General features: G+C 43.9%; 17 protein-coding genes and 1 pseudogene across 35 annotated transcripts in view; 11 read left to right on the forward strand and 7 right to left on the reverse strand.

The window, feature by feature from the left end:
- The window catches only part of LOC129864781 (probable polypeptide N-acetylgalactosaminyltransferase 8), a 6,514-nt gene extending 1,901 nt beyond the window's left edge, over positions 1 to 4,613 (forward strand). Inside the window, exons 2-11 of the mRNA XM_055937073.1 lie at positions 1,217 to 1,460; positions 1,924 to 2,090; positions 2,222 to 2,405; positions 2,495 to 2,692; positions 2,897 to 3,011; positions 3,192 to 3,377; positions 3,643 to 3,780; positions 3,942 to 4,037; positions 4,192 to 4,356; positions 4,479 to 4,613. Of these exons, the coding sequence (XP_055793048.1) occupies positions 1,217 to 1,460; positions 1,924 to 2,090; positions 2,222 to 2,405; positions 2,495 to 2,692; positions 2,897 to 3,011; positions 3,192 to 3,377; positions 3,643 to 3,780; positions 3,942 to 4,037; positions 4,192 to 4,356; positions 4,479 to 4,613 (1,628 nt within the window). The remainder of the gene's footprint in view (positions 1 to 1,216; positions 1,461 to 1,923; positions 2,091 to 2,221; positions 2,406 to 2,494; positions 2,693 to 2,896; positions 3,012 to 3,191; positions 3,378 to 3,642; positions 3,781 to 3,941; positions 4,038 to 4,191; positions 4,357 to 4,478) is intronic.
- An 8,414-nt stretch (positions 4,614 to 13,027) lies between these two features.
- Positions 13,028 to 18,959, forward strand: LOC129865003 (probable polypeptide N-acetylgalactosaminyltransferase 8). Its single transcript, XM_055937388.1, has 11 exons — positions 13,028 to 14,530; positions 15,179 to 15,425; positions 15,669 to 15,835; positions 15,967 to 16,150; positions 16,242 to 16,439; positions 16,644 to 16,758; positions 16,939 to 17,124; positions 17,609 to 17,746; positions 17,987 to 18,082; positions 18,235 to 18,399; positions 18,572 to 18,959. The coding sequence occupies exons 1-11, from the start codon at positions 14,335 to 14,337 to the stop codon at positions 18,704 to 18,706; spliced, it is 1,827 nt and encodes a 608-aa protein (XP_055793363.1). The 5' UTR covers positions 13,028 to 14,334; the 3' UTR covers positions 18,707 to 18,959.
- Positions 18,960 to 19,133: 174 nt separating this feature from the next.
- Positions 19,134 to 22,182, reverse strand: ada2b (adenosine deaminase 2b). Its single transcript, XM_055939180.1, has 10 exons — positions 22,138 to 22,182; positions 21,657 to 22,014; positions 21,318 to 21,537; positions 20,979 to 21,189; positions 20,699 to 20,826; positions 20,491 to 20,581; positions 20,222 to 20,330; positions 19,884 to 20,041; positions 19,479 to 19,681; positions 19,134 to 19,233 (listed from the first exon to the last, which is right to left on the reverse strand). The coding sequence occupies exons 1-10, from the start codon at positions 22,180 to 22,182 to the stop codon at positions 19,134 to 19,136; spliced, it is 1,623 nt and encodes a 540-aa protein (XP_055795155.1).
- Positions 22,183 to 23,014: 832 nt separating this feature from the next.
- LOC129865002 (V-type proton ATPase subunit E 1-like) lies at positions 23,015 to 27,303 on the reverse strand. Of its 2 annotated transcripts, none has more exons than XM_055937387.1 (10): positions 27,223 to 27,303; positions 27,035 to 27,094; positions 26,265 to 26,330; positions 25,851 to 25,960; positions 25,507 to 25,573; positions 25,294 to 25,383; positions 24,793 to 24,861; positions 24,598 to 24,692; positions 24,336 to 24,423; positions 23,015 to 24,065 (listed from the first exon to the last, which is right to left on the reverse strand). In XM_055937387.1, the coding sequence occupies exons 2-10, from the start codon at positions 27,065 to 27,067 to the stop codon at positions 24,003 to 24,005; spliced, it is 681 nt and encodes a 226-aa protein (XP_055793362.1). In that variant the 5' UTR covers positions 27,068 to 27,094; positions 27,223 to 27,303; the 3' UTR covers positions 23,015 to 24,002. The 2 variants fall into 2 exon arrangements, with proteins under 2 accessions (XP_055793362.1, XP_055793361.1); XM_055937386.1 differs by having other exon boundaries at positions 27,191 to 27,295.
- Positions 27,304 to 30,172: 2,869 nt separating this feature from the next.
- On the forward strand, positions 30,173 to 36,658 carry LOC129865004 (bcl-2-like protein 13). The gene is made up of 2 exons (XM_055937389.1): positions 30,173 to 30,343; positions 35,438 to 36,658. Exon 2 carries the CDS (start codon positions 35,549 to 35,551, stop codon positions 36,404 to 36,406), a length of 858 nt encoding a protein of 285 aa, XP_055793364.1. The 5' UTR covers positions 30,173 to 30,343; positions 35,438 to 35,548; the 3' UTR covers positions 36,407 to 36,658.
- A 12,313-nt stretch (positions 36,659 to 48,971) lies between these two features.
- On the forward strand, positions 48,972 to 51,459 carry LOC129864782 (transcription factor Spi-C-like). The gene is made up of 5 exons (XM_055937074.1): positions 48,972 to 49,493; positions 49,648 to 49,735; positions 49,942 to 50,045; positions 50,206 to 50,305; positions 50,525 to 51,459. The coding sequence occupies exons 1-5, from the start codon at positions 49,491 to 49,493 to the stop codon at positions 51,022 to 51,024; spliced, it is 795 nt and encodes a 264-aa protein (XP_055793049.1). The 5' UTR covers positions 48,972 to 49,490; the 3' UTR covers positions 51,025 to 51,459.
- Positions 51,460 to 52,192: 733 nt separating this feature from the next.
- On the forward strand, positions 52,193 to 53,621 carry spi2 (Spi-2 proto-oncogene). Its single transcript, XM_055939181.1, has 3 exons — positions 52,193 to 52,198; positions 52,321 to 52,414; positions 53,311 to 53,621. The coding sequence occupies exons 1-3, from the start codon at positions 52,193 to 52,195 to the stop codon at positions 53,619 to 53,621; spliced, it is 411 nt and encodes a 136-aa protein (XP_055795156.1).
- Positions 53,622 to 60,468: 6,847 nt separating this feature from the next.
- LOC129865006 (myosin-binding protein C, slow-type-like) lies at positions 60,469 to 99,407 on the forward strand. 9 transcript variants are annotated; one of them, XM_055937401.1, is made up of 32 exons: positions 63,932 to 64,295; positions 69,102 to 69,125; positions 70,498 to 70,575; positions 71,518 to 71,718; positions 72,453 to 72,815; positions 73,897 to 73,947; positions 75,939 to 75,980; positions 76,608 to 76,649; positions 77,615 to 77,725; positions 78,022 to 78,170; positions 78,278 to 78,395; positions 78,501 to 78,549; positions 79,335 to 79,391; positions 81,536 to 81,699; positions 81,857 to 81,989; positions 86,436 to 86,560; positions 86,725 to 86,830; positions 87,081 to 87,247; positions 87,377 to 87,542; positions 87,810 to 87,916; positions 88,009 to 88,145; positions 89,814 to 90,078; positions 90,323 to 90,511; positions 91,156 to 91,290; positions 91,442 to 91,609; positions 93,290 to 93,378; positions 93,473 to 93,668; positions 93,970 to 94,109; positions 94,269 to 94,428; positions 94,858 to 94,994; positions 96,453 to 96,639; positions 98,524 to 99,407. In XM_055937401.1, the coding sequence occupies exons 1-32, from the start codon at positions 64,274 to 64,276 to the stop codon at positions 98,622 to 98,624; spliced, it is 4,179 nt and encodes a 1,392-aa protein (XP_055793376.1). In that variant the 5' UTR covers positions 63,932 to 64,273; the 3' UTR covers positions 98,625 to 99,407. The 9 variants fall into 9 exon arrangements, with proteins under 9 accessions (XP_055793374.1, XP_055793375.1, XP_055793376.1 ...); XM_055937394.1 differs by lacking the exons at positions 63,932 to 64,295; positions 69,102 to 69,125; positions 70,498 to 70,575; positions 71,518 to 71,718; positions 72,453 to 72,815 and adding an exon at positions 97,393 to 97,431 and having other exon boundaries at positions 73,146 to 73,947; positions 94,783 to 94,994; positions 98,524 to 98,612; XM_055937392.1 differs by lacking the exons at positions 63,932 to 64,295; positions 69,102 to 69,125; positions 70,498 to 70,575; positions 71,518 to 71,718; positions 72,453 to 72,815 and having other exon boundaries at positions 73,145 to 73,947; positions 94,783 to 94,994.
- Positions 99,408 to 99,651: 244 nt separating this feature from the next.
- Positions 99,652 to 123,445, forward strand: LOC129865008 (cholinephosphotransferase 1-like). Its single transcript, XM_055937402.1, has 8 exons — positions 99,652 to 100,119; positions 117,197 to 117,344; positions 117,595 to 117,736; positions 117,880 to 117,964; positions 118,533 to 118,664; positions 121,344 to 121,502; positions 121,801 to 121,926; positions 122,140 to 123,445. Exons 1-8 carry the CDS (start codon positions 99,880 to 99,882, stop codon positions 122,254 to 122,256), a joined length of 1,149 nt encoding a protein of 382 aa, XP_055793377.1. The 5' UTR covers positions 99,652 to 99,879; the 3' UTR covers positions 122,257 to 123,445.
- A 371-nt stretch (positions 123,446 to 123,816) lies between these two features.
- Positions 123,817 to 143,684, reverse strand: LOC129865005 (N-acetylglucosamine-1-phosphotransferase subunits alpha/beta-like). 2 transcript variants are annotated; one of them, XM_055937391.1, is made up of 21 exons: positions 143,384 to 143,684; positions 143,035 to 143,120; positions 142,768 to 142,887; positions 142,339 to 142,389; positions 141,660 to 141,862; positions 141,385 to 141,449; positions 141,041 to 141,175; positions 136,147 to 136,308; positions 135,663 to 135,842; positions 135,363 to 135,533; positions 135,027 to 135,150; positions 134,704 to 134,901; positions 133,014 to 134,179; positions 132,621 to 132,820; positions 132,052 to 132,271; positions 131,737 to 131,850; positions 131,552 to 131,637; positions 131,193 to 131,291; positions 130,646 to 130,813; positions 126,379 to 126,469; positions 123,817 to 125,616 (listed from the first exon to the last, which is right to left on the reverse strand). In XM_055937391.1, the coding sequence occupies exons 1-21, from the start codon at positions 143,513 to 143,515 to the stop codon at positions 125,545 to 125,547; spliced, it is 3,843 nt and encodes a 1,280-aa protein (XP_055793366.1). In that variant the 5' UTR covers positions 143,516 to 143,684; the 3' UTR covers positions 123,817 to 125,544. The 2 variants fall into 2 exon arrangements, with proteins under 2 accessions (XP_055793366.1, XP_055793365.1); XM_055937390.1 differs by having other exon boundaries at positions 141,385 to 141,862.
- Positions 143,685 to 145,809: 2,125 nt separating this feature from the next.
- On the forward strand, positions 145,810 to 149,616 carry dram1 (DNA-damage regulated autophagy modulator 1). The gene is made up of 7 exons (XM_055937075.1): positions 145,810 to 146,278; positions 147,025 to 147,092; positions 147,881 to 148,023; positions 148,430 to 148,607; positions 148,708 to 148,766; positions 148,911 to 149,003; positions 149,100 to 149,616. The coding sequence occupies exons 1-7, from the start codon at positions 146,148 to 146,150 to the stop codon at positions 149,142 to 149,144; spliced, it is 717 nt and encodes a 238-aa protein (XP_055793050.1). The 5' UTR covers positions 145,810 to 146,147; the 3' UTR covers positions 149,145 to 149,616.
- Positions 149,617 to 152,027: 2,411 nt separating this feature from the next.
- On the reverse strand, positions 152,028 to 177,015 carry washc3 (WASH complex subunit 3). 3 transcript variants are annotated; one of them, XM_055937403.1, is made up of 7 exons: positions 176,770 to 177,015; positions 155,961 to 156,083; positions 155,582 to 155,746; positions 155,316 to 155,456; positions 153,849 to 153,956; positions 153,699 to 153,763; positions 152,028 to 153,533 (listed from the first exon to the last, which is right to left on the reverse strand). In XM_055937403.1, exons 2-7 carry the CDS (start codon positions 156,009 to 156,011, stop codon positions 153,437 to 153,439), a joined length of 627 nt encoding a protein of 208 aa, XP_055793378.1. In that variant the 5' UTR covers positions 156,012 to 156,083; positions 176,770 to 177,015; the 3' UTR covers positions 152,028 to 153,436. The 3 variants fall into 3 exon arrangements, with proteins under 3 accessions (XP_055793378.1, XP_055793379.1, XP_055793380.1); XM_055937404.1 differs by lacking the exon at positions 176,770 to 177,015 and adding an exon at positions 176,077 to 176,173; XM_055937405.1 differs by lacking the exon at positions 176,770 to 177,015 and adding an exon at positions 161,381 to 161,399.
- On the forward strand, positions 161,633 to 183,699 carry LOC129865010 (insulin-like growth factor I). Of its 3 annotated transcripts, XM_055937406.1 has the most exons (5): positions 161,633 to 163,901; positions 165,401 to 165,560; positions 176,216 to 176,478; positions 178,178 to 178,213; positions 180,296 to 183,699. In XM_055937406.1, exons 1-5 carry the CDS (start codon positions 163,854 to 163,856, stop codon positions 180,353 to 180,355), a joined length of 567 nt encoding a protein of 188 aa, XP_055793381.1. In that variant the 5' UTR covers positions 161,633 to 163,853; the 3' UTR covers positions 180,356 to 183,699. The 3 variants fall into 3 exon arrangements, with proteins under 3 accessions (XP_055793381.1, XP_055793383.1, XP_055793382.1); XM_055937408.1 differs by lacking the exon at positions 178,178 to 178,213 and having other exon boundaries at positions 161,634 to 163,901; positions 176,216 to 176,397; XM_055937407.1 differs by lacking the exon at positions 178,178 to 178,213 and having other exon boundaries at positions 161,641 to 163,901.
- Positions 183,700 to 195,020: 11,321 nt separating this feature from the next.
- LOC129865013 (pro-MCH 2-like) lies at positions 195,021 to 196,726 on the forward strand. The gene is made up of 3 exons (XM_055937413.1): positions 195,021 to 195,359; positions 196,045 to 196,186; positions 196,530 to 196,726. Exons 1-3 carry the CDS (start codon positions 195,117 to 195,119, stop codon positions 196,577 to 196,579), a joined length of 435 nt encoding a protein of 144 aa, XP_055793388.1. The 5' UTR covers positions 195,021 to 195,116; the 3' UTR covers positions 196,580 to 196,726.
- On the reverse strand, positions 196,367 to 212,671 carry LOC129865014 (PCNA-interacting partner-like; annotated as a pseudogene).
- Positions 212,672 to 212,851: 180 nt separating this feature from the next.
- Positions 212,852 to 223,682, forward strand: nup37 (nucleoporin 37). 3 transcript variants are annotated; one of them, XM_055937409.1, is made up of 10 exons: positions 212,852 to 213,090; positions 215,065 to 215,280; positions 215,493 to 215,617; positions 218,089 to 218,161; positions 218,430 to 218,524; positions 222,366 to 222,456; positions 222,557 to 222,738; positions 222,874 to 222,924; positions 223,205 to 223,298; positions 223,451 to 223,682. In XM_055937409.1, exons 1-10 carry the CDS (start codon positions 213,061 to 213,063, stop codon positions 223,562 to 223,564), a joined length of 1,071 nt encoding a protein of 356 aa, XP_055793384.1. In that variant the 5' UTR covers positions 212,852 to 213,060; the 3' UTR covers positions 223,565 to 223,682. The 3 variants fall into 3 exon arrangements, with proteins under 3 accessions (XP_055793384.1, XP_055793385.1, XP_055793386.1); XM_055937410.1 differs by having other exon boundaries at positions 212,855 to 213,063; XM_055937411.1 differs by having other exon boundaries at positions 213,088 to 213,158.
- A 2,654-nt stretch (positions 223,683 to 226,336) lies between these two features.
- Positions 226,337 to 238,445, reverse strand: th2 (tyrosine hydroxylase 2). 2 transcript variants are annotated; one of them, XM_055937415.1, is made up of 12 exons: positions 238,065 to 238,445; positions 237,746 to 237,923; positions 237,501 to 237,589; positions 237,267 to 237,334; positions 237,061 to 237,111; positions 236,763 to 236,908; positions 236,283 to 236,418; positions 236,023 to 236,092; positions 235,844 to 235,900; positions 235,520 to 235,615; positions 235,228 to 235,361; positions 226,337 to 228,528 (listed from the first exon to the last, which is right to left on the reverse strand). In XM_055937415.1, the coding sequence occupies exons 1-12, from the start codon at positions 238,290 to 238,292 to the stop codon at positions 228,369 to 228,371; spliced, it is 1,413 nt and encodes a 470-aa protein (XP_055793390.1). In that variant the 5' UTR covers positions 238,293 to 238,445; the 3' UTR covers positions 226,337 to 228,368. The 2 variants fall into 2 exon arrangements, with proteins under 2 accessions (XP_055793390.1, XP_055793389.1); XM_055937414.1 differs by having other exon boundaries at positions 237,746 to 238,445.
- A 393-nt stretch (positions 238,446 to 238,838) lies between these two features.
- LOC129865016 (phenylalanine-4-hydroxylase-like) lies at positions 238,839 to 264,163 on the reverse strand. Of its 2 annotated transcripts, XM_055937416.1 has the most exons (13): positions 263,956 to 264,163; positions 262,635 to 262,751; positions 246,827 to 247,010; positions 245,535 to 245,623; positions 244,883 to 244,950; positions 244,208 to 244,404; positions 243,970 to 244,105; positions 243,614 to 243,683; positions 241,627 to 241,683; positions 241,422 to 241,517; positions 240,406 to 240,539; positions 240,146 to 240,261; positions 238,839 to 239,727 (listed from the first exon to the last, which is right to left on the reverse strand). In XM_055937416.1, the coding sequence occupies exons 1-13, from the start codon at positions 264,013 to 264,015 to the stop codon at positions 239,684 to 239,686; spliced, it is 1,368 nt and encodes a 455-aa protein (XP_055793391.1). In that variant the 5' UTR covers positions 264,016 to 264,163; the 3' UTR covers positions 238,839 to 239,683. The 2 variants fall into 2 exon arrangements, with proteins under 2 accessions (XP_055793391.1, XP_055793392.1); XM_055937417.1 differs by lacking the exons at positions 262,635 to 262,751; positions 263,956 to 264,163 and adding an exon at positions 247,730 to 247,753.
- Positions 264,164 to 284,842: the final 20,679 nt, after the last annotated feature.

A 284,842-nucleotide genomic window follows, 5' to 3' on the forward strand; every position in this document is an offset into this window, starting at 1 on the left:
CCCCTCAGGGGTGCGTGCCTAGTCCCCTACTGTACTCCCTGTTCACCCATGACTGCGTGGCCAAACACGACTCCAACATCATCATTAAGTTTGCTTACGATACAACAGTGGTAGGCCTAATTACTGACAATGATGAGACAGCCTATAGGGAGGAGGTCAGAGACCTGGTAGTGTGGTGCCAGTACAACAACCTCTCCCTCAATGTGAGCAAGACAAAAGAGCTGATCGTGGACTACATCAACAGGGCTGAAGTGGAGCGGGTCAAGAGTTTCAAGTTCCTTGGTGTCCACATCACCAACGAACTATCATTGTCCAAACACACCAAGACAGTCGTGAAGAGGGCCTGACACCGTTTCCCCCTCAGGAGACTGAAGAGATTTTCACATTGGCATAGGTCCCCAGATCATCAAAAATGTATACGACTGCACCATCGAGAGCATCCTGACCGGTTGCATCACCACCTGGAATGGCAAATTCTCGGCATCTGATTGTAAGGCGTTAAAGAGGATAGTGAGTATGGTCCAGTACATCACTGGGGCCAAGCTTTCTGCCATCCAGGACCTATATACTAGGTGGTGTCAGAGGAAAGACCACAAAATGTGCAAAGACTCCAGTCACCCAAGTCAAAGACTGTTCTCTCTGCTACCGCACGGCAAGCGGTTCCGGAGAACCAAGTCTAGGACCAAAAGACTCCTTAACAGCTTCTACCCCCAAGCCATAAGACTGCTGAACAATTAATCAAATGGCCACCCGGACTATTTACATTGACCCCCCATTTGTTTTTACACTGCTGCTACTCACTGTTTATTATCTATGCATAGTCACTTTACCCCTACCTACATGTACAAATTACCTCGACTAGCCTGTATCCCCGCACATTCACCCGGTACCAGTATCCCCTGTAAATAGCCTCGTTACTGCTATTTTAGTGTGTTACTTTTTATTATTTTTTACTTTAGTTTATTTGGTAAATATTTTCTTAACTCTTTCTTGAACTGCATTGTTGGTTAAGGGCTTGTAAGTAAGCATTTCATGGTGAGCTTGTACCTGTTGTATTCATACCTGTTGTATTCGGCGCATGTGACAAATAAAGATTTGATTTGATTTGATTTTAAATGAGATCATGCTCTGTATCAAAAGGAGTGACTCTTGTTGATTCTGGCAGCCTTAAAACATTTATTACAATGTGATGAACAGCTGTCATGTGTGTCCACAGTGAAGACAATCAACGACGGGGGCAGTCTGAAAGAGGGGCAGACTGTGAAGGCTCCCGAGGTCAAGGAGAGGAAGGTGGTGAAGAAGGTGTACCCCAACTCAGCTCTGTTTACAAGCTGGGGTGGTGAGCTCTCAGAGGAGGAGCAGAAAGAAGCAGAGGGGCTGTTTCAGATGTATGGATACAATGCCTTCCTGAGTGACAGACTACCCCTGAACAGGGAAATCTCTGATACTCGCGATCCTAAGTAAATCATTTTCCTCATCTCTCCGCCACCTCAACACAGCAAATGATGGATCCTCTGAAAACTTCTGAATTCTAACCACAGTCTGTTGCATTGCGGCCATCCGAGGTCAATTCCATCTTCAGCACTGTGAATTCAATTTGAGAAATTGTGACCTTAGAACTAGAAGGTTCTACCTGTAAAAAGATGATTCTAAGATAACTGGATCCTAAGCAATTTTTATCATGTATTCTTTTAAACTCAACAACATGGATTGGGGGTTTAGAGTACTATATAGGTAGAAAACATTGAACAGAACAAGTCTATGTCAATAAATACATTTTGACAGAAATGCAGATAGAACCTTATAATTCAAAGCTCTCGCAATGACATTGAAGTTGACAATAACTTGAAGAGTGAAACGGCAGCTTTGGTGAACTGAATGAATGATATGAGTTGGACCAAATGTTTTTGTTGTGCCTGTTAGATGTGCTAAGCACCAGTATCCCCATGACCTGCCCACCATCAGCGTGGTGTTGATCTACTTGGACGAGGCCCTGTCAATCATCAAGAGAGCCGTCTGCAGCATCATAGACAAGACCCCCCAACGCCTGCTCAAAGACATCATACTGGTGGATGACCACAGCTCCAATGGTTTGCCTAATTGGTCTCTTCTCACCTCTTAGAAACATTTCAAAGTATATTTGGTAACATTTAGATTGAACGTAGGTGTGGCTTTCAACTTTTGTTGTGTATCACTGATTTGAAATTGTCTGCTTTCACAGAGGATCTAAAGGAGAGGTTAGATGCCTACATCAGCTTCATCCATGAAGAGCGTCCCGGCCTGGTGAAGAGAGTGAGACACTCAGAGCAGCTCGGTCTCACACAGGCCCGCCTCTCAGGGTGGAGGGAAGCTACAGGAGATGTGGTGGCCATCTTGGATGCCCACATAGAGGTCCATGTGGAATGGTAGTCTAAATGAAATATCGCAGTGAGACTTTTTGAACACCCCCCCCCCCCCCCAACATGGTGTTTTGACTCTGTGTTTGTGTGAACAGGGCGGAGCCTCTGTTAGCTCGCATAAAGGAGGACCGCACGTTGGTGTTGACACCGGTGTTTGACAAAGTCCATTTCGATGACTTGACCGTCACACGCTATGGGCCTGCTGCAGATGCCTTTGACTGGGCCCTGTGGTGTATGTATGAGTCCTTCAGACCTGAGTGGTATGCCTTGAAAGACGAGTCACAGCCAGGAAAGTGAGTTGTTCGTGATTTCATCATCGGATGATAGTCCAGTTTCACAAATCTGTTTGAATAGACGATAAGGAAAGCACAGCATTGGGAGGAAAATCTTCCCTAATATTTACAACTGGATTATTATTTTGCGTTATCTATTCATTAAAATGAATGTCACTTCTCCCAATGTGGAATTGACCATGATTTGTCCTGTATGTTTGTCAGGAGCCCCTCCATTATGGGCATACTAGTGGTTGATCGCCTGTTCTTTGGAGAAATTGGTGCTCTGGATGGTGGTATGAAGATCTATGGAGGTGAAAATGTTGAACTGGGCATCCGGGTAAGCCCCTCTGCTACAGTTTCTAAATGAATGTTTGAAATCAAAGCAGACTTGTGTTTTCAGAATTACTTTCTGTTCTTGAGTCATTCAGTCTGAACAAACCAATCTACATCCAACATCCAGACACTTCAGTCCATATCATTAAACTCTTCCTTCTCTCTTGGTGTTTGGTGTATCTAGGTGTGGCTTTGTGGTGGAAGTGTCGAGGTCATACCTTGTTCTAAAATAGCCCACATCGAGAGGGCCCATAAACCCTATCTCCCCGACCTGAGCATTACAATGAAGAGGAATGCTCTGAGAGTGGCTGAGGTCTGGATGGATGACTACAAACATAATGTCAACATTGCCTGGAACATCCCACTGAAGGTACTGTACACAACAAACCAATCAAAAGTAGGTTTTGTTCAGCTGCTCCTATAGAATAGCAATGATTGCTGTTTTGCATGCCTTGTGTTTGAAAATAAGCAGACTACACAGTCAATATTATTTAAAAAATTGTCTATTACTCAATGCCATAATAAAGATCATAGGATCTATGTAAAATGATGGCGGTAAGCAAAAGTGGATAATAGGTGGATTGCTCACATGGCCTGTGTTTCTGATTTAGAAATCTTCCTCTTTCTCACCACAGGATCATGGCATAGACATTGGGGATGTTTCAGAGAGGAAGACGTTGAGAAAGAGGATGAACTGCAAACCCTTCCAGTGGTATCTGGATAACGTGTATCCCATGTTAGACCCCCTGGGTGACTTGCTTGGTTATGGAGCTGTGAGTGATGCTAAAATGTTACAGTTGTTCTGGAACTTTTTCCTCACAAACTGTGTTTAGTGGCATGCAGGGCATCCTTTTGTCAATAGGATGCAGGGTCATAAATCAGAATAGGAATCTGCATTTTTATAACCGTTTATCTCTCTACATAAAATCAACAGCTGGTCAATGACCAGAAGACGGATCTCTGTATAGATCAAGGCCCAGTTCCGGGGAACACACCTATTTTATATGGATGCCATTACTTTCGTCCACAGGTTTGTATAAACATTGCTTTATATCTTAGAATTTAACTAGATGTATAATATGGTCCATCCCATGGCAGACTTGAGATTCAATCCATGCCACAATGGAAAGTACTATCAATACCACAGACTCAGAAAAGCCTAAATATCTATACTCTCTGTCCAGATCTGTTATTATCGAGCCAGTGGGGAGATCTACATTGGAGGCATCATGTCTCACAAGTACAACAGTAATCGCTGTCTGGTGGACACTGGCACTCGAACCCCAGGACTGTATGAGTGCAAGGTGGCCAAGCAGAAGGGATTCCACATGCTCTGGGACTTCCAACAGGTAAGCACTCTAACATGATTAAGGGAAGTTGATGCTTATAAATTGTTGGAAACAACGGAGATGTCTTTGACTTTTTTTTATTATTGTGATGCTGTACAGTAGAATGCTGCTGTGTTTTACAGCGAAAAGCCATCCAGAACAGACAGACAAAGAGATGTCTGGAGATTGCCCCAGGCGAGGACACTTACTACCAGCTCATCATTCAGGAGTGCAGTGGGCAGCACTGGAACATACAGAATCTGATTAAAGACTTCTGATACACTGAGATAGTTAGGCCTACTAGAGACAATACAAGTGGGAAGGTGGTATTTATACATACGACTAGTAAAAGTCCACTTGAACGTCCCTCCAACTGGTAATTACTAGTGGGAAACTTGTCTATCTTCCCTGAGCTCCGACTTCTCCCACATGCTGACCTCTGACGTCACCTACTAAGGAAATTACTTTTTTAACAGCATTTTCAGCAGATCAATGCAACAACAAAACATTCTTTACAAAAATCTATCTAGAAATATGAACATTATAACATTATAATTTAACAAACACGATAGCTGTACTCATAGTTTATGGTTGACGCAACTTGTTGGCCATTAGCCAATCGGCGTTTCTCAATGAGTTCAAAGCACGTGAATGCATCCAACTGGTATTTATGATTTCACAGCAGGTAATTACAACCTTCCCACTTTGTTATGAACACAGCAGTATCATCATGCTTTGAAAATCCTATTGGTCTTCAGCAGTGAGATGACTGTGATCTTAGTGAGCTGTTGGTTGTACATAGCTTCATTCAGGGCAGGTGTTTTGTGACCCCCCCCCCCCCCCCCCTTTTAGCTAAAAAATATAACATATACAGTACCAGTCAAAGGTTTGGACACACCTACTCTTTCAAGGGTTTTTCTTTATTTTTTATATGTTCTACATTGTAGAATAATAGTGAAGACATCAAAACTATGAAATAACACATAGAATCATTTAGTAATGATGACAGCTTTGCACACTCTTGGCATTCTCTAAAACAGCTTCACCTGGAATGATTTTCTAACAGTCTTGAAGGAGTTCCCACATACGCTGAGCACTTGTTGGCTACTTTTCCATCACTCTGCGGTCCAACTCATCCCAAACCATCTCGATTGGGTTGAGATCAGGTCATTGTGAAGGCCAGTCTAATACGGGTCTAATATCCATTACTCATGTTTATTGGTCAAATCAAATCTCTTCTTCTTATTGGTGTCCTTTAATATGGACTTGGTCTTTTACCAAATAGGGCTATCTTCTGTATACCACTCATACCTTATCACAACACAACTGATTGGCTCAAATGCATTAAGAAAGAAATAATTCCACAAATTTACTTTTAACAAGGCACACCTGTTAATTGAAATGCATTCCAGGTGACTACCTCATGAAGCTGGTTGAGAGAATACCAAGAGTGTGCAAAGCTGTCATTAAGGCAAAGGGTGGCTACTTTGAAGAAACTCAAATATAAAATATATTTTGATTTGTTTAACACTTTTTTGGTTACTACATTATTCCTTATGTGTTATTTCATAGTTTTGATGTCTTCACTATATTCTACAATGTAGAAAAAAGTTAAAATAAAGAAAAACTCTTGAATGAGTAGGAATGTCCAAACTTGACTGGTACTGTATATATATATTTTTGTGCCTGTTTTGCATGTTATTTTGGCATCAATACGTGTCACATATCAGTTGGCAAACAATGTAATTTTTTTTATATATTGAGTTAATAAAGCTGCATACAAATATGGTCTCTTTTTTGCTTTCTTGATTAAGGCAGCTCCAAAATGCAGGTGTTTCAGCCTAGATCAGTGCTTTCTGTGGTGGTAGGGCAGCCAGCGGAAATACAGAGCATAGGGATTGGTAATGTTCTCTAGTTGCGCCGTGATTGGCTCAGTGTTCTGTCACTCATTTGGACACTATGTCACCGCAAAATCTATGGGGACAGCTCGAAAATTCAATCCCCTTTGGTGCTGCCATAGAGTTACATTAGAAGCGCCCATCCAAGAAGTCTCACGGTCATTGGCCACAGATAAAATGACGTCAAATCACGTTACATCTAAAGTAGCTTTGATTGGACTGATCATGCTTTACTTTCAAAATTGTTACTTTCAAAAAAAAAAAAAAAAAATACTTTCAAAATCTTAGCTAGCAAGCTAGCAGTCACCACCATGAATCAAGTCTACAATCTACTGGCAAATCCTTTTCAATCCTTGTCATGTGAAGTGAAATTAGAGATAAAACGTCTCTGTGCTCATCATCCATTGGACATAAACATTACACAACAAGTCGCAAATTCAACAATGAGTGGTTTGGAAGGAAGCAGTGCTAGCGTTGCAAAGCAATCACTATTTTGCTTCCCCTGCCTGCTATTCAGTGGAGAGGGTGTGTGGTCCAAGTCTGGGTTTAAGGATTTATAATAAATTAAACGTGGCTCAGCTATACTCCGCAGATAGACGAGCCATCAACCTCCACAACCAACAAACGGAGGAGAATAGGTAGGTGCTTGCCAGAATTATAGCATTCATTAAATTGTGTGGTAATTGTGAGATAGCACTGTGGGGCCATGACGAATTGGCCGACACCTTGAACCCAGGCATTTTCAGGTGTATTTTGAGACCATGCTTGAAGGAGATTACAGGCAACAAAGGCACTATGACGATCAACCAATTTTTAAGGGCACATCAAGCATGATCCAATACTAACTTTTGGATTGTATGTATGACATATACAGAGAAGCTATAGCTAAGGAGGTGTCTGAGACTCCTTTTGCGTCTGTACAAGCAGACGAGACAACTGACGTCTCCTGTAAATCACAGATGGTAATAGTGCTGTGCTATATGTTACCAGACAACAGTATGTGTGAGAGGTTTATGTAGAGGACAAAACTGGTGTTGGCCTCTCCAACACCATCAAACAAGTCCTAGTGCAACTGAATGTCAAGGAGAAGCTGTTTGCACAAACCTACAACAAGGCATCGCTGATGAGTGGTAATGTATGTGGTGTCCAAACGCTACCGAAGGATTTCTTTCCGACCGCAGAACTCCAGTGTGTTACCAAGCTATGACCTGTGGGCAACCAGGAGAAGTTGAAAAGGGAGCTGTTCACTGTCTACTGGGATCCTGAGCTGCACACTGGAAAGACAGCCCTTCTTTATTGAAATCACTCTATGAGAACCACCTGCAGACTCTTCTCAAAATCCTCATCACAAGTCAGGGAGAAACTTTTCCCCACTTAAATGGATAAAAACCTTAATTCGCAACTCCGTAGGCTAGAAAATGTTAAATGCATTGGCCATGCTGTCAATCCAGCATGACTTCATCCAGAGAATGACAGACTTTCAAACCAGAAACCGTGGATTGATGGCAGCATTCGCGTGAAACTGAAAGCTGGAACCACTGCGTTTAACCAGGGCAAGGTGACCGGAAACATGACCGAATACAAACAGTGTAGCTATTCCCTCCGCAATCAAGGCAATCAAACACGCTAAGCGTCAGTATAGAGACAAAGTAGAGTTGCAATTCAACGGCTCAGACCCATAGAGGTATGTGGCAGGGTCTACAGTCAATCACGGATTACAAAAAGAAAACCAGCCCCGTCGCGGACCAGGATGTCTTGCTCCCAGACAGACTAAATAACTTCTTTGCTCGCTTTTCATCCAAACACAGATCATCACGTCTTCAAATGTATCGATTATTAACATTAAAAAATACCTAAAGTTGTGTTACAAAAGTAGTTTGAAATTTTTTGCCAAAGTTTACAGGTAACCTTTGAGATATTTTATCGTCACGTTTGAGCAAGTTGGAACCTGTGTTTTTCTGGATGAAACGCGCCAAATAAATGGACATTTTGAATATATATCGACGGAATTAATCGAACAAAAGGACCATTTGTGATGTTTATGGGACATATTGGAGTTTCAACAACAGCTTCTCGTCAAAGGTAAGGCATGAATTATATTTTTATTTCTGCGTTTTGTGGGTTGAAATATGAGTATCTCTCTTTGTTTACAATGGTGCTATCCTCAGATAATAGCATCGTATGCTCTCGCCGAAAAGCTTATTTTTTATTCTGACATGTTGGCTGGATTCACAACCAGTGTAGCTTTAATTTGGTATCTTTCATGTGTGATTTAATGAAAGTTTGATTTTATAGTAATTAATTTTAATTTGGCGCTCTGCATTTTCTCATGCTTTTTGCCAAGTGAGACAGTAGCGTCCCGTCTAAACTCAGATTTTTGGATATAAATATGAACTTTACAGAACAAAACATACATGTATTGTGTAACATGAAGTCCTATGAGTGTCATCTGATGAAGATCATCAAAGGCTAGTGATTAATTTTATCTCTATTTCTGCTTTTTGTTACTGCTCTCTTTGGCTGGAAAAATGGCTGTCTTTTTCTGTGGCTTGGCTCATACCTAACATAATTGTTTGGTGTGCTTTCGTCGTAAAACTTAAAAATTTAAAACAAGTGTATCTTTAAAATGGTGTAAAATACTTTGAGGAATTTAAATTATGGGATTTCTGTTGTTTTGAATTTGGCGCCCTGCAGTTTCACTGGCTGTTGACGAGGTGGGATGCTACCGTCCCACATACCCTAGAGAAGTTAAGGAAGGCATTGTTGAGATCAATCTTGCTGAATTTATTTCCACCAGCCAACCCAACGCATAGTTCCTGGATAATCAGAAGTAGGTATTGTTTCACCATCAGTACAGAATTAATGGTCACCTTGAAATCTCCACACAGGTGAACAGAGCCATCACGCTTGATCACATGGACTACAGGTGTGGCCCACTCACTGTGTGGGACCTTCCCTAGGATTCCAATATTGACCATCCATTGTATGTCAGAATTCACCTTCGGTTTGACGGCATAATTCTGGAACTTTTCTGACCTTCATGAACTTTGGCTGAGAGACTGGCTTGAGCTATAGTTTCACTGAAATCTTGTTCATACTTCCCAGTTCATACTTCCCAGTTCATCCATAAAAACAGCTTCATGTCGAGTCAGCACAGCTGACAACCCTGTTTCTTCAACTGACACTGCATTCACCTTCGTCCAGACAAATCTTTTCAAACCATGGCTGGCCCATCAGCGCTTTGACCACATAGATGGGGAGTACAGGCTTTTTGTCAGTTTAGTTCCACCAGCACAGGACCTCTGCCTTTTTTATTGGCTGTCCTCCCAATGGTGTTGTGATACCGTTGGCTGTAGAGTCTCCTTTTACTGTCAATACCTTGATTGGTAGCTCCTCTACAGTCTCTGTGTCCCTGTTGCTTGACTGGTCCTGCTTACATGCTGTAAGCATGGTGGTTCTTCTTGGGGTGCAGCTGGCTGTGTTTCCTTTTCCAGATATTTCCTTATAGATGTCCTTCGCTGGTTTCTCTCTATTTCTTTTACAAGCTCGCTCAATGTGTCCTTTCTTTTCACAATGGCGTCATGTCAGCTCCTTTGCCCAGCATTCAGATGGGTGATGACCCTGCTTTCCATGGTGCCCCCTTTTTTCTATCCTGTACTGCTGCTGCACTGTGCACTCTTGATACAGCCCCCAGCTGTTGTGCATATTTTGCAGCTAGCTCCATTGATTCAGTGAGTAGGTACTTCTGTATTGCCTCACGCAATAAGCCACACACAAGCCGATCGAGTGTCATTCAATGTTGCATTAAACTTAGTACTGCAACATATTGGACAATGGATTCACCCTCCTCTTGGTTCCGTTTGTGAAACCTGAATCTCTCTATGATTACAAGTGGGTTGGGACAAAAATGTCCTTCCAAGGTTTTCACAATGTCCATAAATGACTGGTCACCTGGTTTCTCAATCTGGACCAAGCTCCTTAGCGAGCTAAAAGTTTCAGCTCCATCTTTAATGCCATTGACTGTCACAAAAAATCCAAAACATCCCAGGTAAGGACTCTATTGATCCACTGTTTACTCAAACTAACCAAGTGCTCCAGTTAGAGGCATTTTATCACTGTCCTTTTTTTTGTGATCAACATTTTTTTTTCTTCACAATATACAACACACAAGGCCATACTGTCAGGAGTCAATTATTTCAGTGCACAATATGACATTGACAGAAAGGAAGTAGAGTTTACAATAAAACATATTCTACATTATTCTCAGAAAATAAAATGTCGTCCACCCACTCCCCTACCATGTAGGTCCATTGCTTGTTCAAGAGTTGTTGATATCTGATAAGTTTTTGCATAATACATCCAATGCCTCAAATATATTTGCCTGAGCTTTGTTTATCACGGCCACTGATCGCTCTACACAAACAATATCTTGAAAAAATGATAACCATGTTTGAGGCGAGAGGATTGTAGGGGTAATCTAAGCACTAAGGATAACCTTTGCTGCTGTTAACCCCGCATAAATTATTATTTTCTGAACCAGTTGCAATACAAGTGAAGAGTCATGATTCAACAAATATAAAGGTGTAACTTTGTTCACAGGGAAACCCATCATTTTTGTAAGGAAATCTGAAACATGTGACCAGAACTGGGAGACCACAGGACATTCCCGAAACATGTGCATTAGTGTTCCAACAGCATTCATACGGCATCTATCACACATTGGAGTTGGGATCATCTCAATCTTAAAACGTCTAAATGGGGTTGCATAACTTCTATGTATAAACGTATAATGTATAAACTGATGTGCTGGGTTTTTAGAGGTAACAAATACATTTTCCCAAATGGTATCCCAATTCAGGTCGTGCCCCAATCCCTGCATTTCGCGGTTCCATGCTAGAGAGATACCCAATGTAGCGCATTTAACAGTCAGCAGGCAATCATAAGTGGCAGAGACCATTTTAGAAGTTAATGAAGGGTCTATCCATGTAAGCATTAGGTGGGATGTTACCGGCGCATCCCATGGTACACCATACGTTTTTAACGAAGATCATGAAAAACCTGGAAGTTAATATATTTGTTTGAGGTCCTTGAAAGGTATCACCTTTCCTTCTTGTTTTTCACGTTTGATAGTAAATTCCTTTTACTAGTTTACTTTCTCCTCCTGTTTTCACTCTTTATTTACAGTTTTGTCCGTGATGTTCTTCTACTTGACGGAGTTCGATTAAGCTGCCCCAGGTTGAACCAGGCTTTGGTCCGTCACGTGACCGGGTGAAGACAGTGCGGGAGGCGCTCCCTGCTCAAATCGAACGGTAATCTGTGCCGCTAGGTCATAGTGATCAACAATGCAGCATGGTGCATTACTCCACGTGCTTAACCTACGTCACTTTTGTTTGGAGCCCGGGGCATTAATCGAATCCTCTCCTTGTTAGCTAAGTAACTTTTACTTTCTGTCTCTCCGTTTTTATTTTTATTCACTCGTCGTCATGCAGGGAAAAAGGCTGCATTAATCCGTCTAAACCTCGTCGGCAGTTTCTTTGTTGTATCTTGACTCTTCAGATGAACTTTAAACTCACTCAGTAATGTGGACGGAAACGAAGAAATACTCGTAGATGCAATGAGTGCTTTACTGAAAAGTTGTGTTTCTTACATTATTTAAGGAAGTACCTCTAACAACCGACTTTCATAGTGCTTAGAGTTAGAAATATGAATGCAGAAACCCACATAACGTCAAATACTTAGTCCAATTCTTAACAGAGCAAAGCCCAGGTAAAAAGTCAGTGTAGAAAATTCCCCACCCATTTCCTGACTGACATGTCGACCAGTCACCTTCAATTCCTGTTCCTGCAAGAGTGGGACTTCTTCTTCTGTGGTTTTTAAATAGCGGTTGGCAACCAAAAGTTGCATTACTGCCACCAACTGGACAGGGTTGAAAAAAAAAAATCCATAAGTGATGGGGGAAAACTAACTTAATCCACACAACTAAAAATACATAAATAAAAGTCCCACTTCTCCCTTCCTTCAAATCTCCATATATCTTCCTTCTTGTGCTCTGGGGCCTGAGAGGCTGGTACGGCACGTGACAATACTCCATGCAACTCCTCTGCCGAGAAGTCCTTCAGTCCTTTCTGCCGCATACACAATGATGTCTATTTTCCTGGACTTCCTCTTCACTTTGGCAGTACAATTAACCACCATAGCTATAAATGCTACAAAGTCCACTTTCTTGACGTGTAACATTTCTGGATCCTTCTGGTGAGAGGCAACCCCTGCCGCCTGCAGAGAAGCCCTATCCACCACCATGAACTCTTCAGAATCCCTCAACCCTTCTCACTGCTTCTGCATATGAGATGCTCTGACTAGCCCTGACTCTAGCCACCTCTTTCACCTTCACCCTCGTCGGACACTTCAAAGCCGTTCATGGTTCCCACCACAATTTCAACACTCCACATTCTCCATTCTCCACATTCTCCTGTTTGAAGTCGTGATGTAGTGACGTATGACATACGCCTAGCTTCTTGAAACGGGTCACATATACCAGTAGGAGTCACTGTTCAGGCAATAGTTGCAATGTGGCTTCACGTTTATTTTAATATACCTATTTATTTTGGTTGATGGCATGATGTTGAAAGAATGATGCTGCTTCAAACATAGCATTTCACTATCAACATTGAAACAAGGTAAAATAACATGTGTATAATCAAATATAAAATTCAACATAATTTCAACCACCCAATATAACGGAATATGATAAATAACATTTCAAAAAATTCTGCCTGGAATTTTCTACGTAATTTGAACGTATACATAGTTCTGATGATTATGTTGAAATTAGATTGATGTAACAACCTGATAGTCAGGTTAAGTCAATGTATTTAGGTTGAAGTCTCACCCCAATTTCAATGTTTACAACGCTGGTTGAAATTAGATGAAAACAAACGTTGGCAAATTACGATTCAACCAGTGTGTGCAACCAGTGTTAAGAGGAACATTATTGTCCCCAAACTGAAATACCCTACAGTGCTTTTTTTATTGAATCAAATGGGAATTAGTTATATTATTACAGGTGTTGACAGACAACGTGGCATTTACCTAGTTTGAGATGGCGCAAACTTCCAGGCCCCGTTTCCCTTCTCTTTCATCCGCTTCAATGCCCACCTGGTCTGCGCAAGTATGTATGTTTGATGTATCTCCTTATTGCCAGGTTTATCATTGTTGATATATTTTTCAGGACAAAAGGCTATAAAGTTACAAGGAACACATTCATGGGCCTAAGACAAATATAAGTGACTATTTGCTTCAGTGCACTTTTCATCTGAAAAGCCCTGTGTTTTACACATTCACACATCATTTTGCCAATTATCATATTGACCAAAACTCCAGGACCAGGGACAGTGAGTGATTGACAGCAAGGAGAAGTCCACTGGTCTAGGGGAGGAGAGTGACGAGAAACTCACACCCACTGAGTGCCAGCCAGCCAGCAAGGTATTGTGCACCTCACCTGTAATGGGAATATTTAAGATGACAAAAGTTCATATTTAAATTAGAGGGCTCAACAAAAATGTAAGTATATTTGGAGTTTCTGTTATACATGTGATTTCCAGTGTTTTGTTTGTAAGACTTGGGTTGATGGTCACTAGACTAGAGGCTGTATGTTATGGATTAAATTCATAACTGCTGATAAGGTTGACGCCAGACTGGAGGTACAAGGACAGAGGATACACTGATTATTATTATATTGTGTGAAACAATGTGATTCTGTAGCTGCTGACAAAGTCACTGCCTTCTGTTTTGACTTCCTACAAGCCTGTCGGGCTGGTGTTTACAGAACATTTGTACGCTGATTAGGATATAAGGGTGTTCTCAGAGAAGGCCAGTTAGATGTGTTCTCTGCTTCTGGGCTGGAGTTTTCTCCCTGTTGCAACTTGTAATAAACAAAATAGATTATTGATTGACGATCTGCGACTGCTCTTCTCTTTTGTTCACTTGGAAATGTCTTACATCACCCCTCCCTCCTTTCAGGCGAGCCTGGATCTCAGTGAGAGAGTGAGAGAGGAAAGTCATCCTGTCTGTATCCCCAGGCTGAGCGCTTACACTCAGAGGGATGATGAGGCTAGGCTGGGTCCGAGGGCTGGCCCCTTTGCTGGCCATGGCTGCTGGAATACTCTACATCACATCCATTAAGTGGGAGGTTCATTCTCATGGGGAGAGACTGCAGAGGGCCCATCAGAATGACTCGTCCAGGGGCCAGGACATGCTCAAGAGGCTGGAGAAGATGGAGGCTCACATTGAGAAGCTGTGTAAGTCTCAATATCCTTCATTTAACTGTGACTTACCAGGAAGGGAAATGGCAGTAGCTCTGTCCACGTACTGTACCTGGACTGCAGTCTGCCACTGTTCTAGATGGTTGGGCAGATTTAGAGGGGAGGATTTGAGAACCAATTAGAATCTAGCCTAAAGCTACATGTAGAGTTGATCCCAGAAAGGTATTTCACACTTCACAGTGATTATTGTAGAATCGAATCTGTTCTCAATTAAATAAAGAGTTTAAGAAACTGATAAAGGGTTAGATCAAATCAAACAAATATGGCCCATAATAATTTTAGAATGTTCTTTAATCCTGTATACTGTTGATTGTTGCACAAAATTTGTTACATTTTTCTATCAACATCTGTGTGCCAAAGTTGTCCACATTGTTTACTTTACTTTTACAGTTATGTCAAGGTAATCCTCCAAGGCAGATCAAGTCTTATTGATCAACTTTTAAAAAGCTAATGCAAACAGTGCAAATAAGTTCACGCTTTGTTTGTACAGTATCAAAAGGAGTGACTTATGTGGCTCAACTAGCCACCTGTATTTCATTGATTTGGCAGCCTTAAACAATCTGAATTATACAGTAATAACCAATTAGTTATAGTTTGATGAGCAGCTGTCATGTTTGTCCACAGTGAAGTCAATCAACAACGGGATCAGTCTGAAAGAGGGGCAGGCTGTGAAGGCTCCCGAGGTCAAGAAGGAGAGGAAGGTGGTGAAGAAGTTGTACCCAAACTCAGCTCTGTTTACAAGCTGGGGTGTTGAGCTCTCAGAGGAGGAGCAGAAAGAGGCAGAGGGGCTGTTTCAGATGTATGGATACAACGCCTTCCTGAGTGACAGACTACCCCTGAACAGGGAACTCCCTGATACTCGCGATCCTAAGTAAATCATTTTCCTCATCCCTCCGCCACCTCTACACAGCAAATGATGTCTAACTCAAGATTTCTGAATTCTAACCACAGTCTGTTGCATCCGAGGTCATCAGAGGTTAATTCCATCTTCAGCACTTTTAATGCAGTTTGACAAATGACATTGAAATTGACTAACTTTAAGAGTGAAACAGCAGCTTTGGTGAAGCGAATGAATGATATGAGGTGGACCAAATGTGTTTGTTGTGCCTCTTAGATGTGCTAAGCACCAGTATCCCCATGATCTGCCCACCATCAGCGTGGTGTTGATCTACTTGGACGAGGCCCTGTCAATCATCAAGAGAGCCGTCCGCAGCATCATAGACAAGACCCCCCAACGCCTGCTCAAAGACATCATACTGGTGGATGACCACAGCTCCAATGGTTTGCCTAATTTGTCTCTTCTCACCTCTTAGAAACATTTCAAAGTATATTTGGTAACATTTAGATTGAACGTAGGTGTGGCTTTCAACATTTGTTGTGTATCACTGATTTGAAAGTGTCTGCTTTCACAGAGGATCTAAAGGAGAAGTTGGATGCCTACATCAGCTTCATCCATGAAGAGCGTCCCGGCCTGGTGAAGAGAGTGAGACACTCAGAGCAGCTCGGTCTCACACAGGCCCGCCTCTCAGGGTGGAGGGAAGCTACAGGAGATGTGGTGGCCATCTTGGATGCCCACATAGAGGTCCATGTGGAATGGTAGTCTAAATGAAATATTGCAGTGAGACTTTTTGAACCCCCCCCCCCCCCCCCCCAACATGGTGTTTTGACTCTGTGTTTGTGTGAACAGGGCGGAGCCTCTGTTAGCTCGCATAAAGGAGGACCGCACGTTGGTGTTGACACCGGTGTTTGACAAAGTCCATTTCGATGACTTGACCGTCACACGCTATGGGCCTGCTGCAGATGCCTTTGACTGGGCCCTGTGGTGTATGTATGAGTCCTTCAGACCTGAGTGGTATGCCTTGAAAGACGAGTCACAGCCAGGAAAGTGAGTTGTTCGTGATTTCATCATCGGATGATAGTCCAGTTTCACAAGTCTGTTTGAATAGACAATAAGGAAAGCACAGCATTGGGAGGAAAATCTTCCCTAATATTTACAACTGGATTATTATTTTGCGTTATCTATTCATTAAAATGAATGTCACTTCTCCCAATGTGGAATTGACCATGATTTGTCCTGTATGTTTGTCAGGAGCCCCTCCATTATGGGCATACTAGTGGTTGATCGCCTGTTCTTTGGAGAAATTGGTGCTCTGGATGGTGGTATGAAGATCTATGGAGGTGAAAATGTTGAACTGGGCATCCGGGTAAGCCCCTCTGCTACAGTTTCTAAATGAATGTTTGAAATCAAAGCAGACTTGTGTTTTCAGAATTACTTTCTGTTCTTGAGTCATTCAGTCTGAACAAACCAATCTACATCCAACATCCAGACACTTCAGTCCATATCATTAAACTCTTCCTTCTCTCTTGGTGTTTGGTGTATCTAGGTGTGGCTTTGTGGTGGAAGTGTCGAGGTCATACCTTGTTCTAAAATAGCCCACATCGAGAGGGCCCATAAACCCTATCTCCCCGACCTGAGCATTACAATGAAGAGGAATGCTCTGAGAGTGGCTGAGGTCTGGATGGATGACTACAAACATAATGTCAACATTGCCTGGAACATCCCACTGAAGGTACACTCTTAGAAAAAAAGGGTTCCAAAATGGGTCTAGGGCCCTTCTACCTGGACCGAAACCTTTTTGGTTGCAGGTAGAACAATGTTCCATGAAGAACCCTAGGTGAAAAGGGTTATACATGGAACAAAAAAGGGTTCATCAAAGGGTTATCCTATGTAGACAGCCGAAGAACCCTTTTATGTTCCAGAGAGCAGCTTTTATTCTAAGAGTGTACTGTACAGAACAAACAATTCAAAATCAAGCCTTTGTTCAGGTGCTCATACAGAATAACAATCGTCACTGTTATTGCAGCTTGAAAGAAGACTAGACAGTCAGAATTAAGACTTTGTGTGAAACGTTTACATTATTCAATGCCACAATAAGGATATTGAAGTATGATCTATGTAAATATCTGGAGGGTAAAAAAAGTAGGTGGATAATTGATGGATTTCTCACATGGCCTGTGTTTCTGATTTAGAAATCTTCCTCTTTCTCACCACAGGATCATGGCATAGACATTGGGGATGTTTCAGAGAGGAAGAAGTTGAGAAAGAGGCTGAACTGCAAACCCTTCCAGTGGTATCTGGATAACGTGTATCCCATGTTAGACCCCCTGGGTGACTTGCTTGGTTATGGAGTTGTGAGTGATGCTGAAACGTTTATCATTGTTCTGCACACAGACACACACACAGTCCACTCTGCTGTTCTATTATATACTATTGATTCAGCTACGCGACCAAGACACTACCCACTTTTTATTTGTAAATACATTCATACTTGACATAACACACTCATTATCTATACTGTATGTATATACACTGTACCAGGATGATAATCTGCCCTTTTATAACCGTTTAATCTCTGTCTATAAAATCAACAGCTGGTCAATGATCTGAAGATGGACCTCTGTATAGATCAAGGCCCATTTCCAGGGAACACACCTATTTTATTTGGATGCCATTATTATGGTCCTCAGGTTTGTAGAATCATTGCTTAGTATTTTTTTATTTAACTACATGTATAATATGGTCCATCCCATGGCAGACTTGGGATTCAACCCATACCACAATGCAGTACTGTCAATACCACAGACTCAGAAAAGCCTAAATATCTATCCTCTCTGTCCAGAGCTGTTATTATCGAGCCAGTAGGGAGATCTACATTGGAGGCATTAGGTCTCATAAGTACGACAGTAATCGCTGTCTGGTGGATACTGGCACTCAAACCCCAGGACTGTATGAGTGCAAGGTGGCCAAGCAGAAGGGATTCCACATGCTCTGGGACTTCCAACAGGTGAGTATTACAACACTCTGTAAAAAGGAAAATGTATACTAATAAGCATATTGAAACACAGCGAATTTCAAAGGCAACATGCCCAAAACCATGGCTAAAAGAACTGTAATTCACATTTTTGTGGTTTTTATTGTGGGATGCTGTACAGTAGAATGTCTGCTGTGTTTTAAAGGGAAAAGCCATCCAGAACAGACAGACAAAGAGATGTCTGGAGATTGCCCCAGGGGAGGACACTTACTACCAGCTCATCATTCAGGAGTGTAGTGGGCAGCACTGGAACATACAGAATCTGATTAAAGACTTCTGATACACTGAGATAGTTAGGCCTACTGTACCAGAGACAATACAGCAGGACTATAGGAGTTATTATCGACTGGTTATTATCACCCTATCACTTCGTTATGAACACATTATCATCATGCTTTGACAAGCCAGTGGTCAGCAGTGAGATGACTGTGTGATCTTAGTGAGCTGTTGGTTGTACATAGCTTCATGGGGACAGATGTACATTCCTCACAGAATGTGAAATGCTATTGAGCTGTGTTCTCCTTGGTCCTGAATGTAAATGCAAAGAAAGAATAAATATGATTCCTGTATTTCCGCTCATTTGTGGTTTGTTATTGATTCACTGTAAATTTTCACCAAAGAGGGTCATAGAATATGTGTCTGCATTGACATCATATAGAGCTGAGTTGACATCATTGTGGTTTTGAAGATGTCCCGTCCTTGACTGCTCAGGGATTACTGTCTGAGTTCTCAGAGATGAACTTATCCCACATCCTCTGCCACATGGCCAGCCCTCTCTCCTTCAACTGTGATGGCAGTGAGCTATATCTATGGTAGAGTCGTGGTTACTAGGTCATATAACTACAACTTTGTCAAACATACTTTTCACGACTACAAATTAAGCAGTTGTTAATCTCCGAACCCAATCACCCATACGCTAGCTAGCTATGTTAACAGTCATGAGAGATGAAACACTTATTATCCAGAGCAAACAGAGGTAATACCATCAAGATACATGAAAGGTACATGAAATACTATTACATTTAAATTCTCGAAACAACTCTTGACCTCACCTTATGGAGTTGATGGCCAGCTCCTTGAGAGTGCCCAGGTTAGCCCTCAAGCCACCGATGCCCACATACACCTCATAGAAGTCATAGGAAAGCCCAGTGGTCCCAAACAGGGACGGGTCATCAGAGCTGACCACCATGGGGTGGCCCTCAGACATCAGCACAGCTGCAGGGTGGTTCCTTAAGTCGGACACCAGCTTCAGCACCTGGTCATAGACACACAGGGATTCAGGGACGTCAACACTGATTTAACTCAATGGACTAATGACAACTGACACAGAGATATCTAGAGTTACAGTTAAGATTAACATTATTGTCATCCAACTGAAATACCCTACAGTGCTGCTTTTTTATTTAACCAATGGGAATTAGTTGTACTATGATGAGTACTGACAATATGGCATTTACCTGGTTTGAGATGGGGCATACTTCCACGGCCACGTTTCCCTTCCTGGAGAGCTCCTTTGCCAGTGGGTGGTGTGCCAAGGCATACCCATGCCCAATACGTGTGGTGTTGAACAGTAGGGCATCCAGAATGTTTTCATCCACTTCAGTGCCCTTGTGGTCTGCGCAAGTATGAATGCGTGCACACACACACACACACACACACACACACACACACACACACACACACACACACACACACACACACGTTATACTATAAGTGCATCACAATAATGTGTATATACCGTGGATTTGTTTTTGTTAATTACACAATTGTTTTAAATCAATCATCCTATGCTTGCCAGTCTCTCCTGCATGAAAGAAGTATGGCAGCGTGACTCCAAGCTCTGCAGGTAGAGATAAGGCCTCCCTGAAGAACCAGAGAGGTCTTCCCCTATCCTCCCTGCCAACCTAAAACCACAAAAGAACAGTTCATTTTGCAATGTGTGTCAAATAGATGCAATGTAATAAATACTTATGTAAATGTGTTAAATCATGAAATTGTTTGTTTATTTATTTTCAGTAATGAGTGGGCATAATGATTGGTTCTACCCCTGAAGAGAATTCTCACCAGGTCGAATCCTGCAACAAACTCTGGGAAATCCTTCTGCATCTGAATGGCCTCTTTTACAGCTGCTTTAACATCAGACACACTTAAAAGCCTAAGGTGCACACAAGGGCAGTATCAATCATTCTATTGTTTCCATTGCAACAGGCAAGCTCAATCAAGCACAGATAGTGTCCGAAATTATTACAAATAGTATTTGTCTGTACTGTACCTATGGACGGAAATGATGAGTCGAGCTCCTAGAAAGCTAGGGTGTTCAGCCACAAACTGTTGAGTGACTTCCTGATAAGTCCTCAGGGTCCAGTCTTTATCATGGATGCTTCCATCCAGCTCATATGTCTGCAGGATGTGCAGAATAAAAACAGGCAAAATACATCACCAAAAACCATTGGGGGGAAAAAAATCTAGGTATCTAATATAGCCTAGGTAACATGAAATTCCAGCTCACTACATTGCCCAATATACTTTTGATTAAGGCCCACAGTACTAACCCTTGATAGTCCAGTTCTTAGTTCCAGGTACATGATGTTGTCATGAAACAACTGTTCTAAGCCCTTGTAGAGAAAGTCTTTAAACACAGGAGCGTAGGTGACCAGCCCAGCTATGGCCACGAATGCCATCTCAAACCTCTCCCACACTGCATCTTGGCTCGGGTAGGTAGTGTCTGGATCCTCAGTGAACAGTGTGAGGTTCTGCATTAAGCTGGAAAAACATCCAAAAAGACAATAAACTACCCTACCATGAATAAGAAAGTTGTCTTTTTGCTACTACATGTGTTCATTCAATAACACCTATTTGAATTGCTTGGCTCTAATGATATAGTAGGCTACCTGTAGTCAAAGTCTGTAGTATCCGCCATGTTGGCTCTCAAGGTCTTCAACAGTTGCCAGTAGAGGCAGTCCCAGGTAGGGAAGGGCCGGCGACTAGAGAAGACGAACCGTACAGACCTGCCCCATGTGAAGCAGATGTAACAATGGGGCCTGTACGTGATGTTCTTCACCAGCCAATCAACACTCACCAGGGATGAGCTGTGGATGTGGAGAGCTGCCCCTGTGACCCAGTATCGAGAATGTACTAAATGCAGTTCAATTGATGGTAACGTATTTATAAGGTGAGCCGAGGTGCTCCTCAGCTGCACTAGAGCTGTGGGACTGTATTACTTGTCTTACCTTTGGGCATCCTTTGCAGCAGGCTAAAGATGGGACTCTTATGGATGAGGGGCCGTGCCTTGAAGAAGTGAAAGGCAGGAGGGAACTGGGCCGCAGCCATCTCTTGTTCTTTTAGCTTGCGAAGGTGTGCGTCGAGCCGCTGCTCTGCACCTGTCAGCTGCACATGACCTCCTGTCTGCCTGGAGGCCTCCTGGTGCATCATCGTCTCCCTCTGACGGGGGTCAGGGGTCCCGCCACATACCATCACACAGCACATCACAGCTGCCAACTGGAGGGTGATGGTATACCTCCCTCCAGAGGGCAAAACCACCTTGTTCTGCAGTGTCATTGGAGGTTGGAAGAACCAGCTATGGAAATCCTTCGAGGCCACTCATTCAACTGAATACTAGATTTAATTCAACAATGAACAAAGAGTTTTTCAGAGATTGTAATTTAGAACACTTTTTAATTTAGAACACAAGGTACTACTGCAAACCTATACGCTGATGCTACTAGAGAAAATGGTGCTGACGGGTAGGGCTGCCATGCTTCAAGCTCTTAGGAAACTTAGCAGTATTTTGCTTTTTTACATATAATTTCTTACATTATTAGCCCAGGAATTTTTTGTGTTATTACATACAGCCGGGAAGAACTTTTGGATATCAGAGCGGCGGTAACTCACCAGCTTTACAACCAGGAATACGACAGTCACTTTAATAATGTTTACATATTTTGCATTACTCATCTCATATGTATATACTGTATTCTATCCTTTTCTACTGTATCTTAATCTATGCCGCTCCGACATTGCTCGTCCAAATATTTATACATTCCTTAAATTTAGATTGTGTGTATTGTTAAATGTTACTGCACTGTTGGAGCTGGAAACACAAGTATTTCGCTACACCCGCATACAATTTGACTAAGAACAATGAAACACAGCCCTGAACAGGAATGTTGAGATAATCATACAATTTGAATCAAACAATTGAATTCAACCAAAGTTTACATTAATAAAATAAAGCATACTTACAAATGAAAATCAACAGAAGCAAAGTATTCTACCCTTCCCTTATTCACTTTTTCCTTCTCAAGTGTGCAAACCTTTCTCAATAAATTACCCCAGTACTATGCTATTTAGTCTGAGTTGACAGGCTCACAATACCATTGTGTTATACCCACTTACTTAATGGCTGTTGCTAGTCAGCAGAAAGCAGCCCAAAAATGTAACATGTCATCAGATTCTCTGGAGGGGCCATGGATGATTCAATTTAATAAATAACAAGAGACTATAGTCCAACTCCTTTGTCACCAAAAAATGTGTGGTATTACAGCAGGATAGAGAAATCTGTGTAAGTCAAAAAAGAGCCGGCAACTGATACTATCGATTTATACTTTATAACATATTTTCACGACAACCTCTTCAGATGGAAATATTGACCCTTCCTTCTGTTTCATGATACAACAGCAGACATTACATCAATAAATTAATTGGATTCAATAAGGACATAGTTGGTCTTCAATGTTTTTCCGGCATCACTTTTAATTGTGATAGATGGGAACAAATAGCTATGGGTGAGTCAATGCTCCATGCAATTTTTTATTATATTTTTTCATGAGAGGAAGATGTTATTAGACGAAATAAGGAACCGATACAAGATGCATCGGCTACAATAGAGCCCCAGAGTGAAGGTGTCACAATACCCATAAAACCTAGCAGGCAAACAATGAAATGGTTCCGATAATTTTCCCACCATAATTTTTTCCCTTAGGTAAATTTAGAAACACGTACACAGGGCTGTTTTGTGTAGGCTTACCCTGGGGTGACGTTTTGATAACCATGTAAATCTCTAGGACAAGGTGACTTATCAATATATTCTGCTCTATTTACTCTCATATCCGAAAATGCTAGAGATTCTTACCTTTGCCTCGATTCGTCAGTCTCGTCCCGCATTTGTAGTTCTTTATTATAGCCACATTAGCGGTTAATTTTTTTGAGGTTAATACAATGATAAAAGTGACCTTGTCCTAGAGAGATTTATACAGTTATCAAAACGTCACGCCAGGGTAAGCCCACACGGGCTGATGACTCCGGTGTGTAAACGGTGTGTAAACCAAGATCCCCAGGGGGAGCAGCAGATCCATTAACACTGTGCAAAAGTTGCTCCTCCTACTCATATCTGCAATGAAGTTCAACTTTTATACTGTCCCAAGATATACAGAAATACAACAATACATGACAAAACAACAAATGGTGTCTTTTCCATTTCTAACTGCGTTTTTGGAATTCTTCTCACAGACACAGGAATGGTAACTTTCACACAACAAAAATAAATAACTCCTCTTCAAGACGATGGATGGAGACACTCAGTCCAAAAACTTGCGGTTCTGGTTCTGACCAAAGAGAGCCACTCGGATCTCAGGCATCATCTGAGCAGAAAGACAGACACTGGATTAGTGCCAAGCTGAACCTCATGAAAAACCACAGAGTAAGGGGCCAAACTATATCTGAGAATTTGCAGTACAATCATGTGCAAAACTTCACAGTGTATACATCTAAAGAATCATGGTAAGCCGATAGCTTTATGCGAGGATATTCACACTGTTGGTTGTTTATATAGGAAAACTGTCAATGAACTAGATGTGCTAGCTGTTCATAGTGCCATTATAGTTCCTGTGAGACTGTCCCTGTGCCCTTACCTGCTGAGCCATGAGGTCCAGTCTGCTCTCTAGGGTGTTGGACACCTTGATCTTACCATCAGCGTTGTAGATTTCAATACCTCCAGAACTGAAGGAGACATACAAACATCTTTGAATTAACTCATGAACCCTTGACTGACACCTTAGAAAGACCACAGAAGACAATTTTTTGCAATGATGTGTTAATCAATCAATACTAATTCAAAGTAAAACCTATTTGAAATGAATGGGTTCACATTGAGACAAGGGACTGTCTTCTTACATGTCTGGGGACAGGAAGTTGTCCTGGTCGATGCGAACCTCAATATTGTTCTTCACTGCTGCTTTATAGATGGGAATGGTCTTCTGGATAGCCGTCTGAATAGGAATACAACATATGAATCATGCATCAACCCGGTATGCAAGGAAATACACTTGAACAACATTGAACTGTTAGAGTGAAAAGGATCTTTCTGACCTGAAGCACCTGCAGGTCCTGTTTACGACAGCGGATGGTCACTTTGGTCTCAAGAAGCTGATAGAAACCCTAATATTAAACAGCAGAGCAACAAACACATTAAAAACATTTGCTTTAAATAAAATCAAAAACTCACCGCACAACACCTTTGACCTAAATAACATGCAGGCCTATGTACAGCATACTAATATGTATGCAGGACTGTGTAACTGATCAACTATACTGAATGGAACATATGAATGTAGGCCTAAAATAATAGTTATCTCTGTTTCTCTCAGCGTTATCCCAGTACAGGACCTTTTTAAGTTCTGATGGTCTTATTTTCCACGCATGTAGCTCTCCTTGAGCGGTTCTTGTCGATTCATGTTCAGTATTATGTCATGTTTTATGTTCTGTGTGAACGTCAGGAAGAGTAGCTGATGCTTTAGCAATAGCTAATGGGAATCCTAATAAAACACTAAAACTGTGACAAGTATTGCATTATTTCAAAATAGGCCTCACCTGCAGAACCAGCCCGTCCATCAGTGCTGGGTACCTGGCTGGGTCCTTGGCTATGTTGGCCAGCCGTTGACGCGCCTCGCTCAACATTTCCTGAGTACACACATTGAGAGGGTTAGCCTATTATTTACATAGAATGCGGTGCTGTAGCAGAACATCATGCCTCTGGCTGTGTTTGAACAAAATAATATGCCAGCCAAGACAAATTAAACTTACTGAAATCATGTCGTCGCGAGCCTTTAACACCTTCAGACGAGCCTGGTTCATCAGGTTAGACATTTGACTGTAGAGGAAGAGAGGTAAGTAAACAAGAGGCTGTGGCACAGGACCACATCACAAGTACAAGCAGGTTTAAGCCATAGCTACTGTAACATATACTGTGCTTATTACAATGAATGAGCTGTTGGATGTGACTTCAAATTTAGAATATAAAAGACTTAAAGGAAGTTGTGTGTCAGACAAATGCCTCTTTAGAGAAAGAAGAGATTGAGGAAGTCTCTGAGGGAGCTGAGAGACTAGCAGCAACACTGCCTGAGCTGTAAATAAAAAGAGTGACTAACATTTTCTTCTGCTGCTCGATCTGCTTCTCTTTCTTCTCGTAATACTCCATGATCTTTAACCTCTGGGTCTGCACCAGACGGCCCTTCTCGATGTTGAACTCCTCTTCCGCCTGCAGGGGGAGACACTTGTCACTCAGAGCATGCAATGAGGAGGCCCTGTCTTTATGATGGTAGGGTCATTCCTCACTGTTGAGGATACATTTTAAGAAGCATTGAACCAGTAGAACTTTTAAAAAGGTACAACTAAAATTATTGATTTAATTTAGTAAATTCTCATTACGTCTTAGAGGGATCATGCTTTCTTATTTTAGTTGAATGTGCCTATGCAAATCTTTTGAGTTTGTGTTTGCTGAAAACACACAGTGTGTGTGTGTGTGCTGAACTATGCCAGTCACTTGTGAATAAGCACTGTACCTTGGCATCAATTTCCTCTGCCTTCTCATTGGCCTCCTGCTCAATGAAGGCCATCATGTGTTTGATCTATATACAGTGGGAAAAAACAGTGTGAATTAGAGATGAGTTGACAGTAAAAGACTCACCACATTAGGCATGCTTTCCAAGTCATATTTCATACTGAAGAGAGTCAAGAGGCAGACTTAAAAAGCTTCATTACCCTGTACATTAATTAACTTGTATCTTTTGGTTCCACAATGTGGTGTGGAATGTGTCTGCCTGGTGTATAGCTTACGTTTCTGTTCCATAATTTTCCATGTAATGTTCATCTAACAAAACATGTTTCTAAACCATAAACTACAGAGGGAACTGTAATTATGAAGCCTCCTAATCAATTCTACTTTAAATACAGTGCATGATAAGGGTTGGTGAGACCAGACACCCAGACATAGGACTCCTCAGCTGACCATGGGTTTTACCATCATGTGACCATATATTGCATCTCTCCCTCACAAATACAGCACTGAGTAATTGTATTTTGCAATTAGATGTCTAAATTCAATTTACTAACAATTAAAAAGTCCTAATCATACTAGACATTGTGATTGTATTTTAGTAGTAGTATTTCAGATTTTTTTCAATGACAACCATGGCATGATACAATCACAATCCTGCTCCTTACAAATATACAGTTGAAATAATTTATGATAAGAAAGGAAAAAGGCCTAAATAGAGCAGTAGATGGATAGACGGGTGAAGGTTAAAAGGCTGTAATTGCAATGTAACGTTACCTGCTTCTGAACGTCGGCATCGCTGAGCGCCATGGTTGCAGCAGTCTAGGATCTTGTTTCCTTGAAAATATAAACACCGTGATTTCAATACAATAAATGCAACATGCTTTAAAATATTATAAATCCTTTAGTGCGATGTATCAATTAATTAAATACCAGAGAAATACAGCCAGGAATGTATGACTTAACCGTTGTAGTCGTGACTAAAGATGTCTACACTTGATCAGCTGATTTTCAACGTCACATGATGTTTACTTCCGGTCTCACCCACCATTCAAATGTGTGACGACTGGTAGTGTATGCTACGTTCGGTTAGGGGGATATAGTATATATTTACAAAAACAGGTGAGTGCAGTGGATACATTTGTAAAATATATAATAAACAGTGTTGGAAAAAGTACACAATTGTCATACTTGAGTAAAAGTAAAGATACCTTAATTGAAAATTACTCAAGAAAAAGTGAAAGTCACCCAGTAAAATACTACTTGTGTAAAAGTATTTGGTTTTTAAATATAGTTAAGTATCAAAAGTAAATGTAATTGCTAAAATATACTCAAATATAAAAAGTAAAAGTAAAAACTCATTTCAAATTCCTTATATAAAGCAAACCAGACGCCATAATTTTCTTTCACACTCCGACACTCCACCATAATTGACAAATAAAGCATTTGTGTATGTTTAGTGAGTCTGCCAGATCAGAGGCAGTAGGGATGACCAGGGAGACTCTCTTGATAAGTGCCTGAATTTGACACGTTTCCTGTCCTGCTAAGCATTCAAAATGTAATAAGTACTTTTGGGTCTTAGGGAAAATTTATGGAGTAAAAAGTTACATTATTTTCTTCATGAATGTAGTGAAGTAAAAGTAGTCAAAAATATAAATAGTAAAGTACAGATACCCCCAAAAATTACTTAAGTTGTACTTTAAAGTAAGTATTCAACCCCTTTTTTATTGTAAGCCTAAATAAGTTCAGGAGTAAACATTTGCTTAACAAGTTACATAATAAATTGCATGGACTCACTCTGTGTGTGTAACGAATGTGAAATGGCTAGCTAGTTAGCGGGTACGCGCTAATAGCGTTTCAATCAGTTACGTCACTTGCTCTGAAACCTAGAAGTAGTGTTGCCCCTTGCTCTGCAAGGGCCGCGGTTTTTGTGGCGCGATGAGTAACGATGCTTCGTGGGTGACCGTTGTTGATGTGTGCAGAAGGTCCCTGGTTTGCGCTCGTGTCGGGGCGAAGGGACGGTTTACAGTTATACTGTTACTTGTGCAATAATAGTGTTTAACATGATTTTAATAGTGTTTAACATGATTTTTGAATGACAGTTGCTCAGTTGCTCACTCTCAGTTGCGGGAGAGGAAGGAAACTGCTCAGGGATTTCACCACAAGGCCAATGGAGACTGTAAAACTGTTAAGAGTTTAATGGCTGTAATAGGAGAAAACTGTAGATGGATCAACATTGTAGTTACTAACACAGTACTAACCTAAATGACAGAGTGAAAAGAAGGACACATGTACAGAATAAAAATATTCCAAAACATTGCATCCTGTTTGCAATAAAGCACTAAAGTAAAACTGCAAAGAATGTGGCAAAGAAAATAACATTATGTCCTGAACACAAAGTTTTATGTTAGAGGCAAATCCAAAACAACACATCCCTATATACTATTCATATTTTCAAGATTGGTGGTGGCTGCATCATGTTATGGTATGCCTGTCATCAGAAAGGACTCGGGAGCTTTTTAGGATATAAATAAACAAAATAGAGCTAAGCACAGGTTAAAAAAAACACAAGGCCAAATATACACTGGAGTTGCTAGTTTTGACTTAAATCGTCTTGAAAATCTATGGCAAGACCTGAAAATGGCTGTCTAGCAATGATCAACAAACAACTTGACAGAGCTTAAAGAATTTAAAATTAATAATTCTCAAATAGTGTACAATCCAGGTGTGCAAAGCTCTTAGAGACTTACCCAGAAAGACTCACAGCTGTAATCGCTGCCAAACGTGATTGTAACATGTATTGACATAGGGGTTTGAATACTTATGTAAATTAGATATTTCTGTATTTCATCTTCAATACATTTGTAAAAATTTCAAAAAACCTGTTTTCACTTTGTCTTTATGGGATATTGTGTGTAAATGGGTGAGAGAAAAAAATATATTTAATCCATTTTGAATTCAGGTTGTAACAACAAAATGTGGCCAAGGGGTATGAATACTTCTTGAATGCTTGTATTAAATTAATTAAAGCTGTCAAACACGGACTTCTCACTGAATATCTTTCTCAAATGTTAATATTTTAATTAGAAGGAAATCAATTGCGGATAATGTCAACATCAGAGGAGACTGGTGGGAGGAGCTATAGGAGGATGGGCTCATTGTAATGGCTGGAATGGAATAAAAGGAACAATATCAAACACATCAAACATATGGAAACCACATAATTGACTCTGTCCCATTTATTCCATTCCATCCATTACAATGAGCCCATCCTCCTGTAGCTCCTCCCATTATCCTTCTCTGGTCAACATTTATTTAAATTATTTTTGTAATAATCCTCAGGAATAAATTGTCTTTGCAGACTGACTATGTAGTCAATGGTTCAGACCATGGTGCTGCAGACCATGTATGGGCCTTGCCAGTAGATGACGCTAGAGGGTTAGAGGAATTCCATAAGAATAGCACAGAGTTTCTATTCTGGTTCTGACTCAGTCTGCATTCTTTCCTTCTACAGCACAGTGAATGACTGTCTGCCATCTGGAAGTGTGTCCGAAAACTTTGGCCAACTGCCTGTGACAACACTAACCTCTGCCTCATCTGTACTGTTCATTATTATGTTACTCAGAGGTTTTTCACTGACTTACAGCTTGTTATGTCTGCCCAGTGCAAGACAATAGGCATAATAGAAGGCAGAGCTATTTTACCAAGCTGGCACAATTATGAAATATTCAATCACTTTGCATGCTGTAATTCTATAGCAGCCTCTTACAAATGGAATATATTTATTGGCCATCCATAAAACATGCATGGCCACATTGTAGCCAACTGTTACGTCATAGTCTGGGCACTGGACAGGGGATGAAGAAAGAGAGAGAGTGGAAGAGTGAGATAGATGGAGAGAGAGAGGGGGGGGGACTCCTGTGTTCTGTGGAGCAGCTGGTAGTCCATTGCTAACTACAGCGTGTATGTCACCCTCTCTGTCGCTGTGTCCTCAGCCCTGACTTTCTGTCCGAGTGCACGTCTCTTACTTTATTTCAACATCTGTCTCTCGCCTACGACTTCCAACACTTTATAGAGAGGAGCCAGGTAAGAAAGACACTTATTTTATTCTGCTCTTAATTAATGGAATGCAAGGCCGCATCACAGGATATCTTGTTGTTGTTTTAGGGCTGGGCTCTCCAACCCTGTTCTTGGAAAGCTACCATCCTGTAGGTTTTTATTCCAACCCTAATCGAGCGCACCTCACTCTAATAATTCGCTGGTTGATACGATGAATCAAGTTAGTTACAACTTGGGTTGGAGCCTAAAATCTACAGGAGGGTACCTCTCTAGAAACAGGGTTGGAGAGCCCAGTTTTAAGGGAATTGTGGTGTGTGAGTGTATAGTACTGTAGTTGTATTGGTAGTACATAATGGTACACACACGTAGCAGTAATATATGTAGTTGAGGGGAGAGGGCCTTGTAAAAGCTTGCTAACCCTAACCCTAAACCAATATAGAAGGTGTCTATATCAGCCATCATAGAGCTCTTTGATGTTATGAAGGGCACAACTCCAAGAGGGTTTAACCTTGTGTACCACCTGTCAACATAAACAAGTCTGTTTCTCTGGGTGTTGTTTGGTGGTTGTCATTAGTTACTAATTAAATCAACAGGGACAGGATTATGTCCGAAGTCTTGTGTCCAGCTAACTTGTCATTGACATCGGAAAATACTAGCCTTATGTGCGGCCTTTCCTCGAGTGTGTGTGTCTGTGTCCGTACGTCCCTGTGTGTATGTTTGTGTGTGCACATGCGTGTGTGTATCTGTTGTCATGTGTCTGTTTCTAGAAATCCAATCGGATAAGATCATCAGATGGTTCACGAGGGGCTGAGAATGTGTGGTTTCCTCTGTCTGACATTCAGACTGACCTTTTATCTCTGGGGCTCTGATATCATGACCATGAGTCTCTGACATCACTACCATGGGTATCTGATACTATTGGGAAGAGAACAAACCTGGGTTCAAAATCATTTCAAATACTTTATCTGGGTTTGATTGAACTTGCCTGGCACAATGGAACCAATAGAATAGTCGCAAAAGAAGTGCAAACCCCATCTATCTGGCACTCCAGACAGACTAGACCAAACACTAAATGTATCTGAAAGATTTCAAATAGTAATTGAACCCAGGTCTGGAAAGGAGTGGGACTCCACATTATAGGGATTCGTTTTAATTAAACTCTGTGGGGGTTAAAAGCCATTGTCAGGGGGTGGCTCATTGGGAAACCTATAACTAAAAGAGGGTAATAAGTGAATGAGTCTTGTTGGACAGACTAAGCAATTAATATGCTTTAGAACAGGTACTGTACAGTACCATTCCACATAAACAAGTTTGTGGATATCTGCCTTTAGGCCTGCTCTGTGCCTTGCAGGGAGAGCGTGATCACCATGTCACTGCTTCCCCTTGTGCCAAAATGCCTAGTAACATACACCTGGCAGGCCTCGATGTTAGAGAGAGGGCAGCTTTCTGGCATGCTGCACTGGTCACATGACAGCTGGTTAGTCACTGCATTTGTCACATGCTGAAGGTTATGTGACTTCTATTCCATGGCTCACTCTTCCAAGCTAAACAGTGTGGGAATGATGGGAAACAGGGTAGGGTTGTAAGAAATTAGTGGCTACTTAGAAACGTGACTTTGGACTGATGAGAATTTGTTTTGCCTGTAATGACAGTGACATGAGTTCCAGATGTGTGGGGGCTGGTGCCATCAGTGATGATTTGCATAAAATGACTCAACAATTACATAAGTGTGCTTCTTGTTGGGTGCACTGCAAACACTAGGTCCAATGTATAGATATTCTAGGTATTTTAATTGATTCCCCCACCCAAACAGCTTGCACTCAGCTTTAGCCGACAGATATTTAATCCACGGTCTCTGCTGATGTGCCTCTCAGAGACAGTCGATCTCAGGACAAACACACAATGCGTTCTGTAACTGTGCAGAGGAACACAAGTAGTATGGCGCAAGTGCATGAGCTGTTTGATCATTCAATGCTGATCAAATCAGGAAATATTTATCGTTAACATGGATAAAGGTGACCGATATAAATGTCCTCTGTCACTGTGGTTCTATGCTTTTTCATTATGAAATAAACGGCTCTGACTTGATCTCAGTGTTTTGACTCTGTGCCTGGGATGAGATTACATGCATGCAATATGATTAATCAGGGTCACTCAATGATGGACAGATGTATTCCATCTCAATATACAAGGAATGAACAAATACATAGAGTGACATTTGAATAGAAAGGATGGACTGAAATACAAGGGTACAATGAGAGGATGAAAAGTGCTGCCACACAGTACTTTGTAGGGGAAGGGTTGTACAAATGTCCACTCTGAAATGGGGAGGGGGGTGGTTGATAAGTATTTTCTGCATGCTGGCCTGAGACATGGTGCAAGGGGTTAGGGGCTCCACGCCGCAGGAAGCTTTTACTGTGGGATTTCTGGCAGACGTGAGTGTTGGGTGAATACAGTGCCTTCGGAAAATATTCAGATCCCTTGACTTTTTCCACATTTTGTTACATTACAGCCTTATTCTAAAATGTATTTAAAAACATTCTACACACAATACCCCATAATGACAAATACCTTATTTACATAAGTATCCAGACCCTTCGCTACGAGACTTGAATTTTGAGTTCAGGTGCATCCTGTTTCCATTGATCATCCTTGAGATGTTTCTACAACTTGTTTGGAGTCCCCCTGTGGTAAATACAATTGATTGGACATGATTTGGAAATGCATACATCTGTCTATATAATGTCCCACAGTTGACAGTGCATGTCAGAGCAAAAAACAAGCCATGAGGTCGAAGGAATTGTCCGTAGGTCACCAATAACACAGTCGCCTCCATCATTCTTAAATGGAAGAAGTTTGGAATCACCAAGACTCTTCCTAGAGCTGGCTGCCCGGCCAAACTGTGCAATCGGGGGAGAAGGGCCTTGGTCAGGGAGGTGACCCAGAACCCAATGGTCACTCTGACAGAGTTCTAGAGTTCCTCTGTAGAGATGGGAGAACCTTCCAGAAGGATAACCATCTCTGCAGCACTCCACCAATCAGGCCTTTATTGTAGAGTGGCCAGACGGAAGCCACTCCTCAGTAAAAGGCACATGATAGCCTGCTTGGAGTTTGCCAAAAGGCACCTAAAGACTCTCAGACCACAAGATTCTCTGGTCTGATGAAACCAAGATTGAACTCTTTGGCCTGATTGCCAAGAGTCACGTCTGGAGGAAACCTGGCACCGTCCCTACGGTGAAGCATATTGGTGGCAGCATCATGCTGTGAACGGAGCAAAGAAAAAAATAAGAAAATATGTTTGGTGTTTGCCAAAAGCCATGTGGGAGACTCTCCAAACATCTAAAAGAAGAAGGTACTCTGGTCAGATGTTGAGCTTTTTGGTCATCAAGGAAAATGTCTGGCGCAAACCCAACACCTCTCATCACCCCGAGAACACCATCCCCGCAGTGAAGCATAGTGGTGGCAGCATCATGCTGTGGGGATGTTTTTCATCGGCAGGGACTGGGAAACTGGTCAGAATTGAAGGAATGATGGATGGCGCTAAATACAGGGAAATTCTTGAGGGAAACCTGTTTCAGTCTTCCAGAGATTTGAGACTGGGGCGGAGCTTCACCTTCCAGCAAGACAATGACCCTAAGCATACTGCTAAAGCAACACTCAAGTGGTTTAAGGGGAAACATTTAAATGTCTTGGAATGGCCAAGTCAAAGCCCAGTCCTCAATCCAATTGAGAATCTGTGGTATGACTTAAAGATTGCTCTACACCAGCGGAACCCATACAACTTGAAAGAGCTGGAGCAGTTTTGCCTTGAAGAATGGGCAAAAAATCCCAGTGGCTAGATGTGCCAAGCTTATAGAGACATACCCCAAGAGACTTGCAGCTGTAATTGCTGCAAAAGGTGGCTCAACAAAGTATTGACTTTGGGGGGAGTGAATAGTTATGCACGCTCAAGTTTTCAGTTCTTTTGTATTATTTCTTGTTTGTTTCACAATAAAACATATTTTGTATCTTCAAAGTGGTAGGCATGTTGTGTAAATCAAATGATACAAACCCCCAAAATTCCATTTTAATTCCAGTTTGTAAGTTATCAAAATAGGAAAAATGCCAAGGGGGTGAATACTTTTCGCAAGCCACTGTATGGGGCCGAGCTAAAGCACGGACTTAAACCCCATCAAACATCTCTGGAGAGACCTGAAAATAGCTGTCCAGCGACGCTCCCCATCCAACCTGACAGACCTTGAGAGGTTCTGCAAAGAAGAATGGGAGAAACTCCCTAAATACATGTGTGCCAAGCTTGTAGCGTCATACCCAAGAAGACTTGAGGCTGTAATTGCTGCCAAAGGTGTTTCAACAAAGTACTGAGTAAAGGGTCTGAATACTTATGTAAATGTGATATTTCATTTTTTAAATATAAATTAGCAAACATTTCTAAAAAGCTGCTTTTGCTTATTATGGGGTATTGTGTGTAGATTGAGGGGGGGGACAATTTAATACATTTTAGAAATAGATTGTAACATTACAAAATGTTGAAAAAGTCAAGGGGTCTGAATTATTTTTGAATGTACTGTATTTTTCTAATTGTAACGTTTTGCGCAAGTGCAATGCGTTGTGTCCTCTGTTTTACTGTGTGTGTGACGTCTCCTGGCTGAAATGGAAATACATATATAGGGCCTATACATAGTCATGTGAGGGACAGGCTATACATAGAAAAGAATGCTGCAACACGGAACAGAGGGTGCTACTTTTTCCACACAGAACTTGATCAGTCCACGTCACTGAAGGACATCTTCTAATATAATGGTTAACCTTTTCCAGGGACCATAGCTTTGAGATAGCCTAGTCCCAGATCGGTTTGTGCTCTTGCCAACTCTATTGCTGCCATTTTCAATCTAAACAATTCCAAAAGCAGTTGGCAAGAGAGCAGAAACAGACCCTATGAGATTCTGTGTCATAAAAACACACAGTCATTCTAGCAACTATTAAGTAGTTATAAAGGTTTTATATTCAACTCACTATAGTTGATTAATTTATTGTTGATTTTAGGAATTTACTTCTTTTTTTTTACAATATTATCCTATATGTTTTCATGTTAATGGTTGGTTGTCTGTTGTGTCTCTCTAGTGGCCAGGTTTCAGACTGGAGGGCAAGGTCCCAGCAGTGTCCAGAGGGGAGGACAGTGGTGAGGTCAGTTCCCTGTCTGGAGAGCAGAAGCCTGATTGGCTGGGCCCCGCCATGTTACAGCTGAGCCAGGGAGACAGTGGCGGGTCTGCCCCCTGGCAGACAGAGAGCAGCCTGGCTGAGTCCTGGTCCACCGTGGGAGACATGATGGACCCCGAGGACACCAAGAGCCTGGACAGCAGCGACGGAGTGGTCCACCTAGCTGAGGAGCGCAGCGAGAACCACTCCTCCATCTCCGACATGGTCCACCTAGAGAGGGAGGAGGAGATACTTGTGGAGGAGGAGGAGGAGGACGGGAGCCTGGGGGAAGAGGAGGAGCTGCACGCCAGTGTGATGAGTGTGCTTGGGGGAGGAGGAGACATGTCTGAGTTCAGGGAAGAGGAGCTGGATACCCAGGAATTATTACCTTCATCTGAAGTATCAGCTGACCACCAAGAGACTATGGATTTAATGATGTCTGTGGCTGAGGAGCTATTTGTCCAGGAGGAGCCTGTTGAAGTATCCTACGCCACCACTGCCTCTATGCCCATGCCTGTTTGGAAGCTAGAGCCCCCCTCTGCCTCCTCTACTCCTGTACCCTCAATACCTACGTTAGCTGAGTTACATTCAGAGCTCCAATACTCTATGCAGGAGCAGCTCCACCCTCCCCCGGTCCTAGGACCAGGAGCACCACAGCCACCAGACCAGAGCCAAACTAACAGCCAACCAGAGTCCTCGGTCTCGCTCCACACTGCCCAGGAGACACAGGAAATCCCACCAGTGACACAGGAGGTTCCGCCAGAAAAGACAGAGGCTGAGCTTGCTACATCGCTCCATGCCACTGAGCTACCTGTGCTGCTGTGTGGGGGCGCTGCAATGGTGGCTATTGTGGGAGTATTAGCTTATGGGGCTGTGGCTTACTGCAGAAAGTAGCAAACCCCTATCATGTGAGCCCCAGCAGCCATATAACCCAGGTCTTTTCAAATCTACTCTAAACTATTCCACCAAGTACATACTGGATTTTACACAATGCGTTTCTTTGCATCTAAGTAGTATTATGAAGGTTGGTTACATTTTGTATCTATTTCCTGTGCTACCTCAGTTCACGGAAGAGCTCAGGAGATTTGGAAGAGCAAGAATATTTGTTTCTCTGTAAATTCACAGGAAATTACACTTTTAAAATCAGATCTTTGTTTGTTGTTTATTTTTTGTCCCTGTTAATGCACTATAAAATAGCACGCACGCACACACACACGCCCACGCACACGCACACACACACACACTAATTATGAATATAGTTGAGCCACTTCAAAGGGTCTTGTATAATGGCTTGTTCTGTGTCACTGTGGGTAAACTCAGTGACTATGTAGTTTTTGATCAAATGTATTAGTGGATATTAATCTGTATAGTGACTCGGCTGCAAATCAGCAAAGGGCCAAAGCTTATGTAGCAGGTGTGGATATCTGGGCTTACAGTAACGACTCTGCACTGCCCCCTGTTGCTCAGTTTTCTGTAATACAGAACAACAGCTACTATTTGTCTACAAACCCTAGAGATGGATTTCCTGTTCAACATGGCAAATAAATAGAGGTCTTCTGCAAGCCCTAAAGAATTGAATGCACTCAGATTGTGCTTTGTGCTCCAATATTTTCCTACATTGGCCGGTGTGGGGGAATTAGATTTGATAAGCAAATGTCCCTTTGCCATTTTTATTCCTTGTGAAACACACATTGGTTACTCAGCAAACATTCCCAACCTTAATTCTTGCTCTGTTATAAAAAATTATAAACGTTAATGTTACTTTCTATGAAGTACATACATATACCGTTTTTTTCTTTGAACTGAAGGATTGACTAAATTAGATGTATTATTATAATTTTCTGACATGGTGTGATGTCAGTCTTTACTACTTCCTAGTGGCCATGTGTGGAACAGTTTTTTCCTGTTGTGGATATTTTATTTTTTATTTCACCTTTATTTAACTAGGCAGGATAAGTCAGGATATAATTATAAGTGACTCATATTCACAAGTCCATGCCCATGAATTCACTGGCTAAAACTTCCAATGGTAAAAGTATAAATTAAGTTATAATTTCAAGTTAAATAATACAGAATTAATATCAAAAACAATCTCAGAGATATACATCATATTTGTTTGTAAATAGTACTTGTGCTTAAATTTTCTCTTTGCGTATTGAACCACAAGCCAAAGGCTATCTAAACTGTTAACATTAACATGTATTCATATTCCGTTAATAGGAACCAGTGGCATCTACAGTTACTTTGATATAGTGAGAAAAATATACATTCTTGCAGAACAAAAATTAAACAAAATAACAAAAACAAAAGAAACTCAACATCCAACATCCATAACTCTGACCATAACATGATCTCACTGATATAGTTTTACAATGCTGTGGCCTCAAACTTTATTCCACTGATCTAATCTGTGTCAGTGCCTTTGGTACTTCTTGATTTTCATTGAGTGGCAGTAAATAAAGAAGTTGAATAGGCGTCGACCGTGTTGCGGTTACACTGCCCTTCCCTCATTGGTGTTGATATAAACAGACTTTTTCAATAGAGCCTGCAGAGAAGGGGAAGAAAAGTGCTTCTTTGTTTGAAGAGATAAAGCAGCCCGCACGGCTGCTTTATGGTTAAATGTGAACACCTTGGCACAGACACGCACTCATACACACCCACGCACGCACAGACCACTCTCAGGTAATTATTTCAACCTCAATCTTCCTGCTATGGGTTAATTGTTATAACTATAGCTGTGATGTTGTAATCAAAACATGTACATGATCACAATCTATACAAATACATTTAGTAAATAGAGGGAGTCAAGAGAGCCTGTATTGGGTTGGCGCCCCCCCCCCCCCCCCCCCTTGGGTTGTGCTGTGGCGGAGATCTTTGTGGGCTATACTCGTCCTTGTCTCAGAATGGTAAGTTGGTGGTTGAAGTTATCCCTCTAGTGGTGTGGGGGCTGTGCTTTGGCAAAGTGGGTGGGGTTATATCCTGCCTGTTTGGCCCTGTCCGGGGGTATCATCGGATGGGGCCACAGTGTCTCCTGACCCCTCCTGTCTCAGCCTCCAGTATTTATGCTGCAGTAGTTTATGTGTCGGGGGGCTAGGGTCAGTCTGTTATATCTGGAGTATTTCTCTTGTCTTATCCGGTGTCCTGTGTGAATTTAAGTATGCTCTCTCTAATTCTCTACCTAATTCTCTACCTAGCATGATGACTCCTTGCTGTCCCCAGTCCACCTGGCCGTGCTGCTCCTCCAGTTTCAACTGTTCTGCATGCGGCTATGGAACCCTGACCTGTTCACCGGACGTGCTACCTGTCCCAGACCTGCTGTTTTCAACTCTCTAGAGACAGCAGGAGCAGTAGAGATACTCTCAATGATTGGCTATGAAAAGCCAACAGACATTTACTCCTGAGGTGCTGACTTGTTGCACCCTCGACAACTACTGTGATTATTATTATTTGACCATGCTGGTCATTTATGAACATTTGAACATCTTGGTCATGTTCTGTTATAATCTCCACCCGGCACAGCCAGAAGAGGACTGGCCACCCCTCATAGCCTGGTTCCTCTCTAGGTTTCTTCCTAGGTTTTGGCCTTTCTAGGGAGTTTTTCCTAGCCACCGTGCTTCTACACCTGCATTGCTTGCTGTTTGGGGTTTTAGGCTGGCTTTCTGTACAGCAATTTGATATATCAGCTGATGTAAGAAGGGCTATATACAGTGGGGCAAAAAAGTATTTAGTCAGCCACCAATTGTGCAAGTTCTTCCACTTAAAAAGATGAGAGAGGCCTGTAATTTTCATCATAGATACACTTCAACTATGACAGACAAAATGAGGGGAAAAAAATCCAGAAAATCACATTGTAGGATTTTTAATGATTTTATTTGCAAATTATGGTGGAAAATAAGTATTTGGTCACCTACAAACAAGCAAGATTTCTGCCTCTCACCGACCTGTAACTTCTTCTTTAAGAGGCTCCTCTGTCCTCCACTCGTTACCTGTATTAATGGCACCTGTTTGAACTTGTTATCAGTATAAAAGACACCTGTCCACAACCTCAAACAGTCACACTCCAAACTCCACTATGGCCAAGACCAAAGAGCTGTCAAAGGACACCAGAAACAAAATTGTAGACCTGCACCAGGCTGGGAAGACTGAATCTGCAATAGGTAAGCAGCTTGGTTTGAAGAAATCAACTGTGGGAGCAATTATTAGGAAATGGAAGACATACAAGACCACTGATAATCTCCCTCGATCTGGGGCTCCACGCTAGATCTCACCCCGTGGGGTCAAAATGATCACAAGAACGGTGAGCAAAAATCCCAGAACCACACGGGGGGACCTAGCGAATGACCTGCAGGAAGCCTACCATCAGTAACACACTACGCCGCCAGGGACTCAAATCCTGCAGTGCCAGACGTGTCCCCCTGCTTAAGCCAGTACATGTCCAGGCCCGTCTGAAGTTTGCTAGAGAGCATTTGGATGATCCAGAAGAAGATTGGGAGAATGTCATATGGTCAGATGAAACCAAAATAGAACTTTTTGGTAAAAACTCAACTCGTCGTGTTTGGAGGACAAAGAATGCTGAGTTGCATCCAAAGAACACCGTACCTACTGTGAAGCATGGGGGTGGAAACATCATGCTTTGGGGCTGTTTTTCTGCAAAGGGACCAGGACGACTGATCCGTGTAAAGGAAAGAATGAATGGGGCCATGTATCGTGAGATTTTGAGTGAAAACCTCCTTCCATCAGCAAGGGCATTGAAGATGAAACGTGGCTGGGTCTTTCAGCATGACAATGATCCCAAACACACCGCCCGGGCAACGAAGGAGTGGCTTCGTAAGAAGCATTTCAAGGTCCTGGAGTGGCCTAGCCAGTCTCCAGATCTCAACCCCATAGAAAATCTTTGGAGGGAGTTGAAAGTCCGTGTTGCCCAGCAACAGCCCCAAAACGAGGAGATCTGCATGGAGGAATGGGCCAAAATACCAGCAACAGTGTGTGAAAACCTTGTGAAGACTTACAGAAAACGTTTGACCTCTGCCATTGCCAACAAAGGGTATATAACAAAGTATTGAGATAAACTTTTGTTATTGACCAAATACTTATTTTCCACCATAATTTGCAAATCAATTCATTAAAAATCCTACAATGTGATTTTCTGGATTTTTTTTCCTCATTTTGTCTGTCATAGTTGAAGTGTACCTATGATGAAAATTACAGGCCTCTCTCATCTTTTTAAGTGGGAGAACTGGCACAATTGGTGGCTGACTAAATACTTTTTTGCCCCACTGTAAATACATTTGATTTGATTATTGGTTGCATGGTTGTTGTTTTTGATGTATAGTTTACTTTTGACAGAAGTTTGACCATGTTAATGTGTACAATGGAAAGAAAGCTGGAGGGGGAGAACGTTTAGGTACTGTGGTTTCTAGCGTTCGAGCAATACGAGTCACCTAGAGGAAACCCCACACAAGCACACGCACACCTATACACACGCACACACATGCACCCATCACACACACGGTATGCAGTAAGTTAAAATGTATTTTCAATTCCAAAACTGTCTAGTTATATAAATGTATGGTCTAGTTCAGTGAGTGTAGACAGCGGTTTTACAGTACATGCCATTGGGTAGGCTAGGGATATGGATAGATATAATCTGTGCATCTTTATTGCACTGTGTCCATAATCTTTTAATCTACCCATCCAGGCAAGATATCCGCTGTATTCACACTCAGCGAAGCTGAAAGGGGAACTTCAGGAGTCAGTCCGTTGATATTTAAAACGTATGTCGGCAGCATCTAATAAATTAACTTCTCAAAAATCCCTTGTTTATTTGGAGAGGGAGGAGTTGGGATTTGCGGACAAGACAAATACTTACACTTGAACTATTAATCATTAACGATAGCTTTTATGACTCAGGTCAGAAGTCTGACCCATAATGCATAAATCAATGCAGTTCCACAGTTCCAGTCAAGCAACACATATCTATTTATTAAAATGTGTGATATCTGTACAACATATGGTTGCAACAGTGACTAGACGGTGTGGCCCGCATTGATTTACTGAAATATCTAATAATTACGTTAATCATCTCAAAAAGGTTCAATTTATTTAATCGACTCACAGCAAGTTATAGTTACGGTACTTATGTATTTAATTTTTTAAATCATCACCTAGTTTGTTTAATGCTTTGAAGTATCGAGTATGAAAATGAAATCAACAAATGCTGTTAAAAATATAGAAACTGTGATATGTACATTAGCAATCCCTAGTGGTTCAGAGGGTGCAATCACGTTACACAAGGTTTTAACAGGTGCAGATGATTCCATCATTAGAATTAGGGAAGTATGGTTTTTAATCATATACTTTTCAGTCTCCTGCTGAAATCAACACTCATCATGCACACCTTATTGTGTTTGTTTTAGGCATACAGTAATATCCATTACAAGTCAGGATAAATCAGCAACATTGTATCAATTCTAAGACCAACAGATTGCTAATCTACTGAAATACAGATCAACTATTTACCAGACATGATGCAACACTTTTCACTACTTTTGATAGATCAGGAGCCATCTCCAGTGTGTCCATAATAACTTACTATGTAAAAACGCTAAATGGGCTAAAGCCTACATGGAGCTTATACTCAGGCTTTAGAATGGAAAACGAATAGTGTTTTTATCACTTGATGTCAACGACTGCAGTGTGGTTACAGATACAGTGCCTATAGAAAATCTTCACCTCCCTTGGATTTTCTTCACATTTTAATATATTACAAAGTGGGACAAAAATTAATTTAATTGTACTTTTTTTGTCAACGATCTACACAACACGAAAAAATGTAAAAGACGAATGAAAAATAAAAACACTAATATACCTTGATTAGATAAGTATTCACCCCCCTGAGTCAATACATGAAACACCTCTGGCAGCGATTAAAGCTGTGACTCTTTCTGGGTAAGTCCCATAAGAGCTTTGCACATCTGGATTGTGCAATATTCACCTATTATTCTTTTCAAAATTCTTCAAGCTCTGTCAAGGTATTGGGGATCATGGCTAGACAACCATTTTAAAGTCTTGCCATATGTTTTCAAGCAGATTTAAGTCAAAACATTCACTGTCTTCTTGGTAAGCAACTCCAATGTAGATTTGACTTTGTTTTGTAGGTTATTGTCCAGCTGAAAGGTGAATTCCTCTCCCAGTGTCTGGTGGAAAGCAAATGAAGCAGGTTTTCCTCTGGGATTTTGCCTGTGCTTTGCTCCATCCTGTTTATTTTCATCCTGAAAAACATCCCAGTCTTTGCCGATGTCAAGCATACCCATACCATGATGCAGCCACCACCATGCTTGAAAATTAGGAGGCAGTTACTCAGTGATGTGTTGTGTTGGATTTCCACCAAACATAAGGCTTTGCATTTATGCCAAAAGTGTATTCCTTTGCTGTTTTTTTGCAGTATTACTTTAGTGCCTTGTTGAATACAGGATGCATATTCTGTATATTTTTATTCTTCTTTTAACTCTGTTGTTTAGGTAATTATTGTGGAGTCACTACAATGTTTGTAAGGGTTGCGGAACTGGTGGCAGTGAAGTCAGACGCAGGAGAGCAGAAATAGGTAATAGCCGGAGCAGTTTAATTTCAAAACCAACGGCAATAAAAAAAGAACCTACATGGGTACAAAACCCGATGCGCACCAGTACAAGCAATAACAAACAAGCACTTACAAACAAACAATTACACACAAGGACATGGGGGGGAACAGAGGGTTAAATACACAACACTTAATGAGGGAAATGGAAACCAGGTGTGTAGGAAAACAAGACAAAACAAATGGAAAATGAAAAGTGGATCGACGATGGCTAGAAGACCGGTGACGCCGACCACCGAACACCGCCCGAAAAAGGAGAGGAAACGACTTCGGTGGAAGTCGTGACAGTACCCCCACTTGACGCGCGGCTCCAGCAGCACGCCGACACCGGCCTCGGGGACGACCCGGAGGGCGAGGTGCAGGGCCATCCGGACGGAGACGGTGGAACTCACGCAGCATTGAAGGGTCCAACACGTCCGCCACCGGAACCCAGCATCTCTCCTCCGGACCCTACCCCTCCCAGGCCACGAGGTACTGAAGGCCCCTCGCCCGATGTCTCGAATCCAGTATGGATCGAACGGAGTACGCCGGGGCCCCCTAAATGTCCAGAGCGGGCGGAGGAACCTCCCGCACTTCAGACTCCTGGAGCGGGCCAACCACCACCGGCCTGAGGAGAGACACATGGAACGAGGGGTAATCGGGGTAATCACAGGGAAGTTGTAACCTGTAACTCACCTCGTTCAGTCTCCTCAGGACTTTAAATGGCCCCACAAACCGCAGACCCAGCTTCCGGCAGGGCAGGCGGAGGGGCAGGTTTCGGGTCGAGAGCCAGACCCGGTCCTCCGGTGCGAACACCGGGGCCTCACTGCGGTGATGGTCTGCGCCGGCTTTCTGGCTCAGCACGGCGCACTGAAGGTGAACATAGGCGGCGTCCCATGTTTCCTCCGCGCGCCGGAACCGGTCATCCACCGCAGGAGCCTCGATCTGACTCTGATGCCAAGGAGCCAGAACCGGCTGATACCCCAGTACGCACTCGAAGGGGGAGAGGTTAGTGGAGGAGTGGCGGAGCGAGTTCTGGGCCATCTCTGCCCAGGGCACGAATGCTGCCCACTTCCCCGGCCGGTCCTGGCAATAAGACCTCAGAAACCTACCCACATCCTGGTTTACTCTCTCCACCTGCCCGTTACTCTCGGGGTGAAAACCCGAGGTAAGGCTGATCGAGACCTCCAGACGTTCCATGACCCTCCAGACCCTCAAAGTGAACTGGGGACCACGATCAGACACTATGTCCTCAGGCACACCATACCACTCTGCATACCACTGCTGGCTTGCTTCTGAAGCTAAGCAGGGTTGGTCCTGGTCAGTCCCTGGATGGGAGACCAGAGGCTGCTGGAAGTGGTGTTGGAGGGCCAGTAGGAGGCACTCTTTCCTCTGGTCTAAAAAATATCCCACTGCCCTGTGTAGGGTGCTGTCTTTCGGATGGGACGTTAAATGGGTGTCCTGACTCTCTGAGGTCATAAAAGATCCCATGGCACTTATCGTAAGAGTAGGGGTGTTAACCCCGGTGTCCTGGTTAAAATTCCCAATCTGGCCCTCAAATCATCACGGTTACCTAATAATCCCCAGTTTACGATTGGCTCATTCATCCCCTCCTCTCCCCTGTAACTATTCCCCAGGTCGTTGCTGTAAATGAGAACGTGTTCTAAGTCAACTTACCTGGTAAAATAACGGATAAATAAAATAAAAAATAAAGTAGTGCCGGAAGACGTGTGTAAACAAGGCCTCCGCAGTCTGTAGGGCCGTAGGGAGACCGGGCAGCGGGAGGAGACGGCAGGACTTAGAGAAACGATCCACAACAACCAGGCTCATGGTGTTTCCCTGTGATGGGGGGAGATAGGTCAGGAAATCGATCGACAGGTGTGACCATGGCCACTGTGGAACGGGTAAGGGGTGTAGCTTACCTCTGGGCAGGTGCCTAGGAGCCTTACACTGGGCGCACACAAAGCAGGAGGAAACATAAACCCTCACGTCCTTAGCCAAAGTGGGACACCAGTGCTTCCCACTCAGACAGCGCACCGTCCTAGAGCGATGCCTGGATAACCAAAGGAGGGTAACGTGTGGGCCCAATAGATCAGCCGGTCACGGACAGCAGACGGAGCGTACAGACGCCCAGCGGGACACTGGAGGGGAGCGGGCTCTGCACGCAACGCCTGCTCAATGTCCGCGTCCAGCTCCCACACTACCGGCGTCACCAGGCAGGAGGCCGGGAGTATGGGGGTGGGATCCATGGGCCGCTCCTCTGTGTCATACAGCCGGGACAGTGCGTCTGCCTTCGCGTTCTGGGAACCTGGTCTGTAAGAAAGGGTGAAAACAAAACGGGTGAAAAACATGGTCCACCTTGCCTGGTGAGGGTTCAGTCTCCTCGCCGCCCGGATTTACTCCAGATTGTGGTGGTCAGTCCAGATGAGAAAAGGGTGTTTAGCCCCCTCAAGCCAATGTCTCCACGCCTTCAAAGCCTTGACAACAGCTAACAGCTCCCGGTTCCCCACGTCATAGTTTCGCTCCGCCAGACTGAGCTTCCTCGAGAAGAAGGCACAGGGGCGGAGCTTCGGTGGCGTACCTGAGCGCTGAGAGAGCACGGCTCCTATCCCAGCCTCGGACACGTCCACCTCCAATATGAATGCCAAAGGGGGATCCGGATGGGCTAGCACGGGAGCCGAGGTAAACAGAGCCCACAGGTGACTAAAGGCCCTTTTCGCCTCAGCCGACCACTGAAAACATACCGGTCCCCCTTTCAGCAGTGAGGTAATGGGAGCCGCTACCTGACCAAAACTCTGGATAAACCTCCGGTAGTAATTGGCAAACCCTAGAAACTGCTGCACCTCCTTTACCGTGGTGGGAGTCGGCCAATTACGCACGGCCGAGATGCGGTCACTCTCCATCTCCACCCCTGAGGTGGAAATGCGGTACCCTAGGAAGGAGACGGACTGTTGGAAGAACAGACATTTCTCAGCCTTGGCGTAGAGGTCATGCTCCAACAGTCGACCAAGCACCTTGCGCACCAGGGACACATGCTCGGCGCATGTAGCGGAGTATATCCGAATGTCATCAATATACACCACTACACCGTGCCCTTGCAGGTACCTGAAAATCTCATCTACAAAGGCTTGGAAGACTGATGGAGCATTCATCAACCCGTACGGCATGACGAGGTACTCATAATCCCCTGAGGTCGTACTGAACGCCGTCTTCCACTCGTCTCCCTCCCGGATACGCACCAGGTTGTAAGCACTCCTGAGATCAAGTTTGGTGAAGAAGCGCGCCCCGTGCATTGACTCAATCGCTGTGGCGATAAGAGGTAGTGGGTAACTGTACCTCACAATTATCTGATTAAGGCCTCAATAGTCAATACACGGGCGCAGACCTCCCTCCTTCTTCTTCACAAAAAAATTAACTCGAGGAGGCGGGGGAAGTGGAGGACCGAATGTAACCCTGATGCAGGGATTCAGAGACATATGTTTCCATAGCCACCGTCTCCGCCTGTGACAGAGGATACACGTGACTCCTGGGAAATGCAGTGTCTACCAGGAGATTTATCGCACAATCCCCCCGTTGATGGGGTGGTAATTGAGTCGTCTTCTTTTTGGAGAAGGCGAGAGCCAAATCGGCATATTCGGGGGGAATGCGCACGGTGAAGACCTGGTCTGGACTTTCCACTGTAGTAGCACCTATGGAAACCCCTAAACACCTTCCCGAGCACTCTCGCGAGCACCCCGTGAGAGCCCTCCATTGCCATGAAACAGTGGGGTCATGACAAGCTAACCAGGGTAGGCCTAGCACCACGGGAATCGCAGGAGAGTCAATGAGAAAGAGACTGATTCTCTCCGTGTGACCCCCCTGCGTCACCATGCCCAGAGGAGCGGTGGCCTCCCTAATCAACCCTGACCCTAATTGTCGACTATCTAAGGCGTGAACTGGGAAGGGCATAGCCACAGGAACGATAGGGATCCCTAAACTATGGGCAAATGATCTGTCAATAAAATTCCGAGCCGCGCCTGAATCGATGAGCGCCTTATGCTGGGAATGCGGGGAAAACTCAGGAAAAGTAACAAACAAAAACATGTCTGCAACAGAGGGCTCTGGGTGAGAATGGTGCCTTCTCACCTGGGGTGATACCAGAGTGCCCTGCCTGCTGCCTCGACCCCCAGAGGAACCAACCCGGCACTGACCGGCAGTGTGACCTCTGCGGCCACAGATGGTGCACCCTGAGCGCAGCACCGCTCAACTCCATGGGCATCGGAGCGGTGGTGCTGGGGGATGGAACCAATAGACTCCGATCTGGACGTCCGCGGGTGGCCAGCAGGTTATCCAGCCGAATGTCGTTCCATCCCGCACCGGAGGCCAGGGTCCGAAAGTCCAAAGCGAACTCCTGTGCGCTCCTCGTCCCCTGCCGTAGGCGGAAAAGACGTTCACCCGCCGCTCTGTCCTCGGGCGGGTGGTCGAAGACTGCCCGGAAACGACGGGTGAACTCCTCAAAGTGGTCCAGCACCGCATCTCCTTCCACCCAAACGGCATTGGCCCACTCCAGGGCTTTACCCGAGAGACAGGAGACGAGGGCGGACACCCTCTCACGTCCCGAAGGAGCCGGGTGGACGGTTTCCAGGTATAACTCCAACTGCAGCAGGAAACCCTGGCAGCGGGCAGCCGTCCCATCGTACTCCCGGGGAGGGTGAGGCGAATCCCACTGGAACCGGGTGCAGGGGGAGTGAGTAGTGGAGGTCCCTGTTTTGCTGGGGGAGGCGCTGGAGGAACTCCCTGTCTCTCCCAGAAGTCCATGGTTGGACAACGCGGTACATGGCGGCGCCGAGATGGTGGATCATCGCCTCTTGCTCCAGAACGCGCTCCTCGACCCCTATACCAGGGGCACCTGCTCCTGCTGACTCCATATGGGTGGTGTGGAATTCTGTAAGGGTTGCGGAACTGGTGGCAGTGAAGTCAGACGCAGGAGAGCAGAAATAGGTAATAGCCGGAGCAGTTTAATTTAAAAAAACAACGTCAATAAAAAAATAACCTACATGGGTACAAAACCCGACACGCACCAGTAACTTAGTACACAAGCACTTACAAACAAACAATTCCACACAAGGACATGGGGGGAACAGAGTGTTAAATACACAACACTTAATGAGGCAAATGGAAACCAGGTGTGTAGGAAAACAAGACAAAACAAATGGAAAATGAAAAGTGGATCAACGATGGCAAGAAGACCGGTGACGCCGACCGCCGAACACCGCCCGAACAAGGAGAAGAAACGATTTCGGTGGAAGTCGTGACAATGTTGTTCATCCTGTTTTCTCCCATCACAGCCATTGAAATCTGTAGCTGTTTTAAAAATCATCAATGGCCTCATGGTGACATCCCTAAGCAGTTTCCTTCCTGTCCTGCAGCTCATTTCAGAAGGAAGACTCCATATTTGATGTGCCTGTGTGATTTAATACATCATCCACAACATAATTATTAACTTGACCATGCTTAAAGATAAATTCAATGTTTGATTTGTTATTGTTACCCAAAAATCAACCACTATTATTTCCCATAGAGTGAGCCCATGTAACTTATTATGTGATTTGTTAAGCCAAATTTGACATCTGAATTAATTTAGGCTTGCCTAAACAAAGGAAGTGAAAACTTAAGTAATGACTATATTTTAGTTATTACATTTTATTAATTTGTAAAAATGTGTAGAATTTTCTTTTCACTTTGACATTGTGGAGTATTTTGCCTAGATCAATGTCAAAAAAGTACAATTAAATCTATTTCAACCCCACTTTGTAACGCATCAAAATGTGAAAAAAAAGCTTAAAGGGGTATAGACATTCTATAGGCTCTGTAAGTGTTAGCCATGTCAGACAATACACTTAAAACACTGAAGATATAATGGAAATTATATAGACATTTCCCTCAGCAGTTCAAGGGTCTCAGATTTCAATTTACAGTAAAGTCTATATTTACTGAAGAGCATTTATGGTAAGATAATATGCATGTTTATAAATATCTACCCAGAAATGCTAATTAGAATGCTATTGAAGGATATTCCTGGATAAATGAAGTCATAAGAGAGGTTATTGTTATTCATGTGATCTGATCTAGTAACAGTGTGAAAGAGTGATTGTGGGAGGTGTATCTGATCTGCTCTTCCAAAAAGAGAAGTATTGCCAACCACGAATTGACGTTGACACATTTAAATCGACCAATCTCTTTATCTAACACTTCGTTTTAGCCGAAAGGTGAATATTGGGGGCTTACACCACTATATATACACCTGCACAAGTACATCCATCTCACACAGACAGTGGTCAGACACTGCTTGCCTTGTCTGAAGTTCACATTCAAACATACAAAATGGTGAGTCATGACAGATTGAAGATCAACTTAGTTTTATTTTAAATACATTTCATGTTGTTTTAGAATAAGGCATGTATTCCTATTCATTCTGTAGCTTAACTTTTCTCCTAATTACGACATTGTAGTTGATTGCACGGAATTGATGTTTTCCTAGATCTCCCTGGATAATGACATCAACCAGCACTTCCAGGATGCAATTGATGTGATTCAACGGCACTCTGACGATCCGTATTGTGATACAGGTAAACTTACACTTCAACACTCATGCCAGAAAACCATATTTAAATCTGAACGCTAACAATCACCATCATTATATTACGCACAGACATTATTGTTTATACTTTCTTTGTATTGAGCATGCCTGAAAAATTATTCAATACATTTTAGTCTCATTGGTTCTGGTAGTGAAGACTGTATTGAATGACTATATTTTTCTCCCTCTACTTAGAATATAAGTACTTTGAGCCTCCAACGCGATCGAGCATAATGTGCTGCTACCCCATCACCCCCCCTTCTGATGTGCCAGGCCCATATGACTGGAATGAGCAGACGGTGAGCGTATAGAACAAGTGGTTGTATTTTACCAGTATAGTACTATTGACTGACTTCTCCAAGTTTGCACAACTGTGATGTATGGTTACAGTACATGTATGTGTCATGTCTCATGTGGATGTGACTGACCTGACCAGTTTTTCTCTCCTCGTCCTGCCAGTCATGGCCTCATGTTGTTCCTTACGACTCACTGGGTCCATCTTTAACTGTGGAGTACCCTCAGTTCTACTCCATCGCACCGCCACCGAGGAACGGCAAAGGTGAGCAGTGTTTGGCCACCAGTGATGAGTGATGACAATGTCTGTAAGAGATGTGAGAGAGTATCACTACACACGCTAGAATTGAACATGTTTCTAATACTTTAGTATTCTATTGCTTCAGACTTTTGATTGCCAAGTATCAAATTGACATCATTACAACTGAATCTCTGCCTGTTTATGATTTTATTATAACAAAAGTCAACCTTTTAATCTCATCAGGTCGCAAGAAGCTGCGTCTTTATGAGTACCTGCATGAGGCTCTGGGCGATCCCAACATGGCTGATTCCATCCAGTGGACGGACCGTGGCAGCAGCACCTTCCACTTCATCTCCAAGAACAAAGAGAAGTTGGCCGAGTGCTGGGGCAAGCGCAAGGGCAACCGCAAGACCATGACCTATCAGAAGATGGCACGGGCGCTGCGCAACTACAGCCGAACGGGCGAGATCGTAAAGGTGCGCCGCAAACTCACCTACCAGTTCAACCCGTCGATCATCCAGAGGCTTGGGGGCATCAGTCACGTCATTCCCCCCGCCGGGCACCCCGAGGCTGGCCACCCTGGGCGGGAGGTGCTCCTCCACCAGCAGCATGCCCCAGTAGAACAGGCTTACTATGGCTCTGCCACTGCACCTGACTGGCACAGCTGGTATGGACATTACTCCCTCCAGGGAGACTGTGATCTTGCCACAAGCTTCACTTCATCCACAGTCACCAAGGTATGAACTCAGGTAATGTCACTGTGGAAAATAACAGAGGTTAAAAGCTGCTTTAGCTAGCTGTCAATTCATACTGCTACTCCTGCATACTTTTGCGGGGGCCTACAACTGGGGCTTGTTATACAGCCATTGTGTTATGGGTGTCAGGAAACGTAACAGTCATGGTAAAGAAAATGTAAAAATGTTTACTCTCCGTTAGTCAGCACCTTATGCCGTTTAAAAATAAATGTAATGACCATTGATCAGGTATTGTGGATCATTGAATATGTAAATAATGAAAATATATTCACTTTTTTACCTATGAGAACTGTGAACCAGTTATAAGTATTCGGTGTGGGTACTGTACATGTAAAGGGAAAGAATTACAATGTTGGTTTCAAATACGAACATGTATTACTAAATATCATTTTGTAAATAATGAATTGAAATCCTTTGTATCTCACACACATTGATGTATTTTAATAAATCACTTTTGTATAATTTGTATTTGTACTGTGTATACGGTTTTATTTTAGGCAATGAATTATTCAACACTGCGTCAACACTAACTTCAACACTGACTTCATAACTGACTTCATAACCGTGCCATTCTTGCTTACCTAACAATGGTGAATATGTCACAAGTTCCAACAAGTGTCCCATCCTTGTTGTGTCCTAGGAAAAAAAGAGGCAAAAAAAAAGAGAAAACCATGAACTTTGTTGAATGAGCCAAATATGTCTGCTTGTGCAACGGCAATAACAACACTGTCTACCCCTCACTCACAATTCCCCATCAATCCACACTCTGTAAGACATGAACACAAGGTGTATCGCTATCCCAAAAGGCAAACCATTGTGATAAGTGCTGTTTTCCTGTCAAGAGAGCCCAAGGCTGCTCTTATCTTGCCCAGCGGTGAGGATGTGGTCTGTCCTGGGAGACAGTGCTTCTCTGGTGGTGGGCTTTGTGGGGTGGTGGTCATTGTTCCTGTGGTGAAAGTTTATTATGGTAGCCTAGTTGTGGTGAGTAGTGCAGGCCAGGCGATAAGCAAGGCAGCCCCAACTGGCTGTCATGTTGCAGAGGCATAATAAAAGCCTGGGTGTCACACAGTTCCTTCATGCATTTCACCTAACACACAACTCTGTGAAAAACCTGAGATCAGGACCTGTGACTGCAGAAATCTACGTGCATCTGACAATGATGGTAAATATGAGACCATTATAAGCTTAAGGATAACTGCACAGTGATGTATATTGACATCACACTTTCAAACTGAACTGTATGTGTGAGTCTGCTGTACACTTTGAATCGGTTATCTTTGTCAGAATTCTTCCGAAGATAACCAGACAGATCTGGAGGTGATTTTGGACTTTCTGGAGGAACACTACAGACAGGGCACTGGAGATGGCGGAGAAAAAGGTTATTCTCTATTAGCGTTATGAATCACACAAATAAATGGATTATTGTATATTTTTAATGCCACCTCTTTTTCTACACTATTGCAGTGGGAGGTGTCTGTGCTTTACCTACACCAGTGACAATGGAAGGAAACTTTGGTGAAACTTGTTGTGATCACTGGTGCCATGAGGAAAAGGTGCTCATTCAATGATATTTATTTATTTTAAATATGTTTTTTACCTTTATTTAACTAGGCAAGTCAGTTAAGGACAAATTATTGTTTTCAATGACGGCCTAGGTACAGTGGGTTAACTGCCTTGTTCAGGGGCAGAACGACAGATATAAGCCTCCCCATGATCCTTAGGTCAGCCTGTCATAGACAGCACTTTGATCTGTGAAAGATACACAGTATAGGGCTATAGTTTATTTGGTGATGTTCTGCTTGTCTCAGTCATACAACTCAGTTGGTTAAAAAAAAACGTGTTTTTCAGGCTATGCAATCACACGGTGGCTACACAACAACACTACTGGACCAAAACACCACTACATCGTCTGAGAAAGGGACAGACCACACATTGCCACATACTATGCCAGCAAGACCAGCACCCACACACCACACTGGACCTGGTGAAAGAGGCAAGTTCCCTTTTTGTGGTTAGTAGATACTGCCACTGGAACTCATGCTGCCCTGACGGACCAATGCCCAAAGAGACCTGCCTTTAACTGTAAAGGACAATGGTCCCATACACCGCTTATCTCTGTATGTTTTACATACATATCAAATGCTAAATGTTTACAACTTTTTACCACTGAACACCATCACAGCTGGTCATCTCACAAAGGGATTTTTATTATCAAATATGATGGGATATTGTTAACCGCTCAACTCTATCTTATCATTGTTACTGTGGTTACAGGTAGAAAGGTGCGTCTGTTTCACTTCTTGTTTGAGATGCTGGAGAACCTTGGCATGGTCCACTGCGTTTCCTGGGTGCCAGCGGCAGCAGACGGAGTGTTCCGCTTCTCTTCCCGGAACAAGGAACAGGTAGCAGCACTCTGGGGGCAGAGGAAAGGCAACAGGAGGCCCATGACCTACCAGAAGATGTCCAGGGCGCTGAGGAACTACGCCCGGTCTGGAGAGATCTTCAAGGTGAAGAAGAAACTGACCTATCAGTTCAGCAGAGCGACCTTGAGTGCCTTGAGGAAGTGCCATCAGGGAAAACTGTAAAGGACACATTTTCACATGAAAAACTGTAATCTATTGTAAATATCAATCATCAATTCGATCATCATCAATTCAATCATCAATCATTTGAAGACTGACTTGATTTAGTCTGTAGATTTTTATCAGTAGCTAGGCCTGCTGTGTGAGATTTTACACAGACAGAGGTATATGACTGACATGTAGTGTAGGCTTTTGCTATAGGATACTAAACTGACTGTACAAAGCATTAAGGACACCTGCTCTATCCATGACAGACTGACCAGTTGAATCCAGGTGAAAGCTATGATCCCTTATTGGTGTCACTTGTTAAATCCACTTCAACCAGTGTAGATGAAGGGGAGGAGACAGGTTAAAGAATATTTTAAGCCTTGTGACAATTGAGACATGGATTGTGTGTGTGTGCCATTCAGATGGTGAATGGGTAAGACAAAAGATTTAAGTGCCTTTGAACAGGGTATGGTAGTAGGTGCCAGGCGCACTGGTTTGTGTTAAGAACTGCAACTCTGCTGGGTTTTTCACGCTCAACAGTTTCCTGTGTGTATCAAGAATGGTCCACCCCCCAAAGGACATCCAGCCAACTTGACACAACCGTGGGAAGCATTGGAGTCAACATGGCCAGCACCCCTGTAAAACGCCTTTGACACCTTGAAGGGTGCAACTCAATATTAGGAAGGTGTTCCTAATGTTTGGTATAGTCAGTGTATATGTGCATAATATATGTATAAGTATGTATAATGGCACACATACACAATCCTTGTCTCAATTGTCTCAAGGCTGAAAAGTATTATTTAACCTGTCTCCTCCTCTTCATCTACACTGATTGAAGCTGATTTAACAAGTGACACCAATAAGGGATCATAGCTTTCACCTGGATTCAACTGGTCAGTCTGTCATGGATAGAGCAGGTGTCCTTCATGTTTTGTAAATTCAGTGTAGTATCCTATAGCAAAAGCCTACACTACATGCCAGTCATATACAGTTGAAGTCGGAAGTTTACATACACCTTAGCCAAATAGATTTAAACTTGGTTTTTCACAATTCCCGACATTCAATCCTAGTAAAAGTTCCCTGTCTTAGGTCAGATAGGATCACCACTTTATTTTAAAAATGTGAAATGTCAGAATAATAGTAGAGAGAATGATTTATTTCAGCTTTTATTTCTTTCATCACATTCCCAGTGGGTCAGAAGTTTACATACACTCAATTAGTATTTGGTAGCATTGCCTTTAAATTGTTTAACTTGGGTCAAATGTTTCGGGTAGCCTTCCACAAGCTTCCCACAATAAGTGGGTGAATTTTTGCCCAGTCCTCCTGACAGAGCTGGTGTAACTGATTCAGGTTTGTAGGTCTCCTTGCTCGCACACGCTTTTTCAGTTCTGCCCACAAATGTTCTATAGGATTTAAGTCAGGGCTTTGTGATGGCCACTCCAATACCTTGACTTTGTTGTCCTTGAGCCATTTTGCCACAACTTTGGAAGTATGCTTGTGGTCATTGTCCATTTGGAAGACCCATTTGCAACCAAGCTTTAACCTACTGACTGATGTCTTGAGATGTTGCTTCAATATATCCACATAATTTTCCTCCCTCATGATGCCATCTATTTTCTGCAGTGCACCAGTCTCTCCTGCAGCAAAGCACCCCCACAACATGATGCTGCCACCCCCGTGCTTCACGGTTGGGATGGTGTTCTTCGGCTTGCAAGCTTCCCCTTTTTTCCTCCAAACATAACGATGGTCATTATGGCCAAAAAGTTAGATTTTTGTTTCATCAGACCTGAGGACATTTCTCCAAAAAGTACGTTGTTTGTCCCCATGTGCAGTTGCAAACCGTAGTCTGGCTTTTTTATGGCGGTTTTGGAGCAGTGGCTTCTTCCTTGCTGAGCGGCCTACAGATTATGTCGATATAGGACTCGTTTTACTGTGGATACACATACTTTGGTTCCTGTTTCCTCCAGCATCTTCACAGGGTCCTTTGCTGTTGTTTTGGGATTGATTTGCACTTCTCGCACCAAAGTACGTTCATCTCTAGGAGACAGAACGCATCTCATTCCTGAGCAGTATGACTGCTGCGTGGTCCCATGGTGTTTATACTTGCGTACTATTGTTTGTACAGATGAACGTGGTACCTTCAGGCGTTTGGAAATTGCTCCCAAGGATGAACAAGTCTTGTGGAGGTCTACAATATTTTTTTTGAGGTCTTGGCTGATTTCTTTAGATTTTTCCATGATGTCAAGCAAAGAGGCACTGAGATTAAAGGTAGGCCTTGAAATGCATCCACAGGTACACCTCCAATTGACTGAAAAACTGTCCAATAGTCTATCAGAAGTGTATAAAGCCATGACATCATTTTCTGGAATTTTCCAAGCTGTTTAAAGGCACAGTGAACTTAGTTTACGTAAACTTCTGACCCACTGAAATTGTGATACAGTGAATTATAAGTGAAATAATCTGTCTGTAAACAATTGTTGGAAAAATGACTTGTGTCATGCACAATGTAGTGTCCTAACCGACTTGCCAAAACTATAGTTTGTTAACAAGACATTTGTGGAGAGGTTGAAAAACGAGTTTTACTGACTCCAACCTAAGTGTATGTTAACTTCCGACTGTACCTGTAAAATCTCTAACAGCAGGCCTAGCTACTGTTAAAAATCTATAGCCTAAATCAATTAGTGTTTTATATACTCAGTGTACATTTAGGCAATAATGCCCGGGGGGGTGTAGTATATGGCTAATACATAGGCGGAAATCCCAGGGGGGACGGGGGGGACACGACCCCCCCATCTTGGGAAAAATATGATTTGTCCCCCCCAATATATCACTGTAAACATAACTATGTAATTTCAATAATATTAATAATACGCAATGAAAGCACTTGTGCTGACTATAGACACTTAATAGCGTATTTAAATTTCAAAAGATTGCGACCCCCCCCGCCCTTTGCCTCACAATGGTTTGATCCACTGCCAGTTCTTTAGCTGGCAAGGTAATAAAGGGTTCGTATCTACTGTCCGAAAGGGACATGAACGTAACTGACGTGAGGTTAATCCAGTCAATCCATAGCAGGTCCATAGCAATGTTATTTATTTATTTTTATGTTGGCAGGGTTCACACACTAGCTGAATTTGCAGAGCTAGCGCGCAAACTAAAGCAAACATTAACTATCAAGCTAGCTAGTACCTATTCCATTTATGTGGCGTCGTCAAAGATGGAATCTTTGCTATCGTCAGTTTATTCCAAGATCAGCATGCAGCTGTAGTGCTTCGACGTCCCTGTGATAAGGTTAGCAATAAACTGAAGTCCAAACTGAACAGAACAGAACTACACTCTCTTCTACCATTGTCTTAAATATATATAATGGTCTCGTTGCAAAAGATAAATTGTCGCTAGTGAACTTTTTTTATTTTATTTTATTTCACCTTTATTTAACCAGGTAGCAAAGATTATAGCAAACACACAGAAACGGAATTGGTGCTCGCTAGCTTTACAAATTCAGCTATTGTTGGAAGCCAGCCAATATGAAACAAACTATTTAAATTACAAAAGGTTGCAGCATGTGTTGTGTAAATGTGTGTGTGTGCAGCTAGGCCAGCCAGCCAGCCAGGTAGAAAAATGGCAGAAAAAAGTAAGAAGACGGACATCAGAGTATTTGTCAGTACACCAAAACGCATAGTAAGAACTCTAGTATCCTAATATCTCAAAGACTAGTTGATAAAATGTTCATAAGAAAGAAGTAAAATGCTAATGGAAATGTTTCACAATGATGTCATTAGGCAGAGCAGGCAACAGATGGCACACAGACAGCAGAGCTGGGGATAGATATGCAGGGACAGATTGGCAGACAGGGAGTCTCAGGTAAGTTTGTTGAGTCTTTGTTTGGCAACATTATGAAAGGTTCTCAATTTTTTTGACTTGTAAAATAGGGACATAATTGGAAAATGCCATGGATACCCCCACTCTCAACTTAAACTGGTGACTAAACTAAGATTTGTTTACGGCAATGGTATTGCTGTTGTGATTAATTGTGTAGTTTTGGGTACCGGTAGTTAGGAGTACGGCAAACACCTTATTTATTTTCTAGGAGACAGACTGAGTCAGTTAGGGTGGTGAAAGGGAAAGAGCCAGGGAGAGAGACTTCAGAGGACAGTGTCACAGCCACGGCAGGACCAAGTGTCACCCTTGTTGCCAGCAGCACCAGTATAGGGGACAGTGGCACAGCATTGTCCAGTTACCACAGTGATGGCACAAAACCATATCAGCCACACCCACAATTTATAGAACCGCAAACTCTTGCCAACAGAGTGTTGACGTTTCAAGAGAGATGGTTTTGCGATTTCCCCTGGCTACATTATAATCCATCAATAAAAGGAGTGTTGTGTTTTCACTGTAGCCAAGGGTTTTCAAGCCAGCCATCTTTTGGCCAAAGAGCTGATGCTGCCTTCGTTAGTGCAGGATTTAGGAACTGGAGAAAAGGCATTGAAAAATTCACAGCACATCAAAATTGCCAAACCCACTGCCACTTTGTAATTGTAACAGCACACCAGCTAAATCCAATCAGTGTCCAGTTATGTCCAGCGCGTGGGGTAAACAGCAGGATGACGCAAGGCATTGCTTGATGAAAATTGTTAGTTCGGTGCGGCATGTAGTAAGACAGGGACAAGCCTTTAGAGGCCACACGGATGACAGTGGGAATTTATACCAGATTTTGAAACTTAGGGCAGAAGAGGATGATCCCATTTTACTGAAGTGGTTAACAGAGCGTACCACAATGTACACAGGCCCCAAAGCACAGAATGAAATTCTGAACATCATGGCCAATAGTCATTCGAGGCATTGCAGCTGAGATTAGGTCTCTTCCGATTGTACAATTTTCATTAATTGTTGATGGTACTCAAGATGTCTCTGGTGCTGAACAGGAGAATGTCTGTCTGCGTTATGTTGACCATGACCTTGTCCCTCACGAGGAGTTTATTGGGCTATACAGGGTGTCGGAGACAACAGGCGAGGGCATTGCGAAAGTGCCAACTGATGTGTTGTTGAGGAAACCCGCAAACATATGCTCGGTTCTTTTGTTCAGTAGTGTGTATAGCAGTGGTTCTCAACCTTTTTGGGGTACTGGAACCCCTGCATATTTTGAGGCAAGGCAGGCAAGGTTTTGAGCGGTCCTCAGGGACCTCCACCCCCTTTATATTATATGTAAACTTACTGGAAACCTTGTGGTACTGACTACATTCATTACACTTTTTTATTTCACGGACCCCTTGCAATTAGTCCATGGACCCCTGTTTGAGAACCCATGGTGTAATTGATAGTTGTTCTTTTGTTTAGTAGTTTTTAGTACACTTACAAATGATTTATTTCATGTTATTTTATTTAAAATTGCATACTTTGTGCGACATACTTGTCCATAGCTGCTGTTTGAAGAGTTGAGACACTGACTGAAGGATATTTTGGTTGATTTATTTGGGTTTTTCATTGAAGTAGTTATTTTGCTTTTAGAACTGTACTTATTTTAAGCTTTTTGTTCTTGTAAAGATATTGTAGTAGACTCAGGCCAGGTGGACATATTTAATGACTATATAAATGTATCAGAAAAAGTCAAATTAAAAGGTCAATTCAATACGGAGACCAACTTTGTGATGGTTCTCAATGGAGATTATTTTAGATGTGATCACACCATGTTCATTGTATTTATGAAAACTACACCCATACAGTGTACAGTACCATTGTCACCTACTGACCTTTCTTGATATTGCTGGTTGTAAGTACGAATACCTGCATACATACTGGACTGGTAAGGAGCACTGCTATAACTATTATTAGTAGTAGAATTATAATGATTTAAACATTTGAACAAGTTGGGAAAACCCTTCAGTTAACTACTGTACCTATCAATTATCCAGTTGTAGGAATTATGGTTCCTCAATATACATTTAACAACGTATGCTATGTGTTACAGCACTACTTTTGGTGTCCCCCTCAGGAATTGCTCTTGAGAAAATTTAATGTAATTGTCCCCTCCAAGGTTGATCTCAGATTTTCGCTCCTGGGCTAATATACCACGGCTAAGGACTGTTCTTAGGCAAGACGCAACCCTGGATACAGCCCTTAGCCGTGGTATATTGGCCATATACCACAAATCCCCCGAGATGCCTTATTGCTATTATAAACTGGTTACCAATGTAATTAGAAGAGTACAAATAAATATTTTGTCATACCCTTGGTTTAAGGTTTGTTATAAACTGGGTGGTTCGAGTCCTGAATGCTGACTGGCTGAAAGGCTTGTTATTTCAGACCGTATACCACGGGTATGACAAAACATTTATTTTTACTGCTCCAATTACGTTAGTAGCGTTTATAATAGCAATAAGGCACCTCGGGGGTTTGTGATATATGGCCAATATACCACGGCTAAGAGCAGTGTCCTAGCACTCCACGTTGCGTCGCCTAAGAACAGCCCTTAGCCTGGTTTATTGGCCATATACAGTACCACACCCACTAGGCATTATTGCATAAAAATATACCAGGGCTTTGAGCCAATCAGCATTAAGTGGCTCGAACCACCCCAGTTTATAATATATATTTTATCATATTTATGTTTCATAATGTTTACTTATGTTTCTTTCTTGTTAAATGTTAATAAAGTCTAATAAAAATAATGAAAAATAATGTAATTGAAACAAATACCCAGACCACGTGACTAGTCTGGTATTGATGCATTTTCAATTAATGTAATTACATAATCCATTCAGTTTTTCAACTAAATGTAATTATGTCTCGACATTTGCATGATGGGAACTAAATACACCGCAGGAAAAATCTGAGGCCGCTGTGGAGCGCGTGCATAATTATTAATCTCACCTGCCCAGCTGTTGACACCACTGAGGTGTAATAAGAACGGTTGACACGATCGAGAGATGCCATGTTTCCACCTTATAAACACCATGTAAACGTTTCTTTGAAAAAGTATGTAGGCCTATTTCTTATACATAAAAACCAGTTGCGACAACGCTGCAGAGTGCCGAGGTGAGTTCGGGCTACTGCATTTTCTTTCACAGACCTATATTTTGTTCAGGGGAATTCTCCGTTTTAGTTGATCGTGAAGAGTAGGCAAGGGTCGGTGTATTCATTCCGCCAGTTGCAAAACGAAACGAGTTTCTATTGGACAAATTCAGGTATGTCCCTCCCGGTTTCGTTCCGTTTGCTTCCTTTTAAGAAACGTTTTGAAAGAGAATCTACGGAATTAATGTGCCCCTACAGGAAGCGTATAAAGTTATAGAGCCAACTGACTGTTAGTCTTATTGCTACATATGTGTTCGATTAGGCCTACAATGGTTGGCTGTTCCTAGGTGTCATTTTACTATACTACCTATACAATAGCCCTAAACAGTGCCAAATACTTTTGGTTAGAGGGGCCCATATCGCAGGAAAATATTTCAAGGCTATACATAAATATTAGGATATAATTTAGGCAATAGACCTATTATGTTACTACAGTAGGCCTAGTAAAGCATTTTTTTGTCATTCAAGTTCCATATTTTTTGGCACATGGACTGGAGAGCTGGAGGGTTCTGGAAATTTTCGTCAACTAGTCCAGAGAGGTTCATATGCCTCTGCTCCCAGGAATGTCTCTTCAGCCCAGTTTTTCCAAAGTTATCCATCTGTATTTCGCCTGTCGGATAGGATTAAATGCATAAAAATAGAATGGATGAATCATTGACTTGAATGGGGACCCCTGTTCTATTCATTCAATTTCTTTGCATTTAATCCTTTCCGATAGCCAAAATCCAGAGAGATAACCTTTAAAAAACTGGACCCTGAAGTCAGAGAGACATTTGATCAGAGCATGGGGAGTTCAATCACCATAAGGAGGTAGGAGTTAGTCTATTTACAGTCTACTTTCCATGCTACCCTCAACGTTTAAAATGGGCCATTCTCCTCTGGGAACAGAATTATGCAGTAATGAGCATCACTATAATAGCAGTCTCTTGGCTGAGTGTGATACTTTGCCTGGTCTGTGGGATCTCTCCTTTTGTGTGAGGTTAACAATTTCATGTAATCATTGACTAGAGTATGTCTACATACTGCATGTGTACATGCCAGGAAGCATGTCACGTGTATGTGTTGGTGTTAGTTTCATCATGTGTTTAATGGGTAGAAAGGTAAGAGCTGTTATGTCCTTGTGTGACCAGCAGGGGTCAGTGTAGCTCCTCTGAGGGGCGCTGTTTACCCCTGGTTGTCCCTATCAGCTCTCAAGGGTGACCTCATGGCTAAATCTCCCCTGGGATGCCAACTCCTGCCCAGACCAGGCAATTCCAAATGGTTTTGTGTGCTCTTTGTAGCAGACCCACATGATACTGCCCTAAGCCTTCCATTTACAACTGGAGCCCACTCTGAGTTATAAATGGGGTACAGAGCCTGTGTGTGTCTGTTACCAAGAAAGGCCACATACTTCAAAACTATCTGTGAAGGCAGTCACCTAACACTAGGCCTAAGTAAGGACATGTTTTTTCTTCATGAAATCTGTCTGGTGTGAATCATTAAAGTCTTCCACGTCATTAGGAGACAATGTGCATAGTAGGTGTGCAGTGTCATATGTAGAGATTCAACAAATTAGTTGCAGGGTTTCTTTATGAAGGGCTTTACTGTCCCATTTCAATAGGATAGCCTGAAAGGCTGCAGGCAGAGATGTTGTTTCAGATACAGTAAACAGTCTTCAGTATTCTTTTGTGTTCAATGGACAGGGGCAGCACTGCGCTGATATTGGCCACATCTTGGTATGTTGTTGATACAGTGAATGATAGCACAAGATGCAGTGGAACAGTTTTCAGGAACAACTGAAGTGTTGGGGAAATGGGATCCTGGTGTTGAGTGGTTATGTTAAGTCTCAACAGGAGCATGGGACTGCTCACAATAAGAAGCCCTAATTGTGTGTTTTATAAAAGCACAAAGATGACCTCTCCTTTTAAGCCCCTACAGCTTTAAGCCTTGTTGACCGAATCGTCACAGCCTCACTAGAGACCACTGCCTGATTTATCACTCACCCGACGTGCTAAAAGGTTAATTAGCCTCCTAGCAACCGCACCAATCTGAAAATTCTCTATCAAACCCCTTTTCCATGTCGGATATGTCAAATGTCAAGGTTCATGACAGCTTTCTAAGTATAGGCCATATAACCACCGCCCAGGCAGCTCTCCAGTATTTATTGGCCCCGCAGGCAGGCCTACTTACTTGGACAGCATCCCTCGAGGATTACACAGATCTCTGACACTTGGCATAAAGTCTATATAAGCTAGTCTTCTCAATCTTTTTATGTGCAGCGAACCCACAAAGTCACTCAAATAGCTCTTGGTATAGGCCTAACGAATGTGACTGAATCATCAGGAACTATCAGATTAATCTCACGCCCGAAATGTCTCATTGGCTTTTATGCCCTATTTACCACTCTTTATAACTGACCAGTCTCCTCCCTCATTGCCTTATTTTGGGTTGCAAAATTCCTGGAACGTTCAATAAATTCCCAGTTTTTCCAGAAATCCTGGTTGGAGGGTTCCAGATGTCCTGCTTATTACCGCCTGACTATGGGAATCCTCCAACCCCGGGATTCCGGGAAAACCAGGGAATTTATAGAAATTTCCAGGAATTTTGCAACCCTACGATGTTTTTCACCCACCCAATGTCCATCTCATTCAGGGTTGAGGTAGCCTCTGCAATGGTGGCATCCAGTTCACGGAACACTAAATAAATCCACAAAGTGTTGTACTCCCAAAGTGCTGTTTATTTTGATACTGTATAGGCAACGGATGGTCCAAGACCCTCTGTCTGCCTTTTATATATTACAATAATTAATTAAGCCACAGTTGAAATGTTCTGTCCCAATTCTGTTTTTTGAATGTGCATACATGTATTACTCCTAAAAGTGCATCTATTTCAAAAACAGTGTGTTATCTGTACTGGTTTTGATATGGTATTTTAGAGTTCCAGTATAGTAGTGTATGTACCCCTATCAGATTACATCACACCTGTACAGCAAGACATTTGATGCCACACAGACCTGAGGGGTCAGTGTGAAATTCAAAGTATACTGGCGGCTGGCCAGTTATGTACGTCATAGTGCTAACCTCAGCATCCTTTCATCTGACAACCTTCAGGAAGTCATCAGAACCAATCATTTGGATCCACCACTGTTTGGACGAGGAATCAGAACCTTTAGAATAAGAACCACACCTCTGCCAGAGTCTCCCCACCCAGCATCACACCGAATCCCTGGGAGACCAGCCTATAGAGCTGGCATAGAGGCCAGTGAGGACAGTGATGCTGGGGGCAGGATGGAGCTGTACTGTCAGCTAGAGAGAGGAGGGGCCTGCTGCCCTGCTATATAAAGACAGGAAGCCCGTCTCCTAGATGTGTCACAGTGCCGCTTCTCCCCCATTGAGATTCCCATACTGTCCCACACTGTGCCCTCCTCATCTCTTCCCATCACTCTGGTCTGTGGTTCCCAGAGAATTTCCCTGGTGGTCACCCATCTTTATCTCTCTCCCTCTGGACTGAGGGCTCCCACGCCCCACTTGGCCTCCCATACAATCACGCTGATCTGAAGGCACCTACCGACCTGCAGCTTTTCATTCGTTGACGCTTTTCTTGGGACCCGGCTCAAGATGCCAGAGCCCACAAAAAAAGGTAGGAGCGCCCCTGTTCTCCTCACTGAGTGTACAGAAAGGGTTTCAGCAAACTGTACTGTACAACCTGTCCTGAAGCAACGCTTTGTTAGAATTTCAGACTGCATCTAGGATCCTGCTTGTTTAATGAATTAACAATAGCTGATAATTGTAATGCATATGTTCTTTTACTTTCATGTTGTAATTATTAGTTGATTTTCTCTACTGACATATAATATGAGGAAAAGTTCAATTAACCCTTAATTCCGTTGTCTTGTTGTGTAAATATTAGGCTAACAGCCTAATATTGTTTGTTGTGTTTGTTTTGTTCGTTTGTTGGAATTATTGAGTAGTCATTTAGCATTAGACAAAATAAGTTCTCTAAACTATACTTTGAGAGTTCCCAGGAATTGCTCACGCTAATTGAGAAAGTGACTTTGGCGACAACAGTATTGTATTTCTGCTTGGATGTTTCTACCTCATCTGTGGAGATGGAGATTCAGGAGGTTTATAAAAAAAACTGTTGTTGTTGCTGCTGTTGGCATAATGGACAGTGGTCTCATGGTGATTAGGAGCCCACTGGAGGGAGATGTGATGAGCCCTGGTGGAGGAATGTTAATGATCCCTGGTGCTTTGCGCTGAGCTGGACACCAGCGAAGAAGACCCCTGAAGGGTGATGCAATCTGGATGGACTCTTGGGATCGTGTTGGAATGAAGATGCCTTCCGGATGATGGATACATTCTGTCCTCGGTCTTGCTGATGACTGATGAATCATGGCAGGGTGGATGACATGTTATTGTGCAGCAGAAGCCCAACAAGATTCCTCAAACCCATCCCCCATATTCAACTCCATATTCATCTCCCATCTCCCAGAGCCCTCAATAGCATATCGCTGCTAGTCTGCATAGACTTAATCACTCTGTGTCCGTCTTGTTTGTAATTCCACTATTCTAGTACTTCCTCCCTCTCCATTAGTTCAGGTTTTTGGGGACTCTGCTCAGTAGTAAGACATTCCCATGTACAGGAACAAGGAACAGAACAGTATATTCATCACTTGGACACCACCACAACGGAGTGAATAACAAGTTTTCTTCTAAACCGTTTATCTTCTGGTGGACCATAGCTTTATCTGCAGCAGTACTCGCACATCAGGAATGGCACAAACTCTCTTCTCTCCACACATACATCCAGGCCACTCTGCCGGTGTATTCTCTCCCCTGCATGACCATGGGGCTTATATGCTAGAGTGGGAGGGCTTTGCAAGATTGCTTTCATGGGAATGATTCAATAAATATGGTGGCAATACATTTTGGGACTAGACCAGGTATGCAGCAACCGGTCCAATCCACCTTTTGGCATCTTTAAAAAGTCAGCTGTGAGCACAAAAACATACCATTCACTTTACTGGCCTTATTCGGGTTTCAGTACCAGTTTATTGTTTGCCCGTGTTGCTTTGATAGGGCTCTCAATAAATGTCAGCATCTCAATGTAGTGTAGCAGAGGCTGGGTGAGCTAGAAGTTTAATATCTACAACGTCGCTTTGGGGTGAGGCACCATTTCACTGTTGGACAGCTTAGCTTCCTCTTGTACACATATAACACACAGTACTACTATAAGTGGGTTTTATTAGTACAGGAGAGATGCCTCCAGAAAGTTCATCCAGCATAATAAACAATCATCATCCTGTTGGAGATAAACACACAGGGGAAGGGGAGGCAGTTGCATGCCAGTCCACACACAACCGCCTTCCATAAATAGCTGCTCTGTTGCAGAAGACTAGATAAATGACTGTGAAAAAAGTATTGTTATAAATGATTGAACAGCTGAAGAGGAGGAGGCTGCTGGATATGGTGTTGGTTTAGACTGCAGACCCAAGTCTTTAAAAAGCAGGATGAGAGATGACAGACTGACTGGCTGGCTGGCTGAGTGGCCCTTGGAGCTCTTGGGACCTGGATTCCTTAGTCCCTGAAATAGTTCATAATGAGCAGACTTTTAATCCTCTCTCGGTCACTGTCTCTCGCTCTCTCACTTTCTCCCTCACCACCCGCCATTGTCACACCATCATTTTAGATGATGATTCACTCAGGGCACTAAGGGGTCAGACGTACGGTCATTAAAACTCCCACCCAGAGTCAAAAGTCCAGCATCATCCACTACACCCACTGTGCCTGCTCTCAGCAAAAGTATTGGGTTTCAATGGGAAGAAAGCCCACATCCTCACCTCGGTATATTTACAACCGCTCAGCCCCCATCACTCTCCCTGCTCCGTTACCTCAGACAGCATGGTCGTCGCTTTCCGAATTCCACATAAATCAAGCCCTTAGGTAAACAACACAGGAAGACCCTGTTGGCTGCTAATCACCAAACCACAGCCCCACATCCACACTGAGGTCGTCAGCAGTTCCTTTCTGTGGCCTTTTCACTTCTAGCAGCACTCATTCTCAGCGCTTCTAGGAATCAAGAGTTTGTCATTCTGCAACGAATGGACACTATCCCTTATGTGGACCGCCGGTCCGACTGACACACAATAGTCACAAAGAAGGGGTGTTGATAAAAGGTGTGCATTCAAAAGTTCTGGGGTCTATATTAAGAAGAGACGGCAGCTTGGCTCTCGTTGGGATCAACATGAGCCCATCTGTCTGCACAGCAGCAGGGGCGACAGCTGAACATACCTGCAGCGTGGTCAGCTGCACTGGGGAGTTCACTGAGGTGAAACAAAACCTTTCTCTGAGCTCATGATCTCCACAAGAAGACAAAGAATGCCTCCCTGTAGTACACATTGATGTGTGTGTTTGTGAGACCCTATAGGATTCTGATGTGATGAGCCAACATCAAGTTTTTGGTGAGGTGTGGCAATGTCTAAATCTGAACGGGAGTGTCCGGTGGGAATCACAAAGGAGTAGCTGGACAACAGGGTTTTGGCTGTGTTGCAGACTGAAGTCATTATGGATCTAATAGTGTATGGACTTTGGATTACAGTATGTACAGTATTACTGTAATTAGGCACACAGGGATTTAGGAATGAGAGATGGATGGGAGTTACTGTATATTAAAAAGACAGAGGAAATTGGCAAAGGCAATAGATGTGAAGAAAGAGGGGAGATGACAGAGAAGTCACAATGGGGCATAGCAGACTGTCTTACAGAGAGAGAGAGAGGAATGGCACACTATTTCTCCAGATCATTAACAAAGGACCCGTCGTGCCTGGCACAGTGCAGCGTGGCAATGCTGCAGAATTCACAGGCTGTTGTGCCAGGCCTAGTGCTCATCGCTGAGTGCCACTCTCTGTGGAAATGGACAGGCTAGCAACAGAGCTGTGGGAGTACACTGTCATCACCTTCCAAAAATTCCCCCTACACCCCCTCTCTTTTTCCTCTCCTTCCCTTACTCAGTCAGTCTGTGTCCGTGTCCGAAATCTGGCTTGCCTACTACTTACTTAAACTGCATACTGTGTACTAATCGTACTACATACTATTTAGCACGCACTGTTTAGTAAAAAGTATGCAGTATGCAACGGCCGAAATGTACTACTTTTGGTCCGTTCAAGACAATTGGGAATACGGAAACAAAACAAGCTCGGACTGGGAAAAATCAGAACGTCGGTGATCTTCAGATCAGAGAAGTCAAAAACTCTGGCATCAACTTTGAGCTTCATTGTTTTTTACTTTTGATGCACTTTGAGATTATGAACGCGCTATTGAAATGTAAACAATTATTATACAGAAGATGGTTTATTTAGTTTAGTAGAGCAAAAAGCTCTGACGAAGGCCGAGAGGCCGACACGTAAGCTTCAATAAAAAGTGCTACTAGCGAGAGCAGTGTGCAGGTTTCTTTTTTCATCATAAACAACAGTGATACTAGCGAGAGCAGTGTGCGGGTTTCCCTTTTCTTTCAATTTATCAAATTGTTACCGTGCACCTGGATCTTTTAACTCCTGAAAAAGGTTATCAGGCTCAACATATACATCTGTTATTATTGATGCCAAAGTCCCTGTGGGTTGATATCAGTCTTGGTGTAAGTGCTCTTCTTGTAGCCTCTATCTGTCACTGTCTGCTGGGGTCTCCATGTCTGTGTTTGCCTGTTACTGTGTAATCCATCCTCAGTCTACAAGGCTAATGTGACGATTGGGTGGAATCCCCTTTCCTCCAGTCTGCATATTGACACATGACATCAGAATGGAACTTTGTGAAACTTGTATTGACTTTCAATGGGAAGAGGAAAGAGGAAGATCCACTGTGTTGCGCAAAAGTGGAGATTTTCAATCTAACCTTCTGGTAAGGACCAGGCGAGAACACACGTGACTCTGTTTCACTAGCCCATTAATAACACACACGGTAAACGTTCAAACCCGATAGGCTAGGGCGTACCAAGGGATGTATAGAGACATTGATCCACTGAGGCCTAGCTTTAGGTGCCTTTAATAGGTTTAGATTGTAGTGTCCAAATAGGTGCCATGACCCGCTCTGTGGGTTTGATCAGTCCAGACAGTGCAGAGTTCAAACAACATGTGTCAATTGGTACCTTTATAATCAGTTTCTACTATATAGTGTCCAGACACAAGGTGCTGTGCACCACAGGGATGATGTGGCTCACTGGGTACAATAGACATAGGCTTATAGCAGTAGCATCCTAGTCATGATACTATACATTAAACTGTGTAACATGTATACATTTGACCTTCTCAATACTTTTAGAAAAACGGTCACATGCTGCTTTGATGTGTCCACTTACAGTATCAATATTTTGATAGTTGCTGTGGCGCACAACAAATTGACTAGATCAAAAATGCCCCCTTTTGAATTGTTCTGTTTTGTCTCTGTTTTGCAGATGAGATGCCCAATGGTGAAAAAGGTCAGTAAAGGGTGATGCCGAACAATGTTCTTTCACCTCACACAGCACTGGCTTTGAGCAGAGAAGTTGGTATGAGAGAATTATGGGAAACATTGGTTATGTCAAGCGGGAGAGAATGTATCCCATATTAGGTTGGCAGTTTTGGTCTATTGGATGGTGGGAACCATGTTTGTGCAAATGTGAAATCACATTAAGGTACTACTGAGGCTGTATGTGATGTGACTACTCCACTTCCGACTTCAGTGTGAATGTGGAAACACGGTCGCTGGTTTAAACACTGTAATAGCGTAAATGTGGAGGGTCTACATGTCCTTGGCAATATAACTGTTGTACTACTGTGGCTCAGTGGTCAGTGGTGACGACCGAGTGGTCAGAATCTACACATTCCCCCGGCGGACCAGCTGATCCAGGCCTGTTGATTCAGCTGATGCTCCTGCCCCCCCATGTGACCAGGGAGCTGGCATATTATTGGCCGCCTGCCGACACCAGGCTTTGACCTTGGGAGTAGCGACAGCGTCTTGGGCCTGTGGCTTCGTACAGTGGGGGGAATAGCTCGGCTCACAGACAGGTTTAGGCTAAATGTATCCCTGGCCGGGCACTGATTTGATTTTACGTACTTCTCTGAAAGTATTAAATTGTAATTGTGCCATAAATATCGCAACTGTGCTTCAGAATGAGAATTGTCTCAGATTTGATAGTGTAGTTTAAAGTCAAAAGTAAGAATACTCCAGAAAAATTTGGACAAAATGAATTCTGAATAAACCTGTCATACAGTAAGTGAAGGACACATTTGAACCCTGTGATGTATTTCATCCATCAACTTTGGGGCGGCAGGTAGCCTAGAGCGTTGGGCCAGTAACCGAAAGGTTTCTGAATCGAATCCCAGAGCTGACAAGGTAAAAATCGGTCGTTCTGCCCCTGAACAAGGCAGTTAATCCACTGTTCCTAGGCTGTCATTGTAAATAAGAATTTGTTCTTAACTGACTTGCCTAGTTAAATAAAGGTTACATTTAAAATTAAATTAAAATACATTCCCTCAAGCACCAAAACAATGAATCTGGTTCAGCCAAATGTCTGTAAAAAATTTAAAAAATAAAAAAAATCTTGAAGGGAAAATGTGTTAATCTACACTCTTTGTCCACAATCTACACCCACTTGATTTTGTGCATGCATATGTACGAACGAATACAGTGGATTTACTGTATGTGTCCCAATCTGTGTGTGACTGAGTGGAAAATGGCGAGTGAGGTCGGGCATATAGTGAGTTAGTATGCTCATTGGTGTGAGAGTGAGTATGATAAAGGCTAGATGTGCAGGTTTTGCGCTATTAAATGCAGCTCTTCCATCCCTGCTATATTTGTCACATACTCAGAGAGTGTTGCCACAGACAGTAGTGAGGCGCCAATGCCCACACCTGAAATATCCCTCGAGGTCTCACCTCCACCCGCAGGTGGGTAACCATGCACTGGTGTCATGCCCCTCTTTTCTCCCCTTCCCCACTATTCCCAGGTGATTAATTTGCACACCACACTGACAACACGCGTGTTTGTTGTTGTGTGTCCACCGTTCTTGTTTTTCTTGTTTTGTAATGGGATTTCTCAACTGTTCCTCGACGACACACACGTTCACATGCAAACATAACGCATATGTCAAAATAGTCTACGTGCGATCCGAATAAATCAACTTCCTGATAAACAGCACATATGATGCACATAATTCCATAGTTGCACTGCTGCTACTGTAACACACTCCCGTGCTCGCGTTGCTGTGATGCTTTGTCCCCAATACTGACTTGTGCTTGTTCTACCAAGTATGTCAACGTTGTGTGTGTGTCTGTATGAGGTACTGAAGTATTGTATTGGAATATGAAATCATCCACAGGAAGTACATTCAGTATGAATGAGGAAGTATAGGTTTAATTGTTACATTCAGCAGGTAGTCGTCATTAGACTTATAATAGATTCTGTTGACAATGTCACTTTCAAATTTCTGGGAACTGTTATGATTTGCCATGTGAAATAATGAAAATCGTTTTTTTAGAGCTTGTGGTACATTGCAATTAAGTCTTGTACAAGCTTGCTGAATAAGTAAAACTATACTTCCTTGAAGCCTCCAGGACTAGCTATAGATGTGCAATGACCAGATTGGTAACATCCGTTAATTTTTACTTGGTAGTTGGCAAAGATAACTTTTTATGATTTGTATAAATTTTGATTGCCTGTCATGCATTCAGACATGACTGTCAATGGAAAGACCCATTCTGCTTGCTGGCTATCTATGCTTATTCATGCCCAGCCAGCACCTCATATATATACTGCAGTGTTTTGAGAGGCTACCAGTGCTTTTGCTCAAGGCATGTTGCTCCAGCCTGGCACTGTTATCTGCTGTACAGAACAACCGGTAGAGACTGAGGGGAAGGATCCACAGCCCATAGAGTTGGTTAAGCCTGTACAGCCAGAACCAGTAGAGAATGGGTCTAAAGAACCAGAACCAGAGACGGTTGCGGTCGGGGCTAAAGAGCAAGTCGAGTCTGTGAACTCTGAAGTAAAGGAGGAGGCCCCGGCCCCGTCCCTTTGCTCACCCCCACCGCCTGGTAAGTCAAATTCACTCAGTCTCAAGCCATTCACCGTAAAAGCGCATGCTGTTTACTATAACTGAAGGCCCAGAGTTTTTCCTTATCAGATCATGTGGTTAGGAAAAACTCCAGGCCCTACTCGTAAATAGTAACAAGCGTGTCCGTTCAATTGTCCCACTCTCAAACCATTGATTGAAGCAGTTTGACTCTAGTCTGTAATAGAGTCAGATCCATAGTGCTGGTCTTTGCTAAGGCCCTTTATCTTCTCCCAATATATCATATGGGCCAAAGTTCCATTCAAATCAGGCAATGGACTGATAGAATCTGTATGAATCAGGGTTTTATTTGGATTGAAGCGCTGTTTGTAATGACAGACAGAGACACCTTTTGCCTCAATGTGATGAACTTCATTGGCATTTACACTACAACAGCCATAAATTGGTTCATGCTTTGCGTTCTGCAGATTGTCGACTAGTGCATTTTTATATACAGTAAGTTCTAATTCTTCTGAGGCGAAAGTTCCCCCAAAGTCGTGTCTGATAGCTTTGTCATGGTCAAACAGCACATATAGGCCACGTGTAAATGCAGCGTGTCTGCTGTGTGCATAGTTCAGTATGACAACTTTACGGCACATACAGTTGGAGTTAGCAGTTTGTTTGTATTAGAAATTGATGACTGAAAGAAACTTAGTGCTGTGTGAGTGGAGGAGATGGACGGTAACTTTAATCTGTGAGAGCCTTGTCCCAATTCAGCAACCGTGAAGGAGGAAGCAGAGCCAGTTGTTACGGAGGTTAACCAACCGCCAGAGCCTGTTGTTACAGTGGTTACCCCACCACCACCCCCACCTCCAGAACCAGTTGTTACGGAGGTTACCCAACGTCCAGAGCCAGAGCCTGTTGTTACAGTGGTTACCCCACCACCACCCCCACCTCCAGAACCAGTTGTTACGGAGGTTACCCAACGTCCAGAGCCAGAGCCTGTTGTTACAGTGGTTACCCCACCACCACCACCCCCACCTCCAGAGCCTGTTGTTACAGTGGTTACCCCACCACCACCACCCCCACCTCCAGAACCAGTTGTTACGGTGCAGGTTACCCCACCCCCACCTCCAGCAGGTCTGGAAGAGTGTGTGTGTCTGTGCAAATGCACGAACATGTGTATGTGCATATGCAAGAACGTGTGTGTGTATATAGGTAGGCTACGTTTATGTGCGTATGCACAAACATGTGTTGATGTGTGTATGTTTGTGTGTATTATTGTGTGCGTGGCGTGTGTGTTTTCTCTGTCTATTCCTCTCAGTACAGTTTACAGACTGTTTATAGCTCAGGGTCTAGGTTTCATAGTGAGGCTATACTGTAGCAACAAGCACAGTGCTGTTGACAGCCGCAGCAGTAGCAGCTGATCTAGATGTATGGAAGGTTATATGTCTCCGCAGTTGTCACTCATCACTCAGCATTGCTCCAGTGCCTTTTTACCACAACAAAGGTCAGTTTCATATGTGGCTTCTGTTTTACTCAATCCTCACCCCCCCTTGAACGCTCTCTCTATAACACCCTTATTTTTAAGAAATAGCACCCCTTGTGTGGACTTCCGGTAATACCGTATACACCGGTGTGATACAGAAACGGGATGAATATCTGGATACCGCCCATCACTACTCTCTATAACGTCTCTGGAGGTGGAGCTGAGCTCAGTTACTCTTTTGATCGACGACAAGTTTCTCAAGTAACAGGGCTTATCTTGTATAGTTAGGTCTTTAATCTTTCATTTCTCTTGTGGACATTCGTGTGTTCTTCTGGCCACTGCTTGTCATCTTCAATCTCTCTCTTCCTCTCACAGTGCTTCTCACTTGTGCTTCCAGCTTTCCGAAACCAAGCTTGTGGTGTTACGCATAATTCCTTTATCTTATGTACACGTGTGATTTCTCACATCACCGTCCACTCCCATCTCATAGACACTGGTGTGATCTCTCACAGGACACGCTTCGATCTCACGATCAACATGTTTGTGGTCTCGTACACTTCATCTATCCATTTCAAAGACATGCATATGTGGTGGTGTTGTGTCGTGTCGGTCCCATGTTCTGTCTTGTCTTGCATGCTTTGTCTTGTGGCTTGTCTTGTTGGCCTGCATTGCCGGTGATGGACTTGGAGCTTTTTGATAGGTGGGTCTGTGTCAATCACACCTTTATTGCAGATAAAGATGATGACGCTACAACCAGCACCCCATCACCACCGCCCCCACCAGGTTGGTAACCATGACAAACCATCCTCATTTCCCCCCCTTTCCCATCTTGTCAAGTCGGTTACCATGGAGACTCCACTATAGGACAGGGCTCCCATCAACACCCCAAAAGTACATTTTGCAGGAGACAGTTACTGTGGGGAAGAATTTAACTATAGAGAACACTATGTATAGATGGTGAATGGGTATTTTACCTGTCTTTTAGACACCAGGTTTTTCTCAGACCTGATATATTTATATTCCTGATATACATTTAATACTGGCACATGGCATTTTGCTGGTTAGAATATTCAGGATCAGCTCCTGAACTATTGCAATATATGTTTGTGCATATCACATATATATGTTGTTTACATGCATGCTAATTCAAAAATGCCAAAGCATAATTCCTACAAGCACACAAACCTTTATTTATTATAATTCTCAAATAAAGGTATGGATGTGAAGATCACATCTGACATGTATACTGTATATATACACACACAATGCCTTCAGAAAGTATTCACACACCTTGACTTTTTCTACATTTTGTTGTCTTACCGCCTGAATTTAAAATGGATTAATTTGAGATTTTGTGTCAATGATGTCAAAGTTGAATTATGTTTTTTGAAATGTTTACAAATTACTTAAAAATGAAAAGCTGAAATATCTTGAGTCAATAAGTATTCAACCTCTTTGTTATGGCAAGCCCAAATAAGTTCAGGAGTAAAAATGTGCCTAACAAGTCACATAAGAAGTTGTAGGGAGTCACTCTGTGTGTAATGATAGTGTTTAACATGATTTTTGAATGACTACCTCATCTCTGTACCCCACGCATACAATTATCTTTAAGGTCCCTCAGTCAAGCAGTGAATTTCAAACACAGATTCAACTACAAAGACCAGAAGGGCACCTATATTTAGATGGGTAAAAAAAAGACATTGAATATACTTTTGAGCATGGAGCATTGAGCATACGAATTACACTTTGGATGGTGTATCAATAGTGCACTGTCGCTACAAAGATACAGGCGTCCTTCCTAACTCAGTTGCCCGGTGAGGAAGGAAACCACTCAGGGATTTCACCATGAGGCCAATGGTAACTTTAAAACAGTTACAGAGTTGAATGGCTGTGATAGGAAAAAACGGAGGATGATCAACAACATTGTAGTTACTCCACAATGCTAACATAAATGACAGAATGAAAAGAAGGTAGCCTGTACATAATAAAAAATATTCCAAAACATGCATCCTGTTTGCAATAAGGGAATAAGTAAAACTGCTAAAAATGTGGCAAAGACTAGGGAGTTTTTTTTAGGATAAAAAGAAACAGAATAGAGCTAAACACCGGCAAAATCCTAGAGGAAATCCTGGTTCAGTCTGCTTTCCGACAGATACTGGGAGACAAATGCACCTTTCAGCAGGACAATAACGTAAAACACAAGGACAAACATACACTGGAGTTGCTTACCAAGATGACATTAAATGTTTTCACTTTGTCATTATGAGGTATTGTGTTAAGATGGGTGAGAGGGGAAAAAAACGATTTAATCCATTTTGAATTCAGGCTGTAACACAACAACATGTGGAATAAGTCAAGGGGTGTGAATACTTTCTGAAGGCTTGGAATATACACACATAAGTACCATTCATGCCACGTATGCTCATCATGTATACTGTATGTATATTATATGTTATGTGTATATATATATATATATGATGATATTATACATGTTTTGGTTTGTCGTAGACATCAATTATGTTGATACCATACCGGTTCTCTTGTTTTGAATTGTGTTATATGTATTCATATTTAATTCATTGAAAATTGTTGGTAAAAGTAATTGGAGGTTTCATATCATATTTTGTCTGATTACAAGGCCATAAGGACAATTTGTCATACTTTTTTTGTCAATCATCACAAAGGGTCAATCGAAATATTCCTCACCAGAGTCAAATCAATTGACTAGTTAAAAACACAAATTAATACCAGTAATACTGTGCTTTCTTTCACAGAGGATGCCAATACAGCCAAGAAACTGTCTATTGAGCTGCCTAGTAAGATCTTTCTGTTAATCCTACAACTATAGCTCTGACCAAACTGGTCGTTTTGATCAGAATGTTACAACTGCCTGGATGTAGGAAACATGTTCGGAGACATGTTTATTTCTAGAAGGTGTTTTGTGTGATTTTTGAAGTTAGTTCTTTTTCCAACCTTAAGAGATAAGATTGTCAACAGTGAAACATATTGCAAAAACACCATAATAGATTTTTATGAAAAAGAAATGATAAGAATTTAAGGATTTTAAGGGTCTCCTTTTCTGCAATTTTCTGTCTGGCACATGAATGTTAAACATATTTATGTCAACACATTTGGAATTCTGATCGTAATGCAACGATACAGTTTGTATAAAACTTTATTTTAAGAAATACAAAGGCATGAAAGAAGATTCAAAACTGATTCTCCTCACTGGTGAAACCTAACAATATACAACAATGTACATAGTTACAGCTTTTGATTGGCAGCTTGCATCATTATGTCAGAATTCATCAGGGCTCAGCTTGCTTACTGTTAGATGTCTTGTATTGCTTGCTGGTCCTGAATGTTTGTGTGTGCTTGCTTCTGTGGACTTTACAGTACTATTTCTTATAATATGCTGTAAATTTCTCTCTGTCTTTGTTCAGATGATAGCGTCCATGTGTCAGCCATGGGGAGAAAAGACTCAGGTAATACTATGTAACAAAAGCCGTAATAACCATCCTATTAGAAGGGACGTTTTCTATAGCAGAGCAGCAGAATAGCAGTATCCTCTCTGGAGCAAGCCCACTCACAAACAGTGTTAGTCTCTTAGCTCTTTTTTTTCTCTGGCTCTTTTCATTTTGCCTGCTTAGCTGGTCCAATGGGACCTGGCTTGGCATTCTTTAAAAGCTCATGTTCATTTGGACTATGTTCTGCTCCATGAAAAATACTGGTTTCCTAAAATGTCATAGTTCAACTCCCACGTTCCTCTCCAATGCTTGTAGGAAGCTATGGGGCTTTTCGACATCTTTATCTTTTTCAAACATCATGGTATAATGAATGACATTTCACATAAGTAAGAAGTAAATTAAATGATTAAGTGACCTAGTTGAATGTTAGTCTTTAAATCAGAGATTAAGTAAACTGGGTGAGGGTAGCTGGGTCTTTGCAGTAGGTAGCGAGGGGTGGGGCTGAAGGGACTCTCTGTGTAGTTCTGTCTATAGCAGTTTCATCACGTTGGGCATGGCGACTGCTGACATCAGTCCTAGTCCACTGAGATCTCAAAGAAGACCGGAGCATCTAAAAACGGAGGAATGTATCAATCGATACACTTTTGCACACAGCAAAGGTGTCCCCTCCAATATGGTATTCATTCAAAACCCGTAACGCTTTTCCCAGTACAGGTATTTGTTCTCTGTTCCATGTTCTTATGCTTTCCATGTTGCAAAATGTTTTGCTTTCCATGTTGCAGCTGCCATGAACAGCTGAGGAACCGTGTGAATGTATTTCTGTCTGTCTATCTACCTTGGGAAGTATATCACTTCCAGATGAATACAGAGAAGTGTGCTGACGGATTGTTGAATCCCTTTAGTACAGTATACGAGGAGTGTGTTGGTCTGTTGGTGTTGAGCCTTTGTGTGATGGTGTGTGTCCGTCTCTCCTGATTGACCAGTGTGGTCTCTGGGAGAGGGACAGGCTCCAGAGGACCTTGACAAGCCCGTAGACACCCCACCGCTGTCCAGCCTGCTCATAGAAAGACCACAGGGCGGATCCATCACTGTGGGTGAGTGCCTGCTGAGTGAGCTCTCCTCTCACAGCTGCTGTAGACCAGAGATGATATACTCGTAGAGACATTTTAAAACCCTTACATGTATTATATTTGTACTGGTCAAAGTCTTTTAGATTTGACTCTCTCCCTTGTTATGATGAAAGATAGCCTCTCTCTCTCTTTCTCTGCCTCTCTCTCACTATTGTATTTATTCTCCAAGAGAAGGGACCTCTGGCAACCATGTGTAGGACATCTATCCACCTCAAAGGCTATTCCCACCATGAATATGCTGTGTTTTACATGTTCAAAAGGTGGAGACATCTCCTTTGTTGCCAAGGTGGAGGCCCAAGACCTGCTACGTAAACCCACCATCAAGTGGTTCAAAGGGAAATGGATGGACCTGGCCAGCAAGACTGGAAAGCACTTACAACTGAAAGAAACCTTTGACCGACGCACCAAGGTAGACACCCTCCCATGTGTAGCTCTATGTACTGTATGTTAACACACACACACGCACACACATTGGTCCCCTAGCTGTCCTTCCAATACCTATGTATCGTCCTGCAGATTCACACATTTGAGATGCATATCATCAAGGCCAAAGACAACTATGCTGGAAACTACAGGTGTGAGGTCACCTACAAGGACAAATTTGACAGCTGTTCCTTTGACCTGGAAGTGAAAGGTTTGTTGCGCTGTTCGAGTCTCAGTCATACAGCAAAGATCACACACTGAAACACGAGCAATAATACAATATACTGTGTTATTGTTTTGCATTATTGTCTTTCAGAACTGGAACAGTCACAGAGTGTTGATATTCGATCAGCTTTCAAAAGAAGGTAATGAGAGCAACACAATCTGACCACGTTATTTAGATATTTTTTAAACAGACAGTTAGTAGACTAGTTTTCAGAGTCTACAACAGAGTGATATTTTACAGTTAGTGGTTAGATTGAGCATTTGACTAATGAGTATCCTTTTTTCTCATAATGAAAAATATGACAATAGTAACATTAAACACAAACTTCACTGGTTTCGAGCAAGACTCAATACACATGGCAAATAAACCTGAAAATGCACATTTGAACATCAGATACGTGGGACATTGGGCTCAGTAGGAAAACCATGGCTCTTATCTCAAACCAACATGAGAACATAGTGTCTGAAACATAATGACCATGAAATCGTTGTGATTAACCTTTATTAAGGTAATTACCAATCAACGTGTTGAACAGCACAAAGGCCAATGCTTGCATTTGAACTCCCTCCCAACAATGTGTCAGAAAGCAACGCAAAACATCCCAGCCCCATAGCATTATCCCAACGTAGCTGCTCAGTGATGCTCCTGCAACACAGCAGAAACATTGTGGAAATGTTGTTAAATGCTGGCTGGGATCGCTCTCGATAGTCCTTACACAAACCAGTTCGTTAGAAGCATTTAATTGGAAATGAACCGAAAGGGTTTTTGTGTAAGCCACCAATCATGTGTTAGTCTGGACCTAATGCATTTGATTGAAGTCAGTAGCCGCTGCTTTGCGTTGTTCTTTTAGCATTGTTTATCTAGTTGCCTGTCACTGTTTCTACTCTGATTAAATCTCCATTAATCTCTTCTTGTTAACAACAGCAGTGAAGGACACGAGGATGCAGGGGATCTTGACTTTAGTGGTCTTCTTAAACATAGGTGAGAGTCACTGTCCGTCCTCAAGGGGACAGTCTTATTTTTTTTATTTTTTTTACTATGCCCTTGTTTTGGGTGTTTACCTCTTTTCTCTTTATTTTTTCTTTTCTTTTGCCCCAGCGACCATCATTGAATCTTTTACTCTCTTTTTACTCTTATTTTATCACATGGTATATATGTGCATTACAATAGAGTATAATATATTAAAGAGTGCAGTATATTATTTAGAACATAGGTGAAGTACCATGTACTGTAAGAGTACATAATTTCATTAATATCAGGAGTTACAGTGAATCACATAAAGTTACTATCTAGTACACTATCTACTCTCACATTGATAACTGTATTTTTGAGTTTCTTTTTTCATTTGTAAATACAATCTACATTTTTTTCTTGGTTCAGACAACAGCATGTTTTTTCAATGTACTGCCAGTACAATAGACCTAGACAGACCGTGACACTTCACTGAGGTAAAATTACACATTTATTTGGGCTTGTCTCTTCTTCTTCCCTACACATTCAGAAACCAAAGGTTAGTAGAGAGAATAACCTAGGTAATTAAACGATTAGACCTTACTGCGGGGTAAGTACTATAATCCTGTAGCGTCCCCAGCATGGAATGTAGCTCTAGGATCTGGAACAAGCAAGAGTGTTGGCCTACTGTAGTACGGTAACACTTCATTTACAGCCGACATTCTCAAATGCTCCATTAACAATCAGTAAGGATGGAAATTGACTTTGCATCATAAAGTCTCTCTACTGTTGGGGATGACCACTTTTTTGATCAACAGTAGAGTTCAGTAATACTGTGTTTATGAGGCCAAAGGACACCCATTTCGGATTATTAGTGATCTGCTAGTGGATAATTTATGAATGATGCTGTGAAATAGTGTTATCGCTACAATGTCATTTTATTTCAACTTAGAAATACAAGGCACATATCACAATGTTTATTTCAGTATACACAGTAATTGCCTGAAAATAAACAAGAAGAGAGATGCATAAGAATGAAATAATAATTTCATGCTTTTTTACCTCCAATGCTTTCCGACATTTGGGAAAATGTCCATGAAAGAACGGACTGATTGAATGATCTTTATTTAGCTGCCTAATGGATCTACTCATGCCCAGGGCAACATGCTTATTAACCTGGATCTCACAGATCTAACATCCCCTATGGACGCCTAGCCTTCCATCTCTAACACGGTCAGAGCGTCTCTGAAGTGGTGATGAGTGAACATACTGAGACACAAGGCAAAGGGATGGGCAATGTGAATAGAAAGAGAAGGAATGTAGACTTTATCAGCAGTACATCTTGGAGTAAGATCTCCCTATATTCCTGCATGCAGCACCTAGATCAGTAGTTTTTTCCCAAATTGTTTCATTCTGTTGAGGTGTCATGTTTACCCCCCCCCCCCCCTCCCCCAAGGAACAAAAGTAGCCTAATAGCATTTATCAGTTTATGACCTTTTTTTGTTATTCATTAATACAGCACTGGTTAAAATGTAGTTTATCTTGCAAAATCTCACCCTAAAGGCAAGTAACAATGTCCAAACTAAAAGAACTCGACCCTGATGAAAACCCCTACCTGAAACATATTCAACTCCCGGGTAATAATCTGATCTCTCTACTTGCCTCAGCAGTAAAGCCCTTCCTATAGGATATAATACATATAATAGACTAGCCACCCCCTCTCCTCCTGTAACGCCGCATCCTCTCCCCCTGTAACGCCTCATCCAGAGATGATGTCAGAGGACAGGTACAGGGCTTCAGACCACGCCCATCCCTTTGTGTGACATGTCCTGAGGAACTCTGTAGGGAGAGGGAGAGAACGTGTGCCTGATATAAGGAGAGAGAGAGGGAGAGAGAAGAAGAGAAATTACTATAGAAACACAGCAGATCAGTAGAACACCGGAGGGAAAACACTCTTGAAAACACATTTAGTAGGTAGTCCCTATCTACAGTAGATACAACAGAGAGTAGTCTTCCTTCAGCGCAGTCACTGCCCCTTTTCTAGTACCCTCTCCCCTTTCCAGAACCTCCTTCACCACCCAATACCCCCCATAGGGATCAGTTCCTCAGGACACGTCGCGATAGCCCAGAGCGTGGCCCCATCCCTCACACCCTCCCCTCGTGTCCTGCCCCAGGGAGCCCAAGCAGGATGAGACCCCCGAAGTGGACGTGTGGGAGATCCTGAAGTCGGCCAGGCCAGACCAGTATGAGAAGATTGCCTTTGAGTACGGCATAACAGACCTGCGGGGTCTGCTCAAGAGGCTGAAGAAGACCAAGAAAGAGGAGAAGAAGAGTGAAGGTGCTGAATTACTGTTGGGATTATGATGCACTATGGATTTAGATTGTTTAGCTCATAATCAGCTAATCTGTGATTATTCAGGAGAAAGGCACACATTTCACTGGTTTTCTATAGGATGCATAACCATTGTCATGGGATATTGTCTTTTTTGACAAAGCTTTTGCCAAGAAGTTGGATCCAGCATACCAGGTGGACAAAGGAGGGAAGATCCGCTTAGTGGTGGATCTTGCAGACCCCACAGTAGAGCTGAAATGGTACAAGAACGGCCAGGAGATCCGTCCAACTCCAAAGTAGGTCAAGCTTTTTCTTCTTTCTCCATGTGTTAGTCTTCTATATGTTTTTCTCTATTTCGTCTTCTCACAAATGAAAGGCATTTTTGGGAGTTCCTCATAAAATGTGTTTCATTCGTGGTTTGGTCCTCATTGCCAGTCCCCTGGCTTTTGTAGTTTTTATCTGTTCCTTGTCACGTCTCTCAGCATTGAAAAGCAATGGTTCACATGCTAGTGTTTCTGATGGTCTCACGGTGTACACAAGCAAGCAAGGACGCATACACCCACACGTGCGCATCAAAACACACATTGTTTTACACCAATAATTGCTTTCACATAATGACACACACACATACAGCCCTGTGTGACCCTGTTATGAACAGGGGTTTTCCTCTACTGTCTCAGCCCTTGTAAACCAGGAACAAGTCTGACCCTACATGCCCTTCACACCCATACAGAGCTCCCATTGTGCCCAGACACACACAGCAACATGACCAGCCCAGATCTCTGCACTGTAAACCATTGTCAGCTGATGCCCAGTGAACAAATAACGTTCTCTCAACACTAATGTGGTGTTGATAAGATGCCACATGCATCTCACCAAAGCATCAAGAACATTATTTGTTTGCTGGGCAGTGTGTGGCGCTGAGCTACATTTGAGTGGAAATGCACTGTTTGATGTTTTGAATAATGGTCCTTTGCTATTAACTACAGGTTCTTCTCTGTACAGGGAAATGGCGATACCTTTTCCACAGGTCTTTAACTGACTCTGGCTTTGTAACAATCAATGGATGATCTATTATTTTGATAGATGTGTACCCCACCAATGTTAGTGTACCATAAATATAATATGGCGTAGTTTAAGTGTACTGATCTTACCACATCGTTTTATCAACCTGTCAATAATGGGAATGTATAACGAAAAGTGACTATTTTCTTAGCTCTCTCTGGAAATCATTTGTATAATTAGGTGATAATGCCCAAGAAGCCAGTGTATCGAGGATATATTAGCACGGGTGTTGTGCAAACCATGCCAATATATCCTCCAAACACCGGCTTCGAGCGCATTTTCACTTTTATACAATGGATTACCAACCTATTCAAATAATGATTTACATAATTTCATTTTCAACGTTATTTTGATGAATTTATTTATACTATTTCATCCTTCCACAATATATAATCCCAACACAAATCTAGGGTTGCTACCCAAGCCGGCTGGTCGTTCGCGTGACCCAGTCGTTCAGTCTTTTTGTTCTGTTTCTATGGACGTGACCCAGTTGTTCGTTCTAAATGTTCCATTGCCATACTGGCTGGCAACGTTCTTATCCTTTGCTTGCTAGCTAGCCAACTACGGCTAATTTACAGTCACGTCAAACAGTGCTGCCAGAATAACAACAAAGTAGCTGCATTTGCAATTGTTTAAGTTGTTTTCTAGTGACATTTATTTGGATACATCCATAACACTAAGCTAATGAGGCGCGATTTTGCCTGGTATTGAAAATGTGCTCTCTCATCAGGACACTTGTTCAGAGGAGCTAGCCAACAACAGACTGCAAACTAGCTGCACTTCGTTGACATTTTTTTGTATATATCCATAAAAATTATGCCAGCTATTCATGATTTCGACTGGCTAAGAAACACTGCCTGCCTGTCTGACTCGTCCCGACTTGTTCATTACTATGCGACAGCTGGAGATTGTTTCAATATTCAAATTCAATGTTGCAAATGTCGGAGAGACAGACAGGTTTATACAAATCTCTGCTGTTAAAAACTAAATGTTAGTCTAAAAGAAATGTGAGATAATGTCTAGATGTGTTTTATAGTGGAGATCAAGTTTATAAAGTGCCTGGCTGGGCTGATGAGACAGTGGATTGCCGCAGTCAGATGTAACAGAGTAAAAAGGCATTTTAACATCATAGATATAGCCGTTGGTAATTTGTGGAATAGACACCGGCTGGAATTAGACCCACCCTTGTGTATTAACAGTAGTTATACAATACTTTTGAAAGTTAATCTCATCACTCAATCTAACATCTGTATTACTCGATGTTACAAGACCTCTATGTACCCTCAAAAAGTGTGTACTTAGATTCTAAAAAGTGAAGGGTCAATCTCAGGCTACTTTCAGTAGAGGTTGTTCAAAGCCAAGCCGAGTTAAAGCCATCTGGGAGGTTATTGCAGTTTTCTGTTCCCTGGTCTCCGGTGGTATATTTCCCAGGATTCCCTGTTATGAAGATCTCTCTCTCCCTCTCATTTTGGTGTAACACTATTGGCTGTTACAGCCCCCTCCTCTATCCTTCTGTCCTATCGGTCCTATCTATCTGTCTGTCTGTCTGTCTGTCATGCCATGTTATGGTGCTCATCCCTTTTTCTCTGCTATAACCACTTCCTCCTCTGGCTCCATTCCGGCTCCACTGCTGACCTTAAGTCAAAGGAAGTAAGTCCACCCGTCCTACATCCCTGACCTCTGGTGTGACCCCAACCCTCTGTCTACTCTATTCCTCTGGGTGTGCACTGACAACCCACGCTGATGCATGTTGGGAAGTGTTTGTTTGTGAATGGGGGTGGGTCTCTGTATATGAATTTGGCTGCATATCTTCACATTACTATGACTTCAATGACAAAGGTTTTTGATTAATAAACTAGCACAACTTTTTATTCTTAAAAAAATAATACATCTATTTCTGCTTTTGGAAGCTACAAGTAAGCAAAGGCAACTGTCTGTAGCTCAGTCTTGAAGTCTTGAAATACTTGCCATTCACAAGCATATATGGTATACTATAACTTTCTCTCCAAGCGCATATACAGTGGGGAGAGTATTTGATACACTGCCGATTTTGCAGGTTTTCCTACTTACAAAGCATGTACAGGTCTGTAATTTTTTATCATAGGTACACTCCAACTGTGAGAGAAGGAATCTAAAACAAAAATCCAGAAAATCACATTGTATGATTTTTAAGTAATTAATTTGCATTTTATTGCGTGACATAAGTATTTGATACATCAGAAAAGCAGAACTTAATATTTGGTACAGAAACCTTTGTTTGCAATTACAGAGATCATACGTTTCCTGTAGTTCTTGACCAGGTTTGCACACACTGCAGCAGGGATTTTGGCCCACTCCTCCATACAGATCTTCTCCAGATCCTTCAGGTTTCGGGGCTGTCGCTGGGCAATACGGACTTTCAGCTCCCTCCAAAGATTTTCTATTGGGTTCAGGTCTGGAGACTGGCTAGGCCACTCCAGGACCTTGAGATGTTTCTTACGGAGCCACTCCTTAGTTGCCCTGGCTGTGTGTTACGGGTCGTTGTCATGCTGGAAGACCCAGCCACGACCCATCTTCAATGCTCTTACTGAGGGAAGGAGGTTGTTGGCCAAAATCTTGCGATACATGGCCCCATTCATCCTCCCCTCAATGCGGTGCAGTCGTCCTGTCCCCTTTGCAGAAAAGCATCCCCAAAGAATTATGTTTCCACCTCCATGCTTCACGGTTGGGATGGTGTTCTTGGGGTTGTACTCATCCTTCTTCTTCCTCCAAACACGGCGAGTGGAGTTTAGACCAAAAAGCTCTATTTTTGTCTCATCAGACCACATGACCTTCTCCCATTCCTCCTCTGGATCATCCAGATGGTCATTGGCAAACTTCAGACGGACCTGGACATGCGCTGGCTTGAGCAGGGGGACCTTGCGTGCGCTGCAGGATTTTAATCCATGACGGCGTAGTGTGTTACTAATGGTTTTCTTTGAGACTGTGGTCCCAGCTCTCTTCAGGTCATTGACCAGGTCCTGCAGTGTAGTTCTGGGCTAATCCCTCACCTTCCTCATGATCATTGATGCCCCACGAGGTGAGATCTTGCATGGAGCCCCAGACCGAGGGTGACTGACCGTCATCTTGAACTTCTTCCATTTTCTAATAATTGCGCCAACAGTTGTTGCCTTCTCACCAAGCTGCGTGCCTATTGTCCTGTAGCCCATCCCAGCCTTGTGCAGGTCTACAATTCTATCCCTGATGTCCTTACACAGCTCTCTGGTCTTGGTCATTGTGGAGCGGTTGGAGTCTGTTTGATTGAGTGTGTGGACAGGTGTCTTTTATACAGATAACGAGTTCAAACAGGTGCAGTTAATACAGGTAATGAGTGGAGAACAGGAGGGCTTCTTAAATAAAACTAACAAGTCTGTGAGAACCGGAATTCTTACTGGTTGGTAGGTGATCAAATACTTATGTCATGCAATAAAATGCAAATTAATTACTTAAAAATCATACAATGTGATTTTCTGAATTTTTGTTTTAGATTCCGTCTCTCACAGTTGAAGTGTACCTATGATAAAATTTACAGACCTCTACATGCTTTGTAAGTAGGAAAACCTGCAAAATCGTCAGTTTATCAAATACTTGTTCTCCCCACTGTAGTCACAGTATGTGGATATCCAGTGATTTGATTGATTGATGCACTTGCTGCATAGGTTTATCTTTGAGCAAAAGGGCACGCAGCGGATCCTGGTCATTAACAACTGCGGCCTAAATGATGATGCTGCTTATTCCGTAGCCGCGGGAGAAGAGAAGTGTACCACCGAGCTGTTTGTCAAAGGTACCCCTCTCCATTCCATCATCCTTCTCTCTTCATTTTAATGTCTCTTTGGGGAATTAGTGGGACCAGAATGTAGTCTCTCCACAATTTCACACTCCACTGTTTCTAATTATTTTGATGCCAGCCCCTCTATGATTTTATGATTTGCATCTTAATTTCCGCAGAGTTACCAGTGAAGATTACTAAAGAGATTGAGGCGGTGAAAACAACAGTGAACGAGAGGATTGAGTTGGAGTGTGAAGTGTCTGAAGAAGGAGCTCAAGTAAAATGGTAGGGCCATGTCCACTGTGTGTGTGTGTGTGTGTGTGTGTGTGTGTGTGTGTGTGTGTGTGTGTGTGTGTGTGTGTGTGTGTGTGTGTGTGTGTGTGTTCCCCCCCCCCCCCTTGTGACACTGTGTGTGTGTTTTTTTCCCTTTGTGTGTGTGCGTGTGTATTTTTCCCGTGTGTGTGTGTGTTTTCCCTTGTGTCCTAGTGTGTGTGTGAGTGCCTCTGTGCCTCTAACCTTTTGTCTTTCCCCTCAGGTGTAAGAATGGCGTGGAGGTACCGACCGGGCCCCGGTCACGCTACCGTGTCAAGTCTGAGGGGCTGAAACACTGGCTAATCATTGACGATGCCTCAAAGGAGGACACTGGAACCTTCTCCCTTATGGCCTCTGGGGGCACCTCTGAAGCCAAAGTCCAGGTTGAATGTGTGTATTTCACTTCCCTCTCTTTTCCTCACACTTTCTCTCTTACTGAGAAACTGTAGATCAACTATATTGATGACTATTTTTACTTTTTTCTATCCTCTTATTTCTTTCCGTTCTTCCCTTCATCAGTGAAGCCACTGAAGATTATTCAGGATTTGCAGGACATGACAGTGCTTTTGGGCCAGCCACTGAAGATGCACTGTGAGATCTTCCCTGGGAATGTTCCAGGTCGCTGGTACAGGAACGGACAGTTGATCCAGTCCAATGACCGCATCAACATCCTGCAAAGAGCCAAGTACGTCACCTCCCTCCCACTCGCCCATCTCATCAGCCCCATAATCTGTGTTCATGGGGGTTTCATACCTGGTGAAGTCGCAGAGGCAAAAATTCTGGGCCCAAATCATGATTCATCACTAGGCCCATGTAACCTGAGCAAGAAAAACTCAGGGTCTTAGCCCTTCCCTCTGTCCTCCTGCTTGTCTCTAGTGTCTTTTTTTATATTGGTTAAGCTATCTTCTCAGGAGCAAGCCTACAGTATTCACTTGTTTTCTTGTTTTGACAGGAACCACCGATTAGAAATTGTGAACAGCACCATTCACGATGCCGGGGATTATACCTTTGTGCCAGAGGGATACTCTCAGAGCCTCTGTGCCAAAGTTCATATCGTTGGTACAGTCATTTTAATGATACAAAACCATCCGTGGGTAGATAACGAATATTATAGAGCACTTACTTGTTTTCTTCCTTGTCCCTTTCCTCAGATCCTCCCAGGGTGCACCTGGAGAGCTTGAACTTCCCTGACAACACAGTGACCATTGTGGCAGGAAATAAACTCCGTGTGGAGATCCCCATCAGTGGAGAACCAGCACCCAGAGTGGTGTGGATGAAGGGAGAGAGGGTGAGTGACCTGGGTCAAAATAGGCTTCATTGTGCTTAATTGTTGTCGGAAGTATAGTATACAGTCGTGGCCAAAGGTTTTGAGAATGACACAAATATTCATTTTCACAAAGTCTGCTGCCTCAGTGTCTTTAGATCTTTTTGTCAGGTGTTACTATGGAATACTGAAGTATAATTACAAGCATTTCATACGTGTCAAAGGCTTTTATTGACAATTACATGAAGTTGATGCAGTCCATATTTGCAGTGTTGACCCCTCTTTTTCAAGACCTCTGCAATCCGCCCTGGCATGCTGTCAATTAACTTCTGGGCCACATCCCGACTGATGGCTGCCCATTCTTGCATAATCAATGCTTGGATTTTGTTAGCATTTGTGGGGTTTTGTTTGTCCACCCGCCTCTTGAGGATTGACCACAAGTTCTCAATGGGATTAAGGTCTGGGGAGTTTCCTGGCCATGGACCCAAAATATCGATGTTTTGTTCACCGAGCCACTTAGTTATCACTTTTGCCTTATGGCAAGGTGCTCCATCATGCTGGAAAAGGCATTGTTCGTCACCAAACTGTTCCTGGATGGTTGGGAGAAGTTGCTCTCGGAGGATGTGTTGGTACCATTCTTTATTCATGGCTGTGTTCTTAGGCAAAATTGTGAGGGAGCCCACTCCCTTGGCTGAGAAGCAACCCCACACATGAATGGTCTCAGGATGCTTTACTGTTGGCATGACACAGGACTGATGGTAGCGCTCACCTTGTATTCTCTGGACAAGCTTTTTTCCGGATGCCCCAAACAATCAGAAAGGGGATTGATTCATCAGAGAAAATGACTTTACCCCAGTCCTCAGCAGTCCAATACCTGTACCTTTTGCAGAATATCAGTCTGTCCCTAATGTTTTTCCTGGAGAGAAGTGGCTTCTTTGCTGCCCTTCTTGACACCAGGCCATCCTCCAAAAGTCTTCGCCTCACTGTGCGTGCAGATGCACTCACACCTGCCTGCTGCCATTCCTGAGCAAGCTCTGTACTGGTGGTGCCCCGATCCCGCAGCTGAATCAACTTTAGGAGACGGTCCTGGACTTTCTTGGGCGCCCTGAAGCCACCTTCACAACAATTGAACCGCTCTCCTTGAAGTTCTTGATGATCCGATAAATGGTTGATTTAGGTGCAATCTTACCGGCAGCAATACCCTTGCCTGTGAAGCCCTTTTTGAGCAAAGCAATGATGATGGCACGTGTTTCCTTGCAGGTAACCATGGTTGACAGAGGAAGAACAATGATTCCAAGCACCACCCTCCTTTTGAAGCTTCCAGTCTGTTATTCAAACTCAATCAGCATGACAGAGTGATCTCCAGCCTTGTCCTCGTCAACACTCACACCTGTATTAACGAGAGAATCACTGACATGATGTCGGCTGGTCCTTTTGTGGCAGGGCTGAAATGCACTGGAAATGTTTTTGGGGGGATTCAGTTCATTTGCATGGCAAAGAGGGACTTTGCAATTAATTGCAATTCATCTGATTACTCTTCATAACATTTTGGAGTATATGCAAATTGCCATCATACAAACTGAGGCAGCAGACTTTGTGAAAATTAATATTTGTGTCATTCTCAAAACTTTTGGCCACGACTGTACATACTGAATGTATGGGTACAGTACAATCTACTATTTGCCATCGTAGGTAATCCTTGACTCGGGCCACCGTGTGCGAGCTGAAACCTTTCCGGACCACACCAGCCTCACCATCGACATCGCAGAGAAGGAAGACACAGGAAACTACAAGATAGTCCTGCAGAACGAGGCTGGTGAAGCAGGGGCTAGCGTCAAAGTCAAGGTGGTGGATATCCCAGACCCTCCTGAAGTTCCCCTAGTCACGGAGGTGGGAGGAGACTGGTGCTCTATGACATGGGAACCCCCGATCTATGACGGAGGCTCACCCATCTTAGGTAGGTGTGTGTGGGTGGTTTTATGCTAACAAGTTGGATATTCTGTTGTGTGTATGTGATATAGAACTATGCTTTTCCCCAAAGGCTACTTCATTGTGGTGTGTGTATGTGATATAGAACTATGCTTTTCCCCAAAGGCTACTTCATCGTGGTGTGTGTATGTGATATAGAACTATGCTTTTCCCCAAAGGCTACTTTCTTCGTGGTGTGTGTATGTGATATAGAACTATGCTTATCCCCAAAGGCTACTTCATCGAAAGGAAGAAGAAGCAGAGTTCCAGATGGATGAGGCTGAACTTTGACCTGAACAAAGAGACCACATTTGAGCCAAAAAAGATGATTGAGGGTGTCCCGTACGAGGTGCGCGTCTTTGCTGTGAATGCCATCGGCGTGTCCAAACCCAGCGAGCCATCCAAAGCCTTTGTACCCCTGGGTGAGTTCTGAGTACGCGATGTTTGCTTGGCAATGTAAATCTTTGTGACAAAGCCAGTGAGGTGACACTTACAGTACAAAGGCGTTATCCTCTTATGTAAGCCAATACAGTTTATCCTGTGGTTATATCATATCACGATAGTGGGAGAAAAATTAAAGAGCCAGTGCTGTGATACTGTGTGATAGTGCAGGCCATTGCGTGGGCTGCCCTTCCCCTTTGCAGCTGTTCCTCTGATACCTCACCATTCCAAGCATTCCGCATTCTGACTGTGACCTCCACTGGACGTGGCCGGGGCTTTAGAAGATATTAAATATGTCTTTATAATGGCTGCCAAATCATCTAGGGCTTATAGGTTTAGGAGATCAGCCTCCCACAGGGTTCAATGGGAGTTAAACTTGATGCAGAATGTAAGAATAGACGTTAAGAGCCGCCCCTAATGAGATCTGATGAACAGATTGATGGCATACCAGCGCCAGCTACATGGGCATGGAGGTGTTTCTTAGGTATACTACATTGTATGCGTCATACTGTTCTTATGGCAATTGGAGATCCACTTTTGACAAGGCATGAAACATACTATACATGCAAGGAAATGTTTGTGTGAAGTTCAACCTTTGTAACACTCTCACACTGATTGCTCTCAGCGGTGACCAGCGAGCCCACCATGCTGGTGGTGGATGATGTCACAGACACCACGGTGACCATGAAGTGGCGTCCCCCAGACACCATCGGAGCTGCAGGCTTAGATGGCTACCTGGTGGAGTATTGCATCGAAGGAAGTAAGAAGCATTCGATTGACATGCCTCCGTCAACGAATAGACTTTGTCTTTTATAACTAGAACCCACTTGACTTTTCATGATCAGGAGAAACTCCTGGCCTGTTAATAAGTATTACCTGCTGTGTTAAGTCTATGGACATGTTCTCCCCAGCTGATGACTGGAGAGTAACCAATAAGGAGCTGACAGAGAAGACTAAGTACACCATCACTGGCCTCCCTCCAGAGGCTAAGATCCTGGTAAGGGTAAGGGCCATCAATGCTGCCGGCGCCAGCACTCCCAGAACACTTCAGCACTCTATCCTGGTCAAAGAGGTCATCGGTGAGTCCTAGCCACTCTCCACTTCTCTTTTTGATGTCTGTATTTATTATTTATTAGCAAGGCTTAAGCAACAGGGCTAGGAACATGACATTTGAAACACAAGTCCAAAGGGCAAGTGTTCATGAAAGATTTACAGTGCCTTCGGAAAGTATTCAGACCCCTTGACGTTTTCCACATTTTGTTACGTTACAGCCTTATTCTAAAATGGATAAAAAATATGAAAAATCAGCAATGTATACAGAATACCCCATAATGACAAAGCGAAAACAGGTTTTTCGAAAAATGTGCGAATGTATTAATATAAAAAATAGAAATACCTTATTTGCATAAGTATTCAGACACTGAATTGAGCTCAGGTGCATCCTGTTTCCATTGATCATCCTTGAGATGTTTCTACAACTAGATTGGAGTCCACCTGTGGTAAGTTCAATTGATTGGACATGATTTGGAAAGGCACACACCTGTCTATATAAGGTCCCACAGTTGACAGTGCATGTCAGAGCAAAAACCAAGCCATGAGGTCGAGGAATTGTCAGTAGAGCTCCGAGACAGGATTGTGTCGAGGCACAGATCTGGGAAGGGTACCAAAAAATGTCTGCAGCATTGAAGGTCCCCAAGAACACAGTAGCCTCCATCATTCTTAAATGGAAGAAGTTTGGAACCACCAAGAATTTTCCTAGAGCTGGCTGCCCGGCCAAACTGAGCAATTGGGGGAGAAGGGCCTTGGTCAGGGAGGTTACCTTGAACCCGATGGTCAGTCTGACAGAGCTTTAGAGTTCCTCTGTGGAGATGGGAGAACATTCCAGAAGGACAACCATCTCTGCAGCACTCCACAAATCAGGCCTTTATGGTAAAGTGGCCAGACAGAAGCCACTACTCAGTAGAAGGCACATAACAGCCTGTTCGGAGTTTGCCAAAAGGCACCTAAAGACTCTCAGACCACGAGAAACAAGATTCTCTGGTCTGATGAAACCAAGATGGAACTCTTTTGCCTGAATGCCAAGTGTCACGTCTGGAGGTAACCTGGCACCATCCCTACGGTGAAGCATGGTTGTGGCAGCATCATTCTGTGGCGATGTTTTTCAGCAGCAGGGACTGGGAGACTAGTCAGGATCGAGGGTAAGATGAACGGAGCAAAGTACAGAGAGATCCTTGATGAAAACCTGCTCCAGAGCGCAGAGGACCTCAGACTGTGGCGAAATTTCACCTTCCAACAGGACAACGACCTGAAAATAGCTGTACAGCAACGTTTCCCATCCAACCTGACAGAGCTTGAGAGGATTTGCAGAGAAGAATGGGCGAAACTCCCCAACTACAAATGTTCCAAGCTTGTAGTTTCATACCCAAAAGGACTCAATGCTGTAATCGCTGCAAACAAAGTACAGAGTAAAGGGTCTGAATACTTATGTAAATGTAATATTTCAGTTATTTATTTTTATAAATTAGCAACAAATTCTAAAAAACAGTTTTTGCTTTGTCATTATGGGGTATTGTGTGTACTGTAGATTGAGGATGATTTTAAAAAAATAAAAAAAATAAAAAATAGTTTGTTTTAGAATAAGGCTGTATCGTAACAAAATGTGGAAAGTCAATGGGTCTGGATAATTTCCAAAGGCACTGTAGATAAAAATAAAACGGAAATCATGTTCCATCCACTTATCTGAGCTGTCTTCTTCCCAGAACCACCTAAGATCCGCATCCCCCGTCACTTGAAGCAGACGTACACTCGTAAAGTCGGAGAAGCCGTCAATCTCGTTATTCCATTCATGGTAAGGCAATAACAGAAAATGGCTCAACTACCTTCTGTGAAAGCCCTTTACTAAATCATATTTAGTTAGATTCATGCTCCTATGTGACATGTAGGGCAAGCCCAGGCCAAAGGTGAGCTGGCTGAAGGAGGGTCAGGCGGTGGACCCCACGCAGGTCACTATCCGCAACACAGACTGTGACAGCATCATCTTCATCCGCAAAGCAGAGAGGAAGCACTCTGGGAAGTACGATATGAAGGTGGAGGTGGAGAACCACGTGGACACGGCCATCGTAGACATCCAGATAGTAGGTGGGTCAAAGGACACTGACAGGAAGGATATCCTGATCTCACTTACAGTTAAAGTTGTGTAGGCATAGATCAATTAAGCACTTGTATCGGTCATTTTTACAGATTTAATCGAACAGTAAGTAGAAAAGAAATACTATAAGAAGGAAAGATCTCATAGTAAAGAGTTGATCAAGTTGAATGTTTTTAGTGTTGTTCTGCCCTTTATTCCCTACCAGATTTTTCACAGCAGCTAATGTCTAGAACATTCCAATAAGACCCATACTGATGTTAATGATGTTAACGGATTCATCTCTCCACTCAGACCTCCCAGGGCCTCCACAGTGTGTGAAGATAGATGAGGTCTGGGGGGGAAACGTGGCTCTGGACTGGACCCCTCCAAAGGACAATGGCAATGCCGCCATTACAGGCTACACCATCCAGAAAGCAGACAAGAAGACCATGGTATGAGTCTGCTGAATGCATCACTTAGTACTGTACTGTATGGAATCAGTATGAGGGAGAGATTTACGTCTGTATGTACTATGCATATGGAATCCAGGTGTTTGTGCTAATCAATGTGATCCCCTGCATGTTTAAACTAATCTGATTTCTGTGTGACAGGAGTGGTACACGTGTATTGAGCACTACCACCGCACCTGCATCACCATCACCGAGCTGGTGGTGGGGAACGAGTACTACTTCAGAATCTACTCTGAGAACATGGTGGGTCTGAGCGAGGGTGCCACCCAGACCAAGGACAGCGCCCTAATCGTTAAAGAAGGTATGTGTGAGCTCCTCTGTGGGGGGGAATACCGTATGGAGAGCAATGAAAAATATGACCAGTATGTCATCCCCCTCTACTTTCTAATATTATGGACCAACTCGTTCGAAAAGCAGATGGACATGAACCTCAGTCACTTCTTTTTTCATTTTCTTTGTCTTTTGTCACAAAAGGTAACGATACATAGTGATAAAATATACATTTTTACAGAATTGGACCAGTTGCTTTCATTCAGAGATGGCATATACACTACATATCATGTTTCATTGTACTGTACTGTTAATGTGGATGTTGCTGTTTATGACCACAGATGATGAATTAAAATACTGTCTCTCCTTCAATCATGATCACAAGGGAAATTCCCCCATGATACAGCTCAGCGCCTGTATCATGTACAACCCCATTCTTCCTCCCTTCCTCCCTCTGCAGGCATGCAACTGAAGAACCCAGAGTACATCGACCACGACTTCAAAGAGCCTCCCAAGTTCACCCAGCCCCTCATCAACACCTTCGCTATCGCTGGCTACAATGCCACCCTCAACTGCAGCGTCCGCGCCAACCCACGGGTAGGTGTAGCCCGGGTCCCAGATCTGTTTGTGCTGTCTTGCCAACTACATTTCAGCAATTGGAGTTGGCAAGACAGCACAAACAGATCTGGGACTCAGGCTAGGGTAGGTGTGTAGGACTGTACTTAGACAGTGCCTACACCAACCCTCTGGGAATGTTCTGTCCAACTAAACTCCTAGACGTGGTTGTGGTATCATTGCTGCTGACGTTCGGTCCTGCCTATTAATTAGTGATTGATTTAGACATGGGAAACCAAGTATGTCTTCTCTATTGACTCTGGCCAATCAATGACATGAATTGATGAATTAGGAGCCAAACCCAAAGACTGTGCAGCCTTGAAGCCCTGAGGCTGGGACTTCCAATGCCCTGGCCTAGTGGGTCATCTTAGGCCTTTAGTCAGCCTGTTCCCCATACCCCTCTGGCCTGTTCCCCATACCCCTCTGGCCTGTTCCCCATACCCCTCCGGCCTGTTCCCCATACCCCTCCGGCCTGTTCCCCATACCCCTCCGGCCTGTTCCCCATACCCCTCCGGCCTGTTCCCCATACCCTTCCGGCCTGTTCCCCATACCCCTCCGGCCTGTTCCCCATACCCCTCCGGCCTGTTCCCCATACCCCTCCGGCCTGTTCCCCATACCCCTCCGGCCTGTTCCCCATACCCCTCCGGCCTGTTCCCCATACCCCTCCGGCCTGTTCCCCATACCCCTCCGGCCGGTTCCCCATACCCCTCCGGCCGGTTCCCCATACCCCTCCGGCCTGTTCCCCATACCCCTCCGGCCTGTTCCCCATACCCCTCCGGCCTGTTCCCCATACCCCTCCGGCCTGTTCCCCATACCCCTCCGGCCTGTTCCCCATACCCCTCCAGGATGGACCAGGTCCAAATGGTCCAGCCCTCCAGCTGTATGCTGAAAGCTTAACACCTGCAGCCTGCTCTTTCTGACCGCCTCTCAATCACGGCAGCCTTTACACCTGACAGCTATCCTCTCTCTAACAACACATCTCTAGTCAGCTGCCGGAAGTTTTTTGTTCAGAGGTTAAAAAACATATTAAATAAACAGACAGAGGACAACATTTGTTTAACACGTGTGCCTTAGTGCCCATGGTAATATGTAAATATAAGGGTTTATCTGATTAATGCACTCTTGGTTACACGATATGACTGTTCATACACTGTTTTGATTAGGTTATCTCTAACTTGAACAGTGTATTGGCCCTCTCACTAAGAAAATAGTACAAATCCACAGACCAGTAAAACATTGCAATGTATTGAATGCTTTTGAAATAATGTACTACAACATATTGAGTTGACAAATGTTTTAATGATACAGTAGCGATGCCTTTTATACTACTTGATAAAAATTATGGGTAGTAACTTGCGAAACATCCCTGACTTAATTGAGTATTGATATTTTAGAGGCTTCTCTAGGAAACGGGCTAACCTTCTCTGTTTTTGACTTCAGCCCAAAGTGATTTGGATGAAGAATAAGATAGCCATCATTGACGATCCGCGCTACCGCATGTTTAGCAACCAGGGGGTCTGCACCCTGGAGATCCGGAAACCCAGCCCCTACGACGGGGGCATGTACTCCTGCAAGGCCATTAATGACCTGGGTGATGCACTAGTGGAGTGTAAGCTGGAGGTTAAAGGTCAGTTTTGGCTGTAGGGGTACCTGGTAACCTGCGGTGTATGTTAACCACCTGTGTACAGTATTAGGTGTTGAGACTCTATGGTGACGTAGATCAGTACATAGTTTGTTTCAGTGACTACACCACCAAGGTCCCGTTCATATCAGCTGTGGCCCTGTAAGTATCCGTCGTACATATATCGTAGATGATATATGCTTATATTGTCATATACAATATCCAGGGGGTTGTCATTACATCAGCCCTGCTACTCTAATGAGGAACAACGTATTACATCATGTGGCTGAATTCAATCTATGCATTTCCTTCTCATTTTAGACAATTTTGAACATGTTCATCCAGTCACAGGTGTTCATACAAGACTTCAGTAATGTCACTTGTGTTCAGCCGAATCCTGTACATCCCACTACCATTGTTGAATTTCCTACCACAACTTCAAAGTCACAATGTCAAATGTAGCATGCTTCACCAATACAGCATGGTCCAGTTCTTCCTAAGGCGTCATCACACATCAACACCTCATAACTCAAACACACGCCAATACGTATTGTTCTAGATGTAGTTCCCTTGTTAGATGAATACTATCTTGTGGCTCCATGTTTTAATGTTTCCCCTCAACAGATGGTGATGTTCCTTCAATTATGTGTTTAACTCCTCATATAAAATGAGTTCAATAACTGACCAGTATTCCCTGGAGAACACATAACTCCCCCATGTAAACATTTGGATAACCCCTCTTCTCTTCTCTCCCCCCAGTCCCCACTCAGGAATAGTGAATGTATGTTCTCACCCAAGGTAAGCTTTCATATGGTTTTGGCATATGAAGCTTATGTCATTCATTCTGCATCTGTCAAATGCCAATAATACAGCTTTTCTCAGCAGTACTAGGTAGTCTATTTAAGTTCACACCCACCCGCCTGAAAGAGTACCACGGGAAGGAATGCAAGAGTTCAGGGCTTGCCTGCTTTAGTCAAAATGGATGTGTGATATGTACAGTAACATAATAGATTATTGTGTATTTGGCTCTAGACATTTTTTGGGCAGTGTTCATTGGAGCCAGTTACTTTCCAGTAACACTCTAGGGTTGCTGTCTAGGGTGGCTGTCTAAAGTCAAGCGTACCCCTAACATTTCAGAAGTAAATTTTAACGGTTGGTGTGACTTGACTGCTTGTATGACCTGTGTTTCCCTGGTAACTGTGTCTGTTCCTCATCTAACATATGCCACACACAAAAGGTGAGTATCCTTCAAAGTAGTGCATTATTTTCCAGAAGTCGTTACTCCAGGGTGGTGTCCTGTACATACGTGTTATGATATTTATGGGGTGATAAGATACAATTCATACATAGATCACTTTCTGCTGATTAAAACATAGATTATATATCTATAGTAGGCCTATATTTGACACGTTAGGGTTATTATCGTTTGTGTCAATGCACCATCTATTATGTACTAGAGAAGGCAAAATCCAATAAATGTTCCTGAGCTTCTTGGGCGCATTTTTGGCCTACTTAGTGAATGGCCATGTCATGGCTCCTATAGCTCTACCTCTGTAAGCCTAGGCAGATATAGATTTACTTACAGACGCAAAAGTGACGTCTTGCACCTTCCCTTTACTGACACTCTATTTTCTCTCCTCTCACTGCTATCCACTTTGGTATCTCTTCTTTTTTGTACTGTATGGTGTCTCTCTTCTGTTTCTTTGTTGCAGACTCACCCTCTTTTCGCTGTTTCAGTGTCTGTTTCGATGTTGCACACTGACCCTACGCTATTGCCGTTGGACTCTTATGATCTTCTCTCTGTTAAAGATTCATAGTCTTCTCTCTCTCTTTCACTTTCTCTCTATAGCTCCTAACAACAAACTGAGTGTCTCTCCCTTTCTCCCCTAGGGGGCTTTACCTTCTCTGAGCTCATGCAGCGTGGAGTGCCTTTACACCTGATCGATAAGTACATGAGCGAGACCAAGGCCGTGGAGCAGCCAGAGAAGTAGTCGGACTGAGCAACCGCTAATACACCTAGGATGCCCGGAAACCTGACGTCACACCACTAGTGATCTGCCTCTAACCAGCAGTCGAGGGAGGAGCTGGAGGGGGAGGGAGGGATGTACTGGACTTTGGCATGGCATGCTGTGTATGGAGCTAGTTACCATAGAAGAAGCCAATTCATCACCAGCTTTGTGTCATCTCCTAGTATTCAAAAGGCTCTGTTTAAGCTCAGTTGCATGTTGGCAGTGTTTTGGCTGTAGCTTTTTATTTTAGATGAGTAGTGCGGGAAATGTATAGTAGGACGAACTGTAATTTCCACCTATGTGGACATGTTTTGTCTCTGTTGGGATTGGGAACTGTGTTTAGGGGAGGGGGCGAATGTTGAAATGTATAAACAATATGGCTTGGTGTCTGTAATGCAATGTCTTGTGATTAAAGATTTAACTTCAGAAGATACAAATATTAAAACATTTCTGATCAGGTGATTTGCAATGAGAATTTACAGTATTTCATCAGTCCCTTTAAAATGCTTCACATTAGGATTTTCTGATTTCATTTTCTGGTCTTGGAGTATGAAAAGTATAGTTGTCTGACTAATGTTGAGATTTGGGCTTTCAAACAGACAGTTATCCATCTTTTTGTTTAAGCCTTACACTGCATGACACATTGTGCTCATACTGTACTTCAGGCTTGATTATATTCTTAGCCGTCAGGCCATCTGCGCATGTTTTAATCTTCAATTTGTAATGTATGACTCCTGGAATAAAATAAAAACATGTAACATATCATCCTTTTATTTATGTGTGAATACTTTCAAAAAAGGTTAATACAGTACATAATAGGAAAAAAGACTGTATTAAGATGCTTAAAGAACACGCTATATTCACTTCAGAGCGCACTCAGAAATGTTGCAACTACAGAATAAAATGTCACAATGTTACGTTCAATGAAGCTGTAGTAACCTACTGCAGTTGTAGTTCACTGCTCCTAGCAGCCAATGGACTACATTTAATTTGAAAATCCCGGCCTCAATTCCCTTCCGGAGACTTGCTTCCTGCTGAAACGCAATTGTCAATCGCAAACGGAAAAAATATCGACATTCATGGTTCGCTCTAGAAAAATGACTGTTCACACGTAACTGCCAAATGAGCAAGTATTTTCTGGTTGGTCGCGTGAAGATATCAGTGCCTGAAACCCACAAGAACGTCAAGAGTATAGCTGGGTGATAGGCTACTTTTCGTAGCGCCGAAGCTGAAAACAATGCCACATTTCTTGTGGCCGGAGCCGCTGTCAGCCGCACAACTCAAGCGGCTAGAGGAGCACAAATATAGCGCTTCGGGTCGATCCCTTTTCGAACCTCCTTGTCAGATATATTGGAATTGGCTGGTCCAACAAATTCCAACTTGGGTAGCGCCTAATACTCTGACTATAATTGGACTGGTAATAAATATAGTCACAACTGTAGTGTTGGTGTTTTATTGTCCAACGGCAACAGAGGAGGTAGGTGCTTTGCGACCTTGGGGTGGGGGGGAGAAACTTTCGAGTAGCCATGTAACAACATCCCATGACAGCATTGTAACTCTCTGAGATCATGTGTAACTTTGTTGCAACTCGAATACATGTACAGCGCTATTGTTACTTTACAACCGACAACTTGTTCTCAACTGGCCTACCTGGTTAAATAATCATTAAAACTGCTCAAAGCATCAGCATATTGGGTGGAAAATGTGCACAGTCCACTAATGTTTGTCTAATAGTTTGTCTAATAGTCTATTGTTGTTGACTTAATGCATTTGCTTGATTAAAATGGCAAATAAGAGTTCGTGTCAAATTTTGCCACCATGTTTGCTCAGCCACTCGTAAATTAAGCGAATAGTAATTTGAGGTAACTGGGAGTAAGTGTGGCTGAATGTTTATTCAAGAATGTTAAAGTTAATATTACTTAATCGCAAGTTTGATTGGATCATGTAAATTAAGCAAATACAGTTGAAGTCGGAAGTTTACATACACTTAGGTTGGAGTCATTAAAACTCGTTTTTCAACCACTCCACACATTTCTTGTTAACCAGCTATAGTTTTGGCAAGTCGGTTAGGACATCTACTTTCATTTTTCCAACAATTGTTTACAGACAGATTATTTCACTTATAATTAACTGTATCACAATTGCAGTGGGTCAGAAGTTTACATACACTAAGTTGACTGTGGCTTGGAAAATGAAGTCATGGCTTCTGATAGGCTAATTGACATAATTTGAGTTAATTGGAGGTGTACCTGTGGATGTATTTCAAGGCCTACAGTCAAACTCATTTCCTCTTTGCTTGACATCATGGGAAAATCAAAAGAAATCAGCCAAGACCTCAGGAAAAAAAAGGTAGACCTCCACAGGTCTGGTTCATCCTTGGGAGCAATTTTCAAACACCTGAAGGTACCACATTCATCTGTACAAATAATAGTATGCAAGTATAAACACCATGGAACCAATCAGCCGTCATACTGCTCAGGAAGGAGACGTGTTCTGTCTCCTAGAGATGAACGTACTTTGGTGCGAGAAGTGCACATCTATCCCAGAACAACAGCAAAGGACCTGGACCTTGTGAAGATGCTGGAGGAAACAGGTACAAAAGTATCTATATCCACAGTAAAACGAGTCCTATATCGACATAACCTGAAAGGCCGCTCGGCAAGGAAGAAGCCACTGCTCCAAAACTGCCATTAAAAAAAAAGCCAGACTACGGTTTACAACTGCACATGGGGACAAAGATTGTACTTATTAGAGAAATTTCATCTGGTCTGATGAAACAAAAATATAACTGTTTGGCCATAATGACCATTGTTATGTTTGGAGGAAAAAGGGGGAGGCTTGCAAGCCTAAGAACACCATCCCAACCGTGAAGCACGGGTGTGGCAGCATCATGTTGTGGGGGTGCTTTGCTGCAGGAGGGACTGGTGCACTTCACAAAATAGGTGGCATCATGAGGAAGAAAAATGATGTGGATATATTGAAGCAACATCTCAAGACATCAGTCAGGAAGCTAAAGCTTGGTCGCAAATGGGTCTTCCAAATGGACAATGACCCCAAGCATACTTCCAAAGTTGTGGCAAAATGGCTTAAGGACAACAAAGTCAAGGTATTGGAGTGGCCATCACAAAGCCCTGACCTCAATCCCATAGACAATTTGTGGGCAGAACTGAAAAAGTGTGAGCGAGCAAGGAGGACTACAAACCTGAGTCAGTTACACCAGCTCTGTCAGGAGGAATGGGCCAAAATTCACCCAACTTATTGTGGGAAGCTTGTGAAAGGCTACCTGAAACATTTGACCCAAATTAAACCATTTAAAGGCAATGCTACCAAAAACTAATTGAGTGTATGTAAACTTCTGACCCACTGGCAATGTGATGAAATAAATAAAAGCTGAAATAGATAACTCTCTCTACTATTATTCTGACATTTCACATTCTTAAAATAAAGTGGTGATCCTAACTGACCTAGGACAGGGCATTTTTACTAGGATTAAATTTAGAAAAACGGAGTTTAAATGTATTTGGCCAAGGTGTATGTAAACTTCCGACTTCAACTGTAGATAATAGGCTTACAACTTCAACCATAGTCAGCAAATCATTAACAGGTAGAATACCTAGGTTTTAACCATGCCACGTGTTCATACTATGACATGTCATCTGCTTAGGTTGATTCTCTGAAGAGGGTGTGTGTGAACCTACCCCTTTGGCTGTTTGGCTTCTTTTCCTTCCTTTGTATAGTTTGCGTTCAGGCGCGTGCCTGTCGGGTATTCAGAGATGTTACAGTATGTTTATTAGTTCTACACCTTTGTCCACCCATCCCACAGTACAGATTGGAATCTCACCACTGACACAAAGTCCAGATTCCATCAAGCTCCAGGCAGGTTTGTGCAGCAGACAATTCAACAAGGGCATTTTATATGCAGCACAAGCTGTTGTCAATGCAGCCATGGACTCACATGTAACCCGTCTCTATCTGCAATCTGTATATATAGCACAGCTTTGAATAACTAGATAAAAGGGCTACCTGGCCTTGACATAAGCTGCAGCATACACTACTGTCACTGACCAACTGAAAATATGTCAAGGGTGACCCTGTATGCCTATACTCAATACAGAACTTGCCTGAGAGCCATGTAACTAAGATGACTACCTGTATACAGAAAGGGCTTTTTTTAGGGCAGGGGTTACTGAAGAGCAATTTGTTGTTGGTAGAGGAAGGGACTGGAAAACAGCAGGATATCTAGAAAGAGAAAAAAAACTACTGTCAAAATAGTTGTGGTGGACAAACCAAATGGACAAACACACAGTTAGGCCAATACAGTAGTGTTGTGTTGAGAGAACACAGTTGGGCAAGTACAGTGCAGAGAGAACACAGTTGTGCAGAGAGAAGTTAGTATAGTACATTGCAACCGGTGGGCCCGGACCCACCTACTGGAAAGCCAGGCCCATCGAATCAGATTGGGGAACAACATTTTTTAATAATTATGCTCTCTACATGTCAGTGTTCCAAACGGGACATTATTTGTCTTTTTACCTAAACATGCAAACACCATCAGATAGAATTCATAGCAAGCAGTGCACTGGAATGGCATTTAGATTAAGTGGAATGACCTTCTCTCATGGGATGGGTGGTCAAAAATCACTAACTGAAAGCCACACCCCCAATAAGCCATGAATATGACTGCATTGAGGCCTATGTCACTGTGCTTATATGGCTATACAGTGCATTCGTAAAGTATTCAGACCCCTTGACTTTCCACATTTTCTAAAATGTATTAAATACATTTTTCCTCATCAATCTACACACAATAACCCATAATGGCCAAGCAAAAACAGGTTTTTAGAAATGCTTGCACATTTCAAAAAAAATAAAATAAAAACAGATTGTCTTATTTACATAAGTATTCAGACCCTTTGTGTGTCGATTGAGCTCCGGTGCGTCCTGTTTCCATTGATCATCCTTGAGATATTTCTTCAACTTGTTGGACTTGATTCTTCAACTTGATTGGAGTCCACCTGTGGTAAATTCAATTGATTGGACATGATTTGGAAAGGCACACACCTGTCTATGTAAGTGCATGTCAGAGCAAAAACCAAGCCATGAGGTCGAATGAATTGTCCGTAGAGCTCCGCGACAGGTTTGTGTCTAGGCACAGATCTGGGGAAGAGTACCAAAACATTTCTGCAGCATTGAATGTCCCCTAGAACACAGTGGCCTCCATCATTCTTAAATGGAACAAGTTTGGAACCACCAAGACTCTTCCTAGAGCTCCAGAGTTCCTCTGTGGAGATGGGAGAACCTTCCAGAAGGACAACCATCTCTGCAGCACTCCACCAATCAGGCCTTTATGGTAGAGTGGCCAGACGGAAGCCACTTCCTCAGTAAAAGGCACATGACAGCACGCTTGGAGTTTGTCAAAAGGCACCAATAGGACACTCAGTCCATGAGAAACAAGATTCTCTGGTCTGATGAAACCAAGATTGAACTCTGGCCTGAATGCCAAGCGTCACGTCTGGAGGAAACCCTGGCACCATCCCTACAGTGAAGCATGGCGGTGGCAGCATCATGCTGTCGGGATGTTTTTTATTGGCAGGGACTAGGAGACTAGTCGGGATCGAGGCAAAGATGAGCGGAGCAAAGTACAGATAAATCCTTGATGAAAACCTGCTCCAGAGTGCTCCGGACCGCAGACTGGGGCGAAGGTTCACCTTCCAACAGGACAACGACCCTAAGCACACAGTTAAGACGACACAGGAGTGGCTTCCGGACAAGTCTCAATGTCCTTGAGTGGCCCAGCCAGAGCCCGAACTTTACCCGATCTAACATCTCTGGAGAGACCTGAAAATAGCTGTGCAGCAACGCTCCCCATCCAACCTGAGAGGATCTTCAGAGAAGAATGGGAGAAACTCCCCAAATACACCATGCCACTGCCGCCTTTATTTGTTTCTCTTAACCGACCCGTGCTTCTACACCTGCATTGCTTGGTGTTTGGGGTTTTAGGCTGGGTTTCTGTACAGCACTTTGATATATCAGCTGATGTAAGAAGGGCTATATAAATACATTTGATTTTGATTTAGCAAACAAGACAGCTCACAGTCCAGTGCCTTTTATTACAGTCAACACACCTATATTTTGGCTTTAATTAACTTAACAAATACTAAATTCTCTGAGCCTCGTGGCAAAATGTGTAGAATAACATGGAGCTTCAAAACAGCACATTTTCCTCTGCCCCATGGAAAAATGTGTAGAATTGCAGGAAATGTGCTTTGAAACAGCAGTTTTCTCTTTGCCCCATGGTAACATTTTGTAGAATTTCAGAAAGTTAACTTTATTTTTGATTTATTTAGGAAAACAGCTGTCTTTATTTAAAGAAAAACAATTGTCCCACCCAAATTTCTTGAGGCCCACTCACAAACAAATGTCTGGCTCCACTACTCGTACATTGTTGTATAGAGAGATAATTAACACTGATTGTTGGCTCACCCTTAATGTCCAGATGGCTGGGAATACTTCAAGTCCCAGTGGTAGAAACTCACCCAGTCAGGTCATCTACTTTCCTTTACCATACTTTCACTTTTTTTTTCTTACACTCACACCTGTGTGTGTGGTGGGGGTTGGGAGGGTCATTCAAATGAATGTCATTGAAATATTTCTTTATTGCGGTATCAGTGAAAGCTGTGTGCAAAGAGAGCATCGCTGTCTTGAAAGACTACAACCAGTCCTGATACTTCCCTGACGAAGCATGCAGAGAAATATAGGAATGTGTTCTGAGCAGAGGGCAAGTGCATTGAAACAGTTGCTTTCTCAGTTGCAAAAGCAGCAAGGACTTTTCACAAAGCTGTATTCAGCAAATGACGAAATTACGAGAGCTAGCTATGTACTGTCCCACAAAATTGCTAAACATAGCAAGCCATTCGATGAGGGCAAATTTATTAAAGAATGTTAATTGACTCTGCAGCAATACCTATCCCCGACAAGAAAGAGCTGTTTTGAAAATGTTTCCCTGTCAAGACGAACAGTGACACGGCTAGGGTTGCACATTTTGGGGAATATTCAGAGGTGGAAACTTTCCGTGGGAATATATGGGAAATAATATTAATACCATTTTAAATATAGCTGTTTTTTGCATTGGATATATTTACCATGTCGCATGGAGACAGAAACATACACATTGTACCTTATCATAAGTAGACATAATTGCAAATGATTAAATCCTTCCCAGAAAAAAAATCTATTTGGTTACGAATTTAAATTTAATTAAATGAGTTGACTCTTCACATGGGATGATTTCATTGAACAACAAAAGAAAGGGATATTGAATGATCCATCGCATCTCCCAAAAACATTTTCAACGTCTGTAAAATGATAGTTTAGACACTAAAGCTTTGGTTGTCTTCCTCTCAGGCTTCCGTGTCTTCTCCCTGGACCTCCTCAATGTCCACCTCTTGAACATCAGACTCTGAGGCCTCATCTTCACTGTCACTTTCCAACCTTCTTGAGGATGGCTCATTGTCAGGCTCAAAAAGCCTCAAATTTGCCCGGAAGGCCACCAATCTTTCAACCCTTGTATTGGTCAGCTTGTTGCGTGCTTTAGTGTGTGTGTTCCCAAACAAGGACCAGTTGCGCTCTGAGGCGACTGATGTTGGTGGGATTTGGAGGATGATGGAGGCAACAGGGGAAAGGGCCTCAGATCCACAAAGTCCCTTCCACCAGGTGGCTGATGAGATATGTTGTCACGACTGCCATATTGCATCTCCATCCCAAAGCCCTTGCTTGGAAGTGTACTTCGCCAGACTGCCAAGAACTTTGTCCTCATCCAGGCCAAGGTGGCAAGACATGGTAGTGATGACACTGTAGGCCTTGTTGATCTCTGCACCAGACAGGATACTCTTGCCAGCATACTTGGGGTCCAACATGTATGCTGCGGCTTGTATGGGCTTCAGGCAGAAGTCTTCAAGCTTTTCGATGTATTTCAGAACTACAGTTTCCTCGGCTTGGAGCAACAGTGAAGTGGGCAGGGCAGTACGGATTTAATCTCTTACATCTGCAAGCAGAGTCTGAACATCAGACAGGATGGCATTGTCTCCCTCAATCTGTGCAATGGCTACTGCTATAGGTTTCAGGCTCCTTACCACTCTCTCCCAAAATACATCCTTCAGGAGGATCCTCTTGATGGGGCTGGCCATATCTGCAGACTGTGATATGGCCATTTCTTGGAGAGACTCCTTCCCCTCCAGGAGACTGTCAAACATGATGACAACACCACCCCCAACGGGTGCTGCTGGGCAGCTCTTGTTCTTCTCACTTTGCTTGGTGAAGTAGATTGCTGCTATAACATGACCTTTCACATACCTAACCATTTCCTCGGCTCTCTTGTAGAGTGTATCCATTGTTCTCAGTGCCATGATGTCCTTGAGGATTCAATGCATGAGCAGCACAGCCAATGGGTGTGATGTGAGGGTAGGACTCCTCCACTTTAGACCAAGTAGCCTTCATGTTCGCAGCATTGTCTGTCACCAGTGCAAATACCTTCTGTGGTCCAAGGTCATTGATGACTGTCTACAGCTCATCTGCAAGGTGGAGATCGGTGTGTCTGTCCCTTGTGTCTGTGCACTTGTAGAATACTGGTTGAGGGGTGGAGATTATGCAGTTAATTATTCCTTGTCCATGAACATTCAACCACTGATTGCAATAGTCTGCTTTCTCTGATTTGCTTGACCTTCACTTGAACTCTGTTGAACTCTGCATCCAGCAAATGAACAGATAAAGCATGTCTGGTTGGAGAAATCTCTTTCGATACACATTGCCTGTGAGCATCAGAGGTGAACCAGTTGCACACACAGCTCGAGCAAGACATTCATCAGCATTTCTCTGACTACGTTCCTCCATTGAGTCACAAATACTTCAAGCTGTTGCTATCGATAAGGTTTCTGATTAATCATTTTCACCTCGAAAAGAAGTAAAGGGACTTTTGTCAGAGGTTGTGAGCACTGAGGGAACTTTATGCACTTATTCACCAGATGATTCTGCATCTTTGTTGCATTCTTCACATATGATTTGGCACAGTATTTGCAAATGTACACAGCTTTTCCTTCTACATTAGCTGCAGTGAAATGTCTCCACACATCAGATAGTGCCTGTGGCATTTTCCTGTAAAAATGAGGGGGGAAACACATACCATACACATACCAATTCCATGTACAGATAATTAGTTAAGCTGTTAGATTAAACATCTCCTTTTGTAAGATAAATGTTTTAAAATGAAACATGTATGGAAACAGGTGAATTAACACTCCTCAGTTAGCAGGCTCAAGCAAGCTAAAACCCACATGGTAGCAAAAACTAACTATCAGAAATTGTTAACCAGTTAGAAATTATTTAAACACACTTTGCTGTAGGTTACTATTTAATAGTTAACAAAATATCATGTATGTCATATAAAATATATTCACCCCACCCAGTATTGTAATCAAAACTTACCAGAAAGCATGTAGTCCTTGGCTCAGACAGTGTAGTAGTGTGGGCTCAATAGCATCTCATTAGTGTGCAAGATCTTGAGAATCAGCTGTACATGTGATGGAAGAATGCACTGTGCATGTGGAGATTTGCAATTCCATTGAATTGAGGATAGTTTAACCAAAATATGCCACAATACCTAGAATTGCCTTGTGTATCTCTCAAAAAAGGTTCACTGTTTTAAGCTAACTTTTTTTTATTAATTTAAGCAAAATTCCCCAAATTCCAGGGCTTAACTTCCATGGAAATTCCGGAAATTTACCAGAAAGTTCCCGACCCTTTGCAACCCTAGACACAGCGTGTTGAAGACATTGCAGAGAATATGGAACAGCAGTTGAAAAACAAGGTAAAGGATTTCACCTATTTCTCCTTGGACCTGGATCAGAGCAGTAATGCACGTGACACGGCGCAGTTGTTGATATTGTGATGAGGCATAACTCCAGACTTTGAAATTACAGTCAATGAAGGGCAAAACCACAGGGAAATATTTATTGGAGGTTAATAAATGTGTGGCAAAGCTGGGACTGAGTTTTGAAAAGTTATCCAGTGTGACAACTGATGGGTGCCCAAACTTGACAGGAAAACACATTGGCCTTTTGAAAAGGATACAAGATCAAGTAGCTGAGCTGAACTAATTTTCCTGCATTGCATTATTCATCAGGAGGTGCTCTGTAAATGTGTTCAGAAAATGAGCCATGTTGTGGATACAGTCACTAAAGTGGTAAACTTCATAAGCACAAAATCTTTCAACCACAGGCAGTTTGTCGGGTCATGCAGATCACCCTACCACGCAAATGTAAGATGGCTGAGTTTGGGGAAGGTGCTTAAAAGGGTGTGGGGACCTGAAGTCGGTGATTGCTGCGTTTTTGCAAATGAAAGGAAAATATGTGGATTTCCCTCAACTGCAAGATAAAGAATGGTTGGCTGATTTTGCCTTCACCGTGGACATCATGGCTGTCATGAATTAACTGAATTCCAAACTACAAGGGAAGGGCCTTTTTGCACATCAGATGTACAGCCTTGTCAAAGCCTTCAAGTGAAAATTACTCCTCCTGGCCCTCCAAGTAGAAGCCAACAATCTCACCCACCTTCTGACCCAAGTATACGTCGCTGCTGTGTGCTTTGAACGGTGAGTTTTCTCGTCGTTTTGAGGATTTCAAAGTGTTGGAAAATGACATGCTGTTGGTTTCCTCTCCTTTCACCTTCAATGTGGATAACGCTCCTACTGACCTGCAACTTGAGCTGATCGATCTTCAGTCTGAGGCAGTGATTGGAGAACTATTCAAAACAATGTCACTGACGAGGTTCTATGCATCTTTCGATGAACAACACTTTCCAAACATTAGGAGTCATGCTCAGAAGATGTTTGTACTTTTAGGTTGACCCAATGTATGTCAACAGACATTTTCAGTGATGAAAATATAACAAGTCAAGGCACAGATCATCTATGACTGACTCTTAGCAATCCTGCGCATAGCGACGTCAATCTATACCTGACTTCACTACTCTAGTCAATGCCCATCAGAGACTTCACTCCTCACACTGAGTATTTTAAATGTAATTTTGAGCTCTCTGGTGTTTTTTGTGCATACCCGCTAACAAGAGTTCTGTCCGTGGTGCTGAATGCACAGTACTTTTCCCTCCGTGTAATTCATAAATCCAAGATGGCGTAGCAGTGTAGACGTCTTTGTCCTGTCGTGTCCCGTGTCCCTTGTATATATCTTTTTACATCTTTTTCTTCGCATATCTTTTAAAAATATTTTCTTAAACCTCAACTTCTAAATACTCTCCTGCAACCCGCCTCACCCAATGTGGCGTGGATCTGCTTTTTATCTAAAGTATTTCTATTTACTTCTGATCTGGAATCCATCTACTGAAGATAGCCAGCTAACTGCCTACCAGCTATCAGTTAGCAAACCATTGCTAGCGGTCATCAGCTAACCTTTAGCTCGGAAAGCTCTCGCTAGTTCGAACAACGTGACTAAAACCAGAGCATAACGGACCTATTTCTCTCCATATCCCCGGATATCCCCGGATTCCTACCGCAAACTCTGAACATTTTCATCTGGATCTTCGCAACTAGCTAACCACAATCCCGGGTGACCACTCCTGGCTAGCGTTTCCATCCCGGCGCAAGCACCAATTAGCCTGAAGCTAGCCCGGCTAGGGCTCCTGTGCTACCACTGAAGCCCACTCCTGGGCTACAATATCCGGACCCCTTTACTGCCGGTACGGAGCACGGAACCCCGCCGATCCTCTACGACTGGAATACCGACATAATCTGCCCGAGGACTCCAACAGGCCCCTCAGGCGTGATGCCCGCTGAAGGCCCATTCAGCTAGCGCAGCCAGGAAGCTAGCACCAGTTAGCAAACACAATTCTACAATTCACAACCTCTCTTTCGCCATCGCCATCCGGCTTGGATTCTCTGTCGACACGACCACGTCTGGTCTGCAGACGTGCCCTCAACCGGTGCCCTCAACCGGCCTCCGTCTGAGCAAACCCCCTCCGTCTGAGCAGACCACCCCCCGGGCTACTAACTTTAAACGCGTGCTAGCTTAGTGGAGGCCTCACTGCTCCATCTACGGCTGCCCCCTGGACACTATGATCACTTGGCTACATAGCTGATGCCTGCTTGACTGTCCATTAATTCACGGTACTCCATTCTGTTTATTTGTGTTTTATCTGTCGGCTCTGTGCTTTAACTCAGGATCTGTGTGTAGTTAATCCGACCCTCTCTGCCTAGTCGTCGCCATTTTTACCTTCTGTTGCTGTGTTAGCTGACTAGCTGCTGTTATCTCACCTGTTGTTTTAGCTAGCTCTCCCAATCATGACCTGCAATCACTTTATGCCTTATTGTATGTCTCTCTCAAATATCAATATGCCTTGCATACTGTTGTTCAGGCTAGTTATCATTGTTTTGGTTTGCAATGGACCCCGTAGTTCCACTCTCCGTACCTCTGATACCTCCTTTGTCCCACCCCCCACACATGCGGTGACCTCACCCATTGAGACCAGCATGTCCAGAGATACAACCTCTCTTATCATCACCCAGTGCCTGGGCTTGCCTCCGCTGTACCCGTGCCCCACCATACCCTGGTCTGCACATTATGTCCAGAATCTATTCTACCACGCCCATAAATCTGCTCCTTTTATTCCTTGTCCCCAACGCTCTAGGCGACCAGTTTTGATAGCCTTTAGCCGCACCCTCATCCTACTACTCCTCTGTTCCTCGGGTGATGTGGAGGTAAACCCAGGCCCTGCATGTCCCCAGTCACCCTCATTTGTTGACTTCTGTGATCGAAAAAGCCTTGGCCTCATGCATGTCAACATCAGAAGCCTCCTCCCTAAGTTTGCCTTACTCACCGCTTTAGCACACTCTACCAACCCTGATGTCCTTGCCGTGTCCGAATCCTGGCTTAGGAAGGCCACCAAAAACTCTGAGATTTCCATACCCAACTATAACACTTTCCGTCAAGATAGAACTGCCAAAGGGGGAGGAGTTGCAATCTACTGCAGAGATAGCCTGCAAAGTTCTGTCATACTTTCCAGGTCTATGCCCAAACAGTTCGAACTTCTAATTTTAAAAATTAATCTCTCCAGAAATAAGTCTCTCACTGTTGCCGCCTGCTACCGACCCCCCTCAGCTCCCAGCTGTGCCATGGACACCATCTGTGAATTGATCGCTCCCCATCTAGCTTCAGAGTTTGTTCTGTTAGGTGACCTAAACTGGGATATGCTTAACACCCCGGCAGTCCTACAATCTAAGCTTGATGCCCTCAATCTCACACAAATCATCAAGGAACCCACCAGGTACAACCCTAAATCCGTAAACATGGGCACCCTAATAGACATTATCCTGACCAACTTGCCCTCCAAATACACCTCTGCTGTCTTCAATCAAGATCTCAGCGATCACTGCCTCATTGCCTGTATCCGCCACGGGTCCACGGTCAAACGACCACCCCTCATCACTGTCAAACGCTCCCTAAAACACTTCTGCGAGCAGGCCTTTCTAATCGACATGGCCCGGGTACCCTGGAAGGATATTGACCTCATCCCGTCAGTTGAGGATGCCTGGTCATTCTTTAAAAGTTACTTCCTCACCATATTAGACAAGCATGCTCCGTTCAAAAAATGCAGAACCAAGAACAGATATAGCCCTTGGTTCACTCCAGACCTGACTGCCCTCGACCAGCACAAAAACATCCTGTGGCGAACTGCAATAGCATCGAAGAGCCCCCGCGATATGCAACTGTTCAGGGAAGTCAGGAACCAATACACGCAGTCAGTCAGGAAAGCAAAGGCCAGCTTTTTCAAGCAGAAATTTGCATCCTGTAGCTCTAACTCCAAAAAGTTCTAGGATACTGTAAAGTCCATGGAAAACAAGAGCACCTCCTCCCAGCTGCCCACTGCACTGAGGCTAGATAACACGGTCACCACTGATAAGTCCGTGATAATCGAAAACTTCAACAAACATTTCTCAATGGCTGGCCATGCCTTCCTCCTGGCGACTCCAACCTTGGCCAACAGCCCTGCCCCCCCCGTTGCTACTCGCCCAAGCCTCCCCAGCTTCTCCTTTACCCATATCCAGATAGCAGATGTTCTGAAAGAGCTGGAAAACCTGGACCCATACAAATCAGCTGGGCTTGACAATCTGGACCCCCTATTTCTGAAACTGTCCGCCGCCATTGTCGCACCCCCTATTACCAGCCTGTTCAACCTCTCCTTCGTATCATCTGAGATCCCCAAGGATTGGAAAGCTGCCACTGTCATCCCCCTCTTCAAAGGGGGAGACACCCTGGACCCAAACTGTTACAGACCTATATCCATCCTGCCCTGCCTAGCTAAGGTCTTCAAAAGCCAAGTCGACAAACAGATCACTGACCATCTCGAATCCCACCGTACCTTCTCCGCTGTGCAATCCGGTTTCCGAGCCGGTCACGGGTGCACCTCAGCCACGCTCAAGGTACTAAACCAGGGGTGTCAAACTCATTTCGCATCGTGGGCCACATACGGCCTAGGGAGATGTCAAGTGGGCCGGACCATTAAAATTATACCATACTCTGCTATAAATAACCAAAATATCATGTCTTTCCTTTGTTTTGGTGTAAAGAAGCACAAGAACATTAGGAAAATATTGAAATTTAATGAACTATCCTTTTACAAAACATTTCATGAAACACCTCAAATTTCCTTAGACAAATGTGCAATTTACTTTTATCATTCACAAATATGCATTGCAACTGATCCCACTGATTGTACAAAGGCACAAAACTTTAATTGGTACTGAAAAATATAGTAATGCACTTTAAGATTAAATGAGACTTTTAAAGAAAGGAATTTTTAAACCACTTACACATACGCATATAAAATCTAAATGTAATCCCTGCGGACACCTTACAAACTAAGGAGAGTGATTTTAAATGTGTAATGAAGAAAGTGTTCGCCTGTCCTGTAAATCTGTAAACTTCATACATGAAACATACATACACATACAATACATACTGAAAATTTATGGAGTTGTATGAACAGTAGAATTCCATCACACAACTTTTGTTTTGAAGCTGCTGACTAACATTAAAGTGCACATTTTTTAAATCACCACAGTAAGGATTCATCTTCACTGTATTCTTTCAATGCAAACAGTATCTAAGGCAGCATTTTAAAGGTGTTAGTCTAGTCTGGACTTGTATTTGTTCCTGAAACTTGGCATCTTTTGGCCTGTACAAGTGCATCAACACCAGGTGTCATGTCCTGACTAGCTGTCACTTTCAGAATGTCATTTAAGTGCTTGTTTGTGAGCCTTGAACGCATTTTTGTTTTATTGATATTCATCACTGAGAAAATTTGTTCACAAAGGTAGGTTGTCCCAAACATGCACAAAATTTTAGCAGCCAGGGCTGTTAATTTGGGGTACCCTGGTAGTAGATGCTGATAAAATCTGTCCAGACCTACAGAGGCAAATTTGCCCTTCAAATCTGCATCACACTGCAAATCAATTATCTCTAGCTGAATTTCGACCGGCAGATCAGAAGCTTTAACTGTGAAAGGTGAGCGAAAAAACTGAAAATTCTGTCTCAAGTTCACCAAATACCTGAAAACGTTTCTCAAACTCCCGCAGTAGTCCTGCAATTTTGTCTTTGTACCGTTTCATGTCCGCATCAGGTCTGGTCACACACACATCTCTCAGACAGGGGAAATGAGCAGGGTTGCCATTTGCCAGTTGCATCTCCCACAAAGTCAGCTTCAACTTAAATGCATGTATGTTGTCAGAAAACTGTGTGGCATATTTTTCGCTGTGATGAGTCTCGTAGTGGCGTCGAATATTATATTCCTTCAATACCAAAACTTGTTGCAAACACACCAAGCACGAAGGTTTTCCGTGCATCTCTGTAAATAAATAGGACGTGGTCCATTTTTCTTTGAAAATTCTACACTCCTTATCTACTTTTCTCCGTTTGGATAACGACATTTTGGCTAATGAGGGTGTAGCGGAGAGGTAGAGACCAAGGTATTAACAACGTCGTAACAAGCAGCAGATGGCGCATTGATACCGTCTGCTGTTTTCAGTCTGTCTCAGTGATGCGGCTTGTCTTCTACTCTGATGGAAAGAGTGCGCCCCTTAGCGGATAATCCATGAATTGCAGCGAATTAAAAATATTAATTCCATGTCTTTTATGCATTTTTTCCACTTTCAAATTATCCTGCGGGCCTGATCGAACCTCCTTGGGGGCCGGTTCCGGCCCGCGGGCCGTATGTTTGACACCCCTGTACTAAACGATATCATAACCGCCATTGATAAAAGACATTACTGTGCAGCCGTCTTCATCGACCTGGCCAAGGCTTTCGACTCTGTCAATCACCATATTCTTATCGGCAGACTCAATAGCCTCGGTTTTTCAAATGACTGCCTTGCCTGGTTCACCAACTACTTTGCAGACAGAGTTCGGTGTGTCAAATCGGAGGGCATGTTGTCCGGTCCTCTGGCAGTCTCTATGGGGGTACCACAGGGTTCAATTCTCGGGCCGACTCTTTTCTCTGTATACATCAATGATGTTGCTCTTGCTGCGGGCGATTCCCTGATCCACCTCTACGCAGACGACACCATTCTGTATACTTCCGGCCCTTCCCTGGACACTGTGCTATCTAACCTCCAAACGAGCTTCAATGCCATACAACACTCCTTCCGTGGCTTCCAACTGCTCTTAAACGCTAGTAAAACCAAATGCATGCTTTTCAACCGTTCGCTGCCTGCACCCGCACGCCCGACTAGCATCACCACCCTGGACGGTTCCGACCTAGAATATGTGGACATCTATAAGTACCTAGGTGTCTGGCTAGACTGCAAACTCTCCTTCCAGACTCATATCAAACATCTCCAATCCAAAATCAAATCTAATCTTGAGTCGGCTTTCTATTCCGCAACAAAGCCTCCTTCACTCACGCCGCCAAACTTACCCTAGTAAAACTGACTATCCTACCGATCCTCGACTTCGGCGATGTCATCTACAAAATAGCTTCCAATACTCTACTCAGCAAACTGGATGCAGTTTATCACAGTGCCATCCGTTTTGTTACTAAAGCACCTTATACGACCCACCACTGCGACCTGTATGCCCTAGTCGGCTGGCCCTCGCTACATGTTCGTCGTCAGACCCACTGGCTCCAGGTCATCTACAAGGCTATGCTAGGTAAAGTGCCGCCTTATCTCAGTTCACTGGTCACGATGGCTACACCCACCCGTAGCACGCGCTCCAGCAGGTGTATCTCACTGATCATCCCTAAAGCCAAAACCTCATTTGGACGCCTTTCCTTCCAGTTCTCTGCTGCCTGCGACTGGAACGAATTGCAAAAATCTCTGAAGTTGGAGACTTATCTCCTTCAACAACTTTAAAAATCTGCTATCCGAGCAGCTAACCGATCGCTGCAGCTGTACATAGTCCATCTGTAAACTACCCACCCAATTTACCTACCTCACCCCCATACTGCTTTTATTTATTAACTTTTTTGTTCTTTTGCACACCAGTATCTCTTCTTGCACATGATCATCTGATGATTTATCACTCCAGTTAGTTAATCTGCTAAATTGTAATTATTCGATTTATTGCCTACCTCATGCCTTTTGCACACATTGTATATAGATTCTCTTTTTTCTACCATGTTATTGACTTGTGTATTGTTTACTCCATGTGTAACTCTGTGTTGTTGTCTGTTCACACTGCTATGCTTTATCTTGGCCAGGTCGCAGTTGCAAATGAGAACTTGTTCTCAACTAGCCTACCTGGTTAAATAAAGGTGAAATAAAAATAAATAAAATAAATTGCAATTTTAATAATGAAAATACCTACCAAAAGGAGAACATGGATGTGGTTTATTTCTGTGCATGTTAAAAAAGTAAAGTAAGTAGCATATCTGGACGTGATTTACAGTAGATACATCTAGTGTCAACATAGTCATTCCCATGATGTACAATCCTGTAATATGCTTTTGGCCGGCGATGGCAAAAATATATTCTAATGTGGCCCTCCGTGGCAAAAATATATTTTAATGTGGCCCTCCGTGGAAAATAATTGCCCAGGCCTGCATTACACTGTTTTGCCTTTCAAATATTTTTTTACAAAACAGCTGTAGTAAGCATACATTTTAGGAAATGTTAGACAATGTATTATAAGATGTCTGTTAGAGAGAACAAACCCATGTTGAGGTAAATAGTCAAACATCTCAACTTGTCAAACACAAGCAACTCTCTGTTTTGCAAGAAGTGACTCAAAATAAGATAAACAACTTTCCCCAATGTGTGTCATGGCTTTCTTCAATCTTCACTGATTTGGTAATACACCCTGCATCTCATGTAAACAAGTCTGTTTACGCAGAAGACAAAGACCGAGACCTTTCCCTTCAAGGGGGAGGGTGGAGGAAAAGTTTGTCCTAGTTGAAATAGAAACCAGGTCATTCCATCCCCTTGTTTAATCAAATTTCTCTCCCTCCCTTTCTCGCTCTCCCTCCTTTCTCCTCCCCTCCCTTCCTCTTTCCAGGCTCCAGCATGGGCCTTCATCCTGAGTGCGTTGGGCCTGTTCATCTATCAGTCGCTGGATGCCATTGATGGGAAGCAGGCACGAAGGACAAACAGCAGCTCGGCGCTGGGGGAGCTCTTTGACCACGGCTGTGATGCTGTCTCCACAGGTGCGGGCCCCAAGAATGTTTTTTGCCTGTTAATTTGTGGTGCTTTGCAGTACCTGACCAAGTGTGTATTTCAAGCAGTGAGGCTTCCCTGTACTTTTGTCTGGACTAGACTGCATTTAGTGTTTAGAGTCATAGCAACCAGTGTGTCATATTGACTGACAACATACATTGTTCTATGCCTCAGAGGTATAACACATTGTTACTCATTAGTTCTCATCTCGTCTCTCTCTGTTTGTCTCTCTGTCTGCAGTGTTTGTTTCTGTGGGAACATGTATATCCTGTGGGGTAGGAAGCTACCCTGATTGGATGTTCTTCTGTGGCTTTGTGGGGATGTTCATGTTCTTCTGTGCACACTGGCAAACCTATGTTTCCGGAACGCTACGCTTTGGCCTGTAAGTAGGAATGATGCCCAATTATATTATTTGTTTACCTGTTGCTGGGCAGATAACGACTGTTTGTTTTTGACGTAGTACTTAAGTCTAGTCCATCATGTTTCATAAAATATACAGTCTGGTTCTGATCTCTCTCCACCCAGGGTTGATGTGACAGAGGTCCAGATTGCCATCGTTGTCATGTATGTGATGTCAGCTTTTGGTGGAGTGGCCCTTTGGGACTACAGGGTATGGCTTCAATACATTTATCCATCCATGCACACAAACCTAACACACACTCCCATACCCACTCATACACTCTCTCTCTTTTTCCTTTTCTGTCAACTAAGCTGTAGGATTTGGAAACTTGGGACATTTTACACCAACATTTGTCACTATGACAACACAAATTTTACACCAACATTTGGCACCATAAGACATCACAACCAATCCTTAACATGTACTGTATAACCAACCAATCAACCAACCCCACAACAACAATCTACTAGTTATTAAATAGTCATTTTGTTTCACTTTCACTCTGTGCAGCCTGTGGAGGCTTAACGACTAAACGCCACAATCAGAAGTGAGAAGGTAATTATGGGTAGCTAATCCACCGTGGCGTAAGCATGATCACATGATCTGGCTAGAGAAAAGCTGATATCTCCACGCAATATTATTGGCTTCTCCTCCCATCATGGCCTCAGCAGCATGCCCCGCCCACCCACAGCTTATTGGTGTAAACAACGCTAGCTGTTGCGACAGAAGTTGATTAGTTCTGTTAACTGAAACTCTTGGTTGTTTTACCCTCTTGTAGTTGCCCGTCCTTGGGGTGAAGCTGTATGCCTTCCCCATCTTGGGCATCATTGGGGGAGCCGTGTTCTCCTGTTATAACTACTTCCACGTCATCCTCAACGGGGGCGTCGGCAAGAACGGCTCCACTGTGGCTGTAAGTATTATGTAATTACGTGTTTAGTTTTTGGGTTGATTAGTGTTTTTGATTACACTTAAGCCTAAACAGCTGATGTGGTAGTAAGATGTTGCATATATAGTGTCTTCAGAAAGTATTCATACCCCTTGACTTATTTCACATTTTGTGGTACAATGAATTTTAAAAAACATGTTTTCACATTTTTGCTAATGTATTGAAAATGAATTGCAGAAATATTTAATTTACATAAGTATTCACGCCCCTGAGTCATTACTTTGTAGAAGCACCTTTGGCAGCGATTACAACAAGTCTCTTAAGAGCTTTCCACACCTGGATTGGCAACATCTGCCCATTTTTTATTTTATTTTTTTATTCTTCAAGCTCTACCAAATTGGTTGTTGATCATTGCTAGACAACCATTTTCAGGTCTTGCTATAGATTTTCATGTAGATATAAGTCAAAACTGTAACTCAGCCACTCAGGAACATTCACAATCTTCTCAGTAAGCACCTCCAGTGTAGAGGTCGACCGATTATGATTTTTCAACGGCGATACCGAATATTGGAGAACCAAAAAAAGCCAATACCAATTAATCTGCCAATTTTTTTATTATTATAATTTTATTTATTTGTAATAATGAGAATTACAACAATACTGAATGAACACTTTTTTTTTTAATTTTTACTTAATATAATACAGAAATAAAATCTAAGTAGTGTCAAATAAATAATGAAATGTGCTCAATTTGGTTTAAATAATGCAAAAACACAGTGTTGGAGAAGAAAGTAAAATTGCAATATGTGCCATGTAAAAAAGCTAACGTTTAAGTTCCTTGCTCAGAACATATGAAAGCTGGTGGTTCAATATTCCCAGTTAAGAAGTTTTAGGTTGTAGTTATTATAGGAATTATGACGCGTAGAATATTTCTCTCTATACCATTTGTATTTCATATAACTTTGACTATTGGATGTCTTATAGGCACTTTAGTATTGCCAGCCTAATCTCAGGAGTTGATAGGCTTGAAGTCATAAACAGTGCTGTGATTCAAGCATTGCTAAGAGCTGCCGGCCAACGCAGTAAAGCTTGAATGAATGCTTACGAGCCTGCTGCTGTCTACCACCGCTCAGTCAGACTGCTCTATCAAATCATAGACTTAATTATAATATAATAAACACAGAAATGCAAGCCTTTGGTCATTAATATGGTCAAATCCGGAAACTATCATTTCAAAAACAAAACGTTTATTCTTTCAGTGAAATAAGGAACCGTTCCGTATTTTATCAAACGGGTGGCAACCCTAAGTCTAAATATTGCTGTTACGTTGCACAACCTTCAATGTTATGTCATAATTATGGAAAATGATGGAAAATTTGTTCTCAACGAGCCAGGTGGCCCAAACTGTTGCATATACCCTAACTCTGCGTGCAATGAACGCAAGAGAAGTGACACAATTTCCCTAGTTAATATTGCCTGCTAACATGAATTTCTTTTAACTAAATATGCAGGTTTTAAAAAATATTTACTTCTGTGTATTGATTTTAAGAAAGGCATTGATGTTTATGGTTAGGTACATTCGTGCAACGATTGTGCTTTTGTTAAATCATCACCTGTTTGGCGACGTAGGCTGTGATTCAATGATAAAACTAACAGGCACCGCATTGATTATATGCAACGCATGACAAGCTATTTAACCTAGTAATATCATCAACCATGTGTAGTTAACTAGTGATTATGTGAAGATTGATTGTTTTTTATAAGATAAGTTTAATGCTAGCTTGCAACTTACCTTGGCTCCTTGCTGCACTCGCGTAACAGGCGGTCAGCCTGCAACACAGTTTCCTCTTGGAATGCAATGTAATCGGCGTCCAAAAATTACCGATTTGTTATGAACTTGAAATCTGCCCTAATTAATCGTCCGACCTCTACTCCAGTTTATTATGTTATTCTGAAATGGACTCCATTTTCTTCATATCATGTTTCTTTAGACCTGTCTAAAATAAATAATGGATTTATTGTGAAGGTGTAGGCTATACTACATGGATTTAGACTATTTAAAATGTAGATGTTCCAAAGGTCTGTATCAGTGGCTTGTGTGGAAGCCAGGAGATACTAAATGTGTTTGTTAATTAGCAGTCAATTACCGTGAAACCTGCAGTTATTTGCTTGACAATCACCGGCTGATGAAATTTCGTAGTTAATAAATGTGGAAAAACTCAATGGGTGTCAATGTTTTCTGAGTGCTTTCAAGTTATGTACCCAGTAGGTCCCTCAGGTCCTCTGGCACTGGCCTTATAACTATCCTAAAGCCTAGGACCAAGAGGCATGGAGAGGCAGCCTTTAGTTATATGCCCCCAGCCTCTGGAATAGCCTGTCTGAGGGGGGCTGAAACAGTGGACATATTTAAGAGGTCTGAAAACACATCTTTTTAGCTTTGCTTTTTCTTATGGTGCTTTTTAGTTGTTCAGTTTGTTTGTTGTGTAGTAAATATTTCAGCTTTTATTTTCATTGTCTTCTTATTCTTTTTTTTTTTTACTGTAATTTACATTGCGTTGCATTCGATGTCTGAAATGTGCTGTATAAATAAAGTTTGATTTCATTTGAAGGCACTGTACATTTTAGGACAATCAACAGTTTTTGGGGCTTCTATTCTAGGTTAACAATTCAAAGTTATTTATTATTTTGCTGTGTGTTCCTTAGGACACCAGTGTGCTGGCACCAGGTATGCACATCGGCCTCATCTTCACACTGGCCTTCATCATCTTTAAGAAGTCATCCAACAAGCTTTTTGAACTGCACCCCTGTCTCTACATCCTAACTTTCGGCATGGTCGTCGCCAAGATCGCCAACAAGCTAGTTGTGAGCGCTCCATTTAATATAATAGTCTTCACTTTCTTACTTTGCTGTCATCTCTCAATCTATTAATATCTCTAGTCTACTGACTCTACTGCCTGAAGGGAAATTCATTAAAAAATATATATTTGTCTGTCTGGAGTGTATTATCAAGCAAGCAATGAATACTTTTCCTCTCATAAATGAGAACTCCATATGTAACAGTGAAAGCCATACCAGTATTTACCTTAGCTCATTCATTAGCCCTGCTCCTCCTCCTCCAATATCTGTATGTTCCTTTTGTGTTCCTCTGTCCTTGTGTCAGGTGGCCCACATGACCAAGAGTGAGCTTTATCTCCCAGACACGGCGTTCATCGGGCCTGGCCTCCTCTTCCTCAACCAGTACTTCAACAGCTTCATCGACGAGCACATAGTCCTCTATATCGCAATGGTGAGTTCTCACCCCAGATTTGTCTTTACGATTCTCTAGTTCTGTCATCAAAACAATGTTTTAGTACAGGTCTGGTGTCATTTTCAACCCACTAACCCATTTCAGTTGTCTCCCATATAGGACCAGGAGTAACCACAAACTGACCGGGAACAACTCTAGGCCCTATGTGCATCAAGTACATTTCTCATGCCGGTCCTTCTGTTTCCTCCCCAGGTCCTGTCGTTGATTGACTTGACGCGCTACTGCACAGGCGTGTGCATCCAGATTGCCTCTCACCTGCGCATTCACGTGTTCAGCATCACGGCACAAGCTGCCCCCAAACACGACTGACGTTTTGCCCGGAGGAAGGAGGCGGGGGATGCCGCCCCGCTCTTGAAAGCAGATGATGATGAAGAGGTCCCCTCCACCCCAAACCTCAGCAGCCTTGACACTGTGACCACCTCTGACTAAAGGTTGTCTGTAATAATGCTAGAGTAATGACAACCACCCGATTTTCCAACCAACCACCCGATTTTCCACTTATTTTCCAACCAACTGGAAATAAGTTGGTTGGTTTTTCTTTGTCTCCATATAGGAAGTAATCACTACCTGAGGTAATCTGAGACTCAGATTTGATAAGTCATCAGACAGGTTTTAACATCCAAAGCGCACCATTTGCCATTTTTTCCAGCTCATTCAAATCATACACTATGGGTAAACTACAATACATTTTTTGGCAAAGATCAAATAATGTTGCTTTGTATTTTTCCTTGAATTTGGTTTCTCAATTGTTTTGACTGACAATTATACATATTCCTAACTAATTGACCTATATTCAATGCTGTAAAGTTAGAGGCTACAGAACTAGACTCATGTCTTCACAGCCTCTTGTTAAAAACAATGTGATAACTCAACCCAATGAACATGTTTGATCATTGCCCAAATTGATATTGTTGCTCTTAATCATTCATTAGTCATGTTTATTTAATGAATGAGACCCAATCTGACATGAAATTAACTCAATCAGGGCTAGGAAATACAAAATAAATCAACCTTTCAACCTCATAACTTGTGAAATGAAGTTTGTAAAGTAGAATGAGATATGGTAAGCTAATTGTCAAGGACTGCAGGGTAAGGGTCTGGGTTAATGCTGAAAAGTGACATTTCTTCTACAAGGGCTTCTGACTGAATCCCCCACCCTCTGTAACCTCAACTCTACTCCAGTTGAAGTCCTTGTAGTCATGTTGGTGATGCGTTAACACCAGAGTCCTGTCTGCTTTCAACGTTCTGCTCCCTAAAGGGCTAATTCTTTGAATCCTTTTGTTTAATTAAAAAGTCTGAATATTTTAAGTACTAAAATGTTTCTTTTCTGCATCATTATGAAACCAGTATTTATGGTTGAAGTATCAGACATGTAACAGAATTTTTTACAGAAATTTATTTTACTATAATTCTGTACTGGAAGCCATCTTTTTTATCACATTTAGAATATGTATAGGTGAATGAATGCATTTGGTACATTAAACTCAATGATTTGTGATTGGTATGATTCTGAAATGTTTTGGGGCATAGCTGAATGGTCATTGCTCAACAACTTTAGGATAGACAAAGGGATGCAACTATTAGAACAAAGATAAGAAAATCAAGAACCCCTACTCTAGGAATATGACCACCATAAAGAAAATGGCCCTAAAAAGGACATTTTGACTTATTGGTGGGTAGAATTCCAATGAGAGCCTTCAGATTGTGACATTTCAATGACTGTCTGGAAATGTTAGCCACCTGTTTTTGTTCAATCAGGGTAAACTATGCATTGAAAAGGCCACATGCTCAATTTTAACATGGTATTGTACTGTTCAATACAAGTAAAACATCTTTATACTAACAAAGAAATATTTTCCATTCAAGAAATTCAGTTGCATGACTAAGCGAGTCAGGTTTATTTTTAAATTTGGGATGAGCCAAAGTGATGACTAAACTAAGAATGTGAACTTGACACTTCAAATATGCATACCACCCATTGTAGTAATTCAACCTGGTCTCAGAGCATGTTGTATTCTGTACATAAATCCGTGGCACTCCATTTAGTATGGTATGTATTCATTTGTAGCTAACACTAGCTGGGGTTAGCAAATGAGTTAAAATGCTGAAGTTGTCGATGAGATCCAAACACGCAACCTTTGGGTTGCTAGATGTTCGCATTATACACTCACCTTCCTAATATTTACCTTAAGTAATCTTGCTACGGTTGGTTACATATACTAATGAGTGTCCCCGATTTTCATTTATGTTACATCGAGTCTGAGACCAGGCTGTGTAATTTGGCACACTGCGTACCACAGTACACCAACACTACAAATATTCGGCAATAGTAAGGCAGCAAAATATCATGGTTCTACTGCTGCTGGCAATCATTCACGTTATCATAATTAAGATCACAATGCACCGCTTGTAAACGGAGAGGAGAGCTACCAAATTCAGGCATGGCTCAACAGAGAGACCATAGAATCAGAAAAGAATTGAGGGTCAGTAGTAGAACACTTGTGGAGCTAAATTAACAGTCCGTGGCATTCATAAGGAACGCATTCACTGAACAATACAATCAGATGTTACAGAGCATGCTGAAGAGATCTGAATTTCAGACACTAGCAGAGCTATACGTACAGTTTCCCACAGGGACACATTTTGTGCGGATGGCTGATCGCTGTGTGGTCTACTGTGTGAAACATTCATGATTAAAAAAAAAAAAAGTGTGGCATTTCACCCAGAACCCCATGCCCTTGAAAGAAATCACTTATGACATGTAAATACCAAATCCAACCAAGACATTTAAAAAAGGCAAGCAAGGACAATGGGTAAACAAGGTCATACAGTCTAACTGAAATACTTCAGGCAGCACTCTTTTTAAAATAAGGCACTTGTGTTGAATGTAGACATTGATCAGGAGTGACATGGTGAAACAGGTCAAATGGCATAATTCCTATTATTCTGATTAACCCCTTCCCTCCCCAATCCCTTTTTCCTTCTGTGGAATAAAGGTTAAATTAAAAATAAATTAAAATAGTGTCCAACCTAACCTCTGGAATGCGTCGCAAGGTTACAGCTCTCATGGTTAAGGTGCTGTAAACCCACACCACAGATGGTGTCTCCCGTCAATCGCTTCCAGATCATGGTTTTAACAGTACATCAATCACACTGCCCACACTGACTGGACTGGAGCAGTTTAGCACATAGTTGGCTCAGTCAGTGTCCTTCTCCACAGCCTGGTGTGTTGGTGGCGTGTGGGCGATAAATCCCTCTGGCGTCCCTGGTGGAGGAGAAGAGAAGTGTCTGGCTTCACAGGCTTCTTCCACTGGCACCGCATCACATGACATCACTCCAGCATCTCCCAGCCAGGTGATGCCTGTCAATCATCTTACCCACCACACATGATTGACGTTGTTTACAAGAGTCCCTCTCTCCTTGAGCCATGCTGATGCAATCCCAGATGAGGACGTTCTGAGATATAGGGATAGCCCTCCTCGCTCACCACCTACCCCTGCATGGCCCTCAATTTGAACTCAAGGAGAGAGGTTGAGGGAGGGGATAGGTAGGAGGGTGAATGCAAAGAGGAGGATTAGGACGTTTTTCCCTCGTTCTTCAAACTCGCTCTGGGTTGACATCGTTGCTGACCCTGCGTCTGGGAAACAACTTGCGCTTCAGTAGAATCAGCTGAGGGAAGAAGAAAATACCACAAAGGACTGCGTCACAAAACACGCAAATATTGAAAGACGAGTGAAAAAGAGGGAATTCGACATTACTCTGTCAGCATGTGGCTAGCTCTGAGCGGGAGCTTTTTGCTGTATTTTTCTTGACTTTGAACAGATCAGGGCAACAGCATTTCGGGAGAGTCAACTTAAGTCCTGTAAAGTCACCAAAAGGTGGTTTATTGGTCCAAGCCTGAGCCAATAAACCACAGAGATGTAAACAGCTCTCCAACTTCAAGAGGCAATTTATAAACAAAGCAACTTGATGCCTATGAAAAGGAAGGAGGAGTGGAGTCTTAGGCCTGAGGAGAGGGATGATTCTTAGGACAAAAACAAGACGGCTCCCTCAGATTCCTCCATGTCCCAATGGCCCAGTGCACAGTGTGGATTGCCCATTCCTCCACGGTCGCTCTGGCGATTAACCTTTATTAGGAGAAACATTACCCCGACCCCCTCAGATCTGACAGGTGCCATGATCAACAAAAAAAAACATTCAGCCACCCTCCACTGCTCACGGTCCAACATGGACAGGTTTCAGTCTCATTTCAGTGACGCCATTTCAGTCATTCCAAAGCTCAACCGATAGTGAGGGATACGTGCCCCTGTAGAGCTCCCTTTATGGAGCCCTGGGGCTAACTAAGTGCTAAATCGCAGATCATCAAGCTACAAGTGTGCTGTTTATATTAGCGAGGCGGAAATATACATGACAGTGTAAAGTCCTACTGACCTGCTCTGCAAAGAAGGAGACGACAGTAAAGATCACCAGAGTCACCAATACACAGTGGGTCCAGAACTTCAGCTTGTCCCGATATACTCGCCTGTAAGAGACACAGTAAGACAGCAAAAATAAACAAACAATTTTTGGGCCATCAATGAACGCATGACAAAGCAGATAACTCTCTGAAAGTCATCACTCTCATATTCTGATCCCAGTCTCCAACATGACATTTGATTGGGTGATTGACAGGGTGAAATGTTTTTGGGGAGTATCAATGAATACAAAACAGAAACTCGACGAAGGTCACGACTACCATATTCAGAGTCCAGTCTCAATTATGAAATATTTTAGGCTTGGGTGACAGGGTTAAAGGTCCTGATGAAATGCCTGTGGTTCCAGGGGAGAGGACGAGAGGGCGACAGGGTGACAATGTGACATCGACAGGCATCAGGGGACCTCTGCTACCACCCGCCTGTCACTTCACTAACACCCTTGTGACTCTTGGAGTGGCATGTGTGTGGCTCATACGGGTCTAATTTTAAAGTCTCGGTATCTGGATAGATTCCTCCAGCTCAGACCTGGCGCTATAAGAGCAGGATCCCACTATAACCCCCTTGGATTCCCAGCGATCATTTATGGCAATGCTGAGCACTCGGAGGGGCTGACAGCTAGGATCCTTCATTCTTCTCTTGGAGAATTGGGGAGAGACCTCTGTCTCACATGGCCCTGATACAGTAAGATAACGTATCTGTCCATCGATCATTTAGGACAGATATTACGATTGACAAAGTATCTGTACAGGCATCTTGTATTGTGTGCACATTGTGCTTCTGCACTCCTACCAATTAATGGTATAATGAAAAAAGAATGTAACTAAATGCAGATCACATATTCAACTGATACACTCGAATATATCCTTTCAACTCTAGTATAAACCACCCCAGTCCTACCATTCCCCTCTCTCTCTAGTATAAACCACCCCAGTCCTACCATTCCCCTCTCTCTCTAGTATAAACCACCCCAGTCCTACCATTCCCCTCTCTCTCTAGTATAAACCACCCCAGTCCTACCATTCCCCTCTCTCTCTAGTATAAACCACCCCAGTCCTACCATTCCCCTCTCTCTCTAGTATAAACCACCCCAGTCCTACCATTCCCCTCTCTCTCTAGTATAAACCACCCCAGTCCTACCATTCCCCTCTCTCTCTAGTATAAACCACCCCAGTCCTACCATTCCCCTCTCTCTCTAGTATAAACCCCCCCCAGTCCTACCATTCCCCTCTCTCTCTAGTATAACCCCCCCCCAGTCCTACCATTCCCCTCTCTCTCTAGTATAAACACCCCCAGTCCTACCATTCCCCTCTCTCTCTAGTATAAACCCCCCCCAGTCCTACCATTCTACCTCTCTCTCTAGTATAAACCCCCCCAGTCCTACCATTCCCCTCTCTCTCTAGTATAACCCCCCCCAGTCCTACCATTCCCCTCTCTCTCTAGTATAAACCCCCCCAGTCCTACCATTCCCCTCTCTCTCTAGTATAAACCACCCCAGTCCTACCATTCCCCTCTCTCTCTAGTATAAACCACCCCAGTCCTACCATTCCCCTCTCTCTCTAGTATAAACCACCCCAGTCCTACCATTCCCCTCTCTCTCTAGTATAAACCACCCCAGTCCTACCATTCCCCTCTCTCTCTAGTATAAACCACCCCAGTCCTACCATTCCCCTCTCTCTCTAGTATAAACCACCCCAGTCCTACCATTCCCCTCTCTCTCTAGTATAAACCACCCCAGTCCTACCATTCCCCTCTCTCTCTAGTATAAACCACCCCAGTCCTACCATTCCCCTCTCTCTCTAGTATAAACCACCCCAGTCCTACCATTCCCCTCTCTCTCTAGTATAAACCACCCCAGTCCTACCATTCCCCTCTCTCTCTAGTATAAACCACCCCAGTCCTACCATTCCCCTCTCTCTCTAGTATAAACCCCCCCCAGTCCTACCATTCCCCTCTCTCTCTAGTATAACCCCCCCCCAGTCCTACCATTCCCCTCTCTCTCTAGTATAAACACCCCCAGTCCTACCATTCCCCTCTCTCTCTAGTATAAACCCCCCCCAGTCCTACCATTCTACCTCTCTCTCTAGTATAAACCCCCCCAGTCCTACCATTCCCCTCTCTCTCTAGTATAACCCCCCCCAGTCCTACCATTCCCCTCTCTCTCTAGTATAAACCCCCCCAGTCCTACCATTCCCCTCTCTCTCTAGTATAAACCACCCCAGTCCTACCATTCCCCTCTCTCTCTAGTATAAACCACCCCAGTCCTACCATTCCCCTCTCTCTCTAGTATAAACCACCCCAGTCCTACCATTCCCCTCTCTCTCTAGTATAAACCACCCCAGTCCTACCATTCCCCTCTCTCTCTAGTATAAACCACCCCAGTCCTACCATTCCCCTCTCTCTCTAGTATAAACCACCCCAGTCCTACCATTCCCCTCTCTCTCTAGTATAAACCACCCCAGTCCTACCATTCCCCTCTCTCTCTAGTATAAACCCCCCCCAGTCCTACCATTCCCCTCTCTCTCTAGTATAACCCCCCCCAGTCCTACCATTCCCCTCTCTCTCTAGTATAAACACCCCCAGTCCTACCATTCCCCTCTCTCTCTAGTATAAACCCCCCCCAGTCCTACCATTCTACCTCTCTCTCTAGTATAAACCCCCCCAGTCCTACCATTCCCCTCTCTCTCTAGTATAACCCCCCCCAGTCCTACCATTCCCCTCTCTCTCTAGTATAAACCCCCCCAGTCCTACCATTCCCCTCTCTCTCTAGTATAAACCACCCCAGTCCTACCATTCCCCTCTCTCTCTAGTATAAACCACCCCAGTCCTACCATTCCCCTCTCTCTCTAGTATAAACCACCCCAGTCCTACCATTCCCCTCTCTCTCTAGTATAAACCCCCCCCAGTCCTACCATTCCCCTCTCTCTCTAGTATAAACCCCCCCAGTCCTACCATTCCCCTCTCTCTCTAGTATAAACCCCCCCAGTCCTACCATTCCCCTCTCTCTCTAGTATAAACCTCCCCAGTCCTACCATTCCCCTCTCTCTCTAGTATAAACCACCCCAGTCCTACCATTCCCCTCTCTCTCTAGTATAAACCACCCCAGTCCTACCATTCCCCTCTCTCTCTAGTATAAACCACCCCAGTCCTACCATTCCCCTCTCTCTCTAGTATAACCCCCCCCCCAGTCCTACCATTCCCCTCTCTCTCTAGTATAAACCACCCCAGTCCTACCATTCCCCTCTCTCTCTAGTATAAACCACCCCAGTCCTACCATTCCCCTCTCTCTCTCTCTCTCTGTAGTATAAACCACCCCAGTCCTACCATTCCTCTCTCTCTCTCTAGTATAAACCACCCCAGTCCTACCATTCCTCTCTCTCTCTCTAGTATAAACCACCCCAGTCCTACCATTCCCCTCTAGTATAAACCACCCCGGTCCTACCATTCCCCTCTCTAGAATAAACCACCCCAGTCCTACCATTCCCCTCTAGTATAAACCACCCCGGTACTACCATTCCCCTCTCTCTAGAATAAACCACCCCAGTCCTACCATTCCCCTCTAGTATAAACCACCCCAGTCCTACCATTCCCCTCTCTCTAGTATAAACCACCCCAGTCCTACCATTCCCCTCTCTCTCTAGTATAAACCACCCCAGTCCTACCATTCCCCTCTCTCTAGTATAAACCACCCCAGTCCTACCATTCCCCTCTCTCTCTAGTATAAACCACCCCAGTCCTACCATTCCCCTCTCTCTCTAGTATAACCCCCCCCCCAGTCCTACCATTCCCCTCTAGTATAAACCACCCCGGTCCTACCATTCCCCTCTCTCTAGTATAAACCACCCCGGTACTACCATTCCCCTCTCTCTAGTATAAACCACCCCAGTCCTACCATTCCCCTCTCTCTAGTATAAACCACCCCGGTACTACAATTCCCCTCTCTCTAGTATAAACCACCCCGGTACTACCATTCCCCTCTCTCTAGTATAAACCACCCCGGTACTACCATTCCCCTCTCTCTAGTATAAACCACCCCGGTACTACCATTCCCCTCTAGTATAAACCACCCCAGTCCTACCATTCCCCTCTCTCTAGTATAAACCACCCCAGTCCTACCATTCCCCTCTCTAGTATAAACCACTCCAGTCCTACCATTCCCCTCTCTCTAGTATAAACCACCCCAGTCCTACCATTCCCCTCTCTAGTATAAACCACCCCAGTCCTACCATTCCTGGAGCTCTCCCATGTGGAGGAAGCGGTTGCGGTATTCTCTGGGCAACTCGAACTGGGAGGTCAGGGGGAACATGGACTCATAGAAGTCCCTCAGTACCGCCTTAACAGTCCCTGCGTCTTTATGGCTGTGGTCAATGTTGTCGTTTAGACATATGAACTTCCTGTGAGGAAACACAGTGATGTGGTCAAATCATAATCAACAACATCATGGTCAAATGGTCATATGAAAAGGTAGTATAACAATAAAACAGGAAGAAGTAGTACATATTAATTATGCAGGCACTAGGCTGGACACCTACAGAAAGTACAGAGATAATGATAATGTAAAAAAATTGGGGGGGGTGCTCATCTTTGTTCTGTTACACACAAGTGTGTAATGGAAATGTGTCTTTATATCCCAACTCCCCGAGACACCGGTAGGGAGTGGTGTCAAGGCCAGGGTCACGATTGTACAGCGCCCCTGGACAGATCTTTCACCTCAGCCGCTCCGGTATTCGAACCAGTGATCTTTCAGTTACTGGCCCAACGCTCGAACCTCACCTGGGGTTCTTCCTGATGTCATCCAGCTGGCCCACCACATGGGACACGTTGGTCCGCACCATCTTAAAGGCTATCTCCTCCTCGCCCATTATCTCAAACCTGTCAAAGGAGAGGTTTCCATGTTTACTGTGATCTTAAATAGGATCAGGATATCCGGAGAAAATGTAGGATGGGTGATATATATAGATTAAGTACAGTGGATGATGGTAGAGAACAGGACTTGATTATATCTTTATAGACCCAACCACCCCCTCTTCATAGGACAAAAATAAATGTTTTTACAGCATTTTCATTTGCTGTTACACAGATTTGACATACATAGATTTAAAAAATAATAATAATTTTAGAACAGGACTTACTTGTACTTGTTCTGGTCTTTGAAGGCCTTGTGGATGCGCTCTGTGACGGCGTTACAGTGGACCACCAGACCTTTAGTGACGGGAGGCTGTGGAGTCAAACACATGAATCAGTCTCTGCACCTCAAGTCTACTACAGCTTATAAATGTTGTTTGGCCACAGCACAGAGGCCGTGTAGAGTAGTCACCATGCTGGCTTCGTAGTATGCCTCCTGTGTAGGGCTAACGATATGTAGCTGGGTCAGGTTGGTTGGCAGCGTCTTAGAACAGTTGATCAGCAGCTGCTCCAGACCTGTCAGATCCTGCAACACGCCACACACTAACACATTAACCTCACGGTACCACTGGTTTGAGATCAGCGTTTAAAAACAGGAGTAACCAGGGTCGGTATTCATAAAGTGTCTCAGAGTAGACGTGCCAATCTATGATCCCTTTGGCCTTAGATGATAGACAACATGGACACACGGGGACCTGATCTTCTACACCCAGACTTCTCTACTGACCTGTAGGTTGAGGGGGAGCTCATGGATGCGAGTGGCCAGCGTTCGGATCTCGCGGTCAGAGAGAACGCCGGAGTGGTCCGTGTCGATCTCGTCGAACACCTGCGAGACGTTGAGCGGCTGCAGGGCCGACATCAGGAAGTAGAAGTAGGAGAATGAAAACTGCATGTCCTCTGGGTGACGCACGCGGTGGGACGACGTCAGGTCAAACGCCTGTGGGAATCTGAAAGATGGAGACATTCACATATCAGTTTGTTCAGCAACGCCAGGTAGCCTAGTGGTTAGAGCGTTGGACTAGTAACCAAAAGGTTGCAAGATCGAATCTCCGAGCTCACAAGGTAAAAATCTGTCGTTCTGCCCCTGAACAAGGCAGTTAACCCACTGCTCCTAGACCGTCATTGAAAATAAGAATTTGTTCTTAACTGACTTGCCTAGTAAAATAAAAAAACAAATTCACTTTAACGAGGTAAATAAATGAGTGCTCCTGTTAGACAAGCACTCACAACAGATACTTCGGTCTTCTATATTACTAACCCAGTATTTCCCATATGACATAATTTCCTGCTACTCACATGTCCTGGAGCTCCTGCATGATGAGCCTGTCGATCATGTGGGGCATGTGGGCAGGGACCTTGCGGGAGGTGAAGCCAAACTGGCCGTTGAGTAGCTTGTTGACGTAGCGGAGGGAGTCGGCGAAGGTGTCCTGCAGCTTCCGGCCAGCGGCGGCGCTGTCTGCCTGGTACGCCAGCTCTCCCTCCAGACGCTCCTCCTCCTATAGGAGCCATAGAAAGAGCCAGAAAGCAATAAGCGAATACACAATTAACATTCTGATCAAATTCAGATAACATTCAGATTCCCATTTGGAATATTAAAAGTTTAACCGTTTCTGAGTAAAGTGTTTGCGATTCAATCCAATGCACGGTTGTTCTCGATTCTGACATTATTACAACCCAAGCCCAGCTCACCTCCAGTAGGTCCTGGAAGTAATTCCGTCTCTCCCAGGGCAGGAAGCCTCTGTCTGAGGAGGTGTAGTGCTGCAGCTTCCTGCCCACAGGAACCCCCCGGGAGCCCTCTGCTCCTTCCTTCGGCCCCTTCTCGGCCCCTGCCTGCTGCGATTGACCCTCTGAGCCCTTGGCTTTGGACATGCTGCCCACCAGGGTGCTCAGCAGCTTGGAGGACGGTGGAGGTTTCTCTGTGTGGGTGGTGTCCTGGGCTTTAGCGGCTTTCGGAAACTCACCATCCACTAGAACTGGGATGGGGGTTGATGGAGTCTTTTGTGCTTTCTGTTTCTCACCAACGATGCTCGACTTGGGCACCTCTGGTGCCTCGGTTCCCTCTGGCTCTTTGGTCTTCTCTGCGCCGTTTCTTTCTGGACTGTGTTGTGCTACTGAGTTAGCCTTCACTAGCTGTGGTGCGTCTGCCTCTCTCCTCACCACATGTCCTACTAGGTTTTTAAAAGGGTTGTCCTGGGGTTTGATCTGGTCAGCTGGTGTTAACCTGGGGCCCCGATTGGCCAGAGCCTTGTACGGCCCCAGCAGTATAGCCTTGGTGAGGTTATAACCTTTCATAGTGATGTCACCCACCAGGAGCTTTCCTTGCAGCCTCTGAAGCTCACTCTGCAAGGCCGCCGGTAGCAGGGACACGTTCAGCGCAGGCACCTCCACGATCACCTCATTTTCCCCAGGTGGCATCTTCAGGACTCGGGGACCTTGTTTCTCCAGAGGGACATCATCGAAAGGGACCTCAGGCTCTGCGGTGGCGGTGGTGGGCTTGGCCTCTTTGGATCCATCTTTGTGGAGTGGGTCGGACACGGACACATTGGGCTGGGGGAGCTGGCGGGTGTCCACAGCCACGCTGAAGGTCAGGAAGAACTCCTTGTCGTCATCCCCTCGGACAGTGAGGTTGTAGTGGATCAGTGAGGCATTGTGGCCCGAGTGGAGGAGCAGGTGGACCGTCTTCCATTTATTGGCCACCGAGGTATGGCGCACGGCCGGATTGTCGCTGACCTGGGCCTCGGTCACCCGGCGAGCCACGCCTGCAAAGCTGATGTATGGCCTGGTCACACCCACCGGCAGGGTGTACAAGGTCCTGTTCTTCAGCAGGGTGACGCTGTAGAGCTGGTTAAAGTGATCTACAACACACACACGATGCAGGATTATCACTGCTCTTCCACCTCACTGGATGAGCTAACGTGACCAGTCCAGGAAAAACACTTGGCCGACATTCTGCACATTTTCTCATCAATGAAACATTAGATCTTAGAGTCTTCTCTTCACAAAAGTAGAATCTGTTACGAACAAATTGCAATAAGTTTTGTAGACTTGACACTGTGCCAAAGTTTTTTTATTTATTACGTTGTTTAAAAGGAGTGCAAGGGCGAATTGAGTTATTGTACATGCACACTTCACAGAGTAGGCGTTCCATCATGGAAAATATGTAAATACATGTTAAAACACGCAAATAGGATCTGGCTAGCTCGTGCTTGGCACTGCCCATCTCTTTGCTTGTTCTGCCCACTGTGCTCATTTTCTCCCATTGTAAACGGCACATAACGTATCTTGGGTTAGTTATCAATATCTTTGCTATAAATAAAGCACAGAGTTTGAGGTCAGGTGATAAAGAAAAACTCCTGGCCCTACTTCAGATCACACTCACCTTGTCCACAGTCGCCCACGTCGAAGCCACAGGAGAGCACGTTGCAGGCCTGGTCGCAGAACTTGTCTGCCAGCCAGGAGTTGGCACAGCCTTGGTTACAGCTGGACACGCCCCCGATGCCACCTAGACCTCCTGCAAACTGCCAGGGCTGATTGCCCACTCCACCCACACCGGTCCCAAACCGGCTGCCCCCAGCTCCTGTGTGGTGGGATGGAGAAGAGGAAGAATATCAAGCTCAGTGAACGACGAGTTGTCACGGAGGAGAGAAGGGGAGAAGGAGAAGAGGCAGACTGGTACAGGGAGAGATAAGGAGTGATTGTCACCCAGGCAGTCGCCACCATCCCAGTCACAGGCGGAGTTGTTGCAGGCCTTGTCACAGTAGCCATCTTTGATCCAGGAGCCTGGACAACCTTCAGCACAGTTAGGGACCGGCCAGGTGAGGTACACCTGTAGGGAGAGAGGACAGGTGAGCTACAGTAGGGATGTTAAGACAATATTACAATACACAAAATAGCAGAACTATTCACCAAAACATAACTCAATCTCATGCTAGCGAGATATTTATATGAAATGATTAAGAGTCTACATTAGCACAAACTTGAGCTAGTGAGCTAAATTCAAGACCGTGCATCTAGTAACACTTGAAGTTAGACCCGGACCTTCTGTCCATTGGAGTGACTGAAGAAGTCGTCAGGCCACACGTCCTTCCCGAACATGACATCGTCATTGAGGTAGATGAACTTCTGAGACAGGCCTGGGATTCGGTGGATGTGGGTCTCAATGGCAGGGGAACTGAAGGTGGGCAGGTGGGTGTGGTTCTGGAAGACATCCTACACAGGAGAGACCATCATATTTCCTAACTAAAGGCCCAGAATTATTTCTGTTCCGGTCACAACATCCCTTATTTTCTGTTATTGTCAACAATCATGTGAGAGTAGTACTGTAGGTCTCAGGTGTACCTGGTGTGTTACCACAGTGATGCGGGGGTTGTCCAGGTTCAGCCAGGAGGGGATCTGCCCATTGGTCACGATGAAGATGTGCCGCACCCAGGGGGCGTGTCTCTCCACCGAGCGCAACGAATAGCGCAGCTCCTCGTTGTCCTCGAAGCGACTGGCCGAGACATCCTCGTCCTGTTTGGACTAGGGGGGGCAGAGAGCAGAGCAGAGTGGTCTGAGACATGCTTTTACTATGCTCTGAAAAGAGACCAATCCAAAATGTTAGCACTACAAAGTCATTGTATTTTATCCTCACGGTCGAATAGGTAGAAAACAATGGAAGTTCTCCGTCCAGCAGTTTAGTTTCACTCAGTGATACCTACTACACCATGAATGGACAGTGGAACTGCATTAAACAAGAGTTAGAGCTCCTCTTTACCTTGACATACACTGTTGATCTTCCCTGATAGATAGTGAGTGACGGGACAGAGGCAGAGTGAGGTTTTACCTGTGTGATGGCAGTCAGGTCCCAGAAAAGATAAGCAGCGCTGATGGTCAGCTCTTTCCCATCCAGGGTCAGGTTCTTTTTGGCCTGCTGGGTCAGGTCAGTAAAGTCCTGAGGGCTGTTCAGATGGAGCAGGGCGATACTGGCCTCCGTATACAGCTGGAACTATGGGAGAGAGAGAGAGAGAGACAGAAACACAAACATGGCAGTGTGGCACCAGAGACAGCAGATGCTACTCAGCATAGCAGCGCCATGAGAAAACAATTCAAATATCACAGCCTTTATCTGGAGCCAAGGACACAACCTCCACAACAAGACAAACAGACATCAAGCCAGATATATTTTTATGAACCACTTTGGACATAGTGGCCATGTCAAAGGTTATATGACGCGGGGCCTAAAATCTATTATTGTGACTTCGGTCACCGCTCCTGTCCCTGGGAAGAATTCCGTGTGACAGGTATGACAAAGCCACCACACGACAGGTGCATACACAGACTACTAGGCTGAACGTGAGCTGGGTTCAAAGCAATTTGATTTTGATGTTGACCTATAACCTCTGACCCGTGGCCAGTTAAAAGGATGGACCACATCAAAGCAGAGGACTCGTCACCACCAACCACTGTACCCTTCAAGAGAGAATACCCCACTGTCATGCCTGTGTGGATAATATCCCACAGCCATAACTGTGTGGATATGGGAACGAGAGTGAGTGTGAGCGAGTGTGCGTGTGTGGCAGGGAGGGAGGGAGGGTTCGAAGGAAGGAAAGAGTGTGGGGGGGGGGGGTCTTGGAAAGTTCTGTGGTGTCATTTCTGTGTGGGGGAGCTGGTATTGATCTCAGGGTTGGAATGGAAGGCATGGCTCGGTATCCTTGCATGTGCATGTGTCATCTCAGTCGTTGTGTACGTGTCATCTCAGTCGTTGTGTACGTGTCATCTCAGTCGTTGTGTACGTGTCATCTCAGTCGTTGTGTACGTGTCATCTCAGTCGTTGCCTCATGACCATCGATCCCGACTCCCTCATCTCCTTAGTCCCTAGCCTTCCAGACAACCCACAAACCACTGAGCCAGAACCCAAACACCTTACTACTGCAAGTCTCCCTCTCAGCCATTGACATGCTTTTTCTCTGCTCCTGTTGTTATATAAATCCCTAAGATGAGGCAGGGACAGCCAACTGGAGATCACATTTCCATTTTTATTAGCCCCTTTTATAGGAGCTGTTAACACACAGCGCCATGTGTTTGTACAAGTGCACGCACACACCTCCATGTCACGGTAACACAAAAACAATAGTAAACATGGCTTTATATAGCTTTACTAGGAAAGGCATTGGCTATTGGCGGTAACATCAACATTCTCGTCCACATCTGCCTGTCAGCAGCCCATCAAAAGACGCAGGCGTTTAGTTGAAGTATTTAAGGTCACGTCATACCCGTTATCATGAGCCAATGTCAATAGTGACCAGAGGATCCAAACATCAGCTGTTCTTCCTACTCCTGACATTTTAAACTATTTTATTACCGTTTAAAAACGTCATTAGTCAGTTGAGACAAAGGTGTATACGTACAAACCACAAATACACTAAAACCTTGAACCACATGCTCTGGAAGCAAAAAGCTGAAGCCTAAATATAGCTAATCTGGGTAGCCCAAACCAAATATTGTGTGTATCACAAGAGTCTAACACACACCAGAGCCTAGTAAATATTTTACCATGTGCGTGAACACATGGTAAAATATTTCCACACAACTAAAAAGAGTCCGAGCAAGACGTCACAGTAGTGTTGAGTGAGGGGGGAGGCTTCATAATGTCATAGGATCATCGATCCATCACCCCCCAGGTCTCAGACTCTACAGCAGGGATCATCAACTAGATTCAGCTGATTTTGTTCTTGGGAGGATGGCTGGCGGGCCAAAACATAATTACAAATTATTTGTAGACTGCAAATTGAAGAAGCCCAAACAGATGTAATATTTGACTAAAACATCATTATAAACCTTGCTTGCGTTTGTATACGATCACGTGTCTCTATTAAGCATGGGAATACTTGGGAACAAGTTTTCCCAAATTAAAAACACTTGGAGTTCATTTCCTGGTGTTTTAACAGTATTTTCTGTCCAAAAAATTCTTTAAAAATATATAATATTTTGGAGGCCGTCAGTTGGGAAACACTGGTCTACAATATAACCAGGGGTCATTCCAGTCATATGATGGAGGCCAGTGAGGTGAACAGGGAAATGATGCGTCTATGGATTCCTCGTGGCCTGGCTCGTCTAGCGATAATGCCGCTAGCTCCTGACACACGTCTTCAATATCAGCATGGGTTTGAATCCAGTCTACTGCCCTTTGATACAATCCCTCTCCATCTTTCCCCACGGTCATTATCTTGCACTATCTGTTCAATACAAATCTGAAATACCTAAAAAGGATATACATAAACAAAAAATGTAAGGATTTCCCACCAAAATAGTACTACTGTGTGACTATCATGGCTTTGAATGTAGCTATACTTTACTGCTTCTATTTATTTACTATTTTAGTCTATTCCCTACAGACACACTAGCTGCGCATTCTAACCTCGAGGACATAAACAATAGGCTATCCTATACAAGTTAGCTTTAAATTAATAACACACAACACGTGTGAATGACAACATGCCAGTTAGAGGAACACACAAACGGAGGGCAGTATTTTCTAGGTGACAGTGTGAGCAGATGGGGGTCGTGGGGCAGCTTTCATCACCATTGCACTCAGTTTAACACCGTCTATAAATACTGTCTGTCTCTCAGCACCACCACCCTGCCCATCCCTCTCTCCCCCTCAGTCTCTCTGCATTCTGCCCATCCCTCTCCCTCCATCTCTGCATTCTACCCATCCCCCTCTCTCGCTCTCTCTCTCTGCATTCTGCCCATCCCTCTCCCTCCATCTCTGCATTCTACCCATCCCCCTCTCCCTCTCTCTCTCTGCATTCTGCTCATCCCTCTTCACAGAATCGGCCCGACAGCACCAGCAAGACCTCTGAAACTGGATCCCTGCATTGTGCTACTGACAGACGGATGGACCCCATCCCCACCACCCACCCAGCCTTCCGGAACCTCCTGTCCCCATACACTCTGCTTATAAAGGCTACCTCACCTGTGAGGGCTGTAGAAAGGTCTATGTGAGACAGAGGGAGTGAGTGGGTGGAATATAAAGAGAAAACAGAGGGGGATAGAGAAGGGAAGGTCAGTAAAATCCTGGTGACCTTTCAGTATGCTGCCTGCCACCACGCCACCCAAAACAGTTGTTCTAATGTTAACCCCCTTGGCTGCTCCCCAAGATAAGGTTTCACCCTAATACCCTTCTGTTGTCACATGACCCCCGACGAGACAGAGAGAGAGAGAAACAGAAAAGAGAAGGAGAGAGGCAGTAGGAGGTGGATAAGGAGAGCTCACTGTAGTCATGAGGAGTCTGCAGATCACAGACACTTTCTGTTGTAGTGTAGGTTGACCAAGACCTTTTGTATTCATACTGTTTATTATTGTCCCAGCAGCACCAGAGTGACCATTTCGGATGTGCATTAGGCTGTTCAATTCCATACAGACAAAAGTACTTTTATGGATAGAATGTGACATGTGGGCCCAGTGTTATTAGAAAAGGCTAATATACACTGAGGGTACAAAAACATTAGGAACATCTGCTCTTTCCATGAGAGACTGACCAGGTGAATCCAGGTGAAAGCTATGATCCCTTATTGATGTCACTTCTTAAATCCACTTCAATCAGTGTAGATGAAGGGGAGAAGACAGGTTAAAGGATTTTTAAGCCTCGAGACAATTGAGACATTGAATTGTCTCAACAAAAGATTTAAGTGCCTTTGAACAGGGTATGGTAGTAGGTGCCATGCGCACCAGTTTGAGAGTGTCAAGAACTGCAATGCTGCTGGGTGTTTCACGCTCAACAGTTTCCCATGTGTATCAACAATAGTTCACCACCCAAAGAACATCCAGCCAACTTGACAACTGTGGGAAGCACTGTTGAGTCCATGTCGAGTCCATGCCCCAACTGATAGGCTGTTCTGAGTGCAAAGGGAAGTGCAACTCAACATTTGGAAGGTGTTCCTAATGTTTTGTACACTCAGTGTAGCTTTGTATGGATATAGTCTAACAATGCCTGCAGTGAGACAGAACTACAGTACAGTCTTTTTTTAAAGTACAGTTAACCATCACTGCATTGTTTTATTTTATTATCTCAGAGTAATCTGGCTTGTTACTGGCATTCCTCTTCCCGAAATATCTCAGAGTTCTGATTAGAGAAAATGATTAGATAGACAATCCGTGGCCAAACTGAACCAGGGCTCTTTACTACCATAATATCTGTTTAAAATAGATGGAGACCTCTTCTGCTTAAGTGTTATTACTTATTTAATTCGGTATAATTATATTGTTTAAGGTCTGTGGTTATGGCAGACAGACAGTGTCTATGTTCAGTTTGAACACAATAGATTCTGTCTGGATCCTGTCTGATATACAAACGGTTGGAGCACGGCAATGACTAGCCTAACTTTCAAGTCCTGATTCTGAGGTACAGCAAGGGTGACATCTTGTGGCTATATGAATATAGTTACATATTGTATCTTATATTAATATATCCTGGAATTGTATACTCTTTTTTACTAAAATCTGCATTTCTCTTTAAATGTAAATAAAATATGTTGTGGCATATCTGTGCCTGGTTAAGAAAACAACAAATGTGTTCATATGATAAAATGCCATACAGTATTTTGTGAAACACTGCCCTCTAGTGAAATAACAGATACAGCTCCCTGTCTAAAATAAATACAGAATTTGACTTAGCACTGTGTTTTCTTGATAGATTATGCCATTTGTTTTCCTTTTTCCATCCAGGTTAGTCTTACCTGTTTGATCTTGCCAGTGACAACAGATGGCAGTTTGACTCTGAGCTGCTCTGTCTCCTTGAAGGATGCTGGGAAGCCACTGAGGTAGGCCAGGCTCTGCATGCGGACCAGACCTGGTGCTTCCTTATCTGTGGTCTACAGGAGGAACAACAGCACAGTAGCTAATCGTTACCATATGACTGTGTGTCCATTTGCTTATTCATCCTTAAGTAAGGACCAGTGCATCCAAGTGGGGTAAATGCTCAATCATATAACTGTGCTGGAAACAGAAAGGTCTTAGAAGTGTTAATTGCGTCTGGTGCAATAGAACTTCTAATAGCAGACTACAGAGTCAGGTAACTCACCAGGTAACATCTAGAGACAGAGCGCTTCAGAGCCTCACGGGGTGCGTCTGTGTAGGCCTTGTCCGCTATGGGAGGGAGGGAGGGGGAGAACAGAGAGCCATACAGAGAGACCCATACAGAGAGAGCCATACAGAGAGAGCCATACAGAGAGAGCGAGAGATTTTGCTGTGATGACATGATTGGTGTTCTCGTACTGAGTGGGAAGCAGAATTGTGAAGTGAAATAGCATGTGTGTAGAGTGCCAGTTGGGAGTGTTTCTTTCAATGACTCTTTACCATCAGCCTGAGAGTGAAAGATGACCACAGACACTGTGGTGGAGGGGTGGAGGGGCTTGGCCACTTGCAGCAGCAGCTTGGCGGCGGAAAAGGAGGGCGAGAGCGATGGCAGCTCCTTCAGAGTGACGTTGGCTGGCAGAGCCGGGTCCAGGGCTAGCATGGGCGCTATGATACAATGGGACAGCAGACATTCTGGCTTCACACTGCAAACAGAAACACAGACATAGAAAGAGAAAGACAAAAGGTCACAAAACATCAAGATGGTGTCCACAACTCCAATCCAACATCACTACTTCTATCAAACCACTATGGCTCGTGCAAAACCCTCCTCTGTCTTGCTGCAGTTTGTACCACTTGCACAAGGCTTCCTTTGTGCTGTGGTTGCATCTCACGCCTTAATGTCTGTGGTCATAAGCCACCTGTTGTTGCAGATTGGTCGACAACACTGAGACCCATTCTCACAAACACTCAGTTGAGAGACAAACAGGAAATACCAGCAATGATGTCAAAACCCTTGATCTAAGACAACCGTAGTTTGTGTCTCAATAAGATGGTTCATCATCAACTCCCTGCCCTTAGAGTTTGGAAGCATCCATATTGAGCTAGATATGTAAAGAACCTGTGTGAAAACCACAGTAAATCTACAGTAATGTACAGGTGTTTCTATCTTATCACTCACCGGTCCTTCGGCAATTCAGTCGGATCACTTGCATTCTTCCCCAGCCGTTCCCTATGGTGATAAACAGTCCAGAAAGTCACTGATCCATTAACCATCCATTAACGCATGGAATGTTTTGTTGGGGAATGTTCTAGTACTGTGATTGGAAATCGACCTTTGAGCTAACAGAATCTCCCTCTGGCAATATTAGTAAACTACATATTTGGTCCCCTAATCTACACAACAGGGCGAATGGGAACGATTAAATCATCTAATGTGAATAAGTACCCGCTTTCTTTACGTGCTAAAGACATTCAGCGGACCACAGTAACCCTCTCTCCGTCATCCATTTACCAAAACAAATATGTTCAGCTTGCATTCACGCAATACTATTTCTGTAGCCGAACGTGTGTGACGTGTAACTGAAGTCCCGGTGACCATGTGCAGTACCTCAGTGTTCTCTGCTCTTCCTTCAGCTGCTCTCTCACACCACGTAGCTGCTTCATCAGGTCGGTGTCCGTGCCATTCACCCAGGTGTACACCACATCTATGGGCATGGGCTGGCACAGCCTACAGCGGCACAACACCATAGAGAAGGTACACATCCATTTCAAATCAGTAAACAGACAAAAGGAAGGATATGGAGTAGTGAATTGAGACAGTGAAACACTGGTTATCCCTGTAGTGGATAGAACATGGGCAGGGAGGGTTACTCACCGAGTCTGGAATGATTTCCCAGCTACATTGTCTCTATACGAGTCAAACAGTACATGGTACTGATCCCTACTCCACTCTACCACCACCTACACACAGGGAGGGGGATGATATTATTAACCACTGAATGTATTGTATACTTCAACATAACCAGCCAGAACAGGCCGTGCCTTACTTAACTTAGTGTAACGTCTCACACACCACACACCACACACCACACACCACACACCACACACACACACACACACACACACACACACACACACACACACACACACACACACCACACACGTTAACTGCTGCATCATTGCGTTTGACAAGGGTTAGCTTGTTAGCTAGCTAAGCTACTTACTTCTCCAAACTGGAAGGCAGAGACCATCATGAGGACTATCCCTCCAAAGCAGAGGTACAGTCCATAGCGATGGGACAGACAGGTGTAGGTCTGTCTCTGCAAGAGTTTCAGTACTGAATTGATTATCACCATGGTTCTCCTTTGCAATCCATATCTCTTCAGTCATTCACCGAAGACGCAGGAGCATATCGGAGTTAATATAAAATAAACAATACAAAACGAAAGATGTCTTCTTTGTCACATGACACCTAGCAAAATTGTCAAAGCACATAACCAAACATTGCACTTCCTTTATGGTGATGATGCGCCTTGACTCAAATGTTCCGGGTGCTGCTTTAAAAAAAACTCTAAAGCGCCCTCTATCGACTAGGAGGAGTTGTGCTATACATTGTCCTATGCATAGAAATACACTGAATATACCAAACATTAGGAACACCTTCCTAATATTGAGTTTCTTTCCCCATTTGCCCTCAGAACAACCTCAATTAATCAGGGCATGGACTATTTTATTTATTGTTATTTATTTTATCAGTTTAAGTTGACTGAGAACACATTCTCATTCACAGCAACAACCTGGGGTATGTAACAGGGGAGAGGAGTGGGGATGAATGAGCCAATTGAAAGCTGCGATGATTAGGTGGCCATGATGGTACGAGGGCTAGAGAGGGGAATTTAGCAGCCACAGAGAGTCAGGACACCCGTTTAATGTCCCAACCCGAAAGACGGCACCCTACACAGGGCAATGTCCCCAATCACTGCCATGGGGCATTGGGATATTATCTTAGACAAAGGAAAGAGTGTATCCTACTGGTTCTCCAACACCACTTCAAGCAGCATCTGGTCTCCCATCCAGGACCAACCCTGCTTAGCTTCTACAACATCAACAACACAAAGGAGCTGATCATGGACTTCAGCAGACAGCAGAAGGAGCACGCCCCCATCCACATCAATGGGACCGCATTGGAGAAGGTGAAAAGCTTCAAGTTCCTCGGCGTACACGTCACTGACAATCTGCACCGCCCGCAACCGCAGGGCTCTCCAGAGGGTGGTGCTGTCAGCCCAACGCATCACCGGGAGTACACTGCCTGACTATCAGGACATCTATAGCACCCGGTGTAACAGGAAGGCCAAGAAGATCATCAAGGACCTCAGCCACCCGAGCCACGGCCTGTTCACCCCGCTAGCATCCAGCGAATTCAGTAGTGGTGCATCAAAGCTGGGACCGAGAGAATGAAAAACAGCTTCTATCTCAAGGCCATCAGACTGTTAAATAGCCATCACAAGCCGGCCTCCACCCAGTACCCTGACCTGAACTTAGTCACTGTCACTAGTATGCTACCACCCAGTTACTCAACCCTACACCTTAGAGGTTGCTGCCCTATGTACATAGACATGGAATACCGCTCCCTTTAATAATGTTTACATACTGTTTTACACATTTCATATGTACTGTATATACTGTGTTCTAGTCAAGGCCATCCTATTCAACTAGTGTTGTACATATACTATTCTATCCACATATTCTTCAGATATACTACATATTCTCTTCACATACTGTCCATAATGTCTATACTCCGGACTCCGACATTGCTCATCCTAATATTTCTATATTTCTTCATTCCAATCTTTTACTTGTAGATGTGTGTGTATTGTTGTGTATAGTTAGATATTACTGCACTGTTGGAGCAAGGAACACAAGCATTTTGCTACACCCATAATAACATCTGCTAAATATGTGTATGCAACCAATACGATTTGATTTGATTTTACAAGGAGATGAAAGCATTCTGAAGGAATGTTGGCCCATTTTGACTCGATTGCCTCCCACAGTTGTGTCAAGTTGGCTGGATGTCCTTTGGGTGGTGGACCATTCTTGATACACACAGAACACTGTTGAGCGTGAAACACCCAGCAGCGTTGCAGGTCTTGACTCAAACCGGTGTGCCTGGCACCTACTACCATATCCCGTTCAAAGGCACAATCTTTTGTCTTGCCCATTCACCCTCTGAATGGCACCCAAACACAATTGATGCCTCAATTGTCTGAATGCTAAAACATCCTTCTTTAACCTGTCTCCTCCCCTTCATCTACACTGATTGGAGAGGATTTAACAAGTGACATCAGTAAGGGATCATAGCTTTCACCTGGATTCACCTGGTCAGTCTATGTCATGGAAAGAGCAGGTGTCCTTAATGTTTGTATACTCAGTGTAGAACGTATGCATCCCTCTGCAGGCCTACCCACTCAGATTAGAATGAATAATGAAGAAAGAAAGAAAGAAAGAAAGAAAGAAAGAAAGAAAGAAAGAAAGAAAGAAAGAAAGAAAGAAAGAAAGAAAGAAAGAAAGAAAGAAAGAAAGAAAGAAAGAAAGAAAGAAATCCATTTTGGTTCAGAAGAGGATGACAAAAAAAATGGTGTTCGTGTGTGTAGCCATTTTATGTAAAGCTGTGCGTCTTATTTTCTGTTACATGCGGAAATGATCTGAAGAGGTACCGAAGTCAGCCCACACTCAACATGACTGAAGTTCAATACTGTCTAGACCACGTGATTGCAAAATAACAGTTTACAGTATAGTTTACAGTAAGAGATGTCACTTTTTAGGTGGCCGATTAGACAAATTCTAATATTACTTAAAATCTAAACTCTGAGAAATATTGACAGAGGGATTTTACCTGTCAGTATTCTGCATCGTATTTAGTCTCTATAACATACTTCCACCAAGGTCGGTCTGTCTGCATGGTAACTTTTCCTTATTGCTGACAAAATGTTTTGGTTCATGGAGGGAATATGCTTTTTACCAACTTTTTTGGTAATCTGGTCATCTAGCACGTTTATTGTTTCCTACCTAATTGCATTGTTCGAGCATGATGTGGATGTTATCTTCCCGTATATAAGGTAAGATTATGAATATTTATCAGCAGCCTGAGCATTATTATTTCCCACGAATTTGCCGTTCTTCATTAAACCGTAATAATAGCGTTTACTTATTATTATTTAAATCAGTGGGGGTATTGGAAATAATGTTTCTTTATTTCCACTCATAGAAACCGGCGATATTAACGGAAATCATATCGCATTTTATTTTGCAACAAAAATAAATCAGTTTCGTTTTCCCCACCACAATTGAACGCTGTACTTGGCTGGTTCCCAGTGCACAGCTGTGTAGTCTACAGCGTAGAGGCCTGTAATGTCTGGTGTGTGTCCTCACTTGACATTTAAACAGCTTTGGTTATTGAGCAGATAGACATTTAATACATATGCAAACTAAACATTACTAGGCATAGATAAAGAATAATGGTTTTACTAATTAGCGCTCTATTCAAACGATTAAAGCCCTCTATTCAGTAATATTCTCTGTAGATATACCTGAATTATTTGTTTGTCATCAAATGGTATGGTTTCACAATTGAAATGCAATTTTCTGTTTGGTTAATAGATTATGCCAATGGTATGATTTTGCTTTGATTACATTTTTTTGATTTAATTTAATAACAAATTATATCACTTTCTGTTCAGTTATAATTTTATGTGTATAATGATTTTTTATATAATGTATTGTTTAAATTAAATCCAGATTATTTAAAAGGACTTCCAGACATGGCATTAATACACACATTAACCCTGAACTATTCTTTCTTTAGTGACACTGGGGCTGAACCCCCAGAGAGCTGTGTCTTTGGCTTGATGACGGTCATCACTGCATTTACAAGTGAGCACAGAAAGACACTAAAACCATGAAAGGGCTTTTTGTCTTAGTGTAACGGGATAGTTCAGCCAAATTACATATTTGGTTTCCTTACCCTGTAAGCAGTCTATGAACCATATATGACAGCAATCCATGCTTTAGTTTAGTTTCCTTGGTACTGTTTCCACATGCTAATGTCATGGGACAATATTAGCATTTTTTCATGTATCATGTTCAAATCATCTATAAGTGAATTTGTTGAGCTTCACACTTAACTTTAGATACTTCTGGATGATTTGGACATGACACCTGAAAAATACTAATATTGGTCCCATGATTTAAATGGGATTTGTGCCACAAATGCTAAAACATTAGCATGTGGAAACGGTGCTAGAGAAACTAAACCAAAGCATGATTTGCTGTCACACCTTGTCCATAGACTGCTTACAGGGTACGGAAACCAATGTGTTATTTTGTCATTTGGGTGAACAATCCCTGTGAGAAACTCCATGGGTTTTTCCAGGTCAGACACAGTGCCAAGAGCTTTATTCACACTTCCCATTTTTTGAAAATGAAAGCAGAAATTCATGGTTAAACGGGGCTGGGATAAATGGTATGATATTGTATTATTACGTTTCACTTCAATATGTTTGTTTTTCTTTGTTACCTCTTTTTTAAGTTGCAAATAAATAAATAAATATTACAGCAGGTTTCACATATGCTACAATAGTCTACTGTGAGCGTATACTGTCTAAATGTGAAAAGTGCTAATAAAAACGTTCACTCCATGTTCCATGACAATTCCTCTACAGGTACGGCCACCATGTATGCCAGATACAAGTTTGTGGAGAAGCTCAATAAGACAGCAGGTGGTGTGCCCCCAGTGCTGAACCAGGCTGCTTTATGGATTGGAATGCTCTCTTGTTTGGGGATGTGTTTTGTCGCTACTTTCCAGGTAGGTTGCCACGAAGCACAAACATCAGTTCAACAACTAGTTTTGATTCACATTTGGCTGAGTTGTAAACTAACTTGAATTCAACAAAACAAATTCACCATTCCATTGGGCACAGAAGTCAATTCAATGTGCCTATTCAACTTTGATTCAACCAGTGTGTGCCCAGTAGGATGTAATTGGATTTAAGATAAAAGTTGGGTGAAATCCAATCAGTTTTCCATGTTTATTCAATATCATCACATTGAATTTCTTTCTTTGAAATGATATGGAAACAACATTGATTAAACCAGTTTTTGCCCAGTGGGTTGTCACCCCTTTAGTTTGAAGATGGAGGGGTTTTGTACCATTACCAAGTGACAGTGTGATATTCCATACATGATCTCTCTGGCGTGTTCTTTTTCCCCAGGAGACAACGATTACGGCAGTTCATGATGCAGGTGCATTACTCTTCTTCGTTTCTGGTGTGTTGTACACCGTCCTCCAGTCCATCATATCCTATAAGGCCTTCCCCTATGGGTGTTCCTTGGCCTTGTGTCGTATGCGCACAGGAATTGCAACCATTGCCTTCCTGGCAGTTTTCCCCAGTATCCTTGAAAACAATAGTAACCCCTGGTGTCTAAATGATTTTAATCATGAATGATCATTGTTTTATCAAAGAAAATATCTCCTTCATTTTCCATCCAGCTGTTGTCTGTGCTGTCTTTGTGACACAAACCACAATGCATAGAGAAACAAAAGACGAGGTACAGTATGAGCACATCCTTACCAAGAACACCACTCACGTAACAACAAAGATGGACGGTGTTCTGGATCCATATAGGCTTTATAGGCCAGAGAAGCTATACGTGCCAATATCAGTCTCTATCCGACTCTTCCTGTCATTGCAGGACTATGTGTTCCATCTGGTGAGTGCTGTGAGTGAGTGGATCGTGGCCTTCAGCTTCATCTTCTTCTTCTTCACCTACATCCACGACTTTAAAGTGAGTTTTCAGTCACCGCTCTGTCATTGTGGTGGGAATGATTTTTCTTTTCCTTTATTTGAGTGTTTTTATTTCTCTTTGTCCTGTTTCTTACAGAAGTTCACTCTGAAGCTGAGAACAGAGTTTGTGGACTATTCCTGATGAAGCATTGATTTGAACCTTTTAATCTGAATATTTACTAAATCAAATGTATTTTTTCTACTTTTATAAAGCAAATGTATATGAGATTATCTGAATGGTATGATTTATTTCTTTATACTGTATCCATTGCAACATAACCTCAGTCTTAACGGTTAACCACAAAACAAACACATCCTGTGACATCCTGTGACATCCTGTGACATCCTAGATTATTGAAAGCGTTAACCCATTGTTCATCATCTGGTGGTACAAAGGTCAGTATTATGCAAGAAAATCACAAGATCAAGTTAATATAGAAACTTAATTTAACCCATCACCAGTTTATGGATAGAGGCTGTATGTACTCTTACCTACTCCAAGGTTAATCGTTTGATACTACTATGTAAATATTTTTCTAGTTAGGTATTTTGCTCAAGGGTATTGAGGAGGCATATCTATGGTATACCTTTGTAATAAAGTAACTCAAAATACATACAGGGCTATGTGTGACGTATTTCTACGTATTTCTATGTTTCTATGTATGTTTGAATGATAAGGCGGCCACATATCTTTAGCCAAAATGTTTTATTTATTTTTCAGGCTAAACTGCATAAACACTACAGGCCATACTTGTGAACATTAGAACAAGTTTAAGTTCAAGGTTAAGTTTAAGCATCAGCCAATTAAAATCGTTGACATAGTGGCAAGTGATCAAAGTCTACATATTAGCTGTTCCCATTACATACAGTTTGTTTGCACATTTTGCACTATGCTAACCTCACCAGGTGGCTGTGATAATTTCCTGTAGGAAATTCCCTATCAGCCAATTCAAATCGTTGATGTAGTTGGACGTGTTCCAACACTTGTTCATGGAAGCGTACTTAACTGTAGTACAACAGCGCTTACTGATAATCAAAGAACCTACATCACAAGTGTTTGACTGACTGGTCAAATTGCTCTCTTTGTAGATTTGTGGCAAGGGTTCAAATCTCACTCAAGTTTTTGTCCGCCTTTGAAATGTAGCATTACATTTACTGTGTTAGTGTGTTGAGAATGGACATAGCCTACAGCCAACAGCTTGAAAAGGAAGATTAATAACAATAATTAATAATTCATGATTGTAGTTTGCAGTCTCGTTATCATCCTACAGGTGGCTGTATTGCAGTTACTTTAAAGAAGTTTGTCATGAGTCCGGACTCGAGCCCACGCTTAGTCTTTAATTAATGGAGGAAGACACTTGACTGTATCAGTATCAGATTGTGAATTATTTATATTTGAAAAGGTCATCTAACTCTCTGGTTAGCATTTTATGTACTATAGGAACTCAATAATATAGCTATAGCCTACATTCATTCACATCAGGTAGTGTCCGCCTTTTGCTATATAAACTATTAATGCACATGTAACTTTGTATGGTATACTTCAATTCGACAATGTTTGCGATAGGCTATTTGTGAAATCAATGAATTCAATGTAAAAATGCAGACAGGCACATAGGCTACTGGCACTGCTACATACATAATCATCACTACTATAGTATAGGCTAGTGGCGCAACCTTCACTGGCGACGGGGGGATGGACATGTATCCCCCACATTCGGAAATTTCATTTTTGTCCCCCTCATTTTTATAGTTGGAATGTGATACAAAACAATGCAACGGTGTGCTTTAGGACCATGCGGACGCCGCAGAGCGGTCGGCTAAGCTGTTTGGAGTCTTTATGGATAATAAAATATATATTGTGGCAGACCAGGGGGTTTGGTCAAGACGTTTACACAGATCAGACACGGACAGAGTAGGATTAGCTCGGTTTCAAGGGTGTTTATTAAATAATAATTCAAAAAGAAAAGGTCTCCCCCAAGAGACCCTCTCCGGGATACCGTCTTCTGGGCTCCGGGTCTTGGTGTATCCTGTCGGGATCAAAACTGTACTCACTCCTGTTACCTCTGTAACCATCCCCAACTATACGGGAGTCCTTTCTTCCACCCACTCTCTCCCTGTGTGCTGCCCTTCTGGCAGCTTTATGGGCCTTGCACAGCTGGTGCGCAATCAGCCCTTGATTACTCACCAACTCCCAATCAGCCCCAATTAGTCTTGGCCGGAAAACCCATCGAGACCTGGCATGTCCAGCAGATGGAGCCATCGCCTCGTGAAGTATACACCGTCTGTCACCAGGCCTCGACGAGTCTCCCCCTGGTGGCTGACCTGCTGTACACCACAATATATATTATGTCCCCCTCCACTTCTAAAACCAATGTTGCGCCCCTGGTATAGGCTATATTACATACATGTGTAGCAGTGGAGGCTCCTCAGAGGAGGAAGAGAGGGGTCCATTTAAAAAGTTATAATTTTTAGATAAAACTACTAAATATAATCACATCACCAAATAATTGATTGAAACACACTATTTTGCAAAGGTCTACAGTAGCCTCAACAGCACTCTGTAGGTTGGCATCATGGTGTAGCCAGAGGACAGCTAGCTTCCGTTCTCCTCTGGGTACATTGACTTCAATACAAAACCTAAGAGGTTCATGGTTCTCACCCCCTTCCATAGACTTACACAGTAATTATGACAACTAATTTGACAACAAATTATGACAAAGGTAAGCATTGCGCAAAAAAATCACAAGATCAAGTTCATCTAGAAACTTAATTTCACACATGACCAGTTTATGGATAGAGGCTGTATATACACTTACCTACTCCAATGTTAATTGTTTTATATTAGAATGTAAATATTTTTCTAGTTAGGTATTTTGCTCAAGAAAAACTCTTGTTTCTCATGGTATTGAGGAGGCGTATCTATGGTATACCTTTGTAATAAAGTAACTCAAAATGCATACAGGGCTACTTTATGTGTGAAATATTTCTATGTCCCAAACACAAAACCCAAATAATGTTTGAATAAAATGATGTCCACATTTTTAGGCAAAATGTGTTCTTTATTTTTCAGGCTAAACTGCATAAACACACAGATCTTAATGCTGCTTGCCTTGCGCTTGTGAACAAAGTGCTTTCCAGTCTAACACCTCTCAATCTACCCTCTTTCATAATCAATTGAAAAACTCCCATCACTGCAGTGTTCTGTCCAGAGACGACTACAAACAATGTGAAGATGATTTGGATCTCTGAGCATTTGTTTGGATAAAAGGGATTTTGTATAAAACTCTCTTGACTTAAAGGCCAAGGCATAATGCCTTCACAACAGTGGGATCCAAGGGCCATGGTTAGATCTGGGATTAAGTTGCATCATTTTAGAAGATTGAGGTGAATTCACATTAGGTACTACTGTTAATTTAGTCTACACAGTACCATTGCAATTGACACATTGCTCACAACTAGTGGTGTTTTTTCCCATGATAGATTTACCCAAAAGTGCAATTTCCTTAATTTGTTCTTCACATTGTTCACTCCAGGAACAGTTACATTTCGCAGCTTAATGTCTAAATTAAAAATGACGAATCGGCCAGAGAACAGTCAACATTTCTGCATGACATTCTTCATACAGCAGTTGGAGTGTAAAGCAGTACCCATCAAATGTTGTCACAAACATTATTATGGAAATGATACAACATATCCCCCTCTCACAAGTGTAACATGCAGACATCACTGTCAAAATAAAACAAAGCACAATTACATTTTTGTCTTTTAGCAGACACTCTTATCCAGAGCGACTTACAGTAGCAATAAGTGCCTTGCTCAAGGGCAGACAGATTGTTGACTCGGGGATTCCAACCAGCAACATTCCGGTTACTGGCTCAACTCTCTCAACCGCTAGGCTACCTGCTGCCACACAATCTCTTTCAAAGGCATTACACTGTTCACATGATATTGACAAAAGGGGCAGAGGCATGTTTGCCCAGGTGCAGTCTAAAGGAAAGAATGATCAATTACTAATCGATTATCTGGTAGATACTTTCCATGGTTGTCATTCCATCTGTTTTACTGCTAAACTACATAGACACACCATGTCCAATCAAATGTTTCAGGAGAAGAAATGGAAACAAAAATATAACATCCACAAGATCAGTGGCTGACCTGGAGACAAACATGATCAACTCTTTCTCGTTTACATTCACTCAATCTACAATGCATTTCAGATACTTAATCTGCCTGCTTTTGTAAGTCTCATGCCTCCCTGGAGATCATCCGCAGAAGTGGGACTTTGTCTGGTAGCACTGCAGTTCTGCCTGTCAAGCACACACTGGCATCTAGTCCTTCTGTGCCCCTGCAGCAGCACAGTGGAAAAGGCCTGGAGCACAGATGACAGGGAAGGAAGTTCCCTATTGGCAGCTTCATGGCTAAAACAGCAGATCAATCGCTGAAAGATGAGTCACTGCCATCGTTGCTGTCATCATCTTGATCTAGTGTGTTCTTTTTGACGGCATCAGGCACAGGTGCATCTGGTGTGCTGCAAACAGAAACATGGAGGAATCACCATTGTTACTTCGAATACATGTAGGACCACCATTTTATGTCATCAGAAAGATTCAGATGTGGGGTATAAAACAAAACGTATTGGATTACGAGGTATGAGAATACAGATATTTCAAAGACGTAATGTAAGCACACTCACTCAAGCAGGTTTGGATCCAAACCTTCCTGGACCATTTTATTCTTTATCGCCATAACTGGAACACCCTGTTTTTGGATAGTTTTCTACATCACTGATTTAATTGAACAGATGTCATATTCTGTAGAAATGTGAAAATGTATAGAGACCCACCACTTGCACCATCTTGAGATATCTGGCATAGCGTGGGTCCTTGGCCACAGTCATCCTATTGTCTCCTGCTGCATCTGCTGCTCTTGGGTCTGGTATGTTTGGAGAGGCCTACAAGAGAGTCAATACCGCAATTCAGTATTTCCATCATGCACAAATATACCAAGTCTTTAAGTTAATGTTCCATCAAAATGGATATGTTGAAATCCCAGGAGGTTGGTGGCACCTTAACTGGGGAGGACAGGCTTGTGGTAACGGCTGGAGCGAAATCAGTGGAATGGTATGAAATACATCAAACATGATTTCCAGGTGTTTGATGCCGTTCCATTTTCTCCCAGTCTCCCTTGCAGATTTTCTCAAGCTCAAGTTTGATGGGGACGGCGGTGAACAGCAATCTTCACGTCTTTCCACAGATGTAATGGTATTCAAGTCTCGTCTTTGGCTGGGCCACTCAAGTACTTTGACTGTATGCTTAGGGTCATTGACCTGTTGGAACGTAAATCATTGCCCCAGTCTAAGGCCTTTTGTAGGTCATCCACCATGCTTCACAGTAGGGATGGTGTTAGACGGGTGATGAGCTGTGCCTGGTTCTCTCCAGATATAGCGCTTTGCATTTAGGCCAAAGTGTTACATTTTTGTCTCAGATCACAATCTTTTATCTTATGATCGCAGTCTTTCAGGTGCCTTTTTGCAAACTCAAGGTGTGCTGTCATGTGCCTTTTTCTCAGGAGTGGCTTCCGTCTGGCCAGATTGGTGAAGTGCCGTAGAGACTGTTGTCCTTCTGACAAGTTCTCCCATCTCAACCAAGGAACTATGCAGTTCTATCAGAGTGGTCATTTGGTTCCTGTGACCTCCCTGGCCAAGGTCCTTCTTGCCCGTTAGGTAGGACGACCAGCTCTAGGCAGAGTCTTGGTAGTTCCATATTTTTTCAATTTCCCAGTTATGGAAACCACTGTACTGTTGAAAACTTTTGACACTCTAGAAATAGTTTCAAACCCTTCCCCAGATATATGCCTCATCACAATTATATCTTGGAGCTCTATGGACTTCATGGTACAGTTCCTGCTCTGACATGCACTGTCAAATGTTGGACCTTACATAGACAGGTGTGTTTCTTTCTAAATCATGTCCAAACAATTCAATTGGCCACAGGTGGACTCCAATCAAGTTACTGACATCTCAAGGATTGGCTGCACCTGAGCTCAATTTGAAGTGTCATAGCAAAAGGGTGAGAATACTTACGTAAATTAGATATTTCTGTATTAAATTAGCAAACATTTCTAAAAACATGTTTTCACTTTGTCATTATGGAGTAGTGTGTAGGTGCATGAGAATTTTTTTTATTTAATCCATTTGGAATTCAAGCTGTAACACAAAATGTGGAATAAGTCAAGATGTAGGAATACTTTAAGGCAATGTATGTGTGTGAGTGTGGTGTGGGGTGGGGTGGGGTGGGGTGGGGTGGGGTACCTCAGGAGGTGGCAATGGCACAGGCAAAGCTATAGGGGTCTCTGGTTGACTTGGGACCACGGCTGGACAGTTGACCTCCGTAGCTGGCCGCTGACCAACACCCGCCACCCTGACATCCTCCAAACCAGGAATAGAGGATAGCTACATAGAACAAAATCACCAGTACTGACATTATCATATTGGTATGCCCAGAGCAGCAAAGCACATAACAGTATAACAACATCAAAGAGAGTGAAGTCCTATCGTACTGTATACAAAACACATACCTTTGCTTCCAAAATGCTGAGGGTAGTTTCAATCTGCTGTATCCGAAGAGATATGCATGCAAGTTTCTCTTCGCAAACTGTCGAAAAACGATTGAGGAACCGAACAGTGTGCACAATGAACTGGTTGAGATAGGCAACGACTCTCCTCTGTTGTATGGCTGGGACCTGTGACCATATCATTCAGTATCATGGAAAAACTGCAATGTTTATTTACTTACAGAGATGGGGAGTTCAAAAACATTTACTACACATACTCATTAGATACATTTACTTGATTACATTATTTGGCTAAGAGTCATTCAGCTTGTTTACAAAACAAGCTAAAGCTAATTTAGCTACAGTAGCCACCAAGATATCTTCGGCTACGGAAAACACTCACCTTGGTCAGATCTATTCCCGATCCCACAATCGGTAAACCGTCCTCGTCCATGATTTTATGGTTTTGGCAAACTATCGGTCAACTCGCTATTACTTTGTTTAATAGTAATATTTTACTGACAATCTGCAAAAGAGAGATGGGAATTGTAATACGCTTCATGTGACTTCACTGTGATCCAAAACGGACGTCATTATTATTCTGCTCTTCCGGGTATATCAGCCAATGAGGTGCTTAGTTTTTCTTCTTCTTTATTGGAAATCAAAATTAACCCAAGGCTGAAGGTGCATACCTCCATCACCTGAACTGGAGGGTTAACAGTTCATTGCCACAAATGCAGTGTGTTCAATACACCACAAGGAGGGAGTACAGTATAATGGTTAATAAATGTGCAGCGTCTCAAAACAAGCCCCAATTATGTTGATCCAGGCAAGGAGGACTTAGTTACTGTAATATGGTTTGCAGAGATGATGAGTTAATGGATAAAGCCATCAACACAAATTATTTGATAACTTAATTTTGATGATGCCTCAGATGCTATAGTATTTTGGAGACAACCCACAATGTGAGTGTACATGTGTTGCATTGGATCATGCCTGATTAGTTGTGAACTATTACTACATAGGAAAGCAGCAGAACCAATGAAAAACAAAACAAAGGAAACCGAAATGCTGTCCAACGACCTCAATCTGAACTCTAAAACGATTCCAACCATTTGATTTGAATGGACTTGTCTGAAATAAGAGCCCCTTAAACCTGATGTCAGCCAGAAATGAAACCCTCTAACCTGACCTAAGAGCAAACTGAAGCCATAGTCCATGCCTAGTACTTCCCATCTGATCGTAAACAAGTCTGAAAGCCCAGTCCATGCCAATTCAACCTAGTTCAACAGACAGGAAGAGTCTCTGCCCAGTTTCAAACAAAATTGTTATGATGCTTCTACACCTGCATTGCTTGCTGTTTGTGGTTTTAGGCTGAGTTTCTGTACAGCACTTTGAGATATCAGCTGATGTAAGAAGGGCTTTATAAATACATTTGATTTGATTTGATTTATGAACAACTCAACAAAAAAATCTAAGCTGACCTCCTGAGTCAGACCCTATCCAGAGAGTGTTGGGAGCAGATCACTTTTTAAACCAGCAGCATATTGATTTATATGGGACTGTAATTGCTTCAGTGTGTCCTGGATGACTCCCCCATAATTGAGGCCTGGCAGAGCCTCTTCCCTGGACATACTCTGAGCCAGGCAGCTGGCAGAGGAGTACCGCACCCACTCCCCTCCCCTCCCCTACCCTAACCTCCGCCAGGGAGTGAGCAGTGGATGGTTACCCCCTTACCCCCAAGCCACTCTATCATATCGTGAGGAGTGAACTGCTCTGTCAGAGCTTCCTGTGCTTGGCCCTCCTATGTTGAACATAATAAACGGCTTCCTATCCACCGGATGTGTACCAAACTTACGAAAAGTGGCAGTAATAAAGCCTCTCTTGAAAAAGCCAAACCTTGACCCAGAAAATATAAAAACTATCTGCCTATATTGAATCTCCCATTCCTCTCAAAAATTTTAGAAAAAGCTGTTGCACAGCAACTCACTGCCTTCCTGAAGACAAACAATGTGTACAAAACGCTTCAGTCTGGTTTTAGACCCAATCATAGCCCTGAGACTGCACTCGTGAAGTGGGTAAATTACCTTTTAATGGCGTCAGACCAAGGCTCTGCATCTGTCCTCGTGCTCCTAGACCTTAGTGCTGTTTTTGACACCATCGATCATTACATTCTTTTGGTGAGATTGGAAACCCAAATTGGCCTACACGGACAAGTTCTGGCCTGGTTTAGATCTTATCCGTTGGAAAGATATCAGTTTGTTTCTGTGGATGGTTTGTCCTCTGACAAATCAACTGTATGTTTTGGTGTTCCTCAAGGTTCCGTTTTAGGACTACTATAGTTCACTATATATTTTACCTCTTGGTGATGTAATTCAGAAACATAATGTTAACCTTCACTGCTATGTGGACCACACACAGCTGTACAATTCGATGAAACATGTTGAAGCCCCAAAATTGCCCTCCCTGGAAGCCTGTGTTTCAGACATAAGGAAGTGGATGGCGGCAAATGTTTTACTTTTAAACTCGGACAAAACAGAGATGCTAGTTCTAGGTCCCAAGAAACAAAGAGATATTCTGTTGGATCTGACAATTAATCTTGATGGTTGTACAGTCGTCTCAAATAAAACTGTGAAGGACCTTGGCGTTACTCTGGACCCTGATCTTTCTTTTGATGAACATATCAAGACTTTTTCAAGGACAGCTTTATTCCATCTTCGTAACATTGCAAAAATCAGAAATGTTCTGTCCAAAAATGATGCAGAAAAGTTAATCCATGCTTTTGTCACTTCTAGATTAGACTTCTGCAATGCTCTACTTTCCGGCTACCCGGATAAAGCACTAAATAAACTTCAGTTAGTGCTAAACATGGCTGCTAGAATCTTGACTAGAACCAAAAAATTTGATATTACTCCAATGCTAGTGTCTTTACACTGACTTCCTGTATAGGCTAGGGCTGATTTCAAGGTTTTACTGCTAATCTACAAAGCATTACATGGGCTTGCTCCTACCTATCTCTCAGATTTGGCCCTGCCGTACATACCTACACGTACACTATGGTCACAAGACGCAGGCCTCCTTATTGTCCCTAGAATTTCTAAGCAAACAGCTGGAGGCTGGGCTTTCTCCTATAGAGCTCAATTTTTATGGAATGGTCTGCCTATCCATGTGAGAGACGCAGACTCGGTCTCAACCTTTAAGTCTTTATTGAAGACTCATCTCTTCAGTAGGTCCTATGACTGAGTGTAGTCTGGCCCAGGGGTGTAAAGGTGAACGGAAAGACATTGGAGCAACGAACCGCTCTTGCTGTCTCTGCCTGGCAGGTTCCCCTCTCTCCACCAGGATTCTCTGCCTCTAACCCTATTATGGGGACTGAGTCACTGGCTTACTGGTGCTGTTCCATCTCTTCCCTAGGAAGGGTGCGTCACTTGAGTGGGTTGAGTCACTGAAGTGATCTTCCTGTACGGGTTTGGCGCCCCCCTCGGGTTCGTGCCGTGGGGGAGATCTTCGTGGGCTATACTCAGCCTTGTCTCAGGGTAGTAAGTTGGTGGTTTGAAGATATCCCTCTTGTGGTGTGGGGGCTGTACTTTGGCAAAGTGGGTGGGGTTATATCCTGCCTGGTTGGCCCTGTCCGGGGGTATTGTCGGGCGGGGCGGGGCCACAGTGTCTCCCGACCCCTCTTGTCTCAGCCTCCAGTATTTATAGTTTATGTCTTGGGGGGCTAGGGTCAGTCTGTTATGTCTGGAGTATTTCTCCTGTCTTATCCGGTGTCCTGTGTGAATTTAAGTATGCTAATTCTCTCTCACTCCCTCTTCCCCCTCCCAGAGGACCTGAGCCCTGGGACCATGCCTCAGGACTACCTGGCCTGATGACTCCTTGCTGTCCCCAGTCCACCTGGTCGTGCTGCTGCTCCAGTTTCAACTGTTCTGCCTGCGGCTACAGAACCCTGACCTGTTCACCGGACGTGCTACCTTGTCCCGGAACTGCTGTTTTCGACTCTCTCTCTCTACCGCACCTGCTGTCTCTAACTCTGAATGCTCGGCTATGAAAAGCCAACTGGCATTTACTCCTGAGGTACTGACCTGTTGCATCCTCTACAACCACTGTGATTATTATTATTATTTGACCCTGCTGGTCATCTATGAACGTTTGAACGTCTTGGCCATGTACTTTTATTTTCTCAACCCGGCACAGCAAGAAGAGGACTGGCCACCCCTCAGAGCCTGGTTCCTCTCTAGGTTTCTTCCTAGGTTCCTGCCTTTCTAGGGAGTTTTTCCTAGCTACTGTGCTTCTACATCTGCATTGCTTGCTGTTTGGGGTTTTAGGCTGGTTTTCTGTATAGCACTTTGTGACATCGGTTGATGTTAAAAGGGCTTTATAAATACATTTGATTGAGAGCTTCCCATACATGTTTAACAAACACACATTCACTCTGCTGACAGGGCTTTCTGCAGGAGGGAGTACTTCTCTATAGGGATACTTACAGAATTAACAGGTTTCTTACTTAGAGGGGGTCCTCTGAGAGTGTAGTGTGGTGGGGCATAGACAGCATACGGTAATTAAAAAGTTATGTTTCTCAGGGTTTTTCCTACATCAAGAGCACTCGTTGAACTACTGGCAACTTGTGCATACTTGAATTGTATTGGTATGATTGCATCACCCATGATTTGCATAGTGTTCACTGTTTTGACAGAATCCTGTGTCTGTAAGCAAGTTGACATGGATAGGATGAATAGTCTCAGAGGAACTTTCCTATGTGCCGTAAAAGAGAGAGTTTGGGAATTTTGACAATGATTAAATAATGACAGCATTATTAACCATTGATAATAAATACATGGCTCTTAATAATAGAACTGCAATCCTGCAAGTTGAGGAATAGCTTTCTCCTGTATCACAATTTCCATAGATATTGACCTGATACCCTGGTAGCTGGGTAATATTTGCTTTGTTAACAACATTTCTGAATGTCTTCTGAGTAGGGTTTTATAATTCCAGGAACTTTCAATAAATTCCTTGGTTTTTCAGAAATCCTGGTTCGAGGATTACGGACTTCCTGCTTATTCCCTCCTGACTCCAGGAATCCTCCGACCAGAATTTTCAGAAAACCAGGGAATTTATTGAAAGTTCGTGGAATTTGGCAACCCTACTTCTGAGCACACTAGGCTATTTCTGCAAACGTTCTCTTACTGGAATCCAGCATGTTCATCAATCTGACACAGATAGTTAAACTATCATAGAACAGTATTTAAATTGGGATTTGATCATCAACAGGCGCCATGGAATTTCCTGCCCACTTCACCGAAACATTTGTGACCCCTACATGTTGCTGCGGCAACGGCAAGTATCAAAACAAGCACCCCTCTCGCTCTGCTGCTCCATGACGCACCTTTATTTCTTCCATATGAACAGACATGGTATGGCACCGAAATATCATTTTGATATCCCATGCACACACATCAGCACCACACCCCTCTTTTTCAATGAAACCCACTCCACATCACTGAGTAGATTAAATACTGGGGGGAAAAACGAACTTACCCCCTCTCTCACACAATGAATAGCTTAGTTTGCTTAGTTCATATGAAGATTTTTGGGTTGAAATCACTGATCAGAAAAGAACAGCCTAACTCACAAGAGCCATCTCAAACTAATCAAGAGGGAATAGTTCACCCCAATTAAGATCAATGCTATGAAGGAAAAGATTGAAACAGGGTTGAGAGCACAGAGTCTAACTGCTCCCTCAGCCCCCTGTGTGTCCTCATGTGAACTTAAAATGCTTATCTTTCTCATATACTCATCTGTATGCTAGACCATTGTCTTTACCTCTGGCCTGGCTGTTTGGCAGGTCAGTCCAGACAGAGGACGCTGTCAGCACGTCTTCCCTGTCCAGAATCCCTGTGAGTGAAAACAAGCCTTTTCCTGGTCAATGAGTTCAAGGGGGCGGAAGAGACAGAGAGAGAGAGACAGAGAAAGTTAGAGAGAGAGAGCGAGAGAGAGAGAGAGAGAGAGAGAGAGAGAGAGAGGAGAGCGAGGGAGAGAGAGAGAGACAGGGCAAGAGAGGGAGAGAGAGAGAGAGAGGAGAGAGAGGGAGAGAGAGAGAGAGAGAGCGAGAGAGAGAGAGAGCTGGCAGAGGTACAACCCTGAATGCTGCATATTGGAGTGGGCAGGAGAAGGAAAGAAAGGTCAGTCTACTACTGCATTGGGGGATAATCAGACAAGAACAGGCCATCATTATAGCCATACCCCAGTAGTAATGATAACAGTCATATTTGTCATAATTCATGGTAGTGGGACTTATAATCACCTGAGAAGATGGTTGCCAAATTAGATGAGCTTTTCATCAGAAAACACGGATTGATAGCAAGGTTTCTGTAAGTTTCTTGGAACCAGAGGAATTTTATTTTGATTTCCCTGATTTGACAAAGTCAGCTCAAGCAGCTTTGTCTTTAATCAGGGGTGCATCATTGTTTACTATTATATGGTTACTCGTTACCATGACACAAGACACAGCAGGGAGTGAAAATGTGTATGGTGCATTGTGCTCCTGTTTTGTGCCATTCAGCATTTTGGATGATAATGCCCCAATGTTCTGAACTGAAGAGAGAGACAATGACTTAATGGTTATGACAATACACCCAATCTGCTGGAGCTGTGGCTAAGCCAGGGGCAGGGAGGACCTTTGGAGGCAGTAGGCTTTGGGGTGGATAGGATGTTGGGCTTGATCATAGTTATCAAGGCATCTTGAAACCTTTTATATTCCCTGCTGTGCTCATCCACTTAACACTGGTAATAGTGTTATGCATAACATATTGCAATGAGTGAAAACGGTATATGAATGCAGGCACTATCTGCCCATATTAGGTTTAAATAGGTGAATTGAATGTCCTCATACACCCTGTGACGTCTTTGAATATGCTTGCATGTTGTGACCCACTTTGGTGGCATTATAAGGTGTCATGTTTTCCTGTTTGTGTCTACGCACTGCCCTCTCTAGATACGTCCTTGTTTATGTGATGCGCTGACACTGTCTGAGCTAACTGGAGCTGTGCTGCTGATGTACTGCTTTATGATTGGGTCAGCACTGATCTCCTGTTTAGTGATTGGATCAGTGCTGGCGAAATCAACCCTCTTTAAGCCCTGGGACAATTAGGTAGTGGTCTTTCAAAACACTGTCCTTTATTGGGAAAAAGAGGATTGTCCTATTCAAGGGCATACATATTTTCCATGGAAAGAGTGTTGTCAACAGATACTGGGACACATGTCAATTCAAAGGGACATCAAGGTGCAGATTCACAGATTGGGAAAAAGCCCACATTTGGGCTGTCAAGTGGCAATACATTGTTCAGTGACAAACACTGAGGTGGTCATAATATTTGCATTGTAAAATATGATTTATTGCCATGGTGTGCACAGATAGACCTGACAAGAGGACATTTAAAACTACATGTATAAAACTACATGAATAATCATGTGGTTAGATGAAGGATTTTAATTCTGATGACCTGAGGACAGGGATGATATTCACATATATGAATATAAACGTATATGATTGTATGAAAAAAGAGATCAATGTGCAGGCTATCCATTAAAACTGTTGACTGTGTGTGCACTGTACATAAGCACTCAAATATTGTAGTTTATGAAAATATTTAAATCATGATGATGAACCAGCCCACTAAATCAAAAGTTGGAGATAGATATGTATGTAATAGATGATGAATAAGCCCACTAAATCAAAAGTTGGAGATAGATATGTATGTAATAGATGATGAATATGAAGACACATAGCCTACATGTGCCACATAAATTACGCACGAGCGCTTCATGGACAATAATTATATTTTCCAACGCCTGTAACAACTCATCCATGAGATTTCTACACATAACACGCTTTGAGAAGAGCGGTTGGTATGGGTCTTGTTCTATCTTGAACTATTAACCAAGCCTTAAAGAGATCAAAATTCAATCCCATTCTAAGAAAAGTATCAATGATGACGTTATTTGAATATGTGCCCAAAATCCTTAATGAATAACTTAGGATGAGGAGAAGGCAAATGCTGCCCCAGCTGTTTCCTGTTGAAAATGTCTGTGTAATGTAGATACATGTGAGGGATTTTCTCTCTAAATCCGTCTCCTGTTCGCTAAATCTCACTTCTCCAAAACGATCCTGCGCAATGGAACAAAGTCGGAATATTGAGATGTGACATTGCCTGCATCTTATCTTCTTTCTCACTGTTTTTAATGACTTCAAACAAGTTCATTTTTGCTGGGCTTTGTCGTGCGGAGACCCGTGGGGATGTCTAGCGGTCATTTCTTTCAGTGGCATTTATGTGATGTCTTCAAGGTAACTTTAAATCATTTCCTTTGACATCAGATTGTCACCTTACTTACTCTTTTTTTTGTTTTTTTTGTTGCAAGAACCAAACTGATTTATTTGCAGTATCAAAACACAAATTAATAAAGACCCATGTTTGATTATAGCAGGTGATTTTAGTTCAGGGATTTAAGGTACAAATCGGTTTTATTATAGACTATTTCAAAATGTCTATCAGAACATGTCAGCAGGTAGATGTGCATGCATTTTCTGTGAGTGCACGTTTGACTGTTTTCACATAGACATTCTTTGTAGCCTAGCTATAACATTTACTTTAATTGACTTTACGAAAATAAGGTTATGTTGGCATGTCTGCGTGCATGAGTTAACACACTCGTGTGGATGTTTCAATGCGTTTCCAACATGAGTTTCGACACGTTTGCGCAGTGCGCGCTGACCGGTGCCGTTTCCATGAATATAAACCACTAATGTTGCTGCATACGTTACTGAACTTTCAAAGTAATTTCTGCTGACTCCGCATTTGGATACCACATTGGATTGTATGAAAACAAACAATAAGGAAGGGCTTAAGGCGTTTAAGAAGGCGCCCTTTGGGCAGGATAACTATGTGGTAGCGGTTGTGATGTATACGAATCCTGTGTATATTCTCTTTATTATGTAAATTTGTCCCGTTATGCTTCATCTGCTGGGTTTGGCGCGTGAACCGTTTTCCATCTCATGTTTGGATAGGCAAGATCCTTGGCTCTGTGGCTCCTGTCCTGAGCGATCGTTTTTGGAGCTGAGAATGAGAGAAACCAAGGGCATCATTGCATTATCTTAAAACTAAGCCTACTTAAAGAAGATAAACCACTGTTTGGGAACAATCGATTTTAAAGATATCTTATCGCATTGATTGATTTCTGCATTCGTTTTATGCATACCTTTCACTCTCTGTGACTAATTCCTATGCAACTGTTCTTTATTAGGACACCCCAAAAGTTTAATTATCGGGTTGTGAAACATCACTGTCTGATGGCTGCAGGAATATTATCAGTGAAATAGCCTACCGACAAGATAATGATGTGTATGATCTTCGAACCGGGAAAGCACTCTCTCCTCAGGAAGCGGCTCGTGCAGTCACCGCTCCATACATCCTAATATGCCTGTAAGGGTTAATACACTTCAAGGGCCATACGTACGTAAGTCGTGCGTAAATCCTGACCAAAACTCATAGACTGGTATTATTGTAGGCTCTTTGTATTATGATTGTGCGATTGTTTTGGACGTCACGGTTCCATGGACACCTGTTCCTTCACTTATTGTGAACCTATTAGAAAACCTAGCTATATATTTCGCAAATGTATAGTAATCAAAATGACGATGGTGTTGAAATAGGCTGGTGAAGGCATATGAAATCACTGCCATCAAGTTAAACTGACACTGGTGAAATAGGATATGGAAGGTGAGACTGACGACATTCTCTGCCTGCCATGCCCTACTAACTGTGCCCTTCTCCCCATTGAACGCAGAGTGCGATGTGCTGTGTCTCCTGTACCCACACCCTCTCACTGCTGCTGTGCATCCTAACCCTGACTTCGGCGGCAACAGGGGCGGGGCCCGAGACCCTGTGTGGGGCGGAGCTGGTGGACACGCTGCAGTTTGTGTGTGGAGAGAGAGGCTTTTATTTCAGTAAGTGCACCTTTTATTTATTCATAAAGGAGTGCTGCTGCTCCATTCTCCCAAAGCGCTAATGCGCAACCTCATAAATTAAACAGTATAAGATCTCTCTCATCTGGCCTTTACTTTCTAATAATCATTCCCTCTGTCTTTTTCCTCGCTCCTATTAAACATTTCAGCTGTAGACTTATCAGATTTGAAAGAGTTGATGAGTATAGATGCCTATGTATATTTAGTCTCTATCCCTGATTGTGATGGACTACTGACTTAGACTAATGGAATATATAGAATCTTGAAGCAGGAATGGGGTTCTGGGGGTTGCTGAGAGGTAAATGAAGTGTAGAATGATGTTAAACAGCTATATGTATATTATTCTCATTGAAACAGCTGCCGGGTCTATGGAGATGGGGTTTTAAGTGGAATTGAGGCCGACTATCTGTTAGAAGGAGAAGGGAAAGACATAAATGTTGCTGTGAACTTTTTTTCCACCAGAAATGGGGAAAGCTACCCAAAGAAAACCATCCGCTAAGAATCCAGGACTTAAATCTCCTATTTTCCATTGGAGGCACAAAGGCCAGAACAACATGCAATTATATGGCAGTGCTGAGCTGTGTCAAGGTGTTGCGTTCTCCCACTCATCAGTAGCCAGTGTTCCTATGATATGGACCCTGATCCTTCCCTCAGGGGACTACTTCTTCCCATTAGAACCATGGACTCAGAAAGGTTGTGGTTTGGCTCATTAGTGCCATATACTGAATGTGGTGCCTTGAGGGTCCCTAGCTGGTGTTGAATGAAATCACTGCACATACAAGTGTCAAGTCTCTCTTTACCACCTCTCCAAGGCTAAACAATTATTGTGCACCATCTTTTTGTATCGCTGACATTGACATATCAATACAGCTCAGAGATGTCAATCATCTTGAAAGAGGCTCTATGCTCCAACTTAATCAGACTTAATTGACATTTCTCTTGAGGGGGTGGGGGGTTTTGACTAGTTGTGACAGAGTTGAGAATATTTGCGTGATAACAATTATTCTGGGAACTTGATGAAATATTTAATGTGTAAAGACTTTTGATGAGGTGGGAGACGATCTGGGAGATGTGATGATGTGAGACTGTGAAAGGGGTTTATGTGTTCTCTGAGTGTTTAAGGGATTTCTGCACCTTTTTTATCAATCAGGCTACTTCACATGGCCTATGTAATATAATCTTGAGTTGCCAGAACTTGCTGCATTGCCTTGTATTTGGAATAGAACTGTATCTTCAACAAGATTATTCTATGATGAATAATTGATGAACCGAACAATGGACAGAAATAGCAAATCATTCCTATCATGAACTCACAGACCTCAGATAGACCTTATTTGGCTCTAGGAATTCAATCTGTCAAGGTTCGGAACTAGACAGCATACCTCCATGTGACTATATACTGTACTGTGCGATCATTGAGCTGCAAAGTGCCCATCCATCAATGCCTTGTTCTCGTGTTAAAAAAGGTACATTGAGTCGAGGACATTTCAGGCACACTCCATTCTTTCTGGAAATGAACATTGAGGTATGTACAGCAGGTGGCTCGCTGTGTGGACAGTATGTCTCTCTCTCCTGCTGTCAGATGGAACCACATGTATAACAATGAGTCTTTAAGTGAGATATCTGGGTTATCCATTTTCGTCTCTGTCGTCTCTTGCACTGGGAAGTGTGACAGCTCCGTGCGGTCGTCAGGTCTGGTCTGCTCCCGACCTGAACTCTTCTCCTCCAGTCTGTTGCACCATGTTGAACTTGGTAGCCACCATAGGGATGATGTGTCCCCAGAGTGTTGCAGCGACACTGGGCTTTCTGCGGGCTGAGATGCAGGGCCAATCCACCTTACCCACCATGTCACTGCTAAAGTAGCCTCACTTGCATTTCAAGACTTCAGATTTCATTACCTTGACAGAAATGTGAAATACTACTCGGTGGAAAAATATTTTATTGAAACAAAATGTGGTCTGAAGAAGAAAAACTAAATCCACAACCGTAGTCAGTTTTTCCAATTATTAGCCTGACCTAGAAATCCTCAGTTGTCTTAGTAATGCTTTAGCAGGCAAACCCCTCCCGGGTTGAGTGGAGTAGAGTGGATATACAGACATACCATGAATCTGGTCTTCGTGGGGGTCTTTTGAACAGAATCTGGGTAACCCCAGTTTGCAAACAGGAACACTGGACGACAGGAAAATTGTGAGGAAAATCGGTAGGAACATTCTCTGATCAGTGGGGTACTGTAGATTCTCTGGAAGACATGAAACAACTCTTCCTGAGCTTTTATGCTATATCACACCCACTTCCTGTAATCTACTCTGGATGAAGCTGGTTATTCTATTATGAAGAATTTCCTCTCACAGTCTAATAGTGAACCCCTATGATGCACCTACACTCCAGAGGACTAGGATGTGGAAAATTACAACTGACTTGTCACGATCGTGTGGAGGATTGACGGACCAAAACGCAGCATTTGGAAAATAAGCCATCTTCTTTTATTTGAAAGACGACGAAGAATACACACGAAACACTTAATACAAACTAACAAAACAACAACCGATCGTGAAGCTAATAAACGTCGTGCACATACACAGGCTACAAACGTTCTGACATAGACAACTACTCACAACAAATGAAAGCCCATGGCTACCCTAAATAAGGCTCCCAATCAGAGACAACCGAAATCAGCTGTCTCTAATTGGGAACTCATTCAGGTAACCATAGACTCTCCTAGACAACTAAACATACATAGACAACGCTAGACACATGTACTCAACACAAACCCATATACTACACCAACAACCCCTTTACCATAGAAACACCCAAAACCAACAAAACACAAACATTCCCCATGTCACACCCTGACCTAACTAAAATAATAAAGAAAACAAAGAATACTAAGGCCAGGGCGTGACATGACTAAAATGAAAAAGGACTTCTATGGCACACCACCTTTCTCTTAGTAACTCCATAAATACAATGTCATGGCATATACCAAATCTCTAATGTGGATGATGCTGCGAGTATTCGTAAATGTATTAGTCATATACATTTTAGTCAGAAGGAACCATGTCAGGGTCAGAGATAAACCTATTCAGCAAACGGCACAGAGATTCAGCCACACAGGGCAATAGACAAACCAGTCTTGTCCTTTTTGTCTCATAATGCCATGTCATAAGCCACTAGCTCAGAGAGAGTTGTACATGAGATACATTTACAGTCGAGATGAAAACGAATTCAGATTGGCACTGTGCCATCGCCCTCCCAACAGCATGTAGTTTAAACAGAACGAGGAACAGAGGAGGGGAGTAAATTGCTTTTAAGCAGCCATTGATGAGCCATCCTATCCTTTCTCAGCCTTGTTTGTCTCTCTGTGTCTATTCTATTTGAAGCAGCTGGAGTAGGAGAGTGGAGAACGTGTAAACAGCACATCAGCCTCACTACACACACAGCTAGGCCTTGTCCCGGAGCAGCAGGGGATTATGGGGGATTACAGGATGATCAGGATGCCCCCCTCCCCGCCACCTCCCCACCTCTCTAGTTTTACACACTGGACCTGAACACACACACTCAGCAGAAGGCACTCAGCACTAAAGAAAGAAAGGCCTCCTGCTTGCACTTTGTGTGCACTTTGTCAATGTGAAAAGGTGTTGTTTTTTCCATGGAGTGCTGAAATGAGAACGTTGACCATCCTCACTAAAGAACTACTCTGCAGAACAAAGAGACATCTCAGGAAAAGGACAGGATGGGGATGTTAGATTTGAGTTCTGTCAGTTTGGAGTCAAGACACAAAGGTTTGAGATGAAATAAACCTGTTCTATTGGAGATGTTGGCCAGGCTCGACCATAAAGAACTCGTACAGATATTGTCCACATTGTGCCCACATTATTATAGCCTACAGTTTCATCTGAGGCCTCTACTTAGGTCTAAAACTGAAACTTAAACCTTGGTAAATGGTTCCTAGACTGTAACTAGCCAGAGCTAGCCAAGCTTGCTATGTCACATCATTTTGAACTGCCTGCCCCATCCAGTCTATCCCATACCACGAGACCCTAACTCACTGAGTTAGGATCCTAAATGCCCTTACATACTGGCATTTAATTACCTAACAAAAGCAGACAAAACCACAGTTGAAAATGTGAGGGAAATTTAGCTAGGCTATAAACTCTTTGTGGTACCAGTGATAAAGAGGTAGTTTCCAGGTGTATAGCAGCTTTCGTAGACCCCGACAATCCATAAACTCCCTGACACTCCACAAGCAGTGCGCTGCACCGGTTCCAAGAATTCACTGTTTTTTACTATCCACAGCGAGGCTGTAAAACTTAGATCCTTTCTGTGCCCACTCTGGAGGAGAGCCTTGTCTTTCCAGCCTTACTCGTTTGAGGAATGTGAGCTATGTGCTGCAGTGTCTCCAGCATAGCTTTATCCAAGTAGCAGGATGGAGCAGTGAGTGGCCTGCCTCTTTGACTTTTGTCTCAGAAGTCGTTCAAATATACTGAACAAAAATATAAACGCAACATGTAAAGTTTTGGTCCCATGTTTCATGAACTGTAATAAAAGATCACAGACATTTTCCATAAGCACAAAAAGCTTATTTCTCCAATTTTGTGCACAAATTCGTTTACATCCCTGTTAGAGAGCATCACTCCTTGCCAAGATAATCCATCCACCTGACAGGTGTGGCATATCAAGAAGCTGATTAAACAGCATGTTCATTACAAAGGTGCACCTTGTGCTGGGGACAATAAAAGGCCACTCTGAAATGTGCAGTTTTGTCACACAAGACAATGCCAGAGATGTCTCAAGTTTTGAGGGAGCGTGCAATTGGCATGCTGACTGTAGGAATGTCCATCAGAGCTGTTGCCAGATAATTTAATGGTAATTTCTCTACCATAAGCCGCCTAACCACGCCAGCCTAGGGCCTTCTTCACCTGCGGGATCGACTGACACCAGCCACCCAGACAGCTGATGAAATCGAGGAGTATTTCTGTCTGTAATATAGCCCTTTTTTGGGGAAAAACTCATTCTTATTGGCCGGCTTATCCGCTCCCAGGCCCACCCATGACTGCGCCACCTGCCCAGTCATAAAATCCATAGATTAGATCCTAATGAATTTACTTCAATTGACTGATTTCCTTATATGAACTGTAATTCAGTAAAATCATTGAAATTGTTGCATGTTGCGTTTATATTCTTTACTTCGGAAAGTATTCAGACCCCTTGACTTTTTCTACATTTTGTTACATTACAGCCTTATTATAAAATTGATTAAATTGGTTTTTTTCCTAATCAATCTACACACAATACCCCATTATGACAAAGCAAAAACTGTTTTTTTAGAAATGTTTGCAAATTTATTATAAATTAAAAACTGAAATATCCCATTTACATAAGTATTCAGACCCTTTACTCAGTGCTTTGGTGAAACACCTTTGGCAGCGATTACAGCCTTGAGTCTTGGGTATGGCGCTACAAGCTTGGCACACCTGTATTTGGGGAGTTTCTCCCATTCTTCTCCGGAGATCCTCTCAACCTCTGTCAGTTTAGATGGGGAGCGTTGCTGCACAGCTATTTTCAGGTCTCCAGAAATGTCAGATTGGGTTCAATCCGGGCTCTGGCTCAAGGACATTCAGAGACTTGTTCAGAAGCCATTCCTACGTTGTCTTGGCTTTGTGTTTAGGGTCGTTGTCCTGTTGGAAGGTGAACCTTCGCCCTAGTCTGAGGTCCTGAGCGCTCTGGAGCAGGTTTTCATCAAGGATCTCTCTGTACTTTGCACTGTTTATCTTTGCCTCGATCCTGACTAGTCTCCCAGTCCCTGCTGCTGAAAACATCCCCACATCATGATGCTGCCACCACCATGCTTCACAGTAGGCATGGTGCCAGGTTTCTTCCAGATGTGACGCTTGGTATTCAGGACAAAGAGTTCAATATTGGTTTCATCAGACCAGAGAATCTTATTTCTTATTGTCTGAGAGTCCTTTAGGTGCCTTTTGGCAAACTCCAAGCGAGCTGTTATGTGCCTTTTACTGAGGAGTGGCTTGCGTCTGGCCACTTTACCATGAAGGCATGATTGGTGGAGTGCTGCAGAGATGGTTGTCCTTCTGGAAGGTTCTCCCATCTCCACAGCGGAACTCTTGAGGTGGTTACAAACTTCTTCCATTTAAGAATGATGGTGGCCACTGTGTTCTTGGGGACCTTCAATGCTGCAGAAATGTTTTGGGACCCTTCCCCAGATCTGTGCCTCGACACAATCCTGTCTCAGTACTCTACGAACAATACCTTCGACCTCATGGCTTGGTTTTTGCTCTGACATGCACTGTCAACTGTGAGACCTTATATAGACAGGTGTGTGCCTTTCCAAATCATGTCCAATCAATTTAAATTTACCACAGGTGGACTCCAATCAAGTTGTAGAAACATCTCAAGGATAATCAATGGAAACAGGATGTACCTGAGCTCAATTTTGAGTCTCATAGCAAAGGGTCTGAATACTTATGTTAATAAGCTATTTATGTTTTAAATTCTTTGTACATTTGCAAAATTTTCTAAAACACTATTTTCGCTTTGTCTTTATGGGGTATTGTGTGTAAATTGATGAGGATTTGTATTAATTTAATCCATTTTAGAATAAGGCTGCAACGTAACAAAATGTGGAAAAAGGGAAGGGGTCTGAATACTTCACGAATGCACTGAACATAACAAATAAAATCTCATAGCAACTTCAGCATGATCATGAGCCCAATAATGGTAGTTAAAGGTACGGTTTATATTTCAACCCATGCCTCTCTGCTGTTGTGGCACTACCATCATGCTGTGGGCGGCAGGTAGCCTAGTGGTTAGGGTGTTGGGCCAGTAACCGAAAGGTTGCTAGATCGAATCCCCGAGCTGACAAGAATCTGTCGTTCTGCCCCTGAACAAGGCAGTTAACCCACTGTTCCTAGGCCGTCATTGTAAATAAAAATGTGTTCTTAACTGACTTGCCTAGTTAAATAAAGGTTATAAAAAAAAATTGACTGCCAAAAGGTCAATGCTGCTTGATGAAAAGATCCCTCTAGCTTGTGTGCATCTCAGACAGGTTGATCTTAACAGGCTGCCTTGCTCTTCAGCTAAGACATTGTCGACTGACCTGACAAGGATCCAAGTGGGATCAAAACCTTGTCTTGTGTGCATCTTAATAAACCACTGGGGAGCATTACAGAGTTGTAGACATTCCTTCTTTCAAGTCATGATGGAGCCTCTCTCTACGCAGCCAAACAATTGTTATGCAGTGCTTAGATCTAAATCTAATCTATTCAAACTCATTCACCCTACAAAAAGGGCACATGGGCCCCCTTCCATCCAATAGATTCATGCAACAACACACAACACAAAAACAAAACTGCACCCTAATCTGTAGTAGTGGGTGTCTGTCTATGACACCGGGACACAAACAAAAGACGTGTAGCCTACCACTAATCTGCCGTGCCCTGAATGGCTGCGACCAAACTCCAAAACAATAGCCTTTACCAATCACCACGGATCCCCCTTCTCAAACAGCCTCTGTTTCTCACACTGTCCACCGGGCTGGATGGCCACACCACACGGCAGGCAGGAGAAGGTGGTTTATCTGAGTTTGTTGACGACAACAGCACACAGGACGCCAACTCTTTGTTCATGGGGGATTACAGTCAGTTATCCCTTGAAACGTGGCACTTAAAACCTTCCAAAACCTATTCTACCTGATTACTGATGCTTTCTGCTTTTTACAACCAGCTACAGCTGATTCTTTTACATGTTCAAATCTGCATCCAGCTGATTTTTCTCTCCTCTCCAGCTGTTTGTTTAGAAGGTTACAGGTTATTTTGAGAATAATAGCGGATGTTCATTTGGAGGGCTTTATTGGGAGGGATTGGAAAACAGGGACAGCACAGTCGACTCCTGGCTCACAATACAACCTGTCTGATTGAATAATCACAAGCTTGGCCTCGCAAGAAGGCTTCCCTCGTCATGAAAATTCCTTGTTATACGTCAGCAACAATGGTTAAGGGACAAATTTATCATGGTTTATTCTGTCTTAATTACAAGATGCCATTCAGTAAGCGGGGGTTAAAGATGCACTCCGGGATCTTAAGCACAAAAAATTGCATGAATTGGATTTGTAACATATCAAACAAAATGGATGACATAGTACATTTAAAAAAAAATGTATTGTCACATACACTGGATAAGTTCAGTGAAATTTGTTGTTTTAGAGGGTCAGTCAAATTTGGGTTAAGTGCCCTGCTCAAGGGCACATCGACAGATTTTTTACATTGTCGGCTTAGGTATTCAAAACAGCGACCTTTCGGTTACTGATAAAAATACTCTAACCGCTAGGCTACCTGCCGCCCTACACAATGGAGTGACGTAGTACACAAAAAGCAGGGACCCGTTTTGGCTCGTGAGCGCCACTATCAAAACTACTTGCTGAAATTATACAAAAGTTAGAGAGTGCATCTTTAACTGGGCCCAGCTGAGGACACAAAGAGTCCTAAAATAGTCTTCAAACAATGAGACCTGCTACCTTTCATTCTCAAGGTGAAAACTGGTGTATTCCACATGCAGTTCTCATTGTAAAGAGGCTATAACATGGCCTGATTACTTATAGCTTCATTGTGGTGGTCAAATCCTCAAAACAATGATTGACCTTGTTGACCTGGACATAGTTGAAGCTCATCATACAGGGGATGTCTGGGGTCTATAACTATAGACCTTGGGTGAGAACTAGCTCTTTGTACTCTTAGACTTAGAGCACCTTGCCTGCTGAATCAACTATTCTTGCTGTCCAGTGTAGCAACTTCAACCTTTTAGCCAGTATAGAACCCTCTCTCTCACCTTCAACATTTTAACTAGTATAGAACCCTCTTACTTTAATCCTTTTAGCCAGTATAGAACCCTCTCACCTTCAACTATCCATGAACACACACTATATCTCATCATCTGACTTGAGATCAGTGTTTTCTCTCACACAGTACAACTCCCTCCATAATCTTTCTTCACATTGTACCCAGGGTCCTGACTGAGAACTGTGAAGAGATGCATCTGTTTCTGAATTGGAGCTCCTCTCTGTCCAAAACAACATTGTCAAGATAAGGAAGGCATAGAGCAGAAGTTAATGCACTTTGTCAGCACTGGCAGGCTCCCGGGCCAAGAGCTATTAACTCTGAAAGGGAAAGGCATTTCCTCCTTGTAAATGCCATATTACATTATTATTATTTCATTTGGTAACAGGGAAAAGCCTATCAAGGCTATATTGCCCGAGGTGAGCGGGGAATTGTAAATGGAGAGTGGGATATTTTTTTAAAGGCCACTGAAAGAAAGTGGGTTTGGAGAGAGGGAGTCGAAAGCTGTTGGCATTCAGGTGTCAAAGCAACTCCTAACTTCCTCCTCCCTACCACTCACATCACTGTAGAAGGTGACTTGGGTTCTCAGAAAAGTGCTCAGATTCCGATTCATACTGAAGAGCACCAGACCTCCAAGTGAGCCTCTCTGGCTTTTCACCACTGGAGGCTGGTGAGGGTAGGACGACTCATAATAATGGCTAGAATGGAGTGAATGAACTGATTTCGAACACATGGTTTCCATGTGTGGAATGCGTTTGATAACCATTTCATTTATTCTCTTCCTGCCATTAGTATGACCCCCCCCCCACACACACACACACAATTTAGGTGCCAACAACTGCCTGTTTTTTGCACGTATGGGAACTATGGGTCTAGTCATGGTTCAGGAAAGCCATATAGTTGTTAGTAAACAACAGCATGGCTGCATTGTAACAGCATCCACAGTATCCAGAGTTCAACTGGCTCTGAGATTGTCAGCAATAAAGGGCTGCTGGGTTGCCATGTGAAAATGTGAATGAAACGACCAGCCCGTCTGCCAGAGAGTGTGACTTAGGCCTGGGCCTACTTTCTCTGCAGGCTGATTGGGCCCCGAGGGGTTGAGGTTTGGCCTAATGGGTATAAAATGTCCGAACGTGATATTCTCAATGTTACGGTGACCGTGACCTTTTTTACTGCCTCACGGCTGCCAAAAAGGGTTCGCACAGTACAATGCGATACCCTGTAAATTTTGCAGTGAAGAAATCAATGTCATTAACACTGTCCATATATCAGAATAATCAAGTCCACAACCATACCGTTAGCACTCAGCTATTACAGGGCCCAGGGTCTGGCGCACAGCCACAAATGATTACAGCTTTTTGGATTAATTCGGCTCAAAGATATAAAACCTTCCAGGACATCTGCACTAAAGAAGTTGGTCCATATCCAAGACTGTAATGGGTTATGTTGTATATGATTCCATTGGCTCTTTTAAAGCACCTGTGGGTGACTTAACACACCCGTGACACAACACTTAACATGCCTATGACCTCTACTTTAACGTCAACGTTTAACTTCGACCTATAACACGAAGACAAACATACACGGAGGTCCAAAAATTATAATCCTAAGCAACAAGCTGTCTTCAGTTAACTTTTTTATTTACTTACAGAACAAACTGGAACGACAGCTATCCTTGCTCTTTACATGCTCTCTGCATGCTCTTTACATGCTCTCTGCATGCTCTCTACATGCTATTTACGTCTTCACATGTAGTAACACAAATTCTTCTTCCTTTCTGTCCCTCAGGTAAACCAACGGGCTATGGACCCAGTTCACGGCGGTCACATAACCGTGGTATTGTGGACGAGTGCTGCTTCCAGAGTTGCGAGCTGCGGCGGCTCGAAATGTACTGTGCCCCTGTCAAGTCTGGCAAGGCAGCTCGCTCTGTGCGCGCACAGCGCCACACAGACATGCCAAGGACACCTAAGGTTAGTACTGCAGTGCAAAACGTGGACAGAGGCACAGAGCGTAGGACAGCACAGCACCCAGACAAGACAAAAACCAAGAAGGTGAGCACAGCACCAAACAGATATACATTATAAGAGGATGCACAGTTGACATCAGCGAAACAGAATGGACATAGATATAGAACATTGTAGTGGGTCTTTCAGTATATTTGATTTTTAGATCATACAGTGCATTCAGAAAGTATTCAGACCACTTGACTTTTTCTACATTTTGTTACGTTACAGACACATTATAAAATTAATAAAATTGTTTTCTCTCATTAATGTACACACAATACCTCATAATGAAATATGGGTATGACGATTGGGTATGACGCTACAAGCTTGGCACACCTGTATTTGGAGAGATTCTCCCATTCCTCTCAGCACGTCCTCTCAAGCTCTGTCAGGTTGGATGGGGAGCATTGCTGCACAGTTATTTTCAGGTCTCTTCAGAGATGTTTGATCGGGTTGAAGTCTGGGCTCTGGCTATGCCACTCAATGACATTTAGAGACTTGTCTCAAAGCCACTCCTGCTTTGTATTGGCTGTGTGCTTAGGGTCGTTGTCCTGTTGGAAGATGAACCTTCGCCCCAGTCTGAGGTCCTGAGCGCTCTGATGCAGGTTTTCATCAGGGATCTTTCTGTACTTTGTTCCATTCATCTTTGCCTCGATCCTGACTAGTCTCCCAGTCCATGTCGCTGAAAAACATCTCCACAGCATGATGCTGCCACCATCATACTTCACCGTATGAAGTATGATACTTCACCGTATGGCCCTTCTCCCCTATTACTCAGTTTGGCCGGGCGACCAGCTCTAATAAGAGTCTTGCTGGTTCCAAACTTCTTCCATTTAAGAAGGATGGAGGCCAATGTGTTATTTTACAATTATTTAATTTTATCTTTGTTTAACTAGGCAAGTCAGTTAAGAACAAATAGTTATTTTACAATGACGGCCTACCCTGGCCAAACCCTCCCCTAACCCGGACGACGCTGGGCCAATTGTGCGCCGCCCTATGGGACTCTCGATCACGGTTGGTTGTGATACAGCACACTTTGGAGTTTTGAAGGTTCTTGGGGACCTTCAATGCTACAGACATTTTTTGGTACCCTTCCCCAGATCTGTGCCTCAAAGCAACCCTGTCTCAGAGCTCTACGGACAATTCCTTCGACCTCATGGCTTGGTTTTTGTTCTGACATGTACTGTCAACTGTGGGACCTTATATAGACAGGTGTGTGCTTTTCCAAATCATGTCCAATCAAATGAATTTACCACAGGTGGACTCCAATCAAGTTGTAGAAACATCTCAAGGATAATCAATGGAAACAGGATGCACCTGAGCACAATTTCGAGTCTCATAGCAAAGGGTATGAATACTTACAAGGTATTTCTGTTTTTAATTTTGGATACATTTGCAAACATTTCTGAAAGCCTGTTTTTGCTTTGGCATTATGGGGTATTGTGTATAGATTGTGGAGATTTTTGTTTATTTAATCCATTTTAGAATAAGATTGTAATGTAACAAAATGTGGAAAAAGTCAAGGTGTCTGAATACTTTCCGAAGACACTGTGTGTCAGGCTTTTTCCAGAGCATGCACTCCAAGTTAAGATGTTAAGGCTAAGGCTGCTGATGAGGACAGAAAACACCAATAACTGACTTTTACCCCTTAGAGAGTGGCTAACTATTCCATTGTGGACAATAAACTACCACAGTGGAAAGCAAATGTGTCATATCTGAACGGTTTTATTATTTTTCCTGACAGAAACCTTTATCTGGGCATAGTCACACATCTTGCAAGGTAGGCTGTTTGTCCTTCACTACTGCAGTGGTACTTTCCTACTATAACTACACAGAACAAAAATATAAATGCAACATGCAACAATTTCTAAGACTTAACTCAAGAGTTACAATTCATATAAGGAAATAGGTCAATTGAAATAAATAAATTAGGCCCTAGTCTATGGATATCATATGACTGGGAATACAGATATCCTAAAGAAAAGGTAGGGGTGTGGATCAGAAAACCAGTCAGTATCTGGTGTGACCACTATTTGCCTCATGCAGCGCGACACATCTCCTTCGCATAGAGTTGTTCATGCTTGTGATTGTGGCCTGTGGAATGTTGTCCCACTCCTCTTCAATGGCTGTGCGAAGTTGCTGGATATTGGCGTGAACTGGAACATGCTGTGGTACACGTCAATCCAGAGCATCCCAAACATGCTCAATGGGTGACATGTCTTGTGAGTATGCAGGCCATGGAAAAACTGGGACATTTTCAGCTTCCAGGAATTGTGTACAGATCCTTGTGTCATGGGGCTCACCCACACTTCTTCCCAGTACAGTTGAAACCGGGATTCATCCGTGAAGAGCACACTTTTCCAGCCAATGACCATCATAGGTGACAATTTGACCACTGAGGTCGGTTACGATGCCAAACTGCAGTCAGGTCAAGACCCTGGTGAGGACGAAGAGCACGCAGATGAGCTTCCCTGAAACGGTTTCTGACAGTTGTGCAGAAATTCTTTGGTTGTGCAAACCCACAGTTTCATCAGCTGTCCGGGTGGCCACAGGTGAAGAAGCCAGATATGGATGTCCTGGGCTGGCGTGGTTACACGTGGTCTGCGGTTGTGAGGTCGGTTGGACACACTGCCAAATTCTCTAAAGAGGAATAATTTGAGAAATTAACATTCAGCTCTCTGGCAACAGCTCTGGTGAACATTCCTGCAGTCAGCATGCCAATTGCATGCTCCTTCAAAACTTCCGACATCTGTAGAATTGTGTTGTGTGACAAAACTGCACATTTTAGAGTTGCCTTTTATTGTCCCCAGCACAAGGTGTACCTGTGTAATGATCATGCTGTTTAATCATCTTATTGATATGCCACACCTGTCAGGTGGATGGATTATCTTGGCAAAGGAGAAATGATCACTGACAGGGGTGTAAACAAATTTGTGGACCAAATTTGAGAGAAATAAGCTTTTTGTGCATATGGAAAATGTCTGGGATCTATACTTTCAGCTCCTGACCAACACTTACATGTTGTGTTTATATTTTTGTTCAGTGTAGAATATAGCATGCTATGATTGGTACCATGACTACCATCATATGTGATACATACTTGTCTTTGTTATAAGTAGCTGTTTATACCTTCGTTTTGTAGATACAAAGTCAATGACTCCTTGGCCAGGTTACAACAGAATACAGTCAGCATATATTGACGTCTTTGTGAGAGGGAAGGAAATACAGGCACAGAATTTAATTAGTAATAAATCCCAGTCCAAACGAAGGAGTCAACCCAACCAGAAGAAACGTTTCTTTCCTCTCCCTTAGTTTCCCAATTCCACCTGTGTGTCCATGTCGTCCTTTTAAGCTTGGACTTGGTGCATTTTACAACTCTCCTCAAAAAAAGAAAGCCATTAGCAAAGAGGTGGAGGACTAAGTGGTTTTTGTGGTAGACCCATGGGCACTCTCTCTCCCAGACAGATTATACTTTCATACTGTACATTTTGTGCTGAAACCCTGGTCCTCAGATTGCAACAGATTTGTGGCATGCTAGTTACAGAGGGTAACGGCATGCATATAATCACATTGATTTATTCATGTGCAGAGGGACAGTGTGTTGAATGTCAGTGCCGCTCTGGTGGCTTGTGGTTTAAATATGACCTATCAGCTCTGGTAGGGAGGATACTCGATACTGTACTGTTTGTGGATCTTTCAATATAGCAAAAGGTTATGAAATCATCACCCATTAATTGTACAGCTGTGTTGTTCTAGGCACAGGTACTGGGTTTGGACCCAAAGCTGTTTTTTTCCCACTCTCCTAATCCACTTATCTAATGTTTCTCCTCCTAAAAATCTGTTCCCCCTCCACCCTTTTCAGGAGGTACATCAGAAGAACTCAAGTCGAGGAAACACAGGGGGAAGGAACTACCGAATGTAGAAGAAGACAGAAGCTAACGGACAGACGGACAAGGATGAGAGAAGGGTGTGCCCATACCTGGTGCCCCTGTGGAATGGTTCACTGTAAAACAACAAAAGGTGGATAATGGTACAATGCTAATGGTAATAAGCTTTGTGTGTAATGTCTCTAGCTGAGAGTTAAAGTGCTGGGGTTATATGAGAGGTATTTTGATTATTTTATACACTGCACCATTTCATATTGGAAGGAATTATATTCCATGTCAAACCAATGTAACAGACTAGTTTAGCTGCTTACACATCAAAGAGCTTCTTCTTCTTATACCTCCATGTGTGAGCTGAGCTATAGTGTCCCTGGTGGCCTCTGATAGGCTCTGTGCTACATACAGCCAATAGGAGGGCAGCCAGCAGTTTTACCTGTCTGTCTATGGGAGCCAATGGTCCATCCTCTTTACCTGAACTCTGAAAGAGTTCAAGCTTTACACTGAGAGGTTGGGCCATGCAAAGTAGTCGGGCTATTGGATAAGTAATCCCCCCATTCTCATCTAACAACCACTGCTTTGATAATATATTAGAACCTCAATAAGAATGTTATTTCAGCTTCAGTCAGTTCTGGCCAAAAGATGATTTCACAGTTGTCACGTGTTTCATTAAGGCTATTTATTTACTATTGTCTGCTTCAACAGACAATAAGCGTATTACATGCAACCATACCATAAGAACCTGGCTTTGAGGCAACAACATGACCAGAGACCTATTCTGATGATACAATCTTCTTGTACTGCTAAGCCATTCTAGTGAAACTGACAGTAATATTATATTCTGTACTGTAAACATTAAGTTTTGAGGAGATTCAATTTATATTTAATTTGTAAAGACTCACCGTAGATTCTCTGGGTCTAATATGTGGTCTGATTAAAAATGGATTCTAATGCAGAGGACAGGACAGAGGGGCGCTAAAAATAGCCAGCTACAGGAAGACGATTAATGATTGATTTCACTTGGCCTGCATTATTTTATTTTGTTAGCTTAGGGAGGGAACTTTGCTTCTTCTGTATGAACATGGACTGCATGGATTTTTCATAAAAAAGCGATAAAATGAACAGCAACACATATAGTTCACTCAAGTGAATGATATGCAACTCAAATACTGTTAGAAACACAGAAACACACCTACAAATAAACAGGACTGCAGTTGAAAAATGCTGTTTCACACACACAAACACAGTCCGTTTTGTGGCTAAGCCACTCAGAGCTCTGCTACTGTGAGCAAGGTTCACACACTGGTTCCATCAGACCATGTTCTGAGAATTCCTGTGTTTGTGTCAGGATTACAGAGAGTAATGGCTGTTTGCACAATCTGGATGCCTGACAGTCTTACTGTACCATTTCAGCAACCTGACAACCCATCACATCTCTTCCTCCTCTGTCAGTGTATAATCAACCAATACTCCCATTTATGTTATCCTATGCATTCTTCTACTATTATTGTACATGATGGTATCATATAGCAAAACCGTATTAAGAAAATCCTATCCACTGTATAATGGTGCTATTTTGTAGTTTGTTACTTGCAACGGTGGGCTAAAACAGGAAGAGAAAGAGAGATGGCAAAGCTTATCGTTGGAGGTCGTCCCTTTTGCACAGCCTTGTGGCCACCATTTTATTAATAGTGTTTTTATTTGTAAGCGATTTCAATAAGGTAGTAGTATAAGCGAGCAAATGTCTTTGTGTGAAATCTGTGAATGCATGAAAACAAAGTATCATGTTGTGGTCCCAAGAAGGCAAAACGCTATTTTTTCTACTGTTTTTAAATTATTGTTACTCAATATAGATCCCTATGCCAAATAACTTGACAAAAAGCACTGTGAACTGTGATCCTTCAATAATATTAAGGTGTTAAAAGTCATAGTGTACTTTTGTTTGTCCTGAACGAAATGTATGTAAACGCACCACATTGATGATCAGAAAGCCAAGGCATTAACGCTTACGAATATGTATGATTAAGGTTGAATGATTTGTTTTGTAAAACCATGCCCATGTGTTAAAGAGCTTAAGTGACACAGTGAATCAGATCTGGTTCTCAGCTCCCCACAAAGACATGTTATATTTATTACAACCTTTTACAATTTTGGGCTGTTGATGCATTTGGACATCAATAAAATGGGATAGAAATTATCAAAAAAGTATTCAAATGACAGTCTGACTTAAAGTATTAATGTGGTACTTATATCCTTACATCTATCAGCAACCCACAGCTATAATCATCACAACATACAATACAATGTAGTTGTTGTGTAGTGGTTAAGATTAGTACTCCATCTTGTCCATTCACATATAGCTACGGACGATATTGCCAGGTGAATTGAAAGCCAGGATGACCTCTATGGCCGCATCCCATTTGACCCTCCGTGAGATGCATGTATGTGGTTTTAAAACCTATTATCAGCACGATTGTCCTTCAGTACCATATCACCAGACTGATACCAAAGATCTCAGCTAAATTAAGACACAATCTAATTCAACTTGCATTGTCAGCTTTGTATTTAATGAAAGACAGTTTAGGTAAACTGCTATCACATTTGATCGATGTCTCCATCCATCTGATCAGCTGTTCAGCTATGCTAATGCTGCTTGAGTAATACAAGTGTAGGTTTCATTCATCCTCTGAAGCATACGCTGGTCAGACTGACCCCAGTTCAGTTCTACACTCTTAGGCTTCGGCTGTCCCCATAGGAGAACCCTTTTTGGTTCCAGGTAGAACCCTCTGTGAAAAGGGTTTTTCGTGGAAACAAAAGGGTTCTACCTGGAAACAAAAAGGGTTCTTCATTGGGTTAACCTATGGAGACAGCTGGAGAACTCTTTTAGGTTCTAGATAGCACCTTTTTTTCTAAGAGTGTAGTTCTCCCTGAAACAAAGCTGAAGATGGAAGTTTATCATGTGGGACTTTGTGGGACTGTCAATGTGCAGGCATAAAGGATAATAATGGTGGCCTCTTGAGAGGCAGCGACAGAGGAAAGCTATGAGCATGATAGAATCTAGATTTTTAATCCAGTTATCTGACTCCCAAAACACTATTTTGACTGATTCTTTGTCACCATTTATCTCACAATTAGCAGATACAATGTCACAAACAGGAATGAAAACTGTATTTTGAATTACATATAGGAACTTGACTCTATCAAGCGCTCTAGAATAGGAAAACATTTGAATTGATTGCCATGGGATTCCAAAGCTCACCATCATCTAAGAAACTGTTTAATTACAGCACTGTTATTTCTGGTGCTCGATTGCCTTCTGTAGAAAATGTTTAAATACCGACAGATTGTTCACCATTCCTGCTGAATAAACCACTTATCAACATTATGACAACGTCTGGGCACTTATTTCATATCATTTGTCATGCTCATGTCAGAAGGTTCTGCAGGCACGTTTGAGAAACATTTGAATATCCTCCATTAATAAAAGAACATGAAGATATTTTTACCACTGTTACTTGGCAACCAAACATAAGAAGAAAAACATAAACAGCCAGGTGAACGGTTTTCTTTCTTGTATCAGTATTTGGAGTATAATTGATCACCATGTCCCTCTCGCTTGATGCAAGGGAAAACCAACCAATGAACGTCAAGTATGAATATCCAACGGATGTAATGAAACTGAGAGGTCCAGGAGACTTTCTACAGCAATGCTTCTTATTAACACACAATTCTCCCTATTATGTAATTATAGCACAGTAAGCTATCCACAGCAAGGTCAGACCTGCAAAATAAACCTTGGTGTCACTGACATAGACATTAGTGTTGCATTCTAACAAAGCTCACTTCTGTCTGTCTGAGCATGTGCAAAAACTATAAAAAATCAATTATGTCCGTCGGCTGTATGTCAACACACGATTCAGATTGGAGATCATTTCACCATCAGTCTGAAACTGAATACACACTGGGTGACAAAGTGATACTTCCTAAAAGATGGCATGTACCGCCAAGGCAAACAGAGTCGGTGTGGGTTCACTGAGGGGAGAGCTGCGCCTGCGTGTTCAGCTTTTTACAGGACGGACGGCTCTGCAGTGACAGGACAAAGCTTTCATTCGCTGTCAGCACTTTTTTATGAATATATAACCAAACATTTAAGTCATTTTCACAGATAAATTGGCCTTCTGGCTTCCATTCAGCAGACATAACAGTTTCAAGTGTGGAGCAGGGAGTTGGCAAGTGTCTGGCCCGGCGATCCTGGATGGTATTTCATCCAAGCCTCTCAATGACTAATACAAGATCAATTATTAGGCCCGAATAGACAAATTGCAGTTTGCAAGCTTGCAGGATTTAGAGTTTAAATAAATCTCCAAGAAACCTCTGCTGGATACAAGAGGCTGGGTATTGGGGTAACTGCATGGAGTGGTTTGGACCACAATGACCACACCATAACAAATCAGTTTATCATCATAATTAACTTTTATACTTCATAGTAAACTACTGATTCCTTACTAAATGAAATTTTCCTCAATGCTGTATTATGTAAAAAAAATAAAAATAATTGAATCTATTTAACATCTGCGGTCTAATTCCTGATTTGTAATTCTGTAATATCATAACTAATCATGAATTTCTCCATTGCACCTCTGCTACACCAGCAGAAAGATTCTGGAAGGAGCAGTCTCATGTATCTATTTCCCAAATTTATCAGATGGACTCTATGTGCTCTGGGCTGAGTGCACCTAAGGACACCAATTTTGGACCAGCCCTGAAGTGGAAGCTCCAAAACCCTACTACAACTACATACGCTATTGTCTTTTAAATGACCTTGTGGTTTATTTTAATACACTCCAATTTCACTATTTTTCCTCTTGGTTGTTTTAGGGGGAGGGATGATTTGTGTTAGTCTGGCAAAATTCTACGTAGATTTCTTTTAATAATAAATACTGGGTATCAATTACTTTTACAGTAGTACGAAGGACTGGCAATTGCATTTATTGTTCTCACTGTATATTAGTCCTTCAACTCAGCATCTTTCCCCATCACTACTGTTTCCTGGCTTTCTTCTCTCATTAGGACACCAGCCAATTTGACAGTAACTTTGTATATCATTGGATTATGCATTTCCATTTCAAACTGAAACTCTCAATTTGAACTTCTAGCCATACCTGGGTGTAGAAGGGGAAGGGACCCATGCCCATAGGGGCTTCTCTGTCTTATTTTTCCTCCATTTCCCTCAGCAGTGGAAATTCACTGAGTACTGATTATGGCAGGAGAGTGTTGGCTCAGCTGTGTGCTTTAAGAACCCATGATGTCAGACCCATATTTTCCTTGGAGAGCCTCTCATCAGCTGCATTGTTCCAGGAAACCATGGTCTGTTCTCTGGGCAACAAAGAGGCCTGCCCAATCGTAGCCCCTTACACCCACAACTCTGTCTGCTGCAAGACAGTCCTAAAGGCCCCCACCTCCAAGCATCCACCCTCACACCAGACAGACTTACATTTACATCATTTACATTTTAGTCATTTAGCAGACGCTCTTATCCAGAGCGACTTACAGTAGAGTGCATACATTTTATTACATTTTTTTTTACATACTGAGACAAGGATATCCCTACCGGCCAAACCCTCCCTAACCCGGACGACGCTATGCCAATTGTGCGTCGCCCCACGGACCTCCCGGTTGCGGCCGGCTGCGACAGAGCCTGGGCGCGAACCCAGAGACTCTGGTGGCGCAGCTAGCACTGCGATGCAGTGCCCTAGACCACTGCGCCACCCGGGAGGCCTAGGCCCCCACCTTTATCTTCACAACAACAACAGAAATCTGTACATAGTGAGCATCCTGGAGCTCCCAGCATTACGTACACCTCTCCCAGCTCTGTACTGTTTTTACTATAGGAGTTGAGGGTTGGCGATGAAAAGCAGCATGTTGAAAAGCAGCGTGTTAAAACAGGACAAGGAAATAATATGTTGCTCCACAGAGAACCATAACATGATGCTGCTGCTGATGTCATCTGGCGAGGTCTTCAGAGGGTTTCGGTTCTGACTGAAAGATGTATTTGACCGAATTACAACACCGCCTCCTGACAGGTGACGCAAGCAGCAGGGAGAGATGATGGGAAAACTGTCCCACAGCCAGCCATCTCTCCAAGTTTTGAAGGGCAATTAAGCTGTCAAAACCAGAGGGAAACTTTGAACCAAGACAGCAAACATTAAGGCAGTAGCGGCATACTGTGACAAGTCAATCAAAGTTTCATATATCTGATATATTTTGGCATACATGTCATTATTAGAAGTCATTATTCCCGAAAATAAAGATATCACCAGTGTCCTGTTTTTGTTCCGCATAACATACACACTTATTTACCTCTCCTGATCCCTATGTTTGAGTTGTTTACTACCCAATTGAAATGTTTCATGATGTATTGGTTGAGCCAATAAAAATCAGCAGAACATGGTGCACAGATTCTCTGATCCAACAACTGAAGATTGGAAACGCTCATGTTCAACTCTCCTTCAAAGGAGATCAAACAAATATGACCTGAGAACACAATGGACATCTTGCTCCTTTAAGATTATTTAGCTATTCCCTTTTATGTTCATGTACTTTAGTTGTAGAATTATGGTGACGTTTTCCTAGAAATGTAACTCAGGGGAAAACAGCAAAACCCCCAGATAAAGAGCCTGAGCCTCACCATCTCAAAGGTCATTGAAGAAAGGAGGTTCATCCACATATGCTTTAACTACAGGGTCTTCCAAGATGAACAAGCAAGGCTGATGTAAGACAAATTGACATCAATTGTGTTTTTGCGTGCTAAAATACAAAAAATACCACAGGACTGAGCTGTTCACATTTTGAGAGACACAGAGAGAGAGAGCGAGAGACAGAGCAGATGAGCTCCTGCATTTTTCAGCAAGCTTTTACAAAAATATGGATTTAGAGTTAAATACATTCGGTAACATCTTTAAACAGGTCAACATTCACAAGGCCGCAGGGCCAGACGGATTACCATTACGTGTAGTCTGAGCATGCTGGCAAATGTCTTCACTGACATCCTCGACCTGTCCCTGACCGAGTCTGTAATACCAACATGTTTCAATCAGACCACCATAGTCCCTGTGCCCAAGAACACCAAGGTAACCTGCCTAAATGGCTACCAACCCGTAGCACTCACGTCGATAGCCACAAAGTTCTTTGAAAGGCTGGTCATGGCTCACATCAACAACATTATCCCAGAAACCTTAGACCCACTCCAAAAGGACAAAAGGAACACCTATATGAGAATGCTATTCATTGATTACAGCTCAACGTTCAACACCATCGTGCTCTCAAAGCTCATCAATAAGCTAAGGACCCTGGGACTAAACACCCCCCTCTGCATCTGGATCCTGGACTTCCTGACGGGCCTCCCCCAGGTGGTAAGGGTAGGTAACAACACATCTGCCACGATGATTATCAACACAGAGACCCCTCAGGGGTGCGTGCTCAGTCCCCTCCTTCACCCATGACTGCATGGCCAACACCATCATTAAGTTTGGCGATAGCACAGCAGTGGTAGAACTGATCACCAACAACGATGAGACAGCTTATAGCGTGGAGGTCAGAGACCTGGCAGTGTGGTGCCAGGATAACAACCTATCCCTCAACGTGATCAAGACAAAGGAGATGATTGTCGGCAACAGGAAAAGGAGGACCGAGCACGCACCCCATTCTCATCGACAGGGCTGTAGTGGAGCAGATTGAGAACTTCAAGTTCCTTGGTGTCCACATCACCAACCAACTATCATGGTCCAAACACACCAAGACAGTCGTGAAGAGGACACGACAACGCCTATTCCTCCTCAGGAGACTGAAAAGATTTGGCATGGGTCCTACACTCCAAAACATAACCTTCACTCCAAATCAAAACTCCAAACCTACAACCTGATTTTGGAAAAAGATTACCTGGAAGGATTCCTACTACCAAAGATTCTTATTTCCAAGCTATACAGCAAATGCTCTGACAAACAAACAGAAACCTGAAACACCATCCAACCTGGAACAGAGTTATTAATGTTTAGTCTGAAGCTACTTTTAAAGTCAAGAAGAAAAACACATTACAATGATATACACTGCTCAAAAAAATAAAGGGAACACTTAAACAACACAATGTAACTCCAAGTCAATCACACTTCTGTGAAATCAAACTGTCCACTTAGGAAGCAACACTGATTGACAATACATTTCACATGCTGTTGTGCAAATGGAATAGACAAAAGATGGAAATTATAGGCAATTAGCAAGACACCCCCAAAAAAGGAGTGATTCTGCAGGTGGTGACCACAGACCACTTCTCAGTTCCTATGCTTCCTGGCTGATGTTTTGGTCACTTTTGAATGCTGGCGGTGCTCTCACTCTAGTGGTAGCATGAGACGGAGTCTACAACCCACACAAGTGGCTCAGGTAGTGCAGTTCATCCAGGATGGCACATCAATGCGAGCTGTGGCAAAAAGGTTTGCTGTGTCTGTCAGCGTAGTGCCCAGAGCATGGAGGCGCTACCAGGAGACAGGCCAGTACATCAGGAGACGTGGAGGAGGCCGTAGGAGGGCAACAACCCAGTAGCAGGACCGCTACCTCCGCCTTTGTGCAAGGAGGTGCACTGCCAGAGCCCTGCAAAATGACCTCCAGCAGGCCACAAATGTGCATGTGTCAGCATATGGTCTCACAAGGGGCCTGAGGATCTCATCTCGGTACCTAATGGCAGTCAGGCTACCTCTGGCGAGCACATGGAGGGCTGTGCGGCCCCATAAAGAAATGCCACCCCACACCATGACTGACCCATCGCCAAACGGGTCATGCTGGAGGATGTTGCAGGCAGCAGAACGTTCTCCACGGCGTCTCCAGACTCTGTCACGTCTGTCACATGTGCTCATGTGCTCAGTGTGAACCTGCTTTCATCTGTGAAGAGCACAGGGCGCCAGTGGCAAATTTGCCAATCTTGGTGTTCTCTGGCAAATGCCAAACGTCCTGCACGGTGTTGGGCTGTAAGCACAACCCCCACCTGTGGACGTCGGGCCCTCATACCACCCTCATGGAGTCTGTTTCTGACCGTTTGAGCAGACACATGCACATTTGTGGCCTGCTGGAGGTCATTTTGCAGGGCGCTGGCAGTGCACCTGCTTGCACAAAGGCGGAGGTAGCGGTCCTGCTGCTGGGTTGTTGCCCTCCTACGGCCTCCTCCACGTCTCCTGATGTACTGGCCTGTCTCCTGGTAGCGCCTCCATGCTCTGGACACTACGCTGACAGACACATTAAACCTTTTTGCCACAGCTCGCATTGATGTGCCATCCTGGATGAATTGCACTACCTGAGCCACTTGTGCGGGTTGTAGACTCCGTCTCATGCTACCACTAGAGTGAGAGCACCGCCAGCATTCAAAAGTGACCAAAACATCAGCCAGTAAGCATAGGAACTGAGAAGTGGTCTGTGGTCACCATCTGCAGAATCACTCCTTTTTTGGGGGTGTCTTGCTAATTGCCTATAATTTCCACCTTTTGTCTATTCCATTTGCACAACAGCATGTGAAATGTATTGTCAATCAGTGTTGCTTCCTAAGTGGACAGTTTGATTTCACAGAAGTGTGATTGACTTGGAGTTACATTGTGTTGTTTAAGTGTTCCCTTTATTTTTTTGAGCAGTGTATTTTACTTTATTTGGACTGATTGCTAAGGCTACCAAGCTTGCTAGGACAGAACATATCAGACTTCAACTTCAATTAGCACTGAGGTGTGAAGTGAGAGTCTCAAACTGGAAATATATACAAGAAAATAAACTTTTTCCCGAACACACAATGTCTAAACTCTGGTGTCCAAACACCCAGCCACATAACAATACGCACGGGCACAAATGACCTGAGCATAGCAGGAAAGGGTAGCCACAGCACTCAAGATACTGATTGAAAAAGATTCTTCTACTTTTCCCAACGCACAAGTGGTTATCTCCACCCTGCTTTCACAAAAATACTTCTACCTTGCTACCATACAGCGGGTTAACACAAGTATTTCCCGTGATTCTGCCTCAAAACCAAATGTTTACCTGGCCCACTACTCCACCCTGGACTTGAACAGCCTTTACGACCAGGTCCACCTATTAAAGGCAGCAGTGCCCCCTTTTGCCCGGACCCTAAAGGACATTGCCCTCAAACGCAGCCCCAATCCGGAGCAAACACCTCAAAAAATAGCAACTGATCAATAGACACGATCTGTCACACGCTGAGTATGTACATAGTCAATGTAGGCTTCGAGGGGACTCCTATAGTAGGTACACCTACAGCTCATCTCTTGACAGTATTGCTGTAGAATACTTTAACATTGACCTCAACCCAGAGTCTCTCAGAGCGTTCACAGTCAGCCCACTGACACCCGTATCAGATCACAGCAAAATCAGTCTTCTTGAACAGAGCAATACTCAATAATGAGGCATCAAAGCCAAAGGAACTGAATAAAATTAAGAAATGCTATAGATGGAAGGAAAGTGCTGTGGAAACCTACTAAACAGTATATTTGACCTACAAGCTTCCCTATCAAATCAAAAAATGTCAAACAGTAAACCGAAGAACAATAACAACTGTCACGATCGTCTTGCTGTGAGAGATTGGACCAAGGCGCAGCGTGTGCAAAATACATCTTCTTTTATTAAAGAAGAGAGAAAAAACAAGAAATGAACAACTATACACAAACTAACAACCGTGAAGCTATAAAGACAGATCGTGCTGACACAAACACTACACATAGACAATTACCCACAAACAGCTAAAGCCTATGGCTGCCTTAAATATGGCTCCCAATCAGAGACAACAATAACCAGCTGTCTCTGATTGAGAACCAATTCAGGCAACCATAGACTTTCCTAGACACCTATACTAAACACTAACCCATCTACTCTACTTAACCCCCTAAACCATACAACACCCTAGACAATACAAAAACACACAAAGACAACCCACCCCAACTCACGCCCTGACCAACTAAATAAATAAAAGAAAAAGGAACAATAGGTCAGGAACGTGACAACAACAATGAAAAAAGGTTTGATGAAGAATGCAAAATCCTAAGAAAGAAATTGAGAAACCTATCCAACCAAAAACATAGAAACCCAGAAAACCTGAGCCTACGCCTTCACTATGATGAATCACTAAAACAATATAGAAATACACTGCGGAAAAAGAAGGAACAGCACGTCAGAAATCAGCTCAATGTAATTGAAGAATCCATAGACTCTAACCACTTCTGGGAAATTTGGAAAACAAACAACAACATGAAGAGCTATCTATCCAAAATGGAGATGTTTGTGTAAACCACTTCTCCAATCTTTTTGGCCCTAGAACAAAGAACAAACAGCAAAAACTAATACATGATCAAATACAAATCTTAGAATGAATGATTAAAGACTACCAGAACCCACTGGATTCTCCAATTACATTGAATGAACTACAGGACAAATTACAAACCCTCCAACGCAAAAGGGCCTGTGGTGTTGATGGTACCCTCAATGAAATGATCAAATATACAGACCCCAAATTCCAATTGGCTACACTTAAACTCTTTAACATCATCCTTAGCTCTGGCATCTTCCCCAATATTTGGTAACAAGGACTGATCACCCCAATCCACAAAAGTGGAGACAAATTTGACCCCAATAACTACCGTGGGATATGCGTCAAGTGCAACCTTGGGAAAATCCTCTGCATTATCATACATTTCCTCAGTGAAAACAATGTACTGAGCAAATGTCAAATTGGCTTTTTTACCAAATTACAGTGCGACAGACCACAAGTTCACCCTGCACACCATAATTAACAAACAAACAAACCCAAACAAAGGGAAAGTCTTCTCATGCTTTGTTGATTTCAAAAAAGCTTTTGACTCAATTTGGCATGAGGGTCTGCTATACACATTGATGGAAAGTGGTGTTGGGGGGAAAAACATACAACAAATATAAAATCCATGCACACAAACAACAAGTGTATGGTTTAAATTGGCAAAAAACACACACATTTCTTTCCACATGGCCGTGGAGTGAGAAAGGGATGCAGCTTAAGCCCTCTTCAACATATATATCAACGAATTGGTGAGGATACTAGAACAGTCTGCAGCACACGGCCTCACCCGACTAGAATCTGAAGTCAAATGTCTACTTTTTGCTGACGATCTGGTGCTTCTGTCACCAACCAAGGAGGTCCTACAGCAGCACCTAGATCTTCTACACAGATTCTGTCAGACCTGGGCCCTGACAGTAAATCTCAGTAAGACCAAAATAATGGTGTTCCAAAAAAGATCCAGTTTCCAGGACCATAAATACAAATTCCATCTAGACACTGTTGCCCTAGAGCACAAACAAAACTATACATACCTCGGCCTAAACATCAGTGCCACAGGTAACTTCCACAAAGATGTGAACAATCTGAGAGACAAGGCAAGAAGGACCTTCTATGCCATTAAAAGGAACATAAAATTTAACATACCAATTAGGATTTGGCTAAAAATACTTGAATCAGTTATAGATCCCATTGCCCTTTATGGTTGTGAGGTCTGGGGTCCGCTCACCAACCAAGAATCCACAAAATGGGACAAAAACCAAATTGAGACAATGCATGCAGAATTCAGCCAAAAATATCCTCTGTGTACAATGTAAAACACCAAATAATGCATGCAGAGCAGAATTAGGCCGATACCCTCTAATTATCAAAATCCAGAAAAGAGCCGTTAAGTTCTACAACCACCTAAAAAGAAAATATTCCCAAACCTTCCATAACAAAGCCATCACCTATAGAGAAATTAACCTGGCAACAAAATTAGGCGGAAACTGAGCTGCACTTCCTAACCTCCTACCAAATGTATGACTATATTAGAGACACATATTTCCCTTAGATTACACAGACCCACAAAGAATTAAAAATAAAATAAAATTTTGGTAAACTTCCATATCTATTGGGTGAAATACCACAGTGAGCAATCGCAGCAGCAAGGTTTGTGACCTGTTGCCACAAGAAAGGGCAACCAGTGAAGAACAAACACCATTGTAAATACAACCTATATTTATTTTTGGACTTTGTACTTTCACTATTTGCACATTATTACAACACTGTAAATCGACATAATATGACATCTGAAATGTCTTTATTATTTTGTATCTTTTGTGAGTGTAATGTTTACTGTTAATTTTGTATTGTTTATTTCACTTTGGTTTATTATCGATTTCACTTTATATGGCAATGTAAACATGTGTTTCCCATGCCAATAAAACCCCTTCGATTGGAAATTGAATTGAGAGGGGGAGATAGAGGGAGATAGCGAGTGAGGGAGTGAGCGAGATAGATTGAGAGCGAGAGTGAAAGGGGGAGAAAGGGGAGAGAGATAGAGAGATAGATAGAGCGAGGTTAAAACAACAGATCTTGAAGCTCCCAGGGTGAGTTGTGCTCCTCCTGGAACAGTCGGGCCCCTGTGGACCAGTTCAGTCCTTCACTAGAGCCCCTCAGCCTCCAACAAAAATACTCACAAAATAAAGGTTGTGAACTCCAAGAACAATCACTTCAGCTGAGTTCAATACCTATTATTCATGTCCCATTTCTCCATCCCTCTGCTGTAGCTACTGTGATGTTAATAAGGTAAGCCCTTGTCTGTTTTCCTAACTGAACTGAAGAGGAGCTTGGGAGAGCTATGTCAACAAGGCCTTTAGTATTGGTTTGTAAAACTCTTCCATGCTCATTTCCCTAAACTCACAGCCATTACCCTTGTGAACATGAGGTGATCAGCCATGTAAGCCACAGATGGCAGTCAGTGGGCTTCTCATTGTGGGCAGGGCCTAGTCCTGGGGCAATGAAGCTATCACTCAAGGTTCTAATGACTAGAACCCAGAGTTTTCCCTAACCTGTGACCATGGGATCAGAACAGAATAAACTATTGTTACATAGCCTATAACTAGCGCCTGGAGTATCCTTTAGGTTATGTTGTCAGAAAAGTCAGGGACTTCCTCCCACCTAATACCCAACCGGTAAGGGTGTATACTCAATCACCAATAGGCCAGTTCGGTTGATGCTACCTGGGTCTCTGTTTTCATTCTCTTTTCATTCTCTTGTTGAAGTCTGATGACATGACCTTAGTGACCCAGCCTCTATTCATACCAGGACTGTTCACCCTGGATGATATTCTCCCCACAGAGCATTGATGCCTGTAGCCATTGACGTAGTTCGGGGATGATAACTCACTGTAGGCAATCTGTTGGTTTCTTTCAGATTGCACAGTAGGCATATGTTCCACCATTTACTTTCCACCTTTGAAAGTGGACAGCATTGAGAAGTGAGACCTTTGTGAGACCAATTTGAGACCTATGATCTTTGAGGGGCCCGAGGAGACCCCTCTACAGGAGGGAAGATGACTGTGCAAAAGATGTTGCCCCCCTCTTTCAAATCCAGCATGTCCTTACACCTGACAGTAATCCAGCTATCATTCACCTACCCTCCCTTCTGATTAGACTACATAAAGGGGCATTCAAAGCTGCTTTACAAATTGGCTATGACCTTTGACCTGTGCCATGTCACCCTTTTCAAAGATGACATGGGCAAGCTCAGCAGGAGACTTCAAATCTCCTCTACGCACATATTTGACGGCTTTGTTATGATGGTAAAAAAAAATCCACTGTTTTGGCTTTCCGTGATATAAAAAGACCTGATGAGCCGCTGATCAACAGTCATCACAGGTGAGCGCAACTGAAGTCCACTCTCAATTACCCTCGCAAGGCCGTTAGGACCAAGATAATATAGTAGGAATCATGATCTCCCTATACTCTGTTATATTCACACTGGTGCTGTTCTCTGAGTTTAACACCCGCTCGGTTGTCTTAGCTGTACCGACAGGCAAGCTGGACGAGGGTAGGACAGAGCAGGAGAGCCTGCGATCGATACTAGGCGAAGACATGATGAGCGACGACGCTCTGGCTGCCCCGAGGTTCAGACAGGACCACATCCTGGACAACGGACAGGACGACGGCAACACAAAGATCATCATCCTTTCAGTAAGTATCTTCCTTCATCCATGTCCATCATCACACTAACCTTCCTCATTTTACATTTGCTCAAACTTGAGCCATCATCAAACAAAGATGAAAAGGATAGGTGTTTATCTTGATTAGATTCCCACAGTGGGAAAATCTATGATACTGTCTCCGCTCCATCAAAGGTTTGGCAGGCATGTGGAGTGATTCAGTTTGTCTGGCATCTGTATGTCATGCAAGTCATGGACATGGTTATCTCTGCTGTAATGGCACAGAAGGAGAGAGCGATGAGGAGAGGTTATAAAGCCACTTTGGCAGATTAGATGTCTGGATAACTGGGGCCCCTCTGATACAGGTTTCATATGGCCTGGCTCAGGACCAGCCTCCAGAGGCCGAGGTTTGGGACCCAGAAGATCTGTGCCGCTTCTTAAATGTCCATCTGGCAAATGGCACGCATCAATCCCAAATGAATGGAAAAGAAAAACACCATCCCAAAGTCCAATTAATTTTGACATTGGATTCTATAGCCCTTTCATGTGTATTGTTATATTTTTGTTGTATCATGCAAGCTAGATAACCTTCGGCTTTGGTTCACCAAATCTGATTGTGCAATAGAATCATCAGTGGACAGAGAATACTAATGTAGAGGCTGGCTGATCCACTAATGGAAGCCTGCCAGACATTGACCTAGCCTTCTGTCCCACAGGACATTGGACTGAAAGGGCACACCAGACGTGGCATGAACACAGCTTTCTCCCGAGCCCTTCCTGTCCTCCCCGACCGAGGCACAGATCACTCTCCTGCTGAATATAGCCTGAAAGTAGAGCGCAGGGAGGCCGACCTTGAGAGTAAGTATCGACCAGCGACTAACCTTTTGTTATTTTTCCTTCTATGGTTCCTGTATCCGTTCAATCGTGCGCATTAGAAAGATCCAGGTCACCGTCATTCAGCATGTCAAATGGGTGACTTGATTACACGATACTGGCATTAAAACCATCAATGAGGGTGTTGACACTTTCACCATGATATCCCATTCATTACTTGGAACAAGAGTTTTATCAGCTAGACGTGTTACATTTCAGACGCATAAAAGCAACAAACTGAAGACTGTTGAAGGTTATGACATCACTATTAACAGTTAATGCTAAAAAAAAAAAATCACTACAATTCTTCCAATTTTATTCCCTCCAGTGCTGCGATGCATGATAGGACGAGTGTACCGACCCTGTTCGCAAGCATAAGAGTGTGGTGGATCCTACACTGCCGTCTGTCAATCTCCTGCAAAACACGATACGCTTTCTTGATTTGTTCCTTACATCTGTGGCATTGTTTTAAAACACAAAACATGTATAAAACTATTAAAAATGTTTTGAAAAACCTGAAAACAATTGTACGTGTCAATTCTGGGTCACATAATATAGCTACATTTGGAAAGTCACCATTGTACAGGTGAAGAAAATAAGACATTCTATACTGTTTCTGATAGTAGTAGTGAAGATGCATGTGAGAGAGGAGAAGTGTCTGGCGGTGGGCCTTTTGTCTTAGAGGGAGATAAACTGCAGGCCAAGCCTCCGCAGATCGGCCATCAAACAGATCTGCTTGGGTTTCAACCACTCTCAGACTTCCCACATTGCCTCAACAGCTCTTCTACATCATTGCATTACACTCTCCCACAGACACACTACAGCTGGTGATCTTTCTTTCAAAATGATGATGTCTGTCAATTGTTGGAAAGCACAACAGAGGCAAAAAATAAATAAAAAGTACAATAAAGCCTCTGAAATCAGGCCAAACTCCACTGGGGGAAAAACAAGTGCAATTGATTACGGGAACATTCAGCTTCAAAGAAGACAGACCGTTGATTAAATAAAGCAACATTAGTAGTACTGCATTCTACTTCAACACGATAATGAATAGTTTACAATCTGAAGAAGCTGGTGAGCTTGCCCTGTCCGGCAATCAGTTTCTTCTTACTTGGGGCTTTAGCCCCTCCATTCTTCCCTGACAATTTGGTTGATGTTACAGTGGTGGGGGGTTTCTTCAGAGGGAGCTGGTTCTCTAACCCACAATGTTCGCTACAATCCACCAGCTTCCGTTTACAGGCCTTGCTGCTTCCTTCTGTCTGGATGTTGATCTTCAGACCGCCCCCGCCTGCTCTGCTGCTCGGGGCATCATTTCCACTCCTGGGCCCCAGCGCTGTGGCACCCCCCCGGGTCGTGCCTCCTCGCTGGGCCTCTTTCCTCCCAGCCTCTGGGTAAACCTCCACTGGAGAGAGGAAACAGAAATAGAGCTTAACAATTGGGGGCGAAAAAAATTGACATAAGAGAGGAAGGAAAAAGTGGGGGGGAAAAACAAAAAGAACCTGATAAAATTGCTGACGTTAGCCTGCAGTTTAACAGCCAGAGTGTTTATTCTAGCGAGCTGAAAGTGAACATTTGTCATGTAACCCGATGGCGCAGAGCCTGGATTCCCACAGAAAGAAGGGGGGAGGGGGGGGATGTTGGGTTTTTACTACAGATGTGGGGGCGGCCAGGTTTTATAAAATGGGGAATCATTTAAAGGTTGATCGTAAGTACCAGTCCCAGGGCTGGGACTGGGCAGGGTTCGAGGCCAGGGCTGGGAAGGTGGGTCTGGGCATCGATCCGAATCTGTGGCGTCAGAGGGAATAGACGCCAATCCCTGAAGGGGGGGGGGGGGGGTTGTGTGTATGTAGCTGCGCTGCACTATATGTGAGGAAATCTGGAGCAGTTCACCAGCATGCATGCAGATTAGTACATGCAGTTACAGGTCTCTGCTGAAAAAGGGAGAATGATGTCACAACTAGACATTTTTTACCTCTGCTGTCGAGGAGCTGGGCAGAGGTGGATTCCACAGTAGTGAGGGTCCGCTTGGGAGCCTGTTGCACACAGGTGGGGCCCTGGACGATGCTGGGGAAGTCCAGGACTCGGTTGAGGGGCAGCTCCAAGTCGTCCTGGTACGTGCAGGCAAACTGAGATCGGATGGTTCGCTCTCTGGACTAAAAAAAAATAAAGAGAAACTGTCACGGCTCTCCAACCCTGTTCCTGGAGAGGTACCCTCCTGTAGGTTTTCGATCCAACCCCAGTTTTAACCAACCGGATTCAGCTTATAAAACAGCTAATTATTAGGGTCAGGTGCGCTAGATTAGGGTTGGAGTGAACATACAAGATGGTAGCTCTCCAGGAACAGGCTTGTTAATCTAAACAATTTTGTTGCATGTTCTGGAGGAAAAACTTCATTACGTCACAATTTATCAGCCAAGCCGCCATTAGACAATGAACATAGAAGCCCATTAAAATACAAAAAAAGATTTTTAAAAAGTAGTGAGTCTGATCTCCAGGGCCCACGATCGCAGCAGCCCCAGGAGTATACTATGATTGAAGCTAGAGCTACTCAGGTTTTTCTAAATCTAGCCAGCTTCAGTTAACTTCACATTCTCAGGTTTCCTCCATACTACAACAGTGTATATTGCTTGTCCGCCGTAACTGCACATGCATGTCGCACATGGCTAGTCAAACGCCAAACTCTTCATCGAGACAATGCCGAAACCTTAATCCATGGGCGAGTCAGTGCCACACTTTAATTTCTGCTGAAATCAAAATGAATGAAAAGTCATTGCAAATTCCACAGGCGATGGTGTGAAATAGGCTTGAAGTGCAGTGTTTTTGAAATATAGTTTTACTGTGCTTATCAATGCACAAGCACCCCCCCACACACTCCTATTGATAAAATAGCATTACATCATATACAAGTTTTACTCTGCGTGAAGTTTCAAATGCATTGTAATTACTAATGTGAAATTTAACATTTGTCATTTAGCAGACGCTCTTATCCAGACCCAATTAGGGTGCCTTGCTCAAAGGCGCGACAGCTTTTTCACCAAGTTGGCTCGGGGAGTCAAACTAGCGACCTTTCGGTTATTGGCCCAACGCTCTTAACCACTAGGATACCTGTAATTTGAGGCATTCTTTTAACAAACATTTGATCAATCAAATATTTTTAAATCAGTAGACTTCCTCAAATTAAGGGGATGACCCAATATTTGAGAGAGGGAGGGAATCTGATTTAATTGGTCCTCAACTGTGGCTTCATTCAGGATAAATGGAGTTTGCCTGCCTGGGATCAGGTTAGTTCTGAAGTATTCGTTGCTGTAGAAATGTAGCTGGCTTAAAGGTGAGCGAGCACTTTTGTGAAACTGGCCAGTGGCGACCTGTCATTCAGGGCAGGTGGGGCAGAGCTGCACCTGGTTAGCTAAAATACAATATTTTGTTTTTTTGCATGTTATTTTGGCAATAAGTGTCACAACAGTTCACAAACAATGTAAAAACATATATATTTAAAAAAAATGTATCGTGGAGTTAAAGCCGCATACAAACGAAGTCTCTTTTTTGCTTTCTTGATTAAGGCAGCTCCAAAATGCAGGCGTTTCAGCCTAGTGCTTTCTGTGGTGCTGGGCCAGTGGAAAATACAGAGCGTAGGTGTTGGTAATTTTCTCTGGTTGTGCCGTGATAGGCTCAGTGTTGTCACTCATGGAGACACTATGCCACATCAAAGCCACATCAAAGTCTACCGGGAGAGCTCGAAAATTCAAGCACCTTGGGTGCTGCCATAGATTTGCATTAGAAGTGCCCATCCAAGAAGGCTGAAGTTCATTGGCCACAGATAAAATGACATAACTACCGTAGCTTTGATTGGACTGATCATGTCAAAATCATACTTTCAAAATCTTAGCTAGGAAGCAGTAATCGTGAATCAAGTCGACAATCTACTGGCAAATCCTTGTCATACGAAGATAAAACGTATCGGTACTCATCAACCATACAGTGCATTCGGAAAGTATTATGACCTCTCGACTTTTTCCACATTTTGTTACAGCCTTATTCTAAGAGTTAATAAAAAAAAAAGTTTTAACCAATCTACACACAATACCCCATAATGACAAAGCGAAAAAACAGGTTTAGAAATGTTTGCAAATTTATAAAAAATAAAACAAATACCATGTTTACATAAGTATTCAGACCCTTTGCTATGAGACTCAACATTGAGCTCAGGTGCACCCTGTTTCCATTGATCATCACCTGTGGTAAATTCAATTGATTGTGGACATGATTTGGAAAGACACACACACACGTCAGAGCTAAAACCAAGCCCTGAGGTTGAAGGAATTGTCCATAGAGCTCAGAGACAAGATTGCGTCAAGGCACAGATGTGGGGAAGGGTATCAAAACATTTCTGAAGCATTGAAGGTCCCCAAGAACACAGTGGCCTCCATCATTTTTAAATGGAAGAAGTTTGGAACCACCAAACTGAGCAATCAGGGGAGAAAGACCTTGGTCTGGGAGGTGACCAAGAACCTGATGGTCACTCTGACAGAGTTCCAGCGTTCCTCTGTGCAGATGGGAGAAGTTGTTCAGAAGTACAACCATCTCTGCAGCACTCCACCAATCAGGCCTTTATGGTGAGGGGCCAGGTGGAAGCCACTCCTCAGGAGAAGCCACAGGACAGCCCACTTTGAGTTTGCCAAAAGGCACCTAAAGACTCTCAGACCACAAAAAAACAAGATTCTCTGGTCTGATGAAACCAAAATTAAACTCTTTGGCCTGAATGCCAAGCGTCATGTCTGGAGGAAACCTGGCACAATCCGTACGGTGAAGCATGGTGGTGGCAGCATCATGCCGTGGGGATGTTTTTCAGCAGCAGGGACTGGTAGACTAGTCAGGATTGAGGGAAAGATGAACGGAGCAAAGCACAGAAGTGGCTTCATGACAAGTCTCTAAATGTCCTCGAGTGGCTCAGCCAGAGCCCGGACTTGAACCTGATCGAACATCTCTGGAGAGACCTGAAACTAGCTGTGCAGAGACACTCACCATCCAACCTGACAGAGCTTGAGAGAAGAATGGGAGAAATTCAGACAAACTCTGACTTGGAAAATATATTTGGAAAGGTCATGGTGTACAGTGTGAATAGTGTAAGAATTTCCCATGTTCTGAATTGTGTCGCTGTACTTTTCAAAAGTGCTGAAATAGACTACAGTCTTAACTCGCTCATTAAATGTCTTACTCAAAATTACGGATTGCCTCATCCGCTCATCATTCCCTTATGCCATAGTTTGAACATCTCAATTGTCAGTAGAAACCACATTTGTTTAAGCAAGTCAGCCATATCAGCTATGTTTTTTTAAAGGCAGTAAATGAGGCTGAATGAACTGTTTCGCAGCCAGACAAGGCTCCACTGATATCCAGGTGTAGTGGTGGTAAAGATTAACTCCATGGTGCTGAAAAGAAAGCTCTGCTGTTGGGAAAGCTTTATGTGGGCCCTAACAGTTTGTGGGCACCGTTTGTCACAGTGCAATTCATGTATTGTTTAGTGTTGTGAGGTGGCTTTGCTGGCATGCATTAAAAAAACGATTGGGGTAGTTAGCCCCACCAATACTTACATGCTAAAATTGGCAATGGAACTGGCTCTCTCGAGTTGAACAAAGTTACCCCGTTAACGTCTCAAACCACGTACGTAGTATAGGGCTCATGGACCGGTTTCTCAAAAGCATCTTAAGGCTACATTCATCGTTAGAACCTTCGTAGGAGTAGCGTTAATACCTGCTTCTATAAACCAATGAGGAGATGGGAGAGGCAGGATTTGCAGCGCGATCTGCGTCAGAAATAGGAACGACATCTATTTTAGCCATTGGTGTTGCAGCCGCTCCTTGGGCACGCAAGCAGTGTGGGTGCAATAATTGAATAACATGGGTTTCTAAATTTATTTTGCGACGCTCGCGGACGCTACGTGTGCGGTCTGGTCTGCATGTAACGCATGGCTCACACTCGTAGAAAAGCTGAGTGCGTCAGATGCTTTTTTGCCCTCCCGCATCACTTTATATACAGATCCCCGCAAAACAAAGAATCCCATGGTTTATCCGTCTGACCACGGATAACAGAAATACCAAGTTGTCTTTGCAATTGACAAACAAGCGATGTATAAAAATATGCTACAAATGAAAATCGAGACAACATTGAAATATACATGTTTCTACTTGTAGGCTACTCTGTATAATTGCAATACATTGCATGGTGTGTAGCCTACTGTATCATGTGCACAATGTGCCAAATCTGCGATTTAAATGAATTTTTATTGGGTAGGCATTACAATAAGCCGCGTCAAATTATGCAGCAGTGGGTGGTAATATCTCTCAGAGCTGATCTGTTGTCAGTATTGTGAAATAACTTTTTATAATAAAGGAAATATTTGAAAGTGGATCCGAGAGCAGCGCTCCCATTAGTCTCGACACATGCTCCAAGATGCACTTCACGACCCTTCTCTCTGCGTTGTGTTTTGGGAGACGCATGTTACATATTTAGCCGTTGTAGGCAAGATGCATCGTTAAAAACACCCGTAAGCCTAAATTCCATCGCTATCGGGAAACCGGGCCCTGGCTGATCCACTCCTTTATCCCCTGTTTGATCTAGGCCTGCTGGGGATTATCACGACTCAAGGATTTCTCCCTCCAGGCCAGCAGCAGAACCGCAGTAGGGAAGGAGGAATCCAGTGGAGAAAAAAGAACGGTGTGCAAAACTGGGTGGGACTGTAAAGCAAAGGGGGGAAATTAAAGCCCCGAGAGAAGGCTATTCAAAGAACTCAAAATCACTTCTCAAAAGAGCACCTAAAACAACATTTAACCCTTGGATCACCAGGCATGAAATGTACACGTACCGTCGTTACATGCTAATAAAAACACCACGCTAAAGCCAGAAATAATGACAGACAGGGGAGAACATAACGCAGGCAAAGAGGTAAAAGACTGACATGACGTCCTCCTGACATGCAGCTCACACGTAATCCAATTATAGCAGGTGGAAAGAGCAGCATCTAGTTCTATTACAGGGAGAGGATGACATAAGGGGGGGGGGGGGGCACCGCTTCTGAGGCTGTCCTAAAACAACCTCTATAGACTGGTTGGCCTGGCCAGGCTAAGGTAAGCCCATCCTGATGAGACCTCAAGGAACAGCAGGTGCAAGCTATTGCTCTGTTCTCGGGTCTGGTGTTTGTTTTTGAATGCACGCACACAAGCCCAATAGCCCACCTGCAAGATCAGGATATTAGGTGAGAAGTTGGCAGACACATTGTGTTCTTATGGCAGCTCCTCTTATGATGAGCCAGCTTTGATTTCATGGGGAAGAGGAATAAGTCAAAGCATTGAAAGGCATCTTGTTACAGAGATCAAATTATCACATAGACGTCAATCAATAATGTATCATACTATTCATCCAAATGATGCAATTCAATACATCATTAAGCGCACTTAACTTGCTGTGTTTAATCTGTCTGAAACAGACACAAAAGCATGGAAAAAAGAACCACAATGCAAAAACTAAAATGTGACTATCTGCACGTGTGCCAGGTGACTGCCGTCAGCGTATGATGAAACTATTGGACAGGGGCCCGGGTTGATAAAGACATTCAGCAGACAACAACCATTCAAGTTTCCCTTACTAGTCGAGTTAAGTGACTGATATGGCATCTTTAAAGTGAAGTGGATGCAGAAAGCTTCCGCCCGCCGAGTTCAGGAAGCGGTGAGCAGCCCAGGGACCATTACAGCGCACTCACAGGAAGACGGCCAGAATGTGGGGAGCTAAAGTGACATCTGCTAGCGCAATCAAATAAAGGAGCCCATTTCCACAAAATGTGTTTAGCACACATGTTTGAAAGGGGTTCAAGCAGTCTTTCATGTAGAGACAGAACAACCCAGCCCCTTTAAATCTCAAACTGTCATTGTTTTAGAGGAGTAAGCAGTTTCTACATCCAGGTTGTATTTGCGGAATGGTATACTTGTTATTTACATTTACATTTTAGTCATTTAGCAGACGCTCTTATCCAGAGCGACTTACAGTAGAGTGCATACATTTTACATACTGAGACAAGGATATCCCTACCGGCCAAACCCTCCCTAACCCGGACGATGCTATGCCAATTGTGCGTCGCCCCACGGACCTCCCGGTTGCGGCTGGCTGCGACAGAGCCTGGGCGCGAACCCAGAGACTCTGGTGGCGCAGCTAGCACTGCGATGCAGTGCCCTAGACCACTACGCCACCCGGGAGGTATTGACGAGCACAGCATGTTTGCACCAGGTCTCAATTCTACACGCGCATAGTCAAAACAGCAAACATGTACACTGAGGCAAGTCGATAAGCCCACACTATGAACTGAGAATCTATCCACATCCGCTGGTTATATCAATCCGTTTACATCCCGATAATTTGGGCCGATACCAGTATCACGATACTCGTTAGTATCGTGGCAAGGAAAAAAACAAACATGAAGCGGATTTCACTTCAGGAAAAGAGCCCCAATGTTGGAAACAAACATGTTGTCATCCAGAGTCACATTTATTTTTTTCTCTAAGCTACAGCAGACAACCTGTATCCTTTAAAAAACTGTATTTTTAAAGGACCAAAAAGTTCTGTTTTGTGTTTTCATTGTTTTACTTTGTTCAGTTGGTCAGGACGTGAGCTGGGTGGGTAGTCTATGTTATGTGTTTCTGTGTTGGGTTAAATGTGTTGCCTGATATGGTTCTCAATTAGAGGCAGGTCTTTGACGTTTCCTCTGATTGAGAACCATATTAAGGTAGGCTGTTCTCACTATTTGTTGGTGGGTGATTGTTCCTGTGTCTGTTGCACCACACGGGACTGTTTCGTTTGTTCGTTCGTTTGGCTAGTCTTACCTGTTCGTGCGTTCTTCGTGTTTATGTAAGTTCTCAAGTTCAGGTCTGTCTACGTCGTTTTGTTGTTTTGTAATTTTCCAAGTGTTTTTCGTGTTCGTCTTGTCTTCAATAAATATCAATTATGTCTGCATACAACGCTGCGTTTTAGTCCAACCCTTACTCCTCCTCCTCATCTGAGGAGGAGGCATTAGACAGCCGTTACAGAATCACCCACCAACAAAGGACCAAGCGGCGTGGGAGAAAGCAACAGCGATCGCAGGATTCATGGACATGGGAGGAAATATTGGACGGAAAAGATCCATGGGCACAGCCAGGAGAATATCGCCGTCCTCGTGAAGAGCCGGAGGCAGCTAAAGCCGAGAGGCGGTGGTATGAGGAGGCAGCACGGAAGCGAGGCTGGAAACCTGTGAGTCAAGCCCAAAAATTTATTGGGGGGAGGCTACAAGGGAGTGTGGCGAAGACAGGTAGGAGACCTGCGCCAACTCCCCGAGCTTACCAGGGAGAGCGAGAGTACGGGCAGACACCGTGTTATGCGGTAGAGCGCACGGTGTCTCCTGTACGTGTGCATAGCCCGGTGCGGGTTATTCCACCTCCCCGCACAGGCAGGGCTAGATTGAGTATTGAGCCGGATGTCATGAAGCCGGCCCAACGCATCTGGCCACCAGTGCGTCTCCTCGGGCCGGCATACATGGCACCAGCCTTACGCATGGTTTCCCCGGTTCGCATACACAGCCCAGTGCGGGTTATTCCACCTCCCCGCATTGGGCGGGCTACGGGGAGCATACAACCAGGTAAGGTTGGGCAGGCTCAGTGCTCAAGGTAGCCAGTACGCCTGCATGGTCCGGTATATCCGGCGCCACGTCCCCGCCCCAGCCCAGTACCACCAGTTCCGGCACCACACACCAAGCCTCCTGTACGTCTCCAGAGCCCTGTTCCTCCTCCACGCACTAGCCCTGTGGTGCGTGTCTCCAGCCCAGTACCACCAGTGCCTACACCACGCACTAAGCCTCCAGAGTCCTGTGCGTCCTGTTGCTGCTCCTCGCACTAGCCTGAAGGTGCGTGTCCTTAGCCCGGTACCTCCAGTTCCGGCACCACGCACCAGGCCTACAGTGCGCCTCAGCCGGCCAGAGTCTGCCCAACGGCGCCTGAACTGCGCGCCTGCCCAACGGCGCCTGAACTGCCCAACGGCGCCTGAACTGCCCGTCTGCTCAACGCCGTCTGAGCTGTCCGTCTGCCAAGCGCCGCATGAACTGCCCGTCTGTACTGAGCTTTCAAAGCCGCCCGTCTGTCATGAGCCTTCAGAGCCTTCCGCCAGACAGGAGCAGCCAGAGCCTTCCGCCAGACAGGAGCAGCCAGAGCCGCCAGCCAGCCATGAGCAGCCAGAGCCGCCAGCCATGAGCAGCCAGAGCTGCCAGCCAGCCATGAGCAGCCAGAGCCAGCCAGGATCTTCCAGAGCCAGCCAGGATCCGCTAGAGCCAGCCAGCTAGGATCCGCCAGAGCCAGCCAGCCAGCCAGGATCCGCCAGAGCCCTCCAGTCATGAGTTTCCCCTCAGCCCGGAGCTGCCCCTCAGCCCGGAGCTGCCAGTAGTCCAGAGTTGCCCCTCTGTCCTGAGCTACCTCTCTGTCCTGAGCTACCTCTCTGTCCTGAGCTATTTAGGGGGAACCTGTGTTAAGGTTCCTAGACCAGGGTCGGGGGCGAGGATCGCCACTCAAAGGATGCTAAGGAGGGGGACAAAGACAATGGTGGAGTGGTATCCTCGGCCTGCGCCACCGTGGACAGATGCCCACCCAGACCCTCCCCTTGAGGTTCAGTTTTGCGGCCGGAGTCCGCATCTTGGGGGGGGGGGGGGGGTACTGTCACGTTCCTGACCTTATTTGCCTTTGTTTTACTTTGTTTAGTTGGTCAGGACGTGAGCTGGGTGGGTAGTCTATGTTATGTGTTTCTATGTTGGGTTAAATGTGTTGCCTGATATGGTTCTCAATTAGAGGCAGGTGTTTGACGTTTCCTCTGATTGAGAACCATATTAAGGTAGGCTGTTCTCAATGTTTGTTGGTGGGTGATTCTTCCTGTGTCTGTGTCTGTTGCACCACACGGGACTGTTTTGTTTGTTCGTTCGGCTAGTCTTACCTGTTCGTGCGTTCTTCGTGTTTATGTAAGTTCTCAAGTTCAGGTCTGTCTACGTCGTTTTGTTGTTTTGTAATTTTCCAAGTGTTTTTCGTGTTCGTCTTGTCTTCAATAAATATAAATTATGTCTGCATATAACGCTGCGTTTTGGTCCAACCCTTACTCCTCCTCCTCATTCGAGGAGGAGGCATTAGACAGCCGTTACAGGGATGCTATACAATGACCACAGTAAACAGGCAAACCCTCAGAGGGATTGACAAAAACAGAAGAGTAGAGCATCTTCTGACCAGCTACTTATCAAACCAAGAGGGTGGAGCCCTGTTGATAAGCATAACAAAATGTGTCACTGGAAGGTTGCCGGGTTGAATCCCTGATTGTAGAGGAGTAGTTTTATACCCCAGACTCAACTCAGAGCAACACACTGGATTAACGCTGGGAGCAAAAACACAGCTGTACAAATGTGAATGTGTAGAAGCCAGTTATAAGATGAGGGGCGTCAACTGAGCAAATAAATAATACAATACCGGGGAGAAAGTACAGAACGTAAAGACATTATTTTTCAATGTTCGGACATCTGATTCGATGTTTCGTATTTGGGTCTCCTGGTCCTACTTGGAGGGTGGGCGGGCTGTGTGTACCTTGGGTTTGAGTTGATCTTGTCGCTCCTGGACGCGGGACTGCAGGGGTTTTGGAGAAGAGCCAGTGGGAACCTCAGGAGATCTGAGGACACAGAAGCAATCAGACTGAAAGCAGCTGTTTATGAGTTAGGGGTTAGAGAGGCTGTGAAAACCTATGAATTATTAGCATATTAAGCTTTGATTAGTGTGTGTGCGCACGAGATGAGACTTACCGGAACAGTGTGAGTATGCAGGTCCCCTCCTCCCCACTGAGGACAGCCTGATCCGCAGAGTAAGACAGCCTTGTTCCTGCAGGGCGGTGACAAAGCATCTTCATCCAGCAATGCTATCAGGACCTTCAGTCTCCCGACCTCCATAAGCAGTGGTGTGGTTAATAGCATGGTATCTAGGCTGAAGAGGATATACACAAAACCATATAGTGTTAAGATGATGGCGTTAATGTGGATCAAACAAAAAGGGCCTTGACATACACATGTAGGCTGAGAGAGGTTGGATCCGTTGGCCCAGAAAGGTGTCATACCCTGGCTGGGCTGATCCCTGTCCCACTAGCCGACTGCAGTCTGTGGGACAGGTGGATCTGAGCGGTCTCGTCAGCTGCAGCATACACAACGTCTCCACTGGCCCGCCCCTTCAACAGAGCTGCCCTGATACTGGTCACCAGACGAATGCCAGCAATACTGAGAAAAACAGGTGTACATAAAATATAATAAAACACATGTAATTATCAAATCTATTAAGAAGACAAGTCAAGCAGCCTTCTACTTATAGGCCTCGAGTAGAAAGATGATAAAGACGCTCCCTTTTTCTAAGGGTTCACTCATCACTTTTTTATTTCACCTTTACTTATTCATTCACCACTGACCATGAAGTGACTGCAACATTATTGGGGTGTGTGAAAAGAGCAGCAAGTGTCAACACTGTAGCAAGGTGGGGTGGAGAAGGAGCAGGCTAGATTCCCTGACCCAGCTATTATGAGGGGAGTGAGTCTCTGGAAGAGAATCATCTGGGATACCAGATGTTAGCTGAACAAGAGGCCCCGAACCCTTCAGAGAAGGTGTTTGTGTGTGGAAATACAGTACTCCACTGAGGGTGTGAAGGGGGAGGTAGGGGTGCAGGCTGTTGAAAGAGCCATTCTGGCATCAGATCAGTCCAGTGTCCCATCAGAGAGGCACCACAGCAGAGCAGGGAGAAAATCCTCAGTCATAAACACCCAGAAGGCCCCTGCTATGAGGGAACTGGGACAATACATCCAATATCATGGACTCTACAGCTATATATCTGAGTGCCAAGGTGTCAATCATCTAGCGCTGTAGTTGCTACTGGAATTCAGGGGAAATGAGGCCTTGTTGTGACACAGCATGGCTTCTCCCATTGCTTTAGATCAAAGTGCAGTCCACACGTTTTCATCAAATGACCAAACAATCTCTTAACCACATTTGTGGCACTGCCAAACGCTTGATGGAGAAAACCTGAATCAATCTGCAATTATACACAGGCCATGAAAGTGATCAAGGAAATCTTAAAGTTTGATGATAATTTAACTAAGTAATCAAACAAAGGAAGGAACATATTATCTTTTTACTTTTAGTCAATTTTCCTTTGATGTAGCCGAGATAAACATGTTTTAGTAATTCACATGTTATCATGAGAACCTGGAGCAGAAGTCATTAGGGGAAAATCAGATCTGTACACAGCAATAGGCAGGTGGGATTTGATGACAAGGGTAAGCAGAGACGGAGTCTGCCAGGCCAGGGTGGTATTCATTAGGCACCAAGCAGAAGAAAACAGACAAACCAGGAGGGACTACAGTACATAAACATATCCATTAATAAAGGTTGGTTTTTACCTTCCATTCCAAAACATTTTGCTACAATGTGCACTAATGAATACAACCCAGCTGGTTGAGTACCTTGGGTTAGGGTTGTCTCCCAATATCTCCTCCAGATTGTCTGTGAAATGGACAAAGTCTGACAGGCCTTTAACATGTTTCCTCAGGTCAGACTCAGTGGGGGCATAGCCCTTTCCTCCCAGCTGGACCGCTCTCACAAATGATGTCACAGACTGCAATATATAGATGATTAACATTACGAGACCATATGATTGTCATGTCGTTAACATTCATTGGCTAAACCCATATGTCAGTGTAATGATAGGAAACAGACATGGAAAGAGTAGAGGCCAATTTGTCATTCTTACCAAGAAGAGTGACATGTTCTTGCTCCGTGCTTCACGCGTCAGGTCAGTAAAGGCTATGCGTCCGAGCGATCTGCTACAGGTGTCAATGGTGTGCACTAGGGCCATGTCATTCTTGGAGTTGACCAGCTGATCCAGATAGGAGCAGAAGACCCTCCTCACCACTTTTCCTACCTATTGGAGATTTACCAGCCTTTAAAAACAACAGCCGATGCCACAAACTACACACACACGGCCCAATTTACAGTCAGAACACCATCTTCAACCCAAACCAACATTTCAAAAACCTTGTCATCCCCAGGCAGTATTACAGTAGCAACCCGTATTCTACCCACTCATAAATCAGACAGTTGACAGGGCAGCAGCCTGGAGAGAGCAGCGCATGTCCTAGCCCACAATGTCTGTTGCGTTTTAAAACATCTGCCCGGTAATTTAATTCACATTTCGCTCTTAAATCTGAGTGATATGATTTAAAGTTCCTGTTAATAAGAGCGAGACAGATTCCAGTGCCTGAGAAAGAATGGAAAAGCTAAGAGAGAATGAAAGGCTTGCCAGGCTGACTGGGAAAATGAGAGGGAACAGGGAAAGAAAGTACCTTGGTTGCACAACGATATGAGCCAATGTAACATTTAATATTCTGGCCAAACCACCTCCTCTTATGTGAGGAGAGAATGGGAGTCAGTTTGCTTACACTATGCTGACATGTTCATACATGCTTATGACATATCCGTTTACCTGTGTGCTGCATGACTTTGACTTGCTTGATGGAGTCGAGGGGACCTGGGACAGGGAATCCCTCACCTCATAGGTCTCCATGTTACTGGACAGAAACTGGAACAGCTGGACCTTGTCAACAACGTGAACACAGATTTGGCAGTTAGCGTAACTGGACTTTGAGACTATATCAAACAGTTGACTAAAACTTCCAATCATGGTCCATCATCCTAGTTTCAAGCAGGCCTAATACTTACTGAGCTCAGAGGCTCCTCAGGGTCCAGATCAACCCTCAGCTGTTTGTACATAGAGTGGATATCAATCAGGTCCATAGTGTTGGTGCGCTTCAGAAAGGCGTTGTATTCTTTCCTGATGATGTCATAGTTCTCTGGTCAGGAAGAGTCATTGTCAAGGGGCAGTTGAAGTTTGTCTAATAGTAAGTGTTTCCAGGCCATCAGGACGTCGCTCAGGGCAACACTGAACTCTCCACTCTACTGTCAGAAGAGAGCAAAAGCAGATGGCTTAAAGCCATGACTGCTGTCTGTGAAGGGAATCAGAATGCATAGTTAATGGTGAATTATCCTCCCATACAGTCTGGTGGGACAAATGATGTTATTATTATAGGGTCAGGAGTCTTTCCTGACCATGTGATCAGGGGAAACCAGGCCCAAATGGCTATAATAGGGGTGCAGATAAACTCATTGCCTTAATGGCGTAACTCCAAAATGTGTTGTCACTAAATGTTATGGCTTTGATCCCAGTGTCTGTTAGGACCACAGTCACTTGCGTACCACAGCAGGCTTGGGGGGCCTACGGGTATGCAAGAATGGTACACCAGAATGGACATGAAGCTTCTTCTGATGGGATAAAGACCAGCCATTTAGGTCAGGGAGTTGGTCAACCATGGTTTACCAGTGCTGTGATAAGATGGTGTAAAATAATGAATGAGAAAAATGTATGCACTGTATGTTGTTTGTTAGCTAGCCAGATTTAGATGAATGATTCCGTAAAATAAATATTTAAAAAATGAACTGCCACTATTACAGTCAAACAATGCAGTCAATCCACAGCTATAAACTAGTTGAAATCAGTAGATGCTAGGACTTAGACAAGTTGTAAATGCAACAAGTACTGATATTGTAGCATATACATGGTCCCCAATAGAATATTAACACGTTATAAGCCATATCAAATATGCTAAGAATAACAGGAAATTAGCTGTAAAACTGCAACAACAAAAAATCTCAGCCTCATGACAAAATGTGTAGAATAGCAGGAAATCAGCTTTAAAAATGACAAATTCTCAGCCTCATTGCAGAATGGCATGAGTAGCTATAAAAACCACCCTTTTCCTTTGCCCCATGGCATAAAGTGTAGAATTCTAGTAAGTTAACAGACCCCCCCCCCCCCCACACATTTCTTTTTAAAAACTATTTTGGAGAGGTTGGGGGCTTCTCAGTCTTGCAGGGGCCCTGTGAAACTGCTGTAGGCCACTTGCCACAGTGAGGGATTCATAGCTTATAAAATGTTACCAGTTGTACCTGTTTATTGACCTCTGCAATAGCCAGCTGTAGAACCATCAACATTCCATCTGCCCTGTGGATGGTAGTCCTCTGACTCAAGAACCCGGTGGGATTCTCGCCTGGGAGAGGTTGGGGGCTTTCTCACGCCTGAAGGTTCTCAATATTGTCTTCAGACTGTCCTCTAAAGTCGCCATTGTCTCTGTGAAGATGATAAACAAGACTGTTTAGTTATATGTACTGAAACCCTCAAAACGGCAATGTAACTAATACAAACAAAGTACTGTATGACGGCTTATAACAATGTATTAGTTAAAATGTTTAACGTTAATTAAAGTGGATATAAAACCTACAACAATACAGATGTAGGTTGCTGGTAGCTAGTGAAAAAATAAAACACCATTAAACACATACTTACCTAAACAAACGTTATATCCTCAAACAGGGATAAGGATGTAGTGCGCGTATCGCCAAAATACATTATTCACCCACGTAGCCAATGCACCAGCAGCTGATGCGTTGACATTTTTTAAATTCTGCTAAATAACTACTCTGACCAATCAGAATCTGTGTCATCATTTAACCACGCCTATGTTGTTACAACCGCTATCTGTGGTTCTTTATCACAGAACCCAATATTGTTTTTAGCATATCTGACTATGTTTCGTGTGAGAACGTTTATTAATTATTATTTTATAACGTGTTTTTAATATAGCAATAGTGTGTAGCGTGTCAAAGCGCTGCACCATTGCGTTTTTAATCTCAGCGTGGTCCCCCTAGAATTGAATAATAAAATGGCATGGTACGTTCCAACAAGGACATCAACTGGGTAACAAATGCATTTTTTTTTTTTTTTTTGGCAGAAGTTGTAGCTAACATGCTGAAAGGCGCGCGTAGGTATGGTTATGAATTAGCTATCTATGCTAGCTAAAATGCCGCGTTATTTGTTGAAATATTATGTATTACATTGCCAAAGGCAGTCATCACTTTTAATCTGTAGTGTGTTGTAGGCTGCTAGCGTTTGAGTAGTTTCGCTGGCTGACATTAGCTGTCTGTTACTATCAGCTAACTAGCGTCGTGTTTAGACGTGAATAGCTAGTTAGCAAGCGCTGCTATATTGCAAGCTAGCTTTTACAACAGTGGGGAGACTGCTAGTTACATAGCATTTCACAATGTTACATTGTCAGAGCATGTCCTGAAGCCAAGGCTACCACCTTTCTGGTGGTTACAAGGAAGATAGTATACCTAGCTACCGGCCGCAAACTAAGTATTCTAGCTAGCTACAGTACTGACCGTTTGTGCACTGTTGAGCTAGCAATAGCCAGGACATGCCTCATTGACCCTAACCTACTAACTATATGCCTGTCTTCTTATGAGTAACATATACACTTGGATTGTTCATGCCTATCCAGACCTATTTTAACTCATGAGACACGGGTTTATCTGAAACATTTTAGAGCGAACTAAGTCGCCAGTACGTTACCTTGAGTAATTCGCTTGCCTACTTAAAAGGGCAATCTGAAGTTACAACAATCATTTTTAGACCTTTAAAAAAAAAAATTGCATACCCATTTATTATTGAATAATATAACTCGTAGATGCCTCGTGAGCTTAGTTCAACTGTCATACCCCCATCAGAACTTAGGTCAGTTAAATCAAAAACATGAAGTGTCTGTGACATTCTAGGACCAAGGTTGCCTACCCCTGTCATAGATGGTCAGTACTTCCATCCATAGCTCTGTCCATGAATTTGAGTGGTAACATTTCTCAAGCCCCATCCCGCAGCTGTTTACCAAATCAGTGACGGTGTGGTCCGCACTGTAATTGTTCGAACTGCACATTGCCCCTTTAAGACTGCAATCAATGACACTTGAGAATGAATGATCCAGTGTAGTGAAATGGTGTTCTGTTGCCTTCACTTGGTGGATCCCCCTTGCTGTTAACCTTTGGAGTCCAATAGCCCAGTGGTTCTCAAACTGGGGGGTAGTGCATTGTCAGTTTTCCTCTTGTCATGTCAATCATTGCATATTTATAACTTATCAGACATGTCCAGATCAACTAGCCTATGTCAGCTAGTGTTGTCATGTTTGAGTCACTCAATTCACATGAATGCACATTAGTGCTTTAAAACAGCAACATTTTCTCTGCCAACAAGACGGGTGTGAACAATTTGTGTCATGAACAGTGCTTATGCCCATAGAAATAGACGTGGCGGCCCCAGGGGGGACGTGGGATGTTCCCCAATGCTGAAAGCGGGGTCTGAGGTTTGGGAATGTACAGTTTGGGAGCCTATAGCCTACATGATGTCAGTTAAACAGAAAGAATGATGTCCCATTATGTGATCACTGACAGCTGTCACCTATGGCCTTTCACACATTTAAAAAGCTTCCATCTAAACAACCCACCTGACCCACATGGGCCGGAAGAAGGGTGTTTCACCGCACCCTTCCTAGAAAAGCTGGGCAAGTCTGTGTTTCTGGTATATCTCTCTCCTAGTCAATTTGTAGCAAGGGATCTATATGACTGGTTTTGCATTTAGGGAAGTTCTGATCTCATAGTTATCTTTTTGTCACTCCCTACAGTAATTTCCTCAGTGACTACCACAGATATTATACAGGCACATTAATTAATGTTCAGGCTTTAGGCTATATGAATCCCCCTCAACGAGTTAGCCCAATACTGGAGTATGTAAGCTTTGGCTCGCTTGAGTATGCATACGGAGGTATTATTTTTGGCTTTCAATACAGATGTGCTGTTTCTGTATAAGGAAGTTAATATTAACCCCTCTTCAATCCTGATGCAGGTGGTAAAGTCAAACCAAAGAGTAAATACACTGGACATAAACATCACCAAAAATACATTTAGCATGGAGGACTCAGGTCGAGGAGCCAGCTACACAGTGCCCTGTGACGACTACGTTCATGTGGTGGAGTTCAGCCCCTTTGACAGTGGCTCAGCTGCGTCCCTCCTGGCCTATGGAGGAAACCAGTATGTGGTGGTTGGCACCTGCCGCTTCCAGGTGAGTGGTAGCCTGCCACATTCCTCTTCCTCATGTCCTCTCTTCTAGCCTCTCTTCTCAAAATGCATCTGAAGAGAAGATCCTCCCAAGGTTCCTCTCCTCTGAGGAGGCATGGATAGGGGATACAAGGAAATGAGAAACGGTCTGTGTTTTGGTGCCATGTGTGATGTAAACCACTGCTGTATATGTGACGTGAACCACTGTTTGTGCAGGAGGAGGACATGGAGGTAGAGGGGGTTGAATTCACCACACTGCGTGTTTTCCATCATGCGTTACGTGTGGATTGCCTCGCATGGAGCCCTGAGTCTCGGCTGGACAAGCTGCCCCAACTCATCAGGTAGCCTACCTTAAACCTTTTAGTTCTTACAGCTGTCTTCTGTCTTTACATCAGGGTGTCTGGTCCTGGAGAGATGCTAGTTGTTTCAGGCTTTCTTTCCAGCCCTGCAGTAAGTAACAGCTGATTCAGCTCATCGTGGTGCAGACTGAAGACGTGGTTATTTGGACCAGCCACTGCTGTGGGTTGAAGCTGCACTACTGTTCTTTTTTTTCTTCATCTTTCCTACGTAAAATGTATTTATAAAGCCCTTTTTATATCCGCAGTTGTCACATAGTTCTTATACAGAAACCCAGCCTAAAACCCCAAAGAGCGAGCAAGCAGGAGAGTGCGAGAGGGATACTTAAGATCACACAGGACTCCAGTAAGACAGAAAAACGTCAGATAGGACAGACCCACCCTTGCCCCCCGGTAGATGGACTATTGCAGCATATATATTAGGGACGGAGGGGTCGGGGGACACTGTGACTGTCCCACGATAACCCTGGACAGGGCCACACACTTTGCAAAAGCACAGCCTCCACACCACCAGAGGGATATCAACAGACCACCAACTTACTACCCTGAGACAAGGCGGAGTATAGCCCGCAGAGATCTCCCCCATCACATGAGCCCGAGGGGGCGCAAGACCAGACAGGAAGATAACATCAGTGACTCAACCCACTCAAGTTGAGTATAGCGAAAAGAGCCTGGCAAGACGTGATGCACCCCTCCTACTGACGGCATCAGAGAGCACTAGCAAGCCACTTACTCAGCCCCCGTAATAGGGTCAGTGGAGAGAGGGGAGCCGGCTAGGCAGAGACAGCAAGGGTGGTTCATCACTCCAATGCGTTGCTATTCACCTTCGCACCCCTGGTTCCAGACTACACTCAATCATAGGACCTACTGAAGAGATGAGAATTCAGGAAAGACTTAAGGGTTGAGACCGTTTCTGCATCTCTCATATGGATCGGCAGACCATTACATAAAAATGGAGCTCCATGGTAGAAAGCCCTGCTTCCAGCTGTTTGCTTAGAAATTCTAGGAACAATGAGGCCTGCCTCTTGTGAAGGTTGGGTACGTGTAGGTATGTTCGGCTTGACCACCTGCTTATCCCAGAGCCATATATTTATCTAACTATGTCTCTGGGTCATCCATCTACACCACATCTGTGTCAGTCAGTGGTATGAAACCCTCAGTAGTCTTGGCCCAGCTGTATTCCTCATTCACCTACCATATGAAGCTCAGTCATCATTCTAGTCTGTGGCCCACTGTAGCAGTGTAATACCAACCCAGTTATTTCAGGTGTGGTTTGATTAAAAAAGGGAAGTTGAACGTTATTACTTAGAAAGCAAGGTTTTTCTCTTAATTGGAATGGTGGATGGGAATGCTGTAATCCCGCGGGAGATGTTTCCAAGTTGCTTTAATTGAAAGGGAAAGACAACGATACTTCCTGGCCTTCTGTGGTTAAGTCTGCAGGGCCTTGGGGCCGGCGTGTGACGTGCGCACGTGTTATTGCACTGATGGCTCCCCCGCTCAAGTTCCGTCCCTCCCCTAGTTTTACACGTAGTTATGCCTTCCAGGAAAAGCACAGTGTTCTCACGGGCGTGCCTGAGGCAGGGGCCGGCAAGGGTGCTAGGAGGAGGGGGTAGGGGGCTTACGCTCTGAGGATCCCAGATTCTACTAGGCCAGCCATGTGAGGTCCAGTCAGCAACCTCCTGGTAGATTCTGGGGAACTGTCAGGAACACTTCCCCAGCATTAGCTCAGGGCCAAAACAGACCCAGTCATTAGTCAACCCTGTGACATTGACAAATCTTTGAAGATTGTCTCATGAAGAAATGTTCTCCCACTTGGAACTTGTTCTTTCATTGACAATATTCGTGCAGCATGGGCTAAATCTCAATAGCCTAGTTCGTATTGCAAGACTGAAGTATGTATTGAATTATAGGTTTGATGAGTGAAAGAAGGGTGGAATGCCCTCCACAATTCGCTGACTACTAGGCTATGTATCAGTTGTTGGTATACTCACCTGTACCAGTTGCTCGGGGGAATATTCTGCCTGTGTATCGTGACATCATGCCAAATCCGTCTGTTCCTGTGACTGCAAATGTGTGTGATGTTTGTTTTTCTTGTAAGTGAGTTAGTGTAATTGTGTAAGTAATTGCAGGCGCTGGTATATACTACAACTGATTAGAGGCAAAGTCGTCTCCCAGGCGTTAGCAATGCTCAAATGGCATGAGGAATCTTTGTTTTTCTCCATGTTTATCTTCGCACTTAGAATCTCCCTGGCAGTGTTTCCATTGATCCATGTCCAAGTAGTTTACCACACACACACATCCAAAGGTGTTAGCCCACGCTGCAGTGCAGTCAGACACACACATAGACATGGACATGTGCCCGGGTGCGTGTACGTACGCGTGTCTTATAGTAGGATGGGCTCTGTTTTGATGTTCTCTTTCTGTGTTTGTTTTTCTCTCTTCGTCTTTCCCTCCAGATTTTGCACTGCTGCAGCAGACAGAAAAGTGAGGCTGTTGACTTCTGATCTTCAGAATCAACATGAAGTCAAGGTAGAGTACTGGAGCCCCTGCTCTCACGACTAGATCCCACTGGAACTACTGCACCTGTCAGTTCAGTTGGCATCTGGTTTCTTTAAATCAAGCCGTTTGTATATAGCACACTGACAGTAGGCACTTAGTGAATGGCTTTTTATATTAGCCTAATCAAGAACCCAGCACATAAGGAGCCAGGGAACTGTCTTACAGGCTCGCACCAAATTCAGTGTTTTGTTAATTGTATCTTCTGTGTTTCTGTGGTGATGTCTGTGTGGTTGTCTAGGTGATGGAGGGTCACACCAGCTACATCAACCACTTAGTGTTCGAACCCACGGAGGGGAAACAAATGGCTTCGGTCAGCGATGACCATACATGCAGGTCAGTCCGAACCTCCTCCCGGTCTCATTCAGCAAGAATAATATGAGTGTGTCTTCCCCCAGCTCTTGGATATGCGTTCTGTTCTCTGTTAATGGTGCAGAAAGTCCTGACTGTTTCCAAAATGAAACCCAATGCTTATCACAACACACCCCGGTGTTGCCGTGCGGAATCACACCGCTGCTTCTCCAGCTTTTCAAAGTAATTGGTTAAATATGGAAATCCAATTAGCTGCAGTACTGGTGGAGGTTGTTCCCCTCCTTAGGGTTGACTCTTAACAAGGTCCCCCAATGTGGCCTATCAATCAGTAGCTAGGTAGTAGAGCAAGGAAGGAAAGAGTGTGTCGTTAGCCAAATGTGTAACCATGGGGTAACCTGGCACGGGAGGTTGGTGGTACCTTAATTGGGGAGAACGAGCTTGTGGTAATGACTGGAGCGGAATCGGTGGAATGGTATCAAGTACATAGTTACCCGGTGTTTACTATTCCATTAGCTCCGTTCCAGCCATTATTATGAGCCGTTCTCCCCTCAGCAGCCTCCACTGAACATGAGGGACCTCCTGTTACCTTAGTAACTAGGGTTGTAGCTAGGGTCCAGACAGGGCGAAAGCCTGGCCCAAATCCTACTTCCTCTTTGCCCCTTCCCACACAATGTGAGCTCTTATTGTTTGACCTGTGATTGATGGGGGAGAACGTTTAATCAAGTTAGCAGCTTAGAAATTAATGACTGGCCCCTACTTTTCTCTCCGCTAGAGCCTGAAAGAGCACGTCTCTCATATCCATCTTTAAACCCAAAGCTCCCTGGATGAGAAACACACCTGAAACATCTGCTTTCTATTCATAAACTCATCATATCAGGAGCCTGGAACTCGCGGTTACACTTCCAGTCATCAAATACAGGCCATGGTTGAATTATCTCCTCAATCTCCTTCCGCCCTGCTTAAATGCTCTAAAGTGTTGGTTAGGATGAGGGCTGTGGGGAGAGAGCCCTCAGCTAGGGCTGGTGATGAAGCTCTGCTACTGCGAGAAACATCAGCGCGCAGTTCTCCCTCAGCCTCCCTCTATAATGGTCTGGCCAGAGAAAACGGGTACGCTTGCTCGGCTCCATCTGCAGAAAGATTTAAATTCTGTCAGGTTGAAAAAATATAGGACGCAGGAGGAAGAGTGAGGTGGAACTAGGGAAAGATCAAGTTAACAGGAAAGGGGCCTTCTAGGCAGCCCACATGAACCGAGACCCCTGATAGGGTGAGAGAAAAGAACAGTGGACCGTCTTCTCTACTTGTGCGTGTTCGTAAACTTGGCAGGTTGCCCTACCATAACTCTGCTGTGCTCTTTGTCAGCACTGTCCTTTCCTGCGTGGGAACTCTACTCCAGCCGGAGTAGCCACCTGTAGCAGCTAGAAGGTCGCAGCCTCCCACGGAGGTCAGAGTGTCTGCCAGAGGTCCTAACCTCTTTGGGCTTGGCTCCCATTGTCTGTTAGCTTCCAGTTGGATTTGTTTCTGTTGAGTGAGATGGATTCCTCAGTTCAGCCAGCTCTGGTGTCATGTTGACATGGATCAGCAGAATACAGCTTACTCAAGGGGCTTGAACAGAGACACCTGCTGCAACTATTTGTGCGGGATCTCAACTATTTGTTTTGTGTATGATCTACTGTGTCATCCTTTTAGGAAGTATTTCTGAGGCGTTATCACAATAGTTTGAGACTTTCTCCCCCCTCTAGCCCGTCAGTCAAGCTATCTGTCAGTTAGTATGTCCATGTCCACTCTACAACATCCCAGTCTTTCATCTCCTCTTTTCTCCTTTTCTTCTCATGTTCTCACGCTTTCTTCTTGCTCCGTTCTAGTGGATCCCATCATCAACTCTAGCGAGAGGAGCAAACCGATCCAATAAAAATGACTAATGACCGAGATAATTATTTCAACAGTCCAAATGTCTGTTGAAGAACGTGTTATTGTTCAAGACACTTGAGTAGGTCCGATCAAGATGGATGTTGGTGTGGTTTCGGGGAGGACGGCGTGCTGTGCACCTCTGCCTGGACTCCCCTGTGAGGCTCTGAGGCGGGATTACTGTTTGTCTTTCTCAACCCTCGTTCCCGCCGAGTGTCGCCAAGGTTATTTACCCTGCACTCTCTCATAATTTAGTTCACACGGTGCACTCTACGTTTCCCATTTCCTCCGCTCATTTGGAAAACTTTGACCGAAATGAAAAGGTGCGGCTGCTGTTTTCTCACTCACATCTACACAGACTTCAAATGCAGTCTCGCCTTTCAACGTTATTGTACATGAAGCCCAGTGTTTTTGCTTGATGTCACATCAGTTGTAGTGTTATGCAATTACACATCTCTTTGTCAGTGGCGGTTTCAGTCTTGTTTCTTGCTCCCTTTCACCTTGTTCAGCAAGGATTACATTTAAAAAAAATAAATCATAATCTTTCCCCATTTGAAGGGCAAAGTGGTGGACCACAACTTGGCTGGATGCGGCGTAGCGTGCGATTGAACTCTGCTTGGCGAGTGGTCTGAGAAGAGAGGGTTTATGCTTGTTTGTCTGCGGTGGTCTGAGGTTTCCAACCTCGCTCATGCTCTATGGAGGAGGGTCTGCACCTCACTCTACACAGGGCCATTCTGACTTCCTTGTCAAGTCAAGAAAAAAAAGCTCATGGAGAAATGTGAGGGTGTTTTATCCCCTGCAGGGAAGACAAAGGAAAAGTTGAGTGGTTACGGAGGTTATCATCTGGGATGGGGCATAATCATATCCTTTCCTCCGCGCCACTGCAGACATCTCTCCAACATGTTTGACGTTTAAATGGGCTTTGGGCCTTTATTAGATGTCTTCTGCATGATCTCATCAGTCAGCGCATTCACATCGCTCCCAACCATACAGTCCTTTAAAAAAATGTTTTGGTTTAAACCGCTTGCATGTTTATTCCTCCCTGGTTCAGGGGGATGTTTTGTTAGATACGAGGCCTTGTGTTCGCTGAGGAGGGCTTTCCGATGTGGTTGAAGAGTAGATCCTGGTCTTGGGAGCAGCCTGTCCTCTCCAAGTGATTTATTACATCCGTGCGCACGTTTACCTTGTGTCCTCGGCCTTCTCGCTCGTCAACGCAGGGCCCCGGCCGCCTGTCTTCACAGCTCAAGGGGGAGATTACGACCAAGATCCCTTTTTCCCTGAAAGAAGGGCGGTACTAGTGAGGCTCTGTGTCCGCATCTCTTGGACAACTGACAGAAGCTAGATAAATTACACGCAGGCATTAAGTGCTTTCAGAAAAACACTGGCATCACTACAGGCCTGGTGTGTGCTGTTCACTCATTAGAGTACATTCCGAAGAGCGTCTCACAGACGCCTGGGAAAAGGTGGGTTTGGATGGAGGCTTGTAACTTCGCTTTTTTGACATGGATCCTGTGAGACAAAAACAGCCAGCCAGCCATGATGTCTTTGTTATTTTTGATATTTTTAGCTGCCATTAGCAAGTGTAATCCTTTGTTTTGTGTGCTGTCAGCACCAAGGCATCTGCGCGTCATCTCCTCTCCCCTCCCCACGCGGGGTGGCTGGACTCCGGGAGCTAGTTTTAGCACTGCCGCGAGTCCAACTCCAGTACAGCTAATTGAGTGCTTATTAATCTTGTTTTTTGGATTTGATAATTTGTCATTTTTGACAGGACCTCTTTTCGGACCCGGTTGTTTGTTTTTGAATCGCAGACTTCCTGTCTCAGGTTGTTTTCTAAACGGGTAGTTGAGGACAGGAGAATAATTTTCTTAGTCCTTAAACGGTTCATTTCCCCTGACCATCCTGTAGTGTCCAGCTAGTGCCCTTTCCCTTTCATGCTAGATAGCCTCTCTTGTCCCCACAGGGTGTGGGACCTGGAGGGGAATGAAACCACTACATTTAGACTACGCTCCCCTGGCGTCAGTGTGTGCTGGCATCCTGAAGATGCCTTCAAGGTGCGTACAGTAACAGTGCTCTCCAGTTTTATAATGAGAGTTTAAATACTTAGTGCGAGTGAAAAGAGCTTTTGATACTAAACCTTTGTCCTCTGTACAGCTGATGGTGGCCGAGAAGAAAGGGACGATACGCTTCTATGACCTGGTTACCCAGCAGGCCATTCTTTCTCTGGATTGCGGCCAGTCGCCGCTCATGTCGGCTGACTGGTGCCTCACCAATACCATCAAGGTGGGCGCGGTGACGGGCAGCGATTGGGTCATCTGGGATATTACCCGCTCCAGGTGAGTGGCAGGACAGATACTTGTGACCAACTGGGTTTGAACCCAGACAAGGTTACCCATCACCTCCGTTACATGCTGTGTAACACTACTGTATGAAGGCATGGGATTTGTTAATGGTTATTTGTCTGTTCATAGTTACCCACAAGAGAAGAGGCCTGCCCATGTAGAACGAGCAGGAAACTTCAGGTAACTGCTTTGTCCATGCTTCCAAAGTCCTTGCTATCTGGTATCCTTGGTATGTCCCTCCCCCATTGAAATTGATATGTTAAATGGTTATGTTAAGGGTTTTGCTTAGGGTAGGGATGTCCCAAGGATCCTGGATGTTTCCAATTCCTCTGACCTTCAGAGTATTGTGATGCATGTTGTGGTAGTCCGGCTGATACCGCTGCTGCTGACGTCGTCCATGATAAAGGCTGTGGTGATGGTGATGGCAATTACTGTAACCACGGGTGTCATGGTCTTCCAGGTGGTCTCGGGTCAATGAGAATCTCTTCTCCACAACAGGATGTCCAGGCAAGATCAGCAGTCAGTTACTAGTCCATCACCTGGGTCACCCACAGGTCAGTGAGCTGTGTGTTTGGCTGTTTGCATTGATAGTGTGTCAGTTTCTGAGTAATAAAAGTGTGGGAATAATGTTCAGAGTGTTGGAAATGAGGATAACGTAACATGCTTCCTGGACCTGGTTTCTTACGTTTATATGGTGGTGTTGCAGCCCGTGATGATTGGATCAGCCACGGTGGGGGCAGGTCTAAGCTGGCACAGGTCCCTCCCACTCTGTGTCATTGGCGGTGACCGAAAGCTCTCTTTTTGGATGACAGAAATGTAATGCAGTCACTCCCTATGGACATATGGGAGGCAATGCAAATTTACATTGAAACTGTTTGACATGAGGTGTGGTTGGATATTTCTATTTTCATAATTTTTCAATAAAGTATTTCATTTTCCATGTTTTTGTTTGCTTTGACTTCTGAACTTAGTTTAGACACATCCTGGACTTTTGATGTTTATTTTAGAGTCCGACAACTGACCGCCCAGACAAACTGTCATACCCAGACAAACAGAATGGTGGAACTTGGCTTCTGTGAAAAGCGAGGCTGGTTCTGTCTTTCTCAGAAGTTTTGTATCAGTACTAGTTTGTTATGATGTTCTGCCAAGCGCCTCAGGGTGAGCTGCAGGTCACAGGAATGTGTGCGCTCAATGCTGCCAGCACTCTACTCTACCGGTCAACATCACAATCCCTCTACAGGTGCTCACTCTCTCTCTGTAAAACAGACATACACACTCACCCATACACAATCTGTCTCACACACACACACACACAGCTGTCCCCACCCCGGTAGGTCCTATAACACCTGCAGAGGGAGGCCTGGGAAGGCGAAGGACTAATGCATGCAGCCTGCTCCTGCTATTGGGTTATCCCTGAGATTATGACAAGGGCAGGAAACTAAAGAAAGAGAAAAATAAGGTTTTGGAAGAGAAGCGCAGAGAACTGGGAGTTGAGGTCTTTTCAGGTCAGATACTACTGGCTGGCAGAGGGGATGAGTGATTTGTCTCTCCAGAGAAGAGGGAGATGAAGAGAAAACACAAGAGCCACACATCTCATCGTTCTAGTGGGTGGGGATGATCAGTGATGCTGAGATGGAGCATGGGAGACATTGGACCATAAGCCAACAGACGCAGAGTACTCCATTAGAAACAAGGGCTCATTGTATCCTATTGGATGGCCCATGTGCGAGAATAGCACTTACTAACTGCATTAGAACTGCATTAAATTTGATCATGAATCATTTTTAGTGACAGCTAATCACTTGTTTCTTTTAGTCCGAGGGCGCAGCCCTTTGGATGGAGTTGTGTGTATACAAGGAGTAACACAGAACAGTTTATTTTACTCCATTAATGTATGTGTAAGGGGTGAAACAGTAGGTTTTATTGTGCACCGGTGTTGCTGCACGACAGAGTAAGGCAGGTATAGGGGAGGTGAGACCTCCACTCTTTCAATCCCGCTAGACAGGCCTGTATGTTTCTTGGAGCGTACGCACTAACCACCATCCACAATCATAACATGCTACTGCTCTCCTGGTCGACTCTTTGTTTGAACAAGTCCAATGTGGTCGGTGCCGTACGTTTGCAGTATTGGACACAAGTGGTGCTGGAATGGTTACGTGAAACAGAGAAATCAATGTCGGAGCTCAGGACGCCGCAACCTCTCTTTGCACACACTGCTGAACATTTTCCAAAGGCTATAATATCCTCTTAGGGTGAATTAGAATTACAAAGTGCAAGATTTTTGTGAGAAATGTGAGTCATGAGTCTCTCAATCAATTGTGTCTCCCAGAATCAAAGTGACCCAAGACCACCACCTGGTGGTCTCCCACCTCTGTTTCTAGTCTCTAGATCAGGGATGGGCAAGTCCAGTCCTCTGGTGCCGGAGAGGTGTCACACTTTTCCCCCATCCCTAGAAAACACAGGTGATTAAACTAATTGTGTTATAAACTAAAAATCACAGTTGATTATTGGAGTCAGGTGTGCTAGCTAGGGCTGGGGCAAAAGTGACACCAATCAGGTCCCCGATGACTGGTTACCCATCCCTGTTCTGGACAGATGGCTTGCCTCCCGCAATGTACCAATGATCCATCTTAACATGTCAGGAAAGTGAAAGGGGGATACCTAGTCAGTTGTACAACTGAATGCATTCAACTGAAATGTGTCTTCCACATTTAACCCAACCCCTCTGATTCAGAGAGGTACGGTATGTATACAACGTCAGTTTGGCATAGAGGAAAGGGCGGTGTTGGTACATCCAGCTTTTTTAAGTCACTGCCTTATACACTTCTTGCCCTATCGTAAACATCCCCTGGACACATAGTAGCTGGTAAAATGGAGATCACAGGGGTTATTTTTAATGAGGGCATTTTTGCTAGTGGCTAGTTTGCATCAACTACCTTCACTAAAACTACAGCAAAGGTTTTGCCTGCAAACGTTAGTTTCGATGTGTCTGCCTCGTGATTTTTTTGGGAGAGTTGTCTGTTTGAAGAGGACCCTCCCGGAACAACCAAGAGAATCTGTCATTAATCCCAGACCTAGTACTGTTGCTGCCCTAGGTCTTGAATTTCGGAGACTGCTTTGTTACCTTCTTTGACATACCATGTAATTTTTCGCAAGTTAAATCAAGTGTAAACTGAGCTTGAAGCTTGCAGTATTAAAGTATCCATATTAGGTCATTCTCATGACCCTTTACCTCTTATTTTTTTGTTTGAACAAGGAGATCTTTGGTTTGAAGTTGAACAGTAGGATAACCATGATAGAGCTATTTCTCATAGGCCAGGAAGGCTTTCCTGGTTAGTAGGCCGACTTGGCTTCCAGCTTAATCTCCAGTTGTAATGTAATAACGAACGCAGAGAGGAATCAAAGAGAGATCAGACAGGTGTGAACTCTCCACCTCTCTCTCTGTAATCCCCTCCACCACTTCAGACAAGATGAGGCCTTCAGCTAATTCTTCCCCAACCCACACATGCGAAGCCAGGGGCTCAAGAAAAAGAGAACAAATGCTAATAATGAGCCGTATTAGACGAGAGAAAACAAAGGAAGAGATTAGAGGTTTTCTTTGAGGTAAAAAAAATACTTTCCTTTAATCTCTTGGGGATTTTCTTAGGCCTACATGATGTAAAACCAGCCTGAAGTGGAAATGTGTTGATCTGGATGAGGGCAGTTGAGAGAAAAGGCTGCAAAGCATTACAATACAGACTAAATGTGACTATGATAAATCATTAGAGCACTCGGTACAGTGGGTTACACAAAATGTAAATTGGATAATTTTGGTCATCATTTAATTTCAAGTGTCTCTGTGCAGTAATCATTGGGTTTAGCAGCATTTTTTTGTTTATGAATGCGGCAAAAAACAGTCCATGATCTGTGCTTCATCTATGTCTTCAGGGAGGACTCTGTGAACCCAATGACCCATCCTTTTGAGTCTGGGGAGGCTAGCGTGCCAAGGTAATGATGGTCCATGACATTAGGAAACACTTAAGTTCTGAAGGCAGGATGATACTGTACATCATTGGGGGATTTGTGGTTAGTATGTGAGGCACAATAATTTTGCTTGGAACCAGTAGTGGTTATCGTATCGTCATGGCAACCCCTTTTTGTGTTTAGGGGCCTCAGCAGATTTGGATCCCAGTGGTCTGGGATTTTCTGGTGGGGGATTTTTGGATCCGAGCTGTGCTGGATGTAAGCTGAGATACGCAAAATTATTAAGTGTTCGAATTTGGGTTAAGCAAGTGGATGTGTGCACTGCTGCACTCAAGTCGAGCGGTATAGTAGATCAATCTTCGGCTCTGTGCACCATTTTCTCCACTGGAGAGGTTGTGTTTCTCTGTGAGTAAAGTGAACCATGTTTGATTTACACTGGAATAATTGAACAGGAAGGCCTCCCACTCAAGGTGGTCGGAGGCTTTCACGTCCACTGTACACCATGATGTTTTACAGTCGGTGTAGATCTATGAACCGATTTGCGTTCTGGCTTTAAAAATGAATACGGGTGAACTCTGGTACAGACACATTGTCACTGATACAGAAACATGGCATATATTACCCCTTGAACCCACAGGTAGAGAGAGGAAGAGAGAGGAGATGGAGAGAGTTTATCATGCCAGTTGTGAAACCCTACTGACCGTGTAGTGTTATACTGTGTGACCAGGTCCAGCTTTAGATCCACTGGGCCTCAGTACTGGCTCTGACAGTAGCCAGCTGAGGAAACATGATATTTAAATCATTCATAATTAGCTCCTTCCCTTTACTTAATAACACGTGAAGACAAATGGGTTCCAAGAATTTTCTAAATGGAAACAGTTGGTTTGGAATGGGAGGCAGTGGCACATGGGCTTATATTGTAGTACTCCCCACCCTCTGACGTTCATGTTCCCTCTCGCTCTCTCTCTGTCGCTTGCTCTCTCAAACGCAAATGCACAGACTTTGTATACTTTTTTATCTCTTTCCTTGATCTCCCTCCATATTGGGGTTTTTCCACGCTCTCTTTCTGATCACTATTTTACACATGCATTCTAAAGATTTTCTCTGTAATCTCTCTACGAAGATAAACATTCTCGGACATATTCACCCTGTACATTTCCTACCCCCATGTGTGTCTCTCTCTCTTTCATGCCCTTTGTGATTGGACTGAAAAAAAAAAAAAAAAATGTATTACTTTGTACATTCTCCTCACAATACATGTATAACGTCACCGTACATATCAATACATATCATATCAATACATGCACCCAACAAGGAAATATTGATGAATCTTGCACATAAATATAAATTGTGTATACACAGCATTTCACATCCATCCATTTTTATATGCTAAATCTAGTTTAGTCTCTAAAAAATACAATAATAATAATGCAAGTATTAGCCCAGTAGGATTGAAGAGGTGGATATTCAACTGATTGTCTTAAATGGAACTACTGTATTTTGTGCAATTTGAGCATTGATTGTTTGTGCATTTGGCCCCATGGCCACACAGAGAAATTACAGATTGCACCTTTAAAGACCCAAAATGGCTTCCCCTTCCCACCCCTCCAGAGGTATGTATCAGTTTCACTCCCTGAGTCTCTGGCTCAGTGTTGAGGCCCTCAGCCCAGTTTCTCCAGGGCACTGTGGAGTATCTTCAGGTCGTCTCTCATCTGGCCTAGGGCATGCTGGATCTTACTGGGTTGGTCCAGAACCTCCAGGCTGGAAGTGAATGGGTCGTACCGGACAGAGAAGGGCCGTTGGATGGACGACGAGTACCGCCTGCAGGTAGAACAATAGGGTTTTAAAACATTGGGTCCATATTTGCGAATAAGCAAACATTTCATTTTAAACAGTTCTCTGACACCAAATGCATATCAGCCAATTCAAATCTGTGATTTACTTGCATGTGACAGAAAGCTAAATTCAAAATCAAATGTTATTTGTCACATGCGCCGAATACAACAGGTATTCTTACATTGAAATGCTTACTTACAAGCCCTTAACCAACAATGCAGTTTTAAGAAAATAACCCAGAAAAAGTAAGAGATAAGAATAACAAATAATTAAAGAGCAGCAGTAAGTAACAATAGCGGGGTTATATACAGAGGGTACCGGTACAGACACAATGTGCAGGGGCACCGGTTAGTCGAGGTAATTGAGGTAATATGTACATGTAGGTAGAGTTATTAAAGTGACTATGCATAGATAATAACGGAGTAGCAGCAGTGTAGAAGGGGGGGCGGGGGGGGCATTGCAAATAGGCTGGGTAGCATTTCATTACATGTTTAGGAGTCTTATGGCTTGGGGGGGTGGAAGCTGTTTACAAGCCTCTTGGACCTAGACTTGGCGCGCTGGTACCGCTTGCCGTGCGGTAGCAGAGAAAACAGTCTATGACTAGGGTGGCTGCAGTCTTTGACAATTTGTAGGGCCTTCCTCTGACACCGCCTGGTATAGAGGTCCTGAATGGCAGGAAGCTTGGCCCCGGTGATGTACTGGGCCGTACGCACTACCCTCTATAGTGCCTTGCGGTCGGAGGCCGAGCAGTTGCCATACCAGGCAGTAATGCAACCAGTCAGGATGCTCTCGATGGTGCAGCTGCAGAACCTTTTGAGGATCTGAGGACCCATGCCAAATCTTTTCAGTCTCCTGAGGGGGAATAGGTTTTGTCATGCCCTCTTCACGACTGTCTTGGTGTGCTTGGACCATGTTAGTTTGTTGGTGATGTGGACGCCAAGGAACTTGAAGCTCTCAACCTGCTCCACTACAGCCCTGTTGATGAGAATGGGGGCATGCTCGGTCCTCCTTTTCCTGTAGTCCACAATCATCTCCTTTGTCTTGATCACATTGAGGGAGAGGTTGTTGTCCTGGCACCACACGTCCGGTCTCTGACCTCCTCCCTATAGGCCGTCTCATCGTTGTCGGTAATCAGGCTTACCACTGTTGTGTCATCGGCAAACTTAATGATGGTGTTGGGAGTCGTGCCTGGCCGTGCAGCCATGAGTGAACAGGGAGTACAGGAGGGGACTGAGCACGCACCCCTGAGGGGCCCCCGTGTTGAGGATCAGCGTGGCGGATGTGGTGTTACCTACCCTTACGACCTGGGGGCGGCCCGTCAGGAAGTCCAGGATCCAGTTGCAGAGGGAGGTGTTTAGTCCCAGGATCCTTAGCTTAGTGATGAACTTTGAGGGCACTATGGTGTTGAACACTGAGCTGTAGTCAATGAATAGCATTCTCACATAGGTGTTCCTTTTGTCCAGGTGTGAAAGGGCAGTGTGGAGTGCAATAGAGATTGCATCATCTGTGGATCTGTTGGGACGGTATGAAAATTGAAGTGGGTCTAAGGTTTCTGGGATAATGTTGTTGATGTGAGCCATGACTAGCCTTTCAAAGCATTTCATGGCTACAGACGTGAGTGCTACGGGTCGGTAGTCATTTAGGCAGCTTACCTTAGTGTTCTTGGGCACAGGGACTATGGTGGTCTGCTTGAATATGTTGGTATTACAGACTCAGACAGGGGGAGGTTGAAAATGTCAGTGAAGACACTTGCCAGTTGGTCAGCGCATGCTCGGAGTACACATCCTGGAAATCCGTCTGGCCCTGCGGCCTTGTGAATGTTGACCTGTTTAAAGGTTTTACTCACATCGGCTGCGGGGAGCGTGATCACACAGTCGCCCGGAACAGCTGATGCTCTCATGCATGTTTCAGTGTTTCTTGCTTCAAAGCGAGCATAGAAGTTATTTAGCCCGTCTGGTAGTCTCATGTCACTGGGCAGCTCTCGGCTGTGCTTCTCTTTGTAGTCTGTAATAGTTTGTAAGCCCTACCACATCCGACGAGCGTCGGAGCCGGTGTAGTACAATTTCGATCTTAGTCCTGTATTGATGCTTTACCTGTTTGATGGCTCGTCGGCGGGCATAGTGGGATTTCTTATAAGCTTCCGGGTTAGAGTCCCGCTCCTTGAAAGTGGCAGTTCTATCCTTTAGCTCAGTGCGAATGTTGCCTGTAAACCGTGGCTTCTGGTTGGGGTATGTACGTACAGTCACTGTGGGGATGACGTTATCGATACACTTATTGATGAAGCCAGTGACTGATGTAGTGTACTCCGGAACATATTCCAGTCCGTGCTAGCAAAACAGTCCTGTAGTTTAGCATCTGCTTCATCTGACCACTTTTTTATAGACCGAGTCACTGATGCTTCCTGCTTAAATTTTTGCTTGTGAGCAGGAATCAGGTGGATAGAATTATGGTCAGATTTGCCAAATGGAGGGTGAGGGAGAGCTTTGTACGTATCTCTGAATGTGGAGTAAAGGTGGTCTAGAGTTTTTTTTCCCCCCTCTGGTTGCACATTGAACATGCTGATAGACATGAGGTAAAACTCATTGAGTGCGGTTTTAGTGCCAGCATCGGTCTGCGGTGATATGTAGACGGCTACAAAAAATACAGATGAAAACTCTCTAGGTAGATAGTTTGGTCTACAGCTTATCATGAGATACTCTACCTCAGGCGAGCAAAACCTTGAGACTTCCTTAGATACCGTGCACTAGCTGTTGTTTACAAATATGCATAGGCCCCCTCCCCGTGTCTTACCAGAAGCTGCTGTTCTATCTTGCCGATAGAGTGTATAGCCCGCCAGCTGTATGTTATTAATGTTGTTGTTCAGCCACAACTCGGTGAAACATAAGATATTGCAGTTTTTAATGTCCCATTGGTAGGATAAATGTGCTTTCAGTTCGTCACATTTATTTTCCAGCTATTGAATGTTAGCTAACAGTACTGATGGCAAAGGCAGATTAGCCACTCCGCCTGATCCTCACAAGGCACCCCGATCTCTTTACGTGAAATCTCAGTTTCTTTCTCCAGCGAATGATGGGAAAACTGGGCCTGTTCGGGTGTTTGGAGTATATCCTTCCTGTCCGACTCATTAAAGACAGTAATCGCTGTTCTGATGTCCAGAAGCTATTTTCGGTCATAAGAGACGGTAGTAGCAACATTATGTACAAAATATGTTAGAAACAATGCGAAAAAAATTAACAAAATAGCACAGTTGGTTCAGAGCCAATAAAACAGCAGCCATCCCCTCCGGCGCCGTCACAAATGTAGCTGGTCCCATCAGATAACATGGAACACGTTAGCCCTATGCTAACCTCAACAGGTGGCACTTATTCTTCATCAGTCTATCAAAGATCTTAGACTTTTATATCCACCAACCAATGGCATTTCTTAAAATAGGTCAACCCTGGCCACTAGAGGGATATTTTAAACCTACAGGAAGAGAGTCCCAACTCCGGGGAAAATCTCCTTCCAGCAGGTGACGTTTTTTTTCACTCACCCAGGCAAGGAGTTTTTGTATGGAAGTCAATGAGCATCGAATTTGGTGAACAAAAAAAATGAATAGCTTATTTGCTACATGAGCTTTATTTGATCGAATAGAAGATCCGTAATGCTTAAGTTGTTATGAGTGTACTGATATAAGTAGGACACGTGACATCCCGGTAACTTTGAGGAAAAAACACTTTATATTGGAGTAGTCTCGAGATAGCTATACATATTCATGGCATGAAACTAGTAGCATAGCATCTGTCTCCATTGAATACAGGCGGTTGACGTCAACAACTCTCATCGAATATTCAAATAAGATTACAATAATGAGATGTATCCACAAAAAGGATATGAGGGAGCTTGACAGCCTGCCGTGCCGTTTTCTAGACAACTACCACCATTGTTAGGGCAGAGGGCCATGTATCTTGTCAGTATATCCACAATCTTTGCTGTTTTGTTGGTCTGTAATGTTGTGAGCCAATATTGCATTGACGCATCCTCGACTACACTACTAGCTAGTACTAACAAGACATTTTCATGGTTTTGCATTCATGACAAAATCCCACGTTTCTGTTTCACACACATCCATGTGCTTTTATGGGGAAATTATGAGGTCCTTACAACATGTACGTTTATCGTACATCGTAAAAAAAAATAAAAAAAACGGAGAGCCTTATGGATTTGTCAAATAGCATGTAGACTATCACTATCATCATTATTGCCTCATTATTGCCTCTGCTAAAACGTCAGCTTGAAATCAATAGCTCACCGTGGGTTTGAGTCAACCTCCTGGCAAGCTTTTTTGTTGAGGACAAAACTGTTCACTGCCGGTCCTTGATGCTCAATTCAAAACGCATTTGACCAAGTGGATGATTATAATAATGCATAGCCTACAAAACGTTGTAGGCCTGGATGTAAGTGTAGCCTACCTACATAAGAATATACTCATCATGACAGCCAAGTGTGATAAACTTATTTTAAAATAACTGCAATACTGCCATCTGTAGGATGATAATGATACTAACTACAATCCTACTGTACACTTTGTAATGTTCATCCTCCTCGAGTGACAAAGTAGATGATTATAAATATGCATATAACCCACTGTAGGCCTATATTTGTGTTCATGTCCATGTAATATAGTCTATGTATTATAGCCTATGCAATATAATTATTAGGCCATAGCAGTGCGTTTGTCTGCAAGGCTGAAGAAAGAGTTATCTCCTTATTCAATTATTGAATAATTTCCCTTTCAAGCTGTTGGCGTCCATTTCCAGCACACTAATACAGTACATGTACAGTATATATTTCAAAGGGGAGGAAACTCGTGAAATTCGAACCCTTGCCGCAATCTGCGACAATTACGTGGACTTGGCACTTAACACAGAGAGCAATTTGACCAGTCAGTCAAATACATGTGACGGTTGTTTGATGATCGGAGCATCCTGTTGGACTGAGGTGTGTTAAGGATGCTTCCATGAACAAGAGTTGGAACACGTCCAACCACGTTGACAATTGTAATTGGCTGATGCATAATTTGTGCCAGGAAATAATCAGTGCCACCTGGTGAGGTTAGCATAGGGCTAACGTGTGCCATGTTATCGGATGGGACCAGCTACGGTTTAGTGTTCTGTCACGTGTAAGTAATCGACAAGTCTAATTGGCTGATATGGATTTTGTGCCAGAGAACCTGTTTAAAACCCCCTAAGATCGATGTCCGTGCTCCCGTGGAAATCTAATTATCATAATAAAAAAATCTAGGTTTTATGTTACACTGTAAACTCTCCTTCCAGACTCACTATAAGCATCTCCAATCCAAAATTAAATCTAGAATCGGCTTCCTATTTTGCAACAAATCATCCTTCACTCATGCTGCCAAACATACCCTAGTAAAACTGACTAGCCTACCGATCCTTAACTTCGGCGATGTCATTTACAAAATTTCCTCCAACACTCTACTCAGCAAATTGGATGCAGTCCATCACAGTGCCATCTGTTTTGTCACCAAAACCCCATATACTACCCACCACTGCGACCTGTATGCTCTCTCGTTGGCTGGCCCTCGCTTCATATCTGTCGCCAAACCCACTGGCTCCAGGTCATCTATAAGTCGTTTCTAGGTAAAGCCTTGCCTTATCTCAGCTCACTGGTCACCATAGCAGCACCCACCCGCAGCACAGGTATATTTCACTGGTCACCCCCAAAGCCAATTCCTCCTTCAGCCGCCTTTCCTTCCAGTTCTCTACTGCCAATGACTGGAACGAACTGCAAAAATCACTGAAGCTGGAGACTCATATCTCCCTCACTAGCTTTAAGCACCAGCTGTCAGAGCAGCGCACAGATCACTGCACCTGTACATAGCCCATCTGTAAATAGCCCATCCAACTACCTGATCACCATATTGTTATTTATTTTGCTCCTTTTCACCCCAGTACCGCTACTTGCACACTCATCTTCTGCATATCTATCACCCCAGTGTTTAATTTGCCATACTGTAATAATTTTGCCACTATGGCCTATTTATTGCCTCACCCCCCTTATCCTACCTCATTTGCACACACTGTATATAGACTTTCTCTATTGTATTATTGACTGTATGTTTGTTTATTCCATGTGTAACTCTGTGTTGTTGTTTGTGTCGCACTGCTTTGCTTTATCTTGGTCAGGTCGCAGTTGTAAATGAGAACTTGTTCTCAACTAGACTACCTGGTTAAATAAAGGTACAATAAATAAATGTGTTAGCTAACACACCTGACTCCAATAATCAACTAACCATGATCTTCAGTTTAGAATGGAATTAGTTAACTCAGCTGTTTGTGCTAGGGATGGGGTAAAAGTGTGACACCACTCTGGCCCCCAAGGACTGGAGTTGCCCATGTCCATCGGTACTCTGCTCATTCAGATTACATTAATATATTACAAAACGTAATATGCTAATTACGAGTAACTCCTAAACAGCTGCCTTCAGTCTGATTTGCTTTTGTGTCCTCACTCAGATCCCCTGAGCTTCCCACTGGCTCCTCTCCAAAACCCCTGCAGCACTGCGGTCCAAGAGCGACAAGATCAACTCAAATCCAAGGTATACGCCACATGTTACACATTTCCTGTGGTGTACTGAAGTGCTCACATATAGACATTCACCACTTGTATGCATTGATGTACCTCATCTTAATCTTGGCATCCTCAAAGCTTTCTGAGACAAAATAGACAGGTTGGAAAGTCTGGTCCTGGTAAGGCTGGATTGCTGTCTCCTCTGGGTTGAATGGCTTGTACTCAGGTTCGTTAGAGAGAGCATACTGAAAGATGGAAGTAAGAGATAAGTGATTAGTTATCGTTTTATAATCCTTCAGAAATGATTAGCGGCATGTTATATAAAAACAAGAGATAATAAATTAGGAATTAGTCCCTTCTATCAGTACAATTCTACAGAGTACCAATGTAAAATCCTACTCACAATGAGTTCTCCATATGAGGACAGGAGGCCGGCACCGTATGCCTTCACAGTTCCATTCTGCTTACACAGTCCAAACTCCACGGTGAACCAGTACAACTGTCGGAGGAATGGCAACAAGTGATGAGGAAATGATAAGGCTCCGTTTTACGCCTGACAACACATTAATCAAATGGTCAGATTGGTCTGTATTTTATATTTTCCACTAGATGGCAGCAAAGGTCTGTAATTTGCAGTCCAACACCCAACCTCAGTGCAGTATATAATGTTTTACATCTGATTGGTAACTGCTTATTTTGAAATGAAAGCTCAAAGGTCAGCTCTTACAGTTGAGAGTCTCTCAATATCCTCGTCTGATGCTCCCAGTGAGGCTAGGCCAATTTCCTGCAAATGACATACAATTGTGAGTGTTGCGCACTGATAAGACAATTTATGTATTATTATAATGGATGTATTATTACACCCAAGCATCATATGAACCGTATTATAAGTCTAAATGTTTTTACCTGGGAAAACTGGGCAAATTCTTTGTCTGCAAGCATAGGAATATGGCCGAGTAACTCGTGACAGCAATCTCTGAGAGAAGGAAGCGCAAAAGCTGTGACTACATGACGCACATGAATATGTCCATTGATTAGACTGATTATCATGATACCCATGAATCATACATATGTTATTATTTAGGATCAGTTAGTAAACTGAATATTATGACACACACTGTTTATTTCGAGTGATTCTACTATGCCAATAACACCAATTGACGTACGGCTCCGGGGAGTGCATGGGTGCGGAGGCGTGGCGGATGTACTGGGTACACTGGAACACTCTGAAGGCCAGGCTAGCTAGGAAGTCTCTGGCGGAGAGTAGCCCTGCCACCGGACGCAGCTGGAAGCCTGTCTTCTCTGGACAAACAAGAACACATAGCAAGGTACCACTGTCAGACACATATTCACCAGTGGCATGGATGCTGATGTTCATACATGGTGAACCGTGACTGCCTATAGTGTTTCTGCAGTACGAGAACAATCCCTAATGTTGTTATTACTGTTGTAAGCAATCTACATTAAAATAATGAGGCATAATCAATCTATAAGGTGTGCACAGTCATCGACCAGAATTAGTCATTCAATGGAAAGTCATGGGCATGCTGGATTTGCCTCGGTCCATGTTTATTCTATTCCTTGAAGCTGGGCATAGTGCTGCTATTGCTCTGTCCCTCAGGCAGAGATAGACTGCTGGGCCTCACCTTTGAGGAAGGCAGAGACCTCCCGGAGCTGGGGGATACTGTCCTCTCCGTAGCCACACTCCCTCTCCAGCTGCTGCAGCCCACCCAGGAACTGTCTGCACGCCAGGTCAGGGTAGATGGTCCTCAGGGTCCGGTACACCTCTCTCCTGTTAAATGACAGCAGCAGCAGAGTCATTAGAACACTGTCATTCGAACTCCACAGGTATATTGACTGTAGACTATTATCATTATGAAAGAAGTCTATTAGGATTGTATGATGTCCATCTCCAGTATACTATACATCAGCTGTTATTCTCACCATGTGGCCACCTCCTCTGGTGTGTACTCCACTCTGGGTAATGGTTCGCCCCTGTGGAACAGAGATGGATGCATCAATCATTCCTTTACGAATGCATTTCTACAACGGCATGCCTTTGGTCCAATGATGCAGTACTGGCACCGAAGAGCGACTGACTACATGGGGAAAAACATTTTTGAAAGGTGAAAATGATGAGATCAATTTACTGTCTGTAATTCGCTGCAAGTTCAGCGATGAAGCACCTTCTTTTTCTGTATTCTGGATCACTGAATCCCTGTAAAAGGAATCATAACAATTAGTTAGCCATGACATTTTTAGTTTGTTGTCCTTTTTGATAGTTGAGTATTATTTCTAACAATCCAATGAATTATACAAGTATTGTATCAATGCCATATAAATGGTAGCCTAGCAATATTGCTAAGGTAAACATAAACACTAACTGGATGATCCTGGTCCATATCTGGGTCATATTTCGTTATCAACAGGTTGCATTTATCCAGATCTCTAATCTTTCTGGGGAACCAGGGAACTAAAACAAGGAAACAGGAAAATATGGCAGAGCGTAATTATTTCACACAATGTAAATGAATAGGTGTTATTGTATTCTAAACGAGAATAAAAACAAGAAAAACGTTACTATTATTAGGAACGTGTGATTATTATTTCATTCAAATTGTATTATAACCTTTTTCCTCTGGGATGGTGCGTACGTCGTCGGCGACTCTCTTGAGTGAGTTGATGAAGGTGTCTGTGTCAGAGATGTGCACTTCACACCTCATAAAGAACTCCAGATCACCACAGCCACTGTTCTTAGACTTCCTCCCTGGTCGGCTCTCAATATGCAGAAGCTTAGCTTCAAACGTCTGAATGCATGGTAAAGACATACATATCATATTTAAGCAAACACATGTATATTTTATCCCATTGATTCGATGCCGTAGACCTGATTTAATTGAAACTCTCCATCTGCAACTCATATCTAATGATGAACTTGCTTCCCTTACCTCAAAGACTTTGCCAGTTTTAAAGAACCCTGCATTCTTCTCGTGGCTGAGTGCGAAAACAATGTTCAGTGTCACGGTTCCTTCCTTTTCCTCAAACACAAAGCTTTCACCACCCCGCGATGGGCCAGGGGAAGAGGACCCGCTGGCGCGCTCTTTCCGGGCATCTTCGATCAGACTTCGCTTTCTGCCGACGAACGGAATGTTTTGCGCCACACTCTCCGTCTTCATTGAACCTATGTCAATTTGTCGTAGACTGTCTTAAAAATAATATTGCAGAGTTGCTATGATTTGTTTGATCGAATAGTCTATATGGGCCTACTACCGGATACTGAGACTCTCCGAGGCACAGCTGTGTCTGAAGCTGTGCTGTTAGCAGGGAGACAGGTTTATATCCCAGTGCCACACAATTCTTTATGGAAATGAGTTACGCAAATGCACACGTATGATTTTTAGGTGTTATGCGTCATAACAGCCAATCAATCACCTTTTAATGGAATAAAACATAGTTTAGGAAAGCACGTATATGCCTAATATATTGCGAAATAAAACGTTTTGCAGCCTACAAAATAAGATTATGAATATTGAGTTTTACTTACATTTATTCTAGGCTATATATTTTTCTTTCCATTGATTTGTAACAGGTGCAACGGGTCAACAGGGTATTTATTTTCCCCTGAAACGCACTTTGACAGACTCTAATACAAAATATGTTCTCACAACCAATTATAGCCTAATAATAAACATACAATCATTTTGAGATAATTGATCTTAAAGAACCTTTTTAGCATACATTTATTTGGCAAGTTAATAACACATTTTCATGCATATTATACAAACAAATGTGATAGTAAAGAATGGAAAAACAGTCGATCATTTGGATTCATCAGAATTCAGGATATAATCAAACCCATTCTCTAACATGCTGGACATACACATTGCATTTCGTTATTGTGTTATATAGGCCTAGCTATTTATAGCATAATGCAAGGATTTATTTTTGTTATTTGCGATTTAACCAATATAGATAGAATACTCAAGTGCGAATTAGATCGTCGTCAAAGCCTGAGCTAATAGTTCTGGAACAGCACTATTCCAATGTAATCCCTCTCAGCTGGTTACAGAAAATGACATCGGTTAACCTATCAATACAGTAACGGCGGTGTTGGATTTCTAGAACATACTGAAAAAGGTATGATAAAATAATACTTCTCCTTGTTAGTGTTAACAAAAATCGAACGAAAAACTCACTCACTTATCGAATAATTAATTTAAAGTTAATACTTGTTTTATGTAACTTCATATTTACAACGAGGGACTCATTTTCGATGTGCATTTTCATTGGCTAGTAGTATGTCTGTGTGAGTCATTGAGAGAGTGCTACTCTAATATTGACTACTAAAATTAAAATGTTCTACTTAAAATGACTAGTGTCTGGGTTGCAGTAGGTATTTATGAATAATTTATATAAAGATGAAGCAGAATGCAGTATATGTTATCATGGACAAGCACACAGATTATAAACACAAAGAGTATAATGGAAATCTACAAGATTGGTGAAATGCACTGAGATTCTATCATTGCGCACATCGGTATTGAAGGAGGTCTCCAAAGTGGTCTCCTTACTCCATCTTCCGCAGGGCATTGCACAAGATCCCAATTTCCCCTAAAATAAAAGCAACATGATAACATTAGGTAGTTCATCTGTAGAATATTAAGAAACATTAAATTCCAGTCGGAGTTGGGCATTCATACAGATATTGTATTTAATTAAACTATGTTTTCAATTTGTAAAAGGCAAGACAAAAATAAATCCTAGTGTGATCTTCTATAGCTCAGTTGGTAGAGCATGGTGCTTGCAATGCCAGAGTACTGGGTTTGATTAAATGTAAATGTAAAATGTATGCCTGCATGACTGTAAGCCGCTTTGGATAAAAGTGTATGCTAAATAGCATTTATTACATACAGTGTATATAAATTACAATTGGTAGAAAATCTCATTTGAATCCATTTCTAATAGTACTTGATGTTGGTATTTGCATGAGAAGTTAGTTTTATGAGGACTCTATAGAAATGGCACACACCACTGATGTTGTCAGCCAGGTTTCTCAGCTGCTGGGTGTTATCCAAGACTTCAATGCTTTGGGTGTACGCATTGTAGCGCACTGAGAAAGGCCTGGGGATGGTGTCGGCAAACTTCCTGTATAAAGAGTCATAACATAGGACTTTCAATTGAAAATGTGAACGTATATATTACGATATAAAGATCCAGAGTCCCAAAGCAAATGCTGTGAATGAATGTGACATAATAAACGTTTAATATTGTGCAGATGTTAAATATTACCTGACTCTCTCTTTGGCGTCATCAAAGCTCTCTGCAACGAAGTAAATGGGTTGGAACTCAGTGATTGGGTACTTCTGGAGGCTGGTCTTTGCAGGGTCAAATGGTTGAATCTTGGGCTTGTCTGTCAAACAGTACTGTAAAACAATTCAAAACAGTCAAATGTTATTCCAGAGTTTGACTCCAACTCTAATCCCAATTTATGGGAGATGCACCACTGTCATGAATCAATCTACAATGAGCAGAATCCAGGTTACAAGTCCTCATTTGGTGTTTTGAGGTCACGGACCACTAGCAGTGTGCAATTCCTCAATGACATTCTGTGCACCTCGGTAGAAATAAACAGGAAGTGCAGTGTGAATGGTGTCCTGCTGTGATATGACTCAGCTAACTGCTCATCCTCTGATGACAATGTCTGATGTAACTGGTGACTTAAGATATTAATTCGGTTTCTGCCCCATACTTCTCCAGTGAACCACTAACCCACTCCTCACCAGTTTCCCCCAGTGACACATTTAGCCTGAGCCCTGGGTGGACCACTAACAAACTGATTGACAGCTGTATCGCATTAGTGGAAACCAAGATTGGTATCAGGGCAGGTCTGACGGTTTTGATTAGTAGAAGTTACTTTTCGTAGCAGGTTAGAAGAACTTACCTGGCAGGTTTGGAGAATTAGGTTTAGATTAGGGTTAGCTAAAACTGTCCCCGACATGACTCGAACATATCTAGCTACAACCAAGTCTGCCCTGAGAACAGTCTTTGTTTCCACTAATGCGATGCTGCTGACTGACAGCCCACTGGGCTACCTCATAGGGATTTGTCTATATTAGAACTGCAGGAAGGAGGCCTGTGCACGTGGGCATAAAAACAGGTAATGAAAGACACCCTTACAAAAATAGCCACATGGCTAAATGAATTGTTCTGTTGTGAAGATGCCCAACATGTGACCACTGTGGCTGCTTCTAGCATCTATTTCTCATTGTAAGTCGCTCTGGAAGGTGTAAATGCAATGTAAATACCTGCAGCTCTCCAAATGATGAGAGAAGGCCAGCTCCATAGGCCTTGATCTCAGAGCCCTGCTTGCAGAGGCCAAACTCCACTGTGAACCAATAGACCTGTGGACAGACAGACACAAGGGCTCGTCACATATTCAATATTGTTTTGCCTTCCTCTGGTATCAGGAGTCGGCTGTAGTTGATGTTGTGAGACGTCTGAGGTACTTACAGTAGCAAGCCTCTCAATGTACTCGTCGGGGGCACCCAGGGAGGCCAAACCGATTTCCTGTTCAGAATAGCGTCAAATAAATCATGTTATTGTCCATACAGTTGAAGTCGGAAGTTTACATACACCTTAGCCAAATACATTTTAAACTCAGTTTTTCACAATTCCTGACATTTAATCCAAGTAAAAATTCTCTGTCTTAGGTCAGTTAGGATCACCACTTTATTTTAAGAATGTGAAATGTCAGAATAATAGTAGAGAGAGTTATCTATTTCAGCTTTTATCTATTTCATCACATTCCCAGTGGGTCAGAAGTTTACATACACTCAATTAGTATTTGGTAGCATTGCCTTTAAATTGTTTAACTTGGGTCAAATGCTTCTGGTAGCCTTCCACAAGCTTCCCACAATAAGTTGGTGGAATTTTGGCCCATTTCTACTGACAGAGCTGGTGTATCTGAGTCAGGTTTGTAGGGCTCCTTGCTCGCACACGCTTTTTCAGTTTTGCCCATAAATTCTCTATAGGATTTAGGTCAGGGCTTTGTGATGGCCACTCCAATACCTTGACCTTGTTGTCCTTAAGCCATTTTGCCACAACTTTGTAAGTATGCTTGGGGTCATTGTCCATTTGGAAGACCCATTTGCGACCAAGCTTTAACTTCCTGACTGATGTCTTGAGATGTTGCTTCAATATATCCACATAATTTTCCTGCCTCATGATGCCATCTATTTTGTGAAGTGCACCAGTCCCTCCTGCAGCAAAGCACCCCCACAACATGAAGCTGCCACCCCACGTGCTTCACGGTTGGGATGGTGTTCTTCAGGCTTGCAAGCCTCCCCCTTTTTCCTCCAAACATAACGATGGTTATTATGGCCAAACAGTTCTATTTTTGTTTCATCAGACCAGAAGACATTTCTCCAAAAAGTATGATCTTTGTCCCCATGTGCAGTTGCAAACCGTAGTCTGGCTTTTTTATGGCGGTTTTGGAGCAGTGGCTTCTTCCTTGCTGAGCAGCCTTTCAGGTTATGTCGATATAGGACTCGTTTTACTGTGGATATAGATGCTTTTGTACCTGTTTCCTCCTGCATCTTCACAAGGTCCTTTGCTGTTGTTCTGGGATTGATTCGCACTTTTCGCACTAAAGTACGTTCATCTCTAGGAGACAGAACGTGTCTCCTTCCTGAGCGGTATGACGGCTGCGTGGTCCTATGGTGTTTATACTTGCGTACTATTGTTTGTACAGATGAACGTGGTACCTTCAGGCGTTTGGAAATTGCTCTTAATGATGAACCAGACTTGTGGAAGTCTACAATTTTTTTCTGGGGTCTTGGGGCGGTATCTTTTGATGTTCCCATGATGTCAAGCAAAGAGGCACTGCGTTTGAAGGTAGGCCTTGAAATACATCCACAGGTACACCTCCAATTGACTCAAATGATGTCAATTAGCCTACCAGAAGCTTCTAAAGCCATGACATAATTTTCTGGAATTTTCCAAGCTGTTTAAAGCCACAGTCACTTTAGTGTATGTAAACTTCTAACCCCCTGGAATTGTGATCCAGTGAAATATTCTATCTGTAAACAACTGTTGTATAAATTACTTGTGTCATGCACAAAGTAGATGTCCTCACCGACTTGCCAAAACTATAGTTTGTTTACAAGAAATTTGTGGAGTGGTTGAAGAACGAGTTTTAATGACTCCAACCTAAGTGTATGTAAACTTCCGACTTCAACTGTATCTGCTTCAGGATATTGTGCTGTAATACAGATGAAAGCGTTCTACAGGAGCAAAACCAATATTAGAGAAAAACTGACACATGCAGTACAGTTGCATGGCATTCTCCTTAATCCTCCTCAACATTATGACTAGCATGACTGTGTTTGAAGCTGATCTTTAAAGTGGTACCCATTTTCACGCCAACAATGGATAGTTCTCTGAAGTTATGATACCAGCCAGGGGTTAAAGAAAGTTAATGTCCTCTTGTGTTCTTTACCTGTGAGAATTGGGCAAAGGTGGGGTCAGCAAACAGAGGAACATGGCCCAGGAGTTCATGGCAGATATCCCTGTGGAGAGATGTAAATCAATGACTGTAGAACATATTCAACTACGTACAACTGGTCCCAAGGTAGGATGTGACACCTATATAAAGGTACGGACACAACAGTGGCGTTTGCCGGCCGAAAGTACTTAACAGGGTGCCGACTGTAATTTGCAAACCGAGTACCAACCGATTCTATATGTGTGGAAATGGGCGAAAATGACGGAAATCAGACGGTCCCTAAAACATACCATGGCAATGTTATGTTTTTGATGTTTTTTTCTCCTTAAAATTATGAGGGTGACACTCACGGCTCAGGTGTGTACATGGGCTTGGATTGGTGACGGATGTACTGTGTAGAGTGGAAGACTCGGAAGGCCAGACCAGCCAGGAAATCCCGAGAGGAGAGCAGGCCAGCCACTGGGCGCAGCCGAAAACCTGTGCATGCTAAAACAGAGAGGAGAGGAGGGGAGGGTATCATGTCAGTGTATGTGGGACGCTGATAGAAGCATAGGAAGTGGGGCACTTAGCCACGATCTGTTGTCTTACACTGCAGGTAGCGTGAGATGTCCTCCAGCTGGGGGATGTTGTCCTGCCTGTAGCCGCAGTACTGCTCCAGCAGGGGGAACACACGGTTGTGCTCGCGGCAGGCGTGCGTGGGGTACAGAGTCTTCAGCTCATTGAACACTGTGCTCCATGTGGCCTTCTCCTCCGCTGTGTACTCCACCTTGGGAATGACCTGGCCACTGAAACAGAGAGACACACTGTTGTTAACACACACTTGTGTATAATATGTTCTTCTGTACACAGACACACAGTCCCTATTTGGTGAGGGAGGATGGGTGGGTGGGTGGGGGGGGGGGGGGGGGGATCAGTGAGTGGATTCACTTCATTATTCTACCAAGGTCCCACTGCTATGTAAATGTAAGCTTCCTGTGAGGGCGTTTTCATTGGGGCTGGCGCTCTTTGTAGTTCCTGGGAATAATGAAGTCTCAATTATGCGAACAAAGCTAGAGGCTTCAAATCCACCACTGCCTCCTCTGTAATTTGTCCCCTTTTGTTTGTGGTCATTTTCAATAAAAGGCAAAGCGGAGACTGAAATGAGGCTGGAGGAGAGGGACATAGATCACTTCTAGTAGGTTCTAGAAGCTCTCTTCACCTCTGCTGTTGTGTAAAAGAGAGGGGCCCAAGAGAAAAAGTATTCTAGTCTGGATGGATAGTTACTGTCTGTAGTTGTAGGCAATGTCGGCAAACTCCTTCCTCCTGGTTCTGTACACTGGGTCTGTGAAGCCCTGGAGTGAAAGAAGTAATCAATGTCAGATCTTATTTATGATCACTGCCTGGCCCTGTATATAGTGTGTAAATCCTCAGCTAGGACTACTTGGACTCTTTGACAGCATCATACTCTCCCACTCTGCTGAGAGCCCTGGCTGGAAACACATATTCAAATGAGGCCTTTGTAGAATGTATGCTGCTCATGAGGAATACATTTCACTTTAAAGGCGGTGGCAAAAGGGAGCAATTATCTATAATTATAGGGGCTCAATTAAAGCAATGACATCAATTTGGGGCCCTAGAGAGTTTCCATTAGAATAGATAGCAGAGTGGGGACTGTCATCACGACTTGAGTCTTTCATAAAACACACGTGTGGGTGCACATGCATACACACATGTACATACGTATGTACACACACTCGCATAAATCAAATTCAATTGTAGTTGTCACATGCTTCGTATAACAACAGGTGTGGACTAACAGTGAAATGTTAACTTACGGGCCCTTCCCAACATTGCAGACACACATACAATACAAAGCAGACAGCCAGTACACAGTGTGTAGGATGTAAACAGACAGTAATGAATGGTGGATCCTTACAGGGTGATCAGAATCCAGCTCAGATCCGTAGCTCAGAATCTGGTTGGCAAAGCGATCCAAGTCCTGGATGTCATTGGGGAACCATGGAACTGTAGGACGGGGGAAGCTCCTCATTACCCAGTTCAGGTGAATGTGACAAATAGCTATATACACATGGCCAAAACAGACCAGAGTAAAACCAGTCGAAACAGTGGTGCATAACTTCTTGAGATGTAGAAAACTACAATTTAGTCATATTTACAATTGTCTGTAGTATATCTGCCTTGTGTTCAATGTCCAATTCCAAAATGTAAATTGATTAAAACAAGTGAAGCCCAAATTAATATTGATGTGGATGGCTTTGTGGGGGTTTTGCCTGCAGGGTGCGTTTGTATTGGGATAGAACACTACCCAGTAACCATGTTGACAGTGAACAGAGCACCAGAGGAGGTCACCCATTGGCTCATTTATGACAGTTAGAAGTACTGGACGTCGACCATTAATCTAAATCGAGGCCGTGTGGTCCAGCCTGAGGCTAGGGGAACAATGGGACCCCACCAGACTCCTCTCAAAACAGCCTGTCTCCATCTCAGACCATAAATATCTCTAATATCCTCCAATGACACATTAACCTGTCGCCCTGTCCAGTAGATCATAGGGCTAGGCAGAGGGGGCTTGGTGGTGGCCCTGTCTGTCTGTCCGGGATGAGCGATGACCCTGTTTGGGATTCCCTCCTCTGGGTCTGTGATAGAGGCAGTCTGTTCTGTGACAGTCGGTGACACTGGGCTCCTCTGTTTGCAGCCAGGCCAGTTGGTGCCCAGTAACTAAACTAATGTCATTGTGGAAACAACTAATAAAGGAGGCTGGATGTGAGGGACAGGCCATCCGTCTCCGCGGCGACGCTCATCACATCATTAGACAGTCTGGCTGGTGGCCTGCTAAAGCGCCACCCAGAGTTCAGATCATGTGACACACACACAGGCTTTGTCTACTTCCCCCTTCTCCCTCCTAGACACAAATATATCATCATATAATTATTGTTAAGTACACTTAAAATAATGATTTAATAGCCATGATTTTAATCAGTCATGGTTTTTAAAACTTTCAGTCATGGTTTGTAATATGTTATATGCATATCTAGATTGATTATTCATTGATAATATATGTCTATATACACACACACACCAGGATTAGGGTGAATTCCATTTCAACTCTAGTCAATTCAAAAAGTAATTCTGTATTCCAATTCCAATTTTTCCTACTTAAAAAGCGTTGCCGAGAATTGGAATTAACCCCAACCCTGATATACACACCTGTGTCCTTCTGTTTGTTGCGTGAGAGCTCGTGCACGTGGCCACTGATCTCGGTGCGCAGGCCGTCGATGACCTCGTCCAGGGATTTGGAGTAGCTGGTGTCCACGCTGATGAAGAACTCAAACTCCTGGTTGTTCAGTCGCGACGGGCGAGACTCGATGTGCATCAGGTTGATGCCCTTCTCCTGTTGAGTCAGAGACAGAGGAGAAGCCATGTAGCTTTGTAGATCCTGTGTGACAGCTGGATGGTTCAATCCTGCTATTGGATCTTGTACTTTATTTCTTTAGTTATTTTGTTTTTGTGTGTTTTTGTATATTTACTTTAAAAGCATTCTTGTATTATTGACAATAAAAGTTAGGTTACATTTTTGAAAAACTACTTTAAAATCCTGTGGTTCAACTCATGACGATCCAGCACTGGAAATACTGTATGTGGACTTAGCATTCCGCTAGAGGGCGCCAAGTGCACATCCAAACAGTGGTCATTTGACAGGCTTTGTGGAGTCGACCATGCCCTCAGGACAGAACAGTACACCACTAAACAATCACCCAGATAGTTAACTGTGGGCTGGGTGTTATAGAACCGACTAGAGCCAGGATGTGAGCTGTGGTAGCATTGAAAGGGCTTGCACAACAACATGCAGCATTTTTATCAATGCCATCACATCTTTGAAATCATTCTGTCAACTTTTTGCATTTTCTAAAATAGCCACTTAACACCAGAGAATAATTTCCAGATTTAGTTCATTTTAGATGAGATTCGATGTGTGCATATACATATCTATGCATTTCAATATCAATTGTACTTTTTGGGACATCCTGGGAAACATGCAAATCTATATTGGTTAATTATTTAAAACGTTTGGTTTTATAGCTGTGGAGAGGGAGTAGAACAATCTCTTACTGCCATAGGCCCGGTAGAGAGGCGGGGCCAGGCGGCACACAGTCCCATTCCCCCTCACTCTTCTCTCTCTTCCTCTCTCGTCCCCCCTCTCTCTCTCCTTCTCCATCTGGATCCCATTCTCCAGACTGGGGCTCTTTGGAGACCATATGGATCTGCTGTTGTTTCAACATCCAACAGCTTTTAGTTACAAAACAACGCTCCACACCCCTCCCCCCATGGCTGGCCAAGCATTTCTCTACATACTTTACATCTGATGTGCCGTTATTGACTCCTTGTGGTGTCACTGAGTTTGTTTGCCCTGTTTGTTAGGTCTCTGTCTTTGTATTAGTTTAGGCAGATAGTTTAGTGTTTCCTTTGTTGTTGACAGGAGATCAGTACTGCAGTGTTATTCTAATATTCATCTTACAGGGAGCCTGACCAGGCTTATCTGGGGCAAAATATGCCCCCCGTCCAGTTAATGTGGACCCAGGGCCTGTATGGGTCGTTTGGGTAGATTTGTGTACTTCCTAGGGATGTCGCTATGCTCCTGGTGACTTTTGAAGTGGAATGAATGTCTACCACAAGGCCTCGTGTGAGTGGCATTAACCTTTCCTGTGCCCTGGCTGGGCTAAGGCCTTGGTCCGGTCATGACAAGCTTACTGATGCTAGGAATTGACTCCTCACATGACATCCAACCCACATCACACGGGCCGGAGTTTCAGAGGGATAAACAGGGAGTTAGTGAGATGTAGCTGGGGACTGGAGCTGCATAGGAGGACTTCTTGACTCCAAACGAATACTGTAAATGTACATGGGTATGAATCATGTTGATTATGCAGCTGGTGATATGGATATATGGAGCCAATGTAAAAGTTTCCTTTGTATTCGGTCCTTCCTACTTGAGCTGTCATTTTCAGTTTCTCTCATTCAAATTATGATGGTTCCTACTTGGATGCCTTTCGATGTTTCACTCCACATACATGTTATTGAGTACAGTGGAGTCTGGTCAGTCCTGGGGAGAGGGAGGGCTGTGTTGATGGTTTTAAGGGTAACGTGGCCTGTTTTTATAGAAAAGGAGGGTATGGATGCTGGAAAGTGATTGGACTAAAACTGGGTCTGATGGTGGGGAGGTTTGGGGTTTTACAGGGAGATGGGGGTGGAGATGGGGAAAGAGAGCTCATAGGTCCAGAGGAGCTGCTGATGTTTACATTTGGAGCACAGCACGTGGAAGATACTTATTGATCTCCACAAACACGCATTGAGATTTTTAGTTTTACTCCATTTTTAATCTGTAGGGGAGAGTGGGGTAAATTGAGCTGTTATTTACAATCAGCATCACGACATCAAGGGAATATAGTATTCTTTCTAACAAAGATGTCTACATATATTTCAGGATGGTGTGTATCCCTGGAAATAATCAGAATTCATAACGGTTTTGAAAACATAGCTTGCCCCCCCCCCCCCCCCCCAAAAGTGGTCTCTTGGCACAACTTACCCTGGGTAAATTGAGTATAGGGACAGGGTAGGTTTAAAATAGGGACAGGGTGAGTTGAGAATAGGGATAGGGTAGGTTGGGAATAGGGACAGAGTGAGTTGAGAATAGGGACAGGGTGAGTTGAGAATAGGGACAGGGTAGGTTGAAAATAGGGACAGGGTGAGTTGAGAATACGGACAGGGTAGGTTGAGAATAGATAGGGACAGGGTGAGTTGAGAATAGGGACAGGGTGAGTTGAGAATAGGGACAGGGTGAGTTGAGAATAGGGATAGGGTGAGTTGAGAATAGGGACAAGGTGAGTTGAGAATAGGGACAGGGTAGGTTGAGAATAGGGACAGTGTAGGTTGAGAATAGGGACAGAGTGAGTTGAGAATAGGGACAGGGTGAGTTGAGAATAGGGACAGGGTAGGTTGAAAATAGGGACAGGGTGATTTGAGAATAGGGACAGGGTGAGTTGAAAATAGGGACAGGGTGAGTTGAAAATAGGGACAGGGTGAGTTGAAAATAGGGACAGGGTAATTTGAGAATAGGGACCAGTGTAGGTTGAGAATAGGGACAGAGTGAGTTGAGAGTAGGGACAGGGTGAGTTGAGAATAGGGACAGGGTAGGTTGAGAATACGGACAGGGTAATTTGAGAATAGGGACAGGGTAGGTTGGGAATAGGGACAGGGTAATTTGAGCATAGGGACAGTGTAGGTTGAGAATAGGGACAGGGTGAGTTGAGAATAGGGACAGGGTGAGTTGAGAATAGGGACAGGGTAGGTTGAGAATAGGGACAGAGTGAGTAGAGAATAGGGACAGGGTGAGTTGAGAATAGGGACAGGGTAGGTTGAAAATAGGGACAGGGTGATTTGAGAATAGGGACAGGGTGAGTTGAAAATAGGGACAGGGTGAGTTGAGAATAGGGACAGGGTAATTTGAGAATAGGGACAGTGTAGGTTGAGAATAGGGACAGAGTGAGTTGAGAATAGGGACAGGGTGAGTTGAGAATAGGGACAGGGTAGGTTGAGAATACGGACAGGGTAATTTGAGAATAGGGACAGGGTAGGTTGGGAATAGGGACAGGGTAATTTGAGCATAGGGACAGTGTAGGTTGAGAATAGGGACAGGGTGAGTTGAGAATAGGGACAGGGTGAGTTGAGAATAGGGACAGGGTAGGTTGAAAATAGGGACAGGGTGAGTTGAGAATAGGGACAGGGTGAGTTGAGAATAGGGACAGGGTCGGTTGAAAATAGGGACAGGGTGAGTTGAGAATAGGGACAGGGTAGGTTGAGAATACGGACAGGGTGAGATGAGAATAGGGACAGGGTAGGTTGGGAATAGGGACAGGGTAATTTGAGAATAGGGACAGGGTAATTTGAGAATAGGGACAGGGTAATTTGAGAATAGGGACAGGGTAGGTTGAGAATACGGACAGGGTATTTGAGAATAGGGACAGGGTAGGTTGGGAATAGGGACAGGGTAATTTGAGCATAGGGACAGTGTAGGTTGAGAATAGGGACAGGGTGAGTTGAGAATAGGGACAGGGTGAGTTGAGAATAGGGACAGGGTAGGTTGAAAATAGGGACAGGGTGAGTTGAGAATAGGGACAGGGTGAGTTGAGAATAGGGACAGGGTGAGTTGAGAATAGGGACAGGGTGAGTTGAGAATAGGGACAGGGTAGGTTGAGAATAGGGACAGGGTGATTTGAGAATAGGGACAGGGTAGGTTGAAAATAGGGACAGGGTGAGTTGAGAATAGGGACAGGGTAAATAGAGAATAGGGACAGGGTAGCTTGAGAATAGGGACAGGGTGAGTTGAGAATAGGGACAGGGTAATTTGAGAATAGGGACAGGGTGAGTTGAGAATAGGGACAGGGTGAGTTGAGAATAGGGACAGGGTGAGTTGAGAATAGGGACAGCGTAGGCTGAAAATAGGGACAGGGTGAGTTGAGAATAGGGACAGGGTAGGTTGAGAATACGGACAGGGTGAGTTGAGAATAGGGACAGGGTAAATAGAGAATAAAGACAGGGTATCTTGAGAATAGGGACAGAGTGAGTTGAGAATAGGGACAGGGTGAGTTGAGAATAGGTACAGCGTAGGTTGAAAATAGGGACAGGGTGAGTTGAGAATAGGGACAGGGTAGGTTGGGAATAGGGACAGGGTAGGTTGAGAATACGGACAGGGTATTTTGAGAATAGGGACAGGGTGAGTTGAGAATAGGGACAGTGTAGGTTGAGAATAGGGACAGGGTGAGTTGAGAATAGGGACAGGGTGAGTTGAGAATAGGGACAGGGTGAGTTGAGAATAGGGACAGGGTGAGTTGAGAATAGGGACAGGGTAGGTTGAAAATAGGGACAGGGTGAGTTGAGAATAGGGACAGGGTAGGTTGAGAATAGGGACAGGGTAATTTGAGAATAGGGACAGGGTAGCTTGAGAATAGGGACAGGGTGAATTGAGAATAGGAACAGGGTGAGTTGAGAATAGGGACAGGGTAGGTTGAAAATAGGGACAGGGTGAGTTGAGAATAGGGACAGGGTAGGTTGAGAATACGGACAGGGTGAGTTGAGAATAGGAACAGGGTCATTTGAGAATAGGGACAGTGTAGGTTAGGAATAGGGACAGGGTAATTTGAGAATAGGGACAGGGTAATTTGAGAATAGGGACAGTGTAGGTTGAGAATAGGGACAGGGTGAGTTGAGGATACGGACAAGGCGAGTTGAGAATTGGGACAGGGTTTGTTGAAAATAGGAACAGGGTGAGTTGAGAATAGGGACAGGGTAGGTTGACAATAGGGACAGGGTGAGTTGAGAATAGGGACAGGGTAGGTTGAGAATAGGGACAGAGTAAATAGAGAATAAAGACAGGGTAGCTTGAGAATAGGGAAAGGGTGGGTTGAGAATAGGTACAGGGTGAGTTGAGAATAGGGACAGGGTAGGTTGAAAATAGGGACAGGGTGAGTTGAGAATAGGGACAGGGTGAGTTGAGAAAAGGGACAGGGTAGGTTGAAAATAGGGACAGGGTGAGTTGAGAATAGGGACAGGGTAAGTTGAAAATAGGGACAGGGTGAGTTGAGAATAGGGACAGGGTAGTTTGAAAATACGGACAGGGTGAGTTGAGAATAGGGACAGGGTGAGTTGAGAATAGGGACAGGGTAGGTTGAAAATACGGACAGGGTAATTTGAGAATAGGGACAGGGTAATTTGAGAATAGTGTAGGTTGAGAATAGGGACAGGGTGAGTTGAGAATAAGGACAGGGTGAGTTGAGAATAGGGACAGGGTGAGTTGAGAATAGGGACAGGGTGAGTTGAGAATAGGGACAGGGTAGGTTGAAAATAGGGACAGGGTGAGTTGAGAATAGGGACAGGGTGAGTTGAGAATAGGGACAGGGTCGGTTGAAAATAGGGACAGGGTGAGTTGAGAATAGGGACAGGGTAGGATGAGAATACGGACAGGGTGAGATGAGAATAGGGACAGGGTAGGTTGGGAATAGGGACAGGGTAATTTGAGAATAGGGACAGGGTAATTTGAGAATAGGGACAGGGTAATTTGAGAATAGGGACAGGGTAGGTTGAGAATACGGACAGGGTATTTGAGAATAGGGACAGGGTAATTTGAGCATAGGGACAGTGTAGGTTGAGAATAGGGACAGGGTGAGTTGAGAATAGGGACAGGGTGAGTTGAGAATAGGGACAGGGTAGGTTGAAAATAGGGACAGGGTGAGTTGAGAATAGGGACAGGGTGAGTTGAGAATAGGGACAGGGTGAGTTGAGAATAGGGACAGGGTGAGTTGAGAATAGGGACAGGGTAGGTTGAAAATAGGGACAGGGTTGGTTGAGAATAGGGACAGGGTAGGTTGAAAATAGGGACAGGGTGAGTTGAGAATAGGGACAGGGTAGGTTGAGAATAGGGACAGGGTAATTTGAGAATAGGGACAGGGTAGCTTGAGAATAGGGACAGGGTGAGTTGAGAATAGGGACAGGGTGAGTTGAGAATAGGGACAGGGTAGGTTGAAAATAGGGACAGGGTGAGTTGAGAATAGGGACAGGGTAAATAGAGAATAGGGACAGGGTAGCTTGAGAATAGGGACAGGGTGAGTTGAGAATAGGGACAGGGTAATTTGAGAATAGGGACAGGGTGAGTTGAGAATAGGGACAGGGTGAGTTGAGAATAGGGACAGGGTGAGTTGAGAATAGGGACAGCTTAGGCTGAAAATAGGGACAGGGTGAGTTGAGAATAGGGACAGGGTAGGTTGAGAATACGGACAGGGTGAGTTGAGAATAGGGACAGGGTAAATAGAGAAAAAGACAGGGTATCTTGAGAATAGGGACAGAGTGAGTTGAGAATAGGGACAGGGTGAGTTGAGAATAGGTACAGCGTAGGTTGAAAATAGGGACAGGGTGAGTTTAGAATAGGGACAGGGTGGGTTGAGAATACGGACAGGGTGAGTTGAGAATAGGGACAGGGTAGGTTGGGAATAGGGACAGGGTAGGTTGAGAATACGGACAGGGTATTTTGAGAATAGGGACAGGGTGAGTTGAGAATAGGGACAGTGTAGGTTGAGAATAGGGACAGGGTGAGTTGAGAATAGGGACAGGGTGAGTTGAGAATAGGGACAGGGTGAGTTGAGAATAGGGACAGGGTGAGTTGAGAATAGGGACAGGGTAGGTTGAAAATAGGGACAGGGTGAGTTGAGAATAGGGACAGGGTAGGTTGAGAATAGGGACAGGGTAATTTGAGAATAGGGACAGGGTAGCTTGAGAATAGGGACAGGGTGAATTGAGAATAGGAACAGGGTGAGTTGAGAATAGGGACAGGGTAGGTTGAGAATAGGGACAGGGTAGGTTGAAAATAGGGACAGGGTGAGTTGAGAATAGGGACAGGGTAGGTTGAGAATACGGACAGGGTGAGTTGAGAATAGGAACAGGGTCATTTGAGAATAGGGACAATGTAGGTTAGGAATAGGGACAGGGTAATTTGAGAATAGGGACAGGGTAATTTGAGAATAGGGACAGTGTAGGTTGAGAATAGGGACAGGGTGAGTTGAGGATACGGACAAGGCGAGTTGAGAATTGGGACAGGGTAGGTTGAAAATAGGAACAGGGTGAGTTGAGAATAGGGACAGGGTAGGTTGAAAATAGGGACAGGGTGAGTTGAGAATAGGGACAGGGTAGGTTGAGAATAGGGACAGAGTAAATAGAGAATAAAGACAGGGTAGCTTGAGAATAGGGACAGGGTGGGTTGAGAATAGGGACAGGGTGAGTTGAGAATAGGGACAGGGTAGGTTGAAAATAGGGACAGGGTGAGTTGAGAATAGGGACAGGGTGAGTTGAGAAAAGGGACAGGGTAGGTTGAAAATAGGGACAGGGTGAGTTGAGAATAGGGACAGGGTAAGTTGAAAATAGGGACAGGGTGAGTTGAGAATAGGGACAGGGTAGGTTGAAAATACGGACAGGGTGAGTTGAGAATAGGGACAGGGTGAGTTGAGAATAGGGACAGGGTAGGTTGAAAATACGGACAGGGTAATTTGAGAATAGGGACAGGGTAATTTGAGAATAGTGTAGGTTGAGAATAGGGACAGGGTGAGTTGAGAATAAGGACAGGGTGAGTTGAGAATAGGGACAGGGTAGGTTGAAAATAGGGACAGGGTGAGTTGAGAATAGGGACAGGGTGAGTTGAGAATAGGGACAGGGTAGGTTGAAAATAGGGACAGGGTGAGTTGAGAATAGGGACAGGGTAGGTTGAGAATACGGACAGGGTGAGATGAGAATAGGGACAGGGTAGGTTGGGAATAGGGACAGGGTAATTTTGAGAATAGGGACAGGGTAATTTGAGAATAGGGACAGGGTAATTTGAGAATAGGGACAGGGTAGGTTGAGAATACGGACAGGGTATTTGAGAATAGGGACAGGGTAGGTTGGGAATAGGGACAGGGTAATTTGAGCATAGTGACAGTGTAGGTTGAAAATAGGGACAGGGTGAGTTGAGAATAGGGACAGGGTAGGTTGAAAATAGGGACAGGGTGAGTTGAGAATAGGGACAGGGTAGGTTGAGAATAGGGACAGGGTAATTTGAGAATAGGGACAGGGTAGCTTGAGAATAGGGACAGGGTGAGTTGAGAATAGGGACAGGGTGAGTTGAGAATAGGGACAGGGTAGGTTGAAAATAGGGACAGGGTGAGTTGAGAATAGGGACAGGGTAAATAGAGAATAGGGACAGGGTAGCTTGAGAATAGGGACAGGGTGAGTTGAGAATAGGGACAGGGTAATTTGAGAATAGGGACAGGGTGAGTTGAGAATAGGGACAGGGTGAGTTGAGAATAGGGACAGGGTGAGTTGAGAATAGGGACAGCGTAGGCTGAAAATAGGGACAGGGTGAGTTGAGAATAGGGACAGGGTAGGTTGAGAATACGGACAGGGTGAGTTGAGAATAGGGACAGGGTAAATAGAGAATAAAGACAGGGTATCTTGAGAATAGGGACAGAGTGAGTTGAGAATAGGGACAGGGTGAGTTGAGAATAGGTACAGCGTAGGTTGAAAATAGGGACAGGGTGAGTTGAGAATAGGGACAGGGTAGGTTGAGAATACGGACAGGGTGAGTTGAGAATAGGGACAGGGTAGGTTGGGAATAGGGACAGGGTAGATTGAGAATACGGACAGGGTATTTTGAGAATAGGGACAGGGTGAGTTGAGAATAGGGACAGTGTAGGTTGAGAATCGGGACAGGGTGAGTTGAGAATAGGGACAGGGTGAGTTGAGAATAGGGACAGGGTGAGTTGAGAATAGGGACAGGGTGAGTTGAGAATAGGGACAGGGTAGGTTGAAAATAGGGACAGGGTGAGTTGAGAATAGGGACAGGGTAGGTTGAGAATAGGGACAGGGTAATTTGAGAATAGGGACAGGGTAGCTTGAGAATAGGGACAGGGTGAATTGAGAATAGGAACAGGGTGAGTTGAGAATAGGGACAGGGTAGGTTGAAAATAGGGACAGGGTGAGTTGAGAATAGGGACAGGGTAGGTTGAGAATACGGACAGGGTGAGTTGAGAATAGGGACAGGGTAGGTTGAAAATACGGACAGGGTGAGTTGAGAATAGGAACAGGGTCATTTGAGAATAGGGACAGTGTAGGTTAGGAATAGGGACAGGGTAATTTGAGAATAGGGACAGGGTAATTTGAGAATAGGGACAGTGTAGGTTGAGAATAGGGACAGGGTGAGTTGAGGATACGGACAAGGCGAGTTGAGAATTGGGACAGGGTAGGTTGAAAATAGGAACAGGGTGAGTTGAGAATAGGGACAGGGTAGGTTGAAAATAGGGACAGGGTGAGTTGAGAATAGGGACAGGGTAGGTTGAGAATAGGGACAGAGTAAATAGAGAATAAAGACAGGGTAGCTTGAGAATAGGGACAGGGTGGGTTGAGAATAGGGACAGGGTGAGTTGAGAATAGGGACAGGGTGAGTTGAGAATAGGGACAGGGTAGGTTGAAAATAGGGGCAGGGTGAGTTGAGAATAGGGACAGGGTGAGTTGAGAAAAGGGACAGGGTAGGTTGAAAATAGGGACAGGGTGAGTTGAGAATAGGGACAGGGTAAGTTGAAAATAGGGACAGGGTGAGTTGAGAATAGGGACAGGGTAGGTTGAAAATACGGACAGGGTGAGTTGAGAATAGGGACAGGGTGAGTTGAGAATAGGGACAGGGTAGGTTGAAAATACGGACAGGGTAATTTGAGAATAGGGACAGGGTAATTTGAGAATAGTGTAGGTTGAGAATAGGGACAGGGTGAGTTGAGAATAAGGACAGGGTGAGTTGAGAATAGGGACAGGGTAGGTTGAAAATAGGGACAGGGTGAGTTGAGAATAGGGACAGGGTGAGTTGAGAATAGGGACAGGGTAGGTTGAAAATAGGGACAGGGTGAGTTGAGAATAGGGACAGGGTAGGTTGAGAATACGGACAGGGTGAGTTGAGAATAGGGACAGGGTAATTTGAGAATAGGGACAGTGTAGGTTAGGAATAGGGACAGGGTAATTTGAGAATAGGGACAGGGTAATTTGAGAATAGGGACAGTGTAATTTGAGAATAGGGACAGGGTGAGTTGAGAATAGGGACAAGGTGAGTTGAGAATAGGGACAGGGTAGGTTGAGAATAGGGACAGGGTGAGTTGAGAATAGGGACAAGGTGAGTTGAGAATAGGGACAGGTAGGTTGAGAATAGGGACAGTGTAGGTTGAGAATAGGGACAGGGTGAGTTGAGGATACGGACAAGGCGAGTTGAGAATAGGGACAGGTTAGGTTGAAAATAGGGACAGGGTGAGTTGAGAATAGGGACAGGGTAGGTTGAGAATAGGGACAGGGTAGATAGAGAATAAAGACAGGGTAGCTTGAGAATAGGGACAGGGTGAGTTGAGAATAGGGACAGGGTGAGTTGAGAATAGGGACAGGGTAGGTTGAAAATAGGGACAGGGTGAGTTGAGAATAGGGACAGGGTAAGTTGAAAATAGGGACAGGGTAAGTTGAAAATAGGGACAGGGTGAGTTGAGAATAGGGACAGGGTAGGTTGAGAATAGGGACAGGGTAGGTTGAGAATACGGACAGGGTAGGTTGAGAATACGGACAGGGTAGGTTGAAAATACGGACAGGGTGAGTTGAGAATAGGGACAGGGTAGGTTGGGAATAGGGACAGGGTAATTTGAGAATAGGGACAGGGTAATTTGAGAATAGGGACAGGGTATTTGAGAATAGGGACAGTGTAGGTTGAGAATAGGGACAGGGTAGGTTGAGAATAGGGACATGGTAGGTTGAGAATAGGGACAGGGTGAGTTGAGAATAGGGACAGGGTAGGTTGAGAATAGGGACAGGGTGAGTTGAGAATAGGGACAGGGTAAGTTGAAAATAGGGACAGGGTGAGTTGAATAGGGACAGGGTAGGTTGAGAATAGGGACAGGGTAGGTTGAGAATACGGAAGGGTAGGTTGAGAATACGGACAGGGTAGGTTGAAAATACGGACAGGGTGAGTTGAGAATAGGGACAGGGTAGGTTGGGAATAGGGACAGGGTAATTTGAGAATAGGGACAGGGTAATTTGAGAATAGGGACAGGGTAATTTGAGAATAGGGACAGTGTAGGTTGAGAATAGGGACAGGGTAGGTTGAGAATAGGAACAGGGTAGCTTGAGAATAGGGACAGGGTGAGTTGAGAATAGGGACAGGATGAGTTGAGAATAGGGACAGGGTGAGTTGAGAATAGGGACAGGGTAGGTTGAGAATAGGGACAGGGTAATTTGAGAATAGGGACAGGGTAGCTTGAGAATAGGGACAGGGTGAGTTGAGAATAGGGACAGGGTGAGTTGAGAATAGGGACAGGGTAGGTTGAGAATAGGGACAGGGTAGGTTGAAAATAGGGACAGGGTGATTTGAGAATAGGGACAGGGTAGGTTGAGAATACGGACAGGGTAATTTGAGAATAGGGACAGGGTGAGTTGAGAATAGGGACAGGGTGAGTTGAGAATAGGGACAGGGTGAGTTGAGAATAGGGACAGGGTAGGTTGAGAATAGGGACAGGGTAATTTGAGAATAGGGACAGGGTAGCTTGAGAATAGGGACAGGGTGAGTTGAGAATAGGGACAGGGTGAGTTGAGAATAGGGACAGGGTAGGTTGAGAATAGGGACAGGGTAGGTTGAAAATAGGGACAGGGTGAGTTGAGAATAGGGACAGGGTGAGTTGAGAATAGGGACAGGGTAGGTTGAGAATAGGGACAGGGTAATTTGAGAATAGGGACAGGGTAGCTTGAGAATAGGGACAGGGTGAGTTGAGAATAGGGACAGGGTGAGTTGAGAATAGGGACAGGGTGAGTTGAGAATAGGGACAGGGTAGGTTGAGAATAGGGACAGGGTAGGTTGAAAATAAGGACAGGGTGAGTTGAGAATAGGGACAGGGTAGGTTGAGAATACGGACAGGGTAATTTGAGAATAGGGACAGGGTAGGTTGAAAATACGGACAGGGTGAGTTGAGAATATTCTCAACTCACCCTGTCCCTATTCTCAACTCACCCTGTCCCTATTCTCAACTCACCCTGTCCCTATTCTCAACCTACACTGTCCCTATTCTCAACTCACCCTGTCCCTAATAGGGACAGGGTATGTTGAGTGACGGTGTCCTGTGACAGTGGGTGATGGGGATGGAAGGTCAAAGTTTAATTCATGGAATGGGGATGTGGTATATTGTATATTTAAATGTATGCCTACTTTCAGATATAGATCTCTCTGTACAAAATCACTGACCCTTCCATTTCTTGACCAGTTGTCTGGGACTTGGATGTTGTTTCCATGTACCAACTTCGTAGGCAAGTTCTTTTGAGGCGACTAAGCCCATGAAACTGGTCTGCGAAATTCTTGATATGTTTAGCAAGCTCAGCCTCCATGTCAATCAGATAAGACCTCGTGTGCCTCTGCTACTCTCTCATAGCCTCTCTTTCACACAGGTACTTGTTAGTTTTCTTTTTTGTCAATGTACCTCTTCAGTGTCAAGTGAGGCACAAGACAATCCAATTCTGTTTCGACTACTAGGACATCAAACTTCGATAGCACTTCATCGTCGAAGGTTAAACAATGGGATGTGCTGCCAAACAGCCCTGACTGCGTGCTACGAAGTACATAGTCACTTAAGTCAACACAAAATAAAAAAAGAATGCACCTTGATACAGGGTCAACTGTTGCTGGTGGCACAACACAACATGGTTAAATGAACGGAGTAGCCATAACTGGTGACCATTTAGGAGCCTGATGGGTGTCTTCCAGTCTGTTCTGACTCTTTCAAAAACAGAAACCTTGGCCTGCGTTGTGGATCAAAGAGCGGCCTGGAAAGATTGTGTACACAGCTGCTCCCGTAGATATCTAAGATAAAAGATGTCATCACACTAACAGTTACCATAGAGCCGTAAATCTACACAGCTTAAAGAATAGGGCTTACATCCCCTCAACTCTAAATTCAGTCACCTACATTAACAACGTTGGCTACTAATACATTGGGCAACCAGCACATTGGACAAAGACGTCAGATCAACAGACACATTTGGGTTAATATTTGATTGAGTTGTCAACAAACTCAAAATATTTCAAATAAACCAAACTTTGAACCCTGGTTGAAAGGTCTTGGGTTAAAATGACACAACAATGTTCAACATGTATGTGTTAAGACAGCTATCCATGATGATGCAATGGTATCATTTTGATTCTGAAAGAACAAGTGTCACGTTCCTGACCGGTTTTCTGTTATTTTGTATGTGTTTGGCGGTCAGGGCGTGAGTTTAGGTGGGTAGTCTATGTTATGTGTTTCTATGTTTGTTAAAGGGTGACCTGATATGGTTCTCAATTAGAGGCATGTGGTTTTCATTTCCTCTGATTGAGAGCCATATTAAGGTAGGTGTTTTCACATTGATTGTTGTGGGTGGTTGTCTCCTGTGTCTGTGTTTGTCGCGCCATACGGGACTGTTTCGGTTTGTTTGTCAGTTCGTTCTTTTGTGTAGTCATTTTTCCTGTTCGTGAGTTCTTCGTTTTATGTAAGTTCGCATGTCCAGGTCTGTCTACTCCGTTTTGTTATTTTGTTAGTTATTCAAGTTAGTTCGTTTTTTGTCTTGTTAAATATATTCATTATGTCCTATTCCAACGCTGCATTTTGGTCGAATCCTTGCTCCTCCTCCTCGGATGAAGAGGAGGAGGAAATCCGTTACAACAAGGAAACAATGTTGACAAACACTCTTTGCCCAGAGGTAGAGGGAACATACTGCACCGACCTAAAGACTAGGACTTTAATGATACATCATGTAAAAATCTTGGGGTAGTCCTCCAACTCCTTCACACCCTGCTGGAAACTCCACTAACGTTTGGCTAGTTAAATGTTCATGTAAATTCTGCCCCAGGGAAATGTCCATTATTCATACTTCATGGCGGTGCAGTAGTTACCGTACTTTTACTGGTAGTATCCAATGGTGGAGCATTATTTTCCATTACCATGGCCTCTGTCGCAGGAGCCTGCATAGAGATTTAACAAACGGGTCTATATGTATGAGAGAGGCTGTTCCAATCGGACACAGAGCTGTACACATTAAAACACAGCAGACCCTAGGTTATGATATACTCCTACAGGGGGGTACTATGTGTAACGGATGTGAAATGGCTAGCTAGTTAGCGGGTGCGCGCTAGTAGCATTTCAATCAGTTACGTCACTTGCTCTGAGACATTAAGTAGGGTTGCCCCTTGCTCTGCAAGGGCCGCGGCTTTTGTGGAGCGATGGGTAACGACGCTTCGTGGGTGTCAGTTGTTGATGTGTGCAGAGGCTCCCTGGTTCGCGCCCGTGTCGGGGCGAGGGGACGACGTAAAGTTATACTGTTACATATGCACTGTATTCAGCCAGACACAGGTCCTTCACTGAGGCAGGTAGCAGGATGCAGGAGGATGGTCAGTAACCTCTAACATCTGGAGCTAACTGGAAACATGCTGTCTTATGAAGCGCGTTTGGTTGCGTACCTTGTAAATTCTTACATGAAGGGAAAAGAGGGAAGGTCTGGCTAACTCAGTATGAAGCCATGGCTGTCTCTTTAAATTGGTCCCTCGGACTGACAAATGGCAGCTAGTAATCTTCGGTCTAATCTTCTAGAGTCGCTCTGATTTTTCTGGGTATGATCCTTACCTCCCTAAAGTTGCTAGTGATAAATGGTCCCGTGTAGCTCATTGGTAGAGCATGGTGCTTGCAACGTCAGGGTTGTGGGTTCGATTCCCACAGGAAACCAATATGAAAACATGTATGAAAATGTATTCCCTCGCTACTGTAAAATGCTCTGGATTAGAGTGTCTGCTAAATGAATCCAATGTAAAAAAGAACTGTCCTCCTGAAGGAGTGACTAAGCAGTTTTCCTGGTCCAGCACACAGCTGTGGAGTTGATTCTCTGAAGATACTGTGAATTAGTCTTTTTCCATCTGTTTTATTCATATTTGGTTCGCATGGTATGAAATGGATAAAAACACGTGATCGTTTACTTTGTTGTGCTTGTACTGTACTGCCTCATACCCATCTCTCTTTCTCACCTACAGAAACTATTTCAGCATCTAGCTTTTAAAGTTAAATAAAGGTTAAATAAAAAATAAATAATAATAAAGCTATTTCAGCTTGTACATATTTCAGCTTTTACATATTTCAGCTTTTACAGCTATTACTTCTTTCAGCTTTCACTGCTATTTCAGCTACTACTGCTTTCAGCGTTAACAGCTTTTTATTTTTTAGCTTTCCAGGTTTTTGACTTCTTATTTGTCCTTGACCCATGACTCATTGGACAAACACATCAGAGCATTTCAGAATAAAGATTGAACATTACTTTGCATGTGTGTGACTACAGTACATTACTGCACATGTAAGATTGTTTGTACTGTGTACATTCATGTTCACAGTTATGTTGAGTGGTTTACCTCAAACAGTCGGAGGGCTTTGGCCAGCGCCCCAACCTCCTCCTTCAGGGAGAAGAAGCAGGACAGCACCCCCGCCTTGGCACTGGTCTCTTCCTCCAGGTACATGGAGCCTTTCCTCTGCAACAAGACAAGACTCACAGCAATTTGACTTATGACCCCCAGGGCTGGACCTTAACACTGCACACATTCCAGGGGGCAACCTTCTGTAGCGTGGTGACCCTTGGCATTACCTCAACTACACGGCTATTTCTCTTCCTTTATGCCCTCTCACTCTTTCGCTCTCTGATTAGCCGAACCGCAAACACGTCGCCCACTCCCTAATGACTGAGCCTCCACAATCTGACCCACAAACCTGATTGGAACCCAGGTAGATCAAACAGTTGAACAAATATGCATTCTATCATTAGGATTGTGTTAATTTAATCTATGAATGAAAGTATCACTCACAATGAAAAATCATGTTTGGTGTTTGTGTGTGGGCTGTGGTTATAGAACCCAGGTTATTTAGCTTATTCTAAAAGACTTACCTCTTAAAGCGCAAAGCTTTCCCACCTTTAACCTTTCCCCGCTGACCTTTGTAGTAATGACTCCTGACACCATCTCATCCAAATCGACTATTTATCTCTACTCAGCACAAATACTTCGACGTCCACAATTCCTTTGAACTTCGCTGTTTATTGGGATTCTATCCATTTAGAATTTCTACAGTCCATTATTGTGATGAATTAACAAACACTAAACGTTTTATCATTACCTCTCAAGCAAAAGCTGATGTTAAACTGTGCACCGCTTTTCTAGATCCGATTAAAAAATCTATACATATATTTATTACACGCATTCCTGCATGGATTCATAGTCACTGACCTTTTAACATTATTCACAATGACCATGAGATGTTTACAATAGTCGAGTCTGTGTTGCCATTCTGCTGACTAGAATATTCCATCCACAGTGAACAACATAGCTGCCATTCTAATAGCCGTTTCACCAAATGACACTGTGACTTTATACAATAGCACGTTTTAAAAGGGGTTTGTCCAATGCCAAATATACCTGTTCCCTTCCCTATCTCGTGACATGGAATTTACTGCACAATAACAATGATATGGCTATATTAAATAAATAGAATCATAAAACCATCAGTTATCATCATTCTAGTATTAGAAGTCAATAAGTTTAATAAATGTATATTACTCATTCAACATTATAACATAAATTGTCATCACCATTATATTATTAGTGAAAAACAAGTTCATAAATGTATGTTATTAAACATTTAATATTATTGTTTACACTAGATTGTATGTTTAAAATGGCTTACCTCTTTGCCATTGTCAGGTGTGGGATAGTCCCCGTTAATTTTTTTGTATGCTGCGTCCATCCTCCAGTCTTGTCGTTGTGCAGGTATGAAACTACTGATGCTGAATGTGTGGGCTTTGGTCGAAACTGTTTGAGCAGCTCAAGTTCAACTTCAGCCATTCATGTTGTCCCACGTGACACCACACCCCCTTATGGTTTGTATCCCTGTCGCGCGACGAGTACAGCCCTATGGAGCCATGAAGTTATGAAACTGCTATATTGGCACATTTGGTTCTTATTGTCTAGTGCTGGGGTAGAAGTGGCTGAGTAAATGTTCAGAATCAACGTTTCATAACCATCACTAGCTGCCAAGCCTCCACCCACAGGACTTCCCTGTGATGTAACAGATGAATATGACTTAGGTATATTGATGAAGAGGATGGTCAATGCATTCCTATACTGTGACGCGTGCTCATAATGAGCCATTAGACCACTATAATGACCCTAAAATCAATAAAGTTGTGTAGCTGCTACTCATATAAGGCTATGTTATGACAGTAAGCGACGCAACTTGTATCGATCAAAAGTTTGTTGCAGTTTTTTAGGTATTTTGTGTTATGAATGTTTTGGGGTCGGTTTTGCTTGCTTGGCCCCTCTTATCAGCATCCAGTGATGTGATGGTGCTCCTAAAAGCCACAAGGTGGCGCCGAACAACCGGCTAAAACAGGTTGTAGCTGATGTTCAATACAGCGCCACTTCAGCGGCCTGCCTACATGACGTCCCTCTCTATAAAAACAAACGGAGAGTTGTAAATTACTTTTCAAAATAAAAACAATTTGAGCCCGAGTGTCTTAAAGGACTAAGCCATATAGGAATACTGTATTTGTTTGTGTCACATGCCAGGGCAACATACCTGTCAACTGGTGAATAAGCAGTAAGTATTTCACATTACTCTAATTTAAAACGTTAAAACAGCTATTTAAATAAATTGTCATACAGCTCCAACCTTTCTGCTGGTGTTCAACGAACACAGTAGGGCAATAGGCGTAGACATGTAGGCCTATCAATAATATACCACAGAATTCTCCTCTACAACAAGGAAGGTAGGCCTACCTACCTCTCCTTGTTAAAAGAGACCACAAACAAGCATTTGATAGAATAGGCCTACTCCTCACAATTCAACAATGTGCTATTAACAATGAGAACCCACTCGTGGTCATTATGGATAGTGACATGATGATAAATGTATGCAAGGAGAGGGTCTGACCTCGACTTGACCTCTGTATAAGAGCATTCATTTCTTCAGACTGCACATATGTCATCTCACTGTATATCAGTGACTACACACTTGTCTCATTACATGCCAATGACTGCTGTTGGATTCCATTGCATAGCTGCACAGATCGTCAATGCTGTAATAACGGTGTCATTAAACCTCATTAATGTGCCTGTCCGCTTCCTCAATGTGTTCTTCACACTGTACATCAAATCGGGGACTCACTGCGTCATTAACGGTGATGGAGACAATTGCTCGTTCTTCATGTGAAGTGGCCGAGTGTGTGCGGACAACGGCCTGTTCCATAGAGCCTCAGTCCTCTTCTCTCTGTCTCACACAGAGCATCTGTTCTCACTAAGTACTCCTTGGGCCAAATGTGTTCTGGGACATTCAGTCAGTTGTGTGCTTCATGTGAAAAATAGTGAGGAATGAACATTTAGCCTGTCTCAGGACCCATTCCCTGAATGTTTCCCACATGTATTCCAGCTGTTGTGAGTTTCTTAGACCTTTTGTGAGTCATTATCTGCCCTATTATTATGCAACACAGACCTCTGATTCAATTATGTTGTTGTGGTGTTCGTCTGAATAACTGCAGAGTCTGTGTGATTGTAGAGACTAGACTAGGAAGCTGGGTTGGGACAAGACAGATGACAGGGGGGCATTATAGAGTTGTGAGGCTTAATTGTGTCTTCATGAGAGAATGAGAGATGTTGTTGATTTATGGCCTGATTGACGGCAGTCCTGTGAATCGGGTCCACATGTGCACTGTCTCCCAGCCCCAGTCCAGTGTCCACAGGGGTGCTGAAGAATCTACTCTGGGCTTCCACTGGCATTGTGCAAAACTCTTTTTGAACTGAGTGAGAGAGAGGGAGAGAGATTGAAGGGGGGGGGGGGATAAAGAATTCAACTTTGAGGCTTTCAGCAGGGCTGTTGTAAAGAGAGTGAAAGGGGAATGGGGGCCATGCGGCCAGCCACATGGGCTGTTCTCACTCGGATAATGGAGGTCTTTCTGTGGCACTTAACCCCCTCGCCGCACGCTGGGAACAGGCAGCCGTGCGCCCACCGCTTCTCAACAGACACGCTCAGACACGCTCACCCGCTGCATAATTGAATTTTACACCCAGGAAAGTCACCCCCGGCCACCTCCCTGCTACACGTGGCCCTGACAGCAACTCTCCCAGGATCACAGCACATCTCACCCAGGCCAGCACAGAGAGGACGCAGGCCCAGTGTAGGTAGACCCATTGGGAGAAGGGTGGATAGAGAGGTATAATTACTCCATGTGATGGGAGACCGTGGTCTACTTTACTGTAGAATCTTGGTTGAAGTGTTTGGTGGACTTGTGCAGTTTTTTTCTGGACACCATTCAGTTGTCTCTCTGACTTCATACAATATCTGATTCTGAAATATCAGTGTCAGTGTCGGGGTAGTGCAGTGTTTGTATTTTGAAACTACCATGATACCATCGAAAGTTGTTGGAGTCACAGGAAGAGAGGCAGATATAAATCTCAATAGTGGAGATTTTATTTAGACTGAAAGAGGAAGTCTGTCTGTCACCAGTCCAAGTAGAACTGACCTCAAATAGAACTGGCCTAACTGATGAGATACGTTTTAGCCGTAGGGTTTGTTTCCACAACATAAAAGGGTACTGGTGGAGAGGGGTTTGGTTATGTCTCTAACCTGGCAGTTGGTGACCCAAGGGGGTGTGTGGGTGTGTGAGGGGGGGGGGGGGGGGGGGGGGGGGGGGTTATTGATGCGGTAAAGAGAGTGCGTTAAACCGACCCCTCTGTCCATTAAAGGCCCCTGGGTGTGGAGGCTGGCTGACGATCTCGTCTTTAGGAGGGACGCGGGCGGCTGAGCAGGCCCTATCTCTCTGCTCCGGCTCTCCGGCCCTCTTGACCAAACACAATAGTTGTTTCCTCCCCACGACTTGGTCACTTTCACCTGTCACTCAGACTTTCTCCTGTCCCCCAGGGCTGTGTTCCTCTCTCTCTCTGTGGGTCTGAGGAGAACGGCTCCAGGTGAGCGTCCATGTGTGGCAGGCTGCTCCTCCTCAGCAGTGAGTGTGTGCACTGTGAAGCCAGACCCCCCTCTCTCACTCCCCCCAGCCCCTTTGTTCTATACCCCTCTCAGTATCAACACCCATCCCTTCTCTGCCTTTATATACAAAGTATTATTTACAGAAATATCCCTCCAATCTGAGCTCCATGATATCACCAGAGACATGAAAGTATAAGGGTCACCCATGTTTGTTTGTTTCAAGGTTTGTCTGTCTGTGTAGGTGAACGACCCAGCCAGGAGACTGAGTTTCTTTGGTTTGTTCATTGTTCATTATCTGCTAAATAGCATGTTATTTCATTCCAAGTTAATGAGGGAACCTATTAATGTAACTTAATGTGTGGTAACTTGCCAGTGAAGCTGATGGGGTGATAGAGTTTAACTTAAAGCCCAGTGTTGTTTGCTCCTGTGTTCATTGATGGTTTCAATACTTCCTGCCTCCAGCCGCTGGCTGATGCATTCATCAGGTCCATTGTGAACTCCCACACACGCCTTTCAAGCTGCTCTGAGGCCTGTATTTACATGGTGGTGATCATAGGCAGACTGCACAGCGTTTGTACCTGCGTGCCTTAATTAGATCCCTGTGATGGACCGACATCCTCCTGCTCTCTGTCACACAATATACCAGTCTCACTGTGCTGCCCACACAGACAGGACATCACTTCACAGCAGCTAATCAGCCACTACAGTCATGTTCACTACATTGGTCAGCTTTCCTGGCTGTTGCATGACGTCAATGAAAGCCTTAAAATGAGCTCCACACAAACTTCGGCGACTTTACATTTTGGCATTAGCATTCCACAAGAATAGCTCAGAGGTTATTTATAGGGCCAAGAGTTTTTTCCTGACCACATGAACTGCCCAGGAACACTTTTCGACCTGTATTCAACATTGTGATGCGCTGACATAGAGTTTCCTCCACCAGAGGACGCCATTCTCTGAGTAACCCTTCCTCTGGTCTCCCCAGCCAACCTCCTCCTCTTCGCTTGTCGCTGTGGCCCCTCCCTTCAAAGGCATAACCTCTCCTAATCCCCCTCCCCCGGTTTCCGTGGAGACGGCCCAGACGAGCAGGTGACGCATTGACAGGGAGCAGATGGTTGCCCGTGGAGGTAAGCATGGCTGAACAATGCCCCCATATTCATCATACAGCCCCTCTCTCTCAACTTCACTCTCTGTATTCTCAAACACACACACACACACACACACACACACACACACACACACACACACACACACACACACACACACACACACACACACACACACACACACACACATCAGCATAAACTCTATAACTCCCCTCTTGAAAAGCTGTTTTTTACACAGATGCATGTACACACAGGTACACACACTTACACAAACAATGACAATTATTAAACCTTTCAAAGACTGTTGGTATCTTGGCCCAGGGGACATTCTGATGGACTAGTCCTGGACAGTATTTTTAGAGGACTGAAGGGTGGATAGGGATTGTGATGTACGGTAGAATATTACAGTATTGTTGTGGAGGCTACAATACATTGAGGGATTGACATGAGGTTGGGGTATACTGGCGTTTTGGAAGAGGGCCGGTAGCACAGTTAGATAAACAACGGGACCACCTTGTCCTGGCCTCTGCGCGTGCCTGTCTTCTTGCAGGTGTTTGTGTGGCCCTCGGCGTAGTAACTCACTTCTCTAACGAAGCTCATTCGTTACTCTCCGTCTCCCCTGGAGATAAAGTACAGACATCCCTCTCTTTTCCTCTCTTTCTTTTGTCCAACTCCAGAATAATCCAGCAACAATACAGGGGCTTGAAGGTGGTGTGCAGCGATTCGCCGGAGGCCTGACTTGTTTTGAGGCGGGCGGGCGGGGGGTGGTAGCATTATGGAGATCAGCTAATGCATGTAGAACGCTGGCGAAGAAAGTGTGCGCCTGTACAATGGAGTCCTCTTTAGTGGCTTCAGAGCGCTGTGCTTAACCCACCACACCTGGAGCTCAAAACAGGGTGCGAGAGTACCCCAGCACACCCCACTTCACCCCCACCTCGCTCCACCTCAGCCACCACCACACCTCCAGCACCTATCTATACAGTCTGAGGAGCTGGGCTCGGGGTGGAGGAGGGGGGCTGCCTGCATTCAAGGCCTGACTATTATAAAGACGCACAGTGAGGAGCCATTGAAGAGCCCTGTGCCTAAAATGGAGTCACTAATAGGTGCCTATTCAGCAAGGAAAGGGTTTTCTGAAAGAAAAAAAAGTTTTTGGGGAAGCAACAATCACTATGCCCTGCTACCTTGTATATGTCAAATTTATACAGTCCCCAGCCTACCCCCTTTTTGCTATTTAAGAGAATCACCATTGAAGAGATTCCATGTATAATTTGGAGTCTCCTTTTCTTACTTGGAAATGAATTGAATAGTCTGTTTCTAAAGTGAGTCCAATCGAGTGGCATGGCTCTCCAAAGAGAGACACGCTCTCTCTCTCTTCTCTTTTCTCTCTTTTTATCTCCCTCTCTCCCTGATTGTTACCCCCATACACATGTGTCCAACTTGTACTGAATAGGTGAGGGCCTGTTGACCAGCATTTTGGGTTTCTTGAATACCACTCTTTCTTATAGGCCTACTTTGTGCCAGTGTGCCAGTTTTGCACGTGCATGCACCAGCTGTTTCCTTGATGGGGACACTCACAGAATAGTTTTTGAATATGTCAGTTTGACCCAGAACATTATGGGTGTTATTGCATACAGCTTTGTGTATTGATGAATATAGACTCTAGTGAATAGTGACCCAGTCTATGAGGAGGATGTGCATGGCTGTGGATAGTATTGTTGGTTGTTACTAGGCAGAACAGGGGCCTTGCCCAGTGGGAGAGAGGTCATTAATATAGAAATGCTGGGGCCATATTGAGAGAGAGGGCACTAATGGAGGAATACGGGGACCATATTGTGCAGTGTGTCACAGGGCTAAGCTGACAGATTGATGAGATGAGGAAAGAAACGTTGGTATCGGAGGGGGGGCCCAGTGTGGTGCCCCAGGCTGAGCGGGGACCAGGGGTTGGAGTGAGCCCGGGTAGCAGGGTTCCCCTCAGTCCTGCTAGGCAGAGCCAGCCCAGGTCATAGCCCCCCTTTGATTCACAGCCCTGCTGCCAACAATGGGCAGCACAGAGTGGGCAGGTCTCTCCCCCTTAGATCAGCGCGAATGTGCTTGTATTGGTATTTTCATTGGGCTTTGTCAGCTTTGTGTGTTTGCGCGTGTAATGTGTGTATATGCATGTTTTGTGAGTGAATGTGCTGGGGATACTATTGCCTTAGCAACTCTTTATTTGATTCTAAACAGGTTATAAACATTATTATAAACTGGGTGGTTCGAGCCCTGAAGGCTGATTGACTGACAGCCGTGGTATATCAGGCCGTATACCACGGGTATGACAAAACAGTTATTTTTGCTGCTCTTATTACGTTGGTAACCAGTTTATAATAGCAATAAGGCACCTCCGGGGTTTGTGATATATGGCCAATATACCGCGTTGCCCTTAGCCGTGGTATATTGGCCATATATTTCTTGTTTCTTAATTACCTCATTTTTAAAAACCATTAGATTAAGTCAATTCATAAGGCGTGTTGTTTAGCATCTCTATGTGCTTTCAGGTTCTTATAATAAGGGGTTTAGGAACAGAACAGTACATGACAAAGTGGTAATAATGGTGTAACAGAAGGTATAGGGTTGTAATGGTTCATCCAGTATACAGGCAGACCCTCAAAATGAAGTGTTACCCCATTAGTTCAACACTTAACCTGTGGATTGTAATGGAGTATCAAACTTGGTATGGATCTGACGTCAGATCAGTTGCGGTGTGTCATTTAGAAGAAAATACAGCAGTTCAATTCGGGGCATGCAGACAAGCATAATATAAGGGTGATATAACTATAATAATGATATAAGCTATATCAAAGGAAATGACCCATTATCGTAAAAAAGTGTTGACATCACAGCACGAAACAGACTGCCAGTGACTTATCCCAGGCTGTGCTTCCCTTTACAATGCATTTCAAAGCAGTGTCTTAGCAACAGGCATTGTGACATCTGGATTACCCAAGGTGCATTGCAGAGACCCCTGTTGGGCAGAACGGAGGGAGCCAAGGGGAGAGTGTGCTTTACGAAGGGACCTGTATAGGCAGGGTCAGGAGCTGAGATACACCCATGAAGCTTTAGTCTGTCCAAAACAACTCATTTCCTTATTGAGTTCATATGGGAAAATACTTTTGTCTAATACGTAAACTTTTACAAAGTTAATGGACTATAAAGGAAAAGAGCTTTACAAGAACTTGTGTTACATTTTCAGCTTTTCATCAGCTTGAAAAGAGCTTCTACTAGACATAAAATTCAGACAGGCTGTCAAAGATATCAAACAACCTTAAAGAAAGCTTGTGTGTGTCAGTGTGTGTTACGGTGTTGCCTCTTGTTACTAGGGACAACGGTTACCATTACTCTCTGGTTTGGGGTTTGTTAACCTGTCTGGCACCAGTGTTCCGCTAGCGGAACTCCTCCCACATTACACTGAAAAGGCAGAGCGCGAAATTCAAAAGATATTTTTAGAAATATTTAACTTTCACACATTAACAAGTCCAATACAGCAAATTAAAGATACACAACTTGTGAATCCAGTCAACATGTCCGATTTTTAAAATGTTTTACAGCGAAAACACCACATATATTTATGTTAGCTCACCACCAAATACAAAAAAGGACAGACATTTTTCACAGCACAGGTAGCATTCACAAAGCCAACCTAACTAAACAAGAACCAACCAAACTAACCAAGAAACAACTTCATCAGATGACAGTCTTATAACATGTTATACAATAAATCTATGTTTTGTTCGAAAAATGTGCATATTTGAGGTATAAATCAGTTTTACATTGCAGCTACCATCACAGCTACCGTCAGAAATAGAACCGAAGCAGCCAGAGTAATTACAGACACCAACGTCAAATACCTAAATACTCATCATAAAACATTGCTGAAATATCGATGGTGTACAGCAAATTAAAGACAAACATCTTGTGAATCCAGACAATATTTCCGATTTTTTAAGTGTTTTACAGCGAAAACACAATATAGCATTATATTAGCTTACTACAATAGCCTACCACACTACCGCATTCATTCATCAAGGCACGTTAGCGATAGCAATAGGCACGTTAGCGATAGGGAATAAACCAGCAAAAGATATTAATTTTCACTAACCTTCATCAGATGACAGTCCTATAACATCAGGTTATACATACACTTATGTTTTGTTCGAAAATGTGCATATTTAGAGCTGAAATCAGTGGTTATACATTGTGCTAACGTAGCATCTTTTTCCCAGAATGTGCAGATATTTTTCTGACACTCCAACTATTCTGACCAAATAACTATTCATAAACGTTACTAGAAAATACATGTTGTATAGAAAATGATAGATACACTAGTTCTTAATGCAATCGCCGTGTTAGAATTCAAAAAATAACTTCATTATGACATCCAGCTTAGGTATAGCGAGAGAGTGCCCAAAATCTGGGCGCAAACGACTAGTACAACATGTTCGACAGATATATGAAATAGCATCATAAAATGGGTCCTACTTTTGATGATCTTTCATCAGAATGTTGTACAAGGGGTCCTTTGTCGGGAACAATCGTTGTTTGGATTTAGAATGTCCTCTTCTCCAGTCAATTAGCACGGAAAGCTAGCAAAGTAGCGCGAAGCAGTCCTTCCTGAACAAAGGCACACAGCGCAACACGCCTAACGTCCCGAATAAATTTCAATAATCTAATAAAACTATATTGAAAAAACATACTTTACGATGATATTGTCACATGTATCAAATAAAATCAAAGCCGGAGATATTAGTCGTCCATAACGACAGCTTATCAGAAGGCAAAACCAGGTCCCTTCACGCGCTCTCCAGAAAACAGGAAACTGGTGACACGTCATGCCGAGAGCTTTTATTCGACCCCAGATCAAGTTATTCACTCCATTTCTTCTCTCACTGCCTGTCGACATCTAGTGGAAGACGTATGAAGTGCATCTATACTAATAAATATCAAGGACATTAATAGGCAGGCCCTAGAACAGAGCATCGATTTCAGATTTTCCACTTCTTGTCAGGAAGTTTGCTGCAAAAGGAGTTCTGTTTTACTCACAGATATAATTCAAACGGTTTTAGAAACTAGAGAGTGTTTTCTATCCAATAGTAATAATAATATGCATATTGTACGAGCAAGAATTGAGTACGAGGCCGTTTAAATTGGGCACGATTTTCCCCCAAAGTGAAAACAGCGCCCTCTGTCCTCAACAGTTAATATGTCACTACTGTTTTGTTTTTTTACAAAGTGTCCCCTCAAAACAAATTCTAAGTTAAAAAACATCCAACTGAAGATGGACACTCTGGATAATAAGCTTTGATTGATAGGTCTCTGTTTAGAACAAACACAGGCACACACACATTCACACTAATGAGGTCTGATTTGGGGAATTTATATATTCAGGGGATATAATTGATATATCCCTTGTAATGTAATTATGGCTAGGAGATGTATGCTCTAGCGTTATAGCAGCCCAGAACGTGATCCATTTCTATTCTCTGTATTTGAGCTGAAAAGCCCTCTGTCCATCTGTTTGTAGTTTCTGGTCTGGCCTTTATGTGTGTGTGTGTGTGTGTGTGTGTTTGTGTTTGTGTTTGGTTGGGGACAATCTTCATTCATGGCTTTGGAGGATCACGGGGTCCGCCTGACCCAAATGTGAAGGACATATAAGAGAACATGAAAGGTGTTTTTGTGTGTAAATGTGCCTCAAAGTTATGACGAAAAGGAACTCTGCGTTCGTTATTATTGTATTACATTCATCTGTTTGTACTTGGGGAATAGCCTGCACCAGTGACTTAGACTGGTTTAACAAGGTGCTCATTATTAACAGCAATAATCCACGTAGGAAAACACATTTTCAGTCTCCCACAGGAAGGTATTTCATTCTCTTCCTCCCCATGTCTATTCAGTCGCTGCAAGAGTGAGGTAGCTATATCAACGTCAAGGAGAAAGAGCATATTTTGTAGTATGAGCCATATGAATTGACCTGTAGATGTCACATTGTCCTCTCACTCGGTGGGGCGACAGAGAGGGAATGTAATGTACAGTTTAATAAAGAGGTCGGAGAGATGAGTTCAGGGGACATGTGGGTCATTGAGAACGAGCGAGGGCCAGAGCCTTGCTGGGGGAACAGACTGGACAGAGAACAGCAGGACCAGAATAACCATCCTACCAGGCTCCTGGCCCGGTCCAGATGTCCAGTCAACATCACCACCTGGCATCATGGCTCCTGCTCAGCACTCCACCAGGACAAGGTGAGTCTGGCCTCCCAGCTCTCCTCTTAATCAACAGCAGAATGGACTGAAGCCGGACCGCTCCCATATCCCAAATGAAAAACGCATCAAACTTCGTTCAATGAGTCCCATGGTGAGAACATGAGAGAGAAGAGCTGTAAGACCTGAGCATCTGTTCACCTCTTTGACACTAATGAATGTTAAGTAGGTTAGCCGGTGGTGTGCCACCGTCCTAGAGGTCATTGTGACCGGGGTGGCAGAGGGATGCTGGCTTTGTGTCCGTGCGCCAGCCACCTGGTGAGCAGCCGAAAATGGCTGGAACGCTAACTCCTGCTCACACAATCACCAGCGCCGATGGTAGCCATATTGATCCTCTGTGCTACCAGATTAAAGTATAAAGAGAGCTCTGTCCTGCCAGTGGGGGTCCCCTCTGACTCCCAGAGGTCATTTCGGGGTCACGGATCCCTTGCAGCCCCCTGACCCACAACCAAACGTGTACACACACCAGAGGCAGGACACAGACCTTGCAGGGATGAACCCCATTAAACAGGACCGGTTGGATGATCACATTCAGCTCTCATTATAGCTGACCCTGGGCTTTCTCTTTTGGATCTGGCTGCTCTCTGGTTTTGTCTTTAATTTTAACCTGGTCCGGTCCATGCTGGGGAGCTAACCCTGCTCTTTTGTGTGGCCGTAATAGGTTTGCCGTGTGCATGATTGTCTTCTGAACCCGATCTCCTCGTCCGCGGTTCCATCTTGCGTCGTATAATGCTCTCATTGTATTCCGACACCTGTGGTTCCTCCGGTGCGCGCTTAGTGTGTTGTTCTTGTCCTTTGTGTTTCTATGGTAGTCCTTTGTGTTGCTATGGTAGTCCTTTGTGTTTCTATGGTAGTCCTTTGTGTTTCTATGGTAGTCCTTTGTTGGAGTGTGCGACATTGCTGAATTGCGTGTGCAACGTTGCTCAATTGCTGCGGCGTGTATTTACAATATTATTTTGCGTCTCTGTCTGTAGTATCAGTTCTCATGAGGCTTGTTATGTGTGTGCGTGCTCCCTAATGCAATCATATGTCCCTGTATTGGCCCTTTATTGCTGACCTCAACAGGATGCTCTGACCAGGATACTCTGATCCCTGGATCTCGGTTCGCTTTGCTGCAGCCTTGATTAAACGTTGATGAAATGCCTATTAATGTACACTGGCTCACAGAGAGAGTGTAATCAGGTGAAAGTGAATTAATAAAACATCCCGTCTAGCACTCAGGAGAGAAAGGGATCCCCTGAGAAACACAGGCAGATGGCCACGAAAATCTGAGAGGACAAGGGAAAGTGGGATGGGAGAAAGAGGGTAGAGAGGAGACAGCGAGGGTAGAGGGAGCGAGACCAGCCACCACTTTGGCGATTAGCCCTTAATTGGTAATTTGATCTCCCCTTTTCCACCTACTCGTTATTGATAAGCTCCCAACATATTTCCCCTGTCACTGCCCCTGGACCAGCAAGTCTGCATTTCCTACCCTCTGAGGCCAGGAGCCTGGCAGCCCACGCTGCGGCTATGCAGCGGTAAACAGCGCCCCCCTGGCAGGAAGGGCCTGCTGTCGGTGGAGAGGAGGGGGGGTGGGCCGTCCTTGAGACACAAACTTGTGGAAACTCCATCTGCCGGTAATCTACCTAATCTCATCATCTGAATTAGACAAGGAAAAGGGAACGCCAATCACTTTAGACAACCCTCACCGGGATTATGTGTTTTGTGATGACGGGTCAATGATGATGAAATGGCATCAACAAGTAAATTAGGAGGGGGTGCTGGGTGACGCAGCGGTCAAAACCACTGCACCGCAGTGCTGAGGCGCCACTACAGCTTAGGGTTTGATCCCAGGCTGTGTCACAAACGGCCGTGACCTGGAGTCCCATAGGCCCAGGGCCGTCCAGGGTAGGGGAGGGTGTGACCGGTGGGGCTTTCCTTGTCTCTTCGTGCTCTGGCGACTCCTTGTGACAGAGCCGGGCGCCTGCAAGCTGACTTCGGTCGTCAGTTGAACGGTGTTTCCTCCGACACATTGGTGCGGCTGACATCTGGGTTAAGCGAGCAGTGTGATAAGAAGTTTTCGGCCAGACGATCGTGTTTCAGGGGACGCATGACTCCACCTTCACAATCGCCTCTCATGAGCCCATTGAGGAGTTGCAGAGATGAGCCAAAGGACCTAATTCAGGGAGGAAACAGGGTATAAAAAAATATGCTTGTGGCCAGACTACCCTGAACACGCTTGTTAGTGGTTAGTGGTTAGTGGGGTGTAGTTTTACACCATTAATATGACATGTAATTATCATCTGTGTGCCCTCTGGCCCTCTGGCTCAACTCTCATGTTTAGTAGCAGGCTCAGGGCTCAGGGCCTCTCCCAGCAGCACAGTTCATGACTGGGAATGAGTTCTGGTCCTTATTCATCACAGCACTGGTCTGGCAGTCTGGTGAAATAGGACATATTTGGTAGCTGTGCAAAAGGAGTCTGGGTAAAACACTAAACATCCACATTCAATGTGTAATTAGTGACAACAAGGTCATTCTGTCATAACTAAGACACTCACAATTTATGGGGAAATTGGTCCTTGTCCATCTCCTGGTAGTTATTCAGATGGGCCGCCATTAATGGCTGAGCATATTGTGGTGTGTTTTTTCTAATAAGTGGACTTATTTAAAAAATATTGTCCGACATAATGTCTGTAATCATCTGTAGGTGATGTTCATTGTTGTACAGAGCAGGAGAGGCTCATACGTACAAAGATAACTTGTCACTCCAGGTCTTGTTGATGGGCAGACCCGACGCTGCCCTGTAGCTCCAGGTCTTGTTGATGGGCAGACCCGACGCTGCCCTGCAGCTCCAGGTCTTGTTGATGGGCAGACCCGACGCTGCCCTGCAGCTCCAGGTCTTGTTGATGGGCAGACCCGACGCTGCCCTGTAGCTCCAGGTCTTGTTGATGGGCAGACCCGACGCTGCCCTGCAGCTCCAGGTCTTGTTGATGGGCACACCCGATGCTGCCCTGTAGCTCCAGGTCTTGTTGATGGGCAGACCCGATGCTGCCCTGTAGCTCCAGGTCTTGTTGATGGGCAGACCCGATGCTGCCCTGTAGCCACTTTCTGCATCAAAGCATGGGTTGGTTAATTTAGCATTTCATTTCCCATCTTGAGAGCAGACTGGCACAAGCTGGCACAGGTCAGGAAGGTCCACCACACGGCTCTCAAAGGGGGGCTGGGGGTCAGAGCAGTCCTCTCACAAGGCAAGTTCCATTGTACTCCTCCTTCTGAAGCCCTTGTGCCCCGTCACCCACTCTGCTGCGGGGTTACGGCCCATGAATGAGGGGTGAGACCTGGGACGATCTCCCCTCTCACACCCTGGAGTGGTCCAGGCCTTGAGCTGACTCAGGGGCTCTGGGAGCTGCCACCCACTGCAAAGAGAGATGGATGAGCTCCACTGGGGACTGCGGCTGGGTTTTTGATGGTGATGTGTGCACGTCTCTTGGTGATTGATGAGCTTAACATAGTGCCCCATGGGTCAGACTGATGGACACACCCAGACACTGTGCTGTCCATCCCATGGAGCCGAGCTGGTAAAAGAAGGGCTGTTAAGTCACACATGGACCAAAAAGTGTCAAACCAAAAGCAGTTTGATAACTGAACAGATAGTGCAAGGATGTGTTTGAATGGAGACATTCCAATTGGCTATCACTATGATGAAGTGTCCAGTCTGTGCTACAGTAGAGCCCCACTGCTGGAGCCTTGAGTAGTGGAATAGTGGTACAGACTAGCTCATTATAGAGACAGAGGGGCGATTGATGCACCAGGAGGGGTTTCACAGGGATGTCTATGGAGCTCTCTCTCTCTGTCTCTGTGTCTCTGTATCTGTCTCTCTGTCTCTCTGTCTCTGTGTCTCTGTCTCTCTCTATCAATTCAATTCAATTTACTTTATTGGCTGATGTCTGTTGTCCTGTCTGTTTCCCAGGCACATTGTTTTCTGTCCTTTGTCAGTAAGGCCATCTTGTGGGATCGAGGACTCTACCACTACACAGTGAGAGTCAAAATACAGCTCTAGCTATACACAGCACATGTACAGATATGTAGAGTAATACAACCACAATATGTATAAGGTGAACAAACACTGTTACATTACACAAAAAAGACCGCAAACATTTACACATACACACTGGCATGCATAATACACAGCCGCAAACAAACCCGCAAACCCACACACACACAAACACACATACATGCTTGTCCCCACCTCTCCCCTTCTCTCTAAAGAGCTCTGTGAGTAGTTGTGCCACAATTAACAGTGGGGTTGCCATGGGGACAGCAGAGTTGTGTGGGCTGGCTTCCTGTCTTGGCCTCTGGTTAAACAAACAAGTGAAAAGGAGGGACAAAGACGTTCGCTGGTCCTTACAGCCTCATTTACATCTTCAACTGCCTTCAGCACTTCTGTATTCACCAAGTTTATCAGCCCGGCATCACCCTGCTCTCATTATCTCTCCTCTCTATGCACTGGAAATACCTGATAAATCATCGGGGTGTAACGAGTAACAGTCAACAGCTCCTGTCTGACGGTGACAGTTCAACTCCACACTGAACTTTATGGGTCGTCCCAATCCAAACAGGCCCATTGGACAGGCCAAGCAGATGAGAGGCTGTTGAACCAGTGGTCTGCCACTCCGCCGATGCTTCTGATCTCCCACTACTGTCACCCAGGACACGATGCTTCTGATCTCCCACTACTGTCACCCAGGACACGATGCTTCCAATCTCCCACTACTGTCACCCAGGACACGATGCTTCTGATCTCCCACTACTGTCACCCAGGACACAATGCTTCCGATCTCCCACTACTGTCACCCAGGACACGATGCTTCCAATCTCCCACTACTGTCACCCAGGACACGATGCTTCCGACCTCCCACTACTGTCACCCAGGACACAATGCTTCTGATCTCCCACTACTGTCACCCAGGACACGATGCTTCTGATCTCCCACTACTGTCACCCAGGACACGATGCTTCTGATCTCCCACTACTGTCACCCAGGACACAATGCTTCCGATCTCCCACTACTGTCACCCAGGACACGATGCTTCTGATCTCCCATTAATGTCACCCAGGACACAATGCTTCTGATCTCCCACTACTGTCACCCAGGACACGATGCTTCTGATCTCCCACTACTGTCACCCAGGACACGATGCTTCCGATCTCCCACTACTGTCACCCAGGACACGATGCTTCCAATCTTCCACTACTGTCACCCAGGACACGATGCTTCTGATCTCCCACTACTGTCACCCAGGACACGATGCTTCCAATCTCCCACTACTGTCACCCAGGACACGATGCTTCTGATCTCCCACTACTGTCACCCAGGACACAATGCTTCTGATCTCCCACTACTGTCACCCAGGACACGATGCTTCCGATCTCCCACTACTGTCACCCAGGACACGATGCTTCCGATCTCCCACTACTGTCACCCAGGACACGATGCTTCCGATCTCCCACTACTGTCACCCAGGACACGATGCTTCCAATCTCCCATTACTGTCACCCCGGACACGATGCTTCCGATCTCCCACTACTGCCACCCAAGACACGATGCTTCCGATCTCTCACTACTGTCACCCAGGACACGATGCTTCCGATCTCCCACTACTGTCACCCAGGACACGATGCTTCCGATCTCCCACTACTGTCACCCAGGACACGATGCTTCCGATCTCCAACTACTGTCACCCAGGACACGATGCTTCCGACCTCCCACGACTGTCACCCAGGACACGATGCTTCCGACCTCCCACTACTGTCACCCAGGACACGATGCTTCCCACCTACCACTACTGTCACCCAGGACACGATGCTTCCGACCTCCCACTACTGTCACCCAGGGCACGATGCTTCCGACCTCCCACTACTGTCACCTAGGACACGATGCTTCCGACCTCCCACTACTGTCACCCAAAACACGATGCTTCCGACCTCCCACTACTGTCACCCTGGACACAATGCTTCCGACCTCCCACTACTGTCACCCAGGACACGATGCTTCCAATCTCCCACTACTGTCACCCAGGACACGATGCTTCCCACCTCCCACGACTGTCACCCAGGACACGGGGAGTACCGAGACAGTAGGCTGCAGAATGCACAGGGACACAAACCAACCACAGGTGGTCAAACAAGAGCACTGGTTCTAAGATAGGTTATTTATACACATGTGTGTTTACAGAAGGAGTTAGCTGTCAGTTTAACAGTTCCAGGATCTGTCTTGTATAGTGTTCTGTTGTCTCAGGCTCTGCCAGTGGTTGCAGTAGTATCGCCCTCTCTGCATACCAGGGCCTGGTGCTGCTGAATCAGTGTAACCAGTGACCACACCGTTGGACTAACACTGATCATTATGCCAAAGCTGGCATGGCCATTGTTCTTTATTGTTCTATTCTACCAGATCTATTAAACACTGTTGTGCCCCCCCATGCCCGCTTTGTACTGTTGTGTTTGGGTAGTGGGCCTGTTGTGTTGGGGTAGTGGGCCTGTTGTGTTGGGGTAGTGGGCCTGTTGTGTTGGGGTAGTGGGCCTGTTGTGTTGTGTTGGGGTAGTGGGCCTGTCATGTTTTGTTGGGGTAGTGGGCCTGTTGTGTTGGGGTAGTGGGCCTGTCATGTTGTGTTGGGGTAGTGGGCCTGTCATGTTGTGTTGGGGTAGTGGGCCTGTCATGTTGTGTTGGGGTAGTGGGCCTGTCATGTTGTGTTGGGGTAGTGGGCCTGTCATGTTGTGTTGGGGTAGTGGGCCTGTCATGTTGTGTTGGGGTAGTGGGCCTGTCATGTTATGTTGGGGTAGTGGGCCTGTTGTGTTGTTGTGTTGGGGTAGTGGACCTGTCATGTTGTTGTGTTGGGGTAGTGGGTCTGTCATGTTGGGGTAGTGGGCCTGTCATGTTGTTGTGTTGGGGTAGTGGGCCTGTTGTGTTGGAGTAGTGGGCCTGTCATGTTGTTGTGTTGGGGTAGTGGACCTGTTGTGTTGGAGTAGTGGGCCTGTTGTGTTGGGGTAGTGGGCCTGTCATGTTGTTGTGTTGGGGTAGTGGTCGGCCGGTTGCGTTGGGGTAGTGGACCTGTCATGTTGTTGTGTTGGGGTAGTGGGCCTGGTGTGTTGGGGTAGGGGGCCTGTCGTGTTGTTGTGTTGGAGTAGTGGGCATGTCGTGTTGGGGTAGTGGACCTGTCATGTTGTTGTGTTGGGGTAGTGGGCCTGTCATGTTGTTGTGTTGGGGTAGTGGGCCTGTTGTGTTGGAGTAGTGGGCCTGTCATGTTGTTGTGTTGGGGTAGTGGGCCTGTTGTGTTGGAGTAGTGGGCCTGTCATGTTGTTGTGTTGGGGTAGTGGGCCTGGTGTGTTGGGGTAGGGGGCCTGTCGTGTTGGAGTAGTGGGCATGTTGTGTTGGGGTAGTGGACCTGGCGTGTTGTTGTGTTGGGGTAGTGGGCCTGTCATGTTGTTGTGTTGGGGTAGTGGGCCTGTCATGTTGTTGTGTTGGAGTAGTGGGCCTGTCATGTTGTTTTGTTGGGGTAGTGGGCCTGTTTTGTTGTTGTGTTGGGGTAGTGGGCCTGTCATGTTGTTTTGTTGGGGTAGTGGGCCTGTCGTGTTGTTGTGTTGTGGTAATGGGCCTGTCATGTTGTTTTGTTGGGGTAGTGGGCCTGTCATGTTGTTGTGTTGGGGTAGTGGGCCTGTCATGTTGTTGTGTTGGGGTAGTGGGCCTGTCGTGTTGTTTTGTTGGGGTAGTGGGCCTGTCGTGTTGTTGTGTTGGGGTAATGGGCCTGTCGTGTTGTTGTGTTGGGGTAGTGGGCCTGTTGTGTTGGGTTAGTGGACCTGGCGTGTTGTTGTTTTGGGGTAGTGGGCCTGTCGTGTTGTTGGGGTAGGGGGCCTGTCGTGTTGTTGTGTTAGAGTAGTGGGCATGTTGTGTTGGGGTAGTGGACCTGGCGTGTTGTTGTGGTGGGGTACTGGGCCTGTCATGTTCTTTTGTTGGGGTAGTGGGCCTGTCATGTTGTTGTGTTGGGGTAGTGGGCCTGTCATGTTGTTGTGTTGGGGTAGTGGGCCTGTCATGTTGTTGTGTTGGGGTAGCGGGGCTGTCGTGTTGTTGTGTTTGGGTAGTGGGCCTCTCGTGTTGTTGTGTTGGGGTAGTGGTCCTGTCTTGTTGTTGTGTTGGGGTAGTGGGCATGTTGTGTTGAGGTAGTGGGCCTGTCGTGTTGTTGTGTTGGGGTAGTGGTCCTGTCATGTTGGGGTAGTGGGCCTGTCATGTTGTTGTGTTGGGGTAGTGGGCCTGTCATGTTGTTGTGTTGGGGTAGTGGAGCTGTTGTCTTGGAGTAGTGGGCCTGTCATGTTGTTGTGTTGGGGTAGTGGGCCTGTCGTGTTGTTGTGTTGGAGTAGTGGGCATGTTGTGTTGGGATAGTGGACCTGTCATGTTGTTGTGTTGGGGTAGTGGGCCTGTCATGTTGTTGTGTTGGGGTAGTGGACCTGTTGTGTTGGGGTAGTGGACCTGTCATGTTGTTGTGTTGGAGTAGTGGGCCTGTCATGTTGTTTTGTTGGGGTAGTGGGCCTGTCGTGTTGTTGTGTTGGGGTAATGGGCCTGTCATGTTGTTGTGTTGGGGTAGTGGGCCGGTTGTGTTGTTGTGTTGGGGTAGTGGGCCTGTTGTGTTGGGGTAGTGGGCCTGTCGTGTTGTTGTGTTGGGGTAGTGGGCCTGTTGTGTTGGGGTAATGGGCCTGTCATGTTGTTGTGTTGGGGTAGTGGGTCTGTTGTGTTGGGGTAGTGGGCCTGTCATGTTGTTGTGTTGGGGTAGTGGGCCTGTCATGTTGTTGTGTTGGAGTAGTGGGCCTGTCGTGTTGTTGTGTTGGGGTAGCGGGCCTGTCGTGTTGTTGTGTTTGGGTAGTGGGCCTGTCGTGCTGTTGTGTTGGGGTAGTGGGTCTGTCGTGTTGTTGTGTTGGGGTAGTGGGCATGTTGTGTTGGGGTAGTGGGCATGTTGTGTTGTTGTGTTGGGGTAGTGGGCATGTTGTGTTGTTGTGTTTGGGTAGTGGGCCTGTCATGTTGTTGTGTTTGGGTAGTGGGCCTGTCATGTTGGGGTAGTGGGCCTGTCATGTTGTTGTGTTGGGGTAGTGGTCCTGTTGTGTTGGAGTAGTGGGCCTGTCATGTTGTTGTGTTGGGGTAGTGGTCCTGTTGTAGTGGGCCTGTCGTGTTGTTGTGTTGGGGTAGTGGGCATGTGATGTTGTTGTGTTTGGGTAGTGGACCTGTCATGTTGTTGTGTTGGGGTAGTGGTCCTGTTGTGTTGGAGTAGTGGGCCTGTCATGTTGTTGTGTTAGGGTAGTGGTCCTGTTGTGTTGGAGTAGTGGGCCTGTCATGTTGTTGTGTTGGGCTAGTGGAGCTGGTATGTTGGAGTAGTGGGCCTGTCATGTTGTTGTGTTGGGGTAGTGGGCCTGTCATGTTGTTGTGTTGGGGTAGTGGGCCTGTTGTGTTGGGGTAGTGGGCCTATCGTGTTGTTGTGTTGGGGTAGTGGACCTGTTGTGTTGGGGTAGTGGGCCTGTCGTGTTGTTGTGTTGGGGTAGTGGGCCTGTCGTGTTGTTGTGTTGGGGTAGTGAGCCTGTTGTGTTGGGGTAGTGGACCTGGCGTGTTGTTGTGTTGGGGTAGTGGGCCTGTAATGTTGTTGTGTTGGGGTAGTTGGCCTGTCATCATGTTGTGTTGGAGTAGTGGGCCTGTCATGTTGTTTTGTTGGGGTAGTGGGCCTGTCATGTTGTTGTGTTGGGGTAGTGGGCCTGTCATGTTGTTGTGTTGGGGTAGTGGGCATGTCATGTTGTTGTGTTGGGGTAGTGGGCCTGTCATGTTGTTTTGTTGGGGTAGTGGGCCTGTCATGTTGTTTTGTTGGGGTAGTGGGCCTGTCATGTTGTTGTGTTGGGGTAGTGGGCCTGTCGTGTTGTTGTGTTTGGGTTGTGGGCCTGTCATGTTGTTGTGTTGGGGTAGTGGGCCTGTCGTGTTGTTGTGTTGAGGTAGGGGGCCTGTCGTGTTGTTGTGTTGGAGTAGTGGGCATGTTGTGTTGGGGTAGTGGGCCTGTCGTGTTGTTGTGTTGGGGTAGGGGGCCTGTCATGTTGTTGTGTTGGGGTAGTGGGCCTGTCATGTTGTTGTGTTGGGGTAGTGGGCCTGTCGTGTTGTTGTGTTGGGGTAGGGGGCCTGTCGTGTTGTTGTGT

This window comes from Salvelinus fontinalis, chromosome 11 (genome assembly GCF_029448725.1).
Source record: "Salvelinus fontinalis isolate EN_2023a chromosome 11, ASM2944872v1, whole genome shotgun sequence".
Classification (NCBI taxonomy): domain Eukaryota; kingdom Metazoa; phylum Chordata; class Actinopteri; order Salmoniformes; family Salmonidae; genus Salvelinus; species Salvelinus fontinalis.

Bases quoted from the DNA above. Each gene is read 5' to 3' on its own strand.
- nup37 (XM_055937409.1), top strand. From the start codon at position 213,061: ATGGTACGTTCCAACAAGGACATCAACTGG. The intron at 213,091-215,064 runs GTAACAAATGCA...ATCCTGATGCAG, and splicing joins CCAACAAGGACATCAACTGG to GTGGTAAAGTCAAACCAAAG. The intron at 222,457-222,556 runs GTGCGTACAGTA...TCCTCTGTACAG, and splicing joins ATCCTGAAGATGCCTTCAAG to CTGATGGTGGCCGAGAAGAA.
- LOC129865002 (XM_055937387.1), bottom strand. From the start codon at position 27,067: ATGGCGCTCAGCGATGCCGACGTTCAGAAGCAG. The intron at 26,331-27,034 runs GTAACGTTACAT...CACTGTATATAG, and splicing joins ATGCCGACGTTCAGAAGCAG to ATCAAACACATGATGGCCTT. The intron at 24,424-24,597 runs GTAAGAAGACAG...TGTCTCCTTCAG, and splicing joins AACTTCCTGTCCCCAGACAT to TTCTGGAGGTATTGAAATCT.
- spi2 (XM_055939181.1), top strand. The intron at 52,415-53,310 runs GTTATTCTCTAT...CTGTGGTTACAG, and splicing joins TGGAGATGGCGGAGAAAAAG to GTAGAAAGGTGCGTCTGTTT.
- LOC129865008 (XM_055937402.1), top strand. From the start codon at position 99,880: ATGCCACATTTCTTGTGGCCGGAGCCGCTGTCAGCCGCACAACTCAAG. The intron at 117,345-117,594 runs GTGCGGGCCCCA...CTCTGTCTGCAG, and splicing joins CTGTGATGCTGTCTCCACAG to TGTTTGTTTCTGTGGGAACA. The intron at 117,737-117,879 runs GTAAGTAGGAAT...CTCTCCACCCAG, and splicing joins GGAACGCTACGCTTTGGCCT to GGTTGATGTGACAGAGGTCC.
- washc3 (XM_055937403.1), bottom strand. From the start codon at position 156,011: ATGGACGAGGACGGTTTACCGATTGTGGGATCGGGAATAGATCTGACC. The intron at 153,764-153,848 runs GTGGGTCTCTAT...ATCCAAAAACAG, and splicing joins ATCTCAAGATGGTGCAAGTG to GGTGTTCCAGTTATGGCGAT. The intron at 153,534-153,698 runs GTGAGTGTGCTT...TTCTGTTTGCAG, and splicing joins TTGGATCCAAACCTGCTTGA to CACACCAGATGCACCTGTGC.
- LOC129865013 (XM_055937413.1), top strand. From the start codon at position 195,117: ATGATCTCCCTATACTCTGTTATATTCACACTGGTGCTGTTCTCTGAG. The intron at 195,360-196,044 runs GTAAGTATCTTC...TCTGTCCCACAG, and splicing joins CAAAGATCATCATCCTTTCA to GACATTGGACTGAAAGGGCA. The intron at 196,187-196,529 runs GTAAGTATCGAC...TATTCCCTCCAG, and splicing joins CAGGGAGGCCGACCTTGAGA to TGCTGCGATGCATGATAGGA.
- ada2b (XM_055939180.1), bottom strand. From the start codon at position 22,182: ATGGCAGCCCTACCCGTCAGCACCATTTTCTCTAGTAGCATCAGC. The intron at 21,538-21,656 runs GTAAGACAAGTA...ACTGGGTCACAG, and splicing joins GCTGCAAAGGATGCCCAAAG to GGGCAGCTCTCCACATCCAC. The intron at 19,234-19,478 runs GTGAGGTCAAGA...ACTCTACCATAG, and splicing joins CTGGCCATCAACTCCATAAG to ATATAGCTCACTGCCATCAC.
- LOC129865004 (XM_055937389.1), top strand. From the start codon at position 35,549: ATGTTACAGCTGAGCCAGGGAGACAGTGGCGGGTCTGCCCCCTGGCAG.
- LOC129865003 (XM_055937388.1), top strand. From the start codon at position 14,335: ATGATGAGGCTAGGCTGGGTCCGAGGGCTGGCCCCTTTGCTGGCCATG. The intron at 14,531-15,178 runs GTAAGTCTCAAT...GTTTGTCCACAG, and splicing joins GGCTCACATTGAGAAGCTGT to TGAAGTCAATCAACAACGGG. The intron at 17,125-17,608 runs GTACACTCTTAG...TTCTCACCACAG, and splicing joins CCTGGAACATCCCACTGAAG to GATCATGGCATAGACATTGG.
- LOC129864782 (XM_055937074.1), top strand. The intron at 49,736-49,941 runs GTAAACTTACAC...CCCTCTACTTAG, and splicing joins CGATCCGTATTGTGATACAG to AATATAAGTACTTTGAGCCT. The intron at 50,306-50,524 runs GTGAGCAGTGTT...TAATCTCATCAG, and splicing joins GCCACCGAGGAACGGCAAAG to GTCGCAAGAAGCTGCGTCTT.
- LOC129865006 (XM_055937401.1), top strand. From the start codon at position 64,274: ATGCCAGAGCCCACAAAAAAAG. The intron at 78,550-79,334 runs GTAATGAGAGCA...TGTTAACAACAG, and splicing joins CGATCAGCTTTCAAAAGAAG to CAGTGAAGGACACGAGGATG. The intron at 79,392-81,535 runs GTGAGAGTCACT...GTCCTGCCCCAG, and splicing joins AGTGGTCTTCTTAAACATAG to GGAGCCCAAGCAGGATGAGA.
- LOC129865010 (XM_055937406.1), top strand. From the start codon at position 163,854: ATGTCTAGCGGTCATTTCTTTCAGTGGCATTTATGTGATGTCTTCAAG. The intron at 163,902-165,400 runs GTAACTTTAAAT...CATTGAACGCAG, and splicing joins ATTTATGTGATGTCTTCAAG to AGTGCGATGTGCTGTGTCTC. The intron at 176,479-178,177 runs GTGAGCACAGCA...TTTTCCTGACAG, and splicing joins ACAAGACAAAAACCAAGAAG to AAACCTTTATCTGGGCATAG.
- LOC129865005 (XM_055937390.1), bottom strand. From the start codon at position 143,515: ATGGTGATAATCAATTCAGTACTGAAACTCTTGCAGAGACAGACCTAC. The intron at 141,863-142,338 runs GTGAGTGATAAG...TTCTGTTTGCAG, and splicing joins ACTGAATTGCCGAAGGACCG to TGTGAAGCCAGAATGTCTGC. The intron at 134,902-135,026 runs GTGACAATCACT...CCCACCACACAG, and splicing joins GGATGGTGGCGACTGCCTGG to GAGCTGGGGGCAGCCGGTTT.
- th2 (XM_055937414.1), bottom strand. From the start codon at position 238,292: ATGAAGACGGAGAGTGTGGCGCAAAACATTCCGTTCGTCGGCAGAAAG. The intron at 237,112-237,266 runs GTAAATTGATCT...TCTGTTCCACAG, and splicing joins CTTGCAGCGAATTACAGACA to GGGCGAACCATTACCCAGAG. The intron at 236,909-237,060 runs GTGAGAATAACA...GTCATTTAACAG, and splicing joins CCAGAGGAGGTGGCCACATG to GAGAGAGGTGTACCGGACCC.
- dram1 (XM_055937075.1), top strand. From the start codon at position 146,148: ATGTTTTGGTTCATGGAGGGAATATGCTTTTTACCAACTTTTTTGGTA. The intron at 148,608-148,707 runs GTATCCTTGAAA...TTTTCCATCCAG, and splicing joins CTTCCTGGCAGTTTTCCCCA to CTGTTGTCTGTGCTGTCTTT. The intron at 149,004-149,099 runs GTGAGTTTTCAG...TGTTTCTTACAG, and splicing joins CCTACATCCACGACTTTAAA to AAGTTCACTCTGAAGCTGAG.
- LOC129865016 (XM_055937416.1), bottom strand. From the start codon at position 264,015: ATGGACGCAGCATACAAAAAAATTAACGGGGACTATCCCACACCTGAC. The intron at 245,624-246,826 runs GTGTGTATATCA...CCCGTCCTACAG, and splicing joins CAACAAACAGAAGGACACAG to TTCCATGGTTCCCCAATGAC. The intron at 241,518-241,626 runs GTAAGTACCTCA...GTCTGTCCACAG, and splicing joins ACATTGAGAGGCTTGCTACT to GTCTATTGGTTCACAGTGGA.